General features: G+C 38.7%; 2 protein-coding genes across 3 annotated transcripts; both read right to left on the bottom strand.

Moving 5' to 3' along the window:
* Window positions 1-96,860: 96,860 nt before the first annotated feature.
* Window positions 96,861-97,857, bottom strand: LOC126085408 (S-formylglutathione hydrolase-like). The gene has a single exon (XM_049900767.1). It carries the CDS (start codon window positions 97,722-97,724, stop codon window positions 96,876-96,878), a length of 849 nt encoding a protein of 282 aa, XP_049756724.1. The 5' UTR covers window positions 97,725-97,857; the 3' UTR covers window positions 96,861-96,875.
* Window positions 97,858-123,027: 25,170 nt separating this feature from the next.
* PIK3C3 (phosphatidylinositol 3-kinase catalytic subunit type 3) lies at window positions 123,028-267,142 on the bottom strand. Of its 2 annotated transcripts, none has more exons than XM_049900023.1 (25): window positions 266,984-267,142; window positions 262,326-262,514; window positions 259,256-259,399; window positions 236,481-236,610; window positions 227,362-227,448; window positions 225,111-225,206; window positions 222,125-222,196; window positions 219,821-219,925; window positions 218,863-218,955; window positions 208,664-208,849; window positions 199,612-199,766; window positions 197,760-197,850; window positions 191,380-191,447; window positions 178,033-178,138; window positions 176,329-176,445; window positions 172,892-173,023; window positions 167,322-167,450; window positions 166,737-166,806; window positions 165,298-165,362; window positions 164,455-164,539; window positions 161,515-161,589; window positions 146,208-146,358; window positions 139,295-139,385; window positions 132,074-132,199; window positions 123,028-123,507 (listed from the first exon to the last, which is right to left on the bottom strand). In XM_049900023.1, the coding sequence occupies exons 1-25, from the start codon at window positions 267,049-267,051 to the stop codon at window positions 123,493-123,495; spliced, it is 2,646 nt and encodes an 881-aa protein (XP_049755980.1). In that variant the 5' UTR covers window positions 267,052-267,142; the 3' UTR covers window positions 123,028-123,492. The 2 variants fall into 2 exon arrangements, with proteins under 2 accessions (XP_049755980.1, XP_049755979.1); XM_049900022.1 differs by having other exon boundaries at window positions 123,029-123,507; window positions 146,208-146,376.
* Between the last annotated feature and the right edge of the window lie 21,216 nt (window positions 267,143-288,358).

Genomic DNA, 288,358 nt, shown 5'->3' with positions numbered 1-288,358 from the left:
AAGATTTCCAAATTACTTCTAGGACTGTTTTGAACCATTAAAACAGCAGTTCTCAACTTGGTCTTCCCACTTTTCTTACTTGAGGGAGGTCTTTCAAGTGCATACCATCCTCCTATGGGCCACCCCAGGTCATGGCTTTTAAGTCAGATAAGCCTAGACCTGACTCCTTCCTCTGACATTCAGGAGCTCTGTCCCTTAGGCAAAATATATTACCCCTATTATAACCCTCTGTTTGCTGTTTCATAAACAACAACCTATTTCACTGGGTTATAATAATGAGCAAATAAGAAAAAAATGTACATGATTTGCACAAAGAAAGGTTCAATGACAGCCAATATTTATCAATAACATTACATTCACTTCTTTCAGTCTACTTGTAAAAGCACAGCAAAATGTGAGTGATCAAAAAGATAAAGACAAGACTTCCTGGCCTGATAGAGACTGGAGAAACCCTGAGAGTATATCCCCCAGACACCCTATCAGCTCAGTAATGAAGTCACCCCTGAGGCTCACCCTTCAGCCAAAGAATCCCAAAAACCCATTGCCATCCAGTCGATTCCAACTCGGATAGATAGGTCCATAAAGCAAAAGGAGACGAAAGGGGCACACCAGCCCTGGGGCAAGGACTAGAAGGCAGGAGGGGACAGGAAACCTGGTAATAGGGAGCCTAAGGTTGAGAAGGGAGAGTGTTGACATGTTGTGGGGTGATTAACCAATGTCATAAAACAATATGTGCACTGTTTAATGAGAAAATACTTTGTTCTGTAAACCATTTAAAGTACAATAAAAATAATCTTTTTTCTTTTTAAATGTGAGTGATTATGGTGTTATTTTAAAATACAATCTTTAACTCAGTATTACAATTTTTTGAAATAACCAAAAAGCTGTGAATGGATACACAAATTATGGTATTCCCATTCAAGGTAATATTTAAATATAAAAAGGAATGAACTTCCGCTATATTAAAAAACATAGGTGAACCTCAAAATCTCATGTGCAAAAGACTACATTGTCTATGATTCCATTTATATGAAATTCTAGAAAAGGCAAAATTATATAGAAAACAGATCAGTGGTTGCCATGGGGTAGGAGTGTGGGAACAGACTACAAAAGTGCACAGGGAAAAATTTGGATGATGGAAATGTTCTATACGTTGATTTAAATGGGTTATTACAAAATGATACACATTCATCAAAACTCATCAAATTATAATTTTAAAACTGGTGAATTTTACTGTATGTAAATTATAGTTCAATAAAGTTGTTGTTATTTGCTGCCATTGAGTTGGCCCCTGGCTCACGGAGGCCTCACGCACATCAGGATTGGACTGTTGGGATCCGGAGAGTTTTCAGTGGCTGATTTTTCAGAAGTAGATTACCAGAATTTTCTTCCTAGTCCGTTTTAGTCTGGAAGCTCCTCTGAAACCTGTGCAGCATTAGAGCAACACACAAGCTTCTACCGACAGGTGGGTGGTGGCTGCACTTGAGGTACATTGGCCAGGAATCAAACCAGGTCTCCCCCACAGAAGGAGGGAATTCTACCACTGAACCACCAACAAAGTTAGTTTTTAAAAATCAGGCTGTCACAAATAGCAGTGATTTACTAGTAGTAACAAGATCGGGAGAGCACACCATATAACTGATGGCTACATACCAAGTTTATGGTGCTTAATAATGATGTGTGCTCACTGCGGCTCTACCCTTTAGGGTCAGAACACCCTTCCCAGTCTGCAGTGGTTGCTCTGAACCTGCTGTCCTCTGGAAGCTTCATGCCCTGTGCAAAAAGATCTGCACAGAGCCTTACAGCATCATGTTTCATAATAAAAGTATCCTTTATTTTATTTGACTACATTGAGAAATTTCCGTCTTGCTCAGAGTGTACTATCTGGAAATGCATTATAGCTTTTCAGAGAGCTAAAAGAACACACATAAACCTCTCGTTTTTTGTCAGTTTATCATTTTGCCCACCCTGTACTTGAAATTACCAACAACAGCAGTCCTTCACTTTTCTTTCTCTGTTTTGATGGGAGAAAAAGAAGAAAAAAAAAAAAGACAAAGGAAAAATAGCCTAATTGCATTCAGGATGGATTTTTCTCTTTTGTTGGACTCAAATAACAAGCCCAGGAAGTTCTAAATCCTAAAAGCCGGTCTGTCAGCACCTGGTTCTCCGGAGACCAAGAGAATGCTTTCATTTAGCAAAGGCTGCTATAGGCAGCCACACGCCCATCTGGGAAAATATATCATTTTTTGTAAGTGTGGAAATGACTGCTAAGGGGAGTCATACATAGCCCTAGTTACATGGCCCATTTCAGAGCTTTCAGCCCCAGCTGCAGGGACTAAATAGGACAGTGACAGCCCTGGGGATTCAGGATTTCAGTTTCTGGCTGACACCCTCAAAATCCCCTGGCCACACTGAGGGAGAAGAACTGCTTCTGTCACCAGGTCAGAAAACTCTTCAATGACAGGGACCTAATCTTGGCTCCAAAGGAGTCATTGCTCTCCCCCTCGCTCAGCTTCCCACAGGCTCAGCCTTCAGAGAGCAAAGGCTGTGAATGATAAAATGTGGCTGTAGGCAACAGCTGCAGGCAAAGCAACTCTGTTCCCCGGAAGTCTCCTGCCTCAGCACCTAGCTGAACCACCAAGCCCCTGTCTGCTTGTCTACAACTCAGTTTAGCTCAATTCCTAATCCCGCCTCCCTGAACACCACCTGTCTTTCCTCTTTCTCTCAACATCCCCCCATGCATCCCACCTGTCCTGACAACGTCAAGACTAAACAGGCTTGGATCCCAAAATGATTCTACAAGTTTGATACTCACAAATATGTTCATAGACAATTGTTGTTGTAATTATGTACCTTTGACTATATTTCGATGCATAGTGATCCCATGTGACAGAATAGAACTGCTCCATAGGATTTTCTTGGCTGTAATCTTTATAGAAACAGATTGCCAGGTCCTTCTGCTGTAGAGCCACTAGGTGAGTTCAACCTGCCAATTTTTTGGTTAGTTGCCAAGTGTTTAACTGTTAGCACCACCAGGGCTCTTTACTATTGCCTCACTTTGCAAATGGAGACCTGGTGGCACAGTGGTTAAGAACTCTGCTGTTAACCAAAAGGTCAACAGTTCGAATTCACCAGCCTCTCCCTGGAAACCCTACAGGGCAGTTCTACCTCATCCTATAGGGTTGCTGTGAGTTGGAATTGACTCAACACCAACGGGTTTCGTTTTGGTAATTTTTAAAATACCACTTTAGTATATCATTTCTGTCGTAAAATACAATAAGTACTAAAGGAAAAATTTTAGTGTCCTCTTTGGATCTTCAATAAGAATATCTGCGTGAAGGATAATGATAAGAAAAGGCAACACTCAGTCACCGTGAGATACAGGTGCTGGGTGATCAGCCATGTTCACAGAGACGTTTAGTGGGTTGAATGGTGCTCCCCTCCAAAAGATATATCCACGCTGTAAGCCCTGGAACCTGCAAATATGACCTTATTTAGAAAAAAGATCTTTGCAAGTGTAATTAAGTTAAGGATCTGGCTATGAGATCATCCTGAATCACCCATGTGGATCTTAAATCCAATAACAAGTGTCCTTACAAGGGAAAGAGGAAAATACACGGGCATACAAAGGAGAAGGCCGTGTGAAGGTGGAAGCAAAGACTAGAGTGATGGAGCCTCAAGGGATGCCAACAGCCACCAGAAGCTGGAATAGATTGTCCCTTGGAGCCTCCAGAGGAGCACAGTGACCTTGATTTCAGACACTGGCCTCCAGAACTGTCAGAGAACACATTTCAGTTCTGTTAAGCCACCGAGTTTGCGGCAATTTGTTACACCAGTCCTAGCAAACTCATATACAAGCGAAACCATCATCGTGAGGCCACTGGCACCTGCTTCTCAGTGTGAAATTTGTGCCTTAACCCATGAACAAGTGGATTTGGAGCTTCTGAGTTCCTCACAGAGAAGGCTGAAACTATTCAATCTCACATCAAGGCTTCGAATTCCACCACCACCTGCCCGCCTGCCTGGACAGGCCCACCCCAGCTCCTCCAAGACAGCAGCAATCTCAGGCTAAAGTACCTGCTGTTAGCAGCTAGTTCTTGAGCCCACCTTGATAGGCAGGTGGGGGAACAAACCCCTTCCTGATAAAGTGGCTCAGACTTCACGTGTGTACACAGCAATTTGGTTGAAATAGAAATATTCTAATTGGAGGCTCCTGCCCACGGCTAGGAGTCCCGGGTTGGTGGACACACTCAGCTGCTAACCAAAAGGTTGGAGGTTCAAGTCCACGCAGAGGTACATCAGAAGAAAGGCCTGGTGATCTCCTTCCAAAAGGTAACAGCATTGAAAATCATATGGAGCACAGTTGTACTCTGCAACACGTGCAGCTGCCGTGAGTTGTAAGAGACTCCAGGGCAACTAGTTTGGTTTTTCATTTAACGCATCTGTAATCCAGACTTTATTGCCTGCATATTGCTGTGTGTGTGTGTTTCCACGTACTCTGAACCTTCCAGTATCGCTCTAGGACCTGACAGAGTGCTAGACATCTCTGGGAGGTTTCCTGACCGATTTCTGAACTGAAACCCTTTGAGAAAAATCGTTTACAGCTACTTCTTTGTATCTGAGAAAACCACACATAATCTACTCAAAGCAATGATCAAAATGCAATGATCATCCTGTGAAATATTTCCATTCCCCATGTGATTTGACATTTTTCTCCAGGAGAACTTCTCTCATCTTGTGTGCTATGACTCTGAGGCTTTGACAAATAGAGTTCACCTGGAATCTCCCTTCAACCCGTGTTTAAACCTCCAACCTCGCAACAAAGACTCCAGGCTGGATTTCACTTAGCCAGTCAGCTTTGCTAATTCGTAACCAATTTTTGATTTACTAAATGCCAGCATTCAGATGGAAGACAGATGGAAAAGCCCCAGGTACCTGCTGACCTTCTGATTAGAGGAATAAGGTAACCATACTCGATTTCACATTCAGATATCTACAGGGATTGGGCATGAAAGATCTTTCCCAGGGTTAGAAGGAAGAAGGAAAGCATATGGACAAAAACACTATGTGGCTAAAGGATTTAAGAATTAATGGAAAGAGGGATTTATTATATCCTTCAGGGCCGATAAGAAATATGCTGGTCCTGGGCTTTTCTGAAAACTTGAATACCATTCTGAGAAGGCTAGTTTTAACAAGGGACTTTTGTTCTCTAGGTAAGCAGAATATATTAACAATAAGTGAGTTTTGTTCCTAATGAGGGGTACTGGTGGTCCCTATTGTTAAAAACCTTCTGAAAACCTATGGCTGTTCTGTGGTGAGCAGGGCCAGCTCAAGCCAGAATTGGGCAATACAAAATGTTTTGTTTTGTTCCCATCTCACCTCTTCCTCTGTGTCCTTCTCTTCCATGTCTGCATACCTGTCTCATACTCCCTTCTCAGTCCCTTCATGAACATGCCCCATATTGACCATTGCCACTACCTTGCACCTTTTCCCTTACTTTCATGCCCATCTGAAGGTCTTTGGGTAGCACAAGTGGTTTGTGATCAGCTACTAACCTGAGAGTTGGTAGTTCAAACCCACCCAGTGGCTCCACGGAATAAAGGTCTGGAGATCTGCTTTCATAAAAGAAAACCCTATGGAGTAGTTCTACTCTGTAACATGTTGAGGTCACCATGAATTGGAATCATCTCGAAGGCAATTTTTTTTTTTTCAATGCCCATCACAAACTCTTCCCAGCACATTGTCAGACTCACATATTAATGATGGAGAGATGGCTTGAGGTGTACTCTCCCGAGGAACATGTGCATTTGAACAGGAAGGACACTGACATAACCCAGGGGAGGGGCATATTTACGGTTGAAATTATGACACAAGAAATAGATGGCTGAAGGAAGATTTCTTGCCCTACCCAAAACAAACAAACAAACCCACTGCCATTGAGTTGATTCTGACTCATAGAGACCCCATCAGGTTACCAAGGCTGTAAATCTCTATGGAAACAGACTGCCACATCTTTCTCCAGAGTAGTCACTGGCAGTTTCAAACCGCCTACCTTTCAGTTAGCAGTTGGTTGCTTTAACCACTGTGTCACCAGGGCTCCATATTTTGCCCCCAAGGGTTCTCTAAACACAGATTGAAAAAAAAAAAAAAACTTTTTTTTTTTTTTTTTTGATTACACTGTAAGTATTCTGGGTGTTGAGACAGCTCCAGAACTACGTTATAGTCAGGTAGCCACAGACGAGCAAGGCATAAGAGACTCTTGAAATGACACTGAGGCAAGGCATCAGAGGTACTCAGAGTAAAATCTCCTGGGAGGAAGGCACGGTGACTGGGTGTGAGTTGGGCAGGCTGCCAGTCACACATACTAGCCGGGTTGGGGAAAAGCAAACAAGGTGAGTGCTGGCAGAGAACAATTTGGTAATGAGTAATATAGATGATCCTAGGCAATCCTGAGCTGAAATGGACTGGCAATGGCCATTTTGAATCAGACAATCATACGGTCTACTATGCCAGGAATGACAGATTGAAGAGGAATGGCATCACATTCATCATCAAAAAGAACATTTCGAGATCTATCCTGAAGTACAACGCCATCGGTGATAGGATAATATCCATATGCCTACAAGCCAGACCACTTCATATGACTGTTATTCAAACTTATGCATCAAACGCTAAGGCCAAAGATGAAGAAATTGAAGATTTTTCACCAACCTCTGCAGACTGAAATTGATCAAACACGTAATCAAGATGCATTGACAGTTACTGGTTATTGGAATGCAAATGTTGGAAACAAAGAAGAAGGATCTGTAATTGGAAAACATATGGCCTTGGTGATAGAAACTATGCCGGAGATCACATGATAGAATTTTGCAATATCAACAGCTAATTCATTGCAAATACCTTTTTCAACAACATAAAGGGTGACTATACACATGGACCTCTCTGGAATGGAACATATAGGAATCAAATCGACTATATCTGTGGAAATGATGGAGAAGCTCAAAATTATCAGTCAGAACAAGGCCGGGGCCAACTTCAGAACAGACCATCAATTGCTCATTTGCAAGTTCAAGTTGAAGCTGAAGAAAATTAAAACAAGTTCACGAGAGCCAATGTATGGCCTTCAGTACATCCCACCTGATTTTAGAGACCATCTTAAGAATACATATGACACATTGAACTACAATGACCGAAGACCAGTTGAGTTGTGGGATGACATCAGGGACATTATACATGAAGAAAGCAAAAGGCTATTGAAAAGACAGGAGAGAAAGAACAGATAAAAATGGATGTCAGAAGAGACTCTGAAACTTGCTCTTGAAAGTAGAGCAGCTGAAGCCAATGGAAGAAATGATGAAGTAACAGATCTGAACAGAAGATTTCAAAGGGTGGCTCAAGAAGACAAAGTATTACTGTGAAATGTGCAAAGACCTGGAGTTTAGAAAACCGAAAGGGAAGAACATGCTCAGCATTTCTCAAGCAGAAAGAACTAAAAAAAAAAAAGTTTCAGCTTCCAGTTGCAATACTGAAGGATTCTATAGGATTGCTCTGAGTTGGAATCAACTTGACAGCAATGGGTTTGGTTTTTTTGGTTACGGGCAAAACACTGAACAACACAGGAAGCGTCAAAAGAAGATGGAAGGAATAAAGTCACTGTACCAAAAAGAATTGGTCGACATTCAAGCATTTCAGGGGGTATTGTATGATCAAGAACCGATGGTATTGAAGGAAGGAGTCCAAGCTGCACTGAAGGCACTGGCGAAAAAAAAAAAAAAAAAACGGCTCCAGGAATTGACAGAATACCAACTGAGACGTTTCAACAAACAGGTGCAGCACTGGAAGAAGTGTTCACTCGTCTATGTCAAGAAATTTGGAAGACACTACCTGATCAACTAACTATAAGATATCCCCATTTGTGCCCATTCCAAAGAAAGGTGATCCAATAGAATGCAGAAATTATCTAACAATATCATTAATATCACACATACATAAAATTTTGCTGAAGATAATTCAAAAGCTGTTGCAGAAGTACATTGACAGGAAACCTCCAGAAATACAAGCCAGATTCAGAAGAGGACAAGGAACAAGGGGTATTACTGCTCATGAAATGACCTATTTTACTGGGCAAATCTGCTGCAAAAGACCTCTTTAAAAAGTGTTAAAAAGCAAAGGTGTTACTTTGAGGACTAAGACGCACCTGACTCAAGCCATGGTATTTTCAGGTGCTTCACATGCATGTGAAAGCTGGCAATTAATAAGTAAGATCAAGGAAGAATTGATGCTTTTGAATTACAGTGTTGGTGAAGAAAATTGAATATACCAAGGACTCAGAAAAAAAAAAAAAAAAAACTCATCTGTCTTGGATGAAGCACAGCCAGAATGCCCCTTAAAGTGAGGATGGTGAGATTTTGACTCAAGTATTTTGGACATGTTATCAGGAGGGACCAGTCCCTGGAGAAGGATATCATGCTTGGTAAAATAAGAGAGTCAGTCAAAGAGAGGAAGACCCTCAATGAGATGGACTGACACAGTGGCTACAACAGTGGGCTCAAACATAGCAATGCGTGTGAGAATGGCAACGGGCTGGGCAGTGTTTTGTTCCGTTGTACACAGGATTGCCCGGAGTCGGAACCAACTCAAGGGCACCTAACAACGGAACGATGATGTAATGATGTGTCTGACTAACAGCGTGAGAGGAGGAAGGAGTTCTGCCTTTACCAGAGGGGCCCCTGGGAAAGCTACAATAATGATTAGCATCAACGCCTCACCAATGAGCTTTTGCCTCTGAGGGGAGTTAACTCTCTCTGTATGGTTTTAGTCAATCAGAGTAGTGACTGAGGATACCTGAACTCTTTCCCCAGATTGCTCTCTCTCTCTCTCTCTTTTTTTTAAGTAAAAAATAGGTTCTTTCTGTTTATATATGTCCAAAGGAGATTCAGAATTTCATCTTCCATCACACTTACTCTTTCCTTTGCTGTGAGTCTATTTTCATGTTCACCTCGTGGACTGGTGATATTTCCACTTAAGAGATTCTAGAGGAGGGCATTGTCATTAGAGGCTGCCTGTACTGGTGCGTAATGTAAGATGCGTACAGATATGGGATAATGCCAGGGGTGCTCATGGACTGGAAAACACAACAGCCACCAGAGATTGCAAGAATGTGTCAGAGAGAGGCAAAGGATGAGACTAGAGCGCTATGTCTGAATCTGTGTGCCAACAGGGTTCACTGTTAGATAAGGAGATTGAGTTATAATTCCATGAAGTCCACCACAGAGATGACCATCTTTCTCTGAGGGGAATGTGTTACTTTACTCAATCTGCAGGGCAATCACACAAGGCTGATGTTTTATTTCCGTTTGCAGATATGGAAATTGAGGCTCAGAGGTATTAAGTGCCATTTTTAGTTGTTGTTGAGTTGGCTTCAACTCATGGCAACCCCATGAATAACAGAATGAAATGTTGCCCAGTCCTGGGCCATCTTCACAATCATTGGTTTGCTCAAGTCCATTGTTTCAGCCACTGCGTATTTTGAGTGCCTTCCAATCTAGGAGGCTCATCTTCCAGCACTATATTGGACAATATTCTGTTGTGATCCGTAGCGGTTTCATTGGCTAATTTCCAGAAGTAGATCAGCAGGCCTTTCTTCTAAGTCTGTCTTAGTCTGGAAACTCTGCTGAAATCTGCCCATCATGCATGACCCTGCCAGTACTTGAAATATTAGTGGCATAGCTTTCAGCATCATAACAACACACAAGCCACCACAGTATGACAAACAGAAATAGGTGGTGGGCTCAAGATTTTAGAACAAGCAAATGACAGAGCCAGGGTCCAAACCTTTCCCTGTGTAATTCTGAGTCTTATTCTTACCTCTACCAGACCACACTGTATTCAATAGGTCTTTAAACACTGAAAAAAAAACTGAAAGAAATGACTTGGAAACATATAGGTTGATGATGTTAGATGAATGATAGGAGGCCTCATGCCCTGAGAGATGTGGTAAGAGCCATCTAGTCCAACTGCTGCTTTAGGAAAAGGGTTAGTTTGGCCATTACCAATAAAAAAAGTACTAAATCCCAAAAGACTGAGAGAAAAGTAATTTCATATTGTTCGATTTTTAATGCTTTCTAGTTTTTTGTTGTTCTTGTTGTTTTGTTTTTCCTTAGTCTTACCTACATTCCTTTAGGTACAAGAAAGTCAGAATTCTTCCTGCTTAACTGAACGATATAAAAAATGCCTCTGCTGCCATTTTTTACTTATGGCACAATTTGCTTAGTTCCCAGGAATGCACCAGAGACCGACTGCTTTTAGAAATATGTACCATGTACTGTGTGTGCTCAATAACACTCTAAATGTGTTTATTCAAGCACTCGCCTCCTAATTATTAAGTTTGAGTATGTTTCAATGGACGTTTAATCTATCTCTGAGTCATTTACTATGAGCTCATTCAAACCCAGAAGCAGACTTCAAGAAATATTTGCTTTCCAGGTGGTGTCAAAGTTACCTCATACCTCAAAATTTGGTTCAGTGGGACAAGAGAAAATTAAAGTGTCAATTTTCAAGCAAATTTTTTTAACTTTGAGGGTTAAAGAATAGGTTGTAAGCAGAGAACAACTTCTTTCTACCTTTATTTCCTGTACTAAAATTTCCAGTCACATCTCAACATTCAGGAGCGTGGAAGAAACTAAGAGATGTGTTAATTTTGTTGGCTGCTCAGTACTCATGGCACCATCTCTTCTGTTCTATGTTCATGCATATTGTCTTAGTTATCTAGTGCTGCTATAACAAAAAACCACAAATGGATGGCTTTAACAAAGAGAAATTTAAAATTTATTCTCTCACAATCTAGGAGGCTAGAAGTCAAAATTCAGGGCACCAGCTCCAGGGGAAGGCTTTCTCTCTCTCTCAGCTCTGGGGAAAGGTCTTTGTCATCAATCTTCCCCTGGTCTAGGAGCTTTTCAGCACAGGGACCCCAGGTCCAAAGGACACACACTCCTGGCTCTTCTTGCTTAGTGATATGAGGTCCCCCTGTCTCTCCACTTACTTCTCTCTTTTATATGTCAAAAGAAACTGACTTTAGATACAATCTAATCTTGTAGATTGAGTCCTGACTCATTAGCATAACTGCCTCTAATTCTGTCTCGTTAACATCATAGAGGTAGGATTTATGACACATAGGAAAATCGCATTGGATGACAAAATGATGGACAATCACACAATACTGGGAATCGTGGCCCAGCCAAGTTGACACGCATTTTGGGGGGGACACAATTCAGCACATAATACATGTCCTGGGTCAGTTTTTGTGTTTTTGCCCTAAGGCCAAACTGTGGTCTTTTTTTTTGTTTTGTTTTTCTTCCCTGTAGCACATTTCCACATGAACCTCTTAGGGGAAGTCAGTGTTCAATAAAGAAAGCCCAAATCAGAAATAAATCATAATATTAAGTTACAGAGGAGCAGGACTGAACACTGAATAACTGTTACACCGTAATACCACAATTTAGGACAGCTGTAAGTAAACCCCAGGTCAGCATCAGGAAGCTGTCCAGGGTTTTCCTTGCTGAACAGAGAGTTACTATTTAAATCAGAAATAAAATGAAGAGGGTACATGCAGGATATTTTATCCCATCTGAAAATCAGCAGAAATCTACCTACAGCCTCACAAATTACTTTTTACTCTGTGATCTTGCCATAGAGAAATAAGAATTAGTGAACTCCCAGCTCAGATGTGTCCTCCAAGTCTGTTACTGAAATGGTTCAAAAGAGTAAAAAGTCAGGCCTTACTAGAATAAAGCAATGACCCAGGGCTGGATCTCAGGATATTTTAGATGAGAGGCATATTGTGGCCTGAAATCCTGCTTTTTCCTTTGGATTTGTGAATGTCATAGCCTTTATAAAGAGTTAAGTTTATCTCATCATCCTGGGTAAAGTTTTTCTACTGGTTATAGAAGAAGTCATCCAATTTCCCCAGCTTGTCTAACAGGTCCAGGATAATCTGGCCCTGCTGGATTCTCAAACGTTCCTCCATCCGTTCACCTCCAGGCAAACCAAATTTTCTGGACTATGATCTTTCAAACCTCTGTGCCTTGATGCAACCAACTGCCTTTGGAATATCCACCCTATGACTGCCCCATGTGGTAAGCAAAAACCTCACCTCTTCTTGAAATCATTTTGTCTATTTTGTGCCCTATAATATTTTACTAATCTGATTGTTGGATTGACTGGATACAGGTCAGAGTTTAGCCACACTTGTACTTCTAATCCAAGCCACAGGGCCTGGAACCTTCTAGAAATTGCTAGATACAAGTTTATAGTTTGCTGACTAAAAGATTCCCTGATATAACCTGGTGATTATGACTTTTGACAACATTCTCTGCCAAGAGGATTCTAACACCTCCAAGGCTGTGAAAAAGAACCTGCTTCTGCACTCACTCTATTACCACACATCTCTTTACTTGACTAGGTGTGGGGCCAAAATTTACACATACTCTAAGAAATAACATTGTCAGTTTGTAAATAAAAAAAGAAAGAAAAGAAATGGCATGACCCCAATGCTGGAGGCTGGATGAGGGCTTCTCTGTTGATTCCCTGATTTGATGGGAGGGGGAGCTTGAAGAGCCTCCAGTGCTTAGTTTTTATGGTTATATAGTTACACTAAAGGAGCCCCAGTGACCCAGTGGTTAAGCACTCAGCTGTTAACCGAAAGTTTGGCAGAACCCACCAGCCACTCCCACCGAAGAGAGATGTGGCAATCTGCTTCTGTAAAGATAACAGCCTTAGAAACCCTATGGGGCAGTTCTACTGTGCCTTATAGGGTCACTATGAGTAGGAATCAACTTGACAGCACACAACAACATAGTTACACTTCTTTAAAAATATATTAAATATCAAGCCTTAATTACTTTCTGTAAATGGGGGCAGTATTATAATGTGCTCATGGGGAATTTTAGCTTTTAATCTTGAAAATGTGTCCACAAGTTGGCAAATAAATATTCACTGTATACTTACTATGTAGTTTGGTACAGTATGAGATCCAACACCAATCTCTTCCTATACTGAATTCCCTCCAAATTCTAGCACTTAAACTTTTTAGTAGAAATAGAAAACAAATCATTTTTCAGAAAGCACAAATTAAGGTAAATAGGACAGGCTGAGAAATTTTACATTTCGAAGATATTATAGAGAACATCCTATGCAATTCTGAAGTAATTTTCATTACAGATTTTGTGATACAAGACACAGCAATGTCCCCATCACTGTCCTCTACTGAAAGGGGAAAAATCAATTCTCTTTCCCTCCATCTTGTCTTCCTAAATCCTGCTGAATGTACAGGATAACAATCCTCTTTGGGGAGATTTTATCATGCTAACAGAAGAGCATTGCTGATACAGTGGCATTAATAACTATTAAAGAAATGTAGGTTGGGATCTCAGAAGGAAATCTCCGACAAGCATCTCCTGAGAAAAACTATCATTCACTTAGAGAGTTAAAACCCTCCCTCACCACTCTATCCCCAACATACAGCCTGGCTGTAGGGAACCCTCCAGAAAGGAGGCCAGATGGACTGATTAGGCCTTTGTCCAAATTAATGGGGGATTCTCTGGGCTTTCCCTGATAGGCAAGTGAGGTTACAACCCAGCTCTATCTTGCAGTAGGAAAATAAAATTGGCTTTCTCAATGAGGTGCATCCCCAGGGCCTTTGTGATGAATCAGCTTTCATAGATTCCTTCTGTGACCTTATTAAGGACAGACACAGCAGATAATTTTAATAATGCAGCCTTCAATAGACCAAGAGAGTATTGCTTCCAAAGACTGCATAGTGGAAAAGACTAATTAATGTTGTTTCTTTGGGGAGAGAGCTGGGAAAGAAGTGAGAAGGTGGAGCAATTTTACCAGTGCCTGGGTGATAAAATGCTGGCCTTAATTTTGCCTTTCCTTGGATGCTCCACTTAATGAATTGGAAGTAACACGTTTAGCCTGGCATTTGGAAACATAACCAACCTATAATCAATGGAACCCTAATGACAACAGCCAGTGGAACAGCCACAATAATCACGTCTTGCACAATCCATACAGAAGGAAATGTGAAAACTGTTAGACAGCAGATATTTCTCTAATCACCCTAATCAGTGGGGTGTGGTGTATATTCCAGAAACCTTTGGTAAGTAGGCAATTGTCTCGGTTATCTAGTGCTGCTATAACAGAAATACCACAAATGGGTGGCTTTAAAAAACAAATTTATTTTCTCAAAGTTTAGGAGTCTGGAAGCCCAAATTTAGGGTGCCAACTCTAGGGAAAGGTTTTCTCTCCCTGTTGGCTCTCAAGGAAGGTCCTTGTTTCTTTGAGCTTCCGCTCCTGGGCAATCTTCATCCTGGCATTTCTCTTCCCCCATTTCTGCTACCTAGCTTGCTTGTTTAATCTCTTTTATATCTCAAAAGAGACTGGTTCAAGACACACCCTACACTAATCCTGCCTCAGTAACATGAAAAAGAGAACCCATTCCCAAATGGGATTATAACCACAGGCATAGAAGTTAGGATTTACAGCATATATTTTAGGGGGACACAATTCAATCCATGACATTCTACCCCTTGACACACCAAAATTCACGTCCTTGCCACCTGCAAAAAACCCTTTCAGCCCACCACTTCATCTCAAAAGTCTTAAATCAACTCCAAGTCCAAAATCTCATATTCTAAAGCATCCAAATCAAATATGGGTGAGGCTTTAGGATTATTCCATCCTGAGGCAAAATTCCTCTCCATCTCTGAGCCTGGGAATCAAGAATACAAGATATCTGCTTTCAAAGTACTATGGTAGAACAGGCACAGAGCAGATATTTCTCTTACAAATAGGAGAAACTGGATGGAAAGAAGGGATAACAGGCCCCAAGCAAGCTCAAAACCCAGCAGAACAATTCATATTAGCTCTCAAGGCTTGAAAATAATCCTCCTTCTCTGTGACCATCCAGGCAATGACCCTGCCCTCCAGACTCTGTATGTTAGCCATGCTTTCTGGATTCTGGATGGAGACCCCTGGACCCTGGGCTTCAGCTTCCATGTCCACTGGGACAGCAACTCTGCTCTTTTGGTTTTGGCCCCATTCTCTAGACCATTTGAGTAGTGACTCTACCCCCTTGGCCCCAGTAGGCCCCATTCTTTTGCCCCTTTGGCACGGCAGGCCCACCCACTCAGCTTTGGGTGGTGGCCCCATGCCCCAGGTAAACCTTAACAGCAGCCCCACACTTCAGAACCGAGTGTGGGGCAAAGATATGACTCTATGAAACCTAAGAGGCTGTGGCCCCATCCCTTGAGATTCAGGAGATGGTGGCCTCATCCTTTGAAACCAAGAAGATCCTGCTTCCTGTGCTCCTTCCAACAGTTTTGATGATCTCTGAGCTGCTCCAGGGATGGTCCTTTTCTTTTCTTGGAGGACAACAGATATAGCTCCTTCACTCTGTTTACTGCGTGTGGAATTCCAAGAGGCAAACAGTACTCTTTCCTTCCTGCTCTCTCTCTGTCCCCTTCAGCCTAAGCTGATGGGTTTCTGCTGTGGTAGTTGGTTAGACTCATCAGTCACAAGCTTAATCTCTTTAACAATTGTCCAATCCATTGTCCAATCGCATGTTCATCATTTTCTTTTAAAGCATACTTAATGTCCACATTTCTAGCAACATTCTGTTGCTGGTGCCACATGTAATCTCTAAGACAATAGACATTTTCTCTATGGCTCTCCTCACTTCCTTCTGAGTCCTCATCAGAATTGCCTTTGACATCCATAATTCTACCAAAAGTCTCTTCAAGGTAATCTAGGTAATCTAGGCTTTTACTATTGAACATCTTAAAACTCTCCCAATCTCTACTCATTACCCAATTCTAAAACCACTTGCACATTTTAGGTATTTGTTAGAGAAGCACCCCACTCTTGGAACCAAACGTTGTCTTAGTTATTTAATGCTCCTATAACATAAATACTACAAATGGGTGACTTTCATAAACCGAAATTTATTTTCTCCAAGTTTAGGAGGCTAGAAGCCCAAATTCTGGGTGCTGGCATTAAGGGAAGGCTTTCTCTCTCTGTTGACTCTGGAAGAAGATCCTTGTCTCTTTGAGCTTCTGCTCCTGGGCAATCCTCACGTGGCTTGGCATTTCTCTCTTTCCTAGCTTGCTTTTTTCCCCTAAATTTTATTTATTTTGTTGTTGTTTTTGAGAATATATACAGCAAAACATACACAATTCATTTATTTCTACATGTACAATTTAGTGACACTGATTACATTTATTTTCACCCCCCTTTTCTAACTTGTTCCTCCCTCATTAACATAAACCCAATGCCCCCTAAGGTTCCTGTCTTTTGAGTTGCTGTTGTCAATTTGATACCATGTTGTTCTTAAAAAAGCATAATGCTCAAGGTAGGCCTTTTTTACCTGTTAAGCTAAATTACTGTTCAGTTTAAGATGAGTTCAGGGGATATTTTTGGTTTAAGGTTGAAAGATTATCTCAGGACAATAGTTTCAGGGGTTCTTCCATTCCCCATGGCTCCAGAAAGTTTAGAGCCCATGAGAATTTGAAATTCTGTTCTGCATTTTTACCCCTAGCTTGCTTTTTAAATCTCTTTTTATATTTCAAAAGACAATGACTTACGACACACCCTACACTAATTCTGCCTCATTAACATAACAAAGACAACCCATTCCCAAATGGGATTATAATCCATTGTTATAACCCTTTGGCATGGTTGTTGTTAGCTAAAGTTGTTGTTAGTTGGTTCCAACTCATAGTGACCCTACTTACAACAGAATGACCCACTGTCCAGTCCTACGCCCTCCTCACAATAGTTGTCATGCTTGAGTCCACTGTTGCAGCCACTGTGTCAATCTATCTCATTAAGGGTCTTCCTTTTTTCCACTGACCCTCTAATTTACCAAGCATGATGCTCTTCTCCAGTGATTGGTCCCACCTGATAACCTGTCTAAAGTATGTGAGATGAAGTCTCACCATCCTTGCTTATAAGGAGCACTCTGGCTGTACTTTTTCTAAGACAAATTTGTTTGTTCTTCTGGCAGCCCATGATATATTCTACATTCTTCACCAACATCTTAGTTCAAAGGCATCAATTCTTCTCTAGTCTTCCTCATCCATTGTCCAGCTTCTGTACGCATATAAGGTGATTGAAAACACCATGCTTTGGGTCAGGAGCACCTTAATACTCAAAGTGACATCTTTGCTTTTTAACACTTTAAAGAGGTCTTCTGCAGGAGATCTGCCCAATGCAATATGTCAATTGACATAGAGATCAGGATTTACAACACATATTTTGGGGGGAAGATAATTTAATCCATAACAACAATATTAGGATCTTTTCAAATAATTACATAAGATGTATGAACTACATGGCCTGGGGGGTATGCAAAATAGCAGGGGCTGGGAACAACATATAGATTTGAAGGAAGAGCCTCTGTCTTTCTCTGGTACTGGATATGGCAAACAAGTCCCTAATTTACTTTGCCAAAAACAAATATTCTAAGGAGGAAAAAATCTATTTGATCAAAATTTGAGCCCCTAATAACTAAAGCAACAACAACAAAATAAATTCTACTACCTCCTTTCCAACAGCCAATAAAAGGCCAGTAACAGAGGTCAGTTTCAGCCAGAGACCCAAATTTCACATGACTGGCTCCAAATTCCACCCAGAGCCTACTGTGATGCTCCTCGATTATCCTACCTTAGAACACTACCTTTAAAGCAAGAACCAGCCCTTTGCTGAGAGCAACAAAAATCAGAGTGGTGCATATTTTGACTGCAGTCTATCCAGGCAGTAGCATTAAGTAGTGCGACACAGTTCTGCTGCCAGCTTGTGACAAGTCACTTAACCTTTGTGAGCCTCAATTCCCTTATCTCCAAAATGAGGACTGGATAAGCACTCAAGCTCCATCCAGATCTGAAATTCAGACTCTCACAATTATCTACAAGTCCTGCTCGTGGTTGCATTTTCACTCAAGGATTAATTCTCTTCAGAATTAGCTGCAACTGAACACTTGGCAGGTCTCTCCCTACTGGTCCTCAGAGAGAAGTGTGAAGGCAGAGGAGTGCTAGTCATATAGTGAAAACTTAAATAAACAATGGGTGATTAATACGTTTGGCTATTTACAAATCCCACAGCTACATGACAGGTGCCAGAAAAAATCAGATAACTTATGGAAGTGTTTCTTTTTTGTCCTAATGTTTTGACATTGTGCAAACAAGATCAGCACAGATTGTACCGCTAGCTCTTATCTCACTCTGTTACTCCCATCCATGAAAAGAAGCACTAGTCAGTTACTCCAAAAAGCCATAACCAAGTGAGACCCCAGCTGCAGGAGTAAGAGACTTGAAACACACTGCTTCTTCCAGCTTTTTCATTTTGGTTTGGCTTCCAAGAAACTCGAGGTAGACCCTATGAAGTGGAATCTATATTCCTTGGAAGAATCAAAAAAGGTCAAATGATCTTGCATATGGGGCCAGCTTAAGGAGGCAGATGGTGTGAGCTATAGCTGGGCCCATCTTTCACAAAAAAAGAAAACTGCTGGTTCAACTATGCGTGCTTAAAAGATAGCTAAATGTTAAGAGATTCCTTTTTCCACTCCCCATTTCTAGGTCAACAGAACTAAAAGGGGACTGAGTTAGGCAAACTGGGACTATGGTCACCATACCTATGTCCCATGATCTGAAGGTTCTAAACAACTAAAAATACACTCACTCTCCAAAACATTAGAAGAGTCCTGACCAAGAATTCAAGGACTACAGCTACTCTGTATTTTTTGCCAGTCTTCCTTCCTTACTTTTTTCCTTCCATTCCTTCCCTCCCTTCTCCCCGCCCTCCCTTCCTTCCTTACTACAATATGCATTTAGCTCTGCTATCTGCTGGGCGCTGAACAGGGTTGTTGTTGTTAGATGCTGTTGAGTCGGTTTCGACTCATAGCGACCTCATGTATAACAGAAGGAAATGTTGCCCGGTCCTGAGCCATCCTTAAGACAGTAGGTACGTTTGAGCCCATTGTTTCAGCCTCTGTATCAATCCATCTCGTTGAGGGTCTTCCTTTTTCTTTCTGACCATCTACTTAACCAAGCATGATGTCCTTCTCCAGGGGTTCGTACTTCCTGATAACATGTCCAAAGTAAGCAAAACAAACTTGCACCATTCTCACTTCTAAGGAGCATTCTGGTTGTACTTCCTCCAAGACAGGTTTGTTTTTTCTTTCTGAAGTTTCTGGTATACTGATGTGTAAAACTGAAAGTCTCTTCGTTTATAGTGCAGGTGGTCTGGGGGGAATATCGACATTAATAAAATAAGCATGAAAATAAATGTAACCATCAACTATGAAAGGGCTCTAGCGGAGGCGCAGGTGCAGAGTGCCAATATGCACGGCATGCTATTAAGAGTCAATAAGTGTGCCTGGATGCTACTGCAAGCAAGGAGTAACAATGATCATTTCAATGAAGGCCATCTCTCTGTTTTTTTAATGCCAAATGGACAACCCAATGTTTCTTAAGAAAGCTTCAATTTCCTGAAATCATTTTCATTAATCCCAAGTTGTATTAAGGATACTTTACATGATCTTTAGTTTAAAATAATGCTATAATTTCAGTCACTTTGATCTCCAGCAGAATTGGGTAGCTTGGCAACAACTGAGGCTTCCTACCCAAGAGCAGGGAGAGCATTTGTTTTGTTTATAATATGGTTGGGGAAATAAAAAATACTTGGCTTCATTATAATATCTTTTCTCCTGGAACATTTATGCATTCATCAATGAGTCACGCTATAAATATATGTATGTGAATGTTATTAGTTAATATTGTAAATGGGGAATCACACAGAGAAAGCTAAGCAGAGCCCATAAAAAGAGAGCAGATGACTGCCAAGGGGTTCAATCAGAGGACTTCCATGGCCCAGAACAGTGTTCACACCAGGCTTGCCCCTTGTTGTTTGTCAGCTTAACACTGAACCAAACATTAAATTCACTAAGCCGTCATTAATTTGTTTTTTTCATTAATTTGAATTGTACCAGTTTGAAAACTGAATAATTCTGACCCAGACTGAAGTTTTAAGAAGTCTACAACAGAGATTTTCCAAGTAAATTAATATTGCAAAGTAAATTTCTGGGAGCTGAATTGAGACTTATTTAAACAACATTTTTTTTTTTTGAAAATATTTTTTTTTATTAATGGTATATATGCACATAGATTTTTTTTTTTTTAATTTTTATTAAGCTTCAAGTGAACATTTACCATTCCAATCAGTCTGTCACATGTAGGTTTACATACATCTTACTCCCTTCTCCCACTTGCTCTCCCCCTATTGAGTCAGCCCTTACAGTCTCTCGTTTCGTGCCAATTTTACCTTCTTCCCTCTCTCTCTATCTTCCCATCCCCCCTCCAGTCAAGAGTTGCCAACACACTCTCCCATGTCCACCTGATTTAATTAGCTCACTCTTCATCAGTATCTCTCTCCCCCCCACTGACCAGTCCTTTTCATGCCTGATGATTTGTCTTCGGGGATGGTTCCTGTCCTGTGCCATCAGAAGTTCTGGGGAGCATTGTCTCTGGGATTCCTCTAGTCGCAATCATACCATTAGGTGTGGTCTTTTAATGAGAATTTGGGGTCTGCATCCCATTGGTCTCCCGCTCCCTCAGGAGTTGTCTGTTGTGTTCCCTGACAGGGCAGACATCGATTGTGGCCGGGCACCAACTAGTTCTTCTGGTCTCAGGATATTGTAGGTCTCTGGTTCAAGTGGCCCTTTCTGTCTCTTGGGTTCTTAGTTGTCGTGTGACCTTGGTGTTCTTCCTTTGCCTTTGCTCCCGGTGGGTTGAGACCAATTAATGTATTTTAGATGGCTGCTTGTTGGCATTTAGGACCCCAGGTGCCACAATTCAAAGTGGGATGCAGAGTGTTTTCATAATAGAATTGTTTTGCCCCTTGATTTAGAAGTCCTCTCAAACCAAGTTCCCCAGACCCCAGCCCCTGCTTCGCTATCCTTTGAAGCTTTCATTTTATCTCGGAAACCTCTTTACTTTTAATCCTGTCCAATTAGGCTGACCTTCCTTGTTTTGAGTGTTGTCTTTCCCTTCACCCAAAGCAGTTCCCATCTACAGATTGATCAATAAAAAGCCCTCTCCCTCCCTCCCTCCCTCCCTCCCCCCTTTGTAACCACAAAAGTATGTGTTCTTTTCCGTTTTTTCTATTTCTCAAGATCTTATAATAGTGGTCTTATACAATATTTGTCCTTTTGCAACTGACTCATTTCGCTCAGCATAATGCCTTCCAGATTCCTCCATGTTATGAAATGTTTCAGAGATTCGTCACTGTTCTTTATCGATGCGTAGTATTCCATTGTGTGAATATACCACAATTTATTTATCCATTCATCCATTGATGGACACCTTGGTTGCTTCCAGCTTTTTGCTATTGTAAACAGAGCTGCAATAAACATGGGTGTGCATATATCTGTTTGTGTGAAGGGTCTTGTATTTTTAGGGTATATTCCGAGGAGTGGGATTTCTGGGTTGTATGGTAGTTCTATTTCTAACTGTTTAAGATAACGCCAGATGGATTTCCAAAGTGGTTGTACCATTTTACAATCCCACCAGCAGTGTATGAGAGTTCCAGTCTCTCCGCAGCCTCTCCAACATTTATTATTTTGTGATTTTTGAATTAATGCCAGTCTAGTTGGTGTCAGATGGAATCTCATCGTAGTTTTAATTTGCATTTCTCTAATGACTAATGATCAAGAGCATTTTCTCATGTATCTGTTGGCTGCCTGAATATCTTCCTTAGTGAAATGTGTGTTCATCTCCTTTGCCCACTTCTTGATTGGGTTGTTTGTCTTTTTGTGGTTGAGTTTTGACAGAATCATGTAGATTTTAGAGATCAGGCGCTGGTCTGAGATGTCATAGCTGAATATTCTTTCCCAGTCTGTAGGTGGTCTTTTTACTCTTTTGGTGAAGTCTTTAGATGAGCATAGGTGTTTGATTTTTAGGAGCTCCCAGTTATCTGGTTTCTCTTCATCATTTTTGGTAATGTTTTGTATTCTGTTTATGCCCTGTATTAGGGCTCCTAGGGTAGATCCTATTTTTTCTTCCATGATTTTTATCGTTTTAGTCTTTATGTTTAGGTCTTTGATCCACTTGGAGTTAGTTTTTGTGCATGGTGTGAGGTATGGGTCCTGTTTCATTCTTTTGCAAATGGATATCCAGGTATGCCAGCACCATTTGTTAAAAAGACTATTATTTCCCCAATTGACTGACACTGGTCCTTTGTCAAATATCAGCTGCTCATACGTGGATGGATTTATATCTGGATTCTCAATTCTGTTCCATTGGTCTATGTGCCTGTTGTTGTACCAGTACCAGGCTGTTTTGACTACTGTAGCTATATAATAGGTTCTGAAATCAGGTAGGGTGAGGTCTCCCACTTTCTTCTTCTTTTTCAGTAATGTTTTGCTTATCCAGGGGTTCTTTCCTTTCCATATGAAATTAGTGATTTGTTTCTCTATTCCCTTAAAGTATGACATTGGTATTTGGACTGGAAGTGCGTTATATGTATAAATGGCTTTTGGTAGAATAGACATTTTTACTATGTTAAGTCTTCCTATCCATGAGCAGGGTGTTTTTCCATTTAAGTGTGTCCTTTTGAATTTCTTGTAGCAGAGTTTTATAGTTTTCTTTGTATAGGTCTTTTACATCCTTGGTAAGATTTATTCCTAAGTATTTTATCTTCTTGGGGGCTACTGTGAATGGTATTGATTTGGTTATTTCCTCTTCGGTGTTCTTTTTGTTGATGTAGAGGAATCCAAGTGATTTTTGTATGTTTATTTTATATCCTGAGACTCTTCCAAACTCTTCTATTAGTTTCAGTAGTTTTCTGGAGGATTTCTTAGGGTTTTCCATGTATACGATCATGTCATCTGCAAATAGTGATAGCTTTACTTCCTCCTTACCAATCTAAAAAAAAAAAAAAAAAGATACCCTTTATTTCTTTGTCTAGCCTAATTGCCCTGGTTAGGACTTCAAGTACGATGTTGAATAAGAGCGGTGATAAAGGGCATCCTTGTCTGGTTCCCGTTCTCAAGGGAAATGCTTTCAGGTTCTCTCCATTTAGAGTGATATTGGCCGTTGGCTTTGCATATATGCCCTTTATTATGTTGAGGAATTTTCCTTCAATTCCTATTTTGGTGAGAGTTTTTATCATAAATGGGTGTTGGACTTTGTCAAATGCCTTTTCTGCATCAATTGATAAGATCATGTGGTTTTTGTCTTTTGTTTTATTTATGTGATGGATTACATTAATGGTTTTTCTGATATTAAACCAGCCTTGCATACCTGGTATAAATCCCACTTGATCAGGGTGAATTATTTTTTTGATGTGTTGTTGGATTCTATTGGCTAGAATTTTATTAAGGATTTTTGCATCTATGTTCATGAGGGATATAGGTCTAAAATTTTCTTTTTTTGTAATGTCTTTACCTGGTTTTGGTATCAGGGAGATGGTGGCTTCATAGAATGAGTTGGGTAGTATTCCGTCTTTTTCTATACTTTGAAATACCTTCAATAGTAATGGTGATAAGTCTTCTCTGAAGGTTTGGTAGAACTCTGCAGTGAAGCCATCTGGGCCAGGACTTTTTTTTGTTGGGAGTTTTTTGATTACCGTTTCAATCTCTTTTTTTGTTATGGGTCTATTTAGTTGTTCTACTTCTGAATGTGTTAGTTTAGGTAAGTAGTATTGTTCCAAGAATTTATCCATTTCTTCTAGGTTTTCAAATTTGTTAGAGTACAATTTTATGTAGTAATCTGATATGATTCTTTTGATTTCATTTGGTTCTGTTGTGATGTGGTCCTTCTCGTTTCTTATTCGGGTTATTTGTTTCCTTTCCTGTTTTTCTTTAGTCAGTCTAGCCAATGGTTTATCAATTTTGTTAATTTTTTCAAAGAACCAGCTTTTGGCTTTGTTAATTCTTTCAATTTTTTTTCTGTTCTCTAATTCATTTAGTTCAGCTCTAATTTTTATTATTTGTTTTCTTCGGGTGCCTGATGGATTCTTTTGTTGCTCACTTTCTATTTGCTCAAGTTGTCGGGACAGTTCTCTGATTTTGGCTCTTTCTTCTTTTTGTATGTGTGCATTTATTGATATAAATTGGCCTCTGAGCACTGCTTTTGCTGTGTCCCAGAGGTTTTGATAGGAAGTATTTTCATTCTCGTTGCTTTCTAAGAATTTCCTTATTCCCTCCTTGATGTCTTCTATAACCCAGTCTTTTTTCAGGAGGGTATTGTTCATTTTCCAAGTATTTGATTTCTTTTCCCTAGTTTTTCTGTTATTGATTTCTAGCTTCATTGCCTTGTGGTCTGAGAAGATGCTTTGTAATATTTCGATGTTTTGGATTCTGCAAAGATTTGTTTTATGCCCTAATATGTGGTCTATTCTAGAGAATGTTCCTAAACAACATTTTTAAATGGTTTCCCAGCAACTATGGAAATTAGAAATTATTCTTTTATATCCTCTAAAACAAGTCTCACATATACCACTTGAAAAATACTTTAAATTTCTCTTTATACTTTGCGTAGTAAGCCTAAAGTTAAAAAAAAAGTTTACATTTCAAATTTAGCACTAATATTTCTTCTTGTAACTCACAAAATATTGGATATAAGTGATTAATGCAGTCTTTTAAGCGTCTGTGGCCATGGAGATGTTGAATAACATCTACATGAAATATCATGGAGGTCATGCTTCTGCACAATGAAAACAAATTTTTTAATCAGGACTTCAAGAGGGAAGTATGTCTTTCTGCAAATGAAGCTAACCAGTCCACCCCAACCTACAAATACTGCAATCTGTAGAGAATCTATTTCGCCAAGAAAAGCCCAGATGCTGTAGCCACAGCAAGCTGCAGCATCATACAGCTGGAGCCACAATTCTTAGAGACCAAAGGAAGGAAAGCAAAATCTTTCCAAAAATTGACTGATAGAAGGGACACAATAAATTAATCCTCGTAAAAAGGGAGAAAAATGTGTAACCACAAATTCTTAAAGAATCCAGACTTATTGGACCTATTAAGGCTGGAGAAGTCCCTGAAACTATAGCCCTGGGCTGCTTTTCAAACCCTAAATTGAAACTACCCTCTGAAGTTCCCTTTATCCTAGGTAAACATTTAGACCAAAGAGTAAAGATTGTCACCCACGAATACTGCATTTTTTTTTTTAATTAGCTATATAAGACCAAAGGGTCAACAAATATTTTAAAGCATAGATGAGACAACTGGGAGGCAGAGAGTTTAAGCAGATGGAAGCAAAACAACTAGAACAGAAATAATGAGAATGTTAACACAGTGCAAAGAAATGTAACCAACGTCACTGATTATTATGTCTAGAAACTGTGGAATGGGAGCAGGTTTTGCTGTGTATATTTTCACCAAAAATAAAATTAAGTATCAAAAACATTTTTTTTTTTTAATGATAGAGATTCCATATTTAAAGGCTTTACTTGGAGTATTTAAGCACAGACTACAACTTAGTAATAGAATCAAGAGAAACACACTATCATTAACTCATAGAGAAAAGAATACTGTAGGGCACCCAGAAGAAAATGAAGACTGACCTAGAACTGGAGCCTTAACTACACTGACTAGGGCCCTCACCAGTTCTTTATGGGATAGGAACTGGGGATAGATTTGTGGACATTATGCCTTTAGATAAGGTGATGTATACACGGTATATAGTCACTTTATATATATTTATATATATGCATATAAAATCATATATATATCTTATATATATAAACCAAACCCGTTGCTGTTGATTCTGACTCATTGTGGCCATATAGGACACGGTACAACTGCCCCATAGGGTTTCCAAAGAGCGGCTGGTAGATTCGAACTGCTGACCTTTTGGTTAGCAGCCAAGCACTTAACCACTGTGCCACCCAGGCTCTATTTTATATGTATATTCACAAGATTTAGTTTAAAAAAGAAAAAGCTCCTTTGGTTTACTTGAACTAGGCAACTCTGTGTCGACATTAAAGGCAAGGTGCTGGTGCCTAGATAGGGAAAACCAGTTAAGAATATCATTGACAAATTCTGTTTTTAATTAACCTAGTATCTACCGTGCATCTGTCAGCTTGTCATACTGTGGTGGACTGTGTGTTGCTGTGATGCTGGAAGCTATGCCATCAGTATTTCAAACACCAGCAGGGTCACCCATGGTGAACAGGTTTCAGCAGTGCTTCCGGACTAAGACAGATCAGGAAGAAGAAGCTGGCTGCCTACTTCTGAAAAAGCTTGGCCAGTGAAAACCTTACCAATAGCAGTGAAACACTGTATAACACGGTGCCAGAAGATGAGCCCCTCAGGTTGGAAGCCACTCAAAGTATAACTGGGGAAAAGCTGCCTCCTCAAAGGAGAGTTGACCTTTAGGACATGGACAGAGTCAAGCTTTTGGGACCTTCATTTGCTGATGTGACACTACTCAAAATGAGAAGAAACAGCTGAAAACATCCATTAATAATTGGAACCAGGGATGTACAAAGTATACATCTAAGAAAATTGGAAATTGTCAAAAATGAAATGGAACATATAAAGGTCAATATCTTAGGCATTGGTGAATCAGACAATCATATAGTCAACTATAGCAGGAATGCCAAATCGAAAAGGAAAGGCAAGGCATTCATCGTCAAAAAGTACATTTCAAGATCTATCCTGAAGTACAACACTGTGAGTGATAGGATAATAATAATATGTCTACAAGGAAGATCACTTAATATGACTATTATTCAAATGTATGCACCGACCACTAATGTCAGAGATGAGGATATTGAAGATTTTACCAACTTCTACAGTCTGAAACTGATCAAACATGCAATCAAGATGCATTGATAATTGCTGGTGATTGGAATGAGAAAGCTGGAAAAAAAAGAAGCATCTGTAGTTGGAAAATATGGCCTTAGAGATAAAAATGACACAGGAGATTGCATGATAGAGTTTTGCAACACTAACAACTTAATCATTGTAATAACTTTTTCAACAATAAAGCGGAGACAATACACGTGGACCTCACTCGATGGAAAACACAGGAATCAAATCGACTACATTTGTGGAAAGAAATGATGGAAAAGCTCAATATCATCAGTCAGAACAAGCCCAGGGGTTGGCTGCGGAGCAGATCATCAATTGCTCATAAGCAAGTTTAAGTTGAAGCTGAAGAAAAATTAAAACAAGTCCACAAGGACCAAAATACAACCTTGGGTATACCCTACCCGAATTTGGAGACCATCTCAAGAATTGAACACTAAGGATCAAAGATCAGATGAGTTGTAGGATGATATCAAGGACACCATACATGAGAAAGCAAAGAGTCATTTAAAAAAAAAAGGAAAGAAAGAAAAGGCCAGAATGGACATCAGAAGAGACTCTGAAACTTACTTTTGAATGTAGAGTAACTAAAGTGAATGAAAGAAATGATGAAACATAAGAGGTGAACAGAAGATTTCAAAGGGCCACTGCTGTTGTCAGGTGCCATCAAGTCAGTTCTGACTCATAGCAACCTAGGTACCACAGAACGAAACACTGCCCGGTCCTGTGCAAGCCTTAAAATCATTATTATGCTTGACCACACTGTTGCAGCCACTGTGTCAATTCATTTTGTTTAGGGTCTTCCTCTTTTTTACTGACCCCATACTTTACAAAATATGATGTCTTTCTCCAGGGACTGATCCCTCCTGGCAACATGTCCAAAGTATGTAAGACACAGTCTCGCCATTCTTGCTTCTAAGGAGCATTCTGGTTGTACTTCTTCCAAGACAGATTTGTTCGTTCTTTTGGCAGTCCATGGTGTATTCAACATTCTTTGCCAATGCCACAATTCAAAGGCGTCAGTTCTTCTTCAGTCTTCCTTATTCATTGTCCAGCTTTCGCATACATATGATACGATTAAAAATACCACGGCTTGGGTCAGGCATGCCTTAGTCTTCAAGGTGACATCTTTGCTTTTCAACACTTTAAAGAGGTCCTTTGCAGCAGTTCTGACCAATGCAATGTGTATTTTGATTTCTTGACTGCTGCTTCCATGGGTACTGATTGTGGATCCAAATAAAATGAAATCCTTGACAACTTCAATCTTTTCTCCATTTGTCATAATGTGGCTTATTGGTCCAGTTGTGAGGTTTTTTGTTTTCTTTATGCTGAGGTGCAATCCATACTGAAGGCTGTGGTCTTTGATCTTCATCAATAAGTGCTTCAAGTCCTCTTCACTTTTGACAAGCAAGGTTGTGTCATCTGCATAACACAGGTTGTTAATGAGTCTTCCTCCAATCCTGATGCCCTGTTCTCCTTCATACAGTCCAGCTTCTTGTATTATTTGCTCAGCATACAGATTGAATAAGTATGGTGAAAGAATACAACCCTGAAACACACTTTTCCTGACTTTAAACCAATCAGTATCCCCTTTTCCTGTCCAAACAACTGCCTCTTGATCTATGTACAGGTTCCTCATGAGCACAATTAAGTGTTCTGGAATTCCCGTTCTTTGCAATGTTATGCATAGTTTGTTATGATCCACACAGTCAAATGCTTTTGCAAAGTTAATAAAACACAGGTAAACATCCTTCTGGTATTCTCTGCTTTCAGCCAGGATCCATGTGACATCCCTGGTTCCACATCCTCTTCTGAATCCAGCCTGAATTTCTGGCAGTTCCCTACAGATATACTGTTGTAGCCGCTTTTGAATGATCTTCAGTAAAATTTTGCTTCTACGTGATGTTAATGATATCGTTTGATAATTTCCACATTTGGCTGGATCACCTTTCTTGGGAACAGGCATAAATATGGATCTCTTTCAGTTGGTTGGCCAGGTAGCTATCTTCCAAGTTTTTGGCATAGCTGAGTGAGCAGTTTCAGAGCTGCATCCATTTGTTGAAACATCGCAATTGATATTTCGTCAATTCCTGGAGCCTTGTTTTGCACCAATGCCTTCAGTGTAGCTTGGACTTCTTCCTTCAATACCATTGGTTCCTGATCATATGCTACCTCTTGAAATGGTTGAACATTAATTCTTTTTGGTATAATGAGTCTATGTATTCCATCCACCTTCTTTTGATGCTTCCTGCATCATTTAATATTTTCCTCATAGTATCCTTCACTATTGCAACTCGAGGCCTGAATTTTTTCTTCAGTTCTTTCAGCTTGAGAAATGCCGAGTGTGTTCTCCACTTTTGGTTTTCTATCTCCAGCTCTTTGCACATGTCATTATAATACTCTGTCTTCTGGAGCCACCCTTTGAAATCTTCTGTTCAGTTTAATGACATTAAAAGGTGACTAGAGAAGACAAAGTATTATAATGACATGTGCAAAAACCCAAAGTTAGAATACCAAAAGGGAAGTACATGCTCAGCATTTCTCGAGCTGAAAGAACTGAAGAAAAATTCATGCCTTGAGCTGCAATTCTGGAGGATTACGTGGGCAAAATATTGAATGATGCAGGAAGCACCAAAAGAAGATGGAAAAAATACACAGAGTCACTGTATCAAAAAGAACTGGTTGACGTGCAAGTATTCCAGAAGATAGCATATACAAGAATTACTGGTACTGAAAAAAGTAGTCCAAGCTGCACTGAAGGCATTGGCAAAAAAACAAGGCTCCAGGAATTGACAGAATAACAATTGAGATATTTCAACAATCAGATGCAGCATTGGAAGTACTCACTCATCCATGCAAAGAAATTTGGAAGACAGATACCTGTCCAATAAGGTGGAAGAGATACATATTTGTTCCCATTCCAAAGTAAGACAATCCAGCAGAATGTAGAAATTAACAATATCATTAATATCACACGCAAACAAAATTTTGCTGAAGATAATTAAAAAATGACTGTAGCAGTTCATCAATAGAGAACTGCCAGAAATTCAAGCAGATTCAGAAGGATACATGGAATGAGGGATATTACTGCTGATGTCAGATGAATCTTGCCTGAAAGCAGAGAACACCAGAAAAATGTTTACCTGTGTTTTGTATCCTGTGCAAAGATATTCCACAGTGTGGATCATAAAAAAATTTAAGATAACATTGCAAAGAATGGGAATTTCAGAACACTTAATTGCACTTATGCAGAACCCATACATAGACCATGAGGCAATTGTTCAAACAAAACGAAGGAACACTGCTTTGTTTAAAATCAGGAAAGGTGTGTGTCAGGGTTGTATCCTTTCACCATACTTAACCAATCTGTATGCTGAGCAAATAATCCAAGAAGTTGGACTATATAAAGAAGCATAAGGCATCAGGATTGGAGGAAGACTCATTAACAACCTGTGTTATGCAGATGACACAACCTTGCTTATTGAAAGTGAACAGGACTTGAAGTACTTATTGATGAAAATGAAAGACCACAGCCTTCAGTATGGATTGCACCTCAACATAAAGAAAACAAAAATCCTCACAACTGGACCCATAAGCAACACTATGATAAACAGAGAAAAGACTGAAGTTGTCAAGGATTTCATTTTACTTGGATCCACAATCAACGCCCATGGAAGCAGTAGTTGAGAAATCAAATAACACATTGCATTGGGCAAATCGGCTGCAAAAGACCTCTTTAAAGTGTTGAAAAGCAAAGATGTTACTTTGAGGACTAAGGTGTGCCTGACCATGGCCTTTTCAATCACCTCATTTGCTCGTGATAGCTGGACAATGAATAAGGAAGACTGAAGAATTGATGCCTTTGAATTATGGTGTTGGAGATGAATATGGAATACAACATGGATTGCCAGAAGAACAAATAAATCTGTCTTTGTTACAAGTATAACTAGAATGCTCCTTAGAAGCAAGGATGGTGAGACTTAGTCTCATGTGCTTTGGACATGTTATCAGGAGGGGCCGGTCCTTGGAGAAGGACATCATGCTTGGTAAAGTAGAAAGCCAGCAAAAAAGAGGAATACCTTTGATGAAATGGACTGACACAGTGGCTGCAACAATGGGCTCAAGCATAACAAGAATTGTGAGGATAGTGCAGGACTGGACAGTATTTCATTCTGTTGTACATAGGGCGCTATGAGTTCATAACCAACTCAGTGGTACCAAACAACAACAACTATCTTCTTAGACGTATGATGAGTTTCAATAGCCCATATAACATTTGTAGTATATTCAATATTTTTTTCAAAATCATACTTAAAAATTAAATAAAAACATTAGAACTTCCAATTTTATTTTTGCCTCATCCTTTTTAAGGTCTACTTTTGTGTAACTTTTATAATAACCATGTTACCATAGTCCAGTAGTCAATTTTATATTATGAAGAAAGAAAGAAAGTGAGGATACATTCTAAAAATTGTTTAGTGCTGGTATGTGAGATTAAAAAACAAAAAACAAAAAAAAATAGGCAATTATTGCAGCAGGGCACAATCGTGCAATGGGATGTAGGGCAGCCATTAGCAAGAATGAGGCCAAACTCTACGTACTAAAGTAGAACTCTCTCCAAGACCAAGACAAATTGTTTAGGGAAAAAAATAATCCTTCGAGGTGTATGCAATTATGTATTTTATGCTATCTTTCATGTTTAAAAAAAAAAAGAGAAAGGCATACAGGATCAAACTGACAACAGCAACTTGAAAGATGAGATGGGAAACTTATGTGGCAGTGAGCTTATGTTAATGGAAAAGGAACAACTCAGAAAAGGTGAGAATGGTTGTACAACTTGAAAAAATGTGATCATTGTCACTGAATTGTACCTGTAGAAACTGCTGAATTGGTGTAAGTTTTGCTGTGCATATTCTCAACAATTAAAAAAAAGAGGGGTGAAAGAGACACCTCTACATACCCCTATGTGTTCACACAGATGCTATCTGTGAGGGCACCTGAGAAACTAGGGCAAGGGTGGCTTTTAGGGAGGGACACTTAGGAACTGGGAGTCAGGGGTGAAAGGGAGATTCACTTCTCTCTTTTTTTCTAATTGTCATTTGGTGAAAGTGGAAACCCTGGTGGCATAGTAGTTAAGAGCTATGGCTGCTAACCAAAAGGTTGGCAGTTCGAATCCACCAGGCACTCCTTGGAAACCCTATGGGGCAGTTCTGCTCTGTCCTATAGGGCTGCTATGAGTCAGAATAGACTCGATGGCAATGGGTTTGATTTTTTTTAGGTAAAAGTTTACAAAGCAAATTAGTTTCTCATTCAAAAATTTATACACAAATTGTTTCATTACTTTGGTTGCAATCCTTGCATTGTGTTAGCATTCTCGCTCTTTCCCTCCCACCCCGGGGTTCCCAATTCCATTCATCCAGTTTTCATGTCCCTTTCTGCCTTCATGTCTTTGTTTTTGGGCAGTTGTTGCCCATTTGGTCTCATATACTTGATTGATCTAAGAAACACATTCCTCATGTGTGTTATTGTTTTATAGGTCTGCCTAATCTTTGGCTGAAAGGTGAACTTTGGGAGTTCTGAGTTAGAATGATGTCAGGGGCCATAGTCTTGGGAGTTCCTTCAGTCTTTGTCAGGTCAATAAGTCTGGTCTTTTCTGTGAATTTGATCTTTTGTTCTACGTTTTTCTCCCACTCTGTCCAGGACCCTTTATTGTCATCCTAGCCAGAGTGATCAGTAGCGGTAGCGAGGTACCATCTAGTTCTTATGGTCTCAGGGTCCTGTAGGCTGTGGTTCATGTGGTCCACTAGCGGAGATTCACTTTCATTGTAAAACTTTCAGAACTTGAAGTTTTTTCTATATGTATGCCTTCTTTAAAAATAAAGATTAAAAAAAAAGTAGGATCATTGCACTATACTGTAAAATCCTCAGACACGAGATTATATCTTTATATATTCAGAGCCTAGTTATGTGCCTAAAAAAAATAAATTGCCAATAAGCAAATGAATAAACGAATGAAATAATAAATGAACACAGCTATGAACTTTGTATTCTCCTATTCTGTATAATCCCATTTTTCAGTAACTAAGCACAAAACTTCAGGGCCAGGTTATAAGCAACAATTTCACTGACAGCAATCATTACTCTCCTTCCTACAGGAGACACAGCTTGAGTTCATCAACCCCTTATCTCTCAACAGATCTTTTTGGAGGAGGCCCTGATATGGGTTAAGGGATGCTGTCACTTACATTCTCAGGCTAACTACCACACAGGCATGATTATACTCTGTCTCACTGAACAAGCAGGACTAGGCTGTTGGAGTAAGGTCTAGCCCTAAAGAGCAAGGCAGCTATCTTAAAAAACCTGGGAAGACATAACCCAGCCCGAAAAATGTCCACCTTACCTCTGACTTTGCTGTAATTTCACCCAAGTTGTAGGGAGTAGCTTTTGCTTTCTTAACTCTCCTTCTTCTGCTTTTATTCTCCTTTCCCTACGTAAGATGGACCCTAGGTTGCCACCACAACCAATGTATCCCAGTCGACACTATCTTAATTATCCCTCTTCTCAAGCTTACCAGGTAATGATGGGCTCCACTTCCCATTCTACTTACAAAATGCAAAACTGACTAAAAGGAATACTTTTTTGAAGCACTTGTTTGAGAAACCTAGATCAGGGGTTACCAGGCCAGCAGTAAACCCCATGTGGCCCTGTCTTTGTCTTAGAATATAGACCTTGGTCCCTTAGTTTGTTGAGCAACAATGGCTTCCACAGGGAGATCAGAATCACTGACCACATGAGTGGAATTATTGTCCTGATTACGACTTTCATATATTTATATCCTTTTTTGTTCATAATAATAAACTATCCTGGATTTTTCTTAGTTAAGATTTCTCTTCAAGGTCATGCAGTGGTGACAGCCAATTTCTCATCAGATTAGAAAGGACTGAAAGAAGCTGCCTTTCCATTTTTGAATGGAAATGTTTCAAATGGCCAAAGGTCTGGGTCATGAATAGGAACTAGTTGTTTTTCTAAGAGCTGAGGAGGATACATGTTGTTATTGTTACTGTTGTTGTTGTTGTGTGCCAATGAGCTGATTCCAACTCAAAGAGAACCAATAGGACTGAGTAGAACCGCCCCGTAAGGTTTCCTAGGCTACAATCTTTATGGGAATAGATCACTAGATCTTTTCTCCTACAGGGTAGCTAGCTGGTGGGTTCCAGCTGCCCACCTTTTGGTTAGCACTTGAGCACTTAACAATTGCACCACCAGGGCTCCTTAAGGACACATAAAGGAATAAAATATGATTCCTCACTTTAAGCAACTTACATTTAATTGTTAGACATCTCATATAGGCACAGACTAAAAACATAAAAGAATAAATCATTCATCAACTCAGTAACACCAATGGTAATTGCTATAGAAATTCAGGGGATACACAGACAAAAACTGGCATGCTGGTCAATGATATCTTCCATGAAAATAGGACTTTAGGGCCTTAAAGGATAAGCAGAATTTTCAAAAGTTTCAGAGAAATGGTATAACAGAGGAGCATGTGAAACAAAGGCATCAAGGAGCTAAAGCATGGGAGATTGAGGCATTTTATAGGACACAGTGAATATCACTGGGAGATATCAATGGAAGATAAGGCAGGAAATGGATGAGAGCCAGGAGTCAAGGACTTTGAAAGCACAGTGTTTATCAATGGAAGATATCAATGGAAGATAAGGCAGGAAATTGAAATCAGAGCCAGGAGCCAAAGACTTTGAAAACATGGTGAAAGATAATAAGCTAAATGGATCAAAAATCTAAACCTAAACGAACCTATGTAAAAAACAGAAAGAAAAAAATATAGCAAATTGCTTTATAACCTTGAAGCGGAGAAGGCCTTTCTAACTATGTCTCAAAACTTAGAAGCCAAAAAAGTAAAGAGTAACACATACAAGCACTTAAAAATAAAAATCTTCCGCATGTCAAGTGGCATCGTCAGCAAAATCAAAAGAAATGACAAGCAGAAAAAATTGCAGCCTATATCCTAGACACCAAAAAAAAAAAAAAAAAAAAACCCATTGCCATTGAGTCAATTCTGACTCGCAGTGACCCTAAAGGACAGAGTAGAATTGCCCCATAAGGTTTCCAAGGAGTGCCGGGTGGATTTGAATTGCCAACCTTTTGGTTAGCAGCTGTGGCTCTTAACCATTATGCCACCAAGGCTTCCATTGTACACACAGAGCAATGATAATTACAAAGAGCTCCTGGAAATCTAGAAGACCAACAATCCAATAGAAAAATGGGTAAGGGACCAAAAAAAAAAAAAAAAGAAAAAAGAAATTACAAGTAGCCTTCAAATATAGGAAGAGACTTTGAATTTCACACTAAAAGAAAAGCAAATTAAAGCTCTAATGCAATATCATTTCTCACCAAATGCTCCACAGCACGATCTACAGTTGATGCATTAGAATACAGACACTCTCATGCATGGCTCCATATTGCTGGTGAGAAAGTACAGATTTTGTCTCTGGGGGACAAAATTTGGCAATATCTAACAAAATGACAAATGTATTTACCCTTTCATCCTGAAGTTTCACTTCTGGAACCCTATCCCACATACATGCCTGAGCAAGTATGAAATGACATCTATACCCAATTGTTCATTGTAAGGTGCCCTTGTTGCACAGTGGTTAAGAGCTTGGCTGCTAATCAAAAGGTCAGCAGTTTGAATCCACAATTGCTCCTTGGAAACTCTATGGGGCAGCTCTATTCTATCCTACAGCATCGTTGGAAGTCAGAATCAACTCAATGGCAATGAGTGTTCTGGTTCATTGTAATGTAATCGCTCACTGTAAAGAGGAAAGACTGTGAAGAATCCAAGGGTCCAGCAATAGGGGATGGGCTAATTAACTATTGTATAACCCTCAAGGAGTGCTTCACAAAGGTAAAACAGAAAGAAGACAATATTCATGTACTGATGTGGAAAGATGTGCAATAAATATTGTAGACTAACAAAAAATAAGACACAAAATGTATAGGGGAGAATATATATCAAGAAGGAACACCAAGAGCTTAAACAACAAATTATTATTATTAATGATGACATAAAGTTGATGAAAGATAAATGGTGAAAGCAAAGCTTTTCTGTATAGTTTGTAGTATTGTTTTGACCTTTGAATTACATTAATATATTAACTTTTTGGTAGTCCATGGGTAGCACAAATGGCTAAGCGCTAGACTACTAACCAAAAGGTTGGTGGTTCAAACCAACTCACAGGCACTTCTGAAGATAGACCTGGCAGTCTGCTCCAAAAAGGTAACAGCCTTGAAAATCCTTTGGAGTACATGGGGTGGCCATTAATTGGAACTGACTTCGTGGCAACTAACAACAATAAAAACATTAACTTTTTAAGGAAATTAAATTAGAAAAAATTCCTCAAATTGAAAATGAATGAACCTAACTATATATGAAATTGGTAACGCAGACACGCCTCAACAGGATTTCCTTCAAAGGATGTATAAACACTGTACTTTCACTGTGCATCCAAAGTGGGAAATATCCTAAGAAAAAAAAAATACACACAAAAAATTAAACCTTCCTCAGTAATTATACTGTTTACTGTATAATTGACATTGGTGTTTTCAAACTGTTTTTAATGTTATATATTAAAGCAAATATATAGTTAAGTTAATGATGTTGTGACTCAAAATGTTCAGTATAAAAGAGATTTAAGCATAAAATAAAAAAAATGAAAATAGTCCAATGTTAAATTTTACTTTAAATTATGAATATGAATTCCTAACTTTTAAATATATATATATTTAAAGGCCAGTAAAGGGCCTAGAAGCAATATAATCCCAACAGCAATGCATATCCTTGGTGTCCACATTGTGGCCTCTAATACCATTCCCCACTAAAAGAAACCAAGGCCCTTTAGAGAAATGGTTGATTCCAGGTCTGGGGCAGAAAAGGAGCAAGGTAAGTCTGCAATGCAACCTATAAGTTATGCCAGAAAGCAGGGAACCTTCAAAGACTGATGGGGCTGTGCCAAACAGACCCAGGGGACAATGTGCAGAAGCTACCTCTAGTCAAAACTATGACAATTTGAGCCTCAAAAAGAATGATGAGGTTAGTGGATTGAAACAGATTGAATCAATGAAAAATCAATGAGTCCATAATGATACTTAAAAAAAAAGAAAGTCATAGAAAACTCATTTGTCACCATTTGAGTTAGGTATTAACTCCTTTCTTTGAAAATTAGGAAGTAAAGGATAAGAATGAATCATTTATTCTGCTTTTCTGGTAGGAATTGGGTTTCTTTCAAGGCAAAAAAGTAGCACCGTAGCACCGTAAGTGAGGGAACGCTCCTCTCTACACAGGAATATCAGGTAACAAGTGAAGAAGGAGTCATGGAATTTTACAAATCCAAATTAAATTAACTGCTTCAGGCAAGAATTATCACTTGGTGTCAAAACCAGTAAGTGAATGGTTTGTACTGCAGTATGTTCATAGAGTGGAAAGTAATACTACCCAGACAAGTTTCTAGTCCCAAGGGAACAGTGTAATTCTACAAGGAGGGGCTGAACTGTCATTTCTTTAATCCAGGAATCAATGTTAGTATTACTAAGGATGGGTCAACCAGCTATTATGTGTCTTATGATATAATACAGTATTACAATCATATATCCAAAGCGATTGAAATCAACTAAGTCTTTAGACATAGCTTCTTCTATACTTGGAATATGAGGGATATAAGAAACACATAGACTAAACGACACCACAACCCAGACAAATGCAGAAGGTAGTACGTTCTGCAGAACAACTACCTCATCTCCTTAACAAGTCAGTGCCAAAGAAAAAACAGTAGGCTGGGAGGAACGGATAGATACTGTGTTAGCAAAAAAAAAAAAAAAAAACAAAGGCCAGTGCCAGTGGTGTACCGGTAAACAGTAACTTTCAGGGTGATAGGGAGGCTCTGATGTACATTTGCCAGTTTCCACGTTGCCTACCATGGCAACTTCAAGCTACCCATGTTAGGTCAAACAGCTTGCACAACTCCTGAAAACTTCACAATTGGGTCACATGCATGGGCACAAGCTAGCTCTAGCACACCACTGCTTGGAGGTCATTAACAAAATGGTTCGGTGTGGTCCTGGATTGATATTGGACAAGCCAATGGCAAAAGTCATTTGAAGGTCATTTGGGAGAATAACTGATGAATTTCATTTACAAACAATATAAAAGGTGAGGATTATTACAAAAAAGAAACAGGTTTCACAACAGTATGCGTAGTATGATCTCATTTTGGTGAAAGAATGTTGCGGGTAAGCATAGATGGACATGCTCTAGGGTGCTAAGAGCAGTGACTTCTTAGTGATGAGATGTTTTGTTTTTGTCATTCTTATTTTTCCAAAATTCTACAATCCACCTGTACATCTTCTGTAACATTTGGCTGTAACATTAAAGGAGTATTTTTAAAAAATATGATTATGAGGCAAAACAGACATTTTGGAGCGGGGAGGCACAAAGACAGATGGTGCTTGAGGGATCAGTGTGTCTGCTCTCATCCTTGAAGGAACTCTTTTAACCACAGAGTCTGAGAAGAAACTGGCTACACTTGTAGAAGTTCAGAGATAAAATAGGAATACTCAGCCTGTCAGCTTTTCCTCTTTCTCCTGGGTTCCCTGTGACCACAGCAACCCAGCCCATTGTGAGTTCTCCCTTAGCCCTTAAGTCTGACAGAGCACTTTTTCATTTGTTTATTCCCTCAATTGCACATTCCTTCATTCCACCAACTATTATTGACCACCTGCTACTTGGCAGGCTTGGCAGGGATACTGGACATGAAAAGATGGATGCAAGTTCCTAGCCCTTAACTACTCACTTGGGATTCAGCATATTCCTTTCTCTTCCCCATACAGGAGCACTTTAAGCGCAGGGCTGTCATCCTTCTTAATTTCTGTTACAAAGTTTAGCACAGAATTATTTACACAGTAGGTATTTATGAAATAATTGCGAAGAGATGGATTGACTCTGTTTTCATAACTTCTTAAGGCAAAGATTAACCACACCAACCAGTGTAAGCCAGTAGCTGGTTATTTACAAATGTTCTTAATCACACACCAATTTACCAGTTGCCGTTGAGTTGATTCCAACTCATGACAACCACACGTGTGTCAGAGTAGAACTGTGTCCATGCGGTTTTCAATAGCTGATTTTTCAGAAGTAGACTGCCAGGGTTTTCTTCTGAGGCACCTCTGGGTGGACTTGAACCTCCAACCTTTTGGTTAGTAGCTGAGCACATTAACCGTTTGTACCACCCAGGGACTCCATGCATGATCACACAGCTCACAGTAAAAAAAAAAAAAATACTATATATATATATATATTTTTTAGCACTGTCTTAATATATGTACATTTCTTTATCTATGAATTATGTTCATGCTTAGTACACATAAATTTTTCTTAGTTTTAGGCAACAAGACTTTTTTTTTTCCACACTCTATCGAGAACACTGGGCAAAATTAGCCTTCCTTCTTCCCTTTTTCTCTTCTCTGCCCTCTTTCCCAAATCCACATAAACAAGTATAAAATTCTTATGAAAGGAAAAGAAGGATATGGGATTCACCACCACCTTGAGTTAAAGGCAGTTTTTCCAGGCTCCCATGTCCCGCCCCCTGCATCTGGAGATAAGGCCACCTGATGGGTGTCTTGCTCATGTATCTCCCACTCACACATACAAAAAACTCCCCATACCTCTTCAATCTGGAGTGTAAGCCAAGTAAATATAGTTTTTGTTTTTGTTTTGTTTTGTTTACCCACTGTATAAATAATACCAGCCAGGATGCAGCTTCCAAATGACTCCAAATGTGTTCCTTTCACATTACCAGAAAGAAAATAACTTTGAGCTAGTGTCATTTCAGCAGAGAGTTAACTTGGTGATTTTCATCCAGATGAAATAAGGAAGAACTATCAGGACTTGTCTATTCAGGTGAGATAGGAATAGAAACATCCGCTCTGTCAAATTGAACAGCCTCGTGCTTTAGCACTCTTAGACTCTGGTTTAACATCAAGATGTCTCAGGCTTTAAATGAAATGTCAAATATAATTTGGCTCTGGATCCTCAAGATATATGATTGCCCTTGCAGAAAACTTGACAACTCAGCGTTCTTGTGTCAAATGTGTATCTATCTGAGAGGGCACTCTATAAAGCCCATCCTCTGCTTTCCCTCCACCACATAAATACCCACCACCAGCTTGACGAGCCAGCTCCACTCCTTGCTAATGGGCATAAGGCTCTACAAAGAAAACCTCTATGTTTATGAAGCAAAAACCACCATTCAGTTCTCTTTGGGGATCTAATCTGCACAGAATATGACAACCCAGTTATTGGAAGAGAGAGGCTTTGAAGGTCTTTGGCCATAGTTGGCCATGCTCATGGCAACACACCATATACATCCTCTTCCCTTCAAAATCTTCTTTCTGAAGCCTTCCTTACTATTACTGTCTCTAGCTTGACCCTGATTTTCTTCATTTGTGGGAGAGTCAGGCTCAGTCTCAAAATTCAGCTGGGAAAAAAAAAAAAAAAAAGGCATATATCAACCTGCCTCTTTCAAACAAAAGATATTCACAGCCTAAACTCAGAAGTAGTGAGGGAATGGTATTTGCTAAGCAGCTACTGACAGTAGAGATGGACAGGGCAGTGAATGTGATTTCAAAAGACTCACAATCTGGTCCAAAGTGACTTTTGAAAACTTACATAGTAGATGATGGGTGGCAAAAGGCCTTTTCTCTCACTGAAAGCCACAGTGCCAGAAATTCCAAACTACAGCCAGTTCGTTAAATGTAAGTATAACTAGGAAAATGTTAAGGGCATCTAGCACAGATAATGACCATCCTACTAAGAACACTTACAATGAGCCTAGAAGTTTAGATCCATTCTCTCTAATCTTCAGAACAACAAAAGAAGTATTATCGTTCCTACGTTACAGATCCACGATCTATCTATCTATCAGTTTGTCATACTATCAGGGCTTGTGTGTTTCTGTGATGCGGGAAGCTATGCTACCAGTATTTCAAATACCAACAGGGTCATCCATGGTGCACAGGTTTCAGCACAGCTTCAAGACTAAGACAGACTGGGAAGAAGAGGCTGGTGATCTATTTTCAAAAGTTAACTAATAAAAGCTTTATGGATCACAACTGAATATTGTCTGATATAGTGCTGGACGATGAGTATAAACATACCAACCAATCATGAAGATGGCTCAGGACCAGGCAATGTTTCATTCTGTTATACATAAGGTTGCCATAAATTAGAGCCAAATTGATGGCAACTATCAACAACACTGAGATGTGGAAACTAAGGCAGAATTCAAATTCATCTCTGTCTAACTACAGAGTTCAAACTCTTGAGGGATTAGTGGGTGTAACTATAGCAATATTTCCAAACTGGCTTCTGTAGGCCCTGGAATTCCATGGACATGTGCCTGGTGTTCCAAGCATTCACTCTAAAACATTCTAAATTTTATATTTGCATTTCAATGGTTTTTGAAATGATGAGTATATATGGAATTATTTTAATGGCCAGCTAGTAACCAAATGCTACGCTACAAACAAGCTTGTGTTTGTGTTCATAATGGAGCTGAAACCAATTATTACTACTTTAATTGACCCAAAATAATGAAAAAAAAGAGTACAGCAGATTTGTAACATAAATAATGGGTTGGCACAATATGAAGTCCAAATAACAACACAGATGACTGCATGGAACAAGGTCATAGTAACTGAAATAGAAAAACTGTGGGTGAATTGAGTCATCATCACACAACATATGACAGTACTACCATGCTGAACTCAGACAAGCCATGCCACAGCAGTGAGAGTGGTAGTGATGTCAGGGAAAACGAATTTCCTTCATACTATCAGCACATATGGGTAAATATTGCTAATATGAATTTGATTGGTTTTGCATACTTTTTGTATGTAATTAATAGCTATTTTTTATTATTGTGTAAAGAGTTAGAGACATAAAAACATAACATCTACTTTTACATCTGTATATGGGATTTTTTTTTTTTTAGGAGAATATATTGAGACATTGTCATGTTTTGTGGTCTGCATAGTCCTCTATTTGCATTCCAAAAGGTAGTCAGGTACTTTGTGTTCTCTAACATCAGGAGCATTGGAGAGACCACAAGGCAAGCTACTTGAAGATCAAGATCCACAGGGCTTTTTGTGAAACACTGACTTATTGAGAGGATAATACTGAGTACCCCAGAGGAGGAGGGAAAGAGGAAGAAATAGAGAATGTGAAGATTTACTCGAGATAAAGATCTGAGGATCATTCAAGTAGTAAAAATTCATGCCCTACTCCTCAGTACTAGGCTTGGGAGGTGGGGTAAATGGTTACTTGGTACACATTGGGAAGTTTAACTCTGTGAATCTATAGTCCAATTCCTGGGCTCTAAATGTGGCCTTAAGAGAGAAGAGAAATGAACTTTAAGTTGCCTTATGAACTTGGTCAAGGCCTTCTCATTGACAACTAGTGGAGCCAACGGCCTATATGCTTTGTCACTGCCTCATGTCTTTATACAGCCTTTAGTGGGGGTGTTAGTTTAGATGCAAGGAGCACTAATAAAACTAAGATTTAATTTCCTGTCTGCCTGGCAGTATGAGGGCTCAGAGTCTTATCCAATCTTAATGAAAGTATATAATGTAATGCAACATACCTGGCACCCCCAAATGACCTACATACATACTTAATTAATATTATAATTAAAAATAATCTAGGTCAATACCCTGGGTTGGAGTTTTTTTTTTTTCCTCTAAAAGCCTGAGCATTACTAGGTTTGAAACACACTTGGAGTTGCCGCCAATTTTAGCAGCTAAGAGTTTCATGGGTTAATCTACCTGCTAGCCAGCTGTCACCTTGGAAACAGAGCCTGAAGGGATGAAAAAAAACAGATTTATAGACTTAAATAACAATTTGAGAAAACAAGAGAATAAATGTCACAGCCAGTTCATGATTAATTGTCAAATGAGTTGCACAAACAGTAACAGCTTAAAATAAGAACTCCCTGCCTTTCTAAGGTTTGAATTTTATAGGATATTGTCACACACCTTGCTGCATTCAGTCTTACTGAGGTGGCCAAAATTAAACTGTGACCAGATGAACCTCCTCCACCACTACTGAGTAAGTATTTTTTCATCTGTTCACTGGTGTTCGTCACTCCTAAAGAAGGGAACATAGGAGGTGAAGAGATATGGGAACACAAGACAACTGAGTGCCTAAAGAAGCCGTTAAGGAGGTAAAATCTGAAGGCCAATGGGATTGCCAAGGGAATGTGGGGAGAGTTTCATCACCTCCTCATGACCCTGAGTTCCTCATAGTCAGTTAATCTCCGGCTCAGTCTAAGGATCTCTCTCCAACCAGCCCTCTTCTCCATTTCTTTTCCCCTGTTTCAAAGCAATTCTTCTTTGGCCTTCCTTTTAATATTTCAATGAAAAAGGAAGACCAGTGAAGAACTGACACATTCAAATTTTGGTGTAGGCAAAGAATATTGAGTATACCGTGGACTGCCGGAAGAATGAACAGATCTGTCTTGGAGGAAGTACAGACAGAACAATCCTTGGAGGTGAGGATGGCAAGACTTCATCTTGCTTACTTTGGATATGTCATCAGGAGAGACCAATTGCTGAGAAAGATATCATGTTTGGTAAAGTAGAAGGTCAGAGAAAAAGAGGGAGACCCTCAATGAGATGAAATGACATATGGCTGCCAACAATGGGCTCAACACACAGCAACAATTGTGAGGATAGGCAAGACCAGGCAACGTTTTGCTCTGTTATGCATAAGGTTGCTACAAGTTGGGAGCCAACTTAAGGGCACAACACAAACCTTAAATCAGGTCTTCTTTATCTCTTACCTACATAAAAAAAACAGTTGCCACCGAGTTGATTAAAACTCACAGCAACACCACATATGTCAGAGTATAACACATATTTCAATGGCAAATTTTTCAGAAGTAGGTCACCAGACTTTTCTTCCAAGGTGCCATCCTTCTGGTTAATAGCCAAATATGTTAACCATGTTTACCACCCAGTGACTCTTTCACCTAAACAGGAAACTCTTAAATGCTTTATGTCCTTGGCCCTTCAATCGCTTAAAGCTCCTCAGTGGCTCACCCTTGCTTGGCTCCAGGTGACCTCTGAAGCCCAGACTCCCTTTCCCTTCTCCTCAGGCCCAACTTGCCATGCTTTGAGCTCATCAGACTCTCTCTATTGCCAGTTCAGTTTTTGTGCCTCTGCCTAGAATTCCCTCCTTGCTGTCCTTCCTGATGAAACTCTATTTGTCCTTTCAGAACTCCCCTCTAGAACCCTTCCTGACTCCTAGCTACCTGAGGCGCTCCTGGCTCTTCTTCCCATTGAATGCTTTCAGTTCATTCCTCCATTTTACAAATATCAACCTAGTTCAGATCACTTGTATTTAGTGGGACGTCTGCTATTGTCTTAGAATCTGGGCTAAAACTGAGGACAGTAGGTGATAAGTACTCAAATATTCTAAGGAGACACAGAAAACCACTACCCAACCAGGCTATATAAAAGGACACTAGAAATGAGAAAGGAGGTTCCTTGAAGGAATAAAAAATGCATGGCTTTTCTCAGTCAAGAAGTTGGCGAGGGGCCTGAAGAGCATCATTTGTAGATCCTTCAAGTGGTTTCCAGAAGCTGAGGCTTGGGTCCCCAGTGCGATGTTTACTGTGCCACAGAATTATAGGCCTGAGAGCAGCAGGAGCTCCAAGTAAAGAAGAGTGAGAATTCTTAGAAGAGCATGAGTTTGGGGCAATCTGTGGACAGAGAGACTGGAGCCATCCTTCCGCTTGGAGAATTCTGGTAGGATAGGACTGGCCAGAGCAGCCAGGATGGCAGGAAGAGGGGAGTGGACTGCAGTGGAGCAGTGCTTGTTGGACAGGTGCATATGAGTTTCCTGTTAACCAAGTGGACTTTTCAGAGGGTATAGATCAAGCTCGAGATGGCTTGAGGGTATCCTGCCAAAGAGCTGGATGTCTGTGGATTGACCTCAGAGGGGCAGGAGCTAGGAAGGAGTTAAAAGGTGTCAGCCCAAAAATGGGACACCTACATCTGGAAAATGCACTGCAGAGATCCCCATATTGGGCCTGGGGTGGTGGTGCTGTGGAGAAAGGCCCTGTGAACCACTTACCAGTGTTCTTCCTATGGAACTTGGATGCCTGCTACAACTGGGGACACTGATGCCTGCATTACAAACCCTCAGTCATCTAAATCCTGCTTCCCTTATTATCCTACTGTCTAACCCCTGACCTTATCCCTCCCCCTATTCCCAAGCCCTGGAGGAACACTAAGCAGGAGGGGAAGGAGACGAAGGAAAAATGAGAAAACAATGGTGCTGGAGTAGCTGGATATCCATCAGCAAAAAATGAAACAGGACCCATACCTCACACCATGCACAAAAACTAACTCAAAATGGATCAAAGACCTAAATATAAAATCTAAAATGATAAAGATCATGGAAAAAAAATAGGGACAATGTTAGGAGCCCTAATACACAGTATAATAGTACACAAACCATATAGTTATGCACGAACACTAGAAGAGAAAGTAGATAACTGGGAGTTCCTAAAAATTCAACACTTATGCTCATCAAAAGACTTCACCAAAAGAGTAAAAAGAGAATCTGCACACTGAGAAAAAGTTTTTGGCTACAACATACCCAATAAGGTCTAATCTCTAAAATCTACAAGATACTGCAATACCTCAACAACAAAAAGGCAAATAACCCATTAAAAAAATAGCCAAAGGATATGAACAGACACTTCACCAAAGAAGATATTCAGGCAGCTAACAGACACATGAGGAAATGCTCATGAACACTAGCCATTAGAGAAATACAAATCAAAACTACAATGAGATACCATCTCACCCCAAGAAGGCTAGCATTAATCCAAAAAAAAAAACAAAATAATAAATGTTGGAGAGGTTGTAGAGAGACTGAACACTTACACACTGCTAGTGGGAATGTAAAACTGTACAACCACTTTGGAAATTGATTTGGCACTTCCTTAAAAAGCTAGAAATAGAACTACCATAAAAAAAAAAAAAAAAAACTACCATACGATCTAACAATCTCACTCCTTGGAATATACCCTAGAGAAATAAGAGTTGCCACACGATTAGACACATGCACAGCAATGTTCACAATAGCAAAAACATGGAAACAACCTAGTGTTCATTAACAGATGAATGGATAAATTATGGTGCATACACAGGATGGAATACTATGCAACAATAAAGAACAATGATGAATCCAGGAAACATCTCACAACTGGGTGAATCTGAAGGGCATTATGCTCAGTGAAATCAGTCGGTCACGAAAGAACAAATATTGTGTGAGACCACTATTATAAGAACTCAAGAAAAGGTTTAAGTACAGAAAAAAGTATTCTTTGATGTTTACGAGGAGGAGAGAGGGAAAGGAAGGGAAGGACAGCACACAACACAAGGGGAGTCAGCACAACTGGACCAAAACAAAAGATAAGAAGTTTCCTGCATACATCCAAACACTTTGAGGGACAAAGTATCTGGGGCTATGGCCTGGGGGCCATAGTTTCAGGGTGCATCTAGGTCAAATGGCATAAAGTCTATTAAGAAAACGTTATGCATCCCACTTTGGTGAGTGGTGTCTGAGGTCTGAAAAGTTTATGAGTGGCCGTCTAAGATGCATCAATTGGTCCCATCCCATTTCGTGAAGGAGAACAAAGAAAATCAAAGACACAAGGAAAATATTAGCCTTAAAGAATAAAGGTCCACATAAACCAGGGACTCCACCTGCCTGTGACCAGAAGAACTAGATTGTACCTGGCTACCATCAATGACTGCCCTGACAGGGAACACAACAAAGAGTCCTGGAAAGAGAGGGAGAAAAGTGTGGAACAGAACTCAAATTCACGTAAAAAGACCAAACTTGATGGTCTGACAGAGAATGGAGAAACCCCCAAAACTATGGCCCCTGGGCACTCTGTTAACCCAGAACTGAAAACCATTCCTGAAGCCCAAAGATTAGACAGAACTATAAAACAAAAAATACACTTGAGAAGTGTGCTTCTTAGTTCAATCAGATATACAAGACCAAATTGGCAGCTCCTGTCTGGAGGCAGGATGAGAAGGCAGGAAGGTACAGGAACTGGTTGAATGGACACAGGGAACCCGAGGTGGAAATAGGGAGTGTACTGTCACATTATGGGGATAACAACTAATGTCACAAAAAAATATGTGTATAAATTTTTGTATGAGAAATTAACTTGAGCCATAAACTTCCACCCTAAGCACAATAATAATAAAAAAAAAGAAATGAAAAAACAGTCCACACTGGTTCCCACCCTTGTCTCCAAGGCATGAGTCAAGCCTGTTCTGAAGGAAGGAGAAAAGCTTTAAATTAGAATTGAGCTTACAGTTTTATAAAGGGATATCATTAGGCTTTTTAATACCTGAATGGGACTCTACATTATCAAAAAGGAGTTAAAAGAGATTATAGGCAGCTATGGAATGTGCCTGAGATGTCATCAAGGGGAAAGGAAAGAAAATGAGATAAAGCACTCTAAAGAAAATGGTTGAGAAAATAATAAAGGTGTTTCTTATTTATACTCCATGAATTTCAGCCCAAGTAATACATTAATTTTATACACACACACACACACCCTCTAGCCTCTTGGAGAAAAGAAGTATCCTTGTTTATTTGTATACCCCCAGTCCCAGCACACATCTTGTGGTGAGGTGAAGATGAAGGGCTGGCTGAGTGGATAGAGACATTGTCTCGTGCATCCACAAGCTGCTTACGTATCACGCCATCAGGCTGTCAGACAAAGCCACCCCGGGACCACACTTTGCTCTTCCTACAACAGTCACTTCTAATCAAAACTGTGAATCCGGATGGAATTCGTAGAGGACCTGGTGTCATTAGAGAGACCCCCCACCCCCTGCCTTCATCTTCCCAACTCTACTTGTCTTCCAAAGGCCCACAGAGATGAGGTGATAAATTCTGTGGTCAGGGATATATATTCATATTTCACTCATTTCCTTTGTCTGAGAGTTTCTACCTGTCAGCTGTATACAAATAACAAATGCATTCAATATGAAAATGGAACCTCCCAAGTCATCTTTTACAAAAATGACTTCTCTGTATAACTCTGCTGTGTGAGGTCCCAACAGTAAATGAAATTCCTATGGGAGAACTTGAATGCAAAGTGGGAGGAGAGGAGGAGGCAGCTTGGGAGTATTTTCTTGGGTGAGCTGCTCAAAAGGGATTGCTCCAGTTATCTATTGCTGTGCAACAAACTACCCCAAAATGTAGTAGCTTAAAACAACAATTTCATTTGACTCATGCTTTTGTGGGTCAGAAATTTAGGAAGGTCTGGACTGGGCAGTTGAACCCTGAACTGCGTAGCATCGGCTGGACTGGCTGAAGCAGCTGGGATAGCTGGGGCAGGAGGACCCACTTGCAATGTAGCTTTTTCTCCCACGTGTCTGAAGCCCGGGCTACGATGGCTGGCTGTCGATGCTAGCTGATGGCTGGGAGCCCAGCTGTGGCTGTTGACCAGAGAGCAGACATTTGATCTCTCCTTGTGGCTTGGGCTTCTCACAGCATGGTAGCCAGATTCCAGAGGAAGCCTCCCTATGGTATGTGTTCCAAAATGAGTAGCAATGAATTTGCAGCCATTTTAATCTACCACAGGGACAGGGAGATGGATTCCAAGTGAAGGAAGGTGATGCCCTCATCAGTTGCTCCTTTGTTCAGCCCATCTTCATATAAACATTATGGAGAATGGATATAACAGTGAGATAAAAGCCAGGGTTTTATTATGCCCAAAGTCAACTACTGTCACCTTGAACAAGTCATTTAACCTCTCCCTGAATATCAAAAAAACTAGGCTCTTCCTAGGTTTCTGTAAAGTTAGAAGTCACAAACAAGGAGTATGAAAGCCAAACCTGGCCCACATGTTTGTTTGGTGTTAACATTGCACTGAGTCCAAGCTTTGGTTCCTCCCTTGCTTAGCTGAGTGACCCACCCTCGGTTTCACATCTGTAAAATGTATATAACAATCCTTACTTCCAGTGCCAAGGGGATAGTAGGAACTCTAAATATTGTTGAATAAATCAAGAAAGAACGAATGCTTAAAACAGATCATAAATGTGAAATTATATTGTAGTTTCTACTATACTCTGTTAACTTAAGGAACTGCCGTATAAGTATACTTTTCCATGACTAAGGGGAAATAGTAGGTTATGGCTTAGATCCTTCTCTAGGGCTCCTGAAATTACCTTACTTCCAAAGGTATCACTTGATCTGTTTCAAGATTCTTCCTGGTGCATTTCATGTACTACAATGAGTTTGGAATTGTGTTGTAAAAGGAGAAACAGGAATTATTTTATGAGCAACAGAAGGCAGTGGCTGAAATCACTCTGAACTCAGAGAAACAGAATTCCCTTGACCAAACCTGGTCACATCTGCAGAAATGATCTGTTTGGCATCTGTAGTTCCAGAATCTTTTTGCAAGTGTAATTATCATTAGAAGTCTAAAACCCCTAAAGAAAAATTTAGGCTGTTCCTTGTACTGAGACACTCAATAACTCAATTTCTTGGAAATTAGGAATATGACCACTGAGGTTTTTTCCAGGCTGCCCTAGGTTGCCCACACCTGATGAAATGACTGTATATCACCCAACAGAGCTGGTATCAACCTGCTGTAGAATTTTCCTCAGTAAACTTGCTAGTTGAGTCATCAACCAGATTTACTCTCTAATGAAATCAAACATAAAAACTGTGTGAACAACAAACTGTGGCACTAAATCTCCAGTTCCCTAAAGTGTAAATCAGAAAGGAAATATTGCCTAGAATAGTTAGCTTCAGTGGGATACAGTACTGGAGGGTTCTGCAAAGAATGAGGGAATTTTCCAAGAGAGGTCTTCAACATTGGTAAGCAAGGGCACCGGAGGCAAGCCTTTTGAGATTCACTCTTCCATACAAGGGAAGTATCAGGTACAGACAATCCTGGGGGCTCCTTGGCTTTTCCTTTCTGTAGCCTCCTCCCAGAATTATATATTAGAAAAAGCACTGCACTGGGAATTCCAAAGCCTTGAATTTTAGTCTGAAACTAACTAGCTGAGTAAGTCCAATGTGGCCCTCGTATCCCTGTGAATCTCAGTAGCCACATCTGTAAAACAGAGAGGGTGGTTAAGATGGTCTCTAAGGATGCTTTTAGTTCTAAGACTCTTTGTCCTACAGGGTCGCTATAAGTCGGAATCGGCTTGACGGCATTGGGTTTGGTTTGGCTTTTGGTTTTGAATCAGTAAAACTGTTCCTCTGTAGTGTCTAAGAGCTTCTTCATTAGTCAAACTTAGTGACAACAACTTCTTAGGATCTACTGGATGGAGGGAAAAACAGAGGTGGGAAGTGGGGCCATTTGGCTCAGAAAGCACGTTCTCAATGTTTTAGGCCATGGGGAGAGGCTGTCATTGACATTTTTAGCATTCATGAGTAGTGCCTGGTGATGAAATACATACCTCTGGTGCCAAGGTTGTACCTGGCAAACTGATACCCAATTTAATAAAAGGGAAAAAAAAATCTACCCTCAATCAATGCATAACTAGGAAGAAGGTATTAGAAAAGTTAACAGATTGCAAAGCTCATGAAGATGCAGAGGATTCAAGAAAGCCAAATCATTTATACTTCCTTCCAGTAAATGTTTACAGACTTGGAAACCCTATGGGGCAGTTCTGCTCTGTCCTACAGGGTGTCTATGAGTCAGAATTGACTCAGTGGCAGTGGGTTTGGTATTTTGGCTCATTCTCGAGTATTTATTTAGTCCTTCATTGTACAAATAATTAAAATCAAGGCTGAAAAAAAGCTTTCCATTTGAATTGGCTCTATGGTTTTAAAGGCACTTTTATGGTACAGTTTTATTTAATCATCTTAATAACCCTGTACATTACATATAAACCAACCCAAAAAACCCAGTGCCATCGAGTTGATTCCAATTCATAGAGACCCTATAGGACAGAGTAGAACCGCTCCATAGAGTTTCCAAGGAGCGCCTGGTGGATTTGAACTGCTGATCTCTTGGTTAGCAGCCGGAGCACTTAACCACTATGCCACCAGGGTTTCCACATTACATATAGCAAGTATTATTCCTGCTTAAAAGAAGAAATAAGTTCAGAGAGGTTGTGAGTTTAAACTATCACAGAAGTAATTAACTAAAAAGTCAGGGTTAACAACCTTAAATGTTCTCTTACTCCCATTTTTTTGCTTCTTCTACTAAACTACAGACATGACATCTGCTCCTACAAGCTCCTATCTTTGCCCTATCAAGTGGGTGCTCTTGGGCTCCACCACATTAATGCCCTCTTTCCTTCACTAGGCTACTTGAGAATAACAAAGAACTGAAGATAAAAGACCTAAAGGACTTTAGATTTTCCCAATAAGAGGTGGGAATGTGCATGCATGTTCTTCCCAAGACCTAATGCAGCTGCTAACCATGGACCACAGACGAAGAGGCTGGAGTCTGGCTGCTAACCCTGACATAAGTTTTATGCCAACTTCTCTGCTCCTCAGGCCTACACTTCTCCAATAAATGGTAACACCTGCCCAATTTAATGCAGCTGTTTTTTCCTAGCATCAGGTCAGGTAGAGTAGAAAGAAGCCCTTGAAAACAAGAAGTGAGCTCATAAATGTGTGGTGTGGTTTCTATGGTTGTTAAATGGGAGTGTGGGGGCTGGGAGAACAGGTAATAGCAAATCCTGGCTGGACTTCAGGCTTGGAGATGAAGCAAATCCAAAAGGGAAAGATTTGGATCCAATTCCTAAACAAAGGAGCAAAGTCCAGAAGCAGCTTAATGCTTGGAAAATAAGGAACAGTTGGTCTCCCAGCTTGTTGGGGCAGGAGGATTGGCACGGATTCTCAGATCATTGTGCTTGCCTGGTGAATCGAGTGGGCCTCACCAGGGGCTGGACTTCAGCCTCCTCTTAGCTAGGGAGGAGCAGAGAAGGTTGTGAGCACGTGTTTTGTTCAGGATGTCACTGTGCCTCTTGCAAATTTTCTTACAGAGGTAAACAGAGCCCAAGCCAGACCCTTGGCAAAATCAGAAAGCAAAAACCTCTGCCTTCATCCTCTCCCATTTCTTCTTTATCTCCCAGTTTCCTCACCTCATTGGCCCCTCCTAATATGCCCAGTGGCCCCTGATAACTTACACCTCTGGCTCTAGTGGCTATCTAAGCCAGCCTGTGGAGACAGCACCCTGCACTCCGACAGCCCCAGATTCATGGTAACCACACTGAACCGCTCCAATTCTGCTCTCAGTGAGTTGCCAACTGGAGACGTGAGCTCAGGGGTGGATTACACAATAGAATTAAGAAGTAAACACAAGTAAGCCAGTGCTTACCTAGGTGACTAGGTAATCCATCTCTGACAGGGACTGTAAATTTGAAAAGACTCTTTGATTCTGTAGGAAGGTTCTGTGGGGTTGGGTGTGAGACAGATACCAGTCATTCCTAGAAGCAGAATTTTGATGTGGTGAAAAAATGTGAAATTGTTCACTACAGATGATCTGCTAAGCAAGGTAAGCACTATGCTTACCTTGCCTATTGGATAATCCTTCCCTGCCTGAGCTGATAAACAGTTAATACTGGAGAGCTTATAAAAAATGATCAAATTAAAGAGTAACTCCTCTCAAAATACTAGCATGTTAACAATAGACTCTTAAGTAATTTTCCCAAAAGAAATAAGAAATGAATATTGAATAGAGTATCTCCAGGAAAAGCAATAGACTCCCAGGGCTGATATCTTGAGGCTTATGCTCTCCACCAAAAAATAAATTGCATTTCTGGGTTCCAATTAAGTTTCCCCTTAGAAAGTGGAATCTTTAAACAATAAACAAACAAAAGCTGACACATATGTAACAAAAATCTGAAGCATGATAAAACCAAAACCAAACCAAACCCATTGCTGTCAAGTTGATTCCAACTCACAGCAACCCTATAGGACAGAGCAGAACTGCTTCATAGAATTTCCAAGGAGCGCCTGGTGGATTTGAACTGCTGACCTTTTGGTTAGTAACCATAGCTCTTAACCACTACACCACCAGGGTTTCCTGAAGCATGATATATGTTATATATTTTATATAAAAGCTAATATATGCTTATTTTTTGTTGTTAGATGCATTGAGCCGATTCCAAATCATGATGATCCCATGTATGACAGAGTAGACCTGCCCCAAAAGATTTTCTTGGCTGTAATAAGCAGATCACCAAGTCTTTCCTCAGACTCGTTGGATAGGTTTGAACTGCTAAGCTTTTGGTTAGCAGCCAAGCTCTTAACCGTTACCTCATCAGGTTTTTTATGATTGTATTAAAACCCATGGCCATCAAGTCGATTCTGACTCAATAGCACCAGGGCTCCTTTTATGCTTGTGTTAGAATCCATTTAATATTGTTGTCTTCTTTTTATTTTTCCTTGTTTTACTGAGTTGTATTCCTGCCAGAACTAAAATAGGCCTCTGCCCGATACAGGCAGTCCCCAGATTATGAATGAGATCCGTTCCTAACTGTGTCTTTAAGTCTTTAAGTCAAATATGTACGTAAGTTGGAACAGGTGCGTATGGTTCTTATATAGCCTTACGTTAGTGCAAGGAAACGCTGAAGTCTTTTCAGCAATTTAAAAACTACATATGCAGCAAGTAAAGGCGATTGTGACAAAAGAATCTGTTGCAAGTAGGAGTTGATTCTGGTGGAGCAATGGTTAAGAGCTTGGTTGCTAATCAAAAGTTTGGCACTTCAAATCACCACTCTTTAAAAACCCTTTAGGGCAGTTCCACTCTGTCCTATAGGACCGCTATGATGACAGCAATGGCTTTTCCAGTTTTTAATAAGACTTGACCCAATCATTTCAAAACCCCCCCCAAAAAAAAAAAGTCCACTGTCGTTGAGTCAATTCCGACTCATAGTAACCCTATAGAACAGAATAGAACTGCCCCATAGGGTTTCCAAGGTTGTTATCTTTATAGAAGCTGACTGCCATGACTTTCTCTCTAGGAGTGGCTGGTGCATACGAACCAACGACCTTTCAGTTAGCAGCCAAGTGTTTTAACCACTGTGGCACCAAGGCATCAATCATTTAAAAAAGTGAGGGCAAATTTATATTGTCTGTAAGGTGACACTCATAACCCAGGGCCTGCCTGTACTTGTGTGCTTTCACTGGAATTATCATAATATATCAGAGCCAGTGGTGGATTAGCCAATAAGCAAGGTAAACATGGGCTTACTTGTGCTTACTAATCTGTAGTGGAAAATTTCACATGAACTTCACCAAATACTAATCTGTAGTGAAAAACTTCACTTTTTTACCACATGTTATGAAACCCATGTGAAACTGTTCACTACAGGTTAGTAAGTAAGCACAAGCAAACCCATACTCACCTTGCTGACTGGGTAATGCTTTTCTGTCAAAACAAACAAACAAGCAAAACAAACCCAGTGCCGTTGAGTCGATTCAGACTCATAGTGACCCTACAGGACAGAGTAGAATTGCTCATAGAGTTTCCAAGGAGCGCCTGGTGGATTCGAACTGCCGACCCTTTGGTTAGCAGCCGTAGCAGTTAATCACTACCCCACTAGGGTTTCTGCTTTCCTGTCAGGGACCATAAATTTGAAAATAGATTTTGATTGTGTAAAGTGCTGGGAGAGACACCAACCGTACCTAGAAGCAGAATCTTTGATATAGTAAAAACTGAAATTTTTCACTACAGATGATCTGGTAAGCAGGGTAAACACCGTGCTTACCTTGCCTATTGGATAATCTGGCCCTGATCAGAGCTAGAAAGGACATTAGAGGGCATCTAGCCCTCACTGTACATTACAGTCACCTGAGAAACTTTGTTATCATCTCTACTTCTGGACCCCACTGTAGCCCAATTAAATCACAATCTCTGCAGGCAATGTCCCCACCAATTTTATTTTTTAGTTTTGTTTTTAACTCTCCAGATGATTCTGATGTTTACCCAGGGTTCAGAAATACTCTTATTGCCCAACCCTCATTTTTCAGATGTGGAAACTGGAGTTCAAAAGTAGGAAGCTACTGGCCCCAAATCCACAACTTCTTGGAAATGGAGTCACGAGTTAAACCCAAGTCTTCCTACTCCTAATTTGATACTTTTTTAAACTATACTGTGTCATCTTACTTGAGTACCAAACGTTGACTTTGTCACTGAATAAAATCCCTTTGTCCTTTTAAAAAGCATAAATACTGTACCTCTCCTAGCCCTGAGAGTTACTTATTTAATTATTAAAAATAGGAAGAATTTACTATTCTTTGAAACAAGACCCAGGTACAAAATAAACAGTGCATTATTCCAGTAGAACAAATCACTAGCCTACTGTGCCTTCCAACTGGAAACCGTTCCTCCTCTTCACAGCTGTCAGCTGCTTAGCACCGGTGAGGAAGCAAGAGGGATTTCAGACTAAACCACACCACTATGGTGAGAAGCTCCAGTCAGGAAAACCAACTCTTGGTTTTCACTACAAGTTGCTCTAACACATAATGTCCATTGGGTTTCTACAGCCTGATATAAAACTGTATCTACCTTTGCCCTTAGGAAATAGTGGTTTCTACAACACAATTTCTTTTATCCAATTAACATGATAGATTATTCAAGTTGATGTCTTCTGAAGAGCCACCATATTTCTGAGTCTTCTTTCTACAGTCACTTCCTCATCATTAAACACTTTATCATTCAAATTTTTGGAAGGCTGGAGTAGAATGCAAGTTTATCAGTGTGGTTTGATCACAACTAAGTAAAATGAATAGGACAAAAGTATGTGTTAATGATGACCATGTCTGGGTTATGGGGCTTGAAAGCCAAGTCGACAGAGCAGAGGCCAAAATGAAGGAGGCTGTGACCAGAAGTCTAGGCAATCTAACTCTATTCCTAGTATAGAATGAGATGATGGCTGATGGTCTAAGAAGAGATATCAAGTCCAGGGTCACTTATTCCAAGACCAAGTGAAATGGGGACAGTGAGCAAACCCAGGAAGGACCAGGAAGATAAGAAAAGGATCAAATCCCTGGAAAGGGGGATTCATGTTGTAAGAAAGAAGGCCAGAACCAAGGGAAAACTGTTCAATGCGATGAAATTCTACCAAGTTTGTTTTGTTTTGTTAAGGATGGAGGAGAAGGCATTTTGAAATATAACTCAGGGCTAAGAACTCCTGATTCTGCCACTAACTAGTTTTATGACTTTGGACAAGACCTTTTGCCTCTATGGGCCACAGTGTTATGACTGTAAGATACCAGGGGTGGACTAGGTCAATCAGTACAAAACCAAAACCCGTTGCTGTCGAGTCGATTCTAACTCACAGTGACCCTATAAGACAGGGTAGAACTGCCCCACAGGGCTTCCAGGGCTGTAATCTCTATGGAAGCAGGTTGCTGCATTCTTCTCCAGCAAAGCTGCTGATGGGTTTGAACCACTGACGTTCTGGTTAGCTGCCCAGTGCTTAACCACTGTGCAAACATCAGCCTTCAAATATTTATTGAATACCTTGTTTATGCTGGGCTGTGTCAGAGCCTTCAGTGGTGAAGAAAATAGGTACTTCCCTGTCCTCATGGGACTTTTGGCCTAGAGAAGTGGTTTTTAAACCTTTTGTCATGATCCGCTGTAAGAAACATACTTTAAGTCAAAGAACCATATCTGTGAGTGTAAGTAAAACAAAATTTTCATGATATACTTAGTCTTATGTGCAATGTACTTTGCTATCTCAGTTCTGTTCTATTTTTTAATGCTTTCCTTTGGCTATTAAATTGATCTCATGACTGACTAAAAGGTTATGACTAAGGTTTGAAAAACCTAACTCTAGGGATATTTTCTAATTGAATCATTCCATTACTCTAGGATTCCTCCTGCCTCTCAAGCTTCTCCAAGCAAATGGCCTCTACATAATCTGTGTTCTAAAGTCGGATCCCTTTGTAATTCCTTTGACACGGACAATGAAACTGATCTTCCACACCCAGAGAAGATCCACGTTTAGAATAACTTTTGGCCACAGCACACAGTACTATTTCTAACGCATTCTCCATTAGTTCCCCAATGCTGAATAGATTTGAAATGCCCCTGTCTTTTTTATTTCAAACTTTATGGTCTGTTTTGTTGGTAGAGAAAATCCACTTTCTCCCAATATCTCAACTTCACAGGACAGACCAATGCCTGTGGCAAAAGGTCCACTCAAGAGCAACATACCAACCAGGTATTTCCATGAGAATGCCTTCCTCTCTTGTCATTTCGTCCCTGGATGGGCAGGATGTTATCTGAGAACACAGCATTGCACCAAAAGCACTTTTCCTACAAAGGATACCTTTGAAATAGATCTGTGAGCACAGAAGGAAAAAAGAATTGCAGTTTCTGACAAAGAAGCCATGCTTTTCTGGTTTTATGAGCAGCAAATTGCACCAGAGGTGTTCTCTCATTTCTATGTTTCCTTGCTTTCTTGTCAGTTTTCCAAGAAGAGAATTTCTAAAAAGTGGAGGATAAAAGAAATTTTCAAATGTGTGTTATCAAGAGTGTGGACTGCTCATGTTCAAGACACCATAAAACTCCCCCTTTCTCAATTAGACAGTGAGGTCTGATAGCAATGCCACAGCAGAGTCAGGAGACAGGAATTTGAATCCAGCATTTCTTACATGCATGTCACTAAAAACAATGGCTGAGAATGTTCCCTTCCACACCAGGAATCTACAAAACATGCAACATGAATTAACAAAAGATAGCAAACAGAGCACAGGGTTTTTTAAGAACTGCATAACAGATATGAAATTCCTAGTACCTAGAAATTCAAAAAGGGCGTCTCCCTGTCCCCATACATGTCAACTGGCTCTGCCAATTGAGAGAGGGAGGAGATTAGTGGATACTCGGGTTAGAGTGGAATTAATCATACTGAGCGCTTGAAACAATCCAAAATGGATGGATAGGGTTCCTAGAGTCCATGAGGAAATTATCACATTGTAGAACAGTGGAAAAATTTTAGGTAAGTCAAAAATACTGGTTTGAAACCCAAATCCTCTGCTAACTCTGATCTAGGCCACGTTTCATTTCATATGAATCCCTACCCCAGTTTTATTAAAAAAGAGAATAATGCCTGTCCTACCTACATACACAATCTTCTTGTTTATCAAAAGGGCTAGATTAGGTAAAAGAATTTTATAAAGTTGTCTTAGTTATCTAGTGCTGCTATAAAAGAAATACCACAAATGTGTGGCTTTAACAAGTAGAAATTTATTCTCTCACAGTCTAGGAGGCTAGAAGTCTGAGTTCAGGTTGCCAGCTCTAGGGGAAGGCTTTCTCTGTTGGCTCTGGAAAAAGGCCCTTGTCATCAATCTTCCCCAGTCAAAGAACTTCTCAGTGCTGGGACCTGGGCCCAAAGGACACGTCATTCTCCTGCCTTTTGTTTCTTGGTGGTATGAGGTCCACGATGTCTGTCTGCTCGCTTCTTTTATACCTCAAAAGATATTAGCTTAAAACACTATGTAGTCTTACAGATTGAGTCCTGCCTCATAATCATAACTGCCGCTAATCCCATCTCATTAACAAATTGATAGGATTTACAAAACATAGGAAAATCACATCAGATGACAAAATCGTGGACAATCACATAATACTAGGAACCATAGTGTAGCCAAATTGATACACACATTTATGGGGGACACATTTCAATCCATGACAAAGTTGAAAGTGCCTTAGAAATAAAAAAAAAATAATCAATATTCATTCCACAGACGTGTATTAAAAGCCTGGGCTAGAGTCTAGGAACACAATTGTGAACAGTCTGGCTGCTTCCCACCACTGCGTGTAATGAAATTTAGTCAATATATATGCTCAGAACTGGAAAACCAAAGTGAACGGGACATAGGTTCTGTCCCTCTAAACTGACAAGTTCACTGTAACTTGAATATCTCATGAGCGAGGCATGCCCAGGATGCCACTGGTGAGTCAGACCCGTCAAGGGGCAGTAAGTTAGCCAGGTGGCATGGGGGGTAGATCACATCTCAGACCACAGCTTGTATAAGTGCACAAGAGTGTGTAAAAGTATGCAGCACGCAGGAGAAAAACAGCCAGCTTGGGGAAAAGCAAACAGCCCAGCCTGTTTTATGTCAGTGAGCAGTGGAAACAAAGATGGCTTGTGTATGGCTTCCAATAGAGGGCTAATGAGCTTATTATTTATCCTGTGGGCGGTGAGGTGCAGAATAAAGTCTTCTGAGTAGACAAAGGATAGTTTTAGGAAGAACAATTCTGGCAACAGTAAACTGGATGTACTGAGGTGGGGAACACTAGAGGCAAAGAAGTCTGGTTAGTCGGTCGGCTGCAAAAATAAGCCAGGCCTGAAATGGTGATGGCCCAGACTAACAGAGTGGTAGGTGAAATGGAAGGCACAGTTATACCTTTCTCCTCTACCAGATGGAAGTAGAATTTTTTTGTTGTATCAATTGACAGTTTTAACTAAGTTGGATTTATTTCATTTTTGAATTCTAACACCAAGCAATTCCTGCTGTTTAAGCTTCAGTATACATTAGAAAGATGATCATCAGAGTCATTAAGCATTGACAAATTTAATACAGCCCTGAGGCCAATAGGGAAAAGACTGCCCTTCTCTATAAATAGTGGAAGATAAAGAACAGCCAAGTTCTTGTAACTCCCTTCAGTGTCCTTGTCAACCAGAATTCCACCCTAGAACCCATTTGATGTCATCCAGGGAGGCCCAGATACAGAGTGACAGCATACTCAGACACTTCTTGGCTCTTCCAGTCTCTCAAAGTGGGAGGCACAAATCCTTCACCCCTCAGGCCCAGCCCTCCCCAGATCACACATTCATTGACAAATGTTTGCTGAATCATTCTATGAAACAGGCCTGGTGCTGAATGCTGAAATGTATAGACGAATAAACCCCAGGCCTGTGACAGGTCTAAAATGAGACGCTATCAAGATGACCAGCACTTTGCTGAGGTGAGCAGCAAATTCATGAGCTGTGACCCACTGGCTAGTGGAGTCCAGAATTATCCTTGCTATGATGAGTCGGAATCGACTCGACAGCAGTGGGTTTGGTTTTATGATTAAATCTGTAATATTACCAATGGGATTTGAGCCCACAGACAGCATTACCCAGGAAACCCAGGATGAAATAGGGCTCCCCTGAGTATTGGCAACAAAGTAGCAGTACGTAAGGACAAAAAAGGGCAGATGCTTTATAAAGTGCTGGGCACCTGAAATAAGCAGAACCCAGATACAACGTTGTTTGAACATGTCTTCATTTATTCAGATCTTTGGTAATCTGGGCTCAGCTGTCCCAATTTAACAGCTTCATTTATGTGGAAGTGTGGAGCCGTTGTGAGTATTCTCCACAGGTTTATTTGTGTTCCAACCTATCACTATGGTTTTCAGAGCTAGCTGAAAAGTAAAACAGAAATAAACCACCAGAACCATCAAAAGGGAGGCTCCTCTCTCTTCTAATGAGGTACCAGCAGCCAAACAAATGATGCTTTCTGATAATGCACACATCGCTGTAGCCATGGAAACACACTTAGCAACAAAGAAACCTTGACCTTTTCCCATCTGTTAGAATCTCCACAATGACACATTAATTTCAACATATGAAAACAAAAAAAGAAAGGGCATAAACGTTACATTATATATAATTCTCAGGCAGTACCTAACCCAGTGTGGATAAGACTCATAGATAAGGAAGGCACAATGCAGTTAGTTTTAGCCCAACAGTCTGAGGTGGAAAGCGGGTGACATTTCCATGACATTAAGCAAGATGACTCGAATATGTTCTGTTGCTTACCCAGAGATTCCTGGAAAGGACCCAAAATTAGGCCAAAGATGGGCAGCTACAGCTCCAAACAGGAGTCAGAGTAAATATCCCCAAGAGACGATAATGTAGACCTCCAATAACTAATATTCTGTGGGAGTTAAAGCTTTCTTACCATGCAGCTACTGTTTTTTACTGTTAGCAGCCTAAGGCTGAAGACAATTGAGACAGATTCAGTCCAACTCTATTCAATCCAATATGCTTTTAAGGAGGCTGTCTCTGTTTTCATTGATAGATAAGAACTGGGCACAGAAGTAGTACACAACGTAGGTTCTGTATCTAAAATAGTATGCTTTTTTTTTTTTTTTTGTAAATAAAGGGAGATGAACTCACTTTAATTGCAAAAGCTCAATGAAAGGCAAAACATGCGTGGTTGAATAAGAGAAGGCCCCCAGATGAGACATCAAAATCAGTTGAGCTAAACTTGAAGTTGTCACAGAATATTTTTTTCAAAAACTTAACTCCCATACAAATGAAGAGAGAGAGGAGTCGAAGATTTTTTTTAACTATTTAATAAAAACCAAAGAAACCAAACCCATTGTGGTCGAGTCAATTCCAACTCTTAACAACCCTATGGGACAGAGTAGAGCTGCCCCATAGGGTTTCCAAGGAAAGCCTGACAGATTCAAACTGCCGACCTTTTGATTTGCAGCCAACCTCTTATCCACTACGCCACCAGGGTTTCCACTATTTAGTAAAGGAACTAGCAACTCCACAAAGCTAATTTGGAGAAGGAGTTGAGAAACTGATGTATGTCAGTGGACAAAAAGAAATGTTTGAATAAGATGGCAAGGTCAGACAGAAAATTGGTTAATTTCCTAGGACAATAAAACTTGGAGTCTTGGAATTATCTTTTCTACCTGATAAAAGTCATTTTCAAGACATCCGTCTTCCACAATTTGGCCTCTAACTTTACAGAATCTAGGCCCTAATCAAATAATAAATAATAAGCCAAGCAAAGTCACTTTCCCTCGGAGTGTGAGATGACCTTGGGGTGGATTTGTTATACAATGCACTAGTATGACATTGAAAAGGCACGCAGTGATCTTTTACCTTATTTCCAACTTTTCAGTAGTTTTCCATAACAAAGCCAGGAGTAAGTAGAGAGCAACCATGAAAACAAGTATCATTAAAACTGAAGGAAGAGCTGGGCTGACAAGGTCATTATTCAACCCTTCACTCAAGCGGAGAAAAACAACACTCTCAGCTCTGGGATGAATAAGGGGAAATAGGATTCAGTTTCAATCTGAGAAAAGCAGGATTGAGGCGATAATCTTTATAGGACTAGAAATATGCCGAGAATCAATTTTTTTTTTTCCCCATTTGCTAAAAATCCTTGTGGGTAGGTTGCAAAGCAGGCTACTGACAGGGTAAGAAATCATTTCACTTTTCAAAATTACTAACCTCACAGAAAAAAATAAAACAACTATTACATACAAAAGGATATTTGATTTGTTTGGTGCTGTTTCTCTAAGGGAAATGTAAAATGCTCAGCTTGCTATTTTTAATTAAGATCGAACTACTACATTCAATACAACCAGTATATACTAAAAATATATATTACTCTTGAATTTCACTTTTATGCAAGTCGGAATGGAATAAAGGGCAGAGAAATGAAAGAGAGATTGGAAAGGAGAAACATAAGTTTATCATTCAGGAATTAGAGACAAAAACAAAGGGTAGGGGAACAGGGAATGGGGACAGTTTGGACAGGGGAATCAGAAACAGTCTCGAACTGTCAACAAGAAAGAGGGACAAGGAGGAGTAACATATAGAAGACATTTAAAAAGAAATGAAGTCAAAGAGTGGGAAGATACAGGCAAAGATAGCAGATCTATGAAAGTAAAGGCAAGTTGAAATTTCCATGCCTTTATTATTCACTTAAGGAGCCCTGGTGGTGCAAAGGTTAAGCACTTGGCTGTTAATCAAAAGTTTGGCAGTTTGAACACACCCAGCAGCTCCACGGCAGAAAGACCTGGCAATCTGCTCCTGTAAAGATTACGGCCTTAAAAACCATATGGGGCAGTTCTACTCTGCCACATGTGGCCGCTATGAGTGGAAATCGACTTGAAGTTTCGCAACATTATTGATTTGCTTAGGGAACTTGTTACATCATGCTGCTGGAAGTAGGGATCATTTGAACAGCTATGATTCAAAGTTCTTCAGTTACTCTATTCCTTAAACTCAGAGGACAGAAATGGGTACTACTATCCACAAGAGACTATCACGCTGCCTGAAGGAACTTGATTTGGAGTCTGAGACGGCATCTCTGAGTCAGAGGTTTCTGCTTCCCAGAAAACATAGCAGTTGAGATCAAGATGCTCTGTGTGCCAGGCCAGGGTGCACTTTCCTCTGGCAGTGTGACGTAGGCACTCACCAAGAGTGACTGCAGGCCATCTTCTCCTATGGTGATAGTAATGTGCCTTGTATATCGCAAAGATGTAATAAAGTTGAGTAAGGTATCAGATGAAACAAGCTGGAAGGTGCTTGGCAGTGTCCCATTCCCAGGCACAAAAGCTGCTGTCAGGACTGAACAGGTTAGGAGTCACGCTCTCACGGGAGCAGAGGACACAGGCAATGACTGTAAAGTCTTTTCCTGCTTCTCTGACTGAATCTTCTCTGGAGGACTTCACTTTACCCTCAGCTTCAAACCAGGACCAACTCTACCTCTAAGAGGTTAATACGAGTTAGAGAGAGGATACTTGGAAGTTTTCTGCTTTTAATTTCTATTTAATGACTTACTGGCTAGGGCACTATCATATCTTACTTAACAGCCTTTCCTGGACAATAAACTATATTTGGTGCCCACCTCGGCCCACAAACCCGACAATTAAGCAATCGTTTGTTCTCCAGAGCTTGACAGAAACAGGAGTCTGAGGCAGGCTGGGAAGAGCCCGGATTTATTAAAGTAATAAATAACCTAGAAGCTCCCACTATGCCACGGACTCCCCTTTCTTATTTACTTTATTTTTGTGGCTTCTGAGATGGGAATATAGGGGATTTAATTGCTTGGAAAGAAAGTTCCCTAAGAACTGCATAGCACTCGCATCCCAGAAACAATAAAATAAAACTGGGAGGCTCTAGGGCTACAGCTTAATAACGACTCTGCTGCTGTCTGGGCTAGGTTTTTCGGCAAATGCTCACTCATTCTATGTTTCCAGAAAAGCAGCACTCACTCCTGTGCACATAAACACAGTCATGAGGTGGAGAGCCATCAAGCTGACCAAAGGGAAGCGCTCTAAGGTGAGGTTCTTATTCACCTGTCATTTATTCCATCTCCTATATTTTGCTTGGAAACCCTGGTGGTGTAGTGGTTAAGTGCTACAGCTGTTAACCAAAAGGTCTGCAGATTGAATCCTCCAGGCCCTCCTTGGAAACTCTACTGGGGAGTTCTACTCTGTCTTATAGGGTCGCTATGAGTCAGAATAGACTCAACAGCAGTGGGTTTGGGTTTATATTTTGCTTTTAATTATAAAGTTTTTTTTTTTAAGTCATCTGGCCAGTATTATTTTAGATACAGAAATTCCTGAATACTACCTTGCACTGAATATTTTTTAAACGTCATTTTTTTCTCAGAAATTGTCTCATTTTGAAACATGAGTTTTTAAATTATTATCACAAAATCTATTTGCATTGCTCGCTAACAACTTACCTACTCAGAAATCATCTTTCTAGAATACTGTTGCATCCAAAACATTACATTATATAAAAGTATTAATTAAGCAAAGCAGTTTTCTTGAAACTCAAAATGGGTATCATATATACTTGCACACCAGTGCTCACTCTCTTTATTTTACACACAATTCTCACAAACGTGTTTCTCTACTTTACCAGCCTCTAGTCCAGAAAGCTATTCTAAGTTCAAGAGCAAGTTTCAGAGTATCTTCTGACATAGAGTAGCTAGAGTGAATGGAAGAAATGATAAAGTAAGAGTTGAACAGAATATTTCAAAGGGTGGCTCCAGAAGACAAAGTAAAATATTATAATGAAATGTGCAAAGATTTGGAGTTAGAATATGAAAAGAGAAGAACATATTCACCATTTCTCAAGCTGAAAGAATGGAAGAAAAAATTCAAGTCTCAAGTTGCAATGCTGAAGGATTCTCTGGGTAAAATATTGAACAACACAAGAAAAATTAAAAGATGATGGAAAGAATACACAGAGTTACTGTACCAAAAAGAATTGGTTGACATTCAACCATTTCAGGAGACAGCATATGATCAAGAACTGGTGGTGCTGAAGGAAGAAAGTCCAAGCTGCAGTGAAGACACTGGCAAAAAACAAGGCTCCAAGAATTGATGGAATACCAGTTGAGATGTTTCAACAAACAGATGCAACACTGAAAGTGCTCATTCACCTATGCCAAGAAATTTGGAAGACAACAACCTGGCCAACTGAATATATCCATATTTGTGCCCATTTCAAAGAAAGGTGATCCAACAGAATGTGGAAATTATCAAATAATACCATTAATATCACACACAAGTAAAATTTTGGTTGCAGCAGTACATTGACAGGAAACTGCCAGAAATTCAAGCTGGATTCAGGAAAGGGTGTGATATGAGGGATAGCATTGCTGATGTCAGATGGATCTTGGCTGAAAGCACAGAATACCAGAAAGATGTTTACCTGTGTTTTATTGACTATGCAAAGGCATTTGATTGTGTAGATGTAAGAGTAAACAGGCTTTGCGAGGCCAAACATGAACATCCTCATGTTTTTCACTAGTTCACTGCCTTTTACTGAGTCTTTCTTACGTAATTCTTGCTGAGGTGGCCTTATGTAAGTCTAAAGGCTTCCTTGGCATGTAGCCACTATTGTTCACCACCACTATAAAACTTCTGCCCTCCCACTGATGGGTACGGAGATCTGCTTGGTCCTGCAGCCACCTATTACTCGCTTTATATGTAAGTCTCCCTAATAAACTTCCACAATGCTACCCTGGAGTTGTGCCCCTCTTCCTTCAGTCTCTCGACACCTTCCATTTTTGAAGGTAAGTTTTATGTTACAAGTCCATGCTGGGACAATTGGTGAGCCAGCCAGGAAACTGAAGAAATGGCAAGTGGGAGTGACATCTCTGCAGGGAGAAATCCTGGATTGGACAGCAACTTCCACGTGGGAAGATCTGGCCTATATGCTTGATGCATGTGGACTCTGCATGAGTATGGGGATGCCCCAAAAACACCAAGTGGCATAGCATGGTTTTAGGAAGATTTATGCCTTTATAAATGTGGAAGAGAAGATAGGAAAGCTGTAGCCGCCATAGGGAGGCTGCTGCTCTGGGCTTTTCAGCTGGCTGTTGACACCCAGCTAGCTGCTGAAGCACGCATAAGAGCTTTGGAAAAGAGTTGCAGTTGGAAAGGGATATGTGGCGGTCATGTGTCACCATGACTGATGTATTCAGCAGCTGTGTCTGTGAACAGGATGTAAAGATGGGGGAAAAGAAAGTGCCAAAGGAAAAGATCAAGACAGTATTGATGAAAGGTGACTGGGATGGGAAAATGTGGAATCCTTGGGAGAATGAGCCTATTGACTCAGGTATGGAGGTTATAGTAGAGGAGGAACCTGGCTTTGCAGAGTGGTCCCTCCAGGCATGGCTGCTCATTACCTATAAAATGAAGGCTACCCTTGAGCCTAATGACCCTAGACAAAAATTCTGCATGCCAGTATTATGACAATGTGGGAATACACACCCACTAAGTTGATTGAACTGTGTAGAAAATCCCAGCAGAAAGAAAAGGAAACTACTGCAGCTTGATTATTACATCTGTGGGATATTGCTGGAGATGGTGTCTCTTTAAACGGAGCTGAGGCAGAAAAAAAATGAATGGATAACCACCTGCCCTGCCCTCTGGCAGTGTTTACGTGCAGCTCAGAACACAGAGGGCATACATGCCCTCACAGATTAGATCATCTTATGTTGTAGAAGGGTATGACCAAGTAAGGGGAACCTTCTTGGTATGGGTGGCAAGAGGTGTTCCATAGAGGGGTTACAGCCAACTAACACAGGAGCTAGGTAAGTGCCATGCCATTTATGCCAAGCACTTCTGGGGATCAGACAATGAACTTTTTACTGCAGGAATGAAAGAAAAGATCTTACAGGTGGCTCCACCCTCCTAGTATGCCACACTGGTGGCTATAGTTAGTCCCTTAGTAGAACAGATGGTCTACCAGGTAAGGCAAATCATAGGTGACTTGGTGAAACCGAGAGGATGAGAGAAGAGGGTGAGAGCTGTGGGAAGGAGAAAAGGAAGGCTGAAAACCCCATAAGATGACCATCCAAGGGCCCCTTGAAAGTAACCTGAAAGCAGATGAGGGTGGGCTTAGTGGCTGCTGGGACAGCGGTGGAAAAGATAAACAACCGAATGCAGTTTTGGTCAGTCTTTGGAAGAATCTGAAGCCAGAGCAACAATGCTGCCCTCTGGGTTCCACTGCCCCCCCAAGAGAAAGTGAGTGGACACCATCAATCCCTAGGGCCTTGCAACAGGACTGGAGGCCCCATGTAGAGGTCACAATACAGTGGTCAAGAACAAACAAGCAGCAGGTGCTAGCTCTGGTTGATACTGGGGCAGAATGCACCCTTATCTTTGGAAATCCTGAATGGTTTTGAGGACATTCCTTGTCAACTGATGGGTACTGTGGAAAGTCTGTATGCTTACATCAGGTAATCCTGACCCTACAAATAAGACATACACCCCTTAAACTATATCAAGTTTATATTTCCCAATACCGTAATATATTCTAGAGATGGATGTCCTCATGGGACTGCCTTTGATCACATGTATAGAATTCTGACTGAAAGAGAGGGTGTTAAAAGCAGCCTTGAGGGGAAACACAGCATGGGAACCAGTGATCCTACCCCCACCACGAACAGTGGCAGACGTCAGGCAATATAAGTTGCCCAGAGGACATAAGGAAATCATTTTGGAGTTGAAAAGAGTAGGCATCCTCCAGCAAGCCCACAGTGCTTTTAATAGCCCTGTGTAGCCTGTGAAGAAACCAGATGGGTCCTGGCATATGACCATGGACTATAGATAACTTAACAAAGTGAATCCTCCTATTCATGCTGTAGTCCCAAACAAAACTTCCTTTTTGGGAACCCTTAGTAGAGACCTGGGCACATGTCATGCTGTGTTAGACCTGGGCAATGCATTTTTTAGCAATCCTCAAGCCCCATCCGCTCAAGACCAGTTGCCTTCTCCTGGGAGGAACAGCAATAGATGTTCCAGTTCTACCCCAGCATATTTACATAGTCCCACCACTTGCCATGGTATGGTTGCTAGGGATCTGACTCTCCCCCTTCCCTGCTATTGTCCATTGATTTCATTACATTGATGATATCATGCTAACTGCTGAAGATGTTTCTTTGTTACAAGAGTGTCTAGATGCCCTAATCATGCACCTACAGGGGGCAGGATGGGCCATTAATTCCCAGAAAGTGCAGGGGTTGGGAACATCAGAAAAATTCCTAGGGGTTGTCTGTTTGGGTAAGACCCATGTGTTGCCTGAAGCCATAGTCAATAAGATGCAAGCTTGCCCCACCCTTAGGACACCAAAAGAAGTGCAGGCCTTCATGGGTCTTTGAGGGTTTTGGAGAGTATTCATTCCCCACTTGGCCCAGTGCTTGAGACCACTCTATTAACTCAAAAAGGATGCCTCTGGGATTGGAGTAACGAATAGCAGCAATCTTTCAAGAAGGCAAAGATGTTGGTCGCACAAGTGAAAGCTCTAGGTACAACAGAGGAAGAGTTACCCTTCCAGTTAAAGGTAAGCAGCACTGAACACAGCTTTGGCTGGGCTTGGGGGCAAGACCAGGATGGAACTAAAGTCTCCCTAGGGTTTTGGTCCCAACTGGGGGATGGGGCGGGCGGCGGGGGAGGCAGAAAATCAATATAGTCCCATGGAGAAACAATTGTTGGAAGCCTATGACACTCTCCACCAGGAAGAGTCATTAACAGGAGTGGGAGCTGTAACCCTTTGCACAGCTCTGCCCATAAGTTGGTGGGTCAATGAACTGTTTTCCAAGTCATCATCAGCCATCACCCAGGCAGCTACACTGAACAAATAGCATGCATACCTGCAATAGCATAGAGTCCTTTCTGCGGGTCCGCTATCCCAAGTTACAGGCTGTACTTGGTACAGTGATCTATCAAGGTGTGCCCCCAGCACAGGTTAGTGTGCCACTGGAGGAACCACCCCTCTCTTATAAGAGAGGGGAAGGCCCGTTTCCAGCAGACGCCTGGTACAATGGTCGCTCTAGCCAAGGTATGTCACCACTGCAGATGGCGGTGACAGTGCAAGCCTCCACTGATACCATCTGATTTGAAACCAGCTCAGGGCAAAGCAGTCAATGGGTCAAATTAAGGACCGTGTGGATGGTCATCACCCACGAGCCCCATCCCTTAACCCTGTGTATGGACAGCTGGGCAGTAGCCTGTGGGTTAACTACGTGGATAGACCAATGGCATAAGGAGCAGTGGACAATAATGTATAAAGTTCTGTGGGGGAAAGCCTTGTGCCAGGCCATCTGGGATCACTTCCAAGCCTTGGATGCTAACACAACTGTCTTTCATGTAGCAGCCCATTCAACTCTTGCCCTGCCAAGAAACCAAGAAGCAGACGCTATACTGTAAGTTAAAATGGTGCAACCCAAAGGGAAAGCTGCCAACTGGATTCACTAGAAAACAGGCATAATAGTGCCTGTGTTGGTTGGAAAATAACTAAAGAGGCCAGCATAGCAGTAAAGTATTGTGATTTGGTGGTTGCTGTACAAAACTGTCCCACATGCTCATGCCAACACCCAAGGCATTTGTCCCATGACCGTGGGAAGATACACAAGGGAACACAGCCAGTGACAAACTGGCAGGTAGATTATATAGGGTCCCTACCCCCAGTGATAGAGCAAAATATGATATTGTTTAGTGTGGACACTGTCACTGGCTTGACACAAGTGTTCCCATGTAAATGAACAAACCAGGCTGCTACAATAAAATGATTACAAAAATTGAGCGTTATGTATGGAATACCCTGAAGGATAGATAATGACCAGGGTACACACTTTACAGGTCACAATGTGCACATACAGGTGGCTGAGAATGAGGTACAATGGCATTACCACCTGCTCTACAACTCCCAGGCTGCAGGTCTGGTGGAAAGGAAGAACGACAAATGTGAACTCTTACAGGCAAGGCTTCCCTGGCAGGGTGTACCTAAGTGCTGCCTGAAGCCTTGAGATTGGTAAATTTGGCTCCCACTGGGGCTTTAGCCCCATATGCCAGACTTGGAGGCCCGAGTAACCCCCCAACAATGATACGAATGACATCGCAAGTTCCAGAAGTGTATTCACCAATATGATCACTAGAATAAAATGGCACAGTCCTCCAGACACCTCAGGACCTGGTGTCATGGAATTGGAACCATCTATGAGCACTCGTCATGGGTCACCTCCCTAGGGTGGATGGTTACTTCATCCTCTGGAGGTGGATGAACTGAGTGGCCTAATGTGGGAGTCCACCATCCCACTGCATGAAGGGTCTTGATAGCCAAGCTTTACGTGGAAAGTAAAGACAGCTGTATCATGAGGAGTGGAAGTGGGTCTCCTTTTCTGACATACAGTAAAACAGGTGAATTTACTCACAACTCCTCAAGTGGCCTCCCCAAGGCAGCACATATGGTATACTCAGCCAGGAAAAATGCCTCAAGGAGCCACTGTTCTCACCAGCTGAGGAGGAGCGACCAGCGTGATCCTAATAGAAGGGGAAGATTTATCATTCTTGGTACCTACTATACACCTGTCTTTCTGACTGTAGATATGGCCTGCTCTACTTTCTTCCCTTCAGAGATGCTGACTTCTTCCCAGAGTGAACTCACAGTTTTGCCATAGTCTACAACAAAGCAGCTGCTAAGCCTCTGGACAATTCCCCATTTCAAGTGCTGAAGGTATGCCTTGGAGCATGGGGCCCTAACTGGAGACAACTGGGCAGTTGTGACAGACATGGGGGTACTAAAACCTTTTTCATTAATTGGGCTATAACAGAAGAGAGGGGAGAAACATCACCTTTTCCTGGGTATAGGGTTTTTCTGCTGTGTTTGTCTATATTGCTGGTGTGGTCTGCACCTCCAACTACAGCAACACTGTCCCTACCTTCAAAGACGTACCACATTATTTTGGGGGCCCTCAGAGACGTTTCAGAAGGGGGGGACATGCCAGATTGTAAGAGGCAGCCTTGCAGAGAAACAGGCTTTGTAAGGCTTGTTTCTGCTAATTCGCCAAGTCATTTCTATGTAATTCTTGCTGAGATGGCCTTATGTAAGTCTAGAGGCCCTCCTCACATGTACCTGCTATTGTTCACCACCACCATAAAACCTCTGCCTTCCCACTGTGGAGAATGGAGATCTGCTCGGTCCTGCTGTCACCCACCTCGCATATAAGTCTCCCTAATAAATTTCCATGCTGTCACCCTGGAGTTGCCTGCCTCTTTCTCTGGTCTTTCAGCACCCTACATTTTTAGAGGCAAGTTTCACGTTACAAGTCCATGCCAGGACAGTGAATCATAACAAATTATCGATAACATTGTGAAGAATGGGAATTCTAGAATACTTCATTGTGCTCATACAGAACCTGCAAGTAAACCAAGAGGCAGTCATTTGACCAGAATAAGGGGACACTACATGGTTTAAGATTAGGAAAAGTGTGCGTCAAGGTTATATCTTTTCACCGTACTTATTCAATCTGTACGCTGAGCAAATAATCCAAGACGCTGGAATATATGAAGAACCGGCATCTGGATTGGAGAAAGGCTGATTAACAACCAGCAACATGCAGATGACATAACCTTCCTTGCTGAAAGTGAAGAGGACTTGAAGCACTTACTGATGATGGTCAGAGACTACAGCCTTCAGTATAGACTACACCTCAACATACAGAAAACAAAAATCCTCACAACTAGAATAACAAACATCACGATAAATGAAGAAAATATTGAAGTTGTCAAGGATTTCATTTTAGTTGGATCCATAATAAACACTCTCGGAAGCAGCAGTCAAGAAATCAAACACCATACTGCACTGTGCAAATGTGCTGCAAAAGACCACTTTCAAGAGTTAAAAAGCAAAGCTGTCACCTTGAGGACTAAGGTGCACCTGACCAAAGCCATGGTATTTTTGTTTCATATGTATTCAAAAGCTGGAAAATGAATAAGGAAGTCCGAAGAAAACTGATGTCTCTGAATTTTGGTGCCAGCAAAGAATATTGAATATACCACTGACTGCCAAAAGAATGAACAAATCTGTCTTGGAAGAAGTACAGCCAGAATGCTCCTTAGAAGCAAGGATGGTGAGACTTAGTCTCACATACTTTGGACATGTTATCAGGATGGACCAGTCTCTGGAGAAGTACATTATCCTCAGTAAGGTAGAGGGTCAGCAAAAAAGAGGAAGATCCTTAGCGAGATGGATTGACACAGTGGCTGTAACAATGGGCTCAAACACAGTAACAATTGTGAGGATGGTGCAGAACTAGGCAGTGTTTCGTTCTGTTGTACATAGGGTCGCTATGAGTCAGAACTGACTAAACAGCACCTAACAACAGTCTAGAAAGTAGTAATCCTCCCAGAAAGCTCACTATTAGGGGCCAGCCACTCCTCTTTCTACTTCCCTTGTCCAAATTTGTTCCCCAGAAATGCACCTGGCATCTATGTGCCAATTTACAGCAGCTGACATTTTTACACAGAAGCTGAAATTTTTTATTCAAACTTAGGCAAAATTGCAGTGAAAAAATACTGATTTTTTAAGTGTCAAGTTCTAAAAAAATATTTTCAGATATGCAAAGTTTCAAAAATATTCGTGTATCTGCTCCAACGTGTACTCCAGAGACAGGGTTGTTCAGTGCTGTCATTATCGTGCCTTCAGCTGTTGTGCCATCTCTTTAACCTGGAGTATCTCCTCCATCAGAAGAAAAGACTTAGCCAATTAAGAAAAAAAGACATGAATTATAGGAGGTAAGGAATCCAACCCGGGAGGAGTCTTAAGTGTTTACATCTGGAGAGAGAATTTTGAAACTACTTGACTTTTTTAAATAGTTGCATTAATTTCTCTGATGAAATTAAAAAAAAAAAATGTTTAGGAAAAGAAAGAAACTGTTACCCCTCTCTAAATGGCTGCGTAAAGCTGCCCGTGCTACAAGAACATTTGTTTGTTGACGTGGAAGCCATCAGACCTCTCTATCTCATTGAACACTCCAAATAGGCATCACAGCTGATATACTACAGACTGAAAGAGCCCAACTATTCTGTCTAGAACAGTCTACAATTTTGACAGTAAGAACCCTCAGTTCAGTGACATCTATATCATCTACAAACGGTCTGAGCTTCTAGTATGTGAATAACACTGAACCAAGCATAGAAGGAATCAATGATTTAAATCCTATGGCTATTAAAAATCTGGTTACAAGAACTCTAAGAAGCTATCGTAAGATTTTTGTTATTTGGGATATTATGTGAACCAAAGGAACTATGAATTGATACTGAGAGATAATTTCATTATCCAAAAATTTTATTTGCTCTTAAAAAAAAAATGCTCTTAATGGCTTTATACCTGAACAAACAGTGTAAATGTTGAGTGTGAAGGCTGCTGTGGGACTAAGGAGAATTCTAGGATCCCTACTGAAACATCAGGGATCTGAAATCAAGGCACGTTTAATTGGTATTTTTTCTCATCTTCTGCCAGTTTTTTAAAAATCTATTAAACAGAGACACCTAATTATAACCTGCAATTCCTTTCTCTTAGAATACATGCTTTCATCTTTACATCACCACTATCTCTCAACATTGGTGATATATTATGAAGCAGCATTTCATTTCAATATCTGCTAGGTCTACAGATGTTGGACATGAGAGGAAGGGCCCAAGTGCCTCTCATTGTGCCAAAAGTCTAGAAAAGCCCCACTCCTCCCGTGATAACAGGAATTTCTCAGCGCAGTTATCTCTGAATTATGGTCAAATAGTATAGGCAATTGAAGTATCCTGATGGGTTAAAACTGGGAGGGAATGGTAAAATGTTGCAAAGGAAGAAAGGGGTTACTCTTTTTTTATACAAGCTTTGTTCATAATTTCTATTTCAGAGCTAGGATGAAGATGTCCACAAACTGGTTTCTATGTCACAATATAACATCAACATTTCTCAGAATCCTATTAGCTAGATAGTTCTTTGACTTATTTTAAGCTACTCCAGGGCTACTGCAAAAAGGAATCCTGGTCTCAGGACCAGAAAATAGGAGCTTTATTTTCAAGGACCAGAAACATATGAATACACATACACACAGAGCATACCCAAATGACCCCAGGTTTGTTTCATGTAACACTAAGTCATTTCATCTTTTTAAGCCCAAGTTTCTGCTCTATGACACATGAGGAATACTATCTACCCTGGCTATTTCACTGTCTATTTCGCCCTGTGACCTGCACAGGTCACTTCTCTCTGCACCTCAGTTTCTTTTTCCCACCTGCAAAATGAGAGCTTGTTGACCTCTAAAAATCCTTCCAGTTACAACAGTCTCTGTGGTTATGGAAGTAAAATTAATCATTCTTGAGTGATGGATGCAAAGATTTATCATATTAAAGAGAAAGTTTTAGCTCCAGGAGGACTTAAACATGTCCTTGGAGAAGAAAGGTAAGATTTGGTGGAAATGAGAGTTGAGAGTTTACTTCCATTGGCCCTTGAAGAAAGCTAATAGCAGACACAGAGAGTTATTCTAGCTATATCCTTCAGGGTATTATCACTACTGGAGTTAAGTATTAAATCTTGGATGAACCCAGGGGTGGAAAAATATATATTTTGGTTGCTTGGTGGTAAAATATTGCCTGAAGCTTAACATGCAAACCTCTAACTTCACCTAAACATGAGCTTTTCTTATTTCCTCGCACTGCTACTCAAAGCTGCATTTTCCTATTTTTTATGTCTCTCTCCACCCCCACCTTTGAGAATGGCCACAGGACTTCTGTTTCTGACCAAGATGGAGTAATGGGAATCAGGTTTATACTCCCCCTGAAACTTTTTTTTAAGGCAATGCACACAAAATAATAATTTTCAAGAATTGAGCATCAAGCAATGAAGGAGAGTGATATCTGAGGGATGGAAAACAAATAAGGTGGGCTCTATAACTGTCTCAGCTTACTGCAAGAGTCTCCAGTTTGCAGCACAAGAAGGGTAAGGCCAGGTGGAACTACCTGAGTTGAAGAGATGCAGCTGAGAGGATGGAAGAAACCAAGGTAGATAGCATTAAGAGTATCAAATAGGATAGAGCTTCACAGAAAGAAAATTCTGAACATTTACAGAGGGATCCCCTTGGGCATTCAGTATATGAGGATGCCTGTGAGGAATCTATCTGAGATTAGAGAAAGAATCATCTGAGAGGATTAGAAGGAACAATGCCTTACAGTCCTGAAGGGCTGGGCATAGTGCCTGTTCCCACCTGCCAGACGGGGAAATCTCATAGTTCATGGGGTAATGTGTACAATATTTACAAGGGTCTTGTTCCATTAGTGGGAAATAATTAACTCTATACGAAATGCTGTTTTATTCTTAAAAGCCAGAACCAAAAAGATCAAACTGTTTGCAAGTAATTTAGCTGTATAATAAAACAGAGTTCAAAAACATTTATAGGAAATCAAAAATACCCAGCACCAAACAAAATAAAATTCACAATGCCTGGCATCCAACCATACCAGTAAAAAAACCAGTAACCATCAAGTCTATTTCAATAATTTTCAATAGCTGATTTCTCAGAAGTACCTATTTTTGGTTACGTAAATAATACACACTTTCTACGTTTGTTTGCCAACCACTCCCTCCCCCATGAGTTATTTTCATAAGTGCTTTATGTTAATGTTTTTACAGCAATATGTAAAAAATATTGGCACAGTGGTGCTAATGACAATACTTCACAGGGGAAGGCCGCAGTTGGCAAGCAAATATAGAAGGCAGGCATTATTTGCATAAAAATATGGTAGATCGCCAGGCTTTCTTCCAAGGTGCCTCTGACTGCACTTGAACCTCCCACCTTTCAGTTAGCAGTTGAGCACATAACTGCTTACACCATTCAGAGACTCTAGCGTCTAATCATAGAAGCCAGAAAATACAACCCCTGATGAGAAAGAGCAACCAATTAAAATTGTTGACCCAGAGCTAACAAAAATGTTAAAATTTGGAGACAAGGACATTAAAACAATTGTTATAACAATTAGAAAACCCTGGATCTAATACAGAAAAAAAAAAAAGGAAGATTCGGAAAGGTGGAAAGAAGGAAGTGACTTACAGATCGTCACATCGGTGGGTTCCCTAGGTTTTCATTTTACCTTCAACATGTTCTAGACACAGTGCTGGGGAAGGCCCCCACTCAGAACTGCCAACGGTCACAAACAAGTAAAGCTCCGAGAAAAGGCTATTCTCCCTGGTCAAATGATGGGAAAAGCGTAGCCTAACATGAAAACAAAAAAACTTCTTTGACAATACTTACCTTACCCCAGCCAAACACCAGTGGAAAAATGACTCAAACACATACTCCCCACAGTTTCAGTGTGGCCAAGCGGGGAAATGATTATCCAACTCCAACCCAGTGAAAGAAGATAGTGGCACTCTGATTCTCTCATCAGAGTGGTATTGTCAGGACTAAATGTAGAACTGAGCTTACATGTCCATGTGGTTGTAACAAGGAGGTGCAAAATTGTGCTTCATTTTCACCAGGAAGGTGTCAGCAAGGCCCAACAAGGAGCTGAATTTCCACCCCACTCATTGCAATGAGGCACTGTGAGCAAGCATTCCACTTTGCCAAGGTGATGTTAGCATGACCCAGCAGAAAATTAAACATCCACTCCATGCTTGGGCCTATGCATTACTCCTACACAAGGTGACTGCCTGCTTGAAAAAGATTAAGTAGAATCCAGACTCCCTTAACATAATAGCAAAAATTCCAGGATACAATTGAAAATCACACATCACACCGAGAGCTATGACAATCATGACCTGAATGAGGAAAAACAATCAACAGATGCCACCAATGAGATGTCTCAGATATTGGAATAATCTGACAAGGATATTAACATAGTCATCATAAAAATTACTAAATAAGCAATTACAAACACTCTTGAAAGAAATAAAAAAAAAGAAAATGTCAACAAAGACAGAAGACATAAAAAAGAATAAAAGGGAGATTATAGAAATGAAAAACACAATATCCCCCCCCCAAAAAAAACTTATTAGGTTGAAAAGTAGATAGGAGACAACCAAGGAATCAGTGATCTCGAAGACAGATCAATAAAAATTACCCAATATGAACAACAGAGTGAAAAATAAATAGAGTCTCAGGAATCTGTGGAAAAATAACAAAAGATCAAACATTTGTATCACTGGAGCATTTATAACCAAAAGAAAAGAGTGTGGGGCTGAAAAAATATTCAAAGAAATTGGGCTGAAATGTTTCCAAACAGGATGAAAAGCACAAACCTAATCATTAAAGAAGCTTAATAAACCCTAAACATAATAAAGCCAAAGAAATCCACACCAAGACACATCATAATCAAACTTTTGAAAACTAAAGACCAGGAAAAAACCATTGAAAAAGGTAAGTTTTATGTTGGGGCTGGGGGACTATTTGAATGACAGAGAGATCCCATCTGAAACTATGGAAACCAGAAGTAAGTGGCGCAAAAGTGGCACATTTTTCAAGTGCTGAATGAAAAGAACTGTCAAGAATTTTATATCTAGTGAAAATATTCTTCAGCAATAAAGGCAGAAATAAAGACACTTGCAGAAGAAGAAAATAAGAGAATTTGTTGCTGTGGACCTACTCTTAAAAAGTAGCTAAAGGAAGCTCTCTAGACAGAAATCATTTCAGAAGAAGACTTGAACTTAAGAAAAAAGAAAAATGGAATGGGTAAATGTAACAGACTATCCTTTTCCTCATCAGGTTTTGGATTATGTTTGAAGGGCGAAGCAAAAATTAGAACACCATCTGATGTGGTGTTCAATGTGTGTAGAGATATATTAAAAACATTTATATTTTAAACATGGGAGGGTAAATGGACTAAATGGAAGTAGTTTGCTTTACACTTCGCTCAAACTGGTAAAATGTTGATACAGGTAGACTGTGATATGTTATATACGTATATATTAATGCTTAGAGCAACTAATTAAAAAAAAACTATACAAAGATACATTTAAAAAACATTAGGGAGAAATAAATAAATAAAATTCTGAAAAAAGCTCAAATAACTCACGAGAAGGAAAGAGCAACAAGAAAAAGAAAGAACAAAGGAAAAAAACAAGTAATAAAATAACAGTCTTAAAACCTAACATGAGTCCCTGGGTAGTGCAAATGGTTAAGTGCATGAATACTAACTGGAAGGCTCAAACCCAACCAGAGATGCCTTGGAAGACAGGCCTAGTGATCTGGTTCTGAAAGGTCACAGCCTTGAAAACCCTATCAAACAGCTCTACTCTGCACACATAGGGTCACCACAGACATAATCAACTCAACAGCAACTAACAACAACAATAACAACAGCAACAAAACCTAACGCATACTTGCATGTACACACACACACACACACACTAATCATTTTCCAGATGGTCAAAAAGAAAGTAGAGACAAGGATGATGTAAAAAAGACCAAAACAAACTTCTAAAGTTGGAAATTACACTGAGAAGAAAAATAAACACAGTATGTATATAGTGACAAATCTGACATTGCAGATGACGAGACTGGTGAGCTTGAAGGCATAGCAACAGAAACTATCCAAAATAAAACACAAAGAGAAAAAAAAAATTAGAAAAAAAGAGCGTCAGTGAGCCATGGTTCAATGTCAAGCAACCTAATAAATGTATAATTGGAGTCCGCAAGGGTGAGACAAATTATCTGAAGAAATAATGATTGACAAATGTCCAAATTTGATAGAAACTATATGCCTACACACCCAAGCAGCTTGACAAATCCCAAGCAGGAATACATGCAGAAAATTACACCAGGACACATTGTAATAAAATCTCTCAAAAGCAGTAATAAAAAGAAAAATATTTCCCCTGGCCTCAATGAAATTAAATTAGAAATCAATAATGGAAAGAGATCTAGAAACTCCCCCCAATACTTGCAAACTATATACCACACGTCTAAATAACCCATGGGCCAAAGAAAAAAATCAAGAGGGAAAATTAGAAAGCATTTTGAACCGAATGAAAATGAAAAAGCAACATATCAAATTTTGTGAGTTGTAACAAGAGCAATACTTAGAAATTTATAGCACCAGCAAATTATATTAGAAAAAAAAAATGTCTCAAATTAATAACCTCAGCTTCTACTATAAAACACTAGAAAGAAAGAATAAATAAAGTACAATGTAGGCAAAAGTAAGAAAATAATAAAAATTGGAGTGGAAGTCAATGAAAGATACAAATTCTCGGACTTGAAAAACAAAATCAGTCCTAAGTAAGACAAAAATCAATCCATGCTAAATATTTTCTATTGAAGCTACAGGGTATAACAGAAAAAGATAAATTTATACTACTACCACAGAGAAGACTCCCTAAAAAACAATAACGCTTAGACTGAAAATATAGATTTTTATAAGCAATAATACATGCTAGATGACAAAAGACTAATATCCTGAAAGTACTGTGAGCATATTACTATCAGCCTAGATTTCTACAACCAACTAAATGATCATTTAAGAGCAAGGGCAAAATAAAACACTTTTTCAGAAACACAAAAACTGGACATGTTAACTACTCAAAAATCCTCAGTGAAAGAACTATGTAAAAGAGATACTTTCACAAGGAGGAAACTGAACCTGTAAGTTTTGCTGTGTAGTATTCAATGTCATTCTGTTATTGACCCTACAAAAGTATAAATACTTTAAGACAGGATTGAGGTAGCACTCATTTCAAGGGAGAATTGTTTCTCCATTTCTGACATGGAGAAATACATGAAGCAATGAGCAAAGAAGATAGTAAACACATGGAATATAAATAGGTATTGAGTATTAAAAAAGAGAATAGAATATAATAATGATTAAATTTTGGAAGATGTTTCAAAGGAGATAAATAAAAATATTAATTAATTTTTACCTTCCTTAGGTTAAGTATAAACCAAAAAAACCAAACCCCGTGCCGTCGAGTTGATTCTGACTCATAGCAACCCTATAGGACGGAAGAGAACTGCCCCATAGAGTTTCCAAGGAGAGCCTGGCAGATTCGAACTGCCGACCCTTTGGTTAGCAGCCGTAGCACTTAACCACTACACCACCAGGGTTTCCGGAGGTTAAGTATACATGTGTAAAATCCAAGGGTAATCATTGGAAGAATAACCATACAGGTAACTTCCAAACTAGTAGAAGTAAAAAGGAACTTTAAAATCTCCATCATGCTAACAGAAGTCAGAAAGCGTAAAGCTGTCTACTTTAGATTGAGGAGTCAGGAAAAGCTTCACTCATGGAAGTGATATTTGACTGAGATCAGAAGGACAAAAAGTTACCACACTTACAAAAACCTAGAAGAAGAACAAGCATTCCAGACAGTTAACAATTACAGCAAAAGCCCTGAGACAAGAGTGAGTTTTTATTGCAGGACAAAAGCTTAGCGTATAAGAGGAATGTGCAGGAACGTCCAAGAAGCAAGTAAGAAGGGACGAAATTTTCGGGGAAAGAAAAACTAAATTTACTGAGAGAACATCAGCAAGCTTTGGTGGAAGAGATGGCACTACGTTGGTAATGGATGGGCTATGGATGGGTGCCTCACAGACAAAAGGAGTGGGAAACAAGCTCTAAAGATAAGCTAAGTCTAAACCCTGGAGGACACTCAGTGCCAGCTGACATCACAGAATACTCCATATACACAGAAGGGATCATCCTCTCTCCTTCATTCAGCCTCTCATCTTTGGAATTAGAAGTCCAAAGTCTCCATTTATTCCATATGTCCTTGTGAGTGCTTGCCCAGCTCAAAATTTCCCGGTGTAATGAGCAAAAGAAAAGCTTCATTTTTTTTCCTCCTTCCAAAACTAAATGCTAAATATCTTCCAGACCGGCTCCTCCATGGCTCCTAGAATACCCTCCTTGACTATCTATCCCTGAGTTTCTAATTGGCCTTTCTCTCTTATTGCTCCAACCTTACCAACTCAGTTGCCATTTCATTATATTTTTTTCTGTAAGTTTTACGGTGTAGTACTCAATGTCATTCTGCTATTGACCCTATTAAAATATAAATACTTGAGGATAGGATTGAGTAGCGCTCAATTTCAAGGAAGAATTGGTCCCCCACTTCTGACAACAGTCTATGTGGAGAATCACATTGGGCCCTAATAATAGCATCCTTGTAGGAACTTGCACTTGTAGGAACAGCTTCAAAAAAACCCCTGCCTACTCACAATTTGAGTCATCAAATAGAATCACAGAACATTCAACTTCTTTGTCTTCACGTACGACGAAATCGATGTTTGGAGGGGAAAGTGTCTTTCCCTACCTATAAGCAGAGCCTTCTTAAACACACAAGGGCCACAGGAAGGAAGAGAGGAAATCAAGTTTTCTTGTTCCATAAGATAGCTTTAAAATGTGTTTCAAAAAGCAAGTCTTAGTAACCAGGATAGGAACACTTACTACACAAACTATCAACAAAGAGATAGCAATGTGGTTACAAAGACTAAACTCAAGCACATGGCCAATATTTGTTTATAAACTTAACAGTCTCTTCAAAGGAATATTTGCTGGGAACCTACATGCTATTACACTTTTTATTGTACATCTATAAATCAGAAAGAATGGTATTTCAAGACAGTATTCCTACTTTAAAAATTATTCTGAGAGTTATTATTGTGACTCAAATCTTATCTAAATGGTATGATTTTCTTTCTAAGTATCATTTTAAATGCTTATACTTATTTCTTGTACTTATTCCATATGTGTCTGGAATGTCAGATTTTCTTTTCTTGAGGCACATCTCCATAATCATGTAAATAAAGATTAAAAAAGAAAAAGATCCAATCTTCAGAAATTCACTTTATATATAAATTCACATCTCCATTTTATATATAAATTTATATATAAATTCACATCTCCACTTTATATATAAATTCACATCTCCATTTTAATCATGTAAATAAAGATCAAAAAAGAAAAAGATCCAATCTTCAGAAACTCACTTTATATATGCTACCTCCAAAACACTGGTCCTCTGTAAAGTACAGCTCTTCTAGAAATATCACCCACAAATGCAAACTCAGGTCTGCACTATGATACTAACAGCACTAAATTATGGTTGAAAAGATAGATGCTAAAGAAGATTGTAGAACGTATAATGTCACTTTCTTCTTTTAGTTATTTAAGGGAAAAATATTTGAGGCTTCTATAAAGAGAAACAAGCTCTGTGGGCTAGGTGGCAATGGGCTCTCGAAGCCTCTAGCTTTAGTGGGCAGCACCATCTAGTGGAAAGGTTTTGCTTCTGGTTTCAGTTTTACCACCAAATTAGCTGGATGGCTTCAGAAAGCCATTAACTCTGTACACCAATTGCCTCAGTCATAAAATGGAGATAACAGCACCTTCTCCATCTACCTTCTCAGCTACTAGGGGTAAAATATGAACCAACACAAAGCCTTGGGGTCTTTATTATTAGTTCACAGTTGTATCTAAAGGATGAAAGCTAATTTTTTTTTTTTTTTTTTTTTGCTCTAATTATAACTGAAATAAAAATCCTCAAGACCAATGAATGCAGTTAAATTTGGTTGGAAGCTATTGGTTTTCTCTCCTTCTAGGATTATAGCATGTGCAAGACTAAATAGAACACCTAAAAGTTGATGAAGTGACTGGTTAGAGCCCAGTGCCCTTTATTGCCCACTTAAGTCAATTGTGAAGGGAAATTATGGACACATTCTGATGCAGAAACTGATAAGTCTCAGTGAGGAGGCCACCAAGAGGATCCTGTTCTCAGTGAGGGATCCAGACAAAGCCAGACTTGGACTTCCACTCGGCATGGAAACAAGGTCAGGCTTGAGATTCTACAGAGGTTGAAGTGCTCAGTCTGAGACCCTCTCGCAGCTTTTCTCCTGCCTCTGGGCCTCCTTTGTTTATTCTTCTCATTTATATTCAAGACCATGATTGGAAGCTTTGCACGGATATGCAAAGTGTTTCTTAAATGTAGACAATTGAAATATATAAATGTTCCTCCCGTGTGCTATTAATAATTTTACAGCTTTCCCTAAGTACCCTTTGTATTTATGACTTAGTGACTATAAAATGTGGAGAGAATTTTTTTCCCAGATTTTCTGTCATTGTTTCTTGGTTCCCTGTTCCATTTACAGCCATTCCTTCCCTCTTCAAGTACTATATTTCAGGAAGGAAGAACTCCATCAAATGCACACTTTGCTTTTCTTTCCTTTCTTACTGAGATTGTAAAGAACCAGAAGATCTTTCAGTCCAATCCCTGCCACTAATCACCTATGTGACAATGATTAAGCTGCTACACCAGAAGGGCCTCAGTTCCTTCATCTGTAGAACGGAGATAACAATACCTAACTAATGAAAAACATCAAAAGTGAATGCTTGGCACATAGTAAGTACTCAATAACAAATACTTCAGAGAGTAAGCGGAGGGAACCTTGGTACATAAGGTCAAAAACATAATGTCTGGCTAGTTTCACTACTAAGGAAGAATGAGCTCATCCAGAAAGCATCTCAGTCCAGAGCCCCCATCTTAAAGGAGAGAAACTCAAAGATATTATGGATGAACCCTTAACTCTAGGCAATTTACTGACTCTTATCAACAAGCCATCAGTGAGCGGTGCCTAATATATAGTAGGCTGGTAATGGGTACACATCAACAATGAATGTACATGTCATTTGTGGGGAGATAATTCTCTTCAGGTCTTTTTATTTCTCCATGTTTTGTGAGTGGAGGCACTGTCTTTGTTTTTAACTATCTTTTTAATGATTTATGTAAACAATCTTGAATGATCTCTCTCTCCAGAGCCAATGGCAGGTTGGGCAGGTTTGCTTGAGGCTCATTAAAAAATATTGGGGTTTACAAAGTTTAAAGTTTCTTGGCTGTGACACAAACCCACTGTGTGTGCAGCATCCACCTGGGATGCTCCATGTGGCCTCAGAACTTGAGGCCAGTGGGAATGATCACAAACATGAAACTCATGCTGCTTGCTATGCTGTGAGTAATAAAGTTCATTGTCTCTGACTTGGGAGTCTCAAGTCTTCAACCAGTGTCCATGAAACTGTGGCAGACAAGCGTCTTAGATTGCAGTAGGGTAAAATTCTCAGACCCTTTACAACTCTTTATATAGCTTTGAGTATATTTTCTAGTCCCCCAAAACAAGTCTTCCAGGATGGGAAAATTAGGCTATCACGTGTATGAACTCAAGGAAATGGTACTTAATCTCCATTTAAAAACTAGTTTGGAAAACTCAAACTTGACTGAATTCAACTAGCTATTTTATAATAGAAAATTCATTGCTTATCTGAATTAGACCAGTTTTCTTTTTCTAAGTCTAAGCCAGCCTGTGTCCAGACACTTGTATGTGTAGCCTGAGCTGTCCTCTTAGTCAAACCTTCCTCGTCCCTCAAAAGGAGAAGGTGAGTACAACGTGTTAACAAACAGAAGTACTAAGTTTTGGTTATCTGCCATGATTCAGGAGCTTTATATGCATATCTGAAATTCTGACAATAATCCTTTGAGGTTTTCCATTTTACAGAAGTTGAAACCGGGGGTCAGAGACTTTACATACCCTGAAAAGATCATGCAGCTAACAAGTCGTAGAGCTGGTTTAAAAACTGAGTTGTCTGATTCCACATGGGTTCTCTTCTGTTACTCTTCAAGATAAGGTAGAGAAGGTCATCCTCAAGCATATGGGTAAGATCCTCTAACCAGAAACCTTTCTCTCTTCTATCCTAGTGCTTGAAACACCATCATTTAAGAGGCAGTGCAATATCATAGGGAGAAAAATACTTCAAATGAGATGACGTGAACCCTCATTTGGGGGTTTGAGGTTACTATGGCTCTAAGTCCCTTCTCTGAATATGTCCTACTGTAGCTCTTAACCACTGCATCACTAGGGTTCCCTGTGACATACACATGCTAAAATCTGTCCTTCCTATGAATAGGGCTTTTGTGATTTAGGGAGCAAAACATCAGAATGAGATGACATATGCAAAACCACTTTCTCAACCAAGCTTGTTTTTGTTGTCCTTGTGAATTTTTTTAGGAGGCCCATATAAAGATGGAAAAACTAATCATTAACTTTACGTGGAAAGGGAAGGAGCCCTGGATAAGCAAAGCACTACTGAAGAATAAAGTAGGAGGACTCACACTACCTGACCTCAGAACCTACCATACACCTACGGTAGTCCAAACAGCCTGGCACTGGTACAATGACAGATATACTGACCAATGGAACAGAACTGAGAACCCAGATGTAAATCTATCCAGCTATGGTCACCTGATCTTCAACAAGATCCCGAAGTCCATCAAATGGGGAAAAGACAGTCTTTTTAACAAATGGTGCTGGCAAAACTGGATGTCCATCTGCAAAAAATGAAACAGAACTCATACCTCACACCATATACAAAAACTAATTCAAATGGATCAAAGACCTAAATATAAAGCCAAAAACTATAAAGACCTTAGAAGAAAAAATAGTATCAACGTTAGAGGCCCTAATACACAGCATTAACAGGATACAAACCATAACTAAAAACACACAAACTCCAGAAGATAAGCTAGATAACAGGGATCTCCTAAAAATTAAACACTTATGCTCATTAAAAGACTTCACCAAAAGAGTAAAAAGAGAACCTATGGACTGGGAAAAAAATTCTTGGCTCTTACAAATCAGACAAAGGTCTAACCTCTCATATCTACAGGAAAATCTAACATCTCTACAACAAAAAGACAAATAATCCAATTAAAAAATGGGTAAAGGAAACAGACACTACAAAGAAGACGTTCAAGTGGCTAACAGACACAAGAAGAAATGCTCTTGATCACTAGCCATTAGAGAAATGCAAGTCAAAACCACAGTGAGATACCATCTCACCCCTACTTGGCTGGCACTAATCCCCAAAACATAAAGTAACAAATGTTGGAGAAGTTGCAGGGAGATTGGAACTCTTATGCACTGCTGGTGGGAATGCAAGATGATGCAACCATTTTGGAAAACTATATGGTGCTTCCTTAGAAAGCTAGAAATAGAAATACCATATGATCCTGCAATCCCACACCTAGGAAAATATCCTAGAGAAATAAGAGCCATCACACAAATAGACATATGCACACCCATGTTCACTGCAGCATTGTTCACAATGGCAAAAAGATGGAAACAACCTAGATTCCCATCAATAGATGAATGGATAAACAAACTAGTACATACACGCAATGGAGTATTATGCAACAATAAAGAACAATGGTGAATCTGTGAAGCATCTCATAACATGGATGAATCTGGAGGGCATTATGCTGAGAGAAATAAGTCAATCACAAAAGGACAAATACTGTACAAGACTACTACTGTAAAAAGTCATCAAAAGATTTATACACAAAAAGAAAAAATCTTTAATGGTTACGAGGGAGGGGTGGGGATGGAAAACAGCAAATAGTCAACAGGTAAGTGGTAACTTTGGTGAAGGGTAAGACAGCACACAATACCGGGGAAGCCAGCACAACTTGTACAAAGCAAGGTCTTGGAAGCGCCATAGACACATCCAAACTCCCTGAGGGACCGAATTGCTGGACTGAGGGCTGTGAGGACTATCGTCTCAGGGAACAGCTAGCTCATTTGGCCCATAAACGAAAACGAGACTAAAGGGGCACACCAGGACAAGGATGAGAAGGCAGGAGGGGACAGAAAAGCTGGTAACAGGGAACCCAAGGTCGAGAAGGAGAGCGTTGACATGTCATGAGGTTGTTAACCAATGCCATAAAACGATATGTGTACTAAATGTTTAATGAGAAGCTAGCTTGTTTGGTAAACTTTTATCTAAAGAACAATTAAAAAAAAAAAAGATAGGAGGTCTGTTAAATGGTAGTCAGCAGACAACAGAGCCCAGGGTAAACCATTTATTAGAATACAGTGTAGGCCTCTAGGGGTAGGGCAAAGAGATGGGAGAGCTCTTATTTCACTAATTTGCCTAGACCCAGCATGGATCCACAAAGGTCACAGATCACCAAGTGTGAGAGGAGCCCGTAGGACTGACGGTGAATCAAATCCCCTGAGCTTTTCATCTTCATTTCAAATATTAATCTATTTTCCAAATAGAAGCTAGGATACTAAATCAACTAAAAGCATCCATCTGATAAGTTATGCAAATATCTGTATAAATATACAGTATCATCTATAACTTTGACAGGTCAGATAAAGCCACCAACTTTCACTTAAAACTCTAAATTCCAAATACAGGATACAAATACAGAGATTACCCCCACTCCCCCACTCTCCCCACTCTATTTTCAACTCCACAGATGGTTATAAATTACATATATTATTCATAGACTACCCCCAACTCATTTTCACAGTACAAAGCAAACTCAAATGTTGTAGGAACCCCAACACCAAGATCTGCATTTTAAAAACCAGTAGATTACCAGAACTGTCAAACGTGTCCTGGAAATGTAATTATGGCACATATCATCTTGGGGTGTGTTAAAAAAAAAATTTTAAACATTAAAAAAAAATGTAATACCAAAATAAACAAACTTGGTCTAACATCTGCCAAGTAAGAGCCCATCCCTGCAGCAGCATCCCATGGCTTCGTCCTGCTGTGAACCACACTCTTGGTCAACTATTCCTTTTTTCCTCTTTAGTAAATAATTGAGGTGTGACACCCTGGAGACCAGTGAGAGGTCTCACCTGAGGATGGTAGGAAGATTGCACAGAGGTGGCCTTAGGAAGAGTTTGACAAATGACTGGTTAGGCAGCTCTCGCTCAGTCCAAGACAGCCCTGAGTGGGAGTCCCTATGACAGGATGGAGCCTCGCTCGGTCCAAGACAGCCCTGAGTGGGAGTCCCTATGACAGGATGGATCCTTAAGCACTGACTTTCTGAAGGAAAGGAGCCTGTGGAGAGAGGTCCCAATTTGCAGTTCTTTTGTTTTTGTGAGCATTGACCTCCTGCTCCCTCCTCCTTATCCCCTTCCTCCCACCCCAATCCCCAGGCTCTTCTTGACATGTAATTCTACACTGCCAAGAGAAAATCAGAACAAAAGAAAAGAAAAATAAGGGTCAAAAGACCAAAAGGCCTGTCTCTGATCTGTCCTGTGTGGCTGATGAGGCCTGGGGCCAAAGAGTATCTGACAAGACATCAATGGAATCAATATGGCTAAATTAAAACATGTCGAACATCTTATGTATTATATGCAGCTATTGAGTCAGAGGAGGGAGAGCTAGCAGGATTTGAAAAAAAAGAAAAAGTACTGGTCTGCAAGCCTCCTGAAACAGGTAAAAAGAAAGGCCAGTAGAAGCTGATGAGAATACAGGCATGCAAATAAATAGAAAGAACAATCAGAGTAGGTAAACATTGTTCACAGTGCTTATTTGTTCAGATTGGAGGACTCTTTTTTCCCATTATAAAACCAAACCTGCTGTCATCTAGTCAGTTCCAACTCACAGTGACCCTATTTTCTCATTATCAGGTATTGTAATTTTATAAAATATGGAAAATATAGGAACCCTAAAGCATGCTAGAACTTTTGTTGAATGGATAAATGTACCCAAGTAGGCTACGTTATAGGCCAGTGAATGTCCAACATTCATCAGGCATTTACTGAGTTCTCAGTACTAGGCATTACCCGTGTTGGGCATATATCCCTTGCATCTTTGGGTAACCTCAGGACATAGTAGCAAATCGGTGCCCTAAAACAGACAATATCCCATAGTTGACTGTTCCTGGCATCTATATTTTCAGCAGAATGTTCTGTAGTCCACGTTGACAAAGTACCAGGATGACACTCTGCAGCTGCTTTTAATATCAAGTTCTAACACCAGGTTCAATATCTTGAATCTGGCTCAAAGATAAAAGCAAGGAAGTCTAAGACATGAATAAAGACAACTGCCCAGTATCATCTGGTCAAAATTCTACAGAATACTCTTCCAGATAAGACTGACAGAGCATCCTAGTAACAAGTACAGAAAACTGTGGCAATCTGTGGCAGATTGTTACACTGGTGGTCTGCAGTAAATCACACTTTTCGGTTTTCATGGCCTAGTGTAGTTTACCTCCTAACAATCAGCCTGGGCCTGTGGCTCACTTTAACCAATAGAATGTGGCGGAAGTGATGATATGCCCATTCCAGATATAAGTCTTAAAGCCTGGCGGCTTCTTTTTTGTGCTCTTGAAATTCTGAGCTGCCACATAGGAAGTCTGGTTAGGCTTCTGGAAAGACCATGTGAAGAGATCACAGTGTAACCAAATGCCACTCGGGTTCTTGTCCTGTCTTAATAGCCGATTGAAATAAGAGGGACACTGCTTGCAATGGAAACAGAAAGTGGCAAGTTTATTGTCTGCGCATACAAGGAGCGCATGGGGTCTAGTGACCTTAAGGCCACGTGCTCGCTGACTAAGGGGGCTGGGGAGCTTTTCGTTTCCAATGGCATCAGGGGGTTGGCTTTGGTACCAGGAATTTTCTGCCTTTAGCCACCCCATGCCTATATTTGGGGGTGGGGGGGTTCAGTCGAAGGATGTGATTTCAATCTGTGCATGCTTAAAGGTGTAACTAGGGCCAATCAGTGGTCGGAGCCACTACCTGCTGCGACTTCCTGCTCAAAACAAGCTTGTGGTTAGCAAGACAAAGAGAGGGGGGAAGGGGTGTTGATTGGGGTTTTCAATATGGCTGAGCAGCCTGTTTCAACAGGAGGAGTCAACATGGAGAAGGATAAGAGCCTAAAACTAAATGGAGGAGACCAGGAAAGGAAGCCCCAGAACAATGGACCAGATTGCACTATTCCAGCCAGACCCCAGCCATCTTCATTCCAGCCATGTGAATGAAGAATCTCTTTTGGACATTCCAGCTATGCAGCAGAGACAAGCCATTCATGCTGTGCCTTGTCTGAATTCCTGATCTACCAAAATAATTTAAACAGTGTTCTTTTAAGCCACTGTGTTCTGGGAGTAATTTGCTTATACCACAATAGATAACTAAACTAGGTGAGATATGTAGATCTGAAATCAGGTCTGAGATGCAAGTGGAGATAAACAGAACAAAGGCACTGAAGACTGAGGCTTGGCTTGCTTCCACCTGGACTTGGCTTAATAGACAATACAACAAGACATGTTTATATCTAAGTCCCCATCCCAGGCCCGATTGCTGGCTCCAAGTGTGGGCTTAGCTAAAGATTTTCTCTGTGATCTTGGTCAAGGTCTCTAGACTTTCCCTCACAATATGTAAAGTGAAGGAAATCATCCAAGAATCATTTATACGACTATATACCTACCTTCCTGGAAACCCTTACTTGGGACTTGGCCTAACATTCCATGTGTGAGCCCTGTCTCCACACCAAGATTGGAAGCAGAAATCATGCTCTGGAAATCCCTCTATCCCCAGCACCTAGCAGAGGGTAGGCATTCAACATATGTACAATTATGGCCATAAATAGCCTAAACTATGGCCTATGTGTGTACCATGAGCCCTGGACTTTGCAACCTCTCGCCTGTGTAAGAGACAAAGAAATTACAACTAATTGTGGGCTGATTTGGCACCTTAATTCCTATCAGGCTTCAGAGTCCCTTTGAAATCTCAACCAGATCATTTAGAGACTGTTTGAGAGGTAAACAGAAATTTAAAAAAATTTACCGAGTAAAGGATTAATTACTGTACATACTTAATAAGGCAATATGCCACATCAACTATTTCTTCCAATCTGGCTGAATGCATAATTTTAATATGCTACTGTCTGGCTATTCAACATTTTCTTGTCACTAAGCCTGCCTTAAAAAATTTTTTTTCAATAATACAATTTTTAATTCCCTACTTCCCATCATGTTAATAAAATTAAAACACTTAAGTCCTCCACTCCTAGTCCCAAGTCTGGCTCAAAACTAATCCTTTTGGCTTTTCCCACCTCTACCACCACCCCTCTGCCTAAAGCCTATAGAACTAGAAGACTGAACTAGAGGGTTCTTCATCATGGTGTTGTAATTATGATAATAGCTGATACTTACATAGCAATTAGTACATGCCAGGAACTGTTGTAAGTGCTTTATACACATTAACTCATTTAACCTTCACACAATCCTCTGAGGTAGGAACTATTATTATTCTCATTTTACATGTCTAGAAGGTCTCTGGAGTGGCCTGCTCAGGAAACTACCATCTAAAGAAAAGGGGGAAAAAAAAAAAAAAAAAAACCTCAACTTAGTTCAAGGTCATTTACTCAGGATTGAAAGGCAAAAGGAATTCTGAGCCCAGCTTGTATTTCTCACTCAGGTTATACCATGGTCCAAACTTTTAAATAAACAGTAAGGAGAGGAGGCTATAAGTAAAAACACTATGAGTACCCTGCAAGATGGAGAGCTTGGTGGACTGGTATCTGATTCCAGTTGAGGAAGCCCAGAGGATGAGAAATGGTCAGTGTAGTGCTTGGGTGGAAGAATGAAGGACGTTCACCGCTTTGTTAGGGAAAATAATGTGTAAGAGTTCTCATGAACCAGACAGAAGAAAGAGCTGGTCTGGAGGCATGTTAAATCTCACTCAAGAAAACTGCCAGGAAGAGTGATGGGATCCCGGTAAAGAGAGTTTCTACGAACTTAATTGCCAAAAAAGAAGGTCTGAGGGCAAGGCAACAAGCTGGAGGAAGTCATTGGTTGTTGTTGTTGTTGTTAGGTGCCTTCGAGTTGGTTCCAACTCATAGCGACCCTATGCACAACAGAACAAAACACTGCCCAGTCCTCAGCCATCCTTGCAATCGTTGTTATGAAAATTGGAAATCGTCATTGGTAGTGTAGTCACTAATTGAGGCCTCTGAAAAGACCACTGAAGCATCCACAAGGCAAAGGGACAGCCTTAAACTCCTATTTGACCCAAATATCACAAAGCCATCTCAGAGTGGTACAAGTCAAGTAATAGCTTTCCCAAATCCCTTACCTCTCCTTCCCACCTCCCTATCTCTGAAGGGTCAGAAACCTTGAAAGATGGGATAGGAGAGGTACAGAGAGAGCAGGCTAATGATTCCTCCCACCAATCCCTTTACTGGCTATAGTGTTCTTGCCTGCATCAGGCAAGTTAGAATGAAGTTATTAGCAGCTCTGGCTGTTACCTGGTACTAAGTATTAAACTGAAACTGTGTACAGTGCAGTGAATTGCTATTATATGGCCCTTCTAGCCATGGTCTCATAACTTCCACAAAATGACTGGGTGGGATTATGCAAATAAAGTACATGGAATCCTTGCAGAGGAATGGTCAGTTTTGCCATCCTGCTAGGCTTAAAGGTAGCCAATCCCAGAGACTGGAGAGGGATCTCACTACCATCAAGAAGAGCCAGGAGCAGAGTATGTCCTTTGGACCCAGGATACCTGCACTGAGAACCTCCTAGACACAGGAGACAGAGAGAACTGTAACACTGGAGACAGTGCAAGATGGCAAGAAGCAGTGGCAAGCACGATCAAGACCAGTGGCAGCAAAACCAGGAGATTGGTGTGGGACGGTGTGGTGGGCTTCCTGGCCCACAGAGCAAGGCGGCTATAGCAGGCTTGCTAACCCATGGAGTGAGAGAGCTAAGGGCCTTTGGGCCAAGGCTTGCTGGCAGAATGGGGTACCTCTGGGCTCTTATCTGTGAGCTAAAGAGCTGTATCACTTGCCAGAGCAGGGCAGAGGCCAGGCCCAGGCAGCGCTCTGGGGCAGTAGGCTTAAGCAGGGCCTGGCAGCAGAGACCTGCCTGTGGGCACGGCTGAGGAGATACTATCCTGATAAAAGAACTATATCCTGAGTTGTTCCTGTTACTTCCACGTTGATCCTGATCCTGAATTGTAACCTGTTACTTCCCTAATTAATCCAATAATCATGATCTGTGAGTTCTGTGTGGCCACTGCAATGAATTATCGGACTCAGCAGAGAAGTAGAGAGTGCCATGGGAGGGATGGCTGGTGTCAGAATTGGTAAAAAAGTGAGGTGAAGGTATATCTGACATCTACCTCATAGGAATCAGCCTTGGGCTGATGGTAATTCTCTCTCCTCTCCCTGAAGTTAGACAAGGTCTGATGCCATACCAATTTTACACTGTGTTTTGTGACTTAAAAGGATTGTAGGAAATTTTATGTCCTAAACGTGAAAACCCGAGACTTGTCAAATTTTTATCCAAGGGCAGCAGAAGAATTCCACCACAGAGCATGTACAAAGGGATTGAGGGAGGCAAATGAAGTTGCTTTTATGGTTATACCCCGTGAGTCCTGCTTGTTCAGTATCTGTTACTTAGAGAATGAGTTGACAGGCCCCAAATCACACAGCAAACAAGCAGCAGAGCTAGGGCTAAAACTCTTCTCTAGTTCCATATTTTTCCTTGGTCCATAAAGGAAGCAAATCAGGGTGTCAGACACCCAACTACCTGGAGGTCCCTACAAAATGTTCAGACCAATTTCATTTTTATATTTAAGAAAAACATGAGAAATGAAACCCATCTTTCTACAAAAACAGTAGATGCAGAGAAGGCTACAGTATCAAATCACTGTTTAGAGAAGAACTAAATAAAGAGCATTGACTGAAATTTGTAATTCCTAGAAATCATGCTAATGGTCATTCCATTGTATTTCTTAATTAGTAATGTGTTTTCTTCTTCTATTTTCAACGTTGAATTTCTAATTTTTGACAGCAGCCCTGTAAGATATTTTGAATGTTGACTGAGCTCCTACTATGTGGCATTTATGGAGATTGAGGGAAGACACAACAACACAATGAACAAGTAAAGCTAATATAAGTATATAAGGACTAGTTTGACAACAGGTTTGTCACAAAAGTTGTCTCTGAGGAGGTGACACTAAACCTGAGACTGGAAGGGTGAGAAGACAGCTATACAAAGAGCAAGGGAAGGGCGAAGGACATTCCAACCAAAGGAAACAGCATGTAGAAAGGCCTGAGATGGAAAGAGCTTAGCATCGGGAGCAAAGTGAGGGAGAAGCATAAATGAACTTCAAGAGGTCAACAGGACTAGGACTCAGAGACCCTGATGGGGCATGGCAAGAAGCGTTTACCCTTAGTGTCTGGAGAAACAGAGAACAATTTAAGCACAGTGATATGATTTCCTTTATATACTTTTAAAACCACAAGAAGTGCTTTCTGCACAATAGATTGGAGAAAGACTAGAAAAGAAGGAGGGAGACTGATTAGAAGGCAATTACAATAGTTCTGGCAAGATATGAGACAGTTTTGCTACTGTGACAGCAGCTGTAGAGTGGAGACAAGAGGAGGAGTTTGAGATGTACTTTGGTGGCAGAATAGACAGGACGGTGGATTGGTTTGTATGTAATAGGTGAGGCAGAGAAAGGAATCAAATCAAGGATGATGTTTTCTAGCATGAGACAATGTTGGATGGTGGTGCCATTTACCACGATAACAAAGACAGGGGAGGGGCAGTTTTGTGGTAGTAGATAGTGCATTCCACGTGGGATATGTTAACTTTGAGATGCCTGAGAGTGGTGAAAAGGCACACAACTGGTTATGAATGTGGAGTTGAAAGGGGAAGTTTGAGCTGGAGATACAATTTGGTAAGTCATCACCGTATAGATGGTACTCAACAGCAGCAGAAGAGACGAGGTTATGTAAAGAGGGAAGGAGAGGCCACGTGGAGGAGAAGGAATAGGAGACAGAGATGAGAAGACACGACCAGAGAGAAAGAAAATCAGGTGAGTGTGATGTCAAGGAAAGCAAGATAGGAGTAATGGGGCGGGAGGTGGGTAACATTCAACACTCAAGTGACACTGAGATGTGAATAAGACAAGGACAAAAGGAAGTTCCATACAACGGAAATTGTACTCTCAGAAATAAAAGTCAAATGGTGTTACCATAGTGAGTACAATCTCTTCCTTCTTTCCTTCCTCCCTCCATTTTTCTGGTATTAAAACAAGCTCTGAGCCTTTACTCACTTAAGAAAATGGAAAGTTGAGAAGCCTCATTCATTGGTCCTTAGTACAAGAAGGAAACATGGGGGCTATTCACCTAACTCCCTCATTTTGAAGATGGAGAAACTGAAGCCCAGAGAAGGGAAAGCCCAGAGTCACACAGCTGCACCAGAAGCCAACTAAGGTCTTCTAGTCTGTTTCTGAGTCCCCCTCCTTTCACTGGCCAAATCAGGACAGCATCCAGTTGTGCAGTATCCTGGGAAACAGGAAATCTCTCCTTACCAAACATGGGATGTTCTGAAAGCTCTTGCTGGATCTTATTTACTGCATGTGCTATGAAAGTCATCCACCTCTCTAAGTAATCTCACATACCTCTGGCAACCTCACCTCTCAAAATGTCACATCTACCTGCCTGAGTCCAGGCTTGATTTTTTTTTTTTCTCATTAGGCTCTTCTTAAATAAATGCCCAATCATTTGGGGACTCAAGAATTTCCAGCGTCTCTATCAGACAGTCATTTCTCATAATTTTCTCAGTCTTCTTAGTCCATCTCCACCTAGCACATTTCTACTTGCCCTGGATTCTTCACTTTATTTCTATATTTGAAGTTACCTCGAATCCTTTTTGGATAGATAATTTGTTAGTAAGCTGATAATGTACTGTTTTATTTTTTTCAATAATTCACAAAGAAATATGCAACCAAAAGGATGGTTAGGTGGTCTTCAGGAGACTGGCAGAACAAGGATAATACTAGCTTGATAGCAAACATCAGAACAGATGACGATTTGTGGTGTGGGGGCTGTTGCAAATCAGACAGACTGTCAGAGTTGTGGTCAGTCTTCCTTTCAGTTCCTAATAATGTAATAAAACCAAGACCATATTAAAACTCTTTACCCTGCAATTCAGTGTTTCTTTAAAAAAAAAAATTTTTTTTTTTTTTTAAGGCATTGCCAAATTCCACTTCCGCCATGGAGGTACCTTTGATCCCACCAGCACCCTACTTGGTTTCCCGTTTCTCCTAATCCCTATGTTAGATACGGTTTTATTCCAGAATTTAGCTGTTCATTCTTTAATTTCTGGTTGTACTATTTCCTAGTATTTCATAAGAGTTAAGCTTGTCTTCAACACAATATTGTAAGATCTTTGAGGACAGATGTCCTGAATAATATTTCAGGGTGCTACACACATGATCAGTGGTCAAGAAAGACTTGATCCACATTGTGCCCACTTCTGCTCATGATTACAGCCTCCACTACAGGAGCATCCTTTAAAAAAGAAACACTGTTTACATTCCTCACCTATTCAAAGTGATCCACACATGTTCAATAATTGATGAGAGAGGGGGATGCATGACTGGACACGGAGCTTTTTTAAAAAATCTTCCGGTTCCTTCTTCCTCCCATTACCTTAGAGACTGTCATGGATTGAATTGTGTCCCCCAAAAACATGTGTCAACCTGGTTAGGCCATGATTCTCAGTATTATGTGCTTGTCTTCCATTTTGTGATTTTCCTATGTGTTATAAATCATAACCTCTGCCTGTGTTTAAAGAGAATTAGGGTGGGATATAACACCCTTGCTCATGGTCACATCCCTGATTCACAACATAAAGGAAGCTTCCCTGGGGCGTGGCCTGCACCACCTTTTTTTTTTTTTTTCTTAAGTTTTTTTTCTTTTTAATAATTTTTATTGCGCTTTAAGTGAAAGTTTACAAATCAAGTCAGTATCTCACACAAAAACCCATATACACCTTGCTACACACTCCCAATTACTCTCCCCCTAATGAGACAGCCTGCTCTCTCCCTCCACTCTCCCTTTTTTTTTTTTGTCTGTATAAGTCAGACGTTTTAACCTGGTAACCCGGGGAATGACTGTATTTATTCAGGTGATTCAATTACAGAATGAAGCCCTCTCAGCATCATGAAGTCCAGTGTTTTGAGATCTTTTTTTCTGTATTAAAACTTTTACCATTCCGAAGAGATTGCAATATTTGAAGTTTTTCATGCATTCAGGCATTTTGCATGATGTCTGATGTGATCAGTAATAAAGGTTGCAATAAAGTAGTAGCTATGATCATAACCTTCTTGCAATCTAAAAACAACAGGGATTTTCTTTTCTGTACAGGCAGCTATGACGTTATCGGGAAGTAACTGTCCATCTGAAAGGAACTGGTTGTCTTTCCCTTGATCAATCAGTATGTCCAGCTGAGAGTCTGGATAGCACTGCACAAGATGGGTGGCATCATAAGCCTTCCATTTACCTTGATCCAATCCCAAATATCCACTAAAGGCTTTTTTGCCCCAAGGACAAAGCACTGGGTTGCAAACTGGAGCAAATGCTGAAACTGATTTGTATTTTCCAGGATTCTTCAAAGCACAAATCAGCACTCCATGACCTCCCATGGAATGGCCAAAAACAGACATTCTTTGAGGGTCCACTGGAAAATTGCCATTTATGAGTTGGGGAAGCTCTTGAGTTACATAAGAGTACATTCTGTAGTTAGTCTTCCAAGGATCTTCAGTGGCATCCACATAAAACCCAGCGCCAGTGCCAAAGTCCCAGCTATCATCTTCCCCTTTAATATTGCAGCCACGAGGGCTGGTATCTGGAGCAATGATGACAAGGCCATGTTCTGAAGCTGCTTGATGGTAACCAGATTTTGCTATAAAATTTTGTTCTGTGCAAGTTAAGCCAGACAACCAATAGAGTGCAGGGCATTTGCCAGTTTCTGCCTTTGGGGGTAAATAGATAGCAAATTTCATTTTGCAGTTCAGTTCAACACTGTCATGTTCAAACACTTTCTGCAAGCCCCCAAAGCATTTGTTGCTGGAAATCTGTTTCAATGCCATTCTTTCCCTGTTTAATTGCTACTTGGTTTTTTGTCTGCGCCAAAGGGAAGATGATCCTCGGGTGGCAGCAGGGACAGAAGAAGGGGCCTCAAGGGGAAGGCGGGGCCTTAACATGGCGCCGGTGCCACCGCCTTGACCCGGCCCTGGCCCCGCCCCCTCTACTCTCTATTTTCATGTCCATTTTGCCAGCTTCTAAACACCTCCACCCTCTCATCTCCCCACCAGGCAAGAGATGCCAACATAGTCTCAAGTGTCCACCTGATAGAGGAAGCTCACTCCTCACCAGCATCCCTCTCCAACCCATTGTCCAGTCCAATCCATGTCTGAACAGTTGCTTCAGGAATGGTTCCTGTCCTGCGGCAACAGAAGGTCTGGGGGCCATGACCACTGGGGTCCTTCTAGTCTCAGTCAGACCATTAAGTCTGGCCTTTTTATGAGCATTTGTGGTCTGCATTCCACTGCTGTCCTGCTCCCTCAGCGGTTCTCTGTTGTGTTCCCTGTCAGGGCAGTCATTGGTTGTAGCCAGGCACCATCTAGTTCTTCTGGTCTCAGGATGATGTAGTCGCTGGTTCATGTGGCCCTTTCTGTCTCTTAAATTCGTAATCACCTTGTGTCCTTGGCGTTCTTCATTCTCCTTTGCTCCAGGTGGGTTGAGACCAATTGATGCATCTTAGATGGCTGCTTGCTAGCATTTAAGACCCCAGACGCCACTCTTCAGAGTGGGATGCAGAATGTTTTTTTAATAGATTTTATTATGCCAATTGACTTAGATGTCCCCTGAAACCATGGACCCCAGACCCTTGCCCCTGCTATGCTGGCCTTCAAAGCATTCAGTTTATTCAGGAAAATTCTTTGCTTTTGGTTTAGTCCAATTGTGCTGACCTCCCTGTATTGTGTGCTGTCTTTTCCTTCACCTAAAGTAGTTCTTATTTACTATCTAATTAGTGAATGTCCCTCTCCCACCCTCCCTCCCTCCCCCTTCTCATAACCACAAAAGAATGTTTTCTTCTCAGATTAAACTATTTCTCAAGTTCTTATAATAGCGGTCTTATGCAATATTTGTCCTTTTGCAACTGACTAATTTCACTCAGCATAATGCCTTCCAGGTTCCTCCATGTTATGAAATGTTTCACAGATTCCTCACTGTTCTTTATCGATGCGTAGTATTCCATTGTGTGAATATACCATAATTCATTTATCCATTCATCCATTGATGGGCACCTTGGTTGCTTCCATCTTTTTGCTATTGTAAACAGTGCTGCAATAAAAATGGGTGTGCATATATCTGTTCGTGTAAAGGCTGTTATTTCTCTAGGATATATTCCAAGGAGTGGGATTGCTGGATCGTGTGGTAGTTCTAGGAAGCGCCAAATTGATTTCTAAAGTGCTTGTACCACTTTACATTGCCACAAGCAGTGTAGAAGTGTTCCAATCTCTCTACAGCCTCTCCAACATTTATTATTTTGTTTCTTTTGGATTAATGCCAGGCTTGTTGGAGTGAGATGAAAACTCATTGTAGTTTTGATCTGCATTTCTCTAATGGCTAATGATCCTGAACATTTCCTCATATATCTGTTAGCTACCTGAATGTCTTCTTTAGTGAAGTGTCTTTCATATCTTTTGCCCATTTTTTAACTGGGTTATTTGTCTTTTTGCAGTTGGGTTTTTGCAGTATCATGTAGATTTTAGAGACCAGGCGCTGATCAGAAATGTCATAGCTAAAAACTTTTTCCCAGTCTTAGGGAGTCTTTTTACTCTTTTGGTGAAGTCCTTGGATGAGCATAGGTGTTGGATTTTTAGAAGCTCCCAGTTATCTAGTTTTTCTTCTACATTCTTTATAATGTTTTGTATACTGTTTATGCCATTAGGGCTCCTAACATTGTCCTTATTTTTTCTTCCACAGTCTCTATTGTTTTAGATTTTATATTTAGGTCTTTGATTCACTTTGAGTTAGTTTTTGTGAATGGAGTGAGGTATGGGTCTTGTCTCATTTTTTGCAGATGGATATCCAGTTATGCCAGCCCCATTTGTTAAAAAGACTGTCTTTTCCCCATTTAACTGTTTTGGGGCCTTTGTCAAGTATCAACTGCTCTTATGTGGATAGATTTATGTCTGGATTATCAACTCTGTTCCATTGGTCCATGTATCTGTTGTTGTACCAGTACCAGGCTGTTTTGAATACTGTGGCGGTATAATAGGTTCTGAAATCAGGTAAAGTAAGGCCTCCCACTTTGTTCTTCTTTTTCGGTAATGCCTTATTTATCCGGGGCCTCTGTCCCTTCCATATGAAGCTGGTGATTTGTGTCTCCATCTCATTAAAGAATGTCCTTGGGATTTGGATCAGAATGGCATTAAATGGGTAGATCACTTTTGGTAGAATAGACATTTTTATAATGTTAAGTCTTCTATCCACGAGCAAGGTATGTTCTTCTGCTTATGTAAGTCTCTTTTGGTTTCTTGCAGAAGTGTACTGTAGTTTTCTTTGTATAAGTCTTTTACATCTCTGGTAGGATTTATTCCTAAGTATTTTATCCTCAAACTTTATCTTCTTGGGGCTACTGTAAATAGCATTGATTTGGTGATTTCCTCTTCGATATTCTTTTTGTTGGTGTAGAGGAATCCAACTGATTTTCGCATGTTTATCTTGTATCCTGATACTCTGCTGAACTCTTCTCTTAGTTTCAGTAGTTTTCTGGAGGATTCCTTAGGGTTTTCTGTGTATAAGACCATGTCATCTGCAAATAGAGATACTTTTACTTCTTCCTTGCCAATCTGGATGCCCTTTATTTCTTTATCTAGCCTAATTGCTCCGGCTAGGGCTTCCAGCACAATGTTGAATAAGAGTGGCGATAAAGGGCTTCCTTGTCTGGTTCTCAAACTCAGTGGGAACGCTTTCAGGCTCTCTCCATTTAAGGTGATGCTGGCTGTTGACTTTGTATAAATGCCCTTTATTATGTTGAGGAATTTTCCTTCTATTCCTATTTTGCTGAGAGTTTTTATCATGAATGAGTGTTGAACTTTGTCAAATGCCTTTTCTGTATCAATAGATAAAATCCTGTGATTCTTATCTTTTATTTATGTGGTGGATTACATTAATTGTTTTTCTAATGTTGAACCACCCATGCATACCTGGTATGAATCCCACTTGGTCATGGTGAATTGTTTTTTTGATATGTTGTTGAATTCTATTGGCTAGACATTTGATGAGGATTTTTGCATCTACATTCATGAGGGATATAGGTCTATAATTTTCTTTTCTTGTGGTGTCTTTATCTGGTTTTGGTATCAGGAATATGGTGGCTTCATAGAATGAGTTTGGTAGTATTCCGTCCTTCTGAATGCTCTGAAATACCTTTAGTAGTAGTGGTGTTAACTCTTCTCTGAAAGTCTGGTAGAACTCTGCAGTGAAGCCGACCGGACCAGAGCTTTTTTTTTGTTGGGAGTTTTTTGATTACCTTTTCAATCTCTTCTTTTGTTATGGGTCTATTTAGTTGTTCTACCTCTGTTTGTGTTAGTTTAGGTAGGTAGTGTGTTTCTAGGAATTCATCCATTTCTTCTAGGTTTTCAAATGTGTTTGAGTATAGTTTTTCATATTAATCTGGTATGGCTCTTTTAATTTCAGTTGGGTCTGTTGTAATATTGCCCCTCTCATTTCTTTTTCTGGTTAATTTCCTTCCTCTCCTGTTTTTCTTTTGTCAGTTTGGCCAGTGGTTTATCAATTTTGTTGATTTTTTCAAAAAACCAGCTTTTGGTCTTGTTAATTCTTTCAATTGTTTTTCTGTTTTCTGTTTCATTTAGTTCAGCTCTGATTTTTATTATTTGTTTTCTTCCGGTGCCTGGGGGTCTCTTTTGTTGCTCTCTTTCTATTTGTTCAAGTTGTAGGGATAATTCTTTGATTTTGGCCCTTTCTTCTTTTTGGATGTGTGCATTTATTGATATAAATTGGCCTCTGATCACCGTTTTTGCTGTGTCCCAAAAGTCCTGATAGGAAGTGCTTTCATTCTCATTGGATTCTATGAATTTCTTTATTCCATCCTTAATGTCTTCTATAATCCAGTCTTTTTTAGCAGGGTATTGTTCAGTTTCCAAGTGTTTGATTTCTTTTCCCTGCTTTTCCTGTTATTGATTTCCACTTTTATGGTCTTATGGTCAGAGAAGATGCTTTGTAATATTTCAATGTTTTGGATTCTGCTAAGGCTTGCTTTATGACCTAATATGTGGTCTATTTTAAAGAATGTTCCATGTGCACTAGAAAAGCAAGTGTACTTGGTTGCTGTTGGGTGGAGTGTTCTGTATATGTCTATGAGGTCAAGTTGGTTGATTGTGGCATTTAGATCTTCCGTATCTTTATTGAGCTTCTTTCTGGATGTCTTGTCCTGTCCTTCACCGAAAGTGGTGTGTTGAAATCTCCTACTATTATTGTGGAGCTGTCTATCTCACTTTTCAATGCTGATAGACTTTGTTTTATATACCTTGCAGCCCTGTCATTGGGTGCATAAATATTTAATATGATTATATCTTCTTGGTGTATTGTCCCTTTAATCATTATATAGTGTCCTTCCTTATCTTTTCTGATGGATTTAAAGTCTATTTTGTCAGAAATTAATATTACTGCTCCTGCTCTTTTTTGATTGTTGTTTGCTTGATATATTTTTTCCATCCTTTGAGTTTTAGTTTGTTTGTGTCTCTAAGTCTAAGGTGTGTCTCTTGTAGGCAGCATATAGACAGACCTTGTTTTTTAATCCATTCTGCCACTCTCTGTCTCTTTTTTGGTGCATTTAGTCCATTTACATTCAGGGTAATTGTGGATAGGTATGAATTTAGTGCTATCATTCTGATGTCTTTTTTGTGTATTGAGTTTCTTTTTCCCACTTGATTTTATATGCTGAGTAGATTTTCTTTATATATTGTCCTTTCCTCATATTTGTTGTTGTTAATTTTGTTTCTGCTGAGTCTCTATTTTTCCCTTGTATTTTATTTTGATGAGTAGGACAGTTTGTCTCCTTTGTGGTTACCTTATTATTTACCCCTATTTTTCTAAATTTAAACCTAACTTTTATTTCTTTGTATCCCATATCTTCTTCTCCATATGGAAGGTGTATGATTACATTTCGTAGTCCCTCTTTATTATTTTAATGTTGTCTTCTTTTATATAGTAACATCACTGTTACCCTGTTTTGGGCATATATATATATATATATATAATCTTGCTTTGTTTTTTTGGATTTCCCTCTCTGGGTTGACTTCTGGTTGCTCTGCCCAGTGTTCTAGTCTTGGGTTGATACCTGATATTATTGATTTTCTAACCAAAGAATTCCCTTTAGTATTTCTTGTAGTTTTGGTTTGGTTTCTATGAATTCCCTAAACTTGTGTTTATCTGGAAATGTCCTAATTTCACCTTCATATTTAAGAGACAGTTTTGCTGGATATATGATTCTTGGTCGGCAATTTTTTTCCTTCAATTTTTAAAATATGTCATCCCATTGCCTTCTTGTCTGCATGGGTTCTGCTGAGTAGTCTGAGCTTATTCTTATTGGCTCTCCTTTGTAGGTGACTTTTCATTTATCTCTCGCTGCTCTTATAATTCTCTCTTTATCTTTGGTTTTGGCAAGTTTGATTATAATATGTCTTGGTGACTTTCTTTTAACATCTACCTTATGTGGAGTTCGATGAGCATCTTGGATAGACATCTTCTCATCTTTCACAATATCAGGGAAGTTTTCTGCCAACAAATCTTCAACAATTTTCTCCGTATTTTCTGTTATCCCTCCCTGTTCTGGTACTCCAATCACTCGTAGGTTATTCCTCTAGATAGAGTCCCACATGATTCTTAAGGTTTCTTCATTTTTAAAAATTCTTTCATCTGATTTTTCTTCAAATATATTAGTGCCAAGTGATTTATCTTCGAGTTCAGAAATTCCAGCTTCTACTTGCTTAATTCTGCTCCTCTGACTTTCTATTGAGTCCTCTAATTCTGTGATTTCATTGTTAATCTTCTGAATTTCTGATTGCTGTGTGTCTATGGATTTTTCCAGCTTATTAAACTTTTCATTATGTTCCTGAATAATCTTTCTAATTTCTTCAGTTGCTTTATATGTGTGTTCCTTGGCTTGTTCTGCGTATTGTCTCGTTTCCTTCCTGATGTCTTGAAGGGTTCTGTATATTAAACTTTTGCATTCTGCATCTGATAATTCCAGGAATGCACTTTCATCTAGAAGATCCCTGGGTTCTTTGTTTTGAGAGCCTTTTGAGGTGATCGTGGTCTATTTCTTTATGCAACTTGATGGTGACTGTTGTCTCTGAGCCATCTATAAGTTATTGTATTAGTTTATTCTTGCTTACTATGTCATAGGTGCTTGCTTTGTTCTGTTTTGGTATACCCCTGTGGGTTGCTTGAGTGAGCTAACTTGATTACTTTTGCCTTTGGAGCTCCAGTTAGAGCTGGTTAGAGCTGTTATCAGGTGTATCAGTCTAGGAGTCTGCTCAGTTTTCTTGTACGAGTTCAGCTTATGTTTCCAGGTAGCTGATCATCAAGTGTGTGATACAGGCTCTGTCCCACAGTCTTAGAGGGGCAGGGGTGATTGGTGAATATACCGGTATCTGATTGCAGCAGGGGGTCATGCTCTGAACAAGGTAGGGGGTTGAGAACCGACCCCCAAGTGTCGCTGATGAAAACACGTCTCTGTTCCCTAGAGCGTGCTGTTGGGTGGGTTCTGCAGAGAGACCATGTGCACCCAAAGTTTTTGGTTGTAAGGACTAGGAGATACCAGTTATCTTTGGACCCCTGTCACAGGTGGCTGGGTGACCTGAGTGGAGCTTCCAGTCCTTTGGTCCCTAATGTGAGTAGGTGAGGACCTTGTTTAGTAGGCAAAGCAATTTTAAACATCAAACACCCTCCTGTCCACCGCACAGCTGAAATGGTTGGAGTCTGCCAACAAGGGCCTATTCTCCCAAAATAGGCCTACACAGGTCCATGCAGAAGGGAAAGGTGCTCAAGGTCCATGGATGGTTTATGCCTGGACAGGAGCCGCTTCTGTCCTGAGCTCCCCCAGTTAATTAAAATAATAATATATATTTTTTATTTTAATTAATGGAGCTAGCAAATTATCTTTTCCCCCCAGTTGCAAATTTTTTCCTTCCCCAAGGCCAGGAGGATGGCTCTAGGTACTCACCAGGGTCTATCTCAGGCCCAGGGATTCAGCCACGGAGGCAGGCTTGTGGGCTGCACCACCTTTTATCTTATAAGAGATAAAAGGAAAGGGAAGGAAGCAGAGAGTTGGGGACCTCATACTACCAAGAAATCAGTGCTGGGAGCAGAGCACGTCTTTTGGACCCTGGGTTCCTGTGCAGAGAAGATCTTAGTCCAGGGGAAGATTGATGTCAAGGGCCTTCCTCCAGAGATGACAGAGAGAAAAGGACTCCCCTGGAGCTGATACCCTGAATTTGGACTTCTAGCCTACTAGACTGTGAGAAAATAAATTTCTCTTTGTTAAAGTCATCCACTTGTGGTATTTCTGGTATAGCATCACTAGATGACTAAGACAAAATTTGGTACCAAGAGAGTGGGGTGCTGCTCTAACAGATTCCTAAAACGTAGAAGCAGTTCTGAACTGTGAATGCACAGATGACTCAGGAGGAAGTGAGGAGAAATGTTAACACTGGAGAAGGCACAGATGAGGAGAGACAGCAGCAGAGGAGTGGCAGCAACTGAACCAGGAGATCAGCACCAGACAGCGCTGAAGCTGACCCATGGGGTGAGAGAGCTGAGTGCCTGTGTGCAGAAGGCTTCCTGACAGAGTGGGGTGCCTCCAGGCACTTATTGGTAGAGCTACTGAGCTTTGGAACACTTACCCCAGCAGGGCAGGTGCAGGCTTGAGGCCTGAGGGCCAAGAGGCCAAGTAGTCAGGAAGCAGAAGCTGAAGAGACAAGGAACACAGGAAGCCAAACTGCCTCAGTCTCAAAAGGTATGGCTATGGCCTCTAGAGTGTCAAAGGGTGGGGCCGTGGCCTCTGGTGTTTCTAAGGGTGGAGTCCCCACTCAGATGGATTAGGAGAATTGTGCGTCTAAAGCCCAGGGAACACTGTTGCCATCCCACCAGGCCTGGAAGGTGGAGCTGAAGCCCAGGGCTGATGGGCCTCCACTCAGAACCTGGAGAATGTGGCCAATGCCAGAGTCTGGAGGGCAGGGCCATTCTGTAAATGGTCTCTGAGAATACAGAATTATTTTCAAGCCTTAAGTGCTAATGTAATGTGTTCTGCTGACTTGCTTGGTGCTTGTTATGCCTTCTTTCTCTCCAATTTCTCCCATTTTTAATGGAAATGTCTAGCTTGTGCCTGCCTGTTCTACCATTGTATTTTGGAAGCAGATAACTCATATTCTAGATTTCACAGATGAAGAGGAATTTTTAGATTTTGGACTTGAAGTTGATTTAAGGCTTTTGCTATGATATGATGGGGTGAATGTGTTTTACATGTAGCAAGGACATGCGTTTTGGGGGGACCAAAGGGTGGGGTATCATGGATTGAACTGCGACCCCCCCAAAATATATGTCAACTTGGTTAGGCCATGATTCTCAGTATTATGTGGTTGTCCTCCATTTTGTGATTTTCCTATATGTTATAAATCATAATCCCTGACTGTGGCTAAAGAGGATTAAGCCAAAACCAAGCCTGTTGCCATCGAATGGAATCTGACTCATAGTGACCCTATAGGACAGGATAGAACTGCCCCATATGGTTTCCAAGGAGCACCTGGTAGATTCGAACTGCCAACCTTTTGGTTAGCAACCATAGCTCTTAACCACTATGCCACCAGGGTTTCCTAAAGAGGATTAGGGTGGGTGGGATATAACGCCCTTGCTCAGGTCACATCCCCGATTCAATGTAAAGGGAGTTTCCCTGAGGTGTGGCCTGCACCACCTTTTATCTTATACGAGATAAAGGAAAAGGGAAGCAAGCAGAGAGTTGGGGACCTCATACCACCAAGAAAGCAGTCCCTGGAGCAGAGCACATCCTTTGGACCTGGCATTCCTGCGAGGAGAAGCTCCTAGTCCAGGGGAAGATTGATGACAAGGACCTTCCTCCAGAGCCAACAGAGGAAAAAAAGACTTCCCCTGGAGCTGAAGCCCTGAACTTGGACTTCTAGCCTACTAGACTGTGAGAAAATAAATTTCTCTTTGTTAAAGCCATCCATGTGTGGTATTTCTGTTATAGCAGCACTAGATGACTAAAACAGAGACTTAACAGCATAATCACTTGGGTATGCTGGACAAAGGGTAATATTGTACAGTGTCCTTAATACACACCGTAACTCCCAGAATTTGCATTCTTCCTGCCATCTCACACAACCAGGAGTCATGTATACATAGCCCAGAATCTAGAAGTCCCCAAAGGTTTGTCTAAATGTTTGCCTACAAATGACACATGAGGTCATGGCATGAAGCCCAGGAACCATGTGCCTTGGGAAGCTTAGGTGCGATGAAGGAGGCTCAGTGAAGTGGCATTGGGCAACATACACCCCCACTTCCAGGGTAAGTGTTAGAAGGATATAAAACTCCTCCTGTTGAATCCCTGCTGAAGAGGCAGGCCACTCAGCTCTTGGTCTGTTGTGGTGATGGACCTCTGCTCATACCCAGTGTCAGTGGGTCAGTGTAGCTGTGAAATGTGTACATTACTGCCCTGAAAGGACATCTACAGCTTGTGCAGGAAGTGCTGTGGCTTCCATTCTTCTGTATAATTGAGGGCCTAAGATCACATCCCAGTCCAAGCAGGAAATGACATTTCCCACCAAGGAGTGCTTAAAATGTTCCTCATTTTGACACAGTGCACATGGAACACGAATGCAGGAAGAGGGTGCCTATCATAGCAAAGATAACACAGCTGCAGAGCATGGAGTTTGGAAGAGGGAGGGAAGGAGGGATGAAAGGAGGCAGTGGTGTCACTAGGGTTGGTGTCACCTAGTATGGTAACTCATGGCGTCACTCCCCCCCCCCGCCACAGGCCTCCTCCCCTACCAGGCCATACAGAATTCATAGGAATGTTTTTTGTACTAATGTTTCTTACCAATCATAATTTCCATATATCACTCCTTCTTTTCCTTTACTTACTACTTCACTCTCAAAAAAGTTATTGATATAGGTTCACAAATACTAATTAGCACAATATTGTAGTTAAAACATCAGAAAATTTGACAAAATCAGCAATTCTGAAACACCCTGGCAGCAATGGAACACCTGTGTGTGCTTGTAGCGTGTGCAGGTGAAACCACGTGAGTCAAAGCATCATTGTCATTGGGTAATAATCACAGCTCTGACAGAGCACACTAGAAGGTTGAAAAAGTAAATTAGCATAGAGTTTTATTTAGCCTTGTAGATATTGATACACGTAAGCTGGCCTTACAAAGAATGTTTTTGTTGTTATAACTAACTGCAGGGGTATTTTTATAAAAATTTTGTGCAGTGTTTCAGCATTGTTGTTGTTGCTGTTGTGTGCCATTGAATCAATTCTGACTCATAGTGTCACCCCTTCTGACAGTGTCACCCAGTGCTGTCTGCACCCTCCACATCCCTTTGGTGATGCAAGGAGGGAGAAAGAAATGCCCTAAACCACACTATACCAGGTAGCACATTGCAAAGCACAGTGAAATGAGCAAAACCATCCCCGAAATTGAGGGAATGGGTATTCAAAGGCTGTATCTGGCTAAGGGCATAAGCTCCTGAGTCGATAAATAGTGGAACAAGGGCATTGTTGTTGTTGCTGTTGTGTGCCATTGAATCGATTCCAACTCATAGTGACCCTATATGGTAGAGTAGAACTGCCCCATATGGTTTCGAAGGCTGTGCTTTTTATAGGAGCAGCTCGCCAGGTCCTTTTGGAACCAAAGCTGGGTTCAAATGTTTTGGTTAGCACTTAACCACTGTGCCACCAGTTACTTGCTGCCTATAAGGAACAAAAGCATAATGGGATACAAAGGAAAATAATCCAAGCAGATCACAAACTGTTCCATTAGTCATACCTGATGGCTTATCATCTCTTCCACTAAACTAAACCAAACAAAACCTGTTGCTGTTGAGCCTATTCCGACTCCTAACAACTCTATAGGACAGAACAGAACTGCCTCACAGGATTTCCAAGGAGCAGCTGGTGGCTTCCAGCTGCCAATCTTTTGGTTATAACCACTGACCTTTCAGTTAGCTGCTGAGTGCTTAACCACTGTGCCACCAGGGATCCTTCTGTAAAGCCTAGAAAACCCTATGGAGCTGTTCTGCTCTGTCATATAGAGTTGCTGCGAGTCAGAATTGACTCAGTGGCATACAACAACATATATCAACTATGCATAATAAGGCGTAGGTAGTTCACATTACAGAGTATAGATTCAATCACTCCTAACAAACCTTTTGGCTAAATTAGAGAACCTCTCCAGGTATTATTATGCATGTATGCCAGGTAATATTACGCATGTATGCCAGGTAGGCTGTCTGTATCTAAGTACTGGATTTAAGTTCTGGTGGGCAAGAATGAGCAAAACACAGTGTCATGATGAGGCTTCTCTGGCTAAGGGTGTTACAGACTGAAGAGGTTAAAGGTGCAAACAACCAGATAAGAGGCTTGAACAGTGCACCACAGGGAGAGGGGAGGTGAAGGCCGTGGCTCCAGACACTGTCTTCCCAGAAATGATGGGCAGAGGAGGACCTGAAAAAAGGAACGAGGGGTTTCCTCACCTTCCAGAGAGGGCATGGTACTGCGGCCTGAAATACCACAAGGGACGCTACTGATCTACTCCCGCAGAAAAGAAGAGCCACAAGCCCTGTTTCCTGGGCCCTGATAATACCCTTATAGGCAGCAAATCAGAGCAGTTTGAACTGGATGAGTACTCAAAGCATGCCAAAGCATACTCAAGCAAGGACGTTCTCATCAGCAGTGTGGAGACTTTTCGGCATGGAGTAAAATTCTAGGAGCAGAGTCTCTGGGGAGCCAGTCGCAAACCTGGCTGCATCGAGTAGGCCTGACCACAACTCTCCTCTGCCAGAAATGGCTCAGAAAACAATGTCTCAGAAGGGCACACAAGTGGGCCATGTAGTGTCGCCAAGAGCGGGTACAAGAACAAGGGCCAGATAAGACAGAGTCATGAAAACTGAGAGAGAAGCAGCAGACGAAGGAAAGGAGCTCTGTGGTCCCATCAGAGAGCTCAATGGTTACTTTTATTAGTAACTCTTATGAGTTAACTCGCTAGCTCAGCAGGGCTTGGTCCTGACTGTATTATGTATGCTAAGAAATAGTATGATACCTTCACCATTAGTATTATGATGTCTTATACTCTTCACTTAAAATTTTTGAATCTTAAATTCTGTTTTCTGTACAACTAAACACTCCTGTGTTCTTCCTAACCCACAATTAGAAAATCAGCACTGAGGTAAACCCTGTAGGAGATTTTGCTATTGATTGATGATTTAAACAAGATTTATGAAATCACCAACTCCAAAGGATTATTAATTCAAAGGCTGTTAAAATGTTTTCAGCTTTTAGTCTTCATCCTCTCTTTTAATCTTCTACAGAGAATTTTCTTACCAAGACTTTGATGCTTCAGATCACTGTTACCTTGTTCAGGTTCAGTCCCCAGAAAGTTATCACTATTAATTTGTCTTTTTTGTCTGTTTAAGCCTTCTGAGAAGCAAGCTCTAGGCTTTTTTTTCTTTTTCCCTCTTCAGCAACATTAAGCAGCTTATTTAGATTCACCAAACCTCTGCTAACTCTTGCTTTTTGATCCCTTCCAGCAGTCATAGTCAAAGAGAAATGCACCTTCTTCAGTACTCAACTACTTTTCCAAGTTCCTGGAGACTTGGCAATTCACATCTGCGGTCTTAATGAACCCTTGGCAGTTCCTCCTCCTCTCTCTGCTGCTTCTGTTTTTCACACTCTCATTCCAGCTGACTTGTTTCAAATTGTCACTGTTTTATATTTTTCTCAAAGTCGAGAAGCAGGTGACAAAGACAATGGCCTCTGTCCAACAGCTAAAGTCTACCTCACGTTATGACCTTTTCCTGTAGACTTGATGAAATCATCCTTTCTTCCCCCATCACAAGTATGTTAATCCCTCATCAACATATTTGAGGTCCAACCCCCTAGATGTTGAAACAGACTTTTAAAATATGCTATATTCTCTTAATCTAGCTTTTAAATAACTTTACTTCCTTAGCCCAAGGCAGTGCCTTTTTACTGATAACTCATTTAAAATTTCCTTTCAAAATAAAATTCACCTTGTCCCAAGAGACAAATGTACACCAGTGTTTGGTGCAGCACATTCACAATAGCCAAAAGGTGGAAAGAACCTAAGTGTCCATCAACGGATGAGTGGATAAACAAAATGCAATCCATACACGCAATGGAATACTACATAGCCCTAAAGAGAAATGAAGTCCTGATTTCATGCTACAACATGGATGAACCTCAAAAACCTTACGCTCATGAAATAAGTCAATCACAAATATTGTATGACCTCACTTATATGAGATAACATAAATTAGCAAATGTATAAGTTTATTAGTGGCTACCAAGGGTGGGAAGGAGGGGGAAAGGGGAGCCATTGTTTAGGAAGCAGTGAGCATTTGTTTATGCTGATGGGAAATTTGACAGTGATTATGGGTGGTGGCTGCACAACATGATTAATGTAACTGATGTCACTGAGTCGTACACCTGAAAAGTGTTGAACTAGCAAATGTGCTATAGATATTTTTTACAACAATTAAAAAAATAAAATGAAATTCACCTTGTTAATTGAAATACTGATGACCCAAAGCAAGTCAAACAGAAAAGCCCTACTCACTGCCTCTTCTGCCTCCTAACCCCCAATACTGCATTCCTTTCCCCAGTCCCAGGTTTCTGTTCAAGCCATTTTTACCTCCCGGCAAGACTTCTCTTTCCCTTCATTAGCCAAGTCCTTCCTATCTACTATGTTGGCTATGCTCAGTGTTCATATATTATTATTATTTTTTAATGTTCTAAGTTTTTATTTTCAGTCTCTGATTACACAAGTTATGCAGGCTTATTACAAAAATATCAGAAAATGCAAACAGGCAAAATAATAAAAAGAATATCCCAGATCCCCACCACCCCAAGTTACCTGCTGATAACACAGGTGAATTTTCTCTCAGATTATTCTCTAAGAATATGTTATTATTTCCCATGAAAATGTGATCAGGCCATCCTTTTTGTTTTGTAACCTACTTTAGTTTATTTAATAAATCCACCACTTGTTGGACAATTAGATTATACCAGCTTTTCACCATTAGAAACAGCACTAAACCCAAACCCATTGCTTTCAAGCCTGACTCATAGCAACTCTATAGGACAGAGGAGAAGTGCCCCATAGGGTTTAGCCAAAAAACCAAAACCACACCCAGTGCCATCGAGTTGGTTCTGGTCACTATGAGTCGGAATCGACTCAACGGCAGTGGGTTTCCATAGGGTTTACAAGGCTGTAAATCTTTACAAACTAAGGCTGCCATAGTTTTCTCCTGCAGAGAGGCTGGTGAGTTTGGACTGCCAACCTTTTAGTTAGCAGCCAATGCCAGGGCTCCTTACAAATAGCATTAAAAAAAAAAGTAGGAAAAATTTATTTAAAAACAAAATAAACAACAATAACTAAAAAAGAATAAAGCCACACAAAATCCGAGCAGAAAGAAAATGATTAAATTCATTTAAAAAGGTTAAAAACTACCTGCAGCATACCAGTTACCAATACCAGAAAATCCTTAACCAGAGTTTTTTTTTTTTTTCCACACCAAGTCTTCATTTCAACTAAATTGTTTTCATCCCAAATCACTTGGACCCTCAATGTCTCAGTGGGGTCTCGCCTTCTTTAAAAGGCCTTCCCCAGGTCTTTTAGCTGATACCGGTTTTTCTTTTCATGTACTCTGAGCCTGGGTATGCTAGCATCTTCATGTCCTACCTCACTGTGTGGCTTCATCTTTTTCATGTTCATAGTTGACTCTTCCAAGTTAGGGTGCTCTGCATATGAAAAGTGCTCAGGAAATGAACGATCAAATGAAAATAACCAAGGATCATGCTCAGTAATTAAGAGAATATTACCAACTACCCTAGGGATTTATTTTGAAGCTTTTTTCCTGACCCTGTCTCAAATCCCCTACCAGGTATAGGTAACTGCATTAGTCAGGACTCTTTCAGATAAAGGTGACAGAAAACCAATTCAAATTAGCTTAAGCAAAAAAGGGTAATTTATTGCCTCGTGTAATTGGCATAGATAAATCCAGGGGTTCAAATGATACTGCTCTCTGTCTCACTTGTCTATATTTTCTCCCACTGCAGTGAAATTTCCTTTTATGTCATAGGGGCTAGAGGAATGGGACTAAACCCAGGGATAGCTCCCAGCTTACATTGTCCCAGCTAGTAACCCCAGAGCAAAGAGTTCCTAACTCTCTCCCAGTGACTACATACAAAATCCCACATGTATATAACATGCCTGGATTCTATGCTAAGGGCAGACATGAGTTACATAGCCACCTCTGTGGCTGGGGATGCTATGTACCATAACAAAGGTCTCATAGAACTTCAAAGGATGATACGAAAAAGAGCTTCTGTTATTATTATTTTGGAGAAACAAAAATAAATGATTAAATTTTGAGATGGTGACAAGGAGCTCCACTGAGCACCTTCTTACTCCCATTCCATTCCTTCTTGCCCAAATTCAGAGACTACAATCACGTTGTGTTTCAGATGGAAGAGTCTTAGAGTTTTAATTCAACCCTGTACTTTCATAGATGAGGAAATGGGCTCTTGTCCATCATCAATGAACCAATAAACATAATATGGAATGCAGAAGTCAGTTTGGGAATTGGAAGTGGAGGTGCAGGTCTTAAAAAAATTCCACTGTGAACCTGAGCACTCACCCACCTCTCCGGGACACAGTTTCTTCTTTAAAATGAAGTGTTAGGCTCTACGATTTCTAATCTTTTTAGGGTTCCAGCCATTACAACTATGGATCCTAAAGATCACTTGTTTGCTTTCTCAACTCACTGACATTTATGAAATCTTATATAAAAATGGTTACTTTAAAATTTTTTCCATAATGATGGACATTCCACACTGCATTTCATGGAAAATGGCAGAAACCTCGGTTCCCATGTAAAGAAGTTTAAGATTCATAGTTACAAGCAACATGAGCAAAATTACTTATCCTGGTATTTAGTTTCAAGATTCTAGCAGTTTGTGATTTTGAGAGGTCTAAAATCTCACTGATATGATGAACCCAACCAAAAAGATCATGGAAACTCTTTAGTAATGTGATACATTTCAATGGCAACATTCATGTTTTAATAATTTTAAGTATTCTCAATTAAGCAGAAATACATAGAAGTGGGGCATCTATGTGAGTTAACTACAGGAAAAAGGTAAGGAATAGGAGGGTGTATAGGGCTGTCCTCTCTATCATGAAATGCCCCATGAAGCAAAAAAAAAGTTTTGAAGTGTGAAAAAAAAAAAAAGTTTTGAAGTCCAAAGAAAAATTAGGATGTAGGAGCAAGAACAACATGTGTGCAAATACATTTACAGCTGGTTTCCTCTTTACCATAATGTACAGAAGTGGGGTTGCAAAATGAGGCCATTATAGAAGTTGAACAAGGAACATGTTGGAATTGGATTGCAGTCCCTCAGTGGCTGCTAACCAAAGGCCTAACCCAGAGCCACCTCGGTAGAAAGGCCTGCTGATCTACCTCTGAAGAATCAGGCATTGAAAACCCTTGGGAGCACAGTTCTACTCTGCCACACGAGGTCACCCTGAGTCAGAATCAACCTTATTGGCAACTGGTGGTGGCAGAGGTAGTGGTGGCACTACATTGCTAAATTCAAGTCTCTATGTGTCAAGAAATATGACTGGCTGGGACCTTAAAGCAGAGCTGCTATCTGATTTGCTGAAATGCTGAGGCGGGGCTATCAGCCTTGTTGAACATTTGAGCTGTGGAAAGACTAGTAAAATTAAAAATGTCTGCAAAAGAAGAAATTTTTGATCATCAAAGACAGCCTTCAGGTAGGAACCATGTCTGTTGTTTTCACTACTCTATCTCCAGCGATAAAACAAACACTAAGGGCTCAATTAGTACTTGAAAAAATTTTTCTTTTTTACCCCTTTTCAAAAAGATTAGTAGAGAACAGTTACAGAATGCTTAGTATAGGTCAGGAATTGTTATAAGCCCTGTACATAGAATAATTTATTTAAACCTTAAAACAACCTTATGAAGTAAATTCTATTACTATCCCATTTTTCAGACGAGGAAATTCAGATACAGAGACTATAAGCAATTTCCACAATGTCACCCAAGTAATATATGAGCAAACCTGGAGTTAGGAACTCTGGGCTCTAACTCCAGGTTTCCTCATATGTTACTTGGGTGACACTGAGGAGGAAGTTACTTATCATCTCTGTATCTGGCTCTGGTATCTAGGCATAACTACTTTGTCACATTGATGTAGACCAGGCAGCCTAAATCCTATGGAGGGGATTTTGGGTTTGACTTAGGGAACCTGGCATCCTCTCCCTTTAAGGGCCCCATCCTTTATGCAGACACTGGGAAAGAAGATGGAGCAATCTGCATGAGGATCACAAAGGACCTTGAGGTAGAAATAAGGCACCTTGCTGCCACTCCTTCTGAGATTCAGAGAAAAGGGAGTATTATGCCGTCGAGTCAATTCCAACTCATACCAACCCTATAGGACAGAGTAGAACTGCCCCACAGAGTTTCCAAGGAGCGCCTGGTAGATTCAAACTGCCAACCTTTTGGATAGCAGCCATAACACTTAACCAATAAGGGGTGTAGGAAACCCACAAAATCCCAATGATAGGAAGAATTACAAGGACGCCAAAATAAATGTCCCTGAGGGAATCAGAAGTCTAGGCTGGTGATCTTCAGCTCAATACAAGGTGGGTGATTGAGGCTATAAGCTCCTTCAGGTGCAGCTGATGGTCCTGGAAGAGAATGAGCAGGCCTCATAATGGACACTGCTGTGGCCTGAATGGGTCCTGAACCTTCAGAAATCACCTGTCCCCACAGGCACACACAAACAAAAACTCCATTAAGTTCTCTGACATTTCAGGGGCAACAGAATGCACTTCAGGGAGATAGTGACTTCCTACTAATAGACCATGTGAATGCTAGGCAATTAATTAGAAGGACAGAAAGATGACACATAGTCTGATTTTATGGAGAGGCCATAAAAGTCACAAAAATTTGGCAGAATTCCCCATTACTGCTAAAATTCATTCTTTTGTCCCACTGTCACTGGATTCACAGGACTAAACGCATACTGAATAGCGTTTAGTTCTTCCCCTCATTTTGCGGGAAAAGCTGAAGACCATCAAGCTAAAGAGTGTGCCCAGGCTCAATGACCAGGTCCCAATAATTATCCTACTACTTTAAGCCAAAATGACTATTATTATTCCCATTTTACTGACGAGTAAGCTGGTGCACTGAATGCTACCTAAGTGGTAAAGTTTGTCTTCGTACTACTGCCGTTCACCATTTTTCTTTAAATATCCACTCAAATAAAATCAGCTGAACTATTTATGTGGGAACTCATTCCAAATATCTGCTTGCTCACAGTCCACGTACCCTAATTTTCAGAGGTTCCTAAGTAGGTCTTCCTCTGCTCCCTCTTTCCACTTCTCAAATCCTGCTTACTATCACTGCTATTTTCCAATCAGTAATACTATGCTTGTGTTTCCAGCCCTCCTTGACTTCTGGTGCAGACAAGGACAGAATACAGGGCTCAATGAAGTTATGGTTCCATTTCAGAAAGAGCATGAACCACCTCAACTGCCTCATCTAAACTCCCTGGTACTTAGATACTTCACCAGGGCATTAGGTATTTGTCAAATGAACCGTGTGCTGCACTTTTTCCCCGTTTTTCACAATGGTTTTAAACATGCTCCAGCATAAGAGTGTTTCTCCTTCTACCTTAACTGGTTCCAAAGGAAGAGGCTACTGGATCGTTCTGGCTGTATCTCGTCATTCACTTTTGGCAGCATGGTTGCACTCCAGGAAATTCAGCAAGGTGTTCTCACCTGCTGCTTAATGCAGAGGCTCCTAACCTTTTTGCCCCCAACACACCTGGGAGATACAACACAACACAGTACAGGTAACAGAGGCTTCTGATGTCCTGGGAGCAAGTGTGGGATATGGCTGAGAGGTAAGCAGAAGTCACATTACGCAGGCTCTCTTAAAGCAATTTGACCTGTGGTCTGGAAGCAGTGGGGTTATGAAAAATCTTCTCTTGGGGGTATCATTAAATTTTGAGGAACTTTAAGAACCAAGTCTTTCTAGGCTAGATCCAAAACTTGCTTCCTTGAAACCTCCAGAATAATAACATTAATGAAAATTTCCTATCTACTTTTATGGTAAAAACTTTCAATTGCGTTCTGTTCCATAATATATTGCTCTCAACAGTTTATTCCGTTTCCAAAATTACAGTATTTCTCAGACTAACGTTAAAGGCCACTCACATCACCGCAAAACTACCTTCTCAAATCTACGCTCCCCGTACACATACTCTCCCCCTACGAAATTAATTTCAAAATATTTATGCTGAGCATCATAATGACAATAAAACATCTCAAAACTTTCCTTTTCTGTTGTTCACCAATATCTAATTCCCTCGCTGAAGTTAGGAAAGAGCCCCACTGGCGCAGTGATTAAATGGAAGGGTCGAAATGTCGGTGATTTGAAACCACCAGCGACCCCGCAGGGAAAGATGTGGCCATCTACTTCCGTGGAGATTTACAGTCTTGGGGTCGCTATGAGTCCGAATCAACTGGAAGGCAGCGGGTGTATTAGTGGAGTTAGGAGTGACCATGTGACTTAATCTGCCCAATGAAATATGAGCAGATGGGACTCTGCCCTTTTCGAGGTGGACGAGTTTAAGAATAGTTGCAGCATTCTCCATCTGCCTTTCTTCCTGCTGCAACAAAGGGCTTTGTTCGTGTAGTGAGGTCTCTGCTGGTCTGGGTCCCTGCATGAGGAAAACATGAACCAAATCCCTCACCATCTCACACTGGGCATGTTGCACGAACCTGTTTTTTGTAAATCACCGAGGTTTGGAGGTTGTTACTGCAGTGAAACCTAGCCTTTGTTGACAAATGGAGAGCTTTTGCTGTTAATGAGAAGGAATCTATTATCAGGAAAATCTAGAGGCCATGCAAACAAAACCTTTTGGAAAGTGATTCTCAAACTTGCTAAATACTAGCATTACCCTGGGAAGTTTTTAAAAATCCCAAAGCCCAGATTACATCATATCAATTCACAGTGTCTGGGATGGGAATCAAGCATCAGTATTTTTTAAAGATCCTCAGGTGAGCTTTAAAAGGAAGCAAAGATGAGGAATCACTAGTTCAGAAAATAGAGCACTTTGATTAAAAAAAGAAAGAAGTGAGTAGACACACGATTTGCAAGGGCAGGGATGTTTCTCCTCAACTAACACTCAGAGAGGTGGTTAACCATCCATACTCACTGAATTAGTGTCCTGGGATTTCAATAAACATGTTCAACACATTCGCTGGAGAAGTGCTTTGGAGGATGAGTTCAAGAATCTAACAGTATCACAAAAGAACATACAGTTTGGGGTGCAAATTTAAAATGAGGTAGGAGAAGCAGTTATTGATTAAATTGATTGAATTTGGGGTGGCCCATTCAACTTCACAGGTGAGCTAATAAAAAAAAAAAAAAAATGACGACTATGATCAGTAGGTGACAGGAAGTCAGACCGTAACAGCTTGTGTGGACATTAACTATAATACAGTGGTTCTCGGAGAATGGATTCTGGGTCAGCAGTTCCAGCATCACCTGGGAACTTTTTAGCAATGCAAATGATCAGCGTCTACCTCCGACCAACTGAATCAGAAACTCTAGGGGTGGGCCCCAGCAACTGCATTTTCACAAGCCCTCCAGGTAATTCCGACGGGCCAAAAATATGAGAACCATTGTTATATGAGAATCTTAGGGTAAATGTAAAGAGTTCCAAGACAAAAATAGAAATGACAATCCAGGACCCAGAATAGTTCAGGGGCCAACTCAAACAAGGTAGAGCTTCTGCTTGGGGATGGGGGAACCTTCAAACTATTAGCAAAATAGCCTTACCTAGAGAACCGATAGGAAATACGAGACTAGCAGACTCTTGAAAAGGAAGCATGGGCAAATCTTGTCCCTGCACCCTAAAATGCTAGACAGAGTCACTTGAAGCCATGCAGTGGACACCTGAGGTTATTACAAGTGGCTGTGCATAAGGCCATGAAATCAGAAATGTAAGAGAGGGTAGGTAGGGGCTTGGACATAGTTCATTACATATTTAAAGACAGCAAAATGACTCTGATAACTTCAGTGAAGTAGACATGGTAATAAAGGGCTATATTCCCAGTGGAATTTAGGCAGGTAATCTCAGGGTTTCAGAGACTCACCAACAATTTTTGATGGTTATGTGACAAAAACTCTCAGATATACCAGGTGTTGGGGTGAGAGTATGTTGATGCCTTCCTGTTATTATACACAATATAAAAAATAGATGGACCTCATGAGATCCACCTGAATTGATAAGTATCACTCAGCTTTTTGATTTAGCATACCCAAAAGATAGAACGGTAGAAAGAATGAGCTTTACAATTAAGACTAAGCTATAAAAAAAAAAAATAAAAGGTGATAAAAGGAGTAAAACCTGGAGTGATCACATCCATTCAATCCTCATTTGAATCAAGATGAAGCATCCAAGCAGAAAGGATGTGCCCCTTAGCAGGCCTTCATTGGAAGCCCTAGCCTAGAAATACTAACTCCCCTCCTTGCTCACTGAACAGCACCCCCTGAGGTAAAAGACTCAGGGAGTCTGACATTATTTTCATACATAACAGAATTGTGGCTTGCCATGAAAAGCTTTAGGCAACACAGGTACAAGGCATGGCTTTAAAAGACACCCAATATGACTTCCTGTAGGAGAAAATGCCATGATGCAAATTCCAGGTATTCTACATCTCTCTCAAAAGCTAAGCGGCAAGATTCACATCTCACTGGAGAGACTGGGGCCTGAGATTTACTGTTATGCATTTAATGGTCACGTAGAATGTGCTCACAAGTCAAGCCAAATCATAAGTATACCTTATACATCTCATTGTGTGTGTGACTCCAAACTACAAAATTCCACTGGACCAGGGACTAATACCTCAGGAAATATTTAAAAGGTCCCTAAGGGTTTTCCAGAAACAATAGGCCAGGTAAAGCCAGATTACTTTTCTGAAAACCAAACCAAACCCGTTGCAGTCGAGTCAATTCTGACTCATAGCTACCTTATGGGAAAGAGTAGAGCTGCCTCGTAGGGTTTCCAAGGAGCCACCGGTGGATTCAAACTGCTGACGTTTTGGTTAGTAATTGAATGCTTAACCACTGCTCCACCAGGGCTCCTACTTTCCTGAAAACCAAAAACCAAACCCAGTGCCGATGAGTCGATTCTGACTCATAGTGACCCTATAGGACAGAGTAGAACTGCCCCATAGAGTTTTCAAGGAGCGCCTCGCGGATTCTGACAGCCCTTTGGTTTGCAGCAGTAGCACCTAACCACTACGCCACCAGGGTTTCCTGAAGGGAGGGTTAAATTAGATTGAGGGAGAATTTTATCTCCTATTTTGGAATTCTCTCCCTCCGCAATTTTGTCCGTTGCCTGTCTCCATTCCTCTGTGCCCCTACAAGTTGCTTAAGATCATTTATTCAATTACTAAAGAACCCTAGTGGTGCTATGGTTAAAGGATCAGCTGCTAACCAAAAGTTGGTGGTTGGAAACCACCAGTGGCTCTTAGGAGAAGGATGTGGCCGTCTGCTTCTGTAAAGATTTACAGTCTTGGTAATCCCATGGGGTCGCTATGAGTCAGAACTGACTCCCACAGTAGTGGGTCATTCAATTATTAATTCATCCAATAAGTATTCTGAGCATGAATTATGCACAGGCACTGTTCCAGGAGCTTGGGCAATAACTGTGAGAAACTTCTGCAAAGTAAAGTACTGATTTCATGACTGCATGATCATATAAAATCTGACCTATTTTAAAGGCCTTAGCAAAGATAGCATTTTCATTTTCATCAAGGTTATTCTTTTTCAAGAACTACAGAAAGGCTATAAAAATTAAAGAATGAATCATTGGAAACTACTTCAGTTACTGTTGGAATTTTTCCATTTATGCTCTATTTCTTCTGAATAGTAAAGCGCAGAAACATTCACGGTGTCAATGCAGAGATGCGCAGGGTACCAACTCAGGGATGCAGTTCTGCTCACGGGGATGGAGGGGGAGACAGGGTTTATGGCTGCAGCTGCAGGTGCAGAGGTGAAGATCCAGGCTGAGCCTAAGTGGCACGTGGCAAGAGCGGAAGCCACCAGGGACCCGCCTCTTCCTTCTGCCACCACCACAGTGGGAGGAGGGACCCAATCAGCTGCTGCTGGCTGGGTGGGGCTTTTCAGTTTTCTGGGCAACACCTGCCTGTTAGACAGCCAATGTTTCATTGCCTTTGAAATGAACTGCTTCGGATATATTTTTAAAACCAGCGTTACTGAGGTATAATTTACATGTTATAAGACATACCCACTGGAAGTGCACTTTCATGTTTTTTACCAATTCCAGTTTTAGAACATTTCCATCACAGCAACAAGTTCCTCAGCGCCCCTTAACACTCAATTCCTGCTCACACCCCAACTCCTGGGAACCACTGAGGTACCGCTTCTGGAAATGAAACCTTACAATATGTGGTCTTTTGTGTCTGGTTTCTATTAGTATGTTTTTGAAGTTCATCCATATTGTAGCATCGGTAGTTTGTTCCCTTTTATTGCTGAATTCTATGTCATTGTATAAATACACCAGATATTGTTTAGCCATTCAACAGTTGAGAGACGTTTGAGTTGTTCCACTTTTGGGCTATTATGAATCGTGTTATGAACATCCGTGTACGTCTGTATGCAGGCATTTTTCATTTCTCTTAAGTAGATATCTAGGGAATTACTGTGATGTATACTTTGTCCCTGGGTGGTGAAAATGGTTTGCTCTCAGCTATTAACAGAAAGGTTGGCAGTTTGAACCCACCTAGCAGCACCTCATAAGAGAGGGCTGGCCCTTCATAAAGATTATGGGCAGAAAACCCTCTGAAGCCCCCTTCTACTCTGTAACACATGGGGTCGCAATGAGTTAGAATCAATTCAACTGCAAGGAGTGGTTTTTGATAGTTATTTTAACTTTTTTTTTTTTTAAGAAAAAATGCCAAACTGAGATCTCTTTTATGAGATTTAAAAGGAAATGTTTCTTCAAGAAGCCAGATTGTTGAAATTAAGTTGGTGAAAGAAATTCTAATTAATGTTCTTGTTAACTTCTGAACCAAAAAATGAGAAGGAAAGAAAAAGTAAGATGGAGGTAGCCAATTAGTTTAGGCATAAAACTCTTTTTAAGATAATTCCCAAAGTTCTTTTTATCTTTACCTTTTTCTAACCTGCATGTATATTTTACACAAACCACATTCTTTATGCCTCTATGATGTCTGTTGATATATGCTTGCTTTTCAGCTGACATCCCCACTCTAAAGAGGCAAGCTCAGGGGTAAGAATTTGGTGACACATTAATTATGATGACATTCTCTGACACTGCCATACTTGAAACCTCCGTCTTCTGTCTTTCCTGGCACTAGGCAGTCAGTGTTCATTCAGCACCAAAGGAGTAAGATGTTCTTCTTCCCAAAGCCACATGACTGTGTGACTATGCAACATGTCCATCTGCACAATTATGCTGCTCATCTCATTTGTGTATGTTTCTTCTCCTCAAGGTTCCGTGAGGCAAAAAAAAAAAAAAAAAAAGTGATAAGATTTCTAGTCCCAAAAGATTAAAAAAAAATTTTTTTTGCTTAAGTCGGAAACATATGTTACAGTAACAGGTCTAAGGGAGCAACTGCAAAAGCTTTAGAAAATTAAATTTGCATCAGAAAAGGACTTATTACAATTTGTGAATTAAAAAATGTATGCTTATCTGAAGTAAAAATACCTTAAATCTAAAAACTGTTGTCATATTACTTTTTGGACAGTTACCCAGAAAGATACATTTTTATATCCTACTCTATATACTTATAATCTAGGAGAACGGAGAACTGTAATTTTCAAAAAGCCAGTATTTACAAGTAAGAAGAAATGACTGTCTTTTTTGAAATAAAAGTAGTTCTTGAACTTACAAGAATGAGCTCTGTAATATGTAAAACTTTAACTATTTTAACTTGGGCAAAAACAAACAAACAGAAGGAGAGGAAGACCAAGAGTGTGCCAGACAAAACCCCAAACTGAGACAATGAATCTGAAGTCATATCACTGTTGTCCTGATGTGAAAAGATGAGGGAAAAAAAGACATTTTAAGTTGAAAGAGTAGAATGTTTTACTATTTCAGATAAATTCCTCCCGAACTCTCACAATACATACATGATCCAGGAACAAGCATCTCATTTCTTAGCGTATTAACAATGTGTACACTTAAAAACAAATATATACAATATTTCAAAAGAAATCCTTCAAGTCCATGTTTAAGAAACAACACTTCAGTTGTCACGAAACTGAATTCAGGCAACATGTGGCATTTAAGAAATCCAGTATCTTCAAGGTTAAGTCTTCTTTTCCTTGCTTGTTACTCCGAAGTCTTCATTATATGCAGGTTGCCATCTAAAGTAGTTTTCATACTGAGCCAAGCATCTTGACCGGTCAAACCCAGTTTCATTTTCTCCAGTACTATAAAAATTGAAAAGAAACAAAAAGGAAATAATTAATTTCACTATTCAAAAATAAAGATAAGCAATAGAATCTACAGTTCTTAAATTAAAAAAAAAAAAGCTTTTAAAGAGACAAACACGTAATTCTTTAATAAAAATAAAATCACTCAGCTAATTTGAATCCTTTAAGACTTGTATTAAAAAATGAATTACTTTGCTAAATGCCATCAGGAGGACTGCAATTAATCAGACTGCAAAGGATTCCTGAGACTTTGCTTAAAGATCAATTTATATGAAAAAATCTTTGGGGGAGAGGGTGTTTGCTGATTTTAAGTTCAATATGCCCCAATTATTACATGGCAGGAAAAATCTCATCCAGCCCTAGAAAAGCAAAAATCTCACTAGTTTCTGTAGTTATTAGATGGTCAATATTTTGAATAGTGGGTTTACTAACACCTTTTTTGGAGAGCCTAAAAACCTGTAGCTTATTCCACAGAGTGCTACCAGTTCATTCCAGAAAGGTGTGGGAATCGAATCAAAGGAAGAAGTTCTGTAAGAACAAGAGAGGTATTTGTTCCATGGAAGAGGAGTTCTGGGACCAACACAGTAAAACTGGAACAGTAACAATGGCATGCCAAGTGCAAGTTAAAAGAAAAGAACATTTTTAGCACATATTTTGTGCAAGACACCCTCATAGTTAACTCACATAAGGCTTATAATGCTATATATGTGACTCTGCCTTCTCTTTATTATTCTCTCTTAAATTTACCTTTCAGTCCAACTGAGAGCGTGCTGTTAATTTTGATGTATCAGTTAATGATTGTCTTAAACATGTGTAGATGTTGTCAATCACCCATTCTCTCAGTAAGGACTTTGACAATTTTCAATGGGTGAATATGCATAGAGTTATTCACATCTCATGTGTGCTTTGTTCAATGAAATATATGTTGGCATTACCTTAGAGGAATTAGGATGCTGTTTATGTGTAACAAAACTTTCCTGCTATGAACGTCCTGTCATTATTATTCAGAGAGGGAAAGTGAGGAAAAAACACTTCAGCTGAAAGTCTGCGTGTGCATGCACACGTGTGTATATGTAAAAATGTGAAAGAACCCAAGAAGCTGACCGGTTTTAATCTGTTACGATTTAAGTTGGTAATTCTTGAAAGAACGTGGTAAGATTATTAATGTTAATAAAAAGAATGTAATTTATAATTTAAGAAGTTTAAATATTTTCATTAAGGTCAATATCAGAAAAAGTAAAAACAAATTTCTTCAACAGTCCTTGACACTCATATAAAACCACATACATTTATTTGGTGTCTCCCATATACCAAGAACTTGTTCAGATTCTATGGAAGATCTCCAAGACCCAAAACCAAGCCAAACCAGTTGTCATCGAGTTGATTTTGACTCATGGCAACCTCACATGTCAGAGCCAATTTGTGCTCCTTAGGGTTTTCCTTAAATCAAAATTCCTGAAGACAAAATGCTTATATACAGAAGTCCCAGCCCACACACACACCCAAAAGTTGGGAAAATAGGTAGGGAACTTATTCCAAGCAAAGAACAAACATGTCTTACGGTGTGAAGAATTACATGGAGGTTGGGGAAGAGCATTGGAGCTACAAAGAAGATTCTTTTGGAGGGCTGGTAGAAGATTTGACATGCAGGTTAAAGTCAACTTGTTAAGGTTCCTCACTGACACACTAGGAAATCTAAACATTATCCTCCAAGCAATTTGGAAGCAATTAAAAACTGCATGTGTGCATATGTATGTCTGTATATATGAGGACAATGCTGCTACTGAACTGATGGTATCTAATTCATTTCCTAAATGCTTCAAAGTGTCTGCAGCTATAGGAAAAACATTTAGTACAACTCTGTAGCAGAACACAGAGCAAGTCCCAAAATATTCAATTCCCTGTACAGCTGAAAAATTTTTTGTAAGTTTGATATAAAATAGAGGGACAGGAAAATAATAGTTGGTATAACAACTAATCTTACTAAGAGCAATTAATGAAGCAAGCAGGAGTAAACTTTACCAAGGATTATATATGCAAGTGTTTGAAAATCTTCTTTAGAGAAGATAAGGAAATTAAATTTATAGAGATGAAAAGTAAACTGTAGTGCATTTTAACTAAAAATTATGGGGCATTCTATTGACAGCTGCTATTACAATAATTAACTAATCATAAGGCTGTAAAACATTTATCTTGTAACAATTGCCTGTATTTTTTTTTTTTTTAAACATTATGGTTTTAATGGGTAGTTCTACAGCAGTGCTGATTATAGTGCACCAGTTGGCACTGGCCAATGTGCAAAATGAATGTTATCCCATATTTACCCAGGATTAACCGTTCCCAGTGATACCTTCATATATATAAAAACCAAAAACACCAAACCCATTGCTGTCAAGTTGATTCCAACTCACAGCGACCCTACAGGACAGAGGAGAACTGGCCCATAAGGTTTCCAGGGAGTGGCTGGTGGATTTGAACTGCTAACCTTTTGATTAGCAGCCGATCTCTTAACCACTGTACCACCAGGGCTCCAATATATATATATGTGTGTGTGTGTGTATATATATATACACATATATATATAATATATATGTGTGTGTGTGTATATATATATATCATAATCTCTTGGCTGTCTGAAAAGCTAATACCTTTTTTGGGGGGGGGATGGTCAGATGAAAGATTAGGGACAGAAAAGTGAAAAGCCACTTAAAAATTCCACAAGTTAAAAAAACAAACTTGTTTTTCGTATTAAAATCTACTCAAGTATAATAAACCCAACATTAGGTGTATATTATGAAAACCACTGTTTAGTTACTAGTGTCTACTTCTAAAGAAGCCCTGGTGGCACAGTGGATAAAGTAATGACTGCCAACTGAAAAGTCGCTGGCTCAAAACCACCAGCAGCTCCACAGAAGAAAGATGCTGCGGCAGTCTGTTCCTGTAGAGATTTACTGCCTTGGGAACCTCATGGGGTCACTGTGAGTCAGTATCAACCTGAAGGCAGTGGATTTTTGGGTCTGTTTCTAGAACCTTGGGTTTGGGTTTGAATCTGAGGTTTGTCACCTATCAGCCCTGCGGCCTTGGGGAAGTTATTCAACCTACCTAAGTCTCAGTTTTCCCATTTACAAAAGAGGCCTGATGATACATTTACTCCACAGAGTGGGAATTAACCTACGTGATGCAGAAAGAGCACATTACATAATTCCTGGCACATTTAATTCTTCAAAATGTTCTTATTATTGCTATTATCACTGTTTCTGTTATTATTATTTTTCTAAGGCTAATTCAAATAAATTAGGAATAGATTTGGGACACAAAATAATAAAAATTGGTCTGTATAATAAACAGGTGTTAAGTTATTTACTTATTTAAGCCACTAGTTGGGGAATCATCTGGGTCTTTAGAAAACGATTTACTAAATTAAAAAATACTTGGTTTTAGAGCTGAAGAAATTCTATTTTGCCACAGAATTAAATAGTTTTTAACTATTTATACAAGAGTCATATGTGTTTATGTGGCAAAATAAGGGGCAATGAGCATAAAGGGAGACTCTCTCTGTATTAGCTATACTGGGAAATACTCCTTTTTTGGCTTTGTGCAGGGCTATTAGAGTAATTGGGGCTATACAGTTTTCAGCCTCCTGGGAACTATGAGTAAGTACTTAAGTAGACCAAGATTTAAAACCAGAGGGAATTCCATGTTACTCCAGTCTGACTTGTAAGAGGAAACATGAAAAAGGAAAAGTGTTCAAGTTGTAAAGGGGAATTCAGTATTACAGTCAATTTGTACAAATAAGGAAGTTAGAAAAAGCACTGAGAATAAGAAGCAAAAGTGGGTCGCCAAAAGAAAAATACTGAGAAGACGGTATGAATTAAGTAATGTTAAAAAAACCAAAACATGCTCAAAGAAGAATCTGTAATTGCATTTACATATCTTAGTTCCTGGTAATGCTTTAAACATACAATACGTTGTTAGTTCTATTTTGCATGTAGAAACTCATGTATCTATGTCACAGCTAAACACTACATACTCCTTAATATTTGCAAGAAATAATAAATTCATAAATTATGTTCTTTTATTTCTATTATTAAAGACAATTATGTGTTAGAAAAGAGTCAGTTTTGATTAGAAAATTAAGGTGATTTTCTTTTCTACTGATGTATTCACTTACAAGCAAGACCTAAATAATACTACATCTAGGCATAAGGGATTTTAAATGAAATTATTAAAGAAAAATGTGAACAAAATTCTTGTCCTTGATAATTTTACGTTTCCATAATGGTGTTGCTGATGTATGGCCTTTAAATAGTGCTAGCCTTAAATGTATTAAATAAGACCAAACATTTATATATAAAGTTCACAAATATATGTTATGGTACATTTACAACTAGATACAGTAGAGTCTGTAAGTATATCTAAATGTCATGGTTTGAATTATGTCCCCCCAAAAATGTATCCTCCATTTTGTGATTGCAATTTTATGTTAAAGAGGGTTAGGGTGGAACTGTAACACCTTTACCAGGTCACATCCCTCATGCAATGTAAAGGGAGTTTCCCTGGGGTGTGGCCTACACCACCTTTTCTCTCTCAAAAGATAAAAGGAAAGAGAAGCTAGCAGAGAGGGGGGACCTCACACCACCAAGAAAGCAGCACCAGGAGCAGGGCGTGTCCTTTGGACCTGGGGTCCCTGCACCTGAGAAGCTCCTCGACCAGGGGAAGACTGAGGACAAAGACCTTCCCCCAGGGCCAGCGGAGAGAGAAAGCCATCCCCTGGAGCTGATACGCTTTCTCTTTGTTAAAGTCATCCATTTGTGGTATTTCTGTTACAGCAGCACTAGACAACCAAGACTTCTGAACATTTACTATTATTACATTTACTGTTACAAAGTCTTAAAAACAAATTCTTTTGACTCATGGAAATAGTGACTTTCAAAAAACTAAAACAAAATGGAAGTGCTAACGCCAACACGACACTCATTTTCTGACTGCCAAAGGCTATGTGAATATACATATGTATGTATGTGAATATACATACAAACACAATACAAATGTGTTTCTATATACACTGGACCCAGGTAATGTTTATATTTTACTAGGGAAATAACGGGAGAGATGGGCTTGAATGGTCTTAGCTCCCCAATTCTGAATACCTGGGGGTGACCAGCTGCCCTTAAAAGGTTGCCCTCCCACAAATACATGAGAGTAGAGCAGTTACAGCGGAAACACATCCTACATAGGGATTAGTGCTAAAATTGGCACATAAAGGCAAAATAGGAATATAAATAGGCAAAATTACCCAAGAAAAGCCCTTCAGAAGGCAACAGAGAGGCATCTATCAAAAAAGCCCCTTTCCCCCCCTCAAAAAAAAAAAGCCCAAAACAGGTAGCTTTTTTCCCAGCACTGATACAAAAAAAAAAAAACAACCTGTGGTTGAGCAGTACAAAGGACAGATGACTTGTACTCAGAGGTCAGGCTGTACAACAAAACGAGACTATTCGCTGCTGGACTCACATCCAGCGTGGTAAGATACCATATTATGGGAGGCACTTGGTCAATCAAAGACTTTTGAAGGAACACCTCTCAACATCTACTGGGGAAAATATGCTCTGCGGGGGAGATGTCAGGCAAATTAACTACATTATTGTCCCCCCTTTTTAGTTGTTTTTTATCCCCCCTCTCCAAGTATAGACTTGCGGTTCCTTTAAAACACATAAGGTGGACTATGGTACTGATGTGCCCGTAGTTAGTGAGACTCGGCCTGCACCTGTGCTCTTCCCTCGCTAGACACCACAGCAGCCAAGTAAGGATTCTTGCTAAATGGATAGGGTTGGTGTGTTCCTAGTCTCTTGAGTGGCCTTAAGCTTTTTAATCCAATCTGTTCTTTTTATATTCAGTCTGAAAAAAATACATCTCAAACCCTAGTTAATCTACCAAGACTCAGTTGGCTAGATTTAATATGTATTAAGACTAATGGGAACCATACCCCATACTCCACACTGTTACCATCACTCAGTGAAGACAGAGGCAGCAACAGTACAAACGAGGAGGAAATGGACTGTAGCGTGAGAGACTACAATTGAAAAACCTAGTTTTAGAGCCGTAACTGACTCAAACCAGTAACTTCTACCTTTCTAGTGCAGACAATACTATACCCTGTTGCTATCGAGTCAATTCTGTCTCACAGTGACCCTGTATAACACAGTAGAACTACCCCATAGGGTTTCCAAGGCTGTAATCTTTATGAAAACAGACTGCCACATCTTTCTCCTGGAAAGCGGTCATGGATTTGAACCGCCCATCTTTTGATTAGCAGCTGAGTGCTTAACCACTGTGCCACCAGGGCTCCTTAGACAAGACTATAAAGCTCTTTAAAGATCATTCCAGCAGGAAGAAGAGTTCTGATGGTATGGTTTCAAAGACAATGACCCAAATAAAATGTTTTGCAGTGGAAAATTTGTACCACTAATAGGTGAGTGTTGCTAGGCAACAAATATTGCAGTGTTTAATCTCTATCCTTCCTAAGGAATTGCATGATGGAAGAAAATGAGCCTTTTCAGCATTTCAATGTAATAGTTGTAGCTGACAATTTCTAGTCTTCTTTTAGAATATAATTTCCTTTATGCTGAAACTACTATAACTTTGGTTAACAAGTATCAGTCTAGCTCCAATTAAAAAAAAAAAAACCTGGTTCTACAATCCATATTGTCTAATAGGAAAGGGACTAAAATTAGCATAAAGCAATACTGAATTCCTAAAAAATGCTGCACGTGATGAAACCAGGTGCTGGTCATCAGAATGTGAGCGCACATGTGATTTATTAGTATAAATCCTTGGGCAATACATGTGTGGAAGTGTGACAGCCATCACAGGGAAATACACTTCTCCAGAGACGAGCTAAGAAACAGCTGTGCGTCTATAATTTTACAATTTGAAAAGGCTTATGTGAAGGGAAGGCCCTATTTAGCATCCCTTTTCTAAGCAAGTTCCAGTGAAATTTAACATCGTTATCCATACCCACTGCCCTTGAGTTGACTCTGGCTCATAGCGACAATACAGGACAGAGTAGAACTGCCCCACAGGGTTTCCGGGGAACGGCTGGTGGATTCCAGCTGCTGGCCTTTTGGTTAGCAGCCAAGCTCTTAACCACTATGCCGCCAGGGCTCCTTAACATTGTTTGATTACTCTTATTTTGATATTGTTTCAGTTGCACAATGATATGGGGAACAGGCAACATGTTGAAGGAAGCGTAAAAAATAGTGTGAGCATTTTCGAGTCCATATCTTAGGATGAAAACAACCTTACTTTGCTAAGCTAGGAAGCACTTAACTTTTTATATGGGTCAGTCCCCTCATCTATAAAAGAGGGGTAATGCTAAAAGTCACCTTGGAAGGTTACAGCAAACATTATATGATAATAAAAAATGGGACGGTTCCCTCTGAAGTACAGTGTTCAAATAAACACAAAGTGAAGCTGTCCTACTGTGTCTATTATAAAATGGAGATAAAATAGGATCTAAAAAGCTTTACATAAATAGCCATGCCACATTAACCCTTCACTGTTACCAGTCTAGGAGGATGATGACAATGTTGATGATTAAGACACAAGAATCATCCAGACAGCTGTTCTTAACTCTTAATTTCATGTTGCCATAGCCCTGGTTTTCTACATTATTTTCTTACCAAGAATCTATTCTACAGTGATGATTGTTGCACAAAACGGTGAATGCCGTTAATGTCCCTGAATTATACATATAAAAATGGCTGAAATGTTTTACTACATATACTTCACCACAATAAACGTTTTTTAAAAATTTAAAAAATCCTAGCTCCAAAGAGTTTGTAATAAGCAAGCCAAAAGTTTAATTATTAATAACCATTTAACCAGATTAGTATTTCTACTGGAATTTTACTGGAGAATTGAAGACTAGGGACCTAGGAAACAGAATATTTCTTTTCAAGAAACATAATCACCTATTTTAGTTAATACTTATAAAATGATCTTCCCTCTGGTGTCTAATTTAAAAGGATGCCCATTTCTATTGCCAATTCCTTCCATCACCCACTATTTTCTCTATGGGAAAAGGCCCATGCCAATAATAATAAAAAAAGGGTTGCAAATAACGCTCACAATTTCATTTGCCTAGCTACAAATATACCTTTTTAGTGTGTGGCATGGACTTCATTTCATAGAAAGCTTCTAAAGTCTTCGTTAGCGCTCTACCATTTACCAAAGCCCAGCAAGTGTTAAAGTCTCACTCGCTAAGGCTTCTGCTAGAACCAAGATCACTCTCAAGCAGGATTTATAATCATCACTGACTACAAGGGACAGGATGTCCCCAACAAGTCAGTCGTTACTGAGAAATTTTAAGCAGTATGTGTTTTAGAGTTACTAACACATGGAACATGTACACTTCAGCAGGCTGGCAAGAGCTCAAAAGGGCTCCACCAAAAGATAACTAAATCAAAAGGATGCCAGTTAGCAGGTGCAAAGTGTGGTTCTTGAACGACTATGGAATAGTACATGGAGAAGCTGAGATAAAAATTCACTGCCTCAGAGCACTTACCTGGGCAAACTTGTGAATCTGTTCTACCACGGCAGCAAACAGAGCGTGGACACTTTCATCAATCAGACTCTGCATGTAGTGCACTGCCTCTTCGTCAGACAGGTCTAGACGGAATTTGTCCTGAACCTAGAAGAGAGCAGTCTGTTAGTCTTTTTAATGAAAACAGACATATTTTGAAGAGACAGAATCAAACTGATGTAGATACTACTATACTCTATTAGTAGCTATTTCTATGCCCCCTAAAATTATTCATAACTTATAAGTGTTGAATATCAATCTTTTGAGTGTTGTAGTTTACTGTTTTCATTAACATGCTCTTTCGTTACACCCTATGCTTGTTGGTTGTAAATATTTTTAAGTACAATAACAACAATGAAAAAACTAAACTATGTAAACAGAAAATTTAATTCAATCAGGCCCTTCAAATTTAAAAAAAAATTCTTTGAATACTCAAAGATGTGCTTTATTTTTTTTCAAATCCAGAACTCTGTAAGATTTTTGTTTTGTTTTTTACTTGTGCTTTAAGTGAAAGTTTACAAATCAAGTCAGTCTCTCATACAAAAATTTATATATACCTTGCTATGGACTCCTAGTTTCTGTCTCCCTAATGAGACAGCACACTCCTTCTCTCCACCCTATATTCCCTATTCCCTGTGTCCATTCAGCCAGCTCCTGTCCTCCTCTGCCTTCTCATCTTCCCTCCAGACAGGAACTGCCCACATAGTCTCATGTGTCTACTTGAGCCAAGAACCTCACTCCTCACCAGTATTGCTTTCTATCTTATCATCCAGTCCAATCCCTGCCTGAAGAGTTGACTTTGGGAATGGTTCCAGTCTTGGGCTAACAGAAGGTCTGGAAACCATGACCTCCAGGTTCGTTCTAGTCTCAGTCAAACCATTAAGTCTGGTCTTTTTACGAGAATTTGAGGTCTGGATCCCACTGCTCTCCTGCTGTATCAGGGATTTTCTGTTGTGTTCCTTACCAGGGCAGTCATCAGTTGTAGCCGGGTATCATCTAGTTCTTCTGGTCTCAGGCTGATGTAGTTTCTGATTTATATGGCCCTTTCTGTCTCTTGGGCTCATGATCACCTTGTGTCTTTGGTGTTTTTCATTCTCTTTTGTGGTTTGAGACCAATTGATGCATCTTATATGGCCACTTGCTAGCGTTTAAGACTCCAGATGCCACTTACCAAAGTGGGATGTGGAATGTTTTCTTAATAGATTTTACTATGCCAATTGACCTAGGTGTCCCCTGAAACCATGGTCCCCAAACCCCTGGCCCTGCTACTCTGGCCTTTGAAGCACAGAAATATATAAGGTTTAAACTGTAACATATTATTAACAATTTCTTCCACTTTATCCCTGTTATGAATTGTGCGGATTTGCTGATGCTCTATGAAGATTCATTCCACCAGGCAGTTAACTTGGCTAAAATCAAACTCCAAACTCTGTACTCCCTGTGCTGAAAATGGCCACTCAATTCCTTAAGCTTCCAATGCTGGTATTTTTTGTTGTTGTTGCTGTTGTTTTGCTGAAAACCTGGGGTCTGCAGAGTTTCATATTCAGCCAGGATTTGGAAAAATTTTATAAGAAGATTGAAAATTTTATATGCTGATTATATGTGATTTTCCCTTTCCAAAACTTCTTCCCTAATTTCCTGCTTTCCCAACAGCTCCAAACTCTATCCTCTTACATCTTATCAGTAAGGATATACCCAAATCTAATCCTCTATACTAATGTAATGAATCATATCAATAGAATAACAAAAAACAAAAATCACATGACCATCTCAACACATGCATTAAAAACATTTGATAAAATCTAACAACCTCTCATGATGAAAACAATCAATAAACTGGGAATACAAGGAAATGTCCTTAATCTGATAAAGAACATCTATGAAAAACCTACAGCTAACATACTTAATGGTAAAAGATAGGATGTTTTCCTTCGGAGATCAAGAACCAGGCAAGCCTGACTGCTCTTTTCAGTTCTGTTCAACATTATACTGGTGGTTCTTAGCCAGGGCAATGAGACAAGATAAAGAAATAAAAGGCATCCAGACTGAAATAAAAAAAAACAGGAAAACTATCTCTATTCACAGATGTCATGAGCATGTATACACAAAATCCTAAGGAATTCACTAAAAAAACTACACGCAGGTTTTGAACTTATGACTTACCAAAAAAAAAAAAACCAAACCCATTGCTGTCGAGTCAATTTCAACTCACAGCGACCTTATAGGACAGAGTAGAACTGCCCCATATGGTTTCCAAGGAGCATCTGGTGGATTCAAACTGCCAACTTTTGGTTAGCAGCTGTAGCTCTTAACCACCATGCTGCCAGGGTTTCTGACTTACGAACCACTTATACTACCCCTTTAATGTTATGTAAACTTGCCCTCACTTTGAAACTACTGAACCATTCACAACAAATTCTTCATCACAATCATCTCCACTTGCTGCATATACGGCTAATAACTAATTGAAAAGGCTTTGAGCCTTTTCTTGTACCTAAAGTAAAGCTAAACCAGAACTGTATGTACCTGTTCTGACTTACCTACAAATTCAGCTTAAAGACACAGTTAGGAATGGATCTCATTCACAATAACCCAGGGAATACCTATATTAGAACTAATAAATGAATTCAGCAAGACTGCAGGATACAAGAATATACCCCGAAATTAATTGTATTTCTATACACTTGCAAGGAACAATCCAAAAATGAAATTAAGTAAACAATTCCATTTATAATAGCATCAAAAAAAGCAATAAATTTAACAAAAGAAATGCATACTATGAAAACAATAAAATTTTGAAAGAAATTAAAAAAGATCTAAATGGAAAACAACTCATGTTCATAAATTGGAAGAGGTGACATTATCAGCATGGCATACTCCCCAAACTGATCTATAGATTCCGTGCAATCCTGGTCAGAAAGAATCTCAGCTGACTTCTTTGGAGAAACTGACAAGCTTATATAAGAGACTAATTTAACATTCATTAACAGAAACAAGGGCTTGCCTTAAAATAATTTAATATTTAGCATCTCTGAAATAATAGTGACTTTCATTAAAGTAATAAAAACAATGTTCTCTATTAAATTCTTCTTTCTTAATACATTAGAATTTGAAAAACATCTTTTCCTTGTTCTCATTCCTAATGATTTAATCCCAAAAGTGATTACAACAAAAGAACAAGTTTAATAGATCAGAGTAAAAGGAAGTGTTTTAATCTAAATATTATTTTGTTGCCAAGTTCATTTGATTACTTGAGGGGCATTAGAACTAAAAAAATAATAATTCCTTACTTAACTAAAACCCAACACTTAAAATAAAGATCAATTAAAATGAAAAAGATAGCAAAAACTGAACCACCATCCAACTATTCCTAAAAGATAATCAATCCTTTAAATAATCTTATAATAAGATCACTATTTAATGGCTACTATTAAAAAAAAAAAAAAAAAACTACAGCCCCAAAATACCATGACAGTGTTATCATGGCTTTAGTGTTTATTGATCTTCTAGGCACCAAATATAATTTAACTTTACAGATCAGCCAGAACAGATCTTTATTACTGCTTGTAATATATAATTTTCTAGTTTGTTTTAAAGTTTAAAGATCAATTTAGAGGCTAAACACATCCACTTAATTCTTCAACACCAAATAGTATTATCTAGTTAAATTACTTTGAGCAAACGTTTATGTTAGAACAGTTATAAAAGGCTTCTTTTTTAATCGCTAAATTAAAGGAAAACATGAATGAAAAAACACTGTGGTCACGTTTTACCACTCACCTAAACTCAAACCAAGGAGCCCCAGTCACGCAACAGGTAAGAACTCTGCTGCTAACCAAAAGGCTGGTGGTTCAAGCCCACCCAGCAACTCCATGGGAGACAGACCTTAAAGATTATCTTCTTCTAAGATTACAGCCTAGAAAATTGTATGGGGCAGTTCTACTGTCACATGGGGTCGTTATGAGTTGAAAATCGACTCAATGGCACACAACAACAAACCTAAACCCTCTCTTTTACTCCCCCCCCCCCGAATAGAGATTCATATGTACCAAAAAGCTAAGAAGATTTAAAATTCCTTGAAGGTAGGTGATTTTCTTCTTTCATCCCTCTCCCTAGTAACACAGTTAATAATTTGCTAGCAAATATATGTTTTTTTTTTTAATCTCAAATGTTTTAAGTTTTCTTCATTCACCAGTGTATTCTACAGAATTAGACTAAGAAATCTTATTCCCATACTACATTTATAAAACATATCCTTTTAATTTATTCATGTAGAGCTGACTCCCCCTTCTCAGTGAAGTCTTTTCTTGGCCACCAAATCTAAAATTTCCAATACCACTGCTAACTCAATATCTCATCTCCCTCCTTTTCTTATTTTTTCCTCTATACAACTGATCATTATCTAATATAGTATATATTTTAATTACTTTATCTTGTTTCTTGTCATCTCTTTTACTACAAAGGTAAGCTCCACAGGAGCCGAGAATTTTTTATTACCATAACCCAATCACAGGGACAGCGTTAGATGTATAGTAAACAACTCAATAAATATTGTTGAGTGAATGAATAAAGTCTAAAAAACATGCATGGGAAGCATATACGTAAACCTCAGAAGAATGATTACCCTTACCCACAGGGGAATGGAGGTGTGAGCAATTCAACACTAATTTATAGCATTTCAATTCATTAATAAAACAGGATCTAAATTAATCTGGGCAAAATGTCAGTATTTGATAAATATGGGTAATAGTTACATGGATGTTTGTTACATGAGCCTGGACTACTTACCACACTAGCTTTTGTCATGTCTTATTTTTTTTTCATTATTTAAATATTCCATAGAAAAATGTATTTAAAAAAAAAAAAACTAATATGATCTACTTGCTCACTGTTAGCAATTAATCTATCCACTATGCTTTAGTTATGATACCTGCACCAAAACACTTTGCTATTTTATCAGTATGTATTATTTCATTAAGACTACCCTGGTAACTATTTTAAGTAATTAGGTTTGTAAGATTAAAATCATTTTCCAGCAAGCTTCGTATAGCACCAAGCCTGGAGTGGCACACTAACCTGCTACTACAAGACACTCAATTTGATGTCTGTGGTTGATGATTATGTACTTAAAATTTTAACCCCATTTCAAATTTTTGGCCAGTGGTATTTTTAAGAAATATATCTGGTTAACAAAAACACTATGCATTCTATACATAAATATATACATATGTGTATAAATATATACATAAATAACCGGTTTCCAAAAATTTTCAACTATACATACTCTAAAATAAACGAGGACAGGGAAATACTGTGTACTTTCTTAGGATGACTCAAATAATTTGAATAATTTGTACTTCTCTGGAGACTTAAGCCTCAAGTGTACTCCTCTGTTTCCTAGCTGCTTTCCATACATGAAGCCAAAGCAAAAATTTTCCAAGAAAAGCCAATAGTTGTTTTCATCAAAGTATAAGTCTACTTTTACTTCTCATAAATAAGTCAACCAATATGAAAAAAAAATTTAGCTAATGCCAGCATAACTTTGCAGTTATTATGACTTTAATGTCAAGTTTGTTTCATTTGATTATTCCATATTCTTGATAAAATATAGCAGAAAGCAAACTCTTATGAAATACCCTTTTGGGGGAACTGATGATGCAATGCCTTTTTTTAAGGTTCACTTAATTGACACAACACTAAATTGCTAGTGAGTACTGGTCTAAAAGAAAAGTCACTGATGTACATGCTTTTCTTCTCTTTTTCTTTTTTACCCCCCAAAAATGAATTGGTTCATGTTTTTAAAAGATAGTACTATAATAAGATAGGTAATAGCAAAAGGACATTATACTCAAACAGTAAAATCATGATTTTCTGAAACAGGAACAGAGAAAGAACAAAGGACCTAATAAAGAATAAGAACAACATAGCTCAACTGACAGAAGAAACTGAAAAAATTCAGTTTGACAAATACTGTTAGAGCTTTCATAAATGACCTGTGAACGTGCATGAAGTCAAGTAAGACTGAACGTCTGACAGAGATAAATGGGTTTAAAAATAAAGAGCAAAACTAATCCTGAATTCAGCAGATGCAAAAAAAGACAACAACTTTTGAAATCTGGTGCAGCCACTGATTTCAGCTAAGGAAATTTTTTTTATCAACCAATTATACTTCTTGATAGATGAGCTTAGTGAAGGAAAACAAAACACAAAATAAGACATGACTAAAGAGAGTGTGAAAAGCAGTCCATTTCCTCCTATTGGGGAAAGAAATTTTTTTATTTTTTTAATTGGAAGAGTGCTGGCTACATAAAAGAATAAATGGAACCCTAATAAGGATGTAGTTTTCTTAAATGGTTAAACAATAAAAATATTTAAGTTAAAATCCCTCCCATTGTTTTTCAAAGACTTAAAAAATAACAAAAGAGATTAGCCTCATTCATGTTCAATTCATAGAAGTATCTAATAATGGGCAGAGTTAGTTATATCAGAATTTGGGCTTTTTGATGCTAATTATAATTTTCAACCACCTGAGGAATGGCATCTCTGAGACTAATAACTGCCCTTCAAATTAAGTTTATCCTTGTAAGAAGTTAACAAGCTGCACTTTCTTTCTTTGAAGTATAATATTGATAACCACACTGATATTTAAGATCATTTAAATGTTACCTTTGGGTAAATAAAGTGCTTTATATCTCCCTCAAAAACAAACAAGCTAACAAATAGAAAAACAAAAAAAAGAATTAGAAACTGATTCAGACAAAAACCTTCAAATCTGCTGCCCTTCCTCCCATCTCTACTAGAGCTCAAGGTAAAGATAGTTCTGAATAACTGTTTAGGATGAACTAAACTTTTCAGGACAAAGAGCAAGCTGTCTCTCCAGAAATAGTGACCTATCATGTGGTTGTGAGTAAGAAGGGGACAGAACTGGCTCCAGAAGACTTGGGAAAGTTGCTGTATTCTAGAATGTGAAAAAATTATGACGTTCTCTCTGTTAAGTCTGGTCAAGAATATTATCTCAATGCTGTGACACACTGGCACATGCCAATGACATTTAAGGTTCTGCCACACAAAAGTTATTTTTCTTAACTTACATTACTTAAGAGTCTAGGATTCATGACTACAACAGAAAATGGCTTGTTGAAACCCTAACATCTTTTAGATATGAAAAGTATACTGTGGTATTTGAGGATATACAAAAATTACCTTTTTCACAGTTTTATCTGGTTCAAGAGCAATATCTGGAATGTTTGCATCTACCATCAAGGAAAATAAGTTCAAAATCAGATTAGAATACCTAAGGGAGAGTGGGAAAGAAAAAAATTAACAAAGAGTTACAATTTTGCATTTCTTTCTCAAATCAAGAACATTCAAAAATAACGGTACGTGGATCTTTATGATGATTACCATCACACCAATGAAAACAGAACACGAGACTATTCATCAGACGTCTCGATGAAAAGCAAGCCTGGAAAAAACATCTAAACCATTCCTAGGTCCCACACCACAGAGCAAACTTCTGAAGCAACCATCTAATAATGGCACTCTTTTCATTCTTTAGCAAATATATTCCTTTTAGAAGTGATCTAAAGAGAATTTACTTTATCCCTAACTAGTATTTTCCTAAACAATGTAGATCCATCTTTGCTATAGATAAGGACAAGCATCTGCTACCGTAAGACTAACTCAGTGTGACTCGACTAAATGAATGAAAGGGAAATAATGCCACTCCACTAATTACTTAAAAGTATTCTCCAAGAATGCTACAGTACTCATGATTTCACTAGAGTCACTACAATGACTGGCCTGGGTATAAACAATCCTAGATAGAGAAGAAAATAGCTAGTACTCTACTGAATTTAAAATGGACAAGATACTTAAATAATGATATTTTTGGAATATGCTGCCCTTTTAAACTAAAGGTTTATACCTAGACTCTCCTTCTTTCTGCAAACAAAGAGACAGAATGTTAGTGGTCCAGATGCTCATTTTCCTAATTGCAGCCTTGTGAGGAAAGGTATAGGTAGGTCTACACTAGGACACGTCACCCCTACTCCAGAGCACTCTCCTCTTGGGCAGCTATGATCTGGGTGGCCCCTTCTTAGCACTGGAGTGGTGAAGGAGATGGATGTGAGTAAAGGAAGACAGATATGAGTAAAGGAAGCTCTGGTTTTAGGCAACATGGTTTTTAGCCGGGCTCAGTAAAAGGGTTAACACCGTGCCTTACACAGTCTTCTCCAGGGAATGAAGGTGAGGGTTTAGTTGATACAGAATCTTTATCCCAGCCATCTATCTATCTATCTACAGTATAAAGAGCAGTACCTGTTACTTAAAAACTATTTAAAATATTTAATGCTCTTACTTTAAAAGCAGAGGGAAAAAGATCCCTGCTCCTTTTCTTGTCGTCTCTACCCTACTTTCTTGAAAAGGAGGGCTCAGTATAAAATGGTCAAATTCTAGGACACTGTATTTGGACCATCACCTGGGGCAAAGTTTTAATGGAGTTCAAGTATACGTAGTTTTAAAGGCTCACACTGACCATCTCGTAAGGAATATTAATGGAGGTAGGGAAACCATTTCATAGAAATCCAGTGGAGAAGAAGCAATATGGAGACTATCAAGATGTACTTTGGAGATGGAATGAGTGACATTTGCTAACGGTTTCAATGGGAGCAGGGGAAAAGGGTAGGAAAATTGAGTGTCACCAAGGATTTAGATTAAGTAACAGTGCACTAGTGTTATGCACCAAAATAGGAAAGACTGAATAATGAAGGAGGAACAGGATTTCAAGCAGGAAATGAAGAATTCCATTTTGGATTTATTGAGATGCCTATTAGATTCTTAGTAGAGATATAACACAGCCAGTTAGACTAACTCAGAGGAGAGATCAGGGCTGATCGGATTAATCCCAAACCATCACACATGGATCCTACTTAAAGTCATAGAACTGAATGAAAATGTTTGAAGAGAGAGTTTAGGGGGAAAAAGAAAAGATTCAAGCCTAAACCCTTTGTAACCATAATGGGGCCTGTACACAGTCCAATATTTAGAGGTTAGACTGAGAAGGGGAGAAATCAGCAAAGATAGGAGTAGGCAATAAGGCAAAAGGAAATCTAAGACAGGCTTTCAGGAACAAGGGAGTGGTCAACTGTGCAAAAGTGACCACTGGATTTGGTAAAGTTAACTGTTTATTCTTGACAAAATCAGTTTCAATAGCAGAATAAGAATGCAAGCCTTACTAAAGAAGGCAATTAAGTAGACAGTGGGAACAGAACTTTTCGAAGTGGTTTTGTTATGAAGGAAGGTGGAGAAATAGGGCAGCAGTGCAATGGTTACCAGTATCCCTGGACTTTACCCACTAGATGCCAGTAGCACTCACCCAGTTGTGATCAAAAACATTTCCAGACATTGCCCAGTGTGCCCTGGGGGAGGACAGAGTGTGCGATAGTCCCTGGTTGAGAGCCACAGACTTAAAGGAAGACAACACCACAATTCTAGGATTTCCTTCAGTAATATACAGCTATTGCACTGTAGGCATGAGACAAGATGATGACAGTTCTGAGAAGAGCTGGAATTTCGGCTGGTGAGGCTATAGGACTGGATGAAAATGTTTACGGAGAGAGTTGAGAGGCAAAAAAAAAAAAAAAAGTGATTACAGTTTTGGACTATAAAACTCAGTGGGAAAAGGATTAAAGAATATGAGGTAGATTATGTGTGGTGATAGAGTGATGCGATTGGAAATATTATGAGAATGAAGATTTGTAGGAATGAAACCACATCTAAAAAAGAGCTGGAAGTACAAGAGGCATTGGTCAGAGAGTGGGAAGCTTGGAATTGAGATTGTGGAGGGGATGAATTACTAGTATAGGTAATAGGGACTGGCTACCAAAACCAAAAAACAAAAACAAACCCGGTGCGGTCGAACTGATTCTGACTCATAGCGACCCTATAGGTCTAAGCGGAGCTGCACCACTGGGTTTCCAAGGAGTGACTGGTGGATTCGAACTGCTGACCTTTCGGTTAGCAGCCGAGCTCTTAAAACACTGTACCACCAGGGCTCCAGGGTGTGGCTATAGTTGGTTCTAGACGAGGAGAACAAGAGCCTGAGAGGCGAGGGCATGGCTGGATCGTTCCTGTGGATGGTAACCTCAACAGTACTCATAAAAAGGAAGACAATGAAAGTTTTCAATGAATAAAAAGTTACAGGGAGGTAGGCAGATGCTGGTCAGCAGTGCATACTATATCTGACGGTATGATCTTTAATGGAGTTGCACATGTTTATGTAACTTCTTCTTGTTTAAGAAGGCAATAATTTGGAAGTGTCCACAGGGAGCAAGAAGGGCACCAAGCCCTTCTCCAAGCTCTGTGGTATGTAGGATCCACTTGAGAGGGCTGCAAAGAATGTGTTGTCAGTAGGGTATAGGCAGCTGTTACATATTATGTCTTATGGAAAAAAGATGCTCTTTCAAATAGCCCTGAATTATTCATACTCTGCTTTGTTGATTATACAGTCCTTCCCAATCTTGCTATGGGGCAATATTAGGAATCTGCTACAAGGTATTATAAGGAGGGAAATACAAGGCTCAGTTTTGAAAGGATATATGAGAGGTTCTCAAACCTAGCTTCCCATCAGATTCACCTGGGACCTTCTTAAACTATCAATGCCTGGACCAATACCAGACAAATTGAATCCGATGGGCCCATATGAGTAGTTTTGTTAAAAAAAGTTCGCTAGATGATTCTAATGGGTAGCCAGAATCTATGCTACAACTTTTGCCTTTGTGGTTTTTCTTAAAGGCAAATATTAATGCTTTCTGGATTATCTGCTGGTTTAAATTTAACCAACAAGGGATGCCTCTATTGTAATGGCAAATGATAATGGACTGTAAATAAATAAAACATCCAAATATGTGGGTAATTTGTCACTACCTTAACCATTGTTTACATCCGTTGCCTTTACCAGGGACGGATTACTAATAAGTAAGCACAATTAAGCCCGTGTGTACCTTCCTTACTGTAAGTCAGTGCATACCGTGCTTACTCGTTATTTTGCCTCTAGTCATTACGTTGTGTTTTCCATTCAAGACAGAACAAGTCAACCAAAATACAAAGTATGTATCAAATATGGTAGTCCATTCAATACCCTACCCAGAAAAACAGATTTAATGATTACTAGAAATCTTTAAAAACCATTATCAAAAAACAGTACCTAGAAAAAAAGTATAGAAGTAAAAGAAAAATGATAGTGAGGAAAATATGCTAAATTAAATCTAAACAAAGATGTAAGGAGGGATGTTAATATTTTGAATTTTTTAAAAAGAGCAGGTTGAATACATTGTTCAAAGAAAAATATTTCTTTTAACCCATGATCATGCCAAGCACCATACTGCACACTGGTCATATAAACATGGCCTGAAGTTTTCATAAAAGCCTTCAATACTGAAAATGGGAACATCGAATGAGGTTCTTACAATGTTTGAGAGACCTCTTCGTCTTACAGTCTCGTCATTTTACATATAACAAAGATTAAAATGGAATCCTGAGAAATTATTCAATAATTGTACTATCTTGAGGGGAAAACAATGTCATTAATGATGAAAGGTGTGATCAACAAATTCATGAAAGTCACTAGGCAAACGACCTCTAAGAAACTGTAAGAACCTCCCTTGATCTAGTTAAATGCATTCCTATTTTCTGTACTGGAGGCTTCTACCTAAAAATTTTGGCCATCTTTGTATCACCACTGTCTATCAAGGTACTTGGCATAAACATGGGTTAAACAAAGAGTTATGTTTTCCTTGAATATTTAAGGTTTACAATTTTTTTTAACATTACTACTGTTGTCATGAGTTATTGTTAAAAAATTAATTACTGGTGTGATATGTATTAATAAAATTAATGGTAATATATTTTATTACATGAAAACTGAAACTCCATAAAATGTGTCCTCCATCTGCATAATTGTAACTTAACTCAGTTCAAAAGGGACTGCACTGCTTATGTGGTCCTATGCTATTTAATGGTTTCTTGTTGAAGAAGTTATCAGCAATCAACAAAAACCAGAAAAGAAGGTGACTGGTCGTATCTACAAGCCTCAGTAATAAAAGGCTCAAATAGCCTTTGTTCCAAACAAGCTTCTGAATACCAGGTTAATTCTTTTAAGGGCAGTTTTTTACTAATGGAACCATACTTGAAAACACAATATTAAAAAATAACTGTTGATCAAGATATTAGGGCTCAGCTTACGTTAAGTCAAGTACACTGAATTAAAAATAAATAAATAAATAAATAAAGCACTTTTCATGAAGATTTAGCAGATTATTTAGATTAATCCCCTTGCGATTCTTCTTTGTAGTGAAGAAAGTCTAACTTTGGCTCCCATTAATAACTTGTCTGTTTGCTCATTCTGCTGAATTGCTACTAATCCATTATCAATGACAGTTTATAAAGCAAACTGTTTTCCTTTGACTTTCAATAAGATAGAGCCTTTGACATTTCTCAAGCTATCATTTCATATCATCTTGCCTGCCTCCTCACTGAGATCATCATGGTTCCATCTAGTTCTCTATAGGCTTTGATTATTTTAAATTAAAAATCCCAGATACTAAAGTTGGACTCCCACCTCTCTCACCAGGGAAATAGAAAGAGCACTGATCTTATTGTTATTCTTTTAGCATTTCTGGAAAGTAAAACTGAGCCACTGTGCTCTCCAAAAGATAAATAATGTGGCACTTTGTAAAATACATGTTCAAGGGTTTACCATACATGTAGAGACTGAATTAACAATGAAGGCCTATTTAGTCATTGCAAAAAAGAACCCTGATTAAAAAAGGACAGCAGTTTTTCTGGGACCAGAAACATCAACATCACCTGGGAACCTGACCTCGACGAAGACCTACTGAATCAGAAAATCTGGGGGTTCTCATACAAATACCGAGAGTTCTCATTCAATAAACGTATATTCAGTGTCTATGTTCCAAGCACTATATGAAGTAATAAGGTTATGAAAACAAACTAGATAGAAACCACATGCACAGAACAACTCACTATCCTCCAGTTATATTTTTATCCGGAAGAACCCGTAGGTATGTCTCCTGGGGTGGGGTTTTCTGCTGGACTTAGAATATTTGCTTACTGTACTTAGGCTGAAAACAGTTAAGAGTCAAATTGTCCTGCCATTTTTGATTAATCATCAGGGCCGTGTCTCGAATTTAATAAATATGACATTTTTTTTCCTGACGATATACTGATGTTGTCCTAACTAGAACAAAGGAAACAGAAATATAAGGGATACGGAAAAACCAATTTTTCAGCAGATGAGCTGATGAGGTGCAAAAAAGAAAGACAAAATTATGTGTAACATTTACTTTTCAGTCACTTAACTAAATTTCTGGTTGTTCCCTCCTCTCCTTCTTGAAGAACAACCAAAAACATGACTGATAAAGGTGCTAAAGAATGAAAATGAGCTAATTTCACTTTAAGTAAGTTAAATGCTTCATTCTTTCTTAAAGAAATAAGTCTGCCAGGGATAAGGAAAAAAACCCAGTGTGGTGACTGCAGAGCTCCAAGACTGGAGGATTTATCTCTATCCTCATAGTGTCGAAGTATGCATAGCACATTTTATGAACATGATGTCAAGCCACTGATTCTGAAGCCTCTGTGTTTACCTATAAGCCCTGGTGGCACAGCAGTTAAGAGTTCGGCTGTTAACCAAAAGGTTGGCAGTTCAAATCCATCAGCCGCTTCATCGAAACTCTATGGGGCAGTTTTATTCTGTCCCAAAGGGTCACTTTGAGTCGGAATTGACTGGACGGTAACAGCTTTGGGGTTGTGGTTTTCTTTTTTTTTTTTTTTTGGTGTTTACCTAATCTTGTGCAATTCCAGCTTCCTATTTGGTGGAATAACAACCAGGCAATTAGTGGGTAAGCAAGAAGTTTTATCTTCTCTTCCCTTGATATTTGACTACTTATCAAAATACATACCAAATGTATATTAAGAAATATCGTTGCCTGTATTGTTCTGAAAAGGAGTGATGCTAAAGAATGAATACATTTGGACAACTCCTCTTGCTCCATGAAATGAATTTCCAAAGATCCTGATGTCAAGCAAACCAACTTACCTTCGAAGGTGGAGAAAAGCCGTGTAACACTGTTTACGAAATTCTTGGTACTGCTCGCTCTGTGTGCCCCCCATGCCTTCCACCATTTCTTTATTCAGCTTCATTGGAGGCGGAAGAGGCTTCGGATCGCGGCCCAAAATATATCCAAAATCTATGTGGAAGAGTTTGCCTGGATGTTGACAAGAAACTCATTTGTTTCCAGAATTATCTTAGAGAAAGAACTGGGAAGGGCATATGACATAAAATTGCCATAAGGGGCACCTCTTTATAAAGAGTACTGGCTCACAGTAAAAAAAAAAGCCTATTAAAATGCTTGATCCTCTGACCTCAGGTGTGAGAGTGATCTTCAGAGCATATCCTAGTTCATTTTAATTCACATTCATTCAAAATGATGCTGTGCTTAAAATCATCATTCCAACAAAAAACCAAACGCACTGCCATTGAGTCGATTACTGACTCATAGCGACCCTATAGGACAGAGTAGAACTGCCCCCATAGAGCTTCCAAGGAGCGTGTGGTGGATTCCAGCTGCTGACCTTTTGGTTAGCTGCCATAGCTCTTAACCACTATGCCACCAGGGTTTCCAAAATCATCATAGTAATGCTAATTTTAAATCCTATTTTTAGATTCCCAGAAATCAAAGACAGTCAAAATCTGGGCCACTTTTTAAGGTATGTGCAGAAATTGGTATCTTGTAGCAAACTTCTCATGCTAAAGTTAAAGCTGAGCGTCCTTCAGATAATGGAAAACCATTACTTTTAACTGTTCCTCAGACTACTCCTTTAACTTACCACTATTAAAAAAAAAAAAAATCCCCAAATTGAAAATTATATTGTTAGCTTCATTTGAACCACTTTCAACTTATCTGTGCCACTCATTAGTTGTAAACTAAGAAACCAACCACAGTATTCACATCTGGCAAGAAATGAATACTGCTACAGCACCCATTACGAGAAACCCAAGGGCAATAATATAAAGAAAACAGGTATGTACGAATGCAATAATTAATCTTATAGAATGATTCACCTTAGAATGCATAAAACACCTTGTGATTTATAAGCAGGTATAAAGTAGGAATCTATTTTAACATACCTGTTACGGACTGAATTGTGCTCCGCCCAAAATATGTGCTGTAAATCATAACCCCTACACCTGTGGTTATAATTCCATTTGAGAATGGGTTCTTTTTGTTATATTAATGAGGCAGTGTTAGTATAGGGTCTTAAATCCTACACTTCTGAGAAATAAGAGACTAAACAAGCAAGCAAAAGGCAGCGATGAGGGCAGAGAGATGCCAAACCACGTGAAGATCACCCAGGAGCAGTAGCTCAAAAGAGACAAGGACCTTCCTCCAGAGCCCACAGAGAAAGTCTTTCCCTACAGACAGCACCCTGAATTAGGACTTCTACACTACTAAGCTGTTAGAAAATAATTTTCTGTTTGTTAAAGTCACCCATTTGTAGTATTTCTGTTACAGCAGCACTAGATAGATAACTAAGACAACATCTCACGGGTCCTACAATTTAAGCTTCACTGAGGCAGGGATTTATGTCTGTTTTGTGCATTGCTGTATCCTCTGTACCAGAATAGTTTCTGGTACATAGTAGGCAGGAGCTCACTGTTGAAGAAATAAATAAATTTTAAAAAGCCAACCGTAAGAACTCTCTGGTACAACCTGCCTACTCTCATTTGTCTTGTAATATATTATGACCTGTTTTATATGGAAACTCATCCTCCATCTCATGTTTGGGAAGATTAGTGTTTTTCCCTCCAGGCACCAGCCAAAACCTTTGCTTCTCAAAATGAATTTACTGAGTCTATGGACACTTCTACCACCTTGCAATGTTATTTTTACCTATTGACTCCAACCATTACAATGTTGGCTATACCTTCTATCTCTTGCATTATGACTGTTATCTGTAAACTTTATATTCCATCATTAGGTCACTGTTGGAAATATAAAACAAAGATGGGCACAGAAACAACTCTGGTTATAAGGCAATGAAGTCCCAGGTTAACAGCAAGGCATTGGCAAGTGCTCTGAATCGGTACTACAGCTGCACTATATACAACTGACACCTTCATCTCTCATTTGATCAGGTATGTGACATTGACAAAGTTGATTAACCCCGTCCCTCATTTCCTAAACTTCAAAATAAGGTTAATATTGATAACTACCTCATAAGATAAATTAAGAGAGAATACATCTAATACTTAACAGTACCTAGAGTACACAGTAAACACTCTAAATGTTAGCTATTATTATTATTATTATCCTCAACTAAGTTATAGTTGGGTGTGTCAAACGAAATAAGAAACCTTGCTTTTGTCAAGAAGGATTGTTATACCTATAGCCTTTCCCCATTCTAGGAGGTATGTCTGAAGGTTAATTTTTTATATCAGCTTGGCTAGGCTATGGTTTCCCACGGTTTGGCCAAACACTGGACTAGTTGCTGTTCCATAATGTAATGTAATCACCTTTCATAATGTAATCTAATATAATCAATCAGTTAAAACAAAAGGAGTTTCCTTAGAGTGTGTTCCACCTTCAGACTATAGGTACTTTGGCAGAACTTGCTCTCTCTCTTCACTCTGCATTTTTTCCATTGCCTGACATATGATCTTGGGATACAAGCCTACAGAAGTCTCCGCTCTGCTCCCTGAAGTATGGGTTATGAACTTGCCAGCCCCTACAATCCCATGAACCAGCTGGAGTCTCCAGCCTGCCGCCTGACCTATGGACTTTGGACTTGCCAGCCACCACAACCACATGAGTCAGTTCCTCAAAGTAAATCTGTGTGTGCGTGTGTGCGTGTCTCTCTCTCTCTCTCTCCCTGGTTCTCTTTCTCTGGAGAACCCTGGCTAAATGTCACTAAGTCATAGGAAAAAAACATTTTTTGTCTGACAGGACTTATACAAAACTAAATCAAGCCAATTATTACTAGTGATCAGGTCCTTAGAAACCCTGGTGCTGCAGTGGTTAAGTGCTACGGCTGCTTACCAAAGTGTCGGCAGTTTGAATACGCCAGGTACTCCTTGGAAACTCTATGGGGCAGTTCTACTCTGTCCTATAGAGTCGCTATGAGTTGGAATCGACTTGATGGCACTGGGTTTGGTTTTGGTTTTTGGATCAGGTCCCTTAAAGCTGCTTACAAATATTTATCTTAAATACCTCAAATAACAGATTTAAAAAAAATAAAATTCTGAACTTTACTAAAAAATAATTATCAATAACTACCATTTTAAGGATATTTTAAATATACTGAACGGGTATTTATACATTCATGTCCAAGATGACAACTCCCAAAAATTGGTAAAATTAAGTATTAAAAGAATAAGAAACTCTTTCTGCCATCTTTCTTGTAAGGAAAAACTAAACAATACATTAAGTTGGAAATTTTATAAAGAACTTGAAATTTACCAAAGCCAAGTAATAAATAAAGTCTGAATTTTGGACAAAAATGATATAAAAGTCAACATAGTAGCACTATTTTCACACAACTGTTAAAAAAAAAAAGTACAATAAAAGTTATCTGGAGTCAGCAGAAGTTATATCAATTTGGGATATAGGCTTCATATATAATAACAGCTTCTGTATGAATGATGAAAATAACAACTATGCAAAGGTTTAAGCACTATTACCATCTGGCTGTAGAGTAAGTAGCTAACCAAGATCTCTAATTATTCCATGAAAAACCAAATTTTTCATTTACCTAAATAAATCATCTCCTTATACTTTTTTTTTTTTTTTATACATAGTTGTCCACAATAGGTTCTAGGACATTATGTGATTTGGGTGTGTGACCACCTGTGTCTGAAGGGGCACGGGGCTCCCAGGCACACTGGCCTTGGGGCTGCTGCACTATGTGCTGGTAGGGCAGCTCCCAGTGTAAACTCCTCAGGTGAGCGCTGCAAATGTCTCAGGTGGCAGAGTCTCTCCCAGCTGTCCCTGCATTCTCTGATAAGCCAGCTGCAGGGAAGGCTAGCTGTCCCATGAGAACCTGCCCAGTGAGGGGACAGTGTGGGCCTAGGGGGGACGATGGCACCCAAGCCAGGGCTGGTGCATCCAGGGCATATATCTTTCCACCAGCACCCTACAGGACCACACTAGGCAAAATGCTGGGACTAGACACGTTGTGTCACTGTTGCTGAGGGGGACTGGGGTTTGGACTTTGGGCCTGGGCCTCTATCACTACAGATTAGGTGGTTCCCAGGCCACGCGCAGCAGCTGGGCAGAAGCTGACCTCAAGATGGGAGTCTGGTATCCTTGCACAGGGACATATATATATGGTCAGACACTGCCCTATTGAACATTAGGGATGTATAAATACAAATATGTACTATATAACATCCATTGGGACAATGTCCAACCGCATGTCTGTGGTCCCACAAGTTTCTTTTTTTTTTAAGGGAAAGCAGATCTTCTATTATTAATTTCCCTTTAATAGTTTTAAAGTCCTCAAATCCCAATCAGGAGTAGGGACAGCCAAGGCTGCCATTGCCAGCCGTGCTCCGGGCACCCACACACCACCTGGTCCTGCAGCCACCATTCCAGCCCCACCTCCATGCATCACTTGACCTGCACCTGGACATTCATAAAGTCCCAATCCTGCTGTGGGCGGGGTGGTCCACAGCCACACATCCAGCATGGCCAGCCTCCTATATCCAGTGGATAGAGTTCTCAGGTTTTGCCCAGCTGGCTCGGCTGCCCCTGCTCCTCAGGCAAACAGAACAGCAGCAGACTGGAAACATAACCTGGGGACTGACTGTGTATAATATGGTGTTCGCCCAACATCCAAACTGCATAACATCCTATTTACAGAATTTATTGTGGACGTGAACCAATGCATACGTATGTATGTATGTACATTTTTTTTTTTTTAACTTATGTTGTAGTTGCTGTTAAGTCAATTCTGCCTCATGGTGACCCCAAGTGTGCAGAGTAGAAATGCTCCATAGGATCTTCAAGGCTGTGACCTTTCAGAAGCAGATTGCCAGGCCTTGCTTCCAAGGTGCCTCTGGGTGGGTCTGAACTACCCACCTTTCATTAGTAGTCCAGAGCTTAACCATCTGAACCACCCAGGGAATTCTTTTTAACTTAGACCGGGTTTAAAATGCTCCTGTTCAAATTGATAAATTGGTCAGTCTCATAAAAACAAGTTTTTTTTTTTTTAAAAAGGGGTATCATCTAGTACAGTAAATGACAAACGGGGTGAGGGGTGAGATGAAAGGAATTATAATTACATACAGTTAGGAACCTATAGAGAAGTGAAAAATTCTCTTTTGTTAAAAAAAAAAAAAAAAATACAGCAAAGGTAATAATGGCTTAAATAGTTCCTCTAGCTGACACTATCGTTACCTAAATAGAAAACATTTGGTAAACAGTTATTGCTTACCTCACCCATATCTATCAAAATCCCTTAGCAAACTGTACATCAAAATTATTTTTCACTTACCTTTCTCCCCTCCACTATAAAAAAAAACATTAAGAGTCTCATAATCAAGACTCTTGCTTTATTACCTCTGGGATAGTCCAGAAACCCAGGACAACAGGAGCACTCAATGGGTCTATTCTGCATTTACTTCACTAATGATACCTCAACTCCAAATTTATAACCCAGACAACCTTTAATAACACCGGTGATGCCAGAAATTCTCTTCCAGAAACTTGACAATTCTGATGAGAACTTGCCCTGTTTTTAAATTTGTGTGTCTTCACTTCTGTGATGATCAATGATAAAATTAATGGAGGTTGAATTTGGATCATCCAGATGACACTTTATAACCAAATGCTGCTCTGTGATTTCAGGGTTTTTGACTCAGTTGGTACTATTTACATTGTTGTGGGCAAATACAAAACAGAACAGAGGCAGACTTACTTATACCTTGCAAAGAAGTGACAGCATCTAGGACAAACAGGTTTTAATGTAGTTCAACTAGAGAAAAGAGCTTAAGAAGCTTCATGTGGTGTGCAACAGGAAAAGCACTTCGCACTCGCACGGTACTATCGTACAATATTCACACTGCAAGAAGCAATTTAGTTTCAGTATTACACTGTCTCTCACATTAATGTTAAATTTACTAGTTTATAACATTGTTTTAATTTATGAAACTTTTCATTTTATAGTTTTGTAAGAGCAGAAGCACCAGAAGTTAATATCAGGTTTTAGGTTGTACATATTTAAGATTACAAAATGCAACATGTCAACACAAGAGACTTTATTTCTACTTAAAAGAGGACCGTGTATCACTCGTGTTTGAAAAATACCGTTTTGGTTCAAGAACTCTTAATCTGGAACCCATGAAAGGAATCCCAAAATGGATTTCAGTGGTCTCTAAACAATTAAATTTATTTTTTGGGAGATCCAAACTTCAGATTTCCAAAGGAAGTCCATGATTCAAAAAAGGTGAACAACCAGTTTTAGAGTAAGGAAGTCGATAACTAACTCACTGGGAGAGCATCATCTCCTAATCTCTTAAGTTTCACAGGGGTATTTAACCAAATTTAACTGGATTTGGTGAAAAGTCCGGGACCAACTTTACGGTAAAGATTTTGCTGCCTTCAGCTAAATATATATCCTCTGTTCAACTGAACTAACCACTTTTTACTTTATTCTCATTCTGGAGTTTCTGTTTATTTTCTAACTCATTAAACCAAAAACCAAACCAAACCCAGTGCCGTCGAGTCGATTCCGACTCATAGCGACCCTATAGGACAGAGTAGAACCGCCCTATAGAGTTTCCAAGGAACGCCTGGCGGATTCGAACTGCCGACCCTTTGGTTAGCAGCCGTAGCACTTAACCACTACGCCACCAGGGTCTCCTAACTCATTAGGCACATGCTATTCTACCCTTCAAGAGGAATAAAGATAAGAGAGCCTCACAGTATTACAGGTACGGATCAACTTTCCAAGGTTTTATATAATTACTTAAATAATGTTTTCATTTTGTTTCCAATATAATTCCTAGTGATAGTCAGCACTTGAGCAAATGACCAGCCTGACCAATCTCTAAATGATGAAACTGCCAGCATTAATAACTCATGGTATCCTAGTAACAAATGGTATGAGTCATCACACCTAGTTTATTTAACTCTTATGTTTTAGATAGAGACCCCTGCCCTGTTTTTCCTCATTTCTTTATAGGCATTACAGGAATTCCAATGTTGGTTATGCATCACTGCTAATGAAGAGCATATTTCTATTCTTTCTGCAACTGAACTCTCAAAGACTAGGATTCCTGCTTAATTGCAAGACATAAAATATTCAATAGCTAACAATGAAACAATTACGATGCTTTGCAAGTTCAAAGAGCCATGTATTTCGAAAAGAGGCTGTTAGCGTTTTAAGAAACTTCATCCTCATACATACCAAAGAGAACGGTTTTAAAATTAGTTTCTGCAAATAAAGCTAATAAGGGCTTAAAAAATGTACTTCATGAAATAAATAAAAAAAAAAGTTTAATGAAGAAGTTCAGGGAGTTTGTTCTTATTCAAATATATCTCCTTAAGCAGTCAGGAGCTAAAATGTACCTAAAACAAATGGACTGCTGACTGTAATTACCTTCTCTTACAATACAAAGAGAATTAAAAAAAACCCAGTGCCGTCGAGTCGACTCTGACTCACAGCGACCCTACAAGACAGAGTAGAACTGCCCCACAGAGTTGAGTTGATTCCGACTCATAACGACCCTATAACACAGAGTAGAACTGTCCCATAGAGTTTCAAAGAGAATAAGAAGTACTAATTAAATGTTCCTATATATATTTTTTTTTATATTTGCATAAGTGGCATGAAGCAATTTCTGAAACTATAGTTCAAGACAATTGTATTTCTTGGACTAAAGTGAATAGAAACTACTAAAATTAATAATACTTAATTGTAGGGTTTTTTTTAATTTCCATTTTGTTAACTTAATAATTAAAAGTGACCAATATTAAAATTGCACTCATTACTTTTTTCACACTTCTGCTGGTTCTCCTACTTGACTCTGTTCCACTGCTCCCTATAATCCAAGCTACCTTTTTTTTAAAATAATTTTTATCGTGCTTTCAGTGAAAGTTTACAAGTCAGTCTGTCACATATAAGCTTATATACACCTTACTCCATACTCCCACTTACTCTCCCCCTAATGAGTCAGCCCGCTCCCTCCTTCCAGTCTCTCCTTTTGTGACGGTTTTGCCAGTTTCTAACCCTCTCTACCCTCCCAACTCCCCTCCAGGCAGGAGACGCCAACAGTCTCAAGTGTCCACCTGATACAAGTAGCTCACTCTTCGTCAGCATCTCTCTCCAACCCATACTCCAGTCCCTTCCTTGTCTTCGGGAATGGTTCCTGTCCTGGGCCAACAGAAGGTTTGGGGACCATGACTGCCGGGATTCTTCTAGTCTCAGTCAGACCATTAAATCTGGTCTTTTTATGAGACTTTGGGGTCTGCATCCCACTGTTCTCCTGCTCCCTCAGGGGTTCTCTGTTGTGCTCCCTCTCAGGGCAGTCATCGGTTGTGGCCAGGCACCATCTAGTTCTTCTGGTCTCAGGATGACCTAAGTCTCTGGTTCAGGTGGCCCTTTCTGTCTCTTGGGCTCATAGTTATCGTGTGACCTTGGTGTTCTTCATTCTCCTTTGATCCAGGTGGGTTGAGACTAGTTGATGCATCTTAGATGGCCACTTGTCAGCATTTAAGACCTCAGACACCACACTTCAAAGTGGGATGCAGAATGTTTTCATAACAGAATTATTTTGCCAATTGACTTAGAAGGCCCCTTAAGCCATAGTCCCCAAACCCCCGCCCTTGCTCCGCTGACCTTCGAAGCATTCAGTTTATCCCGGAAACTTCTTTGCTTTTGGTCCAGTCCCGTTGAGCTGACCTTCCCTGTATTGAGTATTGTCCTTCCCTTCACTTAAAGTAGTTCTTATATACTAACTAATCAGTAAATAACCCTCTCCCACCCTCCGTCCCCCCTCGTAACCACAGAAGTATGTGCTCTTTTCAGTTTATGCTATTTCTCAAGATCTTATAATAGTGGTCTTATACAGTATTTGTCCTTTTGCATCTGACTAATTTCACTCAGCATAATGCCTTCCAAGTTCCTCCACATTATGAAATGTTTCACAGATTCATCACTGTTCTTTATTGATGTGCAGTATTCCATTGTGTGAATATACCATAATTTATTTAACCATTCATCCGTTGATGGACACCTTGGTTGCTTCCAGCTTTTTGCTACTGTAAACAGTGCTGCAATAAACACAGATATATTTGGTAAAATATATCTGTTCTTGTAAAGGCTCTTATTTCTCTAGGGTATATTCCGAGGAGTGGAATTTCTGGGTTGTATGGTAGTTCTATTTCTAACTTTTTAAGAAAACGCCACATAGATTTCCCAAGTGGTTGTACCATTTTACATTCCCACCAGCAGTGTATAAGAGTTCCATCTCTCCATAGCCTCTCCAACATTTATTATTTTGTGTTTTTTGGATTAATGCCAGCCTTGTTGGAGTGAGATGGAGTCTCATCATAGTTTGAACTTGCATTTCTCTAATGGCTAATGATCGAGAGTATTTTCTCATGTATTTGTTTGCTGCCTGAATATCTTCTTTAGTGAAGTGCGTGTTCATATCCTTTGCCCACTTTTTGACTGGGTTGTTTGTCTTTTTGTAGTTGAGTTTTAACAGAATCATATAGATTTTAGATATCAGGCGCTGATCGGAGATGTCATAGCTGAAAATTTTTTCCCAACCTGTAGGTGGTCTTTTTATTCTTTTGGTGAAGTCTTTAGATGAGTGTAGGTGTTTGATTTTTAGGAGCTCCCAGTTATCTGGTTTCTCTTTGTCATTTTTGGTAATATTTTGTATTCTGTTTATGCCTTGTATTAGGGCTCCTAACATTGTCCCTATTTTTTCTTCCATGATCTTTATCATTTTAGTCTTTATGTTTAGGTCTTTGATCCACTTGGAGTTAGTATTTGTGCATGGTGTGAGGTATGGGTCCTGTTTCATTTTTTTGCAAATGGATATCCAGTTATGCTAGCACCATTTGTTAAAAAGACTATCTTTTCCCCAATTAACTGACACTGGGCCTTTGTCAAATAACAGCTGCTCATATGTGGATGGATTTATATCTGGGTTCTCAATTCTGTTCCATTGGTCTATGTGCCTGTTGTCGTACCAGTACCAGGCTGTTTTGACTACTGTGGCTGTATAATATGTTCTAAAATCAGGTAGAGTGAGGCCTCCCACTTTCTTCTTCTCTCTCAGTAATGCTTTACTTATCCGGGGTTTCTTTCCCTTCCATATGAAGTTGGTGATTTGTTTCTCCATCACATTAAAAGAGTCACTGGAGTATGGATCGGAAGTGCATTGTATGTATAGATGGCTTTTGGTAGAATAGACATGTTTACTATGTTAAGTCTTCCTATCCATGAGAAAGGTATGTCAAACTATCTTTTTTTAAAGAGTTCGCTCAAATGCCAACTCTAAAAAAATTCTTCCTTGCCACTCTACTTCGCAGTGAGTTCCCCACTCTCTTCAATTTTTGTATACAACCTAACATTTGATCATTCTCCCACAAAATACCTTTATTTCTTCGGTGAATGCTAGCTTTCCTTTTGCCCTATCACTAAACCTAGAAACAACAGAGGTGGTGAACAACCACTTATTGATAGAACGGAACCTATTTTTTTGAATTAAAAATGCTCCCTTATAAGTATACTCCAATTGTCCCAACAGCCATTAAACCTTACAATAACTCATATTAGAGCTATTTTCACTTAGAGTTAAAATCACAGTGATGAAGCATTATTTTTCAACAAACTTTTGAGTAACACAGAACAGTAGGACATCCATAAGTAGAAATTACTGTAGACAGTAAGAATGACTATTTTCTTACTTTAAGCTTTCTGACAAAATGCTCAAAGGGTATTACTGTCAAGTTCCAAGAAAAACAAGGTTGCCACACCTCTCACTATAAGGAGTCCTGGTCGCACAATGGTTAGCCCTCGGCTGCTAACTTAAAGGTTGGGAGGAGAAAAGACCTGGCGACCAGCTCCCGTAAAGTTTACCAAACCACCAAACCAAACCCAGTGCCGTCGAGTTGATTCCTACTCACAGCGACCCTACAGGACAGAGTAGAACTGCCCCATAGAGTTTCCAAGCCGCGCCTGGCAGATTTGAACTGCCAACCCTTTGGTTAGCAGCCATAGGATTTAACCACTATGCCACCAGAGTTTCCATAAAGATCACAGCCTAGGAAAACCTACAGGGCAGTTCTACTCTATATAGGGTGGCTACGAGTGAGAATCAACTGGACAGCACAGGATAGCCCCTTCTCACTATGCCAGTGGATAAATCCAGATTAGAAGGGCCATCCTTAGGACCTACAATAACTTTAGGTTTATTAGCCTCCTGTTTTTGTGATTTTTTTTTTTCAGTTATTTACATATTCTACTGTGAAGCCCATATATCCTGAGCAATCAGAGTTACACTGGTACTTATTTTTACTCAACCTCTCAAATGTCTAAACAAAGGAAAAAATAATACACCTTTTTCCCAAGAGCTGGGATAAACATCAAGCCGTGTTTTGAGTCCTGTCACAATTGATTACTCTGAACAAGCTTCCTCTATGAACACCAACTCTAAAAAACAAAAATGCACATTTTTTCCTATCCAGTATCACAGCTTAAATTTTGTAACGTCTTGCCCAAAGAATGCTATATTAACAGATGAAACATCATTCGCTCCAAATTTGCTTCAAGAAAACGTTAATAACTGATCACATGACAATACACTGACAAAAGAATTTCCAGATTTTTACATTTATGGTGGATATGGAGCGCCCTCTGCTGTATCTGCTGAGGAAACTTCAGCAAAGTTAAATGCATCTAAGACCAAACTAAACAAAAAAAACTACACCCATTGCCTTCGAGTGACTGACTGACTCATAGGGTTTCCAAGGAGCGGCTAGTGAATTCAAAATGCCAGGCTTTTTGATTAGCAGCTATAGCTCTTAACCATTGCACTACCAGGGTTCCAAATAAAAATGGGCAATAAAGTTCTGGGAAATTGGTAACTGTAACTCAGAGTTTATATTGTTACACGCTACTCTTGTATAGATTTTGAAATTCTCTTATATGCAGTGAAGCATTTTCCTTCACACATTCTTTGACTCATCTAAATTTACAGAGTGGAACAGAAAAATGGGAAAAATGTTCCTTAAGATGTAGAAAATGCCCCACTGACCTCTGAGAGCTTGGACAGTTATGTAATAGAATCCACAGTTGTGAATTTTGGTGTTACAATCTGTTCTGAAGGCATGATGGGCCTAAAACATTCAATGGAAGATGCTTCATGATATCTGAGGCACTTTAAACTAAAAACAATGACTTATTTTCTGAAATCAACCACATTGAAAATTCTGTCTAAAAACTATACAAAGTTTATTTATAATACAGAAGTAATAACATGATTTGAAAATGCTTTGAAATATGGAAAGTCAGTGAAAGATGACTAAAGACACACCTTTTAAAATGAGTCATACATTTTCAGAAGTTGAGGAATGCATTTAACTTCCATTTGTCTAGACGTAATCAGTCTTTCTTTATATAACGTAATTATATAAAACTAAACCTGAAAATTTAGAAAATATTTACCCCAGTGAGGAAGACATAAAATACTAACTGCATGATTTGACTGGGTGAAATAATTACGAATAGTTAAGAAATTGCACGAGGAAATGCTGTTTTAAAAGAAAAAAGACATGCTTCTTATTTAACAGGCACATTTTAAGGTAAGTTTTTGTTTTTTTAAATGTAAATTTGGAGCACCATCTAGTGGCAAACTAGTAACAAGAAGCTTAAAGCTTCTTCTGTTTCTGAAATTTTATGATTCAATTTTCATAAAACAAGTAACTAACCTGAGTGAAAGCACATGAGGTGGAATCCGTTTTCTCAATCTTACTCTTAAAATACCCCCATCAACACACACAGAGCCACACGAGAGAGCTCTTCTCCAAGAGAAAAAAAGTCTATATCAGTTTCCAAAGAAGAGGCGAGTAGAATCTGTGAATCTAATATTACAGATGTAATGCTACTCAGTACACTAGAGTATTCCACTGTTGTTGGGTACCGTTGAGTAGTATATTCTGACTCACAGCGACACTTCCACTATGGAATCACTGTTAACTTGATTTTTGTGGTTAAAATACTCAACAAAATGAGAGCTAAAGGAACACAGGAAAACTTCCAAATTACGATTTTCTCCAAACACACCATAAAAAAAAAACCAAAACAAACACATAGTTATGAAGTTGTTGTCGACTCATAGCGACCCTGTAGGAGAGCAGAAAAGGTCTTCCACGGCTGTAAATCTTAACGGAAGCAGACTGCCCCATCTTTGTGCTGCAGAGTGGCTGGTGGGTTCGAACCGCTAAGCAGTTAGTAGCCAAGCAGTTAAGAGCTGAGCCATAATGACTGAGCCACTACAACATTTTATAAATAAAAAAAAAAAAATTTTTTTTTTTTTTTTTTTAAATAAATACCCTCTGTTAAATCAGCAAATTATAGTCAACGACTTCCATGGCAATTTCATTACATTACTTGGGTCTTGGTTATTAAAGGGAGTGCCTGGCCTTGACACAGAGGTGGTTCACAGATACAAATTCTACCACAGATGATTTTTCACATGTAATAAATTAAATTTGAATACGTGAAGTGTCAGATTAGGGAATTAATCAGTTTATTATGTTAACAATCAGACTACACTTGATGTATTGTGTTAAATTCTGGGTGTCTCATTTTGGGGGAATACTAACAAAACAAAAAATGGCCTTACCTAAGAGACCAGTTTAAAGAGTAATCTGAAAATCTATTTTCTGTGGAAGGCTGGACAAACTTGCTTTAGCCCAGAGAAGAAAGGGCTACATGGAAGAACAGAAATATTTATTTGTTCATACATTAATTCAACACGGATTTACTGAACACTTTAGCAAGGCATGGTTCAAGGCTCTGGAGGTATGGTGGTAAGCTAGATGGGCAAGGTCCCTGCTCTCATGGAACTTGTTTTCTGAATGGGGGTGATGACAATAAGAAGTTAACAAGATCCACGAGGGCAAGGATTTCTGTCTCTTCTGTCCACTTTGGTATTACCCAGCCCTTAGAACAGTACCTGGCACATAGTTAGGTGCTCAATAAATATTTGTTGAATTAAATTAAAAAAAGGTAACTTCAGTTTGTGATACTTGATATAAAGAAAACAAAACAGTAATACGTAGAAAGTAACTGAGAGAGGGTTGCATGAGGATTACGTTATTTCAAACTAGAACGTTATAAAGGGTTTTTGATAGCAGAAGCCATTAGAACTCAGATTTGATAACCAAAGTCAGCCTTGCAAAGATCTGAAAGAAGAGCTTTCCAATAAACAAACACAAGAGCACTTGTCTAAGGCAGGGGTGGTTTGACATTTTCAGGGAACATGTACAAGATCAGTGTGGGCAAGCCTCAGAAGCCATAGTAAAGTGTCTAGATTATACTCAAATTATTTAGGCAAGAGATGCTGGTGGCTTCAACTAGGGTGACAGCAGTGGAAATCATGGCAATGGGTGGTGACTTCGTGTTTTGCTCTAGAGATAGACAAGATCTGCTAACAGATCTGATATGTAAGGATGAGGCCAAAAGAGGTACTAAAAATGACTCCTAGATCTCAGGCTTGAATAACGGGGTACGTGATGTTGCTACTTATTATTGACATGGGGAAATGAGGTAAAAAGCAGGTTTTAGGCAGGGAGTGGGGAAAGGGGACAACTTACCATGTAATTAGAATTTCAAAGAAGAAGTTGATACATGATCGTGACAATAATGAAACAAACTGGTGTAGAGAGCTACAGTTCTGAATGTGCTTGCATACAGATGGCTTAAAAGCCATAGAGGAAAAGAGTTATTAGGAAGAAGAGGGATGAGAGTAATTATTCCACAGAGATCCAAGGGCAAAAGCAAAGAATAAAGGAAGTTAAAGTGAGTTCAGTGTAGTTCAATAAGAAAAGGAATGCTCTAATATTCTAACGAGAGCTGCACAGTAAGAGAAAGGACTGCCTGCCTACATTACGGACTTTCCAACAAAGGAGGTATTTCAACTACAGAAGCAAGATGGCTATCTACAGGATTATTGCTAAAGAGATTCCTACATGCAATGATGGGCGTTCACCCTACATGTCCTTCAAAGGTACCATTTTAAAGGACCTTTAAGACGCTATGATTTATCTTTATTATACAACTTATTTTGATCATAAATAGATTCCAGGGTAGTCATTCTCTGTTACCTGTTTTCGTCAGCAAAAGGTTATCCAGGTGCCTGTCTCCAACTCCAAGTATATATGTAATCACACAATAGCCAGCTGCAGTAACAGTCCAAAAGAAGAAAAAAAGAATTATGAAAAATACATGTAGACCAGGTTATACATTCCACTGAATATAAAAGCAGGATATCCTACTTTACTTTCAATTTTCTTATTACTGTTTTTAATATCTCACCTAAATTCTCAAATTAAATTTGCTGCATCACTCTTCAAGTGGTGCTTCTTTACAACTGCTGCAAAACATGCAATTCCACAGATTGACTAAAGGCTCCGCAATGAAAAACTACAAAGCGACTTATTAAGGAGTATTGTATTTGGTATCCATCAAGAAAAATTAGCCTCAGTACGCTAAGAATACATTTGAACTCAGTACACTGAGTTCTACAATACATGATTCACTTAAAAACCTAGTTGTTACTCAATACTTGCAAAGGGTACAAAACTCCTACTGATAATGTGCCCAGGAAGGTCACTGAAATGTGCTCGGCTGCTAAATGAAAGGCCGGAGGTTAGAGTCCACCCACAGGCATGGAAGAAAGGCCTGGCAATGTACTTTCCAAAAGTGAGCCACTGAAAACCCTGTGGAGCACAGTTCTACTCTGACACACAAGGGGACGCCATGAGTTGGAATCGACTCCACAGCAACTACTGTTACTGGTATTCTGAAAGGTAAGTAGAAAGACAAAATGTAATTGTTTTATGGCATGCAAATTATCACACGTGATCAAGTGTTAGGAAGCAGCTGTGGTGGATTAAAGACGGCCACAAATTCTCTGACACTCCATTTAGAGGTGGGCTCTATGTCATCTCCCCTTGAAACCAGTCAGTTGCTTTGACCAACAGAATACAACAGAAACGACAAGTTTCTCAGCACTGGCCTTCAGAGACCAACAGTTTCCACTTCCTGTCTCTTAGAATACTTGCTCTAGGACCCCAGCCACCATGCTCTGAGAAGCCCAAGCCACAGAGAGACCATGTTTGTGTAGGTGCATCAACTGACAGGCCCAAGTGAAAGACAGTATAAACTGCCAGTCATTCAAGTGATTCATATCTCAAATATCCAGCCTAATTGAGTCTTTAGATGTCACGTAATTTTTCTTAGATCATGGAAAACAGAGACTTGAATGTCTGAGAAAAACAGGAAAAAAGAGGAACAGAGGTTGGGAAGGAAACACAGAGTAAAAGAGAAAGGGGGAATAAAAGAAGTGAAATATTTTGTCTCAAACGTTTCCATCAGTACTTTTTACAGTCTTCAGATCTAATACACTATATGTGATCATTTTTATGAGCTAATTCAGTTACATGGAATACATGTTTATATTCCTATAGTAAAAATAATTTAAACTATGAAAGATGCTAAAATATATAAGTACATTTTAAGTGTTTTGAAAATTCCTAGGAATACTACAGTTCTCAGTCAAAAAAGGAACATCTAGAATAAATTTGGGAATGAGTTATAAGGTCAAAAATAGCTTGGAACACTATCATGCAGGGGCATTATTTAAAAAAAAAAAAAACATATACAAGAAAGCAATTCCTACACCAAAAATTTAAAATATAGTTATAGGTCCAGAAAACCCTCTTTTTGCTCTCACCCTCACTTTGATTACTTAAAAAAAAGGTATAACATATTATATACCATATATTACTCAGGGCTCAACTCTAGTGTCAACTCCTTCATGAACCTACCCTTAAACTCTGTAAGAAATCATCCCTTAAGAAAGTAAAAACTAATCCTCTAGGACATAAGCTCCATGAGGACAGGCAAATGTTTTCAGAATATACATAAAGCTCTGTGGCATGCTGCTATTTACTTATTTCCAGGAAAGGACCACAGCAACCGAATCAAAAATACCGTATGAGGCACTGTCTCAACACAGCACTGTTACCTTAGCTCTTGAGGTTTATCTACAGCATCATTACTGCTGACTGAGACTTTTCCCATAGTATACTTAAATGCCACAAAACCCTGCTGGCATTGAGTCGATCCCGACTCATAGCAACCCCTAGGACACAGTACAACTGCCCCCCAGGGTTTCTAAGGCTGTAAATCTTTACAGAAGCAGACTGCCGCATCTTTCTCCTGAAGAGCAGCTGGTGGGCTCAAATTGCTGTCTTTTGGTTAGCCACGGAGCGCTTAACCACTGCATCACCACAACTCCTTTACTTAATCGTAGTTACTCAAAAACAAGGAAAATCAAGGATAAAATTATTAGCTTCCAGGAAGAGGTACCTTTTAATTATAAAATAGTCAAGTGACAGCAAGGACACATCCATTAAAGACTAAACGGAACTTGTATTTTGTTACTCCTATAATGTCAAAGCATGAATGACTTCTTTTATTGACATTTTTCATCTTTTATTCTTCTGGACAATGAATAAGGAGGACCGAAGAAGAACTGATACATCTGAATTATGGTACTGGTGAAGAATACTGACTATACCATGGACATCCAGAAGAAGGAACAAATTTGTCTTGGAAGCAGTACAATCAGAATGCTCCTCAGAAGTGAGGATGGCAAGATTTCATCACACTTACTTTGGGCATATTATCAGAGTGGAACAATCCCTGGAGAAGACATCATGCTTGGTAAAGAAGAGGGTCAGCAAAAAAGGAAGACCCTCAATGAAATGGATCGACACAGTGGCTGTAACAATGGGCTCAAGCACAGCAACAATTGTTGAGGATGGTGCAGGACCAGGCAACTTTTTGTTCTGTTATACACAGGGTTGCTGTGAGTCGGAACCAACTTGACACCACCTAACAACAACACAACAATATTCTTCTAAAAGAGTATTTAAATCTTAATGTGTTTGAAGCATGTATGAACATGGCAACACCAGGATGGTCTGCTTTCCTTTACTCGACGATATCAATGGGAAGTAATAGCTTGAAAAACTTACCACAGCTTTTAACGTAAGTGTCCATAACCTCAGCACTTATCCCATTAGGTCCGTTCTCACTTGGTGCATATTTTCTAAAAAAGTTCTGAAAGGACATTATTTACATGTTTACCACATCTTCAAACAAATTTAGACACTTTGAAATCATGACCAACAAATCTCTGGTTTAAAATGTAGTCAATAAATTCTAAAATTTGAATTTTAAGAAGCATATCTCTAAAGAATCATTCTTATTACGATGCTTACAGACTGTGAAAATAAAAATATATGCTGCTACTTCCATTCTATACGAAAAACATTAAATAAAATAAATTTACTGTTTTAGCTGTTTACTTAATTTATCACTTTGTTTTGCCACTCTCCTAAAAGTGAACACGAGTTTTTTTGGTTTTGTCTACGCTAACAGCTTTACTGGCATGTAATTCACATACCATATATGCTCCTGAAAGTGAGTATGAGTTTTTACAATTACTGTTTAAGCTCAGCTACTGAAACACTGTTTCTGTTAAACAGATGAATGAAATTAAGTCCAAATTTTTTAAATAATTAAAATGCGAGTAGTAAGAATTCTCAGAAATCAGAGGAAATGAATAGATAATACTAAGAGAAGTACTGAACAAAAGAATTATAGGGATATAATAAATGTAGTACATAGCATCTGTATGTACTAACATGGAAGTCTCCTGTTGATAATGATGTTTACCTCTGAGGAAAAGAAAAAGAATTAAGGGAGGAAGGATGATTAAAAATATATATATACATTTAAGTCGATATACTTTTATAAAAATTGAATTTCTATAACAAGAATATGAACTGTATAAATCTTTAAAATAGATACTGTACCTGAATGCTTCCTTCTGTATCAAGGACTTCAGCAACAGGAACCGACTGGATAAACTGCATGAAGCCTACACACGAATGTACGTATTGCGTTAAGCACAGCTACTGGTTAAGGACTAATAAAAATAAAGATTCTGCAAACCTGAACTATCTGAAAAAGGTCTGTAAACACAATATTAAGTTTATACTGCCATTTATGCCATGGTAACTACAAGAAAATATTTTTAAAAAATTAAGCCAACTTAAATCTGCATGTTTTTCTACACACCATTATTGCTTATGAGAAAGTTATGTCTAAGTTTTTTTTTTAATAATCTCACATCAAAAATTTCTTCCTTCTGCAGTTTTATAACATACATAAATTTAAAATATTCTAAATTTAAAATCACTCTAAGAAATCTGAAACTGTGGCATACCAGGGACCTAACCCTAAAACTGTATGTTTTTTGCCTCCTTTTGTCTATATCCATTTTCTCCCTTTTCCTGGAAATGATACTAGCAGGAAAGAATAAATCCCTTAAACTTCCAAAAAGAAAGGGAAGGAGAGAGTATATATGGAGAATGAGAAGTAGAGAGTAACAACAGAACTGTTTTTAAAAAAAAGTGAAAGTTGAATAAAGAAACAGTATTTTAGGATCATAGTCATGTTCCAGTTTTGGAGAATTTTACATTACAAATATTTGCAGGCAAGGTAGAAGATTGTGTACCCCTTTAAAGTAAGGAATGCCTCAGTTATTCCTGCATCACAACTCAATAGTCTGCATTAGTTCTATTGTCTTAAGATAAATGAAAGTCAGTAAATTTATACAGGAGAGTAAGAAACCATTCTATGGGAACTGAGAAGATTTAAACCACCAAATTTGCAGTGGGGGGTTAAGGACGGGAAAGAGGGGAAGAGGAGTAAAGCATGTATTTTTGTTTCTCCTAGGTTTCTAAGAGTAAGAAGCTTGTGAAATTTATAACAGGCATTCCCACGGAATCTTCCACCCAACTTTCAGAGGTTATTCAATCTCAAAAAGACTTAGATGTGATAGGTTAAAAAATAAAATAAAATGGTTGATTCAGTTCAGTTGCTAAGTGACTCAGTTAATTTGCTCAGTTGCTGGGTGACTTTTATAAGCAGAGCGTAGTGCGAAGCCTCTCTGGGTCACAGTAATTCTCAATAACGATTCAGGTTGCAGATTACCATGTAGGAAAAGACTGTGAAGTTCCAATCACTTTAAATGCAATGGAACACATCAAAAGGGTGTTACTTTTTCTTCCAAATATTCTGCTTAGTGATTTCAAGAGGTAATAACAAGAAAGAAAGAAATATCCAATCGGTCTTCAGTGCTGCATGTGAAGGTCAGTCTTTAATACTTAGTGTTAAATTTTCAATTGAAAAAAGAAAAGTATACTCATTGGGCAATGAAATAAAAAATCACGGTGTGAAATAAACTTACCGTGTTTTGTACTAGTAGCTAGTACTTTATAGGGCGTCAACTTCAAATCCAGATTTTCTTTCCGTAACAGCTTCCAATCAAAAGATAAAACACAAAGACTGTCATGAAGCAGTTTTGTGGACACATATTATAGCAGTTAAATATAACAGATGTTTAGGAGGTAGCCTAAATTAAGGCAATTTATTAGTTAACTCTGATGATCACAATCAATCATCAAAATAAATTTATTAAACATTTATCTGAATGATGGTATGCAAGATTTTTTATTTTACTCTAAATCACTGTCAACAGTTTTCAGAACAGGTTTCAACGAACAGTAGGGTTCTTCCATGATTTATGCACTCCTTTCTGGACAAAAAGTCTTTTAGAGAAAAGGAAACATATGCAGTTTCATTTTATACTCATCAAAGAGGCCATTCTGCAGTTTACAAAAACAACTAAATATGTTCAAGGTCAAGTGGAAATTGTTTTTTTTAAGACAGTTTGTAAATGTTACAAATACTTCTTTCTCAATATACAATGTATGCACTAAACTATAGTTTTATAAAATGAAAAACTGTCCCCACCAATATAAGGTTCGTTCACCTTGTCCATGAGTGAAATGATTTGAAGAATGAGTTGATCCTGGCGTAAATCATCTCCATGCTTAAATATAACTGGATACTTGCCTCCATCTTCTGTCTTGAAGAACAACTGTGCAGGCATAAGGGCACTCTGGGAGAAATAAAAAAAATTTGGATGTAAATTAATAAATGAAGACTTACTCATATTCAGACGGAAGCCAGCATAAGGAAAACAAGCAGTTTTATTTAGGTAAACAGTACCTAAATAAAACAAGATGGCTTGGCAGCAAGTTGCTGTAGGGTACAATGGCTAGATGAACTAGCAGATAATTAAAAGATTACATGGTAAAAGAGTATAAGTTTTATAGTCAAACATTCATGGATATGAATCCAGGCTCTGCCAGGAACTGGCAGGGTGATCCTCACCTGTAAAACAAAAATAACACCTCATCTGCATAACTGCTGAGGCGATCAGGAACAATAGGGGTTAAGGGTTTGGCACCACCCCTGATATACAGCAGGCATTCTACATAGGTTTGCAGTAGTTATTTCTATTGTTACAGCTAAAATGGAGTAAAGGAGGTGAAACATGACAGCATAAAAATGTGCCAGGTAAGAAGTCAGGAGACTTGGTTTCTAATGACAGGTACGTGACAACATGTTTCTGTGAGATTAAAATTACTCATTTATAAAATAAAGGAGATCTCAAACACCTCTCTTTTCTTCTGGAAAAATTGTATGATGTTTTCCCCAGAATCTTCTCCTTAGTTAGATGAAATCTCTGATTTAGTTTAGGTACATACTGAAATGAGCAACAGGAAGAAAAGAGAAATTAAATTAAGAATCATACAAAATCTCACGTAGAGCTAACACTGAGAACACTGCGTTGGAGAACAGTCGGAAAACTGTTCTAAGAGATGACCAGTGAGAGAAAATTATATATGATAGAAATTTGGAGAAATGTCAGACAAATAAAATAGGCCATGAAAAATAGCAGCACAAAAAGTATCACATAGAGGGATGAACAGACATGTAATAAGGACTGAAAAATGTCAGCCAAAGAGTCAAAGCAGTAGGTATATCGTTGTTTACTGTAAAAATCTTTCAACTTTGTTACATGTTTGAAAACTTTCCTATAAAATGAGGGAAAAGGTATCAAAAACGCTTCAAACAATATATGTTTAGAACTCATAAACTCTCGGGGACTCCCAGACTTTACACATTAAATGTATCTTAATTTTATCCTTTTATCATCATTGGTAAAAGAATGTATTCTATAAATTACCTTGCGCCCTAGTCCCTAAAAGCTCAAGAGTAACTGGAAATGATCTTTCTTAAGATAAATGGTGGGCAGGAGGATCTTTGTTCTGATTTCCCTTAAGGAAAAACTATAAATCATCTGAGCTGACAACCGCGGCATAACTAGCACTAATCCCAGTGCCTTACGGGGTCCATTCTCCACACAGATCTAGCTTTGGCTCTCAAGCTAAGGTCTAAGAAATAACTCTTTTTCTTATATTTTATTTTATTGTTGTTGCTGAGAACATACACAGCAGAACAAACACCAATTAAACAAATTCTACACATACGATTCATTGACACTGATTACGTTCTTCAAGTTGCAACCATTCTCTTTCCTTTTCTGAGTTGTTCCTCTTCCATTAGCATAAACTGCCCTCTAAGGTTCCCACCTAATCTTTCAAGTTGCTATTGTCAATTTGATCCCATATAGATAGATCTTAAAACAGTACAATAAGCAAGGCAGACATCCTTTACTAGTTTAGCTAAACTATTGTTTGGTTTTAAGAAGATGCCAGGGGATATTTTTGGTTTAAAGATTATCTCAGGGCAATAGTTTCGGGAGTGTATCCAGCCTCCATGGCTCCAGAAAGTATGGATTCCATGAAAATTTAAAATTCCTTTCTGCCATTTTTTCCCTTTTGATCAGGATTCTTCTACAGAATCCTTAATCAAAATGTTCAGTAATGGTAGCTGGGCATCATCCACTTCTTCGGGTCTCATGGCAAAGGAGGCAGTTATTCACAGAGGCCACACATTCCATTTTCTTCTCCTATTCCTGACTCTCCTTCTTCCTCTGTTGCTTCAGGTGACTAGAGACCAACTGTTATGCCTTGGATAGTTGCCTGCAAGCTTTTAAGACCCCAGGTACTATACAACAAACTAGGAGACAGAACAGAAGTATTAAACATGCTATTAGGCCAGTTAACTGGGATAGCCCATGAAACTATGGCCCTAAACCTCCAAAGAAACCAAATCCCATGTAGTGTTTGATTATAAGTAGCCTCTTTTTGTTGTTGTTCTTATATCCATCACATAACTTTTGCCAATTCAACTTTTTACAGGTGTACAGCTTATTGACAGCAATTACATTAATCCGGTGTATAACTCCACCCTTAATCAACGTGAATTTTTCCTCACTGTGAACTATAATTCAATGCTTCATAAGAAATAGCCCCTCTTTTCTTCTTCCCTCTCGTTCCTGGTAACCACTAATAAACATTGGTCTCTACACATTTGCCTGTTCTTGTCTTTTTATTTAAATGAGGTCATATAATATTTGCCCTTTTGTGATTTACTTATTTCACTCAGCATAATATCTTCAAGCTCCATCCACGTTGTAGCATGTTTCAACACTTCATTCTGCTTTCTGGCTGAATAGCATTCCATTGTATGTATGTACAACATTTTGTTTATCCATCCATCTGTTGATGGGCATTTAGGTTGTTTTCACCTTTTGGCTACTGTAAATAATGCTGCAATGAACACTGGTGTACACACGTCTCTTTGTGTCACTGCTTTCAAGTCCCTCGGGAGTATTCCTAGCAATGGAACTGCTACATCATATGTAGTCCTATTTTTAGGTTTTTGAGGAATTGCCACAGATTTCTATAATGGCTGCACCATTTTGCATTCCTACCAGCAAAGGGCAAGGGTTCTAATTTCCCCAAATTGTCACCAACATTTTACATACATATATGTGTATATTTTAATCTTAGCTATCTAGTGGGAGCAGAATGGTATCTCATTGTGGTTCTGATTTGCATTTCTGATGCCTAATGACATTGGGCATCTTTTCATGTTTTTGATGGCCGTTTGAATGTCTTTCTTTGGTAAAATGTTTATTCAAGTCCTTTGCCCATTTTTTGATTGTTTTTTTTTTTTGTCTTTTTGTGGTCATGTTGTTGAAATTTTATATCTACTTTGGTTATTAGATGCTTATTGGGTATACAGTTTTCAAAGATATTGTTCCAGTTGGTAGCTTGTCTTTTCACTTTTTTGGCAGTCTTTTGATGAACCGAAGTTTTTAATTTTTATGTGATTTCATTTATTTATTTTGTCTTTTAGTTGTTTGTGCTTTTGTTATTATATTAGATAGTCCATTGTTAAAAGCTAGGCCTGACAGCATTGTCCCTGCATTTTCTTCTATGAGTTTTATAGTTTTAATTTTTACATTTAGGTTCTTAATCCACTTTGAATTTGTTTTCTACAGAACATTCTCAAAAATACTAGAAAAAAAGGTCCTTAACATTTTCAAGGGGTTCATGAAAGGACAACAGGGATTCATGGATCCCCCTACAACTGTAGGCAGAAATTTCCAGGTATGTGTGAGCATATGTCCAGTTTTCTAAACTGTATCAGCCATCACTTTCATCAGATTCTCAAAGGCATCCATGACCCAAAAACAATTAAGAACTACTATGCTAGAGTTTTTTAGTAGTTGCCCCTGAGACATTATTTCTAATCTCCAAACCAACTTTTCAAGGATGCCCATATATTTAAGAGCTAGAAGAAAAAAAAAATGAAATCTAGGTGTTAGGATCAAAAAGATGCCCCATGATACATTATTTACCACCTACTTTGCGTAGGATAAGACACGATTATAATACTATATAATTAAGGATAAAAAGTGTCCAGGATCAAAAGTATAATTAAGGATAAAAAGTGTTCATCTAACAATAGTACCAGATACACATTTTTATATCCCGCTCTTCTAAGTCTTACTGTGTGTTAGATATTCTTTCCCACTATGTTTGAAAAAACGGCAAAACTACCATTTTAACTCACTGTTCTTGATTATTCCTTAACCAAACCCACTGCCGTCGAGTCGATTCCGACTCACAGCAACTCTATGTGGTAGAGTAGAACCGCCCCATAGGGTTTCCAAAGAGTGGCTGGTAGATTTGAATTGCCAACATTTTGGTTAGCAGCCAAGTTCTAACTAGTATGCCACCAGGGCTCCTGATTATTTCTTAGAGAAAAAAAATATCAGAAGCTGGTCTTGTGTTAAGTGCTTGGTTGCTAACCAAAAGCTCAGCAGTTTGAACCCACCAGGCACTCCACTCCACAGGAGAAAGATGTGGTAGTCTGCTTCCATGAAGATTATAACCTTGGAAACCCTATGGGGTAGTTCTACTCTGTCCTACAAGGTCTCTATGAGTTGGAATCAACTTGACAGCAATGGGTCTGGTTTTTTTGGTGTGGTCTTATGTGGAAGTTCCAGCCCAAAGGAAGCCCAATTGTTACACGTACACTGCACTGTGTGCAGCTTTTTACATTCCATCCTCAACTGGACTGTAAGTGTGAACTAATAAAACATATTCACTGTATCTTCTATAGCAGTATTTTTGAAACTGCAGGTTGTAATCCATCAATTAGTTCCGAAACCAATAAAATAGGTTGTAAGCCACATTTAAAAATTAATGCAAAAGAATAATCTTTAAAAGAATAGAAAATAACATGTAGCAAGATTAAGTATTGTTTATGAAACTTTTGTTTAAGTTGTATATGCTGGACTCAAACAGGTTGCTTTAAAAAAACACCTCTTAAAAAAAATGTGAACTATTTCTTACTTTGACTCCATACCTTTTTAAATATATTAGTTGTTTTATAAATCTTTTCTTATTTAATACAAAGTAATCAAATACAACTTATGCCCATCCACCCCTAGAATCATAATACCTAAAGTACATGTCTCACAGGCATCTGTAAGTACAAAGCCCAGCCAGTAATGATGGTCAACAGGCAATGATGCTCAGTCCTCTAACCCTGTCGCTTGATTAGAGAAGGCAGCTGCCATCAGTTATCTACACCTGTCCAATTGGTGGCCAGCCAAAATAAAGTCTGGACTAAAGAAAATTGCTACTTGAAAATACAAGAAAAAAGTTCACAGTAAACAGATAGAGAATTGAGAAATGTCAAAAAAGGTAAATGCAACTCATATCTAATCATCTGAACTTAAAAACTGAACGCATAATTAATTTAACTTTAAAAAAAAACATTGCTGGGGAAAAATAGGTGTGGCTCTGGTTAACAGTTTGAAGGATTAAAGATTAAAAAATAACCCAGAGATAAAAAGATTTTATATATTTCATACAAAAATACCCATGTAATGGTAACACACGAAAATCTTAAGAAAAAAACACACTGAAAGTACCTTTTTATCTACCATTTACAAATCAAGTAAGATTATAAATATTCCCAGCGATATAATAATTTTCCAAGGTACTGTCCCTACTCCAGCTTTAAAGAATTAGGCTATAATCATATACAATAAAGATCTATCACAGTTACCTTAAATAATGTAGCTGTTTCTGGGATTATCCCTCTAATTTTCACCTGGGGTTCTAAAGGTAGTGGGATAAGTTCTACATCTGACAAATTCATCTTTTCATTGTCTCCCAGCAGTGCCTGTAGTCTCTCATTCTAGAACACATCAGAAGGGATTAAGTTAAAATGGTAAAGCAGTTTATAAAACAAATTGTACAGACATAAAAACCGATTCTATTAACTTTAAGATATTTGCAGAACACCATAAAAAACATATGCAAAGTAACATAAAAGAGATACATGTACCAGGAGCCCAACAATAGCAGCAGCATGCCTCGAAAGAAGCAATCCCTGACTCAGGAGCCAGACCTTCACAGGAAGAACAGGGAATGCATTTCTCTTGCTACGGCAGAAAAAATAATCAGGAATATATTCAAGTTGGACTTAAATATTCAATTTCTATTTTCAAAGGATTTGTGAAGACATAGAGAGAAACTGTAATTTTATTTGAAGCTTTATTTTGCATGACCAAATATTACGTGAGCATTTTACTAAGCTGCTCTGGTACATGTTTTGAGTTTAAGAAGGAAACTCAGTTCACTTGGAGAAACTTAGACCCTACCTTTTACCTTCCATTGACTCTGTCTGATGAAACATTCCCTAAGGTATCATCGTTCTCTTCTGCTGACATTAATTTTGGCATTAAGCCAAGATTTCAGAACAAACTAGAAAAATCCAAGTCATGATGAAATGGCTTCATCATTTAGAAACATTTATAGTGTTTACAGCAAGCCTGTCTATTCAATTTCAAAACAATTTCCTTTGAAGGTGTAGCAGTCTTGCATTCTTTAATAAGGTGAGCTTGTTCTTTAAGGGGGGAAATCCTACTTGCCAATTTAAGCAGGAAAAAGCATTCCAACTCCAATAATAATTGAAAAGACACAGTATGCGTCAAAGGTGAACTCAGGACCAGTGACTGGATGTTCAGAAAAATGTTATCGAGTACTACCAATATATAAAATTAAGTCCCTTCCCTTCAGTAATATTCCAAACCTCCTACTGAATGATGAACTATCAAGTTAAAATCAACAGAACTGGTATGAATTTCTATATCCTCTTTACAAAAGTCAATAAATAAATCCAACAGAATAAAATTTCGCCCCAACTAAACGTATGATTAGATATACTAACATGATGTAACGTCAAATAATCTCAGTTTCAAGTTATTTTATCTTTGTCAAGGTGCTGATAAACAGTACCAAAACCAAACCATACCAAACCCAGTGCTATCGAGTCGATTCCGACTCATAGCGACCCTACAGGACAGAGTAGAACTGGCCCATAGAGTTTCCAAGGAGCGCCCGGCGGATTCGAACTGCCGACCCTTTGGTTAGCAGCCATAGCACTTAACCACTACGCCACCAGGGTTTCCGATAAACAGTAAGACAGCCAGAAAACAGACAATAAGAGCAGGGTAAGGAATCCAGCCACTTCTCAACCACCTCCACTGCTATGACCCCTGGGATCCAAGCCACCATCATCTCTCACCTTGATTATTACAACAGCCTTCTGACTGCTCTTACCCCTCAACCTCTGCCTCCTATTGTCTCTTCTCAAAAGCACCCAAAATGCTGCTGTTAAAATGACAAAGTCTGGCCATGTCACTCCTCTGTTCAAAACCTCTAAGAGTTTTCTCTCTTACTCAATGTTTAAGTCAAAGACCTTATGATGGTTTAAAGACATATTCCAACTGGTCCCCCATCATCTGTCATCTCTACCAGTCTCTCCCCCACTCATTTGGTTCCAAACATCTTGGACTTCTTCCTATTTCTCACATATGCCATACCAAACCTCAGGGCCTTTGCACTTGCTGTTTCTTCTGCCTAGAATGGTCTTGGGATATTCACATGACTTGCTCCCTCACCTGTTTCAGGTGTTTGTCCAAAAGTCAGCTTCTCAGTGAGACTGTTCCTAACCATCTATTAAGTCAAACACTATTTGAACTCAGTACTTCCTATTTCCCTTTCTTGCTTAATTTCTCTCCATAATATCTAACATTCTCTAGTATCCCCACCCACCCCACTGCCATTCTCTAGTATACTATGTACTTTATATCTATGTAAATAAAATTAATCATTTACCGGATCATGAGAAAACACCTGAAAGGATTTTTAACTAATATTGAGATTATATTAAGAATAGTCTGCCATAAAATAAAGGCTGTGTGGCACATGCAAAATTCATTGTGGGGGGCTCTAAGCAATGTCCCCAATAGGTAGTTATCCTCCAGAATAGCTACAACTGAGGTATAACTAGAGGCTCATTTGCTAACCAGAAGAGCACATCACACAAAAAACAGGCTGTGATTTCAAACATAAGCCCCAAACTGAAAGTCACAAGAGCAGAGAACTCCCTCTACTGGCAGGGTTTGGGACCACACAACTTCTCACACAGGTACGTCTCTGGGGAGAGGTGCTCTGGGGGGAACAGCGGTAGGGATTCATTTATTTAACCATGGTTTGCTATTCGTCTCAACAACAAGGAAATTGCCAGCTAAATAAGAACATGTTTCTCCTCAGCCTATTTTCCCCTCCCTATCATTGAAGACATTATTCTTTTCAAATATTTTTGCTAGCATCTCTCTTTAGACCTGATCCCCTGCCTTTGAGCTCCTGACTCAATTCCTTTTCTTTTCCTCTCTCCACTTTTCTCTCATAAGCCCCAAAAATAAGAATAATAGCAAAATGTGTTGTTTTACAAAAACCATCAAAAAAGATCTGCCTGTTATCTAATGGCATTAGTTAAAAGAAAGATGTGAAGTAAATCCTCTATACAATTTAGGCTACAAACACAGGAAAAAATGACATATGAATAGACACTTTATTATTCTACTCATCAAGCAGAGGCTTCACAGTTGAGAAAAAGATTAATGTACTAGTAAAGGGAACAGACACAAGGCCAACGTTATTGTTAACGACTAGTCGTGCAAACTTGGGCAAGGACTCTAAACCTTCCTTCTAAGTTATAGTTTAAATGATCTCTATAGCGTACCAAATTTTAAGATACTAAACTTCTAAAATGAGAGCCAGTAGAGCCCTGGAGATAAGAACATGGACTCTGGGGTCAGAACCTGGGTACAAATTCCAGCTTCAACACTTGCTAGCTATGTGACCGTAGGCAAGTTACTTAACCTCTCTATTCCTCCTTTTCCTTACAATTGAGATTATAATAGTACCCAGCTTACAGGGTCGTTGTGAGGATTAAAGGAATCAATATACATAAGCTCATAAAACAGCATCCCCCACATTATCAATGTTTATAAGTGATCTTATCACTATGGTTACACGAAAAGAATTTCACAATAAATAACACTCCAAAAATATCATAGCCAAAACCTGGCATTTTATACTGCCAAGCCATGCTTGGTCATAAATAGAAAGCAAAGCCCAGGAGAAGCTTACCTTTTTCTTACGATTTCCGCTTTCACGCTGCACTGCCTTCATCAGATACACCAGCCGATCTACAAATGTCTGCTGTGCAGCCAGCAAAGAACGCATAACTCTGACAGACTTATCACCCTGAAGGAAACCAAAGGAAAGGAAAGGAAGTTCTCTGTAGCATAATGATCACAGTGTCTTTAATAGCATGGGCGATCTTTATTTATTCTTCTAACAGCTGCAAATATCAATACAAAGTAAAATTGAAAAGGATTAATTATATTGATTCAGAGATAATGAGAAATATGCTATCTTAGTTAAATACCATCAATCCTTCCACAGCTGAAAACTTACCTGAGTCTTTAGTACTCAGTACTGAGTACTGGCCTATCAAAACAGCATTTTTATCTACATACAACCATGTGACTAGGGAGGATTCTTTCACCTATCATGCATTCACTCATTTTCCATAGATATTCAGTAAATATCTGGAAGTCTATGATGTCTTCAGAAATATTCTGGCATGTAGCAATAAGATACTATCCTCAAGGAACTACAAATCTTTTTTTTTTTTTTTGAAAGGATAATACTCAAACAGCAACATAACATGCACATGCTTAGTAAAATACAAGTCATATAAACTAAATGCTGGCTGCTAACCGAAACAGTGGTTCCAACCCATCAACCGCTCCATAGGAGAAAGATGTGATGGTCTGCTTCCGTAAATATCACAACCTTGGAAACCACATGGGGTAGTTCTACTCTGTCCTAGAGGGTTGTTATGAGTCGGAATCCACTCGACAGCAATGGGTTTGGTTTTGGGTTTTTAAACTAAATGGTATAATTAATACATGGTGATTACCAATTCATAAATTAGTATAAAATACATTTTTCCATTTAATCTTCCAATTATCTTGGTAAGGTTGGCTGGACAAATATTATCATCCCCATTTCAAAGATAAGGATATTTAAGCTTAGAGAAACGGAAATGTCTTCACAGGGTGACAAAGGCTGTAAGTGACAGAAGTGAAGACAGAGCTGTGACATTGCTTTAAGAATGACAAGAACATTTGGAAAAAAATGGCCTCACAAATCTCTATAAACTATTATGTTGTTGTTAGCTGTTAGTTGCCATCAAGTTGATTCCAACTCATGGTAAGCCCATGTGTGCAGAGTAGAACTGCTTCACAGGGTTTTCAAGGCTGTGACTTAAAAACTATTAAAGAAGCAAAAATATCAGTTATACATACAGCCGCTGCACTACGACCATTGTCAGATTTCTGGGGATGCATCCAGTCTTGACAACAAAAATAAAATGCGGGGGGAGAGGAAGTGGGCACAGTTTTGTTTTCTCTTGTTTCATGTACGGGCTTATTTAATTAATCAAGGGTCAGCAAACTTTCTTTAAACGGCCAAAGAGTAAATATTTAAGGCTTTGTGGGCCATACAGTCTGCATTCCAACTATTTAACTGCTATCGCAGCAGAAAAGCAGCCACAGACAATATGAAAACAAATGAGCATGACTATGTTGCAATACAATTTTACAAACACTGAATTTTGAATTTCACATAATTTTTATGTATCATAAAAGATTACTCTTCTTTTGATTTTTTTCAACCATTTAAAAATGTAAAAACCATTGTGTGCTCATGAGACGTACAAAAGCAGCTGAGAGGCCAGATTTGCCCGTGCACTGCCACTTGCCAACACCTGTATTAAACAGTTACCTTCAACAATGCTTGGCTGAATCTTCTCATCACATTCAAGTACATCTCATGGGTCTTTGGATCTCTCTGTTGAGTATCTTGATCTTCACATTCCACTATCACATACCTTAAAAATATTTTTATGTCATTCATATGACAAAAAAAAACTCAGATTCATTTTGTAAATATTTATACCTTCCCATTAATTCTTATTTGCAAAATATGAATTTTGAAAGTCAAAAATTAAGGAGTGACATATACAGCCATCAATAAAAGGTAAATTAATAATAGTGATCCCTTATATTTGTGCAACATTCTAAACTTTCTTAAAGTTTTGCCATTAAAACAAGCATATTCGCCTAGTATTTTATGAAGCAGATACAGCATTAACGTCCTCAGGGGTCATCTAGGGTCACATATCTAACGAAGTAACTCAAGAACAGGAACTCATGTCTCCACAATCTAAGTAATATTTGTAGGATTACATAAGGCTCTCTTGCTCTGAAAAACACTTTGAAGCTACTTAGTAACTTCTAAAAAATGAATAAAGTTTATAATTTGATTTTTTCCTTCCCATCCAATTTCCACGTAATCCTCAATTTTTCTCTCATAAAACTGTAGTGTTAGAGAGTTAAAGAAATGCTAAACATTTTCATAAAAATAAACTGCTTACACAATTATAAAGTTATATAAGCCTTGGTCTGGATTAGATTTTAGAGATCACATAGTCCATAGTTTCTAAATGTTCTGATGAGAATGAACCATAATAGCAAATGCATTTTATATCACAACTCAGTACACACAGGCATATGTGTACACACACACGCATAAAAAAGGGGGGATTTTTTCCACAAAGTAATACCGTTACAATGAGCAATACGCTAATATTTCTTATTCTGTTGTATTTCATTTTTCTTTAGATAACATATGCTAGCTGTGAACTTTTAAATTGATTTCAATTGATCATGATGTATAGTTTGAAAAACACAGACCTAGATCTTGATTGTTTTATCAAGAGCGAAATTGAGAGAGGCTGTATTTTGCTCATGGTGGCACAGTTATTCGATACACCCAGTGCTTCCAAGTCGATTCCGACTCATAGCGACCCTAAAGGACAGAGTAGAACTGCCCCATAGAGCTTCCAAGGATAGAGCTAAAATCATAACTCATAGAACTTTGATTTCTCAGACAAGAGTTCTTTCTACTCTGAGCTAACTAACTCTACCACTCTTTATCTTTAAAAAACTACATGAACTTTTCAACCCCCTTAAATGGTATGACTTTTCAGTTCTCAAGGCACAGCCACTTATTATTTTCCCTTATGCTACTTTTGGGAAAGAGTATACTCAGCCATCTAGAAGGTTAATTTCATGACAGCAGAGTGCCTTCTGTTGAGCACTTCTACGCATGAGCTCATAGTAGGTGCTCAATATCTTATTGTTGAATAAACAACTCCAATTTCATGGATTTTACCATTATTTAAATGTTGGGAATTTTCAAATATGAATCCCTTTCTTCACATCTGAGGTCGAGTTTTCCATTTCATTATACAGCCTGCCTTCCCATTCATTCACCTTAATTTTAAAGCACCAGACCCACTTTTCAAGATACTGTCTATCATCTTTAATTGAACATGTTTAAAACTGAACTTATTACACTAAATGGGACATTTTTTCTGCCTGTACTAAAGGACTTTCTCATGTAGCAGGGTTTACAACTTTGCCAAAAAGGGAAACGAAGCTCTGATATATACTGCATGGGGTCACTTTTCCACATGTTTAAGTCTTAGCTCTATTAATAGGCTATAAAGAAACTGATGCCAGGGTCCATATCTTAAAAACTTTCAGTATACCCTTAAACATCCAATAGTCTTATTAAAAAAAAAAACTGTTTTAAAGATTGATAAAAAAGTCTTACCCTACCTACTGCCTAGTACAACGTTACGGATAATAAGAGATGTTCTACCATCCCCCAGAGTCATAGAGCTCAGAGCCATACCGCTACTTCCTTTCTTGTATTCAAGTAATTCTGGGTTATATCATGTTCTCAACAACGGTTCTAAATCAAAAATGTATTACTGACGGGTGAAGCCAACATGGCGGAGTAGTCAGATGCTTCCGGTGAACCCTCCTACAAAAAAGACCCGGAAAAAACAAGTGAAATGATTATTTTTATGACAAGCTAGGAGTCCTGAACATCAAAGGCAAAGTCAGAAAATGGACTGAGCAGCAGGGAGAGGGACAGACAGTTCAAAAGCAGAGAGGAGTTGCTGGACCTGAATTGCCCGGAACCCTCAGGCACCATTCCCAGGAGAAACTGCAGTGAGCTCGTGATAGCATTTGGCCACAGTTTCCTCAGGGAGAAAGAGCCAGCCATACAGCCTACTCACACATCCAGACCCAGAGAAGAACAGCGCTCTCGGCAAAAGCTAACTACTTGCATATATTTTACAGCACCCCAGCCCCCAAGGTGGTTTCAGTGGCTGTTGACTTCCCTGGGCCTGAGATAGGCCTTGCTGAGTGCCCTGAGCCATTCTGCCGGCCTTGGAGAAGGAATAAATGCACAATGGCGGGAAAAGATAATCTGTCAGATCCACTAACCTGGGGAGCTCAGAACAAAAGCAGCTTCTGTCCAGACACAAACGGTCCATGGACTTTGAATACCATTCAGCCTGCATGAACCTGTGTGGGCCTATTTTAAGAGAACAGGCTCTTGCTGGCAGGCTGCAACTGTTTCAGCTGTGTGGCGGGGAGGTGGGTGTTTGATATTTGACACCACTTTGCCTATTAAACAGGGTCTTCACCTACCCACATCAGGGTCCTAAGGAATGGTGGCTCCACTAGGTCACCTAGCCACCTCTGACAGGGGTCCAAGGATAACTGGTACCTCCCAGTCCTGACAACCAAAAGGACTGGGTGCTTATGGTCCATCTGCAGAACCTACCCACTTGTGCGCTCTACGGAACAGGACACGCTTTCCTCACAGAAACTCAGGGAAAGTTTGTCAGCACGCTGCCTTGTTCAGTGCATGACCCCCTGCTGCAACCAGATACCAGTACCTACACCAATCACCCCTGCCCCTCTAAGACTGTAGGATAGAGCCTGTACCACATACTTGATGATCAGCTACCTGGACGCCTGAACCGAATTCATACAAGAAAAGTGAATGGACTCCTAGACTGATACACCTGATAACAGCTCTAGCCATCTGGTGACAGGACGTTAGAGCTTCAAAGGCAAAAATAATCAAGGAAGCTCACTCAAGCAACCTATCTGGGCATGTCAAAACAAACCAAAGTAAGAAGCTACAATACAGTAAGCAAACATAAAATAAATTAATACAATAACTCACAAATGGCTCAGGGGCAACAGTCAATATCAAATCACATGAACAAGCAGACCATGATCACTTCAACAAGCTCTCAAAACAGACTCAAGGGATCTTCTGGATGAAGGTGTCTTCCTAGAATTATTGGATGCAGAATACAAAAGGTTAACATACAGAACTCTTCAAGACATCAGGAAAGAGATCAGGAAATACATAGAACCAAGGAACACACAGATAAAGCTGTTGAAGATATTGAAAAAGTTATTCGAGAACATAATGAAAAATTTAATAAGCTGGAAGAATCCACAGAGAGAGAGCAATCAGAAATTTAGAAGATTAACAATAAAATTCCAGAATTAGACAACTCAACAGAAAGTCAGAGGAGCAGAAGTGAGCAAGTGGGAGGCAGAATTGGTGGGACTGAAGATAAAGCTCTTGGCACCAACATGTTTGAAGAAAAATCAAATAAAAGAATTTTAAAAAATGAAGAAACTCTAAGAATTATGTGGGACTCTATAAAGAGAAATAACCTACGAGTGATTGAAGTACCTGAACAGGAAGGGATAACAGAAAATACAGAGAGAATTGTTGAAGACTTGTTGGCAGAAAACTTCCCTGATATTGTGAAAGACGAGAAGATATCTATCCAAGATGCTCATCAAACTCCACATAAGGTAGATCTGAAAAGAAAGTCACCAAGACATATTATAATAAAACTTGCTAAAACCAAAGATAAAGAGAATTTTAAGAGCAGCTAGGGTTAAACGAAAAGTCACCTACAAAGGAGAGTCAATAAGAATAAGCTCAGACTACCCGGCACAAGCCATGCAGGCAAGAAGGCGATGGGGAGACTTATACAAAGTATTAAAGGAAAAAAAAGCCAGTTAAGAATCATATATCCAGCAAAACTGTCTCTCAAATATGTAGACGAAATTAGGACATTTCCAGATAAACAGAGGTTTAGGGCATTCGTGAAAAACAAACCGAAACTACAAGAAATACTAAAGGGAGTACTCTGGTCAGAAAATCAGTAATAGCAGATATCAACCCAAGACTAGAAAACTGGACAGAGCAATCAGATGTCAACCCAGACAGGGAAATCACAAAAATAAATCAAGATAAAAAAATACTCAAAGCAGTGAAACAGCAATATTATTACATAAAAGAAGACAACATTAAAACAATAAAAAGAGTAAGAAATGCAGTCATAGATCTTTCATATGGAGAGGAAGATAAGGAGATATCAAGAAATAAAAGATAGGTTTAAACACAGAAAAATGGGGGTAAATATTAAGGTAACCACAAAGGTGACTAACAATCCTACTCATCAAAAGAAAATGTAAGAAAAAAATAGAGACTCGGTAGAAACAAAATCAACAACAATGAATAAGAGTAAAAGACAATATATAAACTATTTAGCAAAAAAAATTATGTGGGAAAAAGCAACTGTCAACAACACAAAAAAAGACATCAAAATGACAGCACTAAACTCATACCTATCCATAATTACCCTCAATGTAAATCGACTAAATGCACCAATGAAGAGGCAGAGAGTGGAAGAATAGATTAAAAAACACAATCTGTCCACATGCTGCTTACAAGAGACACACCTTAGACTTAGAGACACAAACAAACTAAAACTCAAAGGATGGAAAAAAAATATATCAAGCAAACAATCGAAAAAGAGCAGGAGTGGCAATATTAATTTCTAACAAAATAGACTTTAAAGTTAAATCTACCACAAAGGATAAGGAAGGACACTATATAATGATTAAAGGGACAATATATCAGAAGGATATAACCATATTAAATATTTATGCTCCCAATGACAAGGCCGCAAGATATATAAATTCTAACAGCATTCAAAAGTGAAATAGCTTCACGCACACCACTTTCAGTGAAGGACTGGACATTCAGAAAGAAGCTCAATGAGGACAGGGAAGATCTAAATGCCACAATCAACCAATTCACTTCATAGATATATACAGAATACACTACCCAACAGCAGCCAAGTATACTTTCTTTTCTAGCACACATGGAACATTCTCTAGAACAGACCACATATTAGGTCATAAAGCAAGCCTTAGCAGAATCCAAAACATTGAAATATTACAAAGCATCTTCTCTGACCATAAGGCCATAGAAGTAGAAATCAGTAACAGAAAAAGCAGGGAAAAGAAATCAAACACTTGGAAACTGAACAATACCCTGCTCAAAAACGACTGGGTACAGAAGACATTACGGATGGAATAAAGAAATTCAAATAATCCAATGAGAATGAAAACACTTCCTATCAGAACCTTTGGGACACAACTAAAGCAGTGCTCAGAGGTCAATTTATACCAATAAATGCACACATCCAAAAAGAAGAAAGGGCCAAAATCAAAGAATTATCCCTACAACTTGAACAAACAGAAAGAGAGCAACAAAAGAAACCCTCAGGCACCAGAAGAAAACAAATAACAAAAATTAAAAAAAAAAAGCAGAATTAAATGAAACAGAGAAGAGAAAACAACTGAAAGAGTTAACAAGACCAAAAGCTGGTTCTTTGAAAAATTTAACAAAATTGATAAACCACTGGCCAAACTAAGAAAAACAGGAGAGGAAACAAATGAAATAACCTGAATAAGAAAGGAGATGGGTGATACCACAACAGACCCAACTGAAATTAAAGAATCATATCCGATTACTACAAAAAATTGTACTCTAACGACTGAAAACCTAGAAGAAATGGATGCATTTCTAGAAACACACTACTTACCTAAACTAACACAAACAGAGGTAGAACAAATAAACCCATAACAAAAGAAGAGATTTAAAAGGTAATTAAAAAACTCCCAACAACAACAACAAAAAAACCCTGGCCAGGACAGTTTCACTGCAGAGTTCTATCAAGCTTTCAGAAAAGAGTTAATACGACTACTATTAAAGGTATTTCAGCACATAAAAAAGGATGGAATACTCCCACAATCATTCCATGAAGCCAGCACATACCTCCCTGTGCTGGGGGTCCTAGCCAGAGTAATTAGGCTAGATAAAGAAATAAAGGGCATCCAGATTGGTAAGGAAGAAGTCAAAGTATCTCTATTTGCAGATGACATGATCTTATACACAGAAAACCCTAAAGAATTCTCAGGAGTATCAGGATACAAGATAAACATACAAAAATCAGTTGGATTCCTCTTAAAAAAAAAAAAAAAAACCCAGTGCTGTAGAACACCAACAAAAAGAACATCGAAGAGGAAATCACCACATCAATAGCATTTACAGTAGCACCCAAGATAAAATACTTATGAATAAATCTTACCAGAGATGTAAAAGGCCTATACAAAGAAAACTACAAGACACTATTGCAAGAACTGAAAGAGACCTGCATAAGTGGAAAAACATACCTTGCTCATGGACAGGAAGACTTAACACTATAAAAATGTCTATTTTACCAAAAGTGATCTATAGATACAATGGGATCTCGATCCAAATTCCAACGACATTTTTTAATGAGATGGAGAAACAAATCACCAACTTCATATGGTAGGGAAAGAGGCCTTGAATAAGTAAAGCATTACTGAAAAAGAATGAAGTGGGAGGCTTCGCTCTACTTAATTTTAGAACCTATTATATCGCCACAGTAGTCAAGATAGCCTAGTACTGGTACAACAACAGATACATAGACCAATGGAACAGAATTGAGAATCCAGACATAAATCCATCCACATATGAGCTGCTGATATTTGACAAAGGCCCAAAGTAAGTTAAATGGGGAAAAGACTGTTTGTTTAACAAACGGTACTGGCATAACTGGATATCCATCTGCAAAAAAATTAAACAAGATCCATACCTTACTCCATGCACAAAAACTAACTCAAAATGGATCAAAGACCTAAACATAAAATCTAAAACGATAAAGGTTATGGAAGAAAAAATAGGGACAACCCTAGGAGACCTAATACATGGCACAAATATTATACAAAACATTACTAACAATGCAGAAGAAAAAGTAGATAGCAGGGAGCTCCTAAAAATCAAACACCTATACTCAGCCAAAGACTTCACCAAAAGAGTAAAAAGATTACCTACAGACTGGGAAAAAGTTTTTAGCTATAACATTTCTAATCAGCGTATGATCTCTAAAATCCACGATACAGTAAAAACTCAACTACAAAAAGACAACCCCATTAAAAAATGGGCAAAGGATACGAACAGGCACTTCACTAAAGAAGGCATTCGGGTAGCTAAAAGATACGTGAGGAAATGCTCACAATCATTAGCCATTACAAAAATGCAAATAAAATTACAATGAGTTTCATCTCACTCCAACATTAATCCAGAACACAGAAAATATAAATGTTGGAGAGGTTGTGGAGAGACTGGAACACTTATACACTGCTGGTTGGAATGTAAAATGGTACAACCACTTTGGAAATTGATTTGGTGCTTCCTTAAAGAACTAGAAATAGAACTACCATTCGATCCAGCAATCCCATTCCTTGGAGTATATCCTAGAGAAATAAGTGCCTTTACACGAACAGATATCACCCATGTTCACTGCAGCACTGTTTACAATATCAAAAAGATGGAAGCAACCAAGGTGCCTATCAATGGACGAATGGATAAATTATGGTATATTCACACAATGGAATACTACGCATAGATAAAGAACAATGTTGAATCCGTGAAACATTTCATAACTATGAGGAATCTGGAAGACATTATGCTGAGTGAAATAGTTGCAAAAGGACAAATATTGTATGAGACCACTATTATAAGAACTCAAAAATAGTTTAAACAGAGAAGAAAATATTCTTTGATGGTTATGAAAGTAGGGAGGGAAGGAGGGAGAGGGGTTTTCACTAATTAGATAGTAGATAAGAACTATTTTAGGTGAAGGGAAAGACAACACGTAATACAGGAGAGGTCAGCACAACTAGACTAAACCAAAAGAAAAGAAGTTTTCTGAATAAACTGAACGCTTCAAAGGCCAGTGTAGCAGGGGTCGGGGGTTGGGGACCATGGTTTCAGGGGACATTTAAGTCAAATGGCATAATAAAATCTATTAAAACATTCAGCATCCCACTCTGGAGAGTGGCATCTGGGGTCTTAAATGCTAGCAAGTGGCCACTGAAGATGCATCAATTGGTCTCAATCCACCTGGAGCAAAGGAGAATAAAGAATACCAAAGACACAAGGTAATTAGGAGCCCAGGAGACAGAAAGGACCGCATAAACCAGAGACTGTATCAGCCTGAGACGAGAAGAAGCAGACGGTGCCCAGCTACAATCTGATGACTGCATGACAGGGAACACAGCAGAGAACCACTGAGGGAGAAGGACAGCAGTGGGATGGGACCTCAAATTCTCGTAAAAAGACCAGACTTAATGGTCTGACTGAGACTAGAAGGACCCTGCAGGTCATGGTCCCCAGACCTTCTGTTAGCCCAAGATAGGAACCATTCCCAAAGCCAACTCTTCAGACAGGGATTGGACTGGATTATGGGATAGAAAATGATACTGGTGAAGGGTGAGCTTCTTGGATCAAGTAGACACATGAGACTATGTGGGCAGCTCCTGTGTGGATGAGAGCTGAGAGGGCAGAAGGGGTCAGAAGCTTGCTGAATGGACATGAAAATAGAGAGTGGAGGGAAGGAGTGTGTTGTCTCATTAGAAGGAGAGTAACTAGGAGTATATATAAAAAAAAAATAGCAAGGTGCATATAAACGTTTGTATGAGAGACTGACTTGATTTGTAAACTTTTAAAGCACAATAAAAATTAAAAACAAAAATGTATTACTAAATAAAAAATGTCTTCAAGAACTGTGCTCTCCAATATAGTAGCCACTAGACACACATGACACTAGACACCAAACACAAATTTAAATTTTAATTACTTAAAATTAAATGAAATAAATATTCAGCTCCTCAGTCACATTTCGAACGCTAAGTAGCCACATGAGCGGTATCGATGAACATTTTCATCATCGCAAAAAGCTCAGCTGGACAGATCTGTTCCAGATGAGTGGGCTACGGATAAGAAATAACTTCTTATTTCTACTCATGGGGTTCCAGGAATGTCAAACAAATAGTGGTTCTATACTATAAAACTGTCAATATGGTTTTACCCGAACCCAATTCATATGCTTCTACTTTTCACATGAAGTTTTTTTTACTCTCTCTGTTACCTTAATATATTATTTTTTCTTCCACAGAGAACAAATTTCTAAATGGACAACACAGACAGGTGACTGCATACAACATGCAGTCCCCATTGTTATGTGCAGGTCTCCCTGACCAGCTCGTAAACATTATGGCCATGGCTACTTCCTATACTTGAGGACATATGATGCTAATAAGGATCGAATATCAATGACCTCTCAGAATCATTCATGCCAAAGTTCTACTGCAAAAAGAGTCATTTTTATTTAAAAAAAAAAAAAAGTGTCATCTCCAAATATGACGGACAAGGTTAGGTCATGACTAGAAGACCTAGATTTAAATCACTCTAGTTCTCTGTTCACATCTGTAAGCTAGGTTCTACAAAGCACTCTAAGATAGTCCCTCAAAGGCTGTCATCTTAAAGTAGAAATGTAGACAAAATTGTCTGGGGTATCCATTGTAAGGTCACATCAGTGGGCTACTTGTTTCCTGGTAATTTTGTTTTGTGGGGTAAATAACCTTTATTACCTTGAGAGGTCTTAGAAGTGACAGAAAACATGTCAAAGCACTGAAAGTTTACTCTCAATTTCAACATGCTAGAATGGCTATAAAAATAAAAAACTGGAAAGATCTATAGATCCTGATGCCCAACACCTCACAGATTGGAGACTATAACTTCCCTCTGTGGCTTAAAAGGTTGACACTATTCATTTTAAATGGATTGCCTGCACAATTACAGGCCCCTCAGGATTCAGCTGCAGCAGGAATCCTGTTTAAATCACCGGAAAGGGAACAACAAATGAAAAAGAAAACTCAAAATGTTCAAAAGAAAATAGCACAATCAATTAAAATTTTGTTTTAATACATCTGATAAAATAGAGAAAGCTTGGAGTAAGAGGCATTGAAATTCTATTGTTTGATTAATATTTTATACTATTCTGTCCATGTTTAAAGGAAGAAAATGACCATTTTAAACCAACTATTTGAAATTATTTTCCCTATTGTTACCCTATAATCACAGACACGGTGCCTACCAAAGTCAAGAATCCATATCTATAGCTTTTTTCCCCATGAGTATTTCTGCATATGTAATATACAGGCTGTAAATATGGGGAAAACAATTACTCCTAAGAGAATGAATAGACATAGCATATGCTGTTGCTTCAGTGAATCGGAGATATAGTGGGGAAACACAAATCAAGTTTAAGTTTGATGGAATGCTTATAAGCCTGGGAGCTGGGGCTGCACTTTATTACCTATGGAGAAAACAAAGCGCTCTTTATGAACAGAAACTATCGCCTTGTTGAAAACTGCTTGTCTTATACTTTTCCTACTGTTCAGCTGCTCTCAGAACGATTTGAAAACTCTTCCTACTTGAAATAAGAGATGAAAGATTCTATCAAAACTAATTTCAAGTTTTACAATGGCATCTGGTCTACAGTTAAAGCCAAAGAATACGTAATTCGAAAACACCACAAGTATATATACATATAGCTCTCTTCTTATAATACTGACTGGTATAGATTATAAATTTTGAGCCAGAGAAAACTTGCCATAAACACTGTAAGGAAGCAAAAATACCTAGGAAGAAATTCTTAAAAATGATTAAAAAGAACATAAAATCTTCTTAATCTTAAAATATCTAGGAAGCTTACAAGTACTTTCCCAAAAACTTGGCAACATACCCTATACTTTTTTATTCTTTATTTCCTTTTAAATATTTACTTAGATTTTCATGAGAAAGTATTTTTCCATAACACCAGTGAACAGACATACAGTTAAAAAATCAGATTGGAATAATGGAGAACACTAAGAAGCAATAGGTTATATTAAAAGAAAATAGAAGTTCCTTGGTTATGCAAGAATTTCTAAGTAAACATTTCAAAGGCAAGTGGTGATTAACAACTAGCTAACATATTCTGTGGATATATTTTCAAAGATACACAGAAATTTAATGTGAGGAAAATGTAGTTTTATGAATATTACATTAAACTGCTAAAGTAAAAGTAGAGAACTATTTTTCTTCCCACTACTGAGGCCAGCAGGGAAAAAAAAATTACAGTTTCCAAAGAGGGCAAAATGACTTTAGTTAAGATTCTTGATGGTGGGTTTTCTTTGCTGTAAAGAGAATCATAAAGGCTTACACTAAGCAGAGGCTGATGTAAACAGGAGACACTTGTGTTGTTAAAAGCATTCCCTACATCTTGGCTACAGGGGCAATATCCAGAATACTACCACTTTTGAGAGTGGGAGAATAAAGTTAAGTCTTGATTTGACTCAAAGGGCAAGTTTTGCGAACTAAGTTTAAAACAAGATAAACCCACCCAGTGCCATAGTATTTTGTTTAAATTCTTCATGAAAAGGCAAAATGCCTCATTTTTATTCAAAACAATGAGCTTTCAGGATGCACATTAATTTATACCATTTAAATTAAGGCAGTAAATACAATTAGATAAATCAGGAATCATTTCTAAAGTTAAAAAATCAAGTATGTCAAGAAGATTAAAAAGTGGTATTTAGTTTTAAGTCTCCTTTCAAATGGAAAGGAGCCTTCACATAGGGCTTACCTAGCTCCTGCAGTCTTTTGTTTGCCCTGGAAAACTTGATAAGGATCTCCTATGTAGCATTTAAGAAGCCCTGATGGGGCAATGGTTAAGCAGTTCAAACCCACCAAGAGAAAAATCCGGTGATTCGCTCTCATAAAGATTAAAAAAAAAACAAAAACAAAAAAACCAAACCCAGTGCCGTTGAGTCGATTCCAACTTATAGTGACCCTATAGGACAGAGCAGAACTGCCCCAAAGTTTCCAAGGAGCGCCTGGCGGATTTGAACTGCTGACCGTTTGGTTAGCAGCCAAAGCACTTAACCACTACGCCACCAGGATTTCCTCATAAAGATTACAGCCTTGGAAATCCTACAGGGCGGTTGTACTCAGTTATATAGGGTCACTATGAGTTGGAATTGACTCAACAACCCACAACAACAACATATAGCATTTAATACCATTGTTTCATTGAATCAAAATAGTTCTCAATGATCAGTCTAATTGATCTTTACACTTTAGAATCTTGTGACAGATAAAGGGAACCAAACTTCATGTTAACTGTGCCTCAGTTTCTCTCTTTCATTCAACTCACTCAGGAAACCTGTTCTCATATGTAAAATACAGATATGTACTTAACTCCAGAAGGACAAATGAGAAAAGGTTACTGGGAGAACTCTGTACATGGCAAACTGCTAGATAAATGACCCAGTCCTAGTTCAGGGTCTACATCATGGTATTTGCCTCAGTTTCTAATTATAGTATGTCTCTGACTCAGTTTCCTCATCTGTAAAATGAGATAACTTTAAATTTCAACTCTCTATTTTTCCATAATTGCATATTTTGGTAAAGTGAAAATACACACTTTCTGAAGGACTGTGACGTATTAGACTACTTATAAATAGCCCACTACTTTTCCCTGTTATAACTAAAAAGCCCACTACTTTTCCCTGTTATAACTAAGCTTCTGAAAAGTTAGTGAAAGGAAGAGAAACAGTGGTGCTAATAAGCATTTCCATAAGCACAATTTAAAAAGAACATAAGCCAAACCAAAAAAACCTGTTGTCGTCGAGTCAGTTCAGACTCATGGTGACCCTACAGAACACACAAGAACTGCCCCATAGGGTTTCCAAGGAGCAACTGGTAGATTTGAACTGCCGACCTTTTGGCTAGCAGCCAAGCTCTTAACCATTATGCCATGAGGGCTCCAAAGGAATATAGCTAGATGTAAGTACTGTATCTAGGCTTTTGACGACTGCTCACATTTCATTTTAAACTGCCTTTGTGTTTACAACATGAGAAAAAAATAGTCCTAAAGAGTCATTAAAAAAAAATTTTTTTTTCACATACCAGTATAAATAATTAGCCAGTGTTGAGTTTTTGCAGGCTCTTGATATCAAGAAGGTACAGAGATCTTGCTGAAAGAATGAAAAGAAACATACATTTTTATGTTACCATCTGCTACAAACGGGGGAAACATGATACTCCACATTTGTCTATCAGCTTTCATTGTAGGTCTTACGTCACAGATCAGATTTTCATCCATCCAACCACTATTTATTTTAAACAAGGCAATATGTAAAAGAACCTTGGTTCACATGGTTCCTTGCCCTTCTGGAGCTTAATATTCAACAGTGGAAAGATGCATTAAAAAAACAGTCACAAAAATAATTTAGGTTGGGAGGCCAGAAAAGGCATCAATAAGGACATGATATTTAGGCAAGATCAAAATGACACTATGTACAAAGGCCCTGAGCTTCTTTAAGAAACTCATAAAAGCCCGATGTAGCTGCAATATAGTGAACACAGAAGTAAAGGAGGCTGAAAAGGTAGGCAAGGCCAAACTGTACAATACCTTTAAGGTCACACTATTGAGTACAAATTTTATTTTAAAAGCAATTGATATCACTAAAAGATCTTAAGTAGGAGAGTGAGATAATCTGATTTACATTTTATTAAAAAGACTCTGATCCTGTGAGAAGTACAGGGCCGAGATCAGTTAGGATGCTGTTATAGTAGTCTAGGAGAGTGAATGGAGCCCTGGTGGCAAAGTGGTTAACAGCTCAGGCTGCTAACCAAAAACCTGGCAGCTCGAATCAAACAGCAGCTCCTTGGAAACCCTATGGGGCAGTTCTACTCTGCCCTATAGCGTTGCTATCAGTCAGAATTGACTCGATGGCACATAACAACATCAGAAGAGTGAAGGATGAGTGTGAAAACAGAGACTCAAAAAATATTTTGGAAGTATAATTCACAGGATTTGTTATGGGGAGGAAGTGGGAAGTAAAGAAAGAAAGAGAGAGTAACTACTATATTTCTCAATTTAGGAAATGGACTGATGGTTATGTCACAGACAAATTCTAGACAAGGAAGGAAAAGGCAGAGATAAAGTTTGTATTGTAAAATACTAAGTTTGAAATGCCTGTCAGATACACAAGGGAGATCAAGTAGATAATTATTTGGATATATTAATCTAAAACTCAGATGAGTGATCTAAGCTAGAAATATAAATTTGGGTTTATTAATGAGTGCAGCAAAGGGCAAGAATGTAAACTGAGAATAGAAGGCGGCCATTAGGAACATTAAAATGTTAAGCAGAGAAGAAAGCACCAACAGGAAACAGAGAAGGAACAGCCAGAGAGGGTTAAGAGAAAAATAAGGAATGTATGGTATCACCTAAACCATAAGAGGTAGGTTTTCAAGAAGGGACTGCTGAAAGGAAATGAGAAGTGTGTGCAACTACAAATATTAAAGTCGTTTATTATCCTAACAAAATAAGTAATACAGTGATGGAAAGCAAAAGCGGGAATGATGTGGATTAAAGAGGACAAACAACAGAAGGAAAGAGTCGGTATGTATAAACAACGGTTCTGAGAAGGTTGACCATGAAGGGAACTAAGAAAATACAGTTTTCAGAGGGATGTGGAATGAAGAGAGAGTTTTTTTTTTTTTTTCTCTTTTGAAAATTTAAGATGATTAATACTAACACATATTTCTATCAGGAAAGAAAGAGAGCCTACCTTGAAGGAAGTTTTATTTCTTCTGTGTAAGAAAACAGAAGGAAACAAAGTATTGGCAGGAATTCTGGCCTGTAAATATGGTACTGGGAAATTGAGACCTCTCTTACCTAGTGGCTTCTACTGTTTCCTTTAATTATGAGGCAGAATTGTCATCTGGAGAGTATGAAATAGGACACGAAGAACAGAGTTGAAAAGGAATGAGTCACTGCACAGCGTGCAGATCAACCTACCTAGAGAAATATAAGATGTTAGAGAGTGTTGAGTGCCCATCTGAGGTGGTGGCTGTTGTCTGTTGCTGCTGAGTCGATTCTGATTCATGGCGACACCATGTGTGCAGAGTAGAACTGCTCCATAGGGTTTTGAAGGACGTCATTTTTCAGAAGCAGATTGCCAGTCTTGTCTTCTGAGGGCCTCTGGGTGGGTTCGAATCACCAACTTTTCAGCTAGCAGTTGAGCATTTAAACGTCTGTGCTCCCAATGGACTCCTAATCACCTGACATGACCAAAAACCAAACCCAGCGCCGTCGAGTCGATTCCGACTCATAGCGGCCCTATAGGATGGAGTCGAACTGCCCCACAGGGTTTCCAGGGAGCGCCTGGTGGATTCAACTGCCGACCCTTTGGTTAGCAGCCATAGCACTTAACCACCATGCCACCAGGGTTTCCCACCTGACATTAAGTTAAGTGACATTAGAGACCATGAATTTATAGCGATACCAACATGCTAGGCTATGTGCTTTCCTTCAGCAACATTCAATTTCTTGGGTATAAAACCCATTGCCGTCGAGTTGATTCTGACTCATAGCAACCCTATAGGACAGAGCAGAACTGCCCAACAGAGTTTCTAAAGAGCACCTGGTGGATTCGAGCTGCTGACCTCTTGGTTAGCAGCCGTAGCACTTAACCACTATGCCACCAGGGTTTCCTTCTTGGGCATAGGCATGGAGAAATTGAGTAATTATTTATCAAGAGTTGATAAGTAATAAGAGAATGACTGAAATGATAAGCCATGGGATAACAGCTATATATTCAGAGTAAATATTACAGGGGTGATGAACAGAGAAAACGGCAGGGATCAATGAGATGTGATGGTTGAAATAGGAGAACTTAAGAAAGCATGCTAGAACAATAAGGGGCTGTCACAAAGTGGGTATCTCAGAGGCAGTAGTAAACTTATCTTCAATTTTTGAGCTAAAACCTTAGGTCTACATTTTAAGAGTATAACAAAAATCCAGTAAAGAAGCTACTCAATCAGAAAGCCATAATGTAAAGTTGAATCCATGAGTTTAGCAGGCAGACTCTAGGTCTAACATTTATCTTTTGACCATATGACAAAGATATATCATAAAGGGGACAATCTTGTTTTTATATAGTCAATCGCATATTTAAATAGAAAACACATGTTGTTTCATTTGGCACTGTGCTTTTTTCATGAAAAAGTTTACAGAGCACAAATAGGAAAGAATTAAATTTAAAAAAACTTTTGTGGAAGAGAAAACATATACTATAAATTTTTAAACTCAACTTGGTGAGCAATATTTAAAATTTTTTAAACAATCTGAAAATGGAATATACTTGAAGCAAAAAGAAAATGATCTTATATTGAAGGTTAGAGACATAAGAAGAAATGGTGATTAAGGACATACATGAGTATCACTAAACTTTTACTGACTGTATAAAATCGTAACAATGATATCTAATTTGGGGGTTAAAAAACAACATGGAACTAAATCAATGAACAATAATTACCCACGAATAAAGGGGTATAAACTATTTTGGAGGAGGGCAATATTAATCATGCTATGCCTGAAGTTAAGGACACATTTTAAGTGTCTGGGATAACCAGTAAGGAACTGATATAGGGAATATAACCTCCAACCTGGGGATAAGGGTGTGGGAGAATTCAGCCAAAGACAGGCAAGAAGAAAAATACATAAGAATAGAAAGCACCAAATAAGATCATTAAATAAATCCAGATACAGCAATAATCACGTTAAAAGTAAATGAGTAAAAATTCCAGTTCATACAGTGTTAAACTGGATTAAAAAATAATACGTAGGTATATGGTGTTTCAAGAAATAAACCTAAAATATAAGGCCACAAAAATATTAAAAGAAGACTGAAAAAAGTATACCAAAAAATATTAACCAAAAGGAAGTTCTATTAATATCAGATGAAACGGGCTTTAAGACAAAAGACATTAGATATAAAGACAGTTATTATACAGTGATAAAATACTCAATTTACTTGTATACATCTAATAAAACAGCATCAAAATATTTAAAGCAAACACCAACAGAAGTATGACAAATTGGAAATGACACCATTATACAGAGCAATTTCACCCTTCTCTCAGATCAAGCAGGAAAAAAAAAATTATAAATAGATACAGATTTCAACAACACAGTAAGCTTGTTCTAATGATGTATGTATAAAGCTGTATCCAACAATCTGAAAATATAATTTCTTTGCAAAAACCCACAGAACTTACAAAAAATGACCATATTTAGACAATGAGAATTGAGTTTCTCTTCTTGTCTAACATTTGGCCAGAACTGCATAGTAATCTCCTGAAGACTCCAAGAGAAACAGGCAGAGGTACAGGAAGGAAAGAAGACAATGCTTAGATGCCAGGGAGGAGACGGAATGGTGGTCATCTCAAGTAGTGATAAGAAGAGAAGGAATTCAGCTTGGTTGGCCAGACACTGAATTATTCAGGACCTTTTTAAAGGTGATTTATGAAATATTACTCTTTTAGTGGTAGGAGAAGGGGGAGGGATTTATCATTCAAATTATTCTCACTGTTTTATCGGACAGCTTGGATTACCTAAACTCTTTAGAAATGATTTAGCGCTAATATAAATGAGAAAGGGTAAAATTACTTAAATCATTGAGTAACAATGGGCTCATCAGTCACAAGAGAAATAACAGAAATATATTTAAAAAATTTCATTTTTAGTCTAAAGGCTTTCTGAGTAATAGGTGTAGTATGTAATACTACATTCTGAACATATCATTCGGAATCCAATCACTTCACACCATCTCCAATGGAATCACCCTAGTTCAAGCCTCCCGTAACTGTCACCTGCATTACTTCATTATTTTATGTAAGAATCATTTGTTACAACGGCCTACAACCCTACATGACTATATCCCATTCCATCTCTGATCCAATCTTCTACCATAATCCCTCCTGCTCAGTCCCCAGACAAGCAGACTGGGCTCTGATATCCCTTAAATACATAGTAAAGCTCTCATCCTTTGGCCTTTATACTTGCTGTTCCTTCTGCCTGGAATGCTCTTTCCCAAGAAGGCTTCATGATTGTTCCATCACCTGCTACATTTTTAGATAGATGTGACCTTTTTATGTAGGCCTTTCCTAACCAATCTTTTGAAAACTTCAATCCCCTAGGCACACCCCAATACTCCCTATCATCCTCTCATTTATCTTCTCCATGTTAAATAGGTATTGCTGTATCCTCTAAAATGTATATATAAATATTATTACATATCACCCACCCGAACACTAGCATGTGAGTTCCATGAAAGCAAAAATTTAGACTGTTTTGTTTACTCTGCGTCATCCCCAGCACCTAGAACCGTTCCTGGTACCTTATAAACCTGTTGCTGTCAAGTCAATTCCGACTCATAGCCACCCTATAGGACAGAGTAGAACTGCCCAATAGGGTTCCCAAGGAGCGACTGGTAGATCCGAACTGCCAGCCTTTTGATTAGCAGCCATAGTTCGCTATAGCTCTTAACCACCGTGCCACCGGGGCTCCCTGGTATACAATAAGAGCTCAAAAATATATATGTAAATGAATGATTGATTGAAGGGATTAATCAATGTTTTAGTTTTGAAAGGGGGAAATGAGTGCAGCAGAATGGTCTCTTAAAGGGCTCACCTAAGGTTTTTATGATCCTGTGATTTAAGAAAACATTTTTCAGTTACTATTCTCTATCATATCGAAAATTAGTCATGCAAGCTTTGGCTAACAGTTAATAATCGAAACAAAAGACTCATTCAGTCACTGACATTAACTCCTAAAATTTGACTAAAAGCAATAGATACAAATATTAAAATTCAACTGAATTTCTAGTATCAAACCATGTATTATTCGTTTCCAACATCACGAGTGTGAAACACCCTTCTCAAATTAGAAGTCTTGGGGACAAACTCAACAATACATACAAGACCAGCTTCTGTGATGCACTTCCAAATACCTTAATGATTTTCAGAGTAACGCTAGCCTAAGAGGCCTGTTTTACTCCAAAAATGGGTCTACTTATTTAGAAGGATTCGATATAAGTTTTAGGTATGGGTTAAAAACAGGTACTTAGTGTATTATTGCTAGTATCAAATCATACATTTCTACAACGTAATCACAAAACAAAAAAATTACAGTAATGTTCATAAGTATGTTAACAATAAATATCCTGAGTTTCCTTAATAAAATATTTAAGCTTTTTTTTTTCACATTGTGTATGAACCCATTTATATGCCCCAAGCACCAATAAAATGCCTTGAATTGAGGATTACCTGGCACTTTATGCTAAGGGGAAAAGTCCTAAACATGCATCATAAAACTAGTTATTTAATAAAGTTGTAATATTCAGTTTATTAATCAAAATCAATGTTTTAAAGACCAACATAAAATGTTTATCTGGTAGGATCTTTCCTATAGGAAGCTAGAAAATCTTTGTACTCACCTCCAGATTTTCACCATCTGAAACTTCTTTTGTTTTAGATGCAGGAGGAGGGGAAGACACTGGAGGAAGAGGGCTGGTTATAATTTGGGAGCTGAAAAAGTAATAGGAGATATCACTGAGATGTAAAATATTTTGTCTGTAGAAGCAGACATACATTCCTTAGCGAAGTTCACCTCAATTGTGTCTGGTTAAAGCAACACTTCTTACAGTGCGTCCTATGCAACTCCAGAATCAGCGTACTCCAGAAATGAGAGTTCTGTGGTCAAAGCCTCTTGGAGATTTATGTGCAGGTATGCATAGTAAAGGTATTAATGAATACGGTGGTAAAAAATAAGAATAAAACAAACAAAACATGTAACTTTCAACCAGCATTTCTCAAACATATTTAGCCACAAAACTACTCCTCACATAGCATTAAAAACCCATCCCAGTGCTAGTGACCAGCATACCGTAATGTGGGAAATAATGGGTTACAGTTTTCATCTGGTCATAAATACAAAAACAGACTTTTATTAATAAAACTTTTTAGGTGGCATAAATGAGAAAGAAGGTAAATAACACTAGAGACTGAACTGCTCCAATGTGTAGTGGAGGAGTCCTGGTGGTGCAGTGGTTAAGCAATTAGCTGCTCATTGAAAGGCTGGCAGTTCAAACCCACCAGCCACTCTGTAGGAGAAAGATGTGACAGTCCGCTTCCATAAAGATTTACACTGTTGGAAATCCAATGGGGCAGTTCTACTCTGTCCTACAGGGTCACTAAGAGTTGGAATCGATGGCAACGGGTTTGGTTTGGTTTTCAATGTGCAGTGGGATAAAACATGAGGGGTCTATTCTTTCAAAAATAGAAAAACATAAGGTAGCTTAAGGGAGGAAAAAATGGTTCTTCTCATTTTTCAGTTTGTCTCCAAATAAAACGCAGAAGATAAAAAATAGCATGATCATGTTCGTTAAGAAAAACTCAGAAATATAATTCGGCAATAATTTAAATGATTAGACATATTCAGAAAATCTGAATTCTAGACATGGTTCTGTCATTAACAAACCTTATGACCTTCACAAAACCATCTTATAGCACCAAGCCTCAGGCTTCTCACCCAAAGGTTCCTTTTCATCTCAAATTTTAAGATTTTATGAAAAAAATGGCAAGATATAAAGAACATGGTTTTGGAGCCATGTCAACATGAAAGATTTTGTCCAATTTACTTATCTATGTAAGTCCCTCTTTTTTAAAGTGAGGATATGAACGCCTACCTGAAGGGATTTCTGTAAGAATTAATAAGTGTCTAATACAGAGTTGGCCCCTCCTAATTGCTGTTATTGTTACTACAGGTTTTCTATTCAAGCAATGCTTTTTTTCTTAATGTAACTATTAAAGTGGTAAAATACAACTTTTTATTACAATATCCCAGCCCATTAACATGTCCTTTCTTTCATTTTAACACAGTAATTTCAGCTAACTCTTACTGAACACTTACTATGTGTCGGACACTTTTCTAAATGGCTTGTATATTAAATCATTCAATGTTCAAACAACGCTTAAAGATCAATTACTACTTCTATCGCCATTTTTTAGACGACCGACTGAGGGCACAGAGACAATGCATAGCTGACACAGCTTACACAGCTAATAAGTGGCAGAGTCAGGATTTTAACTCGGGCATTCTGACTCCACAGTCTGCAACACACTAACACAGTAATTTGTGCTCTGTGAGTACACATGCCATATTCATTGGTAATACTTCAAAATTAGTAGTACTAGGGCTTGGTACATCTGAGGAAAACAGAAAGAAGACAATTTGAAAAGAGGGACAACTGTATTTGAAAATATGGTGTTGTCCCTGGAAATCCATACCTATCTATTTCTGCAGAATTTATTCCAGAATTTGACACACTCTCTGACACTGAACCCTGACTATCCTTCTTGGTAGGTTCTAATCCATTCTTTATGTCATCAAAATTTTCATATTTGAGAGCCTGGACCAGCTGCAATAGGTACATCAACAAGTCCTGGAATACAAACAAACAAATAAGCTATGTTAGAAAAACAAATGCAAAACGATTATAGACATAATTTATTCCTAGATATCAATCTAACATTTAACTACTACTCATCAGTTTTTTTTTTTTTTTTTTTTTCATCAGTTGTGGGATCTTTGGCAGGTTACTAGGTTACTTAACCTCTCAATGCCTTGCAGTGTCCTCATCTGTAAAATGGGCATAATAATACATATTTTAGAGAGGAGTTATGAAGATTAAATCAGTTAACAGTAGAAAATAATAGATCAGTGCCTGGTACACAGTTCATGTCCAGTAACTGACTTGTTTACAGCAATAATATCCAAATACGGTAACCAAAAAACCAAACCAAACCCAATGCCGTCGAGTAGATTCCGACTCATAGCAACCCTATAGGACAGAGTAGAACTGCCCAACAGAGTTTCCAAGGAGTGCCTGGAGGATTCCAACTGCTGACTCTTTGGTTAGCAGCCGTAGCACTTAACCACTATGCCACCAGGGTTTCCCCAAATACAGTAGTGAATGAAAAAAAAAGAACAAAGTAAGATAGTTCATGTAAAACAAAGAAATTAAGGAAGGATCCTTTTCTTTAGCAAAAGATTCAACAACTGTGTTTTATGTTTAAGATTACACAAGAAACTTCAAAGATTTCTGTTTCATAACATTTTCTTGTTAGGATTTTTTTAAATGTTACCATTTTTTCCTGAAAACTCAGATTTTACAGAATTTGATCTGCTTCTTAAATGGAAGATCCTATATAACAGACATTTTAATTTTAACATCGTGATTAAAGGAAATGGTTACTTTTCCTAATCGCTACCAAAAACACATGAAGAAAGCAAATTCCTAAGCTTAAATTTCCCACACTTCTCCTGACAATCAATAGAATTGCTAGGTCTGAAAGTGTGTTAACAAAGTAGCTTTTGCTTCTCTGAGATAATGGTTAGAATGGAAATGTTTCCTGTATTCCTCTATAAATGTAGCCCTTAGCTCTTGCCAAGTACAATTAAGAATAGTCTAACAATTTCACTTTTAAAAATAATTACAAACTGAAGCAACCTTCAAAACTCAATTTTTTTTTTCAATGCATTTATCATTTTCCAAGTCTAATTGCCACTCACCTAGCTAATACCTCAATAACTCATGTTTAGAGAATGCTGACACTACCAATTAGATGGACTTTGGTCTCCTTGGTAAGCCTACAAACCAGGTTAAACTCCTGTAAAAATTCCATGGTCCACCCTTTCCTATTAGTACTAACTATTGTACTTGTCACTACTTGCTCTTTGTCTTTTCCACTATATTATAAGCTTCATGAGGACAGAGACCACTTCACAACAGTCTATTTCCTTTACTTAATACCATAATATATATATATATGCATATATATTTTTCACTGATATAATAAAAAAAAATTTATCATTACGCAAATACCGACAAAGAGTAATACACATGATTTCACCACGAAGTATGCTTATTCACAGAAAAATTAAGGAAAAGATTTTGATTAACTAGCTGATTAATTCTTACATAAATATACCAACATCAGCAGCCAGGGAAATCAAGTGACTCTCTATCAGAGCACCTGTCAAACGTTCTGCTTCTAAAAACCGTTTTTTAATTAGACCAATAAACAAAGAAACAGCTCTTTAAAACATCTGATTTTCTATCTCCATTTTTGAGATTTATGGTATCCAATAACTATCGGTATGATTACATGTTTTCTTAAAGAAAAAAGTATTACATAACGGAAAACTGATCAGTACGTTTAACGACAAGTATCTTTCTACTTGGGAGGTATAAGTAATTCAGTTTCACCGTCAGCCTTCATTACTGAGGTATGCTTCAGGAATGCTGCTGAATGTAACACCTGTTGGGCTTTCCCAGTTACAGAAAAGATTTGGTTAGCATGTGAAATCAAAAAGGTCACAATGTTATTAAATTTCTCAGAAAGAGGGAATTCAGAACACAACTTTCCTCTTTTTAAGTCACTCATCAATAGCTGATTTGTTGGTCACTTGCTATTCTATATTCAAACTATATTTCATTTTTATGAAAATGAGTTAACTTCAACAGTAAGTGCAAAGTCTATGTTTTCTCATTATATTTTTCTTGAAAACTATAAAATTCCTCCAAGCAAAAAGGACATAAATGTGATTAAAGCAAAGAAAAAAAAAAATGAAGTTTTCATCTCAGGTAATTCAGTAAAAATTTCCCAAGAGCTATGAAATTTTATTGAGTGAGCACTGTTTTTCTCAAGAATAAGGTAATTCTAATGTTCCAGAGTCCAAAAGCCATGCCAAAAATCACTCACTGACTTACCATTTCTTATTGAATTAAGAGTCACTTTCTTAACATAGGAATTCACAATCAGAAAGACATGGGTTCTGATCTTGCCTCCCCAACAAATGTATATACCCCACGCTCCTGTCAAACTGAAATGTATTCTATCCTTCCTGTACTTTTCATTCTCCCTGTCTTCACTAATATTGCTATCTCTACTCACATGCACCTGTAAAAATTCTACCCTTCCTTCAAAGTCCATCTTAAATACCACCTCCTTGTTAAATTCTGATGAAATTTCTCCTTTGGCACCAGATAGCAGTAATAAATATGGCTTCAAAAAAATCCCTAAATAAATATCAGCAAACTGAATCCAGAAAGGTGTTAAAAGAATGAGTAACACTTATTTTACAATTGTATGGATGATACAAATTAGGAAATTTATCAACACACTTCTGACGATTAACAAATTAAAGATGAGAGACCATATGATACGAAAAGGTGTAAAAAAAGGGTTTGATAATACACAGAAGTCATTCTTGATATAAACATACACACGCACTCACACACACACAGGGGAGCTTCCTAAATATAAATAAGAATATTAGAATATTCAACTGAAACAAGTAGGAATAACACAATAAAGCATTCCTACAATAATGAGTAACAAAACAAAGATGGCCACCATTGATCAGTATTATTCACCATTACTTTGCAGGTTTTAGCAAATTCGATGAAAGAAAAAAATAAAACAAATACTGAAAATGAGATCTAATTACATTTTTCCAGATGGCATAATCCTGTTGTTTAGAAATTACAAGAACTCCTCTAACCTTTATTAGCACTAATATAAGAAATCACTAAACTAATCAGATACAATATAAATAAACACATAGCTTTCTTTTCAATTAACAAATGGAAACAACGAACAAACAGGTGGGGTAGTTCATAATAGTAACAATAACATATCAGGAAGTAAATTTAATACTAAATATGTATAATATTTTTATAAAATAGACTTGAATGGGTAAAAAAAAAAAAAAAGCATGTCCCCAGAAGATTAAATATCATGAAGGTGTCAATTTTTCCCTAATACATAAATTTTAATGTAATTTTACTCAGCATTCTGATGGAGCTGTAGGAAAAAGACAAAATTATTCTAAAATTTATGGAAAGAATAAATGTACAAAACTTTCAAAGAAAATTGTAAAAAAAAAAAAGAGAGAGAGGGAAGGGGTTTGTCCAATCACACATTTAAACTTATAAAACTACTAGAATATTCTTAAAAAATGATGCAAGCTCAAAAACAGAGGACTTGTAGGAGATGATCAGCAAATAAAAGGCTCAACAATTCCAATGCAAGTTACTTATTGCATATGAATATGAAGTATCTATATACACACAAGTCTGTTCACTAAAATACAAGTATAGAAAAAGTCTGGCAATAATCTAACAGCTTATTAAAAGAGAACAGACTGGTTTAATAAACTAAAAAATAGCCCTGCAATAAAGTACTACGCTGCTTTTTAAAAACAATAAGGTAGATCTACAGGTGTTCATGACGTCTAGAAACACAGATAGTATATTTTTACAGATTAAAAATGTTCTTGGCAACATTATAGACATCAATTTGCCTACATTTCCAGACCTTATGGACACCACATATATGTGGTGATAATGGGAAAATGTCCAAGATACCCTGTGCAGTTAATAAGGCAAACATTTAACAGTATATATGCAAAAAAAAAAAAAAAAAAAAATTTTTTTTCTATAGGCGACTTCCATTTACGTTAATTTTCTAAAAGTGAGAATTATATATACTTTACACATAAACACATGCTTGCAATTTGCAAAAATAATATATGGGAGGCCATATAAGAATATAATAACAATGACTACTCCTCTGGGGAGAAGAAATGGTGAAACAAGTGGGACTGTCAAGAGAATATTACTTTCTACATCATTTCTTTCACAACTAAAAAGCAAATAAAATATATATATATATATGAATATTACAGTAAAGGAATATACCAAACACTGTGACAGCAGGAAACAAACAAAAATGCCTACTGCTTTCTAGGCAGTTTCCCAGAGCTGGTGGTGTCTGAGGTATACCCTGAAGAATAAAGAAGAGGGAAACTTGAGGACGCTTCCAGGCCAATGGAATAACATATGCATGGGCATGGCTACCAAAGAGAACATAACATATTCAGAAAACTAGAGTAACTGTCCAAACATAAAACAGGCCATCTTTCATTCGAGCCTTCCGGTTGTTCAACATCTGGGTATTTAGACAAAGTGCCCTTTGATGTAACATTTAATGCTAAGAGTATATGACTATTATTCACGGCAAGACCAAAAAACTGTTGACGTTGATAAAATCCACATACTATATTCCAAAGATACAGAAAAAGGGCATTTTAAACCAATTAGGGATGAAAGGCACAACACAAATGATTTTAGTATAAAATTTTACATAGTGTAATTCCACCATCTTCTTGCATATGTATAGTTCTTTTTCCAAAGTTTGCCTGCCTTTTCTCTTCTTAACTACCAAGTGATGTCAGCAGTTATTATCATCACCATTTTTCAGACAGGAAACTGAGGCCAGAATAATAGTGTTCCCAAAGACATATACGTACTTAAAGAAAAAACAAAAATCAGATCTTTTTTTTATTTAAACACATGAAATTAAAAAAAAAAAAAATCTGAAGAACCAGTAATAACAAAATTAAAAGACCTTTCATTTAACATGGTGTATATAATTCAATACTGAATTACGTTATGATACTAGTTATAGCTACAAAATCTTAATACACCCTAACAATCCATAGTTGCACCATATTTTGAAGTTTAGAATAAACACAGTGTTTCTATCAGTATCCTCTACTTCTTTTTTTTTTTAAAAAAAAAACCTATGAAATGTTCTAGGAATAGCCCTTAGTAACTGCATGAACTCAGAGATGATCAAGTATTTAGCCCTTAAGCTTCTGAGGGAACTGAGGCCAGAGAAACAAAAGTGATGATTTCACATTTTTCTACGTTAAATTCTGGAGCCACATTCACGGACTGACTTAGTGACAGTCTAGAAGTTTTTATCTAAGCCTTATGATCACTTACATCAAACACGGATAGAGAATGATTTAAGTAAAATTTTTAAATAACTTTAAAATAAATACAATTCTAATATTAGATTATACATTTTTTATGTGTGATACAGTAAAGAAAATGGGAAAAGAGAAGATAATATACTGAACCACAATGATAAGAATTGCTTTTTCATACGATAGGGAAAAAAATTATATTCATGGAAAATTACAACCTAGCTGAGATTTGCTTCAAAATAATCTAGTGGGAGTAGGCGACCTGGGAAGAGAGCCGGTACTGTTATAGATGAAATAAGATTAATGAGTTGACAACTGCTGAAGATGGGCAAAATACTGTGAGGGTTTACTATAATATTTACTTTAGAATTTTAATTTTACCATAATTAAATATATAAACACACCTATTGACTTTTAACAAACATTCATTTTGCTTCCTGAAACTCACATAGAACTACTAGTTTTAAAATGATTCTTACTGTTTTTAAAAAACGTCTTTGATAATACTTGTTCTGCAAAATCATCTATATATATCACAGGCTTAAAAAGAATACTTTATTCAGTTAAGTTAACCCATAACTAATATCCCATAGGCCCTTTTACCTGGCACTAGCATGAACTACTGGGTTATGTTTGAGAGCACATTCACCCTATAAAAACTGATATAAAAAAAAAAACTCACTGCATTAGTCTACCTAATTGTTGTTGTTAGGTGCTGTGAAGTCAGTTCTGACTCATAGCAACCCCGCAGGACAGAGTAGAACTGCCCCAGGGGGTTTCCAAGGAGCGGCTGGTGGATTCGAACTGCAGACCTTTTTTGGTTAGCAGCTGAGTTCTTACGCACTGTGCTGTCTGCCTCATTAAAAAAAAAAAAAAAAAAACCCACATTAGGAAGTACTAAAATTCAAAATCCAGCAATGTTCTGTGTCAATACAGAAGTGTTCCTCCTTCCCTGGTGGCCTTACATGTATATAAACAGCCAGGAGTCTCTGCTTTCCAGAGCATTCAAAACAATCTACAGATAATCTACATATACACATAATCATCCATCCGTCAGCTAAAAGTTTCAAGTAGGAGTTTTAAGGATAAATGAATGACTGTGCATCTCTATGCTTTAAAGGCCCCAAGGGCTTTTCAAGGCTACAATTAAATGCGGCTTGTTGTGTACTGACTGATAGAGGGGATCTGAATTATTCCCTAGCTGGCGCTGCATTAAACCATTTTTCATTAGAATTCCTTTTTCCAGACAGCAATACAAGCTCAGCTGCCAGGTAGATGTCCTGGGAGAGATTGTCCTATCATGTACAAGATCAGGAAGTAAATTTTCATTTCACAGAGGAGTCCTTGGAGGAATATTTTAATTTTACTTCTGAAAATATACCTACTCCCTTCCAAAAACTGTCTCTATGTCTCTCTGTCTCTCTCTCTGTCCCTCTCTCTGTCTCTCTGTCTGTCTCTCTCTGTCTCTGTCTGTCTGTCTGTCTCTCTCTCTGCCTCTCTCTCATGGATAGAACTATGTTCCTCCAAAATATGTGTTGTAAACCCTAACCTCTATGCCTGTTGTTGCAATTCCATTTGGTAATGGGTTGTCTTTGTTAATGAGTCAGGATTAGTGCAGGGTGTTTCCTGAGTCAATCTTTTTTGAGATATAAAAGAGATTAAACAAACAAGCCACAGTGAGATGGGATAAGATAGACGCCAAATATCATTAAGATCTCAAAGGAACCAGGAAGTAAAGCTGAAGCGACAAGGACCTTCCTCCAGAGCTGACAGAAGGAGAAAGTCTTCCCCTAAAGCTGGCACCCTAAATTCGGACTTCTAGCTTCCTGAACTGTGAGAAAATAAAGTTCTGTTTGTTAAAGCCACCCACTTGTAGTATTTCTGTTATAACACCACTAAATAAGAAAGAATTTGGTACCAAGAAGTGGGAGTGCTGTTCTAACAGATATCCAAAACGTGGAAATCATTTTCGAACTTGTTAATGGGTAGAGGCTGGAAGAACTTTAAGGCGTCTAACTGTAAAAGCCTAGATTGCCCTGAAGTGACTGTTGGTAGAATTATGGACTTAAAAGGCAATTCTGGTGAGGGTTCAGAAGAGAGGACAGCCATAGAGAAAGTTTCCATCATCTCAGAGAATACATATGGCACCAGCAACAGAATGCTGCTAGAAATGTTAAGTGTGCTCCTGCTGAGACTTTAAAATGATAATCATGCTTCTGCTGAGACTTTAAAATGATAAACATGTGATTGGACGATGGAGGAAGTGCAATTCTTTTTATCCAGTGGCAAAGAACTTGTCTGAATCTGGTTCAAATGTGTGGTGAAAGGTAGAAATTTTAAGTGATTAACTTGGATATCTAGCTGATGAGATTTCTAAGCAAGATCTTAAAATGGTTTCGGCCTGCCACTTACAGTAAAACGCGAGATGAAAGAGATGGGCTTAAAAATGAACTGTGCAAAATGAAAACAGAACTTAAAGATTTGGAAAATTCTGTTGTACAAACTAAGGACACATACCCTGGAATGTTCTCCATGGATGTGGCTACACAAACTTTATTAAAGAGATTAAGCCTGTGGCTCACAGATCTGACTGACTACCACAGCAGAAACCCCATCAGCTTAGACTAAAGGGAACAGAGAAAGAATGAAAGGAAAGAATGCTGTCTGCCTCTTGGAATTCTACCAGGCAGGAAATGGGCCAAAGGAACTACATCTGTTATCCTCCAAGAAAACAAAAGGACCACCCCTGGTGTAGCTCAGAGATCAGCAGGTCTGTCAAAAGGAGCACAGGAAGCAGGGTCTTCTTGTTTTCAAAGGGTGGGGCCACAGTCTTTTGGATTTCAAGGAGCGGGGGACAAAGACTCCTAGGTTAAAAGAATCACCAACTGGTTCCAGAGTGTAGGGATGCTGTTAAAGTGAGTCAGGGGAATGGGACTGCCACCCAAAGCTGAGGGGTCGAAGCTGTCATGTCCAAGGGGCAGAACAGAGCCTGCCAGGGCCAAGGGGGTGAGGTCCCCACTCAGATGGACTAGTAGGGTCCCCTAAAGCCAAAGGAGAAGAGCTGACATCAGAGAGAGCCTGGAAGGCAGAGCTGAAGCTCAGGATTAGCACAGGGTATGTTTTGAATCAATCTCTTTTGAGATATGAGATTAAGTAAGTTAGCAGAGGGGAGATGGAGTAAAATAGATGCTAAGACATGTGGAGACTGCCATAGAACCAGGAAGCTGAAGCTAAAGAGACAAGAACATTACTCCAGAGCCAACAGAGAAAGAAAGCCTTCCCCCAGAGCTGGCACCTTGCATTTGGACTTCTAGCCTCCTGAACTGTGAGAAAATAAATTTCTTTGTTAAAGCCATCCACTTGTGGTATTTCTGTTATAGCAGCACTAGATAATTGGACACCTCTCACACGTGCACGCACACAGACACACACACAGAGTCTGACAATCAGGCTCTAGCTTCAAATGCACCCAGCTGAGAGGAGTAATAAATAATAACGTACCTCATCATCTGCCTGCCGCAACCGAGCAACAGCATAACGCCTCACTGTTGTATTGGTGTAATGGGAAGATAACAGCTCCAAAGAGTCCTCCACATCCATTGGCTTCCATTTTCCCAGTAGTTCCAATGCCTGTTTGGCCTCCTGAGGCAGATCCCAATTAACACATTTCAAGAATTTTGTCAAAGCCTACAGTTAGAAAAGATTTTAAAATTAGAAACAATAGCCAATTGCCTTGGGTAGAGGAAGTCAACGATGACTAGGCAGAGTTTCACTTGGTCCTAACTGAAGAGCCAGAGAAGCCTCAGGAATAGATTCCTTGTGCAAACACCAAACAAAATTGTACATGCAATCATAGAGAAACACTTGCAGCACAGAAAAAAGCATGTTCCCTATAACTTTACATTTTCCAGACCATATTACTTGCAGAACACTATGTGTTTTTCAATTTGTTTTAGTTTTTCTTCATTTTGCTTTTGTTCTTTTTAAAATACCATATGACTCAAGATACGAAAATAGTTGGGGTATAGCTCATGACCTCTGAGACTCCCTGGTGATATTCATGTCCATCATCAACAACGTGACACTCAATGCCACCAATGAATGAGAGTCAGAAGTCAAGCAGGGGTAGAAATCACCACAACTAAGCCCAGTCATCATCACCTCCTCAGTGTATGATCATTAGCTTTCCTAGATACAAATGAGGACTCAGACTAAATTGAATACGGATGCCTCTCTAACACTGGGAATATTTAAAAACACAGGCATTCAAACAAAACTCACAGAAGCAAGCATAAAAATGGATAAATACAGAAGCAGCGGCAAATATTCTATGATTCATAACATCTTTCTGAAATCTTATCTTTTAGACAGGCAGGATTCTGAAGTTTTCACAAGACTGTCAGTTAACAGACTATCCCGAGGCATAGCATTCACGCTGCATACATAATAAATGCCTATGGTCAAGTCTCCTTACTGGCAACACTTTTCTGGTTGAACCCAGGACTCTTTCTTCCCCTTTCTCATCCTCTATGAATTCAACATTACCTCCTGAACAAAGATAACTTTAAAATTTAAATTCCTTCTCTGCCGTACCGTTAAACCTGTTGCCGTCCAGTCGATTTCGACTCATAGCCACCCTATACGACAAAGTAGAACTGCCCCATAGAGTTTCCAAGGAGCGCCTGGTGGATTCGAACTGCTGACCCTTCAGTTAGCACTTAACCACTACACCACCAGGGTTTCCTCTCTGCCCTACTGAGATCCTTTATTAGTAAACTAACCAAACTCTCAAGTAAATGTCCACTTGAACAGTAGAACTGGTTAGTAAGACACAAACTGAACCCTCTTGTCCACTACCTAATTTATTCTTGATTTTCCTAATTTACAAGAGGAATTATGGAGATTATCTAGTACAATGCCCAAAATGCATACAGCCAAAGAGCAGTTAAATGGCTTGCCTATCAGCTTAAAATGGTGGATGAGCTATACCTAAAATCCAGGGTCACCCACTCTCACCTTCTCCCACCAGATGATAACATCAAGGCATTGCCATCCTCTAATTAACTAAGTGCATGTCCCTTGGAACCATTATTCCCCCAACACTGATCTATCTTATAAGTCCTCCTCCAATTCCTGCCAATTATTTCCTGGCAATGTTTTCTGTATTTCCCTTCAGGATGCTTCTCATTATATCACATAACGAGTCTGGCAGACTTCTAGCTAAGAGCTAATTCCACAGAAACTCTTAAAAGCTCAAGTTGGAGTTAATATGACCCTCCAATCAGCAGAAATTCACTCTATAACATCTCTGCCAAAAAGAAGACCAATATTTACTTAAGTAATTCTAGTGACCAATTTGCAAAGTAGTCATTATACTTAAACAGGCAGCTAAACTCTTTTGTTTTGTTTTAAGGCAAAAATGTCTTCGTGTAGCTTCTTCCCATTGGTCAGTTTCACTCTCTGAAGAGAATTAGAGTAAATTTAAACCCCTACTACATGGAAAACCAAAGGCTTTAATACTTCAAGATGATGGCCATACCATGATAATGTTGTTTCCAGAAAGATGATTGGGTCATTCTACTTTGTCAAAAAAAAAAGAACCAGAACAAGAAAACCTTGGCCTATTCTTCAAAACACTCCACTGGTACCTCTTATCACAATCCAAATCTCTTATTTCATCAAGCTAGCTCTGATGGCTGCTCTATATTTCAGCCAAGTTAACCTATTTAATACGCTGCTCTGCACAAGCCTTCTTTATGCCCTTCACCAAAACATTGGTGTCATCCTCTTTAGGAGTTAGCTTATCAAAAACTCAACTTTTCCAGAAAGTTTTCAACAACTTCCAGCAATTCCTTCAGCAACTGTGGGCTCAATTTGTACTACTGTCATTTAAATAATTTTTTTTTTTTTTTTTACCTGCCAAAAGCTCTTGTAGGCATTCTGTCTCTTCAACTAGAGCCTGCACTCCCCAGGGACAGCTGTCCATTTCCTCTGCGCCTCCCTCTCGTCGTTTAGTACAGTGCTCTCTCTGCATATAAGAGTGTCCTGATTTATTCCTATGCATTTTTTTTTCACTTCTAAAATATATTTTTAGGTTGAATACAGAAACAAAGCAATACTTTTTAAATAACTACAGTGAAAGCTTTTCCATTTCACAGTACATCAACAGTCTTAATAGAAATGTGCTGCTATGTACTTATTATAAGCAAATCCTCCAGCATGCCAACATACTCAATTCAGTAACTGACACAATCTAAGTCCCAGATTCTCAGATTTATAGATTTATTAGTAAGATTTATAGTGTGTGCTGCTGCCAAGGAACTTAAGGCACTATGCAAAGAATTTCTCAACTTTAAAATGCTAAATGTTATGAATATAAACAAGGAGGCAGCAGAATGAGGAAGAAAGGAAACAAGGAGGGCAGGAATGAGAGAAAGACTGAAACAATTTGAAGACAACAATAATAATGATGATAATTAATCCAGGTCCTTTAAAGATGTTTTATTAATCCAGGTAAAGTACAGGATACAAATGCAACTTTATCTCTGCAGCGTCCACGGAGAACTGGCTGACTAGGGAGAGTACAGGCTTTAGAGCCAGGTTATTTATGTTCAAATCCTAACCTCTGGTTCCATCAATTATCAGCTAAATAATTATTTAAGGAGCTCAGGTGGTAGAGTGATTAAAACAATCAACTGCTAACCAAAAGGTTGGTGGTTTGAAACCAGCAGCAGCTCCGTGGGAGAAAAATGCAGCAGTCTTCTGTAGAGATATACGCCTTGGAAACCCTATACTGTCACTGCGAGTCAGAACCAACTCCATGGTAGTGGGGTGGGAGGCAGATTTACAAATATGAAATCCACAAATAATGATCAACTGCATTTCTATTTCAAGTTTCACCCAACTCTACTATTGGAAATTTTAGCTTCATCATCTGTCAAATACTTTCAATTGAAAATATCTTCCCATACTATTCCTTCCCGTTGCCTATTTCCTTATTCCAGGCACTCAGGGCTAACCACTCGGGCAGAGTCGCCTTCAAGGCAACCCACTAGCATATTCTCCTTTCTTTCCCTTGCTCACCAACACCACTACGGTTCACACTTAACTTGATCTACAAATCAGTACATGAACCTGCTAATTATGCCTCTTTTCTCGTTCTTAGCTTTTCCCCAATCCACCCTGGTTTATCCTCCTCAAAATATCACTTACTAAGACATAGTCTCCTTCTTTAATGGTTTCCTATTGCCAGTGAAATCTAACTCTCAAGCATAGAATTGAAGGCTCACCACAATCTGACCCCATCTTTTCTATTTTATAACCATTTATACAAACTTGTCTCCCGAACCTAACAGTTTGCCTTTAGTCATGGTTTTCTACCCCACAAAAAAAGTAATCACCAAATAAAAAATACTATCAAAGTTTGCTCAAACTTTAAGACGAATCTTTCCTCTGCAAAACCTCTTTCAGAGTATACTGAGCTTGCCCTCTTCCATTTCTATTAAACTAATTACCCATTGAGAAGAATGGCAATTCCAGAACACCTAATTGTGCTCATAAGGAACCTATACACATGTCAAGAGGCAGTCGTTCAAACAGAACAAGGCCAAACTGTGTGGCTTAAAGTAAGGAAAGGCTGTATGCTTTCACCACACTTATTCAATCTGTATTCTGGGCAAATAATCTGAGAAGCTGGACTATATGAAGAAGAACGGGGCATCAGGATTGGAGAAAGACTCACAAACAACCTGCACTATGCAGATGACACAACCTTGCTTGCTGAAAGTGAAGAGGACTTGAAGTACTTACTGATGAAGATCAAGGACTATACCTCATAGATCGTACCTCAACATAAAGAAAACAAAAATCCTTACAACTGGACCAGTAAGTGACATCATGATAATTGGAGAAAAGATTGAAGTTGTCAAGGTTTTCATTTTACTTGGATCCACAATCAACACCCCTGGAAGGAGCAGTCAAGAAAACAAAAGATGCATTGCATTCGGCAAATCTGTTGTAAAAGTCCACTTTAAAGTGTTGAAAGGCAAAGTTGTCACCTTGAAGACTAAAGTGGTCCTGACCCATGCTGTTTTCAACAGCTTCATATGCATGAGAAAAGGAAGACCAAAGAAGAATTGACGCCTTTGAATTATGGTGCTGGAGAAGAGTACTGAATATACCACGCACTTCCAAAAGAATGAATAAATCTGTCTTGGAAGAAGTACAACCAGAATGCTCCTTAGAAGCAAGGATGGCAAGACTGTCTCACATACTTTGGACATGTTATAAGGTGGGACAGGTCCCTGGGGAAAAAAAAAAACAATGCTTGGTAAAGTAGAGGGTCAGTGAAAAAGAGGAAGACGCTCAAGGAAATGGATTGACACAGTGGCTGCAACAACGGGCTCAAGCCTAACAATGATTGTGAGGATGACGCAGGACCAAACAGCGTTTCATTCTGCTGCGCATAGTGTTGCTACATGTTGGAACTGACTTGATGGCACCTAACAACAACAATATCACCTACACATTTACTAAGACAGTGACCCTTTATCACCACACTACACTCCCCCATTTTGATTTTATGTAAATATTCTCTCTCTAAAACAACTTTAATCTAGATGAGGCCAGAGACTTGATACATCAAAGCTCCAGAGCCTAGTATAATGCTAGGCTAAGAGGTGACAGCAAATTCCTGCTGAGCTGGATTTATTTTTGCTTCGGTTAATCATGAACTTCTTACAACAAGACACAAATATAAATGCTATCTTGATGTCACTGTTTCAGTAGCTACTTCAGAAGCAGCCTCATAAGAACACTCAGGGCATCACTATCACCCTCACCATACGTAATTCTTCCTACTGTTTTTTTCTTCCAAGCATAATTAGAAGACATGAAGTTAACATAACAATCTTGGTGGAGCAGTGGTTAAGAGCTACAGCTACTAACCAAAAGGTTGGCAGTTCGAATCCATCAGCCCCTTCTTGGAAACACTATTGGGGCAGTTCTACTCTGTCCTATATGGTTGCTATGAGTCAGAATCATCTCGACGGCAATGCTTTTTGTTTGTTTGTTTACAGAAGAAAAGACCATTTACCATGGCTAGTTCTGAAAAAGTTCAATATTTTTATTTTGGGTTCCACAAAAATGAGTCAATTCCATCTGCTGTGGACCACAAACTTAAAAATACTTCAGAAATTTAACTAGTTTGGTTAAACAAAGTTATTATTGTGAACTTCTTAGGTACAGCATTAAGTCCAGACTAGAGAGTTTTAACCCAATATATGTAAGACAGGACATTTAGAGAGGGGGGGGGGGAAAAAAAGGAGGAAAGAGTACATTAACTTGAAAAGTAAAAAGTTTTACTTTATAAGAACTAATTCCCACTGACTTGTTTTTTGAGCACTGCCTTCTCTCTAGAAAATCTTTTCAGCCTCAGGGCCCACAAACCAAATAATCTAAATCAGTGTCTGAAAACCTGACACTGAAAGAGTTTCTTTGTGTAAATACACCTAGGGGGTAGAGGTACAGCAGTATTTGTTTTCTACAAAACTCATTTTAAATTATTACAAGGGTACCAATGCAGGCGTGTGAATAATTCCTCTGGTCACTTCAAGGCCAATATATACTTGGCTTGCTTAAAAGTGTTTCCTGAACATTAAGAAATATAGTTCACTCTACTCTAGCGATCATAAGAATCCTGTAATATGTTCTCAGAATTGAAGTTTCATCACCTACCTTTCTAAAACTTGAAATCAACTAGTTAAATGAAACTTGTCACACACTTTGTATCACTTGAGCATTTTATTTCTTTTGCACATGTCTAGAAGTAATTGGATTTCAGTGGGAAGTGACTACTTGTTTAAACAAACAATTTTTCTTGCAAGCCTCTCTATCTAAGGGACTTGCGCTCTGTAAATCTGCTCTGTGCTACCTGAACCTATACTATATCCTAACAGGTTTAATTCAATTTCTTGCTGTATATTTTAGGTGACACTGTGCTGCATTCAAGAGTCAATTTCTGTGACCAAGGTTATTCTTCATTTAACACAGTATCACGATATTGACTCAATCTTTTTGTAAAACACAAAATCACAAGCCTGTGTTTCTGCTGGTGAATATCTCCTTCTGTTCAGTGATAAAGAGGATAACACTTAAAGTTACACTAAATTTAAAATTTGCCTCTCAGTCTTATCATGGATATAAAGGAGAATATATATGATTCATCTCCAAAGAATTTCCCAAGGCATCATTAAAAGTTAAAGAGGATAAGCTGAAACGTTAAGATGAGCTATAAATAGCTTTTTATCTTACAATTAGAAACTAAAAGAAATAGTTGGTTCAGAAAAACAAGTTTTTGTTTCTGTTTTTTTTTAAGTGGCTAAAGAGCATCTCATCATGAGATTTTAAAACATATTTACTCATTCACGCATCTATTCATTCATTCTAACACAATTATAAAAGCTTCCTGACAGATGAATAATTTTCCTGATGCCTCTCTGCAGGCCCCCAAAGCCTTCAGAATTCTTCCTAAGGCAGGTGCATAATGCTGCAAATATTTTCTCTATAACCTTCTTTTCTATGTCTTTATTGGCTCCCTTATCTTCTAACTTGATAATGTGAGCATATAAGAGACAGCATTTATAAGCTTTGTGATTCTGCCCCTGTTCCTTAGCCTCACTAAGGCTCATGTTTCCTCATCTGTAAAACAGTGACGATAATTCCTACAGTATAGGGTCGTTGTGTAATTTAAAAGGCCCCTGGCACACAGTAGCTGTTTAATAAATGCTGGATATCACCATTCTACCTGAAGAATTAGCCCTTGGCCCTCTGCTCTAAGAATTTACTGACTAATTTAAGAACTAAAGAGACTCAGAAGTCTACTATCATTTAATCAATCATATCAAATATGAGGGACTGAAGTTTAGACAGATTAATTTGTCCAGAGTCAAAAAAGTTAATTAGTGGCAATAGTAAGACTCAAGATTCAAATCTAGTGCTGACTACTTCGTCACAATTCTCCCTCTCCAGAAACTTCATCCACTCCATGGTTTCATTATGGAAAGCAAACATCTAGTCCTGTCCAAGTCTCCATGCTGCCTGCCCAGCTGTACACCACTGCATCAACTCAATTTTCAGGTTTCAAATTCCGTTTTTCATATTCTCTCTCTAGTCAGAACTCCTTCTGAATATTGTAGTCCTTTTAATAGTACAAATATTTTCCTAGTCACCCAGGTTCAAAGAGGTGAGAAGGATGAAGACAAAAAGAACCAACATTTACTCTGCATCTGCTATGCACCAAGCACTCTGCCAGTATATTTACTTGTATTATCTCACCTATCAAGGAGAGTTTAGTCTGACAAATGTGAAAACCAAGATTCCAAAGGTTAAATAATATGCCTCACAATACCTAGTAAGTATATATGGTAGTGCCAGAAAATTAACTCAAGTCTCTCGTTTCAAAAACCAAGCTATACCACGCTACCTACAATATAGTTCCAAGAATAAGACTCCTCCATCTCTATCATTTCCTCTCTCATTTTATCATCTCTATCACTTGTTTTGAAATTAGTATCATCTCTGCCATTAGTAGCCCATATTATCTATATATTATAGACATCCAAGTGATAATTATTTTCTGCACATGTCCATTCATCCTTGAGACATTACTGCCAAATTAATATTTTTAAAAAATACTCCCATCACCTTGTCATACCTTTGCATGAAAATCTATAGAAGCATCCAGTACATACAAAATAAAGTATAACTACAAGTTCAGCATCCAAAGCGTCTTACAGTCTGGACCAGCTTTATTACCATTACTCTCCTGCACAGATTACCACCAGCCCAGTGGTCTACAAAGTGTGGTATATGTTAAGCAAGACAATCTATTGGCTGCAGAGATAAAATGTAATCTCCTAGCTATATTTACTTACCATTTTAATTTTAATCATTATCCTGTCATTTACTTGTTAATTTTTAGAATGAACAAATCTGTCTTGGAAGAAGTGCAACATGAATGCTCCTTAGAAGTAAAGATGGTGAGACTACAACTCACGTACTTTGGACATGTTATCAGGAAGGACCAGTCCCTGGAGAAAGACATCATGCTTAATAAAATAGAGGGTCAGAAAAAAAGACGAAGACCCTCAATGAGATGGAGTAACACAGTAGCTTCAACAATGGGCTCAAGCATAGCAAGAATTGTAAGGATGGCACAGGACCAGGCAGTGTTTTGTTCTGGTGTGCATTGGGTTGCTATGAGTCGGAATCAACTCGATGGCACCTAACAACAACATTAATTTTTAAAACATAATTCATTAATTAAACTTTTAGAATACATTCACCCCTTCCCTTGAACTAACTGTGTATCAGCAGGTCATGTGTCACACACAGTAACATCTCAAGAGAATGTTTCACATAACAGGGAGGTTGGCAATGTGTTTGCTTTCAGTATGCTACAACATATTGGCGTTAACAAGCATCCAGCTGAGTGGATTTAAGGATATTACTTGCTTTTATTTAAATAACCTTCACCAAAGGGACACAGGACTAAAAAAAGATTCCTGGGAAGAAACAACAGAAGGAAGATAGTGAAAATGATGCAGCAAGCACAAACAACAAGATAATGGAAGAGTACACATTTCTATTAATAAGGCGAGTTTTATCTAATAGCACACACTTAGTTGATATTTAGAAATGCCTCCTGAAAATGATTTGTGTCAATCATAAGCTTCAAAGCTCAATGCTTTAAAAAATAAAAGAAAAATCTAGCTGGAAAAAATTGTCTATCTTGTTTTATTTCATTTGTATCTATACAGCTTTGTAAGGTATTGTTTTCAGCTCTAACAGCTATAAAAACCAAGCAAGGCAAACTGAGCTCTATATGCTAATAATCACTACATCATAAAATGGCAAACAAAATTTTCAAAAGGAAGAATATTCAGTCACATTACTCTCAAAAATTTACAAGACCCCCAACCTTGAATGAAATTGTCTATTTTCACATAGCCTAACCAGAGCAGGTTATCAAACTGTAGGGCTTTTGCCAATTGGATAAATAAGAAGGCAGTATTTCAGTATGTTTTTAATTAGTACTAATTAGTTTAATTAATAATTAGTAGTTAATTTAAGTAGGGTTGAGTATCATGAGACTACTGTTATTTGTATTTCCTTTTCAGTGAACTCTTTTTTCATAGTCCTTACTTATTTTCTAATAGGCTATTAGGTCTTTTCCTAACTGATCTGAAGATATAAACATAAACACGCAGGCACGCGCACACACACACAAATGCAGTAAATTCAACTGTCATGGCAAATTATCAGAATCTGTTTTCATAGTAGATACATTTAATGACAAACGTAATTATCTTTTTTTTTTTTCTAAAGACAAGAGAGAGGAATTTAACATAAAAACACAAGGTCCCCTACCTCACTCCTCCCCAAAAGGGAGCCAACTGTGTATCCTTTCGGACACTGGCTACGCATCAACAAACAAGCACAGGTGTCTTTGTGTACATACCTTTGTAAATTTTTTTTAGTAGTGTGTATTACACATTTCTCTGTAACTTTTTTTAACTTGACAATAATTCTACATTTTACGCTATATTCTATTTGTTCCACGTCAGTTTTACCACATTCTTGATCATTAGCAACAAACTTTGTAGAAAAACTTAATAGATGAAAATATTCAAGAAACTCACTTTCTCTTGATTAGTAAGATAATATCTAAACTTCCAAACAAGATCCTGTTCTTCATATGTAAGCTGTTTGGTTGGTGGATAACTCACAATAATCTGTAACAAAAAAGGAGAAAAAGAATAATGTTTTATCAAATATATACTTCCCATGTATTTCCACTTCATTCAAAAATTTTTAATTATTTCAATGTTTCTAGAACTATCATACAAGCAAAGAAAATGCACATGCAGTAAACAAGACTTAAATTTGGTATAATTATCAGTCCAAAAGGAGATTATTAGAGAGTAAGGGGGAGAAAAAAGTAAAAAAGTCACGCTCAATACACAATCATATAACTACAAAGTTAATTTAATTCTACCAAAAGCAAAATAACAAAAGCCCCAGGAAACCAAGGAGAAAAAAACAAAACAATAAAAACTCCTTGTCAAGACGCTGCACACAGAGACGCATGTGTGCAGACTGAGCCCTCTGAGTCCTCTTTGGGAATATACCTTAGGCCAATTTCCCAGAACCAGAACTCTGTATCACAAAAGACAGCCCTGGTGGCTTAGTAGTTAGGCACTTGGCTGCTAACTGAAAGGCTGGCAGTTTGAATTCAACAGCCACTCCACGGAAGAAAGATGTGGCAGTCTGCTTCCAGAATGATTTACAGCCTTGAAAACCCCATGGAGCAGTTCTACTCAGTCCTTTTAGGGTCGCTGAAAGTTAGAATCAATTTGACGGCAGTGGGAATATCACAAAAGTATACGCTACCCGTAGCTCTGCCTCCAGGGCTAATACATCTCCTGAAAGTCCCAAAATGATTATAAAACTACAGAAATGTGAAATTGTTGAAATTACCTAGGGTTCATTAATCTTGTAAAAATGTGCGTCTGAGTCATTTTTAAGTGAAGTGGTGTCACAACAGCTGCAACCAAAATATCCATTTATTTTATATTAACATTTCATAATTTCTCTTACATTTAGCTGGTCTCTTGTGGCAGCATTAGGTTTGAGATCGTGGTCAGATGGTCCACTTCTTAAACTCCGGGCAAGCTTGTGGTGTTTGCTCTCAACTAAATTCTCCTATAAATTATTTTAAAACATTAATTGACAATGTAACCACCACCAAAAGGAAGTTTCAACAGCCAGCTACCAAGAGAAAATTGTTACTGAAGACGATTTTATAATACTTAACATTTTATTCTTGCTACAACTTTAGCCTCTATATGTCTTTTAAACATATATCCTCATTTTGAGATTGGAAAACAGAAATGGCTTGTTTCCCAGTGCTCTCCTGTGGGACCTTCCACTTGATCAACTAGCTTGTTCAGTAGCATCTAAGCATGACTTATGCTTCACTGCCATAAAATGCTCCAGCTTCTTAAAATTTCTACCCCTAACTCTCCACTATTTAAAGTTTTCACATCCTTTACCTGTTCGAATATCAACTTCATTCTTAAATCTTCTGACAACCCAGACCAAGGTATTCCCTCCACTACTGAGCTACTAGACACCCTGTGACATCACTATCCTGTCATCTTAGCAGTTAATTCAATTGCTAATTCCTGAGGAAACCAACAATGATCATTAAATTTGAACACCTTATCTAAAGCTTAAGGGACTTTTTGTATCGTGTGTATGTGTGAATTGTCTGCTCATGCCTTTTTTCAATTTTCAATCAGCTTTTTTGGTCCCTTTGCCTCTCAACTGTTTAGGAGTTCGTTATATATTAGATATGTTAGCTCTGTGTCTGTGATGTATATCGCAGATACTTCCTCCCAGTTTGTTATCTTTTGTCTTTATACACAGTGTTTTTGCCATGCGCTTCTACATTTTTTAAAATATAGTTAAATTTATCAATATTTTTGTTTATGCCTCTGGATTCTGAGGCAGAGTTGAGTCTTTCCTTCCACTGGGAGTAAAGGACTGGTATGGTTTCATTTCTTTAACACTTAGATCTCTGATCCTTTTAGAGTTTATTCTTACATAATGCATGGATCTAATTTTATCTTTTTCCAAATGGCTAACCAGTTGTCCCAGTACTGTGCTCCAGTGATGAAATGCCACCTTTCTGACATACTAAATTCCCATTCGTACTTGGGGCCATATCTGGACTTTTTATTCTGTTCTACCAGTCTGTCTATATACATGTGCCAGTGCTATACTGTCGTAATTACAGGGGCTTTATAGTCTGTTGTTTTTTTTTTTTTATGGTATGGTAGCTCAGTTTCCTATCTGAAATATATCTTCCATTTAGTACATAACCATTGCTACAAGCTAACCTGAATTTTTGCACATGGGGGTAAGGGGGTTGTTTGATTTTTTTTAACCTTTTGTTTATGCTTGCTTGCTTTCCTTTAAAAATAAAAATGTTTAACAGGGGTCCTAGTTTGTTGTTGTTATTGTTTTAATTATAACATCTACAATACTAAAGCTATGATTACTGATGTTGTTGTTGGGTGCCATTGAGTTGTTTCTGACTCATTGCAACCCCACGTATAACATAACAAAATGCTACATCATCCTCACAATAGTAGGTATATCTGAGCTCACTGTTGCAGCCACTATCAATCCATCTTGTTGAGGGTTTTCCTCTTTTTCACTCACCCTCTACTTTACCAAACATAGTGGCCTCCTCCAGGGACTGGTCCCTGTCAATAATATGTCCAAAGTAAGTGAGACGAAGTCTGGCCACGCCCACTTCTAAGGATGATGATGATGATGATGATTATCGATGACTATTCTTCTTGCTCTTTAATATCCGTGAGAGAGCTATTAGCTCAAAATTTCATTAACAGGTAGGTATATCTCATCATCACCCGAATAATCGTGTTCTAAATTGAAAAGTTCCAGTAGCTACAACAACCTCCTTTATTTTGCAATAAAATCAGTCTTCCTATAATTTTCATCCATTGATCCCAGCATTCCCTCTGCAACTGTTATAAATTCCCCTTCTACTTATGATAAATACCTCTTCTCCCTCTCTATTACCAATTCTCCCAAGTCCTTTCTTCAAGACTACATTCCCTAGCTTTTTCTTCTCTTCAGATAAAACAGTTCTCCAAACCTACACTATTCTGATCTTATTTCTATGTCAACATTCCTTGTAAGAATTCCACCTGAACCTGATTCCAGACAGCTTAAGTGCATTTATGAATCATACCCAGATAACTGAGGTAGTTACATAAATATTTTTTTAAAAGAAAGCATACAATATAGATCTGTCGTAACAGCTCAGGAGAAAAATAATGTGATAAGAAATTTTCACAGTAAATAACTCACCATAGACATCTGAGGGTCAGGAACTTTCACTAACTCAAAACTGGTTAAAATTGGAGATGACTCATCACCATCCTGGATTATAATACAAGATGTTAAAAAAAAAACCAAATGGTAAGAAACAACACACAATGTTGTATAGTACATTTTAATTCTATTTAATGAACATCATTTCCCCACTTAAAAAAATTCTTATCATTCAGCTGGATTTTAAAATACACATCCACCTTAACTCCTATTGTTACTGATGAAATAATCTGAGAAAAATGAAGCCTAACATTAAAAAAAATTGTATGTATTACAGTTTTTATATCTATGTTGTTGTTAGGTGCCATCGAGTTAGCTCAGACTCATAGACATCTCACATATATCAGAAAAAAATACTGCCTGGTCACAATCATTCCTATTTTTAGCTCACCGTTGCAGCCACTGTTATCAACCCATCATATCTACAAAAAACCAAAAAAAAAAAACAAACCCACTGCCGTCAAGTCAATTCCGACTCATAGCAACCCTGTAGGACAGAGTAGAACTGCCCCATAGTTTCCAAGGAGCGCCTGGCGGATTTGAACTGCCGACCTCTTGGTTAGCAGCGGCAGCACTTAACCACTGCGCCACCAGGGTTTCCGAGGTGTATGGAAATAGCAGATCGGCGTAATTAAAACGCAGCGTAATGGAGGAGCTGCATCTTTGGCAAAACTACTAAGTTGACGTTGATAATGTTTCAAGGGATCACAACTGAGCTTCATTCCACAAAGAACTGTCAAGCACGGAGTTCACAGCACTCAAATTTTTACACAGCTATACATTCAGCAGCACTGTTCCTCACAGGGAGACCTACTGAACACAACACAAACTTGGACAACAAGAATAAATCAATTCTTAAGAAATAAAGCAGTCTTTTTTTGTTGTTATTATCATTTTTGAAGAATATTGGCTTTTATCTGTATCCATTCCAGGCAGGAAAGGTAATCAGCATAATAAATGTTGCTAGACAAACTCATGCATACTGGAAAAGGCTAACTAATTAACGTCAAAATTCATTTCCTCACAATTGTATACCTAGCATCAAGCTTTTCTGTCAACTTCCAAACGAGTATACTTTCAATTTTAATTTTTTGCAAAAAATCAGGAGAGAGTGAAAGCACCATGACTTTAGTAATTGCATCTTACAGAAAACCACAAATTCCCATAGCTGTTGTAACAGGCTGGCTCTCAGTCACAACACCAGAAAACACATTTATCAGCCCAACTGTGACAAGTAATCTTCACTAAGGCTATCTGTCACAAAAGACAGGTGACAAGAAAGTCTATTTCCATTAGATTCAATACACTGGCCTAGCAATCTTTACACAAAGTGGAAATATGACAGGGTGGGTAGACAGGTACTAATTTATGAGCAATTTTCAGGAAGCAGTAGAAAGGGGTCAAGAACCTTTTCAAAAATACTAGAAATTTTTCTAATTTCTTTTGTTATTACTTCATGTATTATCAGAGCTGTTTTTCAAAGTATTCTTTATATCTACAATGTTCCAAAGTACTACCTCTATTAGCATATTTTTTGCAATATAAACACCATACAGGTAGGACACATTGTTTTCAAAGAAATATATATAATACTTAAAATGTGATTTTATTAAAATATATTGATGATAAGACAATCTTACTCACTTACAGTTTTCTTTTTTTAAATATAGTTTTTCTAATAAATTAATAAACAATGGTAAACAGTTCACATTCTTTCCCCCCAGTGCATATCATGCATAAAATAGAAAGCTGAAAGAAGTTAACTTTTTCTAACCTTTCAATAAAGAAAAAAAATATATAAATACTAACCGGAAAACAACAATAAATTATGCCCACTGCCCACTGCCGTCGAGTCGATTCTGACTCACAGCAACTCTATAGGACAGAGTAGAACTGTCTGACAGTTTCCAAGGAGCACCTGGCGGATTCGAACTGCCGACCTCTTAGTTAGCAGCCATAGCACTTAACCACTATGCCACCAGGGTTTCCAAATCAACTATAGAAACCCTAAACCTCTATTATGGGAAACATCTTTCAAATAGTTACAAAAGTATATATATTTTAAAAATCACTTATGATAGCTTTAACAAACAGCACTAATTTGTAAATGTAATTTGAAAGTGCTGCTTTTAATGAAGAAACAAACTGCACATATTAGCCATATCCGGAAAAATTTTTATCTATTATGCCACATATCAAAAGTCTGTCTTCAACGAGCACTGACTTAAACACCTGTCCACTACTTCCACAATAATAGAAGGTACCCAGTTTATGTGGTTTTTGAACTATGCATACAATTATTTCTCAAGTATTCAAATGAAGTCACTTCAATAAGCATTTAAAGGCATAGACATTTTTTAAGTAGTTACATATCAAACAGAGAACTATTTTCTTTCATATAATGAGCAGACCAAAGCAAATCGTTAACTGTGTTCTTCTTACTCAGCTTAATGGTAGCAAGACTTTCCTAATTTTGCATACGTTATATAAACAAATGCATATTTATGAAGTCTTTCATAAACACACTTTTGTTAGGGTCACATATACAATTCTACCATGTTATGTATATACAAATAAGGATATATTCTTAACTTTCAATAATTTAACCCTTAAAAATATCATTCTTTTTTATTTTTCAAATGAACAATAATTACAAAGAAAACTATTACTTCAGTGTCCTACTTGCCAATTTGCAGAACGATTCATCAAAAAGTTCTTAATCACTCCCACACTTACTGAATTCTGCAACCTAGAACTGCATTATATGAATGATCGGTTTTTGTAATCTTGTTGTAGCTCTATGATTTGATTTGTGTGTACATAAACAGCTGCTGCTGACAGCTGTCTGCTGCTATCCTGCAACCAAATAATCCATCTCAGCAGGAACACCAGTGGTTTTTTTTTTTTTAGTATTTCCCCTCCTCTCTACTTCAGAGACCAAAAACAGTTCCAAGGCAAATACCTTTTCATAATATACAATGCCATATTCCTTATCTTCACACTTGACACACTGAAATTCAACCATCAAGTACATGAAATTAGAACTTCGTTTTTCACTCTAAAAAAAACAATTATGAAACATGATTATCTTCAACATTCTCTTAAAAGATAAGTACATATCTTTTTTTTCCAAATCAGTATTACACCTACCAAGTACAGCTTAAAATACAATAACTTTTTATTTCATTATATTATACATAACGACAGTACTGTTTTATCCAGTAGTCTCTACTAGTCACTTATAACTCCCTCCTCAAACTTAATAACATTTTTAGCTTACTCAGTAGCTGTTTGGACTTTTTAATATAAAACTTTTGAAGGTGTTTTGCATAAATTTGCATGAGAGCTATTCTATTTCAAAAATAAAGATGGTTTGAACTTCTAACAATTTTAAAGAACAATTCACCTTTAAACCATATGACTGATCCAACTATAGAAATTAATGGCTTTAAATTTATACACATAAAATCATAAAGGGCTGAAGAGGTCACCTAAATTGTTCAGCTTTATGAAGCATATTAGAGTCTACAGTGGTAATAGCAACGTACTTTCATTTTTCAAAGAGGAGGGAGGTAGGGGAGCCGGGCAAAGTAAGTCATAAGAATACATTTTCTCCCATCCAGGGATACCAAAATTAAAGACTAGAAAAATGTATGTAGAGGCAAGATGAGAAGGCAGAAAGGGATTGGAACTGGTTGAATGGATAGAGGAAATCCAGGGTGGAAAGGAAGAAATGTATAGTCACATTATAGGGATAACAACTAGGGTCACATAACTATGTGTGTATAAATTTTTGTATGAGAAATTAACTTGAACTGCAAACTTTGACCTATAGCACAATAAAAAAAAAAAAAATGTAAGTAAACATTTTGGTTAAACTATTTTTGGAATGCGACTAGTATAAAAAGAAAAAACGTATAGTTTGAGTAAATGAGAATGTAGTATGAATAAATCTAGAAAAGACATATATATATTTTATTGTGCTCTAAGTGAACGTTTGCAATTCAGGTCAGTTTCTTATACAAAAACTTATACACACATTGTTATGTGACCCTAGTTGCTCTCCCTATATGACAGCACACTCTTCCTCTCCATCCTGTATTTCCCCTGTCCATTCAACCAGCTCCTGTCCCCCTCTGCCTTCTCATCTCGCCTCTGGACAGGAGCTGCCCACTTAGTCTCATGTGTCTACTTGAGCTAAGAAGCACACTCCTCACTAGTATCACTTTATGTCTTATAGTCCAGTCTAATTTCTGTCTGAAGAGTTCACTTCAGGAATGGTTTTAGTTTTGGGCTAATCTAGGAAAGATACTGAATATTCACATTAAACATAAATTTTGTTAAATACCACTACATTTGCTTAAAAAAAAAATGCTAGTATCTGACTTTTACAAGAAAACCCCAATTTCGACTCATAGCAACCCTATACAAAGGTTCACTGTAAAATTAAAGATTTTTCTGTTTCTACCTGCTCAAAATTGTTCAGAGAATATAAATGAAGTCAGGTGATAGCTGTGGTCGTCATTATAAGCTAAACATATCACAAAATGGATATTCTTCTCTATTTTGATTAGTAACTGTTATTTTATGCTCTAAGACACAGAATATTAGGTCAAGCATCTGGTACTTCAGAAAAAATTTTTACAAAAAAGCAAGCTTTTTTTTTAAACAATTTTTGAGACTGTTTCATTGAAGCCATATATATATTCTGCCCCAATATACAATGTCAGTAAATAAATAAATTACTTGAACTGTTACTTATTAAGGGTACAGATTCTGATACACAATAATAACACAACAGTATCTTAATTGGAGACAAGTCTTAGCTAAGGATGAATTAAGGTAATGGAAGTGAGAGGCAGCACTGTGCTCATGGAAGAGTTACCCAACACTGACTTGAATGGAACAGCCAAAAAGAAGAGACATAGGAGGAAATGCAGAGAAGCCACACAAGTGAGGGATCAAGTCTCCACAGGCTTCGCTCATATGGTATTTAGTACACTAATGATATCCACTACCGACTTCATGGTCCAATGTCATATTAAAATATAAGAAAGGCAAAAATCCTAAGTTTCCCACTTACTAAAACAGAGCTTACAACTACAGTCTAACCCTTATTATCCCACATTTGTGAGATATCTGGCAATAAACAATTCTCGAAAAAAAAGCTGAGTTAGAAATTAATTGAAATAAAAAGGAGAGATACAACCCACCTCATTTATCATTTCTATTTCTCTAAATGTCAACCGGTCCAGCCAATCTACTTTCACCATGTGTCCTTGTCGATGAGCCTTAGTCAGCTGCAGAACAAATATAATGGAAAATATTTTAACACAGATCTGATGGAAAAGAAGATAAAGAATGGTAATGCCAGTTTTACATACAATGCATTCCTATACACAACAGAAACCATATACAACTATCGAGACAAAAAGCTTGGCCAAAAAGACAAAGAATAAAAAAGAAACAATTTTTTTAAACAGTTCCACACACTATTATCTAAAGAATAATGAAATCTTTCCTGAAAGTTTCTCCATGTTCTATATTTCTTATATTTTGACTATTGCAAAGGGAGGGAATTATGGTAATAATTGTTCAAATAGGAAATAAACTAGTTTATTAAGAGAGGGCATGGACAATTGAGGAAGGAGTTCAATATCTAGTTGTGAAAATAAGATGAACACACAAGGCAAAAGAAAACTGATGAAATAAAAGATTTTAAAGCTGTTCCCCAACCTCTGATGCTGATTTTAAGCACTCCCATACACCTTATGCCTACATCTGACAACTTGGAAATATAAGAGCAAATCAAACAAGCCATTTAAAAACAACACAAAAGGACAACCCTTGCTTTTTACTTTCAAGCCAATGGAAAATTTAAAGCGGATCATGGTTTTTTTACTGCACAAATTGCAAACATTTTGAATGTCCAATGATAGAGAATTGCTGAAATAAATTATGGTATATCCATACAATGGAAAACCCTGCAGCCTTTACAAACCATGTTGTAGGAATATCTTAAATGACCTAGAATAATTCTGAGATGGTAAAAACTGGTTTCAATTAAACATACACAGTATAATCCTAATTTAAAAATAAACACATAAATATTCATATACAACACAACATTAAATATTTACTGAAAGCATATAAACTATTCATGACAGTTATTGCTTGGTGGTAGGGTTACAAGTGATTTTTGTAGCTTTCTTTGTGCTCTAACAATCTTCTACCACTGTTGAGATGTATATTACCTTTACAGTAAGAAAAAATAATGAAGTTATTTAAAACCTAAAGTTATTTAAAAAATAAATTGTTGTTGTTAGGTGCCATCAAGTCGATTCCGACTCACAGCAACCCCTGTGCACAACAGAATGAAACATTGCCCAGTCCTGCAGCATTCTCACAATTGTTGCTACGTTTGAGCCCATCGTTGCAGCTACTTTGTCAATCCAGTAAATAACTGGGTAAACTTATGTTCAGAAAACCACTAAGGAGTGATATTTATAAAGATGAAACTAAATTTTAGAAGTTAATAGTCAATTTCCTTCATAACAAAAACTCAAAGATAATGAAGACCTCATCTAATTTAACTTGACCATATGAAATGAAAATCAGGTAATAACATGACTGTTTTCTCCTTGCACGGGCCTTTCAACTGAGTCCAACTAAAGAACAATACAAATTAGAAGACGTTACTATTTTTCAATATATAGTTAATAAAAACTTCTAATATGTGGAAATTCCGAGGCTTTAGATATTGAACCTTACGTCAAAACACTTTTAGGAGAGAGTGTTCCAAAAAAAGTAGCTATACAATAGATATGATACTTGTACCAACGGCGCATTTGCTTTCTTAGGGACTCTAAGGGGGAAAAAATGATCAAAGCTCTGTTTTTTTTTTTTTTCTGTCTTTCTGTCACTTAAAAACAAAACAAAAACCAAGTCAGCTCTGTCACTAGAGAACTTTCAGAGTCACAGAGCCTATGACTTTTCTCTTGAAACGTCTAAAGGAATGTTGTTGTTGCTGCTGTCAAATTGATTTCGACTCATGGTGACCTCATACGTGAAGAGTAAAAATGCTCCCTAAAGTTTTCATGGCTATGATCTTTCAGAAGCCGATCTCCAGGCCTGTCTTTCAAGGTGCCACTGGGTGGGTTCAAACCACCAACCTTTCGGCTAGTAGTCAAGTGCTTAACCATTTGTGCCACACAGGAACTCCTCTGATAGGAGTATCTGTTGTTTTCGAGTCAATTCTAACTTATAGTGACCCTACAGCACAGAATACAACTGCCTCATAGGGTTTCCAAAGCTGTAATCTTTACAGATGGCAGAAAGAAGTGGCAGTCTGCTTCCATAAAAATTAGTCTTAGAAACCCTATGGGGCAGGTGTACCCTGTCCTATAGAGTTGCTGTGAGTTGGAATCCACTCCACGTCAACAGCTTTTCGGTAATCTTTATGGAAGCTGACTGCCACATCTTTCTTTCGTGGAGCAGTGGTGGGTTCGAACTGCTGACCTTTTGGTTAGCAGCCGAGTGCTTAACCACTATGGCACCAAGGTTCCTTTTCTATAGGACCACTGGCCAAAACAAAAAGCTTGGTACTTTCACATACAGAACTAATTTTTCCAGCATGATGTATCACTCATTCAACTACCTCATATCCTGTTCCTCTACACTCACTCAGATTTAAGGTTATAACTTAACCCTTCCAACTCTAAAAATCCCAAGCATAGAACTAAGCTAAATCTAATAAATATTTATCGATGAAAATAATATTATTGATCAGCTAATATGGTAGCATGAAGCATTATGACTATCTTAGAGATTTCTATTATTAAAAAGTGCAATTCTTCAATTAATAAAATGAGTCCCCATCTGTATTAAATTAAATGCAAGGTATGCGATAATCTGTAACTTAAGATAAATGTAGTTGTAGAATTCATCTGAACTCCTGAGATTTAAAAAGGAGTTGTGTGTGTGAGGGATATCACAGAAAAAAACCAGAAACCTAGTAAACGCAGAAATGCGTATGTATTTCTTAGCAGACACAAGAGCTTCTTCTTTCTTCCTGATTAATGAAGTCTTGGCTACCATTCTTCAATTTTACTTCCAAGCTTTACATTTATATCTTATTATTCAGGAAGAGCAGTGGTTGCCTCATATAAGTTTCATTTAATTAAACTTCTCAGAGATTAGTCTTAAAAGCACTCTGCTTTCTATTTTTCTGGCAGAAACTATAGTTGTAAAGACAGACAATAGTTTTACAGATCATAAATCAATACCCTTATAAGGCTCAATCTTACACTGGCAAGAACTAATTTAATTTACTTGCTACCACTGGTTTCAAAACAAATTCAAAAGTTTTGATAGTTGTAGACAACAGTAAGCAAACTAAAGTGACTGATAAAAAAGATGCTATTATGTAGCATTAGGAATAAATTTATAAGACATTTCCAAACCCTTATGTTATAATAAAAAAGAACAGCAATGCAGAATCCATTGAAGTAAGCTGTGTTTATAAAAGCCGCACGTATTATTTATGCGAAAGCCTGAAGCTAAGAGGCGTTTCTGATGATGCCACTGGTACCGGTGAACAACTTTCGGAGGCCTGGGTAATTTCAGCAGTTATCGTCATAACTCTCTGTTTATTACAGTCACTTAAAAACATATGAGGAATGAAATAATACGAATGAGACTCTTCTGCCCAGACCAAATTTTATAGCCAGGATTCTACTTTTTCATTTGTGAAAGTAACAAATTGCTCCATAAACTCTTTGGATCACTATTTTCCTACCTCTAAAATGTGGATATTTAAGAAACAGTTTTGTTTCTTGTGACTAAAGTACATTACTACAGGAAAAAATAACACAAATAGGGGCTCTCTTAATTTTTTTTGAGAAAATGACATTATTTTACTGTATTCATTATTATATAGGTCAAGTCTCAATTACTTGTTTTATACTGTGGACAAACTGTAAATGTAATACACACAAAGATACACGAAATACAGCGTGTGTTTTGTGTGCATTTGCTTAGATGTGGATCACAAGATCACGGGGGGCATATTCACTTTCCTAAATTGCTATAAATAGTCTAATGTTGCATAGCATATACTGTTCACACCGTAACTAATGGATGGAATTAAAAAAAAAAATGAAGACGATCAACTTAGTCCAGCCAGATAACCTAAATCATGAAGCAACTGAACTACGGGGAAAGGGTAATCTCTTTCTATAAAGAGACCTAACCTTATACAGATACTTCTTACAAAAAATGCCACCATTCCAAGAAGCGCCCTAAAATACTGAATTAAAAGTAAATACAGAAACTGTTAAATTCTGAAAATGTTAAATTACATAACTATACTAAGTACTAAATTATTCTATTAACTCATTCTACCCAGAACATCTGTATAGTCATGAAAATTATTTCACACAATTACTTCGCAGCGAAAATTTACTCAAAACCCAATAAAAGTACACTTAATCAACTTGCTATAACCTACAAATAAAACTCTCTCTGAAATTAAGTTTCCTTTTCAAAATGGCTAAAAATACAAGTAATAATAATAATAATGGATTAGAGGGAATACAGTCTGACTAAATATATATTACCAGTGAAAGAGCATACATAAACACAGAAATAACTGGTTATTCAATAATCAGTTAAACCTGTTGCCTTCAAGTAGATTCCGACTCACAGCGACCCTATAGGACAGAGGAGAACCACCCTACAGGGTTTCCAAGGCTGTAATCTTTACAGAAGCAGCTACATCTTTCTCCCAGGGAGTGGTTGGTGGACTCAAACCACCAACCTTTCAGTTAGCAGTTGAGTGTTTAGCCACTGAGCCACCAGTGAGAGCTACAAACTCATAAGTCTTGACTGCCAGCCTTTCTGTCCTGTTATAATGTATCTCATTACTATTTAGGCTTTACATTAGTTAAGTAGTTCTCTTAACTTTAAAAAGCATAAAATAAAAGGTAATGCCTTTACTTTTTCAAAACACCTCCTTCGATAATTCCATGTTCCCCATTTCTCTAAAATCAGTTAACTACAGAATAACATTATGTAGTGTTGTGGATTGACTTGTGTCCCCACAAAAAATGAGGATTCCAACATTTTTTTTGGTGGGGACACAATTCAATCCATAACACTACATAATGTTCTTCTGTAGTTAACCAATTTTAGAGAAACGGAGAACACGGAATTATCCAGGAAGTGTTTTGAAAAAAATAAAGGTGTTACATTTTATTTTATGCCTGGCGTAGTGGTTAAGAGCTACTGCTGCTAACCAAAAGGTCAGCAGTTCGGACCCACCAGGTGTTCCTTGGAAAGTCTTTGGGGCAGTTCTACTCTGTCCTATAGGGTCATTATGAGTAGGAATTGACTGGATGGCAATAGTATTTTTAATACCTGTGCATGTAATCCCAATTCGGAATAAGATTCTCTTTGTTATATTAATGAGGCTATATAGTGTAAGGTGTGCCCTAAACCTAATTACTTCTGAGTTATAAGGAACAGAGACAAGTTTTAAGAACACAGAGATAAGCAAGCACAAATATGGAGATAAATGGCACTTGAGGACTGCCAAGAAACAGAGGAACAGATACTAAAAGAGACAAGGATCTTCTTCCAAAGCCAAAAGAGAGAAAGCCTTCCTCTACAGCAGCTGCCCTGATTCAGACTCCTGACCTCCCGAATTGTGAGAAAATAAATTTCTCTTCTTTGAAGCCACCCCGTTGCGGTACATTTGTTACAGCAGCATTAGCAAACTAAACATGTAGGGGTACAAGTTTAAAAATCCACATAAGTCATTAATTTAATAATCTATCTCAGGATTTTTAATGAGAAACGATGCTCAGCTTATAACAAAACTCACTTCTTAAATTCCATTTCTCATAACCAAAACATTTGCTGATCTTTGTCTTCCAATGTATCTCCTCCCACACTGTAGCTTCCCCTAACATCAACAGCAGATGAAGTAAATAACATTCAGTTTGATTTCCAGTTTCGATAATGTACAAGACTAAGATAAACTGAAAATCCCCCCATAACAAACATTTAAAAATGCAAGGAAACAGTAAAATAGGTGTAACAACTTAGAAAAATAATCTTTGCAAAAGATGAGTTTGCAATCTAAAATTAAAGTCCAATAAAAGGTAAGTCAGCAGTCATTAGCAACAGAAATACATCACCAGAAATTCAGATACCGAAGCCAAAAAACCAAACCTAGTCCCATCAAGTCAATTCCGACTCATAGCGACCCTATAGGACAGAGTAGAACTGCCCCACAGGGTTTCCAAGGAGAGCCTGGCAGATTCAAACTGCTGACCCTTTGGTTAGCTGCTGTGGCACTTTAACAGAACATTAAAAATAAGAACTTCAAAATAAAACAAGAAATTAAAAATCAAAATCCTAAGAAAAGAATAAGACATTACTATAGCTATACAGTAAGCCTTGATATCAGGTAGAGTAATTCCTCTCATTTTATTCTCCATTTTCAAACTTAGGTGGTTTTATAAGCTGGTACTACAAAACCTGCTGAGGTCAATATCACCACGTTATCAAAGCTAGAGAAGGAAAGTATAAAAAAGGGAAATGTTTACAATTCTCACCAAAACCAAAAAAACCCACTGCCATAGAGTCAATTCCGACTCATAGCGACCCTATAGGACAGAGAACTGCCCCATACAGTTTCCAAGGAGCACCTGGCGGATTCAAACTGCCGACCTTTTGGTTAGCTGCCGTAACACTTAATCACTGCGCCACCAGTGTTTCCTTCTCACTTACGAATGCAAAAATTTTCTGAATCCAGAAAAGAAATACATCATGGCCAAGGAGGATTTATCCCGAGAATATAAGAACAGTGAACGGTTTAACACAAAAACTCTATTAATGTAACACATTACATTATTAAATGTTTTAGGGCTCCCCAAGATCACCCACAGGATTAGCGACTCGCTCGAAAGACTCATTTGACTCAGGGGCAATTGTAATCACAGCTACAGTTTATCACAGCAACACAGTAAGGATAAACAGCTGGGTGGATCAGTAAGGGAAAAGACACTGGTCTAGAGAAATTCATACACAGGATTTTTATGCCCTTACCTCCCAGCTCAGCAAGAGCCACACCAAAGCATATTTCTTTATCAGCAAAAATGCAGCAATACTTGTGGCAATGTTTCTGCCCAGGAAAGCCCATTTGAGATTCAGAGTTTAGGGTTTTTACTGGGGCTGCTCAGGCATGCTCTAACAACTACCGAAATTCCAGACTCTCAGAAAGAAAGCATTATTTTCGCCACAGATCGTATTGTTCATATAGTCTGTCTGAAACTCCTATATCAGTCAGGGATCCTTTCAGGGGCTAGCTGTTACTGTAGATGTTCAATCTCATTAATTTGTATTCCCATTTTAAAGATTTAGAAACTAATGCATAAAAACTTACTTGAAAACCGTTAACCATCGTGAGCAATGAAGACAGCATGTAAATTTTAGTAATTATTTACTTCCCTTCCTCCTCATAAAAAAGCCTTGTATTTTCTCTCTTGAAAAAGAGGGACCCAACTTGCCATAATTCCACTATCAAGTATTTAGACTGCTGACAATGATTCCTACCAATTAACAAAAGGGTTAGGTCTTCTTCCCAACTCCTCATTCAGTATGTACTGCATATACTTAGTCATCACTTCTAGAGTTGATACTGTGCACTGATAACTAAAAGAATAAAAACAAAAAATGCAAAAGATAAAAATGAGAAATATGTACTATAACGTTATGCTCTATTAAACATCCAGAAGTCCAAATTCCAGTGACTATATTGTATATACTGCTATTTGTAAAAGTCATAGTTGGAATGATCCATCAAAAATCATTTGAGGAAAAAAAAGGAAGATGTGAACAGAGACCAAATAATTTAATCAACAAAATGGTGAACTGTGGAACTATATAGTTTTATATTTCTTAACTTTGCCCATTCCCCTTCAGATTGCCAAGATCTAGAATTTCATCGAAAATACAAATCATAACACTGCTCTTAAAAAAATGTCAGGGTCTTTGCTGCAATGCATATTAGACTCCTTTTACACTTGAGATTTAACCTTTTTCACATTATAATGACCCACTCACTATAAATGAGCTAATTCTAGTAATATTTCTATTAGCTATTCAAAGTTTGGAAACCCTGGCGGCATAGTGGTTAAGTGCTATGGCTGCTAACCAAAAGGTCGGCAGTTCAAATCCACCAGATGCTCCTTGGCAACTCTATGGGGCAGTTCTACTCTGTCCTATAGGGTCTCTGTGAGTTAGAATTGACTCAACTACAATGGGTTTCGTTTTTTTTTTTACCTAAGTTTATAAAAGTCACAGAGAACAGTTTAAATGAAAGCTCATCATGAAAGTAAACCCTTAAAAAAGAAGATAGACATATATAAAGCTTGACAACTCTCATGTACCCCATATGTGAATGTAAATAAAATCTCAGAATGAGTAGCTCAACTTGCAAACTAAACTGTATTTATTTAGTTATGGGGGGGGGAGTTGACAGTTGTATACTGGTTAAAACTCTTGATAATTACATAGCTATGACAAAAAAGATACAATTCTAAATGAATTTGACAACAAAATTTTATGTGGAAGCACAAAATCTAGCCAATACAAGTATTTGTTCTTTATAATTAAGATTCCTTCCAGATGTAGGTTGAGGCAACAGGCTTGAAGACACCTGGCATCAGAACTTTCTCCAGACATTAAACAGTCATCCTTACCAACAAGATCGTAAAGGAAAAGTACATGTAAGAATCAAAAAGTCTCTTACCAAAAGAATTGTAAAAGAATCTTTAAACAGTATCTAGATAGTGCTTTGAGAATGATATACACCAAAAGTTATATTGTTTTATGGATAAAAGTGAGCTTAGATTTTGTTATTTCTAAATGAAAACACTTCATTAAAACAATTCTGATGGCAAAAGGTAATAACTGAGTTTGTTAACAAAAAATTTGGGGCGGGGGGGAGGGGAAGCAATTTAGGTTAGCTGTATAAGGAATCTTCACTTCCAAACAACATAAGCATTTGTAGCATGAATCTTTAAGCACTTGAATCTTTTAATTAAGAAATACTCCAAAATTATACAGTGGTGATGTTTGCACTGCTCTGACTGCTAAAAACCACTGAATTGTACACTTTAAAAGGGTGAATTTTATGGTATGTGAATTATATTTCAATAAAGTTTTTATAAAATTTTTGAAAGAGTCTGGCTAAATTCATAATACCATTCTGTACGGCAATAGACATCACTCATAGTTTTCCCTTGTTCCAAAGTTTCTTTTTTACCTTGGCAAGGCGACTCATTTGGTCTTCTGAGAGAGTACTGCTTGTTCTGCCAGGCGTTTTTGTGGGTTCTGATCCATCTGCTTCGACATTAGGCCAGACTTTCAAGTCGTGCATCCCTTGGCGGAACATGCTAAGCAAAGACAATGTTCAGGGTAGAAGTAATTTAATGCAGTTCACTAAAAGAAATTTTAGATTCCTAAAAACTGAGGAAGTTCTCCATTAAGAAAACACATCTCTATTATGAGGCTTTAAGCCCCCAATGGGTTGTAATTAACTAAGCAACTGAAATCCATGTAACACTGTATTTCACATGCCTTTTTTTTTCTCCAAGCAGTCAGAACTATTATAGAGAATTCTAAAGGTAGAGTGGTAGAAGAGAAGGATTGGTAATGGACCACACACACTTACTTCACTACCTCACTGGAGACCTTAGGGATAATAAAAGACCAAATTCCTACCCACTGAAGAAATGTCACATTTGCCCCAGCTGAAATAAAAATTTTAAAAATTACCCACAATTTTAACTAAAAATTTATAGTAGCAGGCTCTAGAGTCAGCCTGCCTGGGTTTGAATTCAGTTGTGCCACCTACTGCCTACATGACCTTGGGCAAGTTACTTAAGTTCTCTGTACCTCAGTTTAGTTGTCTACAAAATGCGGTTATAAAGAGTATCTGTACCTAAGAGTGTTAGGAAAAGAATTAAATAAACCAGTACAAATAAAAAGTACTTAGAATAGTACCTGCCATATAATAAACACTCAAGAAATATTAACTATCAGCATCTTTTTCACTAGGTACAGGTTGATTTTTCTCCTCTCTTCTTTTCCATAAGAGGGATGTTCTAAAAGGGAAGAAACAGTTAAGTTCTGTCTTAGTTATCTAGTGCTGCTATAACAGAAATATCACAAGTGAGTGGCTTTAATGAATAGAAATTGATTTTCTCACATTTAGGCAACTAGAATTCTGGGTGTTGCGTCTCCTCTGGGGGAAAACCCTTGTTTCTGTTTCTCTAGCAGTCTTCTTGGCATTCCTCGGAGATTTACACGTGGCATCTATCTTTCCCCTATTCCTGCTAACTTGCTTCTGTGTCTAACCTGCTCCTTTTATACCTCAAAAGTGATTGGCCTCCACCTGGATCAAAGGAGAATGAGGAACATCAAGGACACAAGGTAATTATGAGCCCAAGAGACAGAAAGGGCCACGTGAACCAGAGACTGCATCATCCTGAGACCAGAAGAACCAGATGGTGCCCGGCCACAACCGATGACTGCCCTGACAAGGAACACAACAGAGAACCCCTGAGGGACCAGGACAACAGTGGGATGCAGACCCCAAATTCTCATAAAAAGACCAGACTTAATGGTCTGACTGAGACTAGAAGGACCCTGGTGGTCATGGCCCCCAGACATTCTGTTGGCCCAGGACAAGAGCCATTCCTGAAGCCAACTTGTCAGACATGGATTGGACTGGACAATGGGTTATAGAGGAATGCTGGTAAGCAGTGAGCTTCTTGGATCAGGTGGACACTTAAGACTATGTTGGCATCTCCTGCCTGGAGGGAAGATGAGAAGGTAGAGGGGGTTGAAGCTGGAAAAACGGACACGAAAGAGAGAGTGGAGGGAGGGAGAAGGTTGTCTCATTAGGGGGAGAGTAATTGGGAGTATGTAGCAAGGTATATATAAGTTTTTATGTGAGAGACTGACTTGATTTATATACTTTCACTTAAAGCACAATTATAAAAAAAAATGAACTAGTAAAGAGAAAGAAAAAGTCCAGAAAAACAAAAAAGGATTCCCTTAAAACACAGTCAACACTAAAATGGCCTCATTAACAAAGAAAATCCTATTCCCAAATAGGACTACATCTACAGGTTTGTTGTTGTTACTGCTGTGTGCCTTCAAGTCCATTCTGACTCACAGCAACCCTACAGGAGAGAGCAGAGCAGTTCCACAGGGTTTTCAAGGCTGTAATCTTTTTTTTTTTTTACATTTTATTATGAAATAAACCACAAATACAAAAACCACACTCAAAAAATGTATAGCTTACTTAGAGATTTTAAGACAAATATTCTTCTATTCCCACCTAGATCAAGAAATATAACTTTATCACGTTCCCCAGAAGTCCAAGGCTGTAATCTTTATAGAAGCAGATTGCCATGTCCTTCTCCTGTGGTGTGGCTGGTGGGTTCAAATCATCAACCTTTTGCTTTAGCACCCAAGCACTTAACCACTGAGCCACCAGGGCTCCTTATCTCCAGGTATAAACCAAAAAATTCCAAACCCGTTGCCATCCAGTCGATGCCAACTCATAGCTACCCTACAGGACAAAGCAGGACTGCCCCACAGGGTTTCCAAGGAGCGGCTGGTGGATTTGATCTGCTGACCTTTTGGTTAGCAGCCAAATGCTTAACCACTGCACCACCAGGGCTCCAACTGCAGTGTAAGGGTTAGGATTTACATGTACTTTTAGGGGATACAATTCAGTCCACAACAGCTTCATATTAAAAAAAAAAAAAAAAAATTATAAAGTCCACACATCGGAAATTTAATAATCAGAATGCAGCCCAAGCTTGGTGATTCTGCTTTAAGTGAAAGATTGTATGTACTTCGACCATCCTGTTTCATTCAAAAAGCTACCAAGAAGATCAAGCGTGATGGCTGAATGAACTTATAAAGGCACTTTAGACAACTACACTTTTCAATTATGCTAATGTCAAAAGTTTCTGAGTTTGTATTTTTTATGGAGGGTTAGAAATTTTTTTTGTTAGCGCATGTGCATGCGTGTGTGTGTGTTTTAAGTCTTTTTCAACAAGGTCTTTTAAACAATACAAAGTCTACTCAAATAACATCCCAAAACCAAAAGTGCAAGTTCTCAATTAAATTGGGGGGCGGGGGGGAGGACTGAAAGCGTAAACAGGTGAGTGGGCAAGTCTAAAGCATTTTGCACACTTTCATGTTTAATAAATTTTTAATAAGATACATGTTAGCTGTATCTATGCATTTTTCCCATCTCTAAAAGAAATAATTTTTTTTAATCATTATAATACAAATAGATTCTTATATCTGACTAATAGAAACTTTCTTCAGAGATTTTCCCTGAAGTAATAAAGAGAATTCTTATTGAATATCACACAATATATTATATATACAATGATACCATAAACATTTAAATTGGGAACTATAAAGGAAATATACAAGCTCATGAGCATAATAAGATTAAAGATCATATCTGATGTAAGCTTTCTAAGGTTAGCAATAAAATAATACCTAGCAACCATAGCTTCTAAAGCTTACCCTACAGGCACAACACAAAAGGCACTGACTGGTTGCAAAAGAGCAAAATTTTCAATATTTATCATGTTAAACTTAAAAAAAAAAAAAAAGTTACACTGTAAAAGAAGTACATATACAAGCCTTTTATAAGGTTAATTTTTTTTTTCCCTTTCATCTGAGGTTCAACATCAAGCAGACCCGCTTAAGAACAGTCCTTAAGGAGCTGGGTACAGTGAGGTAATAACACCATTTTAAACGAATATCCTTAAGCTACCTTCAGAAACAGCAGGAGGCTTCCGTCCTTTCTCCCCTCCCGCCAAGATCCTGTGAATATTTTGCCTTGCTGAACTTATCTACGGCAAAAATCAGCGTTTGGCGGTAAGTCTGTTTACTGAATGATTTAGGTACCTTGGGATGGATCTGGAGAGGTTTCGGGATAGGGGACACAGGAGGAAGGGGTGATGCCAAGTGACTCAAATGATCAACTGAACATGTTACTTTCTTTTGACACTAATGGAACCTTTGCAAAGAGTTACATAGCTTCCAGGTGGCAAGCCAGAATGCTCAGAGCATCATGTCCACTTGGGAAATTAAGCCAAACAGGCAAGACAGAAGAAACGGCACAGCAGGCTCTCCTTCAGACTCCAGCAGAGCCCGCAACAGCTGCTGCTGATACTCCAGTTTCTAGTGCCAAGCTACTCTATGGAAGCAACTGCCTCGACTTCACAATTCACATTTGGAGAAAAACATCTGCAAGAGAACTCTGCAAATTGCCTATGTTTCTTTGCCAATTCAACCTAATGATCAATCCATTCTTTTGCTACTTAGAAATCTTACAAGCTAGACTTTCAAATAAGGACAATAAATTATTCTAGCCTTATCCTAACAGATTAGTTTTTCAATTATTAATTAGATGATTCTCCAAGAAGGTCTGCTTCACACTGACTCAAGCACACAAAATATACAAAACACAGATTCACAGACAGCATGAGTTGGTATGCACGAGACTCTCAATACTGTAATATCTTCATACTATTTTATAATACTAAATGTTTTGAGGACCACTTTTAAAAAGCTACAAAGTCCATACCAGGACTCTTTATGGAACAAGGCGGAGAAGCAATTTGTGCTATTTCATTGCTTAAGAAACTCATAAGTAAACTGGTCTAACACAGTGCTTCCCCGAGGGCATGAGAACAGTCGTAGTACATGATTTGAGATGGTAGGTAGAAGCACATTTGCACAGGTTCCCTGTTGAGACCACCCCAGAGACTCATGCTGCCTTCTTTCCCGGAATGTCAGCAGCACCAGGCAGAGAAGCAACTGTGATCCAACAGTACAAGTGGATGTCTGCACTCTTCTCTAAGCACCCGGAACATCCTGAACACATTCTTCCAAAATTCAAAGTTGTGTAAGAAGTCCAATAGTTTATGGAGAATGCCTGGGCTTTTCTCCACTGCACCCAGCTCAGCCTTCAGGACAAGGACCCAGGCCAGACAGAAAAAGGAGTTCTTATAATTTTATAGGGTTTCTCAGAATTCTTTCTAAGATGAAGATGAGTACAAGTGGCAGCCTAGGAGGAACAGGAAGAGTTGGTGATCTAACTCTTTTGCACTCCTTCCCCACCTGCTGGAAGTGCCCACAGACCTCTATTAGAATCTAAATTATATCATTTGACTAACTACTGTAAAATATTATGGGAGTTGGACTGATTAATGAAGTAAAACCTTATCTTCACCTTAAATTGCAAACAACGAACCATATATCCCCTATTTCTGACTGGGCATTGACAGAATCATTCTTATTAAAAAGGGCCTTTTTCACAGGTATTACACACATATTTTATAAATCAAATAGATTCATTATCACTGTATTTCATTAGGACTTTTTTTGCTTTAAATTTTTAAAATTTAATAGCAGGTATTCTCATGATACTTATTTTACTATCACCCACCATGTTAAATGATACTTCTTTTTTATTTACAGGAGGGATATAAAATTTTTCTATTAAGAAAATGGAAGTTAAAAAAGTGAGCTGAGTTAACTAAAAATATCAAGTAAATTAGAGCATACTCAGTATAGACATATGGCAGGGACCCTGAAAGTGGTAAGTAAACAACGGAAGTCTGAGAAACTCTGTTCTAAGTAAGGTACAGACTTCACAGAATCAGTGCTACTCTCCAACACATTTCATTTATATCTGACATCTGAGCTGTTCAGTACATAGAGGAACAGCACACATGATTTTTCAGTGTATGTTCCAAGATTCAGAGGCTTAGTTTACTTAATAACACAAAAATGAACATATGTTTACCTCCCACATTTCTCAAAATGTGGTTCAGAGGCCACCTCCTACAGAATTACTCAGAATGCTTGTTAAAATGCTATTTCTCGGGCCCATTCCAGACTTACTAAATTAGTAAGAGGCAAGGAGATGGACCCGGCAACCTACTTCTGAAAAGAATTAGCCAGTGAAAACCTTATGAATAGCAGAGGAACATTGTCTGATATAGTGCTGGAAGATGAGTCTCCCAGGTTGGAAGACACTCAAGACATGACAGGAGAAGAGCTGCCTCCTCAAATTAGAGTCGACCTTAAAGACATGGATGGAGTAAAGCTTTCGGGACCTTCATTTGCTGATGATGCACAACTCAAAATAAGAAGAAAAAGCTGCAAATATCCATTAATAATCAGAACCTGGAGTGCACAAAGTATCAATATAGGAAAATTGGAAACTGTAAAAAATGAAATGGAACGCATAAACATCGATATCCTAAGCATTAGTGAGCTGAAATGGCCTGGTATTTGCCATTCTGAATCGGACAATCATATAGTCTACTATACCGGAAATGACAACTCGAAGAGGAATGGTGTTGCATTCATCATCAAAAAGAACATTTCAAGGTCTATCCTGAAGTACAACGCTGTCAGTGATAGGATAATATCCATATGCCTACGAGGAAGACCAGTTAATACGACTATTATTCAAATTTATGCTCCAACCACTAAGGCCAAAGATGAAGCAATTGAAGACTTTTAATAGCTGCTGCAGTCTGAAATTGACAGAACACGCAATCAGGATGCACTGATAATTGCTGGTGACAGGAATGCGAAAGACGGAAACAAAGAAGAAGGGCTGGTCTTTGGAAAATAATGGCCTTGGTGACAGAATGCTGGAGATGGAGTTACAGAATTCTGCATGACCAACGACTTCTCCGTTGCCAGTACCTTCTTTCACCAACACAAATGGCAACTATACACATGGACATCACTAGATGGAACACACAGGAATCAAATCGACTGTATCTATGAAAAGAGATGCTGGAAAAGCTCAATATCACCAGTCAGAACAAGCCCAGGGGCCAATCATGGAATATACAGGCCATCAATTGCTCATATGTAAGTTCAAGCTGAAACTCAAGAAAATCAGAGCAAGTTCACAAGAGCCAAAATATGACCTTGAGTATATCCAACCTGAATTTACAGACCATCTCAAGAACAGACTTGACGCGCTGAACACTAATGACCGAACACCAGAGGAGTTGTGGAATGAGATCAAAGATATCACACATGAGGCGGGGCCAAGATGGCTGACTAGGTAGAAGCTACCTCGGATCCCTCTTGCAACAAAGACTCAGAAAAAAAAGTAAATCAATCACATACATGACAATCTACAAACCCTAACCATCAAACACAGATCTAAACAGTTGACCTGAGTGACAGAGACTCAGCCAGTGCAAGCAGGCTGCACACTGACACGGCTAACGAGAGAACGAGCAACCACGGGGAAGCAGCGACTGTTTTCGGAGCCTGGAGCCAGCGTCCCAGTCAGAAAACCTTGGAGCTGGGCTTTGGACTGGGCACAGCAGAGCTGAGCACGGCATCCTGAGACGGCACAAACACGGGACGCAGCCCTAGCCCCAGAAGTGACCTCGGGGGAAGCCCAGCCAGTACACGAAGGCAGCGCAGCGACGCAGCTGACAGGAGGAGAAGTCACCAGGAGGCAGCGACTGGTTTTGGAGCCTGGACTGCAGCGTCCCAGCCGGGGAACCTTGGTGCTGGGCTTTGGACCAGGAGTGGAGGAACCGACTACGGCTTCTGGGACAGCACAAGCACAGGACGCAGGCCTGACCCTCGGGGGCAATCTCAATCCAGCCAACGCACACAGGCTACACACCCCTTGGGAATCTCAGATAAAACAGTCATCACCAAGGAAGATAAGTAACTTTGTCTATATTACGGGGTGCTTACTCTCTCCTATCTATCTGATCCCTCCCCTCCCCTTCCCAGGCGGCTTCATTAACATTGGAATTTTCTGAGCCAGAGAGTGAAGTGCTCTTCGGGTTTTTTTGTTGTTTTTGTTGTTGTCTTTTCCTAACCCATTCTCCTGGCCTGAAAGAAGCAGCTACAAAAAAACCCAGGGACCAAAAATCCTTTCCTGACTTCCCGAAATTGGACTAAAAATACAGAACCAGCTCCAGCCAAGCATATGAGATCCACGGTCTAGGGCTCTCATCCCTACAGGGAACAAGGTGGCTATTATAATGCAAAGGCAATCCTGATAGTGATCTGACTGTAATTGTTTTAGCAGATTACTGGAAAGACAAGCTTCCCAGGTCTGATATCTCTACCTATTAAACAGAGCCCTCACTGACCCACAACGGGGAACGGAGGGCTGAAGCTCCACCCAAACCACCTAGCCTCCTGCCACAGGGGTCTGAGGATCGTGACACCTATCAATCTGTAGAGGTACATGCATTGGGTGCCTAAGGTACAGCTGCAGAGCCCACCCACCGAAGTGCTTTAGGAACAGAGACACAACTACCTCACTGGCACATGGGGGAAGACTGTCAGCATCCTTCTCCCCTGGAGTGTGACCCCCTGCTGCTACTAGGATCTGGTACACACAACTATCACCACTACTCCTCTAAAAGAAAAGCTGACGGTCTACACCACACACTTGGTAATCCAAAATCAGATTCTACTCAAGAATAGTGAATGGACTCTTAGGCTTATATATCTAGTAACAGCCCAAACCAGCTGGTATTAGGACATAAACGATTCAAAGGCTACAGCAATCAAGACAGTGCAATCTAGTAGCCTATCTACGTATATTGAAAGAAAACAAAAAAAAATAAGACTCAGTGAGCAAATATAAAATAAATCATTACAGTATCTTATAGATGGCTCGGAGACAGCAGTCAATATCAAACCACATAAAGAAGCAGACCATGATTGCTTCTACAACTCCCCAAATTAAAGAAGAAAAATCTTTCCAAATGAAGATATGATCCTGGAATTGCCAGATGCAGAATATAAAAAACTAATTTACAAAACGCTTCAAGACATCAGGGATGACCTCAAAAATGAAATAAGGTAATCTACACAAAAAGCCAAGGAACACACTGATAAAGCAGTTGAAGAACTCAAAAAGATTATTCAAGAACATAGTGGAAAAATTAATAAGCTGCAAGAATCCATAGAGAGACAGCATTCAGAAATCCAAAAGACTAACAGAAGAATTACAGAATTAGACAATTCAACAGGAAGTCAGAGGAGCAGAGTCGAGCAATTGGAATGCAGAGTGGGGGAGGTGGAGGATAAGGCAATTGACACCAATACAGTTGAAGAAAAATCAGATAAAAGAATTTAAAAAAAATGAAGAAACCCTAAGAATCATGTGGGACTCTATCAAGAAGAATAACTTGCATGTGATTGGAGTTCTAGAACAGGGAGGGATAGCAGAAAATACAGAAAGAATAGTTAAAGATCTGTTGGCAGAAAACTTCCCTGACATCATGAAAGACGAAAGGATATCTATCCAAGATGCTCATCGAACCCCATTTAAGATTGATCCAAAAAGAAAATCACCAAGACTTGTTATCATCAAACTTGCCAAAACCAAAGATAAACAGAAAATTTAAAAAGCAGCCAGGGAGAAAAGAAAGGTCTCCTACAAAGGAGAATCAATAAGTTTAGACTACTCAGCAGAAACCATGAAGTCAAGAAGGCAATGGGATGACATATAGAGAGCACTGAAGGAGAAAAACTGCCAGCCAAGGATCATATAACCAGCAAAACTCTCTCTCAAATATGAAGGTGAAATTAAAACATTTACAGATAAACACAAGCTTAGAGAATCTCCAAAAACCAAACCAAAGCTACAAGAAATACTAAAGGAAATTGTTTAGTCAGAAAATCAATAATATCGGATACCAACACAATACAAGGTCACAGAACAGAACATCCTGATATCAACTCAAATAAGCAAATCACAAAAACAAATTAAGATTAATTTTAAAAAGAAAAAAATGCTCAAAACAGGGAATCACTGAAGTCATTATGTAAAAGATCACAATAATCAAAAAAAGGGACTGAATACAGGAGGCAGAGAACTGCCATATGGAGAGGAAAACAAGGCAATATAGGACGATACAAGTTGGGTTTTTACTTAGAAAAATACGGGTAAATATTAAGGTAACCACAAAGAGGTCTAACAATTCCATAACTCAAAATAAAAACCAAGAAAAGCATAACAACTCAGCAAACATAAATTCGACTACTATGAAAATGAGGAACACACAATTTACAAACAAAAAGTCTCGGCACAAAAAAGTAAGTAGAAAAATGAAATTGTCAACAACACACACAAAAAGGCATCAAATGACAACACTAAACATATACTTATCTATAATTATGCTGAACGTAAATGGACGAAATGCACCAATAAAGAGACAGAGAGTCTCAGACTGGATAAAGAAACACGATCCGTCTATATGCTGCCTACAAGAGACACATCTTAGACGTAGAGACACAAACAAACCAAAACTCAAAGAATGGAAAAAAATATATCAAGCAAACAACAATCAAAAAATAGACTGACAAAATAGACTTTAAATTTAAATCTACCACAAAGGATAAAGAAGGACACTACATAATGATTAAATGGACAATTGACCAGGAAGATATAACCATATTAAATATTTATGCACTCAATGACAAGGCTGCAAGATACATAAAACAAACTTTAACAGAACTAAAAAGTGAGATTAACACCTCCACAATTATAGTAGGAGACTTCAACACACCACTTTCGGAGAAGGATAGGACTTCCAGTAAGAAGCTCAATAGAGACACGGAAGACCTAATTGCTACAATCAACTAACTTGACCTCATACACTTAATACAGAACACTCCACCCAACACCTGCAAAGTATACTTTTTTTTCTAGCGCACATGGAACATTTTCTAGACTAGGTCATAAAACAAACCTCTGCAGAATCCAAAACATCGAAATATTACAAAGCATCTTCTCAGACCACAAGGCCATAAAAGTAGAAATCAATAACAAAAAAATCAGGGAAAAGAAATCAAATACTTGGAAACTGAACAACACCCTGCTCAAAAAAGACTGGGTTATAGAAGACATTAAGAAGGGAATAAAGAAATTCATAGAATGCAATGAGAATGAAAACACTTCCTATCAAAACCTCTGGGACACAGCAAAAGCAGTGCTCAGAGGTCAATTTATATCGATAAATGCACACATACAGAAAGAAGAAAAGAGCCAAAATCATAAAACTGTCCCTACAACTTGAACAAACAGAAAGTGAGCAACAAAAGAATCCATCAGGCACCAGAAGAAAACAAATAATAAAAATAAGAGCTGAACTAAATGAATTAGAGAACAGAGAAACAATTGAAAGAATTAACAAAGCCAAATGCTGGTTCTCTGAAAAAATTAACAAACTTGATAAACCATTGGCCAGACTGACTAAAGAAATACAGGAAAAAAAAAAAAGTAACTGGAATAAGAAACGAGATGGGCCACATCACAACAGACCCAACTGAAATTAAAAGAATCATATAAGATTATTATGAAAAATTGTACTCTAACAAATTTGCAAACCTAGAAGAAATGGATGAATTCCTAGAAAAACACCACCTACCTAAACTAACACATTCAGAAGTAGAACAACTAAATAGACCCATAACAAAAAAAGACATTGAAAAGGTAATCAAAAAACTCCCAACAAAAAAAAACCCTGGCCCGGACGGCTTCACGGCAGAGTTCTACCAAACTTCCAGAGAAGAGTTAACACCACTACTACTAAAGGTATTTCAAGGCATAGAAAATGATGGAATACTACCTAATTCATTCTATGAAGCCACCATATCCCTGACACCAAAACCAGGTAAAGACACCACAAAAAAAGAAAATTACAGACCTATATCCCTCATGAACATAGACGCAAAAATCCTCAACAAAATTCTAGCCAATAGAATACAACAACATATCAAAAAAATAATCCACCACGACCAAGTGGGATTTATACCAGGTATGCAACTTTTTTTTTTAATGCAACATTGGTTTAATATTAGAGAAACCATTAATGTAATCCACCATATAAATAAAACAAAAGACAAAAACCACATGATCTTATCCATTGATGCAGAAAAGGCATTTGACAAAGTGCAACACCCATTCATAATAAAAACTCTCAGCAAAATAGGAATTGAAGGAAAATTCCTCAACATAATAAAGGGCATCTATGCAAAGCCAACAGTCGACATCATTCTAAATGGAGAGAGCCTGAAAGCATTTCCCTTGAGAACGGGAACCAGACAAGGATGCCCTTTATCACCGCTCTTATTCAACATCGTGCTAGAAGTCCTAGCCAGGGCAATTAGGCTAGACAAAGAAATAAAAGGTATCCGGATTGGCAAGGAAGAAGTAAAGTTATCACTATTTGCAGATGACATGATTATATACACAGAAAACCCTAAGGAATCCTCCAGAAAACTACTGAAACTAATAGAAGAGTTTGGCAGAGTCTCAGGTTATAAAATAAACATACAAAAATCACTTGGATTCCTCTACATCAACAAAAAGAACACCGAAGAGGAAATAACCAAATCAATACCATTCACAGTAGCCCCCAAGAAGATAAGATACTTAGGAATAAATCTTACCAAGGATGTAAAAGACCTATACAAAGAAAACTACAAAGCTCTACTACAAGAAATTCAAAAGGACATACTTAAGTGGAAGAACATACCCTGCTCATGGATAGGAAGACTTAACATAGTAAAAATGTCTATTCTACCAAAAGCCATCTATACATTTAACGCACTTCCGATCCAAATTCCAATGTCATATTTTAAGGGGATAGAGAAACAAATCACCAATTTCATATGGAAGGGAAAGAAGCCTCGGATAAGTAAAGCATTACTGAAAAAGAAGAAGAAAGTGGGAGGCCTCGCTCTACCTGATTTCAGAACATATTATACAGCCACAGTAGTCAAAACAGCCTGGTACCGGTACAACAACAGGCACATAGACCAATAGAACAGAATTGAGAACCCAGACATAAATCCACCCACATATAAGCTGCTGATATTTGACAAAGGCCCAGTGTCAGTTAATTGGGGAAAAGATAGTCTTTTTAACAAATGGTGGTGCTAGCATAACTGCATATCCATTTGCAAAGAAATGAAACAGGGTCCATACCTCACACCATGCACAAATACTAACTCCAAGTAGATCAAAGACCTAAACATAAAGACTAAAACGATAAAGATCAGGGAAGAAAAAAAAAGGGACAATGTTAGCAGCCTTAATACAAGGCATAAACAGAATACAAAACATTACTAAAAATGACAAAGAGAAACCAGATAACTGGGAGCTCCTAAAAATCAAACACCTATGCTCATCTAAAGACTTCACCAAAAGAATAAAAAGACCACCTACAGGTTGGGAAAAAATTTTCAGCTATTATATCTCCGATCAGCCCCTGATATCTAAAATCTATATGTTTCTGTTAAAACTCAACTACAAAAAGACAAACAACCCAATCAAAAAGTGGGCAGAGGATATGAACACACACTTCACTAACGAAGATACTCAGGCAGCTAACAGATACATGAGAAAACGCTCTCGATCATTAGCCATTAGAGAAATACAAATTAAAACTACAATGAGATTCCATCTCACGCCAACAAGGCTGGCATTAATCCAAAAAACACAAAATAATAAATGTTGGAGAGGCTGCGGAGAGATTGGAACTCTCGTACATTGCTGGTGGGAATGTAAAATGGTCCAATCACTTTGGAAATCTATCTGGCGTTTTCTTAAAAAGTTAGAAATAGAACTACCATACAACCCAGAAATCCCACTCCTCGGAATATATCCTAGAGAAATAAGAGCCTTTACAAGAACAGATATATGTACACCCATGTTTATTGCAGCACTGTTTACAATACCAAAAAGCTGGAAGCAACCAAGGTGTCCATCAACAGATGGTTGAATAAATTATGTATATTCACACAATCGAATACTACACATCGATGAAGAACAGTGACAAATCTGTGAAGCACTTCATAACATGGAGGAACCTGGAAGGCATTATGCTGAGTGAAATTAGTCAGATGCAAAAGGACAAATACTGTATAAGACCACTATTATAAGGTTTTGAGAAATAGTATAAACTGAGAAGAACACATTCTTTTGTGGTTACGAGAAGAGGGAGGGAAGGAGGGTTGGAGAGGGTTATTTAGTGATTAGTAGATAAGAACTACTTTAGGTGAAGGGAAGGACAATACTCAATACAGGGAAGGTCAGCTCAACTGTACTGGACCAAAAGCAAAGAAGTTTCCGGGATAAACTGAATGCTTCCAAGGTCAGCAGAGCAAGGGCAGGGGTTTGGGGACTATGGCTTAAGGGGACTTCTAAGTCAACTGGCAAAATAAATTCTATTATGAAAACATTCTGCATCCCACTTTGAAGTGTGGCATCTGGGGTCTTAAATGTTAACAAACGGCCATCTAAGATGCATCAATTGGTCTCAACCCACCTGGATCAAAGGAGAATGAAGAACACCAAGGTCACACGATAACTATGAGCCCAAGAGACAGAAAGGGCCACATGAACTAGAGACTTACATCATCCTGAGACCAGAGGAACTAGATGGTGCCCGGGCACAACCGATGACTGCCCTGACAGGGAGCACAACAGAGAACCCCTGAGGGACCAGAAGAACAGTGGGATGCAGACCCCAAATTCTCATAAAAAGACCAGACTTAATGGTCTGACTGAGACTAGAAGAATCCCGGCGGTCATGATCCCCAAACCTTCTGTTGGCCCAGGACAGGAACCACTCCTGAAGACAACTCATCAGACATGGAAGGGCTGGACAATGGGTTGGAGAGAGATGCTGATGAAGAGTGAGCTACTTGTAACAGGTGGACACCTGAGATTGTGTTGGCATCTCCTGTCTGGAGGGGAGGTGGGAGGGTAGAGAGGGTTAGAAACTGGCAAAACAGTCATGAAAGGAGAGACTGGAAGGAGGGAGCGGGCTGACTCATTGGGGGAGAGTAAATGGGAGTATGTAGTAAGGTGCATATAAGCTTATATGTGACAGACTGACTTGATTCGTAAACTTTCACTTATAGCACAATAAAAATTATATATTAAAAAAAAAAAGACATCATACGTGAAGAAAGCGAGAGGTCACTGAAAAGACAGGAAAGAAAGAAAGACCAAGATGGATGTTAGAGGAGACTCTGAAACTTGCTCATGAACATCGAGCAGCTAAAGCTAAAGGAAGAAATGATGAAGTAAAAGAACTGAAAGAAAGATTTCAAAGGGTAGCTCAAGGAAACAAAGTATTATAATGACATGTGCAAAGACCTGGAGATAGAAAACCAAAAGAGAAGAACACACTCAGCATTTCTCAAGCTGAAAGAACTAAAGAAAGAATTCAAGCCTCGAGTTGCAATAGTGAAGGATTCTATGGGGAAAATATTAGACGAAGCAGGAAGCATCAAAAGAAGATGGAAGGAATAGACAGAGTCATTATACCAAAAAAAATTAGTTGACGTTCAAACATTTCAAGAGGCAACATATGATCAGGAACCCATGGTACTGAAGGAAGAGGTCCAAGCTGCATTGAAGGGACTGGGAAAAAACAAGCCTCCAGGAATTGACAGAATATCAACTGAGATGTTTCAAAAAAATGGATGCAGCACTGGAGGTGCTCACTCGTCTATGCCAAGAATTTTGGAACGCAGCTTCCTGGCCAACTGACTGGAAGAGATCCATATTTATGCCTATTCCCAAGAAAGGTGATCCAACCAAATGTGGAAATTATAGAACAATATCATTAATATCACATGCAAGCAAAATTTTGCTGAACATCATTCAAAAATGGCTGCAGCAGTATATTGACAGGGAAATGCCAGAAGCTCAGGCTGGTTTCAGAAGAGGATGCAGAACCAAGAATATCATTGCTGATACCAGATGTTCCTGGCTGAAAGCAGAGAATACCAGAAGGATTTTTACCTGTGTTTTACTGACTATGCAAAGGCATTCAACTGTGTGGATCATAATAAGCTATGGATAACATAGCAAAGAATTGGAATTCCAAAACAGTTAATTGTGCTCATGAGGAACATTTACATAGACCAAGAGGCAGTTGTTCAGACAGAACAAGGGGATACTCAGTGGTTTAAAGTCAGGAAAGGTATGCGTCAGGGTTGTATACTTTCACCATACCTATTCAATCTGTGTGCTGGGCAAATAATATGAGAAGCTGGACTATGTGAAGAAGAACGGGGCATCAGGATTGGAGGAAGGCTCATTAACAACCTGTGTTATGCAGATGACACAACCTTAATTGCTGGAAGTGAAAAGGACTTGAAGCACTTACCATTGAAGACCAAAGACCACAGCCTTCAGTATGGAATGCACCTCAACATAAAAACAAAAATCCTCACAACTGGACCAATGAGCAACATCATGATAAACGAAGAAAAGACTGAACTTGACAAGGATTTCATTTTATTTTGATCCACAATCAACAGCCATGGAAGCAGCAGTCAAGAAATCAAATGACACATTGCAATGGGCAAATCTGCTGCAAAGGACCTCTTTAAAGTGTTGAAAAGCAAAGATGTCACCTTGAAGACTAAGGTATGCCTGACCCAAGCCATGATATTTTCAATCACATCATATGCATTTGAAAGCTGGAAAATGAATAAAGAAGATTGAAGAAGAGTTGACACCTTTGAATAGTGGCGTTGGCGAAGAATACTGAATACTCCATAGACTGTCAGGAGAACGAACAAACATGTCTAGGAAGAAGTACTACCAGAACAGTCCTTAGAAGCAAGGATGGTGAGACTGCATCTTATATACACTGGACATGTTAGCAGGAGAGATCAGTTCCTGGAGAAGGACTTCATGCTTGGCGAAGTACAGGGTCAGTGGAAAAGAGGAAGACCCTCAACGAGGTGGACTGACACAGTAGCTGCAAAAATGAACTCAAGCATAACAATGATAGTAAGTATGGCGCAGGACTGGGCAGTGTTTCCTTTTGTTGTCTGTAGAATAGGGTCACTACAAGTCAGAACTGACCCGACAGCGCCTAATAAGAACAACAAGGTGCTTTTCCAGTAAGGTCCCCAGATGATTCTCATACAAAGATTGATTAGAGCTAATTTAATGTACTTTTTAAAAACCTGCCAAAAGCCAAGTAAAACAGAATCATGTATGTCATCTGAAGACGGTCTGAGAAAAGTTTATTTGGCTTTGGGCAGGTAATTTCACCAGGCTTCCAAAAAAATTTCAACTGACTCACACCTACTGCTTAGTCAGAAAATCTCTTGAAACTAGATCCTAAAGACATCTGAACTATACAGGAGTGCTAGAACAGGTGCTTCTGTGAGGAAACCTCCAGCTGACACTCCAGAGGGTAAACCACTTGTGAAGCACCGGGAAAACAGAATCAAGAGGTCATTTGGGTGTGGCTGTTTCTCAGGAACATCTAGCCACCAAGATTAAGATTAGTAAGAGTAAGAAATACACTGTTGTCTGTTCTGCTGTAACTTGCTCTTTTTACCTAATATTATATTTAAAAGCTTAAAGTTACAATGTTTCAGACTATGTCTATTGTTTCTGCATAGATTTCAATAATAAACATTTCTTTAACAGCTAGATTAAGCTAAAATACATACACATCACTAAGCAATCAAATTATTCTAAATTGGATTACATCTAGATTTTATTAATGAGTTAAAGCCTTTCTGACACAGCCTATTCCTGGATTAAAAATACAATATTATAAAGGTGTTAACTCACTCCTAAATTAACATATATAATTCAAAAATATTTCCTAACAAAATAAAGATTTTTTTTTAACTTGAAAAAATAATATTAAAAATCATCTGGCAACACAGGCAGAAAGAATATCCAGAGAAATTATAAAGGAAGACTAAGAGAATTACCCTCACCTAATATTAAAATGTTTATAATAATATACAAAACTGACAGAATAATCCAGAAATAATGATTACTAATATTTACTGAGCACTCAAACTCAATCATCATGAAGCACTTATTGATGAAGATCAAAGACTATAGCCTTCAGAATGGATTACACCCTAATATAAAAAAAACAAAAATCCTCACAACTGGACCAATAAACAACATAAGAAATGGAGAAAAGCTTGAGGTTGTCAAGGATTTCATTTCATTTCATTCCATGGGTAAAATCAATACCCATGGAAGCAACAGTCAAGAAATCAAATGACACACTGCATTGGGCAAATCTGCTGCAAAAGATCTCTTTAAAGGGTTAAAAAAATAAAGATGCCACTTTAAGGACAAAAGTGGGCCTGACTCAAGCCATGGTGTTTTCAATCACCTGATATGCATGTGAAAGCCGGACAATGAATAAATGAAGACTGATGAAGAACTGATGCCTTTGAATTATGGTGTTGGAGAAGAATACTGAATATATCATGGTCTGCCAGAAAAATGAACAAATCTGTCTTAGAAAAAGTACAGCTAGAATGCTTCTTAGAAGCAAGGATGGCAAGACTTCCTCTCACCAACTTTGGGCACATTATCAGGAGGGACCAGTACCTGGAGAAGGACATTATGCTTGGTAAAGTAGAGGGGCAGCAAAAAGAGGAAAACCCTCAAGGAGATGGACTGACACAGTGGCTGCAACAATGGGCTCACGCATAACAACTGTGAGGATGCACAGAACTGTAAAGTGTTTCGTTCTGTTGTACGTAGGGTCGCTATGAGTTGGAATCAACTCGACAGCACCTAACAACAACAAATCATCATGACTACTTTATGAGGTAAATACTGTTGTTATTCTTATGTTACATTTGTGAAAATTGAGAGATGAGGAGATTAAATAACTTGTACAAGGTTACACATCATAAGGAAAGCAGTCAGGAATCAAATAAGAAAACGTAGTTCCACAACCTGCCCTCCTAACCACCAAACTATATACTACACTGCCTCTCTAGGCCTAAACACAGGTATGAATTGAGTATGTAGTTGTTGTTAGGTGCCATCAAGTTGATTTTCGACTCATAACAAACCCATGTGACAGCAGAAATGCCCCATAGGGTTTTCTACACTGTAATCTTTACAAAAGCAGATCACCAGGTCTTTCTCCCACAAAATATCTGGGTGTGTTTAAACTGCCAACGTTTTGGTAGCAGCAGAGCATTTAACCACTGCACCACCAGCGCTCCTTATGAATTGAGTATGTAGCTGTTATTAGGTGTCATCGAGTTGATCTTTGACTCATAGTGGCCCCATGTGAAAGGGCAGAACTGCTCCATAGAGTTTGCTAGGCCACTTAGGCTCTTTATGGATTGATTATAGAAAGATGGTATTTCAAAATACATAAAAAAGAGAACTTAGTAAATGGCATTGGGACAAACAGCTGACCATTTGGTTTAAAAAAAAAAAAAAAGACTCCTTTTATAAAAGTAAATTTTCGATTAAAAAATTAAACATAAAGGCATGAAATTGTAACAGAAGAAAACCTTTCTAAAAATAATCTTAAATGGACCAGAACTTTCTAAAATATTAACTTCATATGCAAGATATAAAAACTGCTGAATGCAACATAATTTAAAACCCATGAATAAAAAGCAAGCAAACAAATATATACTAATTCAAAGAACATGCCAAAGAGGAAAAACAGTATTTATAACACGTAAGGCACAAACAGCTAATTTCATTAACATACAAAAACCCCTTATATATCAATAAGGAAATAACGACTCTTCAGGTTTCTCTTTACATACAGCCTTTCTGGCCCTGGGTTTGTAGTTCTGCCAAGATCATATGCTAGGCCACAATCTTGCAAAGGGATTTAACAGTTTACTATGTAAATAAGGTGTATAAAATCCTTGTAGGACTGGTCAATTACTACGCAAACTAGGTCACTGTGTGGCCTACGTAAGGGACTGATCAGTTTTGCCATCCTGCTAGGCTTAAAAGGACCAATACTACAGAGGTCACGAGGGAGGGGGAATCTCACTACCATGAAGAACCTAAGTAGAGCACATCCTTTGGACTCAGCATCCCTGCAATGAGAACCTCCTAGGCCCAGGAGACAGAGAAAGTGGTAACAATGGAGACAGCATGAGAAGGTGCAAGATGGCCTGAGAGGTGAGAAACAGGACCAGAGCGAGGCAGCTGTGGTAGGCTCCCTGGCCCACAAGGTGAGGCAGCTGCAGTGGGCTTGCTAACCCACAGAGTGAGAGACCTGAGCACTTTTGGGTAGAAGGCTTGCTGATAGAATAGGGTACCTCCAGGCACTTGACAATGGAGCCAAAACAGCTGCAACATTTGCCCGAGCAGGGGCCTGAGGCATTGGCCTGAGCACGGCCTGACTGAAGGCAATGCCAAGGAGCTGAGAGCTGTCTGATTAATGAACTGTACCTTGTCTCCTGAGTCGTTCCTATTACTTCCAATTTCATCCTGCTTCTGAATTGTAACCTGTTACTTCCCTAATAAACCCATAATCATGAGAATGGTGTGTGAGTTCTGTGTGGCCACTGAAAGAAATTATCAAACCCCACAGAGAAGTAGAGAGAGGGATAGCTGGTGTCAGAATTAGTAAAAAGGTTGGAGAGTGGATGTATGTTTGACCACCAACTCACAGAAATCAGCTTTGGACTGATCTTGATTCTCATCTCCCCCTGAAGTTAGACAAGGTCTGTCGCTACTACTACTACACTGCAAATTCAAAAATGGGCAAAAAATTTTATGGTACGTGAATTATAACTCGATTAGAAAAACAAGCAAATGATATCAAAAAGTAATTTGCAGAAACATAAACACAAAGTCAATAAACCCACCAAAACATGATCTTCATTCATGCTTAATGACGTGCAAATTAAAATGAGGTAACATTTTTCAACTTTAAAATGGGTAGAAATTAAGAAGTTTGGTAATGTCCAGATAAGATCTCTACCATTTCCCACTAAAAAGAACTTGGACTTCTTGCACTGATGGCTGATTCTAGGTCTGGGGTAGAAAATTACCTGTTGAGACTATAATAGCTCATCTATCAGAAAGCAAAGAATGGCTACTGAGATACTGTCAAAAGGACATGAGGCCAACTTGAAGGGGCTCCTATTGACCAAAAATGGGACTTTTTGAGCATGATAAAAAGTAAAAACAACAAAAAATTTTTTTATTATGCTTCAAGTGGAAGTTTACAATTCAAGTCAGTTTCTCATACAAAAACTTACACACACATTGTTATATGACCCTAGCTGCTCTCGCTGTAACCTGACAGCACACTTCTCCTCTCTACCGTGTATTTCCTGGGTCCATTTAACCAGCTCCTGTCCCCCTCTGCTTTCTCATCTCGCCTCTGGACAGGAGCTTCCCACAGAGTCTCATGTTAAAGACAAGAATTTTTTAATCTAAAAGTTCACAACAAACCTAAAAACAAAAAAAATTATCAATGGCCGCATTTGAACATTCCCAGGACACCATTCTTAAATTTGTAAAGTGGAAGAAAATTAAATATTTATCTACCTCTCCTTTATGACTTGGGTACCAGGGTAATTAAGTACTTGATAAAGTCCTCTATAGGAAAACTCCAATTAATAATGCAGAAGGAATAACAGAATAACACCATTTCTCTAAAAAGTGATCCCTCTGTCACAGGAAAACAGGGATGGGAAGACAGTATACTTCAGGACTGTGGGTTTTTTTTTTTTTTTAAGACAATAAATTTTCTATTATTTATAAATAAATAAGAAAAAAACCTCTCTATTACAACTATCATTATTGGCAAACTAATATTTTTTAATCTTGCTTATCACCCTCTCTGTCACTATTATGTCAAAACAAAACAAAGTTAACAAGATCGCCCGATACCTTTTTTTTTTCCCATAAGCAAGGTTCTAGCCCCACGATGACTGCTATTTTCTAAGAGAAATCACATTACTAATCACTACCATTAACCAATCAAAAAAGCCAAATCTGTTGGCAGTGAGTCAATTCCGACTCATAGTGATCCTATAGGATAGAGTAGAACTGCTCCATAGAGTTTCCAAGAAGCTGCTGGTGGATTCGAACGACCAACCTTTTTTTGGTTAGCAGCCAAGTCCTTAACCCCTGTGCCACTAAGGCTCCATCACTACCATTAGGGTAACATAAACTGTGTCTCTGCATATACTGTAGAATATATGAATCTGTGGGCTTTAAGATGAACTTTACCTAAAGAATTTGGTATTTGTTCTTGGTTCCTGAGAGATAGTCTCTAAAACTTTGAAAATTTATCCAGTGATTTAAGTGTCTTTTATCTAGAAGGGATCCAGATTATAGATGAGGGTTCATGCTACAGAGGCGACAGAGGTGGAGGCTAACCAGGATAGAACCATGTGATATCAGGCCAACCTCAGGAGAAGGGGGATGATTCAATTAATTGTGCCTTTGTCCCAATAAAGACTCTGGACAAGGCAGCACCACAGGCTTCCTGGCTGATGAAAGACACTGATGTACATGGGAGGGTAGCACATTCCTTTTTGAGAACTGGAGGCTCTGTACTGGAAACCCTCTCAGATCTCACCAAATGTGTCTCTTCATTAGTACGTCTTTTGCTATAATAAAACTGTTAACTATAAATACAATGCTTTCCTATAATTATTCTAGTGAATTATTCAACCCAAGGGAGAAGTCAGAGCCAGCAGGTTAGAAATGAGGTGGCCCTTGGGATCTCCAAGCTTGTAGCTAGTACCCTGAGGAGGTAGTGGAAAAACCCTGAATTTGTAGTTAGCAGGTCAGAAGTGATGATGTCACAGAACACCAAGTTTGCGGCTGGCGTCTGAAGCCTTGGGCAGACTTGGTAATCTGGGAGACTGTGGGATCTGGCCTAGCTCCTGGTGGTTAGGGCCAAAAGGAGAAGTGCTTCATGTGCTGTTGATGTCAGAACAGAAGTGGAACAGAAGTGATGATAAATTCATTTAGATTGATCGACACATCTGGTGCCAGAGAAATAGGAACTGATTTGCCAGGAGTATCAAATTCAGTCTCAGGAACGAACCCATTATATGTACCAAATGGGATTTCACTTCCTAGCACCTAGATTAGGCATAAACTATGAAAGCATTCCTCAAAGTAAAGAGCCAGAAAGCTGAAACAACTCATCTAGATTAGAAGAGTAAAACACTTACCCATATTTTCCAAAAAGTGAAACTGTGGTTCCTCCCACAGGTACTGCTTTTCCTGGTCCATACACATCCCATATAGTCAGAGCCACTTGGGCATTCCTGGGCAGGTCAGGGTACTTCACAGGTAATTTTAGCCATTCATTCCAGCTATGAAAATAAAGTCATCATAATCAAACATACATAGCTTTCTTTATAAATTGACAAACCATACAAGAAGCTCTGGTCAAAGAAAACCGATCCAAAAATATTGTTAATACTTTAAGAAATAATGTGGCAAATCACCTCAATGTTGACATAGTCAACTTCAATTTTAAGTAGAGAACACATTACAAAAAAATAAGTAAATAAATAAAACACATGAAAAATAATACCAGTAAAACCTTTAATCAAGAAATCCAAACAATACCACTAAGATACAAGGGAATGTGGTAATGGCTATAAAAACCTGGGAAAACATTTAAACCTGTTGGAACTTTTTGAACCCAACTGTGATTTTCTTTAAGCATTCTCCAGAACACAACTTTACACTATGAAGTCAGAAAATCAGAACTATTCATGTTGCCCTCAAAACATTGCTGAGGATAATTTGGTCCCATAATGTGCAGCAGGCGTCAACAAAGCAGGGAGAAAAAAACCCAAAACCCTCACAGAGGTCGAAGTAGACTATCTACTACCTTCATGACATGAAGAAGTTACCAGACTGTTCTAGACAGACATGTACTTTTTTCTCACATGGGGCTTTCTGTCCCTCAAGGCATTCCATTAATACTAAGTGTGCAAAGCACGCCTACATATATTACCTTACTAAAGGAACGTTTGTTCTCAATGATACAATAATGGCAGCGCAAATCTTTTTTTACCCTCTATTCATCTTTGCAGATTTTCTTCTGCATTTAAACTTCACACTGGATTCACTCAATAATTGCAACTCCCTTAAAGAGAAGATGGCTTTTATAATCCCAAAAGAATACTATGCAAAGGCTACAAAAAGTAATACTCAACAGACACATTGAATCATTAGGAAAAAAGCTTCTATTTACTCGAAATTATTCTCAAAGGGGTATATCCCAGTATAGGTCAAATACGACTGCATTAGTAAGAAATTGAACAGAATTTTCAAATACTTACATAGCAAATCACTGAATATATATCCAGCATACGAATATGAGACTTAGACGTCGCTATCAATTTCAAGAATTCAAAAGGTCATTAAATTATTTTCTTCTATGAGATTCTTTAAAAAAAATAAATCACGTGCCTGTGAAAGCTGTACTTCAGTACAGAGAAGCAACTAAATGAATTAAGTACTGCCCAAATGGTAGGCCAGCCTGAAAAGGAACATACTAAGCAATGTCATCTTTTGCCAATGAATAAACCACACACGGGTTAATAAGCACAGGTTAAAGTTAAAGAGAAACAGCCCCGGTGTCACAATGGTTAAGCACTTGGCTGCTAACCAAAAGGCCGGTGATTTGAAGCCACCAGTGACTCTGTGGGAGAAAGGACTGGTGATCTGCTCCCTTAAAGATTACAGCCTAGACCAGGGATGCAACTGAAGGTCCCAGATAAAATGGGAAAAAAATGTGGAACAAAACTAATTCTTAACAAAGGCCAGATCTACTGGACAGATAGAGACTAGAGGAACCCCTGAGACTATTACTCTAAGGTAACCTTTGAACTTGGATTTGAAGCTAGTTCTGTAGGTCAACTTTCAGTCAAATAATATAGTAGTCTATAAAATAAACATCACCTGTGAGTAATATGCTCCCTTAAACAATTAACTACACGAGACCAAATAGCCAACATCTACCCAAAAGCAAAGGTGAGAAGGCAAGGACGGAAAAAGAAGCTAGAACAATGAAAAGAGAATGGAAATAATGAGAATGCTGACACACTGTAAAAACTGCAACCAAAGGCACATAACAATCTGTATAAAAATTGTTAAAAAGGAACCTCATTTTCTGTGTACTTTCACCTAAAACAATAAAATATTAAAACAAATGAACAAGCAAAGGTTACAGCCTAGAAAACCCTATGAGGCAGGCAGTTCTACTCCATCACATGGGGTCGCTATGAATTGGAATATACTCAATGTCACACAACAACAACAAAGTTAAAGAGAAAAACCAGAAACAGTACCCAAAAGCAACTTAATTCCTCACCTCTAAATTCTAACCTTTAATGACTGGCAGACAGTACAAATGCCCAACCAATCATTCACCTCAAACTGTTTGCCATCCAACACTAGATCCCCAACGCCTCTTTATCAGATCAACTCCACTTTTATCTGTTTTATATACTGGACTTCAGCAGAAAAAATTTTTTTGAAGAAAACAATTCTGCAGTTAAAAAATTCTGAGCTTCAAACATCAGGTTGAACAACATATCAGACCATGAAAAAGTGTTTTATGTGTTCAAGGCATAGAACGGTAGAGAATTTAAAGATGCTATGGATGTGTTTTCGGTCTTTTGTAAAACAGTCAACTGTTTATCAAAATATGTCAATATACTGAATATAAACATAAATGTAATTCCATTTCAATCGTATTACTGATATAATCCTTTATTCTACATGAGGTTACTGCTTTAATTTAAACCATCTACTCAAATACTTGTCGTTGTGTGCCGTAGAGTCATAGAGACACTATGTGACAGACGAAAACCACCCCACAGGGTTTCCTAGGCTGTAATCTTTACGAAAGCAGATCACCAGGTGTTTTCTCCCACGGAGTCACTGGTGGATCTGAACAATTGAGTATTTAATCATTGCACCACCAGGGCTCCTTGCACAATACTGAAACCAAACCAAACCCATTGCCATCGAGTTGATTCCAACTCATAGCGACCCCACATGACAGGGCAGAACTGCCTCACAGGATTTCCAAGGAGTGGCTGGTGGATTCAAACTGCCGACCTTTTGGTTAACAGCCACTACACCACCAAGACTCTAATACTTAAAAAGAGGGATTAAACTAAGAAATTCCTCGGTATTCCCAACTAAATTATACATGCAACATCTATAAACAAATGCAAGCACAGTCTGGAATCCACCATGTACAAGAAAATAACTTACTTCCATCTTGTACTAAATGCCTTGTAGGATGTTCTCACCGGCAAGGCCAGAGGTTTCCCTTCTGTAAAAACTTGACAAGTAACATAAAGGTCAGAACATGTTTCTTGGTATAGTCCTGAAAACTTCAACATTGGGTCTTCTAGGACAGCTTTATAGCTCTTTTGTTCTCTCTTTCCTTCCAAACTTCCTCTGAAAGCACAAGAACAATGTTTTAGATGTACTTTTTTAAAATATGCAAACATACGTACAATAAATATTCAGAGAGTACACAGTATAGAACATCACCTGAAAACACTTTTTGTACATGAAATTAAAGTTACTCTTATGTCTAATCAACATCTATTAAAATCCTAATATACTTAAGATGATTCCTATCTTCTTCAACATATTTATTTTAGGCTTCTTAATTTTGAACCCTACCACTAACTCTTGATTTACCTTCCAGAAGTCACCAGCCTTCCAGTCATCAGTGTCATTTTATGTACTTCAAGTTGACTATTTATTATTTATTCTTTTAATAATCACTTACTATGCGAGGTACATCAAAAACCTAACCAAACCTGTTGCCATCGAGTCGATTCCAACTCATAGCAACCCCACAAGACAGAGGAGAATGCCCCACAGAGTTTCCAAGGAGTGGCTGGTGAATTCAAACTGCTGACCTTTTGGTTAGTGGCCGAGCTCTTAACCACTGCACTACCAGGGCTCTATGCTAGGCACAGAGCTCCCCTCCACCCCCCGCCAAAAAAAAAAAAAAAAAAAAAGACAAAATAAGCAATACCATGTTACAAGGAAATTTAAGTTTTATTGCTTCTGGGGAGAAAAGCTTACTTTTAACTTCATATTCTTTTTGTACTCTTTTTGTCATCTACTGTATGTATATATTACCTGACCATTTCTTTAAATTAAAAAAATGAACTGTTGTAAGTTATAAAAGACATGCACAGATCCTAAAAAAGGCAGGGACATTTCTTAAATATCAAGATTATGTCAGATATTCTGGCATGTATTTTATATGCTCTTACTTAATTTTCACCATATTCTCATTTTTTAAATAAGGAAGCTGAGACTCAGATCAAGCTCATTATTCAAGGTCACAAAGTAAACAAGTAGCAGAACTGAGAATAAAACCCAGGATGGTACAGGGCACTTTGAAGGCAGTGAAACTATTCTGTATGATACTGTAATAGTGGACACATGGCATTAAACATTTGTCAAAATTCATAGGACTATACAACACAAAGGAACCCTGGTGGCACAGTGGTTAAAGCAATCAGCTGCTAACTGAAAGGACAGGGTCTAGATCCATCAGCCGCTTCGAGGGAGAAAGATGTAGCAGCCTACTTCCATAAAGATTACAGCTTTGGAAACCCTATGAGGCCATTCTACCCTGTCCAACAGAATCACTAAGAGTTGGAACTAACTCATTGGCAATGGGCTACACAACACAAAGAATGAACCCTAATATAAAGTATCAAAAAAAAAAAAAAATCAAACCCACTGCCATCGAGTTGATTCTCACTCATTGCAACCCTATAGGACAAAGGAGAACTACCCCACAGGGCTTCCAATGTGCACTTGGTGGATTTGAACTGCCAACCTTTTGGCTGGCAGCCGAACTCTTAACCACTAAACCACCAGGATTTCCAACTACAGCATAAACTATAGACTTTAATTAATAATAATATATCAATACTGGTTCATCAATTATAACAAATGTATTACAGGAATGCAAGACTTAAACTGTCAAAACAATGTGCAGGGAGCCAGGGGTAAATGGCAACTCTCTGTACTTTTTGCTCAATTTTTCTGTAAACCTAAAACTGCTATAAAAAATAAAGTCTATTTAAAAACAATTAGCAAGAAGCTAAAGATTTTTTTTTTTTTCCACTTTAGCAAAATACGTCAAATAGTCTCTGGAGCATCTACCCTAGCATAGGGGCAGTGATGGAGTATCCCAAGTAGAAGGCTGAAATAAGCCTGAATAACACAGAGCAGATGGGAATATAGAGGTAGAGAGTTATCCCAGAGGGAAGGAACAACATGCACAAAAGCCAAGAGTCAATACGATATATGTCTGGGGAACTATAAGTTGTTTGGTACAGTTAGAGCTCAAACCTCATTTGGAGAAGAAGCCAGAGATAAAACTGAAAAAGAAGGGGCTGGGCAGTGAAGCCAAGTAGCCATCAGAATTCAGTACAGTACCTGGCATGATGTGAACACTGAGAAAAAATCTGTTAACTGAATTATTTGAAGTGAGACAGTAACAATCAGATTTGCTTTTATGACACTTTTGACAGTAGTGTAACACCAGACTAGAGAGGTGGGATTGAAACAAGGAGGCCAGTTAGAAGACTTTCAGTCAAAATTAAAAAATGAAAAAGGTATACTCAAGCTGGGAAAATGAGGTAAGAAAAAAAGGCATGAATCAAAGAGAATTAACAGGTAGATTCAGATGACTTGGTGAATGATTACTCAAAGAAGGTAAGTTTTCCGTCTTAACCAGCTTGATGGATGATGCTAACAACCACGAAAATAGATTAAGAGAATACAGAAAGAGCAGAGTGAGAGAGGAAAGCCAATGATATGCTCAATTTTAAACAAGTTACTTTTAAAGTGCTTTGGGACATCCAAAAGTGACCATACTTGTGAGTAGTCTGATATCCAATTATAGAGCTAAGAAAAGAGACGACATACTATTAAAGCCATAGAACAGCCCAGGAAAAATAGGCTGAAATAATTTATGGTTCTCTAATTAAACGATTTTAAATTGATATTTCCTGCCTACCCTCAAACCACCAAAAACCCCAACACTGGCAGTCTCAGAAATTAATTAGTATTAAATTTTACCACACTTCTGATTAATGCTCTCTGTTTAGCCCAAAATACTTAATGTGCATGTGTTTAATAATGCATTCATTTTGGGGATTTTTGTTTTTTCAAATGTTTCAAAAAAAAAAAGTACTCTTATGATTAAGAAATCTTGCAAGGCTAATGACTGAAAGGAAGCCCTTTAGCAGATGATGGCAACACAGGTCCCGTGTAAGCAGCTAGTAGTGTATGTTGCAAAAGATACCTGAAATGGGTGTAGAGAATATTATACAAAGGTAGAGTTTGGTTGTTGCCATATTATTTTTACCAACACCTCAAAATGAATGGTAAAGAATGTCAGAGCTTAAAGTAAGCATTTATTTCTGAAAATAAAGGAAAACAACTATTCCAAGGCGCTTCTGACAACTGAGAAAATGTACCAAGAACTGAGAAAATGCCTTTATCATATACCACAGGCACTAGCCCTTTGTCAATCTGAATACTGAACACATGCAGTCAATGTTTATTGATTACAAATGATGTTACGGTTAGTAATTTGTGCATTTTGACAGATGAAAATATTTCTATTATTTTAAGTAAAATAAGTCAGATACAACGTATGCATATGCATAGGGACAAAAGTTGATTAGTGGTTATCAGGCTGGGGAGAGGGAAGAATGGGGAATTACTGCTTAAGAGATACTGAGTTTTTGTTTGAGGTGATGAAAAACTTGGAAATAGTGGTGAATGTAATTAGTATCATTGAAAAGTACACATAAAAATGGTTAAAGTGGCAAACTTTTTTGTTACATATATATAAATTTTTTACCATATATATATAAAAAAAAAGATTTCTATAACACCAGCCCTGGTGGTGCAATGATTAAGTGCTTGGCTGCAACCAGTAGGTTGCCAAGTTCAAACCCACCCAGGGGCTCTGAGGGAGAAAGACTTGGCAGTCTGTTCCCATAAAGATTACAGCCTTGAAAAGATCACAGCCTAGAAAACTCTATGGGACAGTTTTACAGTCACATGGATAGCTCTGAGTCAGAATCAACTCGATGGCACCTAACAACAATAACAACGTAACACCGCCTTAAAATGCACAAAATTTTCAACATGGTCCTACCCATCCATGCCCCAATCTCAGTTCCATTATTCTCATCACAGCATGTCATGCATGACTTTGGTCACGTTGAGATAAGAACGTCAATCACTGTCACAAGGTTTTCCTGCAAGGCTGTTTTCTCAGGTCTTCCTGCTTCCTTTGCAATTTCCCTTTGCATGTCTTCTTGCACGCTCATCTTCTATTCATTTCCACCTACACTGGTTCACTAGTGCCAGACGGCCCACAAATTGAACATAATAATCTATCACTTCCCCAGCTCCTAATACTGAACTCACGTGCATCTCTACCTCAACTACCAAATGTGCCTGCCTCTACCTCTCCATAATTTCTGCAGTCTCCATTCTGCCCTCCAGCCCCACTGAAAAGTAAATCTCTTTCTTTTATTAACTGCAAGACCATGACTTTACCGAGCCTTGGTTTCTTCATCTCTAAAAAATGAAACAACAATAACCTTCCAAAACGTTACTGTCAACAACAAAATGCTCTGAAGGCTGGAAAACACCGTAGGACTTAATAGCTTATTCCTATCTCTTCCCTTCTCAGAGACACCACCTCCTGAAACGTCCCACACAGCCCCTTTCCACACTTGCACTTTTCTCCGTTTTCCCAGTCACTACCTTCCAGGTCGCCCCCAAGTCAGGCGTTCTGGCCAATCACCATTTTCTCTCCCCAACCCGCAGCTTCCTGCCTCCCCGTCCCAGCGTCCCCGCAATCTCACATCTTGAGCTGCACGTTGATGTCCAAGTCACAGCTATAAATGTAGTGAAACTTCTCCGATTCTCCCATGGCAACCTCAGCAAAAGCAGCACCTACTGCGCGAACTCAACACAGGATGGACGCCCAGGCTGAACTAGCTGAGCCCAACAACACAGGCGCTTCCGGTTCCGCCCCTGGACCCAAGCGCCGCAAATCACCGCCCAGAGCGCGACATTACGCCACCGAACTCCGCGCTCAAGCGTCGCTTCTGCGCTTGTGCACAGGTGACCACCATCTTCCTTAAGGGTAAATAGGGTTCCGGAAACAGTGTATATGGTTACATTCCAGGCTTCTTGTGTTCTTCCGTCTTAACTTTTCTTTTTAAAGACAGAATTCTAAAACGAAATTCGATACAAAAAGAATTGCAACAGTTTTCGTTGGCTGCAGGCTAAACAGGTAATAATCACAAGCTTAAACCTAGTGGTTTTCCAAAAATTGTAGATTTGATAAGTAATTTGCTATCTCAACCAAAAAATTCTTTTTTCTGCAATAAAGAATGGGGAAAAAAAAAGAGCAAAGAAACCTGGGTTCAAGTTTTGACGCTACCAATGCTTAACTTTGGTACTTCGGGCAAAGAGCTGGAGTGTATGTTTGAAGTCTCCTTGTTCAGCTCCAGGTCCCTGGGTGGCGCAATTGCTTTATGCTGGGTTACTAAGTGAAAGGTTGGTGGTTGGAACCCACTCAGTAGAGCCACAAAAGTAAGGCCTATAGATATGCTTCCCTAAAGATTACAGCCAAGAAAACCCTGTGGTACTCAGTTCTACTCTGCAACACATGGGGTCAGGAATGGTTTTGTGTTTGCTTTTTTATTCAGCTTCAATGTACCTTTTAAGACCCAATCCAAGTTAACCATTGCCATCTAGTGATTCCAACTCATAGCAACCTTACAGGACAGAGTAGAACTGACCCATAGGGTTGCCAAGGCTGTGATTACCAGAGCAGACTGCCACATCTTCCACCAACCTTTGGGTTAGCAACTGAGTACTTAAGCATTGCACCACCATGGATCCAATCCAAGTTAGAACCTGGAAGTTTTCGGCAATAATTCTAGAACTCAGATCTCTGACCCCTCTGAGCACCTACAATGCTTATTTTATAATTTTTAACATAATCTAAAATTGTGATCTTCATTTCCAACTAGATTCAGGGCTCTTTAAAAGCAAGAATAGTGCATCATATATTTTGTCGCTTTAAGTGCCTAGCACATTGGTAGCTACGTTTAATAATTTCTGTTGATTGATTGATGATATTGAATGAAAATCTCCATTTCCTGTATGTTTAGTTCTAGGTGCCACGTTTTAAGATGAGCGTTGCTAGAATATGTCCAAGTTAGAGTAATAAGAGTGATGAGGGGTCAGGAAAAAGATGTATTTCAAGGAAACATTAAAAAGAAACGGAGCTGTTTAGACTAGAAAGGAAAAAAAAATGGCTAATGCATAATGGTTTTCCTAAAGTAAGTTCTCAAAATTGTTTGCGACAGGCAGACTAAGGAAAAACATGATGATTATCCTTCTGTAATTTAAAGTTTAAGCAAAAAGAAAGGAGACTTGATTTCTTCTTAAGTATAACTAACACCAGTGGTTGGAACTTACAGGAATATAATTTCAACAGACAATAAAAATTGAACTTTCTAATCATCAGAGTTGTCCAGCAGTAAAACAAATTATAAAAAGTGCTCCAACCTATTTAGTAATTGCAACAATGGCTGTAAGGTTTCGTGTGAAACGGGTTTCTGAAACTTAAATAAAGGACTGACAATTTGTAAAGCACCAAATTCTCTCATCCCAGGGCTGACTTAAATTACTTTTATTATAATGTTATTTAATATATAAACTTTAGTAAAATTTTTTATATGTATAGTTCTTACAAACTATAAAACCAACACAAATTTACAAATGCAATACAGAAACACTCAAATTAACAACCTTCATATACTATATATAATATATATATATTATATACTAGATAGTGTTTTTTGTGGTAACTCTTATAACATGACTAAGACACTGACCACTCTTACAGGACTGGTTCTTTGAAATTCAACAGGCCTGTACTGCTATGGAAACCCTGGTGGCATAGTGGTTAAGTGCTACAGCTGCTAAGCAAAAGGTCAGCAGTTCGAATCCACCAGGCGCTCCTTTGAAACTCTATGGGGCAGTTCTGCTCTGTCCTGTAGGGTCGCTGTGAGTCGGAATTGACTTGACGGCAGTGGATTTGGTTTTTGGGTTTTTGTACTGCTCTACCACCACCTATCTGTCAATTTGTCATTCTGTGGTGATTTGCTATGATTCTGGAAGCTCTGCCACCAGTATTCAAAATACCAGCTTGTCACCAACAGTGGACAGATTTCAGTAGAGCTTCCAGACCAAGACAGACTAGGAAGAAAGGCCTGGCAACTTACTTCAGAAAATTAGCCAATGAAAACCTTATGGATCACAACAGAATGTTTTCAAACTTGCTTACTTTGAACACATCATCAAGAGAGATCAGTTGCTAGAGGTGGGCATTATGTTTGGCAAAGTAAAGGGCCATTGAGAGCATGGGTGACAGTCAGTGAGAAGGACTGGCAGAATACCCACAACAGTGGACTTAAACATACCAGCGATCATGAGGAAGACTCAGAACCAGGTAACGTTTTCTGTTGTACATAAGGTCACCATGAGTTGCAGTTGACTCAAAGACAGCTTTCTATATAGGTATCTGTACTGCTGGATAGACCATGTGGCAATTCAATTTTTTTGTCTAATTTTTCTACGCAAATTACTGTGGAGCCTTCATTAGTAGAACGACTATGATGTCATTTGGCCCTTACTTGGCTCCAAAGCAGATTTTTGTCTTAAGTCTACCCTGCTTTTCTGATTAGCTCATGACAGCTAAAATAATACTAATTGGCCCCAAAACAGTCACAAACATAAGTGCATGAAAATCAAGTGTTAGTACTTGGTTATAAGATATTCATATATATAATCCAGGATAGATTTATATTAACTTTTTAAACAGTATCAAAAATAATAACATTATTTATTATAGGGGTATCTCAGAAGATTTGACTGTAATTGTATTGAAGACATTAATGCATCAAGAAAAAAGTAATGTGCCAATAAGAGGGTTTTAGTCAGTCCTGGAAGTACGGTGAGAGTCACGGAAACAAAAACTGACAGTGCCTTTCCAGGACCACCCCTGGGTTAGGGAGGCTTTGGTGGGTGAATTTGAGTATTAGAGTCCAGTTGGCAAGGTCATGTCCATAGGGGAAATGGAAGCCTTAGACATCTTATTCTGAAAGGAAAGGAATGATATTTTTTTCCTTCTCAAATGATCTTTCACAACCCATAATATAATACATACTTATAATTGGAGAACACAATTTGCATTGCAAGAATCCAAGGTGGTCTGTCTGTTGCAAGTAACTTTTGTGCAAAGATAGGGGTTTTGTGTATGTGTGTGTGGCGCACTACTCCACTGGCTGTTTGATCTGGTATTTAATTCACATTTGGCACTGCAATTTTGATTTTGTGCTGCTTTTGCCATCTTATTTTAATTTCATGCTTAGTTATCCTACGGTGGGTTTTAATGACAGTTGAGAAACTTGTTGATTGTGGTCTGTTTCTTCAAGCTGCTCAGGACTCACATAGTGATAATCAGGTTTGTTTTTGCCTGTTTCTACCAACCAATTTATTCTCTTTAGCTTGTGATGAGTTGAATTATGTGTTGAAGTCCTAACCCAGGTACCAATGAACATGGCCTTGTTTGGAAATAGAGTCTTTGAAGATGTTATTAGTCAATTTAACAAGAGGTCATACCTGATTAGGGTGGAACCGAATCCAATCTGAGTGGTATCCTACGAAAGAGGACACCACAGAGAGAGACAGAGAGAAACACAGAAGGAAAACGGCCACATGACCGTGGAATTATGCTGTGGCTGCAAGCCTGGGACAACAAGAAGCTGAGAGACAAGCAGAGACCTTCCCTGAGGGCCTTGGGAGAGAACGTGGCTCCCCCAACACCCTAAATTCAGACTTCTGGCCTCCAGAACTGTGAGACAATAAATTTCTGTTGTTTAAAGCTACTGGCTTTGTGGTACTTTGTTGCAGCAGCTGTGGAAAACTAACACACACTTTAATTAAAAAGATAAATTTATAGCATAAAAAAGCAACATCTATTACCAAGCTTCCACCAAGAAAAAATGACTGTGATGTTATGACAGTAAAATTGTCAGTCTCCTAATCCCTTTTTCTCCAATTATAAAAATTGACTCTATTTTATTTTATTTTTTTAAATAACTCTAGGTGTTTAAGAACCCAATCACATGATAGACAACAGTGCCAAGAAACTAGAAAAACCCTACCTCACACTCCAAGTCTCTTGGCCATTTGTCAGGTGACAATGTGGAAAAACATGGGCTTGATGAATGCCCATAGTAACCTTAGGGCAGGAATCCAAAGGCCTTGGTGCTTCCATTCAAAAAAGTAATTTACATTTGTTGAGAAAAAGGAAAGGATCAAAAGTATGAGATACTCTAAAAACTAAAAAAAGTATAACTCGCATGTGTACTTCTTTGTAATATTTATGTTATCTTGAGTCAAGATGAAAAAAGATTTTGTTGAAAACTTTTTGCTTGGTTTTGTATTTTAGAGTTCTGAATCTTTTATTTTCTGCCTTCAATTATTTAATTTAGGATTGATTGTTGACCAATAACTCGCTAAATGAATTATTATTGCTAATTCTTTTTGCTGATGCTGTGCTCCACAAGGAAACCCTGGTGGCCTAGTGGTTAAGTGCTATGGCTGCCAACCAAGAGGTTGGCAGTTCGAATCCACCAGGTGCTCCTTGGAAACTCTGTGGTGCCGTTCTACTCTGTCCTATAGGGTCGCTATGCATCGGAGTCAACTCGACAGCACTGGGTTTGGTTTGGCAGTGGGTGGTGCTCCACAAGCTTTCTTCTGATTTTAATTTGCCTTTCCATGGTCTCTTTATGACCCATGTGTCATGTACTTTTTGTTTGCCACAGCCCCTAGCACTCCCTATTGCTTGAAACAGCAGCTATTTCATTCATTTACATTAACTGCTTGACACTGGGGGTATTTTAGTTTGTGGCTTATGAGCTTTTACTTCTTTTACTTCAGTTTAATACCCTGATGAGTGCATGATAACAAGATATTCATACGGTTCCCAGGCAGCAGAGGACTGGTGGAGAAAATCCACGACTGAACTGATTGGTACGTGCTAGATTCCTAATCACCAGCCTCATCACTGCCAAGGTCTCCTACCACATTTTCTATTCCATCTCTTCTACCACAGTGCAACAGCTCCTCCCTTCCCCTTAACCCTCAGATTTCCTACTTCCTCTCCTCACTCTCAGCACATGGCCTAACCTTCTACGTCTCAGAGAAAGTAAAAGGCATGAAATTAGAACTCGGAAGTTCCACCTGCCACCTACCTCCCCCCAAAAAGCTATAATAACCACCTGCATCTGCTCCAATCTTTTTCTTTTTCTTTTTTTTTTTTCTCTCTTTATTATAATGAAATTGCTCTTGTTCCTTCTATTTAAAGCTGGTACCTGTGTTCTGGATTCTAATACCTCCTGAATTGTCATCTTCTTAGGAAACTTAGTCATCCCTTTTCCTTCTGCTGGTTCCTTCTTAACATTTAGTCTTCCCCAAAGCTTTCCCATTTAAGTAAATAAAAGTTTTCTCATCTTCACTATCACCCATGCACTGCCACAAACCAAAGAGCTAGGACTCAGCTCTCGTCCCTCACGAAGTTGTTGTTAGGTGCCATTGAATCACTTCTGACTCATAGCACCTTGTGTACAACAGAACGAAAACACTGTGGAGTCCTGCGCCGCCATCACAAGTTTTGCTATGCTTGAGCCCGTTATTGCAGCCACTGTGTCAATCCATCTCATTGAGAGTCTTCCTCTTTTTCGCTGACCCTCTACGTTACTAAGCATGATGTGCTTCTCCAGGGACTGGTCCCTCCTGATAACATCCAAAGTACGTGAGACGAAGCCTTGCTATCTTTGCTTCTAAGTAGCATTCTGGCTGTACTTCCAAGACAGATTTGTTCGGCCTTGTGGCAGTCCATGGTATATTCAATATTCTTCATCTATCATATAGCCTGTAAGTTTTGCCTTCTAAATATTTCTTAAAGTTGCTAACTTCCTTCCATCTTCAACATTATCAACTTGGTCCAGGCACCATCACTTGTTACCTGAGCTATTCTAATAGCTACCTGTGGTAGAGTCAATATTATGTGACTGCCAAACTTTATTTTCCTTTGACATACAGGAATACTATATTTCTCACACTCCTTTGCAGAAAGACTAAGACCAGGTGACTGAGTCTAGGCAATGGCATTTGGACAGAACTAAACAGTACCTTTCTCAGGCCTGGCCATAAAACCTGAGTGCAACTTGAGACTTTCTAGTTCTCCTTTATATCCTAGCTGGATGCAGAGAAGTCAGTGAAGATTTCTGAGGCCCTAGAAAATGATAGAAACAGTATTCAGAAAGATCCTTGGTCTCTGAAATCACTGCTTGGAATACCACCTACAAACACCTGATTAGATTGTGGCATGAACAAGAAATAAATATATTATTAAACCAGTGAGATGTAGGAGTGTCTTTAGCGTACCCTGCCTAATATATCTCCTAACTTGTCTCCTCACGTCCATTCTTTGCTGCAATCTGATTATGTTACTTCTTTGCTTTTAGGATAAAGACCACAATCTTCAACGTGGTGTGGCGAAGAGTTTTGGTAGCCTACCATCTCCGCTTTTTGTGTTTACTAAGAGAGCTCCTGTTTTGCTTGGGAAACAGTGTGCTCACCTTGCCTTCTAGCTTTGGAGATTGTCCTGTGATGACATGAGATTGAGAGCTGCTGTAACCATCTGCAGTTGCAAGTTGATAACGAAAGCCAAAATGCTGAAGTTGGCAGAATGGAATAATAAAAAACCTGCATCTTTGATAACATCATGGAGCTGGTGAACAATCTCAGTGCCATCTACTTCCAAATTCCTTATTAAACAAGCAATAATTGTGCTTATAAATTAAGCCACTTTCATTTAGTTTTCTGTTACATGCAGCTGAAAGCACACTAATCGAAACAGTCAGAACACTTTGCATGATCTGGTTCCCAATGCTCTCTCCGGGCACTCTGGGTTTCTATCAGTTTAATGAAAAACTCTAAGCCCCCTCAATGCAGTGCTTTACATAACTGGCTAGTGGTCCCTGGCTCTCTATCCTTCTCCACCCCTGCCAAAGGAACTTGTATTGGATTTCTGCATTGTAAGCCTAAAGCCCTCAGGGAATCCTCCTCTGGCCTCACCTTTCTTCCCCAAGTTTCCCCCAAAACTCCTTGTAGTCTTCCTTCACAGCACTATCGAGAGAGTATCTAGATAATTTGATTAGCAGCTATGTCCCTGCCCCCCCCCCACACACTGTACTATAACCTTTGTGAGGGAAGGGTCTGTGTCGGCTTATTTTCCCACTGTATCCCATTGGCAACATTAGTTCCTGGTACAAAGCAGAAGTTGAATAAGGAAAGAAGGGAAGAAATGAGCACTTCCCCACCACCACCACCACACTGCCATCATGCACACAAGCCATGTGCAGCCTATCAAGCTGGCCAGAGTCACCAAGATGTGCAGGACTGGCACACAGGGACAATGTGTGAAGGTGACGTGCTCACCCTGTTGGAGTTAGAGCCAGAGGCTCAGAGGCTGTACTGAGCCTGTAGTTGAGTTCTGGACTTAGAAGTAGATCACTTGGCCCATGGGGATGGTCTGAGACTGTTAAATAAAGCATTTTTATGAGTAAAAAGAAGGAAACAGGAAGAAAAAAGAAGACTTGAAAAACTTCTGTCAGATAATGCATTAGGCAAGTTCATGTATATTCTATTTATTTCAACAAATTACTGAAATAGGTACTGTTATTTTACAGAAAAGAAACTGAGGAGATGCTGGGGTGGGGCCAAGATGGCGGACTAGGTAGACGCTACCTCAGATCCCTCTTGCAACAAAGACTCGGAAAAACAAGTGAATCGATCACATACATAACAATCTACGAACCCTGAACAACAAACACAGATTTAGAGACAGAAAACGAACAAATACGGGGAAGCAGCGATTGTTTTCAGAGCCTGGAGTCAGCGTCCCAGTCAGGTAACCTTTGGCGCCCGATTTAGGGCAGAGCCCAGGGGAGCTGACGGCGCAAACAGGGGGCACAGCCCTACCCCCCTGAACTCACCCCGGGAAGGGGGACCAGCCTGTTCGCCCAGGCGGCATGGCGACGCAGCCGGTGGGAGAAGTCCCCGGGAGGCAGTGACTGGTCTTGGAGCAGGGAGAGCAGCGTCCCAGCCGGGGATTCCTGCCACCGGGCATTTGACTGGGCGCTGTTATGGCACAAGCACGGGGAGCTGCTCCACTCCCCTGAACTAACACTAGGAGGGGGCCCAGCCGGTTCTCAGGGGCGGCGGGGCGACGCGGCTGGTGGGACGAGAAGTCCCCGGGAGGCAGTGACTGATTTTGGAGCCGGGAGGAAAGCATCCCAGCAGGGGAACCTTGACGCTAGGATTTGGACTGGCAGCGGAGGATCTGACCGTGGCTTCAGCGGGCCAGACCCCCGGGGGCAATCTCCACACAGCCAGCACACACAGGTGACACGCCACGTGGGAATCTCAGATATAATAGTCATTCCAAGCAAGACAAGCAACTCTGGCTATATTCTGAGGTGCTACTCTCCTATCTCTCTAATCCCTCCCCCACCCTCCTCAGGCGGCTTCATTAACATTGGAATTTCCTGAGCCAGAGGGAGAACGGCTTCGGCTCCACGGCGGCTTTGCTCCCCCCCCCCTTTTTTTTTCTTTTGGTCTTTCCTAACCCACTCTTTCGGCCTGAGAGAAGGAACCAAAAAAAAAAAACCCAGGGACCAAAAATCCACCCCTAATTGGACTAAAAACACAGAACCAGCTACAGCCAAGCATATACGATCCAAATCTCAGACTTTCATCCTTACAGGGAACAAGGTGGCGGTTATAATCCAAAGGCAATTCTGATAGGGATCTGACTGCATTTTGTTTTAGCGGATTTTCTAGAAAAACTAGTTTCCCAGTGATGGCTCGGAGACAGCAGTCCATATCAAACCACATAAAGAAGCAGACCATGACAGCTTCTACAACCCCCCAAACAAAAGAATCAAAATCTTTCCCAAATGAAGATACAATCCTGGAATTATCAGATACAGAATATAAAAAACTAATTTACAGAATGCTTCAAGACATCAGAAACGAAATAAGGCAAACTGCAGAAAAAGCCAAGGAACACACTGATAAAACTGTTGAAGAACTCAGAAAGATTATTCAAGAACATAGTGGAAAAATTAATAAGTTGCAAGAAGCCATAGAGGGACAGCATGTAGAAATCCAAAAGATTAACAATAAAATTACAGAATTAGACAACGCAATAGGAAGTCAGAGGAGCAGACTTGAGCAATTAGAATGCAGCCTGGGACATCTGGAGGACCAGGGAATCAACACCAACATAGCTGAAAAAAAATCAGATAAAAGAATTAAAAAAAATGAAGAAACCCTAAGAATCATGTGGGACTCTATCAAGAAGGATAACTTGCGTGTGATTGGAGTCCCAGAACAGGGAGGGATGACAGAAAACACAGAGAAAATAGTTGAAGAACTCCTGACAGAAAACTTCCCTGACATCATGAAAGACGAAAGGATATCTATCCAAGATGCTCATCGAACCCCATTTAAGATTGATCCAAAAAGAAAACACCAGGACATATTATCATCAAACTCGCCAAAACCAAAGATAAAGAGAAAATTTTCAAAGCAGCCAGGGAGAAAAGAAAGGTCTCCTTCAAGGGAGAATCAATAAGAATAAGTTCAGACTACTCAGCAGAAACCATGCAGGCAAGAAGGGAATGGGACAACATATACAGAGCACTGAAGGAGAAAAACTGCCAGCCAAGGATCATATATCCAGCAAAACTCTCTCTGAAATATGAAGGCGAAATTAAGATATTTACAGATAAACACAAGTTTAGAGAATTTGCAAAAACCAAACCAAAGCTACAAGAAATACTAAAGAATATTGTTTGGTCAGAAAACCAGTAATATCAGATACCAGCCCAACACAAGGTCACAAAACAGAACATCCTGATATCAACTCTAACAGGGAAATCACAGAAACAAATTAAGATTAATTAAAAAAAAAAATACTCATAACAGAGAATCACGGAAGTCAATATGTAAAAGATCACAATAATCAAAAAGAGGGACTAAATACAGGAGGCATAGAACTGCCATATGGAGAGTGATACAAGGCGATATAGAACAATACAAGTTAGGTTTTTACTTAGAAAAATAGGGGTAAATAATAAGGTAACCACAAAGAGGTATAACAACTCCATAACTCAAGATAAAAGCCAAGAAAAACGTAACAACTCAACAAACATGAAGTCAAACACTACAAAAATGAGGATCTCACAATTTACTAAGAAAAACGTCTCAGCACAAAAAAGTATGTGGAAAAATGAAATTGTCAACAACACACATAAAAAGGCATCAAAATGACAACACTAAACACTTATTTATCTATAATTACACTGAATGTAAATGGACTAAATGCACCAATAAAGAGACAGAGAGTCTCGGACTGGATAAAGAAACACGATCCGTCTATATACTGCCTACAAGAGACACACCTTAGACTTAGAGACACAAACAAACTAAAACTCAAAGGATGGAAAAATATATATCAAGCAAACAATAAGCAAAAAAGAAGAGGAGTAGCAATATTAATTTCTGACAAAATAGACTTTAGACTTAAGTCCACCACAAAGGATAAAGAAGGACACTACATAATGATAAAAGGGACAATTGATCAGGAAGACATAACCATATTAAATATTTATGCACCCAATGACAGGGCTGCAAGATACATAAATCATGTTAACAGAATTGAAAAGTGAGATAGACACCTCCACAATTATAGTAGGAGACGTCAACACACCACTTTCGGAGAAGGACAGGACATCCAGCAAGAAGCTCAATAGAGACACGAAGACCTAATTACAACAATCAACCAACTTGACCTCATTGACTTATACAGAACTCTCCACCCAACTGCTGCAAAGTATACTTTTTTTTTCTAGCGCACATGGAACATTCTCTAGAATAGACCACATATTAGGTCATAAAACAAACCTTTGCAGAATCCAAAACATCGAAATATTATAAAGCATCTTCTCAGATCACAAGGCAATAAAACTAGAAATCAATAACAGAAGAACTAGGGAAAAGAAATCAAATACTTGGAAACTGAACAATACCCTCCTGAAAAAAGACTGGGTTATAGAAGACATCAAGGAGGGAATAAGGAAATTCATAGAATGCAACGAGAATGAAAATACTTCCTATCAAAACCTCTGGGACACAGCAAAAGCAGTGCTCAGAGGCCAATTTATATCGATAAATGCACACATACAAAAAGAAGAAAGAGCCAAAAGCAGAGAACTGTCCCTACAACTTGAACAAATAGAAAGTGAGCAACAAAAGAACCCATCAGGCACCAGAAGAAAACAAATAATAAAAATTAGAGCTGAACTAAATGAATTAGAGAACAGAAAAACAATTGAAAGAATTAACAAAGCCAAAAGCTGGTTCTTTGAAAAAATTAACAAAATTGATAAACCATTGGCTAGACTGACTAAAAAAATACAGGAAAGGAAACAAATAACCCGAATAAGAAACGAGAAGGACCACATCACAACAGACCCAACTGAAATTAAAAGAATCATATCGGATTATTATGAAAAATTGTACTCTAACAAATTTGCAAACCTAGAAGAAATGGATGAATTCCTGGAAAAACACTACCTACCTAAACTAACACATTCAGAAGTAGAACAACTAAATAGACCCATAACAAAAAAAGAGATTGAAACGGTAATCAAAAAACTCCCAACAAAAAAAAGCCCTGGCCCGGACGGCTTCACGGCAGAGTTCTACGAAAGTTTCAGAGAAGAGTTAACACCACTACTACTAAAGGTATTTCAAAGCATAGAAAATGACGGAATACTGCATAACTCATTGTATGAAGCCACCATATTCCTGATACCAAAACCAGGTAAAGACATCACAAAAAAAGAAAATTACAGACCTATATCCCTCATGAACATAGGTGCAAAAATCCTCAACAAAATTCTAGCCAATAGAATTCAACAACATATCAAAAAAATAATTCACCACGATCAAGTGGGATTTATACCAGGTATGCAAGGCTGGTTTAATATCAGAAAAACCATTAATATAATCCATCACATAAATAAAACAAATGACAAAAACCACATGATCTTATCAATTGATGCAGAAAAGGCATATGAAAAAGTCCAATACCCAGTTATGATAAAAACTCTCACCAAAATAGGAATTGAAGGAAAATTCCTCAACATAATAAAGGGCATCTATGCAAAGCCAACAGCCAACAATACTCTAAATGGAGAGAACCTGAAAGCATTTCCCTTGAGAACGGGAACCAGACAAGGATGCCCTTTATCACCGCTCTCATTCAACATCGTGCTAGAAGTCCTAGCCAGGGCAATTAGGCTAGACAAAGAAATAAAAGGCATCCGGATTGGCAAGGAGGAAGTAAAATTATCTCTCTTTGCAGATGACATGATCTTATACACAGAAAACCCTAAGGAATCCTCCAGAAAACTACTGAAACTAATAGAAGGGTTTGGCAGAGTCTCAGGTTATAAAATCAACATACAAAAATCACTTGGATTCCTCTACATCAACAAAAAGAACGTCGAAGAGGAAATAACCAAATTAATACCATTCACAGTAGCCCCCAAGAAGATAAAATACTTAGGAATAAATCTTACCAAGGATGTAAAAGACCTGTAAAAAGAAAACTACAAAGCTCTAGTACAAGAAATTCAAAAGAACATACTTAAGTGGAAAAATATACCTTGCTCATGGATAGGAAGACTTAACATAGTAAAAATGTCTATTCTACCAAAAGCCATCTATACATATAATGCACTTCCGATCCAAATTCCAATGTCATTTTTTAAGGTGATAGAGAAACAAATCACCAATTTCATATGGAAGGGAAAGAAGCCTCGGATAAGCAAAGCATTACTGAAAAAGAAGAAGAAAGTGGGAGGCCTCACTTTACCTGACTTCAGAAGCTATTATACAGCCACAGTAGTCAAAACAGCCTGGTACTGGTACAACAACAGGCAGATAGACCAATGGAACAGTATTGAGAACCCAGATATAAATCCATCCACGTTTGAGCAGCTGATATTTGACAAAGGCCCAGTGTCAGTTAATTGGGGAAAAGATAGTCTTTTTAACAAATGGTGCTGGCATAACTGGATATCCATTTGCAGAAGAATGAAACAGGACGCATACCTCATACCATGCACAAAAACTAACTCCAAGTGGATCAAAGACCTAAACATAAAGACTAAAACGATAAAGACCATGGAAGAAAAAATAGGGACAACCCTAGGAGCCCTAATACAAGGCATAAACAGAATACAAAACATTACCAAAAATGATGAAGAGAAACCCGCTAACTGGGAGCTCCTAAAAATCAAACACCTATGCTCATCTAAAGACTTCACCAAAAGAGTAAAAAGACCACCTACAGACTGGGAAAGAATTTTCAGCTATGACATCTCCGACCAGCGCCTGATCTCTAAAATCTACATGATTCTGTCAAAACTCAACCGCAAAAAGGCAAACAACCCAATCAAGAAGTGGGCAAAGGATATGAACACACACTTCACTGAAGAAGATATTCAGGCACCTAACAGATACATGAAAAAATGCTCTCGATCATTAGCTATTAGAGAAATGCAAATTAAAACTACGATGAGATTCCATCTCACACCAACAAGGCTGGCATTAATCCAAAAATCACAAAATAATAAATGTTGGAGAGTCTGCGGAGAGAGATTGGAACTCTTATACACTGCTGGTAGGAATGTAGAATGGTACAACCACTTTGGAAATCTATCTGGCATTATCTTAAACAGTTAGAAATAGAACTACCATACAACCCAGAAATCCCACTCCTCGGAATATACCCTAGAGAAACAAGAGCCTTCACACAAACAGATATATGCACACCCATGTTTATTGCAGCTCTGTTTACAATAGCAAAAAGCTGGAAGCAACCAAGGTGTCCATCAATGGATGAATGGGTAAATAAATTGTGGTATATTCACACAATGGAATACTACGCATCGACAAAGAACAGTGACGAATCTGTGAAACATTTCATAACATGGAGGAACCTGGAAGGCATTATGCTGAGCAAAATTAGTCAGAGGCAAAAGGACAAACATCGCATAAGACCACTATTATAAGATCTTGAGAAATAGTATAAACTGAGAAGAACACTTACTTTTGTGGTTATGAGGCGGGGAGGGAGGGAGGGAGGGAGAGGATTTTTTATTGATTAATTAGTAGATAAGAACTGCTTTAGGTGAAGGGAAGGACAACACTCAATAGATGGAAGGTCAGCTCAATTGGACTGGACCAAAAGCAAAGAAGTTTCTGGGATAAAATGAAGGCTTCAAAGGTCAGCGGAGCAAGGGCGGGTGTTTGGGGACCAAGGTTTAAGGGGACTTCTAAGACAATTGGCAAATAATTCTATTAAGAAATCATTCTGCATCCCACTTTGAAATGTGGCGTCTGGGGTCTTAAATGCTAACAAGCGGCCATCTAAGATGCATCAATTGGTCTCAACCCACCTGGAGCAAAGGAGAATGAAGAACACCAAGGTCACAGGACAACTAAGAGCCCAAGAGACAGAAAGGGCCACATGAACCAGAGACCTACATCATCCTGAGACCAGAAGAACTAGTTGGTGCCCGGCCACAATCGATGACTGCCCTGACAGGGAGCACAACAGAGAACCCCTGAGGGAGCAGGAGATCAGTGGGATGCAGACCCCAAATTCTCATAAAAAGACCATACTTAATGGTCTGACTGAGACTAGAGGAATCCCGGCGGCCATGGTCCCCAGACCTTCTGTTGGCACAGGACAGGAACCATCCCCGAAGACAACTCATCAGACATGAAAGGGACTGGACAGTTGGTGGGAGAGAGATGCTGATGAAGAGGGAGCTAATTATATCAGGTGGACACTTGAGACTGTGTTGGCATCTCCTGTCTGGAGGGGGGATGGGAGGATAGAGAGAGTGGGAAGCTGGCAAAATTGTCACGAAAGGAGAGACTGGAAGGGCTGACTCATTAGGGGGAGAGCAAGTGGAAGTACGGAGTAAGATGTATGTAAACTTATATGTGACAGACTGAATTGATTTGTAAACGTTCACTTGAAGCTCAATAAAAGTTAATAAAAAGAAATTAAATACAAAAAAACGAAACTGAGGCTCAAATAGGTTAGGTGATGTTTATAAGATTAAATAGCTAATATGTGGCAGAGCCAGGTGTGTCTGAGTTCAAAAGGCATGTTTTTAACAAACCACTAGAGAGTATTTCAGACCATCCCTGAACTTACTTATTACAACTGAAAATAAATAATGCCAGTATCTTTAGTGTCGTTAGTGTCAGTACTTGCATCCATCCTGCTGCCTCTCTACAGATTATCTACTCAGGTAAACATCTTCACTCATTGCTCATTAGTTCCATGGAGGAGAGATTTTGGTCCTTTCAGCATCTTTGTTTACCATCCAGTTATTTAACAAACATTACTGAGTGCTTAAACTGTGTCATGAACTACATACACCAAGCAGCATACTACACAGTAGGCCCTCCAATCTCACCAGGGAAAAAATGGCATACTCCTTCTACATGTAGTGCTACTCCTAGTACCTATGTGTATTTCCTATGTCATCATATAATCTGTCCTATAAGATCATAGACCACAAAGAACTTAATTTGCTCTGTAAATATTGTGCGTTGTTAATGATTTTAGGCGTTTTTGAGATCTCATTGTTATTAGGAAATCCATTGCAGTGAGTGCATCCTCAGCCCATGTTATATTTGATCTGCAATTCTGGTTGGCGTTCATTCTTTATTTGTGCTTCTACACTCTCCACGGGACCCAGATCCTGTTACTATTTTTTTTTTATCACTTCTTATTGCCTTGCCCTGTGTGCATTTGAGTTTGTGCACAAATATTTAATCACAGAAAGGTTGTGAGACAGAAGGAAAAAGAACAATCAGCGTCTTTGAGTCCGTAGACAATAATTGGTGACACAAGTAATTTCTCGTGATCCTTGGCGTCATTCTAAGTTACTTTGCTACCTATCCAGATTCTGTAAATGAGCCAGGAGGAAATAGTGACAGAGACCTTGAAAGAAGACCCTCACTGTGCTGTTGTAGGGATTTGTCTTTTAATGAGAAACAGAACAAAAAGCTTATGTAAACATTGAAAGAATAAACCATGGAATGAAAAAGAGAGGAGAAGGGGGAAGGAGAGTTGCCCATTGGAGAGTCTTCTCTGATTTGAGCTGTGCTTTTGTTTAAGAGTTCTGAAAGTTAATACTCTTTCCGGGAAGACAGGGATGCTTTTCAGGCTGGAGGCTGGGATTTGATGCGGGAACAGAGACTCAGATGAGGAAAATGTGAGAGATAAATCACTGAGGTTTACATCTACCCAGAGAAACCAAGTCAAACCAAGGTGCAGGAGTGGGACTTTTTATTTTTCCACTTTAAAAACAGAACAAAATGAAAGTGTGGCCATTCTATTAGCGGGGCTCTACAGATTAGATGTTAGGAAACAGAAATACTTAGAAATGGATCTAAATTTTAGTTCTTTTGTGAAACAATTATTTTCAATTTGTCTCTCAATGTTGGTTTGAGAAGATCAATTCTGAATAATATATTTTTCTTCTATGTTTGGATCATGTTTTTGTCTTGACAATGTCAAATTTGACTTGAGTCCTATCAGCAATGGTTAAAAAAATCTGCTCCCAGTGTTTTGTGTTCTGGAAAAAGGCTTACTGCAAAGAAGCACCCTTCCGCCATGTGACTTAGGTAAGAGTCACGGATGCTCCTTTGCTTACACCTATGACAAGGACAAGACACTAACCTTCCAGATTCTCATCCCTTGCCTCATAAATGTTTAGTTATTTGTCCCCACTGATCAATTGTAACAAAATGCTTGTCAACCAAGCTTTGGTTAACTTCTCTTCTTCCCAGGTCCCTGAACTTTGGCCACCATGCAAGTCCCCCTCAATAGCCCCCCCACCCCCCCACCGAGAATAGGCTAAACATTCGCTATTCTACTATCTGATCATGCTACGCTTTTATCCCATTTCCCCACACCTGGTTCCTTGTAGGTTTGTTTACACCTCTCTGTACAAGAAAGCCCTTTTGGTTTAACTCTTGAGGCCTTAGAGATTGTATACTCAAAGCAGTTTGCTTATTGCAATGATCCCCCCTCTGCTATTGCCGTATATTCTCCCCCTCTCGCAAAATCCTTTTGAATAAAGTTCTTCTTTACTGAATCTAGATTTCTTTTGTTTTTTTTTAATTTGACAATTTTCACCCAATAGTGGTATTTGTTTTCAGAAACAAAGAGCTCCCCCAGGCCAGTGTATATATAAATCACACAGGGATCTTGCTAAAATGCAGATTCTGATTCAGTATTTACAGGGGTGGGGCCTGAGAGTCTTCATTTCTGATGAAAACTCCCCTGAGTGGCACTGATTTGCACCATCCATTCTTTTTCATTTAGAGGCACAGAAATTGAGTCCTGTAGAGACTAAATCAACTTGCCAAGGGTGGTGCTGATTATTATACGGTTAGAACTTGACTACAGTTTTCCAGAAATTTCATAGAGGTTATGGAACTGCAATACTCATAGACACAGAATTAAATTTTATAATTAGGACATCTAGAAAGGTAGGACATGCTTTGGCTGTTCTCTGTTTCTCCCCTTCTCCATTCCTTTTCTAATTACCTTGGGTTTCTTGAAGTGCTAAAGAGGATTTTCTTAACACTTACTAAGAAGAGTCAAAGCTTTCTCATTAACCCAGATAAGAGTTCATTCCATTCTTTCCATTATGCATATCTGCTATATATCCAAAGAGTATGTCCCCCCTTGCTAAAAATCCTTCAGTGGCTCCTGATATTTGGTGGGGTAAAATCAGGCCTCCTAACTGGTACCTCTTCATCTTCCAATTTCTCACTTCTCCCTCCTTTTGGTGTGTAGTCTTAAAACAGACTTTCTTCTTATGCTTCAGCCAACTGCAGTCTTCTGCAAAACCCATCTTTCTTCACTCTTATCTGTTGCTTATACTATGTCCTGTCCCTAAAATGTCTCCTCTTTCCTCATTGTTCTAGTTGCTTAAACATCTCGCTTCTCTCCATTTAACAGCCTTTAATCTTCAGCCAAGGAGTCCTGGTGGCACAGTGGTTAAGGCACCAGGCTGTTAAATGAAAGGTTGGCAGTTCAAACCCACCAGCCACTCCTTGGAAGAAAGATGTGACAGTCTGCTTCTGCAAAGATTATAGCTTTGAAAACCCTGCAGGGCAGTTCTACCTTGTCCTGTAGGGTTGCTTTGCTATGAATTAGAATCTACCCAATAGCAATGGGTTTGGTCAGTTTTGGTAATCTTCAGCCACACATTTTCCAAATTCCTAGATATTTTTGAAACCTCTACACTTTGTAGCATGGACTTGTGTGAATATTGCTTATGTAAGTGGATCAGAGCCAAAATTAATTTATCTTTGTATTTTCTACAGCACAATAGAATGCACATTTATTATTACTCCTGTCATTCATCCATACATTCAATAAATATTTATTGAATAACTGCCATGAGCTAGACATAGTGCTGGAAAGACAATAGACATAAGTAGATAGAGCCTCTGCCCCCTCTGAGTTACAGCCTTGTAGGGAAGGCAGAAAACTAAACTATTAATTATAGTAAGTGTGAAAAGTGATACAGTGTTCCACAGAAGCACATCTGAATAGTACCATGCATTTATGGGAGTTGGATGAGATCAGGATGGCTTTGCAGAGGAAGGAAGGACAAAGGTGAGATCTAATGGATAAGTAGAAGTTGGCCAGGTGCCTGGGCAGAAGCATAGATGATAAAGAAGAAAGAAAAGTGTTCTGGGCAGAGGGAATAGCATGTATGTTCCCAAGGTCAAGAGAAGCATGGAACATAGTGGAAAGGCAGGCATTTGGGTGGATTCAAACCTAGCACCTTTCAGTTAGTGGTCAAACACTGTAGGGTAATGTTATTTGGCTATATGCATCACCTCCTAATGGCATCAGCTTCACTCTTCCCCGAAGCATGCTGAGGATGAATTTGGGATGGACTCAGGCTAAGGTACAATGCTGGGAGTGACATAACTGGGCCAGGTGGCCAAGGCCGGGGAATGCCTTAGCAACAGGAAGGAAAACATCTGGGCCTGGACATGAAGTCCCTGGGAACACTGAGTGCCCAAGGACGTGGGGGAAAACAATGAGCCTTGGTCCTAGATGGAATGGTATATAAGCTTGTGTCCCTTGCTAGGGTCGCAGAGTGCTAAACTGGTCCAGCTGCCATCCTGGGCCACTGTCTTGTAAGTAAGCTTCCCAAATAATCCATATGTCATGCTTGCTGGTTCCGGGGTCTTTCTTCGGTCTCTTGGAGATGCAGCTGACCTTGCGTTCAGGTGCCGCTGGGTTGTTACCCAACAAACACTAAACCATGTGCACTACCCAAGGCCCTCTAAATAAAATTGCCATTCTTTATCTCATAAATGACTAGCTGAAGTGTTTGTCCCCCTGAAATTAGCAAGACACAAAGATAAACATTTCCTGTTCAGCTGACTGACTGAGACTCCCCCTGGTTATAAAAACAATCCCAACTGTAAAATTACCTCACCTGTAACAGTGCTCAGCTACTAATAGAAAGGTTGGCAGTTCAAATTAACCACAAGCTCCTCAGGAGAAAGGTCGCAGGCATAAAAACCCTACAGAATACAGTTCTACTCTGAGACACACTTGGGGTCGCCAACAGTTGGAATTGACTTGACACCAACTGGTTTGGTTATGACTTATATACTACAGTCCCTCTAAAAGTCTCAGGCGAAATCACCTTGCTGAGACATTCTGATCTCCCTATTGCAGTAGCCTGAATAAAATCAGTTTCCTTACTTGTTCGGTTTTTGTCTTTGACAAGAACCAATCCTAGATCCCAAGTGCCTCCAAACAGCCCTGAAATTGTCATAAAATCTAGGATTTACTAGACAATTTGTGGGTTCAGTGAGGTTATTTTTCTCCTTCAACCTTATTTCCAATATCAACTCTATTTGCTTTCTCTTTTTCTTCTCTTTTCTATCTCACTCAGCAGGGCAGCTTTTTACATCTATTGAGCATTTTTATTGCTCTGGGGACCCCCTGCAAGTGGACTGACTTCTCCCTGCACAGTAACCCTCTGATAAAACCATAAACTTTTTAGTAGGTTTAACTATTTATAATTAAATTGAAAAAATGTAAAACCGTATGAAGAAAGAGAAAGAAAAATTCTGCCAGTAAAATTATACAACATGCTATTTTTATCTTTAATGGCACTTGATGCAAAATGTCACTTAGTATGATATGAACAAATTTTGAATGCATTTAGCACTCACATTCTCAGATGCCTTCAGGATTACTGAAAGTATTTTCCAGTGCAATGCACAGAAACTATAAGTTCCTCTTTTCAATAGAAAGTAGCACCATTTAAAACTGCTAGTTTTTCTTGTACTGATACAGTCTTGCCATAACTTAGAATCTTTCTGTGGTTTGTTGATTTTCTTTTTCCCTCAACCTCACAAATTATCTCAGCTCAAAAGCAAAAAGACCTCACCCTTTTTTATTTCATTTGAGCCAGGTGAATTGCATGTTACATGGGTAAGGTGACCAGCAAAATAGAAATGGTATAAAGTATTTACAGGTGAATATTACTATACGTAAAACATAAGCTTTATTCATCCAATACATGTGTGGAGTGCCTAGTATGCTAAGATACATCGTTCTTTTTTGTGTGTAGCATGCCACTTTTTTTTTTGCTATTGTTTCACACGTTTGGTTTTTTACCCAATATTGATCAGCTTGGAATATGGTCTTTGTTTTTTTATATTTACTACAGGTCCCAGAATAATACCAGACTAATACTGGCACTCAAAAAACAAAAAATATTGATGTTAAATTGATCATTTTTTAGTAATTGCTTCTAAGTGGAGCAGGGAGTATTTGCAAATCCCTATTTTTACTAATATACTAATCTTTTAAATACTGAGAAAAACAGTAACCTAAATAACCTTGGGGCATCCTATTGGAAGCCACTTAGATAAAA

The sequence above is a fragment of the Elephas maximus genome, chromosome 11 (genome assembly GCF_024166365.1).
Source record: "Elephas maximus indicus isolate mEleMax1 chromosome 11, mEleMax1 primary haplotype, whole genome shotgun sequence".
Classification (NCBI taxonomy): Eukaryota; Metazoa; Chordata; class Mammalia; order Proboscidea; family Elephantidae; genus Elephas; species Elephas maximus.
This window is presented reverse-complemented; position numbering and strand designations above follow the sequence as displayed.

Excerpts from the sequence above, each read along its gene's own strand:
- LOC126085408 (XM_049900767.1), bottom strand. The coding sequence starts at position 97,724 with ATGGCATTGAAACAGATTTCCAGCAACAAATGCTTTGGGGGCTTGCAG.
- PIK3C3 (XM_049900022.1), bottom strand. The coding sequence starts at position 267,051 with ATGGGAGAATCGGAGAAGTTTCACTACATTTATAGCTGTGACTTGGAC. Across the intron at positions 219,926-222,124 it reads CTGACCCTCAGATGTCTATG|GAGAATTTAGTTGAGAGCAA; the intron begins GTGAGTTATTTA and ends AATAATTTATAG. Across the intron at positions 173,024-176,328 it reads GCGGAAATCGTAAGAAAAAG|AATGAGAGACTACAGGCACT; the intron begins GTAAGCTTCTCC and ends GATGTGTTCTAG.